The 268,297-nt window shown below is 45.5% G+C and overlaps 10 protein-coding genes across 17 annotated transcripts; 8 read left to right on the top strand and 2 right to left on the bottom strand.

Annotated features, from left to right (window-relative positions):
- Window positions 1-2,097: 2,097 nt before the first annotated feature.
- On the top strand, window positions 2,098-33,055 carry LOC127585228 (protein unc-45 homolog A-like). The gene is given in 21 exon segments (XM_052042525.1): window positions 2,098-2,178; window positions 3,271-3,429; window positions 3,576-3,612; window positions 5,219-5,394; window positions 6,442-6,534; window positions 9,525-9,692; window positions 10,574-10,742; window positions 14,194-14,298; window positions 14,301-14,363; window positions 15,338-15,509; window positions 17,035-17,335; window positions 18,187-18,281; window positions 20,358-20,499; window positions 20,937-21,077; window positions 24,448-24,575; window positions 25,545-25,611; window positions 26,331-26,444; window positions 26,863-26,978; window positions 28,178-28,295; window positions 28,978-29,133; window positions 31,519-33,055. Coding segments are annotated over 21 exon segments (2,805 nt in total). The 5' UTR covers window positions 2,098-2,166; the 3' UTR covers window positions 31,792-33,055.
- A 2-nt stretch (window positions 33,056-33,057) lies between these two features.
- LOC127585229 (RCC1 domain-containing protein 1-like) lies at window positions 33,058-47,605 on the top strand. Its single transcript, XM_052042526.1, has 8 exons — window positions 33,058-33,369; window positions 34,920-35,156; window positions 38,960-39,113; window positions 40,891-41,012; window positions 41,942-42,061; window positions 44,114-44,293; window positions 45,199-45,228; window positions 46,127-47,605. Exons 1-8 carry the CDS (start codon window positions 33,075-33,077, stop codon window positions 46,279-46,281), a joined length of 1,293 nt encoding a protein of 430 aa, XP_051898486.1. The 5' UTR covers window positions 33,058-33,074; the 3' UTR covers window positions 46,282-47,605.
- A 104-nt stretch (window positions 47,606-47,709) lies between these two features.
- Window positions 47,710-68,491, bottom strand: LOC127585230 (calcium and integrin-binding protein 1-like). 2 transcript variants are annotated; one of them, XM_052042528.1, is made up of 8 exons: window positions 68,453-68,491; window positions 54,402-54,557; window positions 52,638-52,672; window positions 51,931-52,030; window positions 51,216-51,369; window positions 49,736-49,854; window positions 48,720-48,808; window positions 47,710-48,034 (listed from the first exon to the last, which is right to left on the bottom strand). In XM_052042528.1, exons 2-8 carry the CDS (start codon window positions 54,450-54,452, stop codon window positions 48,013-48,015), a joined length of 570 nt encoding a protein of 189 aa, XP_051898488.1. In that variant the 5' UTR covers window positions 54,453-54,557; window positions 68,453-68,491; the 3' UTR covers window positions 47,710-48,012. The 2 variants fall into 2 exon arrangements, with proteins under 2 accessions (XP_051898488.1, XP_051898487.1); XM_052042527.1 differs by having other exon boundaries at window positions 68,258-68,461.
- A 9,277-nt stretch (window positions 68,492-77,768) lies between these two features.
- Window positions 77,769-80,016, bottom strand: gdpgp1 (GDP-D-glucose phosphorylase 1). The gene has a single exon (XM_052042630.1). It carries the CDS (start codon window positions 78,966-78,968, stop codon window positions 77,787-77,789), a length of 1,182 nt encoding a protein of 393 aa, XP_051898590.1. The 5' UTR covers window positions 78,969-80,016; the 3' UTR covers window positions 77,769-77,786.
- A 2,364-nt stretch (window positions 80,017-82,380) lies between these two features.
- Window positions 82,381-120,631, top strand: LOC127585177 (tubulin polyglutamylase TTLL13-like). Its single transcript, XM_052042391.1, has 15 exons — window positions 82,381-82,400; window positions 82,710-82,750; window positions 83,466-83,584; window positions 83,820-83,950; window positions 84,475-84,631; window positions 85,459-85,602; window positions 87,277-87,362; window positions 87,984-88,209; window positions 91,323-91,504; window positions 93,638-93,826; window positions 94,704-94,872; window positions 102,664-102,858; window positions 111,186-111,570; window positions 114,337-114,580; window positions 120,475-120,631. Exons 3-15 carry the CDS (start codon window positions 83,564-83,566, stop codon window positions 120,485-120,487), a joined length of 2,142 nt encoding a protein of 713 aa, XP_051898351.1. The 5' UTR covers window positions 82,381-82,400; window positions 82,710-82,750; window positions 83,466-83,563; the 3' UTR covers window positions 120,488-120,631.
- Window positions 120,632-123,518: 2,887 nt separating this feature from the next.
- On the top strand, window positions 123,519-131,842 carry ngrn (neugrin, neurite outgrowth associated). The gene is made up of 3 exons (XM_052042549.1): window positions 123,519-123,908; window positions 124,657-124,767; window positions 126,422-131,842. The coding sequence occupies exons 1-3, from the start codon at window positions 123,733-123,735 to the stop codon at window positions 127,029-127,031; spliced, it is 897 nt and encodes a 298-aa protein (XP_051898509.1). The 5' UTR covers window positions 123,519-123,732; the 3' UTR covers window positions 127,032-131,842.
- Window positions 131,843-132,284: 442 nt separating this feature from the next.
- On the top strand, window positions 132,285-138,487 carry hddc3 (HD domain containing 3). Its single transcript, XM_052042655.1, has 4 exons — window positions 132,285-133,014; window positions 136,041-136,096; window positions 136,523-136,763; window positions 138,092-138,487. Exons 1-4 carry the CDS (start codon window positions 132,903-132,905, stop codon window positions 138,223-138,225), a joined length of 543 nt encoding a protein of 180 aa, XP_051898615.1. The 5' UTR covers window positions 132,285-132,902; the 3' UTR covers window positions 138,226-138,487.
- Window positions 138,488-141,555: 3,068 nt separating this feature from the next.
- vps33b (VPS33B late endosome and lysosome associated) lies at window positions 141,556-171,349 on the top strand. Of its 4 annotated transcripts, none has more exons than XR_007958486.1 (24): window positions 141,556-141,654; window positions 143,317-143,397; window positions 144,472-144,533; window positions 145,396-145,445; window positions 146,504-146,571; window positions 148,260-148,305; window positions 149,748-149,845; window positions 150,702-150,806; window positions 152,039-152,135; window positions 153,210-153,287; window positions 154,231-154,304; window positions 155,301-155,387; window positions 158,097-158,187; window positions 159,602-159,676; window positions 160,359-160,423; window positions 161,777-161,831; window positions 162,508-162,554; window positions 163,946-164,078; window positions 166,401-166,474; window positions 167,071-167,172; window positions 167,769-167,844; window positions 168,705-168,821; window positions 169,924-170,204; window positions 170,954-171,312. XR_007958486.1 is itself a non-coding variant. In XM_052042654.1 (23 exons), exons 1-23 carry the CDS (start codon window positions 141,565-141,567, stop codon window positions 170,001-170,003), a joined length of 1,848 nt encoding a protein of 615 aa, XP_051898614.1. In that variant the 5' UTR covers window positions 141,556-141,564; the 3' UTR covers window positions 170,004-171,349. The 4 variants fall into 4 exon arrangements, 2 of the variants coding, with proteins under 2 accessions (XP_051898614.1, XP_051898613.1); XR_007958487.1 differs by having other exon boundaries at window positions 171,210-171,277; XM_052042654.1 differs by having other exon boundaries at window positions 149,751-149,845; window positions 169,924-171,349.
- A 2,239-nt stretch (window positions 171,350-173,588) lies between these two features.
- On the top strand, window positions 173,589-198,076 carry prc1b (protein regulator of cytokinesis 1b). 4 transcript variants are annotated; one of them, XM_052042666.1, is made up of 14 exons: window positions 173,589-173,906; window positions 176,685-176,817; window positions 177,542-177,664; window positions 177,777-178,010; window positions 179,555-179,725; window positions 183,136-183,285; window positions 183,740-183,887; window positions 184,231-184,367; window positions 184,863-184,958; window positions 185,903-186,049; window positions 186,507-186,617; window positions 188,466-188,576; window positions 189,216-189,404; window positions 195,345-198,076. In XM_052042666.1, exons 3-14 carry the CDS (start codon window positions 177,554-177,556, stop codon window positions 195,420-195,422), a joined length of 1,683 nt encoding a protein of 560 aa, XP_051898626.1. In that variant the 5' UTR covers window positions 173,589-173,906; window positions 176,685-176,817; window positions 177,542-177,553; the 3' UTR covers window positions 195,423-198,076. The 4 variants fall into 4 exon arrangements, with proteins under 4 accessions (XP_051898626.1, XP_051898624.1, XP_051898625.1 ...); XM_052042664.1 differs by having other exon boundaries at window positions 173,589-173,917; window positions 189,216-189,320; XM_052042665.1 differs by having other exon boundaries at window positions 173,589-173,917; window positions 189,216-189,327.
- A 7,028-nt stretch (window positions 198,077-205,104) lies between these two features.
- On the top strand, window positions 205,105-256,514 carry LOC127585176 (stereocilin-like). The gene is made up of 28 exons (XM_052042390.1): window positions 205,105-205,165; window positions 206,217-207,281; window positions 207,825-207,849; window positions 209,459-211,229; window positions 217,376-217,438; window positions 217,944-218,069; window positions 219,974-220,140; window positions 221,817-222,003; window positions 222,506-222,621; window positions 223,277-223,400; window positions 224,743-224,925; window positions 225,926-225,964; window positions 226,627-226,794; window positions 228,920-229,063; window positions 229,859-229,917; window positions 230,345-230,468; window positions 232,577-232,668; window positions 234,825-234,960; window positions 236,360-236,559; window positions 237,180-237,270; window positions 238,227-238,404; window positions 239,099-239,268; window positions 247,845-248,000; window positions 249,790-249,932; window positions 251,023-251,171; window positions 252,194-252,291; window positions 253,736-253,883; window positions 256,326-256,514. The coding sequence occupies exons 1-28, from the start codon at window positions 205,105-205,107 to the stop codon at window positions 256,412-256,414; spliced, it is 6,072 nt and encodes a 2,023-aa protein (XP_051898350.1). The 3' UTR covers window positions 256,415-256,514.
- Window positions 256,515-268,297: the final 11,783 nt, after the last annotated feature.

The following is a 268,297-nucleotide window of genomic DNA, read 5'->3' as shown; positions in this document are numbered from 1 at the left end:
CTCTATCAGGTCACCCGTCATCCTCCGTCGCTCCAAGGAGAAAAGTCCAAGTTCACTCAACCTGCTTTCGTAAGGCATGCTCCCCAGTCCAGGCAACATCCTTGTAAATCTTCTCTGCACCCTCTCTATGGCTTCCACATCCTTCCTGTAGTGAGGCGACCAGAACTGAGCACAGTACTCCAAGTGGGGTCTGACCAGGGTCCTATATAGCTGCAACATTACCTCTCGGCTCCTGAATTCAATTCCCCGATTGATGAAGGACAATACACCGTATGCCTTCTTAACCACAGAGTCAACCTGTGCAGCTGCTTTGAGCGTCCTATGGACTCGGACCCCAGGATCCCTCTGATCCTCCACACTGCCAAGGGTATTACCATTAATACTATAGTCTGCCATCATATTTGACCTACCAAAATGAACCACTTCACACTTATCTGGGTTGAACTGCATCTGCCACTTCCCTCAACTCAACTCGTTCCTTCAAGATGAATGACCAGTTTGTGATGCTGTTGGTTGGGGAGGGTGGGATTTGCAAGGAATATTGGTCAGGACACTGGAAGTACATTGTTCTTCTTTGAGACCAGTGAGATTCTTATGCCTTAAACCTGAATCTTTGACTGAGAGCACTTCCTCGACTGCACAGGAGAGTTGGCCTACCGTCTCTGGAATGGGAACTCAAAGCTCAACTCACAAGTTCATTACCCATGTGTGAGAGACTGAGACAGACCAGCTCTTCGATATTTAATGATGATAGGGAGGTGGAAATATAGACAATATTGTACAAACTTCTTAACTGCCACAAATTATAGAATAAAACATGAATGATCACATGTTTTTGTCGGACCTCAGGTCGTGTGTGACTAACATCCAACAACTGCAATCTTGCTTAATTAGAATGAACCCCTAGGTAGTGTCGTTTCATTACATAGGGGAACAGTTTTACCCTGGGACACAGGTAAAGGGAAAACCAGTGAGGATTAGTTCATCAGGAAAGGGAAGGACCAGAGAGCATGTCAGTGGAAATGCTGCAGAATATTTGTGATTTGTTTATGGGATATGGGTGTTGCTGTCAAGGCTGTATTTATTGCTCCTATCGAGAGGTGGTGGTGAGTTCCTACAGACCTTTTAGAGAACCTACCCCAACAGTGCTGTTGCATAAGACAGTTTGATTCAACTGAGCGGTTAGATCATTTCAGAGGCAGCTGATTGCTTTGCTCACAGGAAGGTCAGACTGGGTAAGGATACCACATTTATTGCCCTGAAGGACAAATTCAATAGCTTCACCATGACTTTTTTAAAAAACTCTGGATTATTTAATTAACTGAATTTACTCAGTGGTCATGTTGGGATTTGAATTTGTATCTCCATTGCAACAGGCCAGAGCTTTGGATTAACAGTCCATTCATTTAACCACAGTACAATACTCTCAGAATTTATCCTCTGTAATCCCATATATTTTTTTATGAAGATTGGTTCAAAATTTCAGACTTGTAGACCTGGGAAAGAGAAAAGTTTCATCACAGGGTAAAGGTTCAAATATCAAGAGGTGAACTGAAGCTTTCTCTTAGGTTAATGCGTCCATGGACCGAATCACAGCGAGAAGTCAGTGACCTAAGGATGGAGCGAACCCCCTGCATCACAGGGATGCAGTTTTCCAGCGCCACTGGCAGTAGATTTGGAGAAGGAATCAAGTGGGCACTTTGCACAGAATGTGCCTCTGGGTTTCTCTCCAACGGATGCAATTGTAGTCACTGGTGCAGGGTGACCGCACTGGTGCACAGTGACCGCCACTGGTGCAGGGAGACTGCACTGGCACAGGGTGACTGCCACTGGTGCAGGGTGACCGCACTGGTGCACAGTGACCGCCACTGGTGCAGGGAGACTGCACTGGCACAGGGTGACTGCCACTGGTGCAGGGTGACCGCACTGGTGCACAGTGACTGCCACTGGTGCAGGGTGACCGCACTGGTTCGCGGTGACGTCAATCCCCAACAAGCCTTGCCGGAGCCCCGCCCCCTTCCGTGAGTGACAGCGCATCTCCTTTTATGGAAATGAAGCGCCGGCCGAGCCCTGAACCGACGTCATCGCCCCGCGACGCTGAGGGGGGGACTCACGATCCGTCGCAAGATCGGCCCGGCCGCGGTCGCCAGGGTAACCGGAGTGGGGATGGCGGAGAGGGTGAGGCCGGAGGGGGGGCGGTGGGGGTGGTGAGGTGGGTGAGGAGGAGGAGGAGGGGGGTGGTGAGGTGGGTGAGGAGGAGGAGGAGGGGGGGGGTGGGGGGTGGTGAGGTGGGGGAGGGGGGGGGTGGGGGGTGGTGAGGTGGGGGGTGGTGAGGTGGGGGAGGTGGGGGGTGGGGGGTGGTGAGGTGGGGGAGGAGGGGGTGGGGGGAGGTGGGGGGTGGTGAGGAGGGGGGTGGGGGGTGGTGAGGTGAGTGAGGAGGGGGTGGGGGGTGGTGAGGTGGGTGAGGTGGGGGGTGGTGAGGTGGGGGAGAGCGGGGTGGTGTGGTGAGGTGGAGGAGGAGGTGAGGAGGGTGAAGGGCAGTGGAGATGTGGGGCGGGACCAGTGACTGGGGGTGTGGGGACTGAGGGGCAGGGGGAGTTCAGTAGCCCCGGGAGTGGTGGTGGAGAAGGGGAGGGGGATTGAGAAGAGATTGGTCCCCAGGGTGGGGGTGGTATTGGGCCTGGGGTGGGTGAGGCGGCAGGGGAGAGAGTGAGTGGTATGGGGAACAGGGCCTTTGGGGGAGAGGGGGCACCCAGCATGGGTTGGGGGGGGTGGTCTGAGGATGGGGAGGGAGCTTGGGGTCTGTGTCTCACTGGGATGTGCCCGGGACTGGGGTGGGCAAAGGTATCCGGGGAGAGATGCTCGGGTACCAGCTGGGTGCAGGCAATGAGACCTTTACCAGAGGTGTAGGTCACTGAGATTTCATCCTGATTCCTTGGCTGAGTAAGTTTGTGGGTTCAAGGTCAACTCCGTGTATTTCTGTGAGTTAACTTCCCAGCAAACGTTGCCAAGGAGGGTACAGCATTAGTTCAGAACACTGCTCATTGTTGGATCAGATGGTTTGATTCAACTGAGTGGTTAGGTCCTACTGGGTAGTTTCAGCATTTTCTGTTTTTGTTTCCTCCATACTGTCCCATCAAATACTCCTGGGACAGAGACAGCATGTGTTAGGAGTTTTACTCTGAATCTATGTAGACCCATCATAAAAGTCAGGGACAATAGTTCACTTGGGCCATTGAGGAGCTGGATCAGATCTGTTTCTTGTTACAGGCCAGTGTGACACAGCTGCGGGAGGATGGAAATGCACATTTTAAATCGGGAGACTATGAGGCTGCCCTGTCCTGCTATACGCAAGCAATTGAGCTTTCCCCAGCTTTGGCCGAGCTCATGGTGCTGCACCGCAACAGGGCAGCCTGCTACCTCAAGCTGGTGAGAAAAATATCAAGTGATCTGATGGCATGAATGACCTTTTCTTAAAGACTGAAGTGAATAATTTTAGTTGGAATGAATGTTCAATCTATGTTGCTTTGTGGACACAGTGTCTGATTTTCCTTTTCTCTCCCATTGGTTATTAGGAACAGTACTCAAAGGCTGAGGCAGATGCTTCAAAGGGTAAGTGAGGAAAGCATATTCTGCGCTGTGTACAGCAATGCTCAGTCTAGCCACATTTACATGGTAGTTCCCGAATGTTCTCCTGTGCAGGACTGAGAAGTTCTCTGTTGACGATGAAATGTTCTCTGAGTGAATGTAAAAATCTCATGGAACTGTCAAAGCAGATAGCAGGGATGTTTTCCCCAGTGTCCTGACCAATTCTTTCACAATTACTTAAATTATATTCTCCCTATCACATCCCAAATTGTCTGGTACAAGTCTACTCTTCAGAAATTTGAAAAGCAATATTAAATGAAAGCCTCTTTCTTCTTTGATCTGGAAAACTCTGAATTAGAGTCAGAGCATTATGCAGCACAGAAGGAGACCCTTTGGCCCAACTTGTCCATGCTGACCAAGATGTCTATTCAAGCTGGTCCCATTTACCTGCATTTGTTTCCCTCTAAACTTTTTCTATCCAGTTAGCTGCCTAAATGTCTTTGAACATTGTCGCTGCCTTGTTAAAGGAGCCAACAAAATATCAAAGACCCCACCCACTCCGGACATTCTCTCTTCTCCCCTCTCCCATCGGGCAGAAGATACAAAAGCCTGAAAGCACGTACCACCAGGCTCAAGGACAGCTTCTATCCTGCTGTTATAAGACAATTGAACGGTTCCCCAGTACATAAGATGGACTCTTGGCCTCACAGTATATCTTGTTATGACCTTGCATCTTATTATCTACCTGCACTGCACTTTTTCTGTAGCTGTGACACTTTATTCTGCGTTCTGTATTGTTTTACCTTGTACCACCTCAATGCACTGTGGAATGAATTGATCTGCATGAACAGTATGCAAGGCAAGCTTTCCACTGTACCTTAGTACAAGTGACAATAATATTCCAATTCTTGTGTGGCGTGTGTAGACATGTTTGTCCAGTTTGAGATGCTGATGATATAACTTCCATTGCATGGTTCTGCTGAACTACTGGACCAGAAAAATATCGCTAGCAAACCTTATCAGTCCTAAAAGCATCCATCTCTCACATATCTATTCAAATCTACCCTTGCTTGCTTCCCTGGACTATAGATTCCACACGTTGGTTGCCCTTGTTGTGTAAGAACATTAACTAGGAGCAGGAGTAGGCCATGTGGTCCTTCAAGCGTACTTCACCACTCATCAAAGCTATGGCTTAACTTCTACCTCATTTCTGTTTTCCTGCACTTTCTCTGTTTGCCTTGATTCCCTTAATATCCAGAAATCTCTTAATCCCTGTTTTGAATGAAATCAATGACTGAACCTCCACAGTTCTCCAGGAGCCCAAATATTTGAATTCCAAATATTCACAACTTTCAAAAGAAATACATTTCTTCTTCTCTCTGTCCTAAATGGCCTATCTCTTACTTGGAAACTGACCATGGTTCTACACTCCTCAGCCAGGGTGGCATCAACTCTCCCCCCCAGCATTCTGTTGAGCCCTGTAAGAATTGTGTTTCAATGAGATTGCCTCTCTCTTGACACCCAGTCTACCTGATCTCTTCTCATTTGTTGTTTAATTAAATTTTCGTGTGTAGATCTGCATTACCTTCCAGGGTACTTCCTCAGCAGTAATAGTTGTTCCTCTTCCCAGTCATTGAGGCAGATGGCAAGGATGTGAAGGCTCTCTTCCGCAGGAGTCAGGCCCTGCAGGAGCAGGGAAAACTGGATCAGGCGTTTGCCGATATCCAAAGGTGTGCTCTTCTGGAACCCAAGAACAAAGTCTTCCAGGAATCACTGCGGCAAATTGCAGCAACGGTCCAGGAGAAGGTGAGGGGAAGGTGGAAAGGCAGAAATGGTGAGGGAGAGGGTGGTGCGTATTGGCAGGCTAAAGAAGTGGATGCAGATGCTGAAGGTATTTATTATCTGGTGAAGCTGCAGTTCAGTGATTGCCTTTGTTGTAGATGTTGCAACTACAATTCTTGTGTATTGTCAGTTCAATTGGCAATGAAGATTGTGTTCAGTTCCTTCAAATTCTTCAGTCGTGGCCGGATAGCGTACTCCTGTATTCATTCTGTGTTATAGAACCATAGAACACTACAGCACAATACAGGCCCTTCGGCCCACCATGTTGTGCCGACCTTCAAATCACACCTAAGACTATCTAACCCTTTCCTCCCACATATCCCTTAAATTCCTCCATATGCTTATCTAACAATCTCTTGAACTTGACCAACATATCAGCCTCCACCACCCCCCCAGGCAGCGCATTCCATGCACCAACCACTCTCTGGGTAATAAACCTCCCTCCGACATCTCCCTTGAACTCCTCCACCCCCCCACCCCCCATTACCTTAAAGCCATGCCCTCTTGTATTGAGCATTGGTGCCCTGGGAAAGAGGCACTGGCTGTCCACTCTATCTAATCCTCTTAATATTTTGTACACCTCTATCATGTCTCCCCTCATCCTCCTTCTCTCCAATGAGTAAAGCCCTAGCTCCTTTAGTCTCTCCTCATAATGCAAACTGTCTAATCCAGGCAGCATCCTGGTAAACCTCCTCTGCACCCTCTCCAATGCCTCCACATCCTTCCTATCACTGGGTTTCAGAAGGTGCCACACCAAGAATATGAAATTCTGATGAATCTTGAAATCCTAATGTCAGTCCTTCCTGACATGGGCTTGTTGGAGAAAGTACTTGGAAATATTTCAAGTGTTTTGCTCAGAGTTTGAAGTTTTAAAAATTAAGTCTTCTTTCCCAGATTACCGCACTTCTAGTGATGATTCAAGTCCGACCTATGATGGCCTCATTGTCACTGACCTCTGGTAATGACAACATAGCAATCCTCATCTGCTGTTTTCCCATTTCTTTGTTCCAGGTCCAACTGCAGTCCTCTACTGATTCTCGAGTGGAACAAATGTTTAACATCCTCTTGGATCCTGGGGAGAAAGATTCTGACAAAAAACAAAAGGTCTGTGTTTTCTGGAGAATATTCTTGTTAACTTTAACGTTCTTTTTCTCCAACGATCCCAAATAGTGCAGTCAAAGGATTGTTTAAAACTTATTTTGAAAAGTACAGAAAAAGTATGAAAGACCTCTGTCCAATATTTTTTAAGACTCTGACACGTCCAGAACATGTGAATTAAAGAAGCCTCTCCGTTACTGCATTTGTCACAGTAAGGAGGTATATCAGAATAAAAACGGGATAGTTTATCTTTAGACAAGTGAGCTCTATGGACCACTTTAAATTGAAGGAGAGAATGACGAGCACATGATGACGAAGTATTAACCAACTTGAAAATTTCATTCCAAGTTTCCTCGTAAATTGACATCTGCAAATCTTGTTCCCAAAGCGTTTTTAATTTTATCTAGTGGCACCTTACTCATTTCTAGTAATCTGCCATAAATATTAGATATTGAGCCATCCTGAAAGGGTTCCAAATTAAAAATTACATCTAATAAATTTTTATCAGGACTCAAAGGAAAAGAATGTAATTGAGATCGAAGAAAATCTCTAATTTGTAAATATCTAAAAGAAGATGAGTTTTTGGTAAATTATACTTGGTAGACAATTGTTCAAATGAAGAAAGGTTTCCTCCAACAAACAGATCCTGAAAACAAGTAATACCTAATTTGTCTCACTCTTTAAAAACTACATCAGTCATAGAAGGTTTAAAAAAATAATTAGAGAAAATGGGACTGGACAGAGAAAAATTCAATAAACCAAAATATTTTCTAAATTGTAACCAAATCTTCAAAGCATGTTTAACTACTAAATTATCTGTTAATTTATTTAATGATATAGGGAGTGAAGAACCAAGCAGAGAAATAAGAGAAAATTTTTTAACAGAGTTAGCTTCCGAAGAAACCCATACTGGATGAGCCTCTTGATTAATGTAATAAATTTTAAACTTAATCCTTTGACTGCACTATTTGGGATCATTGGAGAAAAAAATATAACTTTGAAGGCTTCTGATTTACACATTCTGGCTTTTATTTCTCTTATAGCCAGGAGGGCTGTGTTGCTTAAATCGAAGGAAGCTACTCCGCCCACTCATGTTCAGTGGTTATGGGATGTTATGTCATACCTGAATCTAGAGAAGATTCGCTGTTCAGTTTTTGAATCTAACCTAGACTTTCAAACCCTGTGGGGACCTTTCTTGAATTATTTTCAAAATCTCTGATTTGGTGTCTAAAACGCAGATATTGGCTGACACGGTTACGTTTTTAAGGGTTTTTCCTTGTTTTTTTCACCTAACAGCTTCGGTTTTTGGCAGTGGGAGTAGATTTTTTTATAATAAAATATTTCAATTTTCTCTTCCTTTATTAACTATTATATGTGATTATTAATTGAGAGTATTGTGATCTTAAGTATGATTTAACACAACGTATTCAGTAGTATTTTTACCCTCTTTTTTGATGTATACTGTATGGATTTCAAGGATTTAATAAAAAATATTGTAAAGAACTTTAATGTTCTGATCTGAAGCTGGTGCTCTAGAGAGGTGGGCTCTGGGTCTTGGACAACAGCTCAGGGCTTTGCAGAGTGTAATGCTGAGTCTTTAGTACTTTCATATGGCTTTCACCCCTTACAGGGTTCATAGTATTTCCACCCCTGTGAACTGTGGAAGATCAGCAAGTAGCAGAGTTAGAAATTCTGTCCCTCTGATCATGAGTCAAAAGCATTAGTTAAGTAAATTGGTTTATTATTGTCACATGTACCTCAGTATAGTGAAAAAACTTGTCTTGCATACCGTTTGTACAGATCAATTCATTACAACAGTGCTTTGAGGTAGTACAAGGCAAAATAATAACAGAATGCAGAATAAAGTGTTACAGTTACAGAGAAAGTGCAATGCAGGCAGACAATAAGGTGCAAGGTCATGACGAGGTAGATTGTGAGGTCAAGAGTCCATCTTATCGTACTAGGGAACCGTTCAATAGTCTTATAACAGTGGGATAGAAGCTGTCCTTGAGCCTGGTGATACGTGCTTCCAGGCTTTTGTATCTTCTGCCCGATGGGAGGGGAGAAGAGAGAATGTCTGGGGTGGGTGGGGTCTTTGATTATGCTGGCTGCTTTACTGAGGCAGCGAGAAATATGGACGGAGTCCATGGAGGGGAGGCAGGTTTCCGTGATGTGCTGAGCTGTGTCCAATGACCAGACAGTCATAAATTGTTGATATCAGCTCAGGATTCCTGGAAAACAAACAAGAGCAGAAAATGCTGGAAATACACAGCAGGTCAGTGGAGAGAGAAACAATTAAGGCTTGAGAACAGTCATCCCTTTTCTTTTGGAAAGATCATTGACCTGAAATATTGTGCTTCTCTCTCCACAGATGCTGCTTGACATGCTGAGTATTTCCAGTGTTTTGCGTTTCTGTTTCAGATTTCCAGCATCTGCAGCTTTTGTCATGGAGTTGTACAGGGCCCGGGCCTCCTGAGTCCATGCTAAGCATAAACCACCCACTTGCACAAATCCCATTTTATTCACATTCCCATCAACTCCCCCCAGGTTCTGCCAGTCACCTACACACCACGGGCAATTTACAGTGGCCATCCTGACTTTTGGGTGTGGGAGGAAACCAGGGCATCCAGGGGAAACCCACACGTCACAGGGAGAACGTGCAAACTCTACACAGACAGTGCCCAAGGTCAGGATTGTGAACCCAGTTCTCGAGCTGTGAGGCAGTTGCTCTTCCAGCTGTGCCTCACTTTTTCTTTTCAGTTTTTGGGAAAACTCTGTTGCTTTTCTCTGATGTGGGATCTTTTGTGCCTAAGCATTGAGAGGGTAGACCTGCATCTCCATTGGTGCAGTACTTCACTGAATCTCCCACCCTCTGACTCCAAAGTGACTGCTGCCAGTTGGAATCTAAGTGATTTTCAAAAAGAAATGAAACCACCAAACTGATCAAGAAGCTTCTGTACTTGCAGTGGTTTTAATCTTTTCTTTTTCTTGTGTAGGCTGTCCAGAATCTGATTGTTCTTGCTCGCGAAGATGCTGGGGCTGAAAGGATTTTTCGCAGTGATGGAGCACGTCTCCTTCAGAAAATGCTGGACACGGGGAACGTGGATGTTATGCTGGCTTCACTACGCACACTGGTTGGACTGTGCTCAGGTCACCAATCTCGGGTTAGTCAGAGAGGGAAAAATTGGAGAGGAATAGATTCCCCTTGATTCCTCTTGATTGGATGAATGTCCTTGATGTTGGACTCTTGCTCCATAGAGCCACCTGATAGTGTGCGACTTCAAGCACATTGTGAATGAATGTTGGTAAAACAAAACTGAATGGGAAATGTTGAAACAAAATGATGACAAGTGGAACCCAAAAACAAGTTACGTTTTTGTAGTGAAAGTTTCCAGAGTGGTTGTTATCAAATCCGTCCCAGGCTAGTTTATGAAAGGTTTTTAATACAGTGACTTCATTACCTTCATCCCTCAGGATCAAGAATGACTGTATCAACCTCATAGAAGTTTATAAAATGATGAGGTGAGTAGATAGGGTAGATAGTCACAGTTATTTTACCGGGATAGGGGAATCTAAAACTAGAGGGCATGGGTTTAAGGTGAGAGGGGAAAGATTTAAAGGGGATCTGAGGAGCAAGTTTTTCACACAGGGTAGTGGGTATGCGGAACGAGCTGCCAGAGGAGTTGGTAGAGGCAGGTGCGATTCCAGCATTTAAAGGACATTTGGATAAGAAAGGTTTAGAGTGATATGGGCCAAGTACAGGCAAATAGGATTACTGTAGATAGACATCTTGTTCGGCATGGACGAGTTGGGCCGAAGGGCCTGTTTCTGTGCTATATAACTCAATGCATCTGCCTTTAAATTTCTGGTGCAATTTGCAGTCAATCTTCCAGCAACAGTGGCTGCAGAATGTTCTGTAGTACTTGTACAATATCTGAAGTGCATCCAATTTAAGGCAATCTCTGGATTTTGGAACAGAAAGGTTCATTTATATAGTATCTTGCTATTCATCTGAAAGATTAAAAGTTTTGATGTCTGTTTGTAGGCAACAATGATTTTGTACACAGTAGGAATGGAGAGGCTCTGCAATGTGATGGGCAATGACCACGAACAGGTCTCCCTGGCAACGTGCAATGTCCTGCAGAGTATTTTCGATTCATTGAAAGGTGGAATAAAAGGTGCTGTTCGAGGGAAGGAGGAAGCTGTGGTTCTTGGTAAGTGTTCTGTGCTTGCAGGAATGATTTCCATTTCCTTCGTATTGAAGCTTCACTGTCAGTATCTGCAATGGCCATACTGTTTTAGTGGAGTAATTGGCATTAAATTTTGGGAGTGCGTCACTTTTGTATGTAATTCCCTGCAGTATGTAGATATGTAGGGTGCAGGGCTCATTCTCCTGGAGTTTGAGTATGTATCATGGAATGGTTGAACCATCGAACAGAAACATGGGAAGTGGGAGCCGAGCAAACCATTCAGCTTTCAACCCTGCCTGCACCATTCAACACAATCATGTCTGATCATCCACTTAACTACACTGTTCCTATCTTCTCTCCTTACTCCTTGATCCCTTAACCTTTAAATATATTCAGGAGGAAGATATATTTTATTAATGATTTTTGCCTCTAGTGCTTTCTGTGATAGAGGATTCCACTGATTCACCACCCTCTGAGTGAAGAAATGTTTCCAGCTCTGTTCTGAATGGCATACTGCATCCTGAGGCTGTGACCCTGATTCTGGACTCTCTAGACTTCAGGAACATCCTCCATGTATCTAGTATATCTAGTCCTGTAGAATTGCAGAGGTTTCTGTGAGATCCCCTCTCATTCTTCTATAGTTGCAGTGAATCGAGGCCTCACCAACACTATCTGCTGCCATCCCAGGAATCAGTCTCCTATGACAAGGACGTCCTTCCTCAGATAAGGATCCCGAAGCTGCACTTACTTTTCTGTGCTTGGTCTCCCCAACGCCCTGCACAGCTGCAGAAAGACATCCTTGCTGCTACTCAAATCCTCTTGCAATGAAGGCCAGCGCGCCATTTGCCTTTCCAACTGCCGGTCACACCTGAACGCTTGCCTTCAGTGTACGAGGTCCTCAAGGTCTTGTTGCAACTTCCCTTTTCCCAGTTATCACCATTCAGATAATAGTCTATCTGTCTGTTTTTAAAACCAGCGTGGATATCCTCACATTTGTAATATCATGAAGGGCATAGACAGGGTGAAAGCATGCAGTCTTTTTCCCAGGGAAGGGATGCTCAAAACCAAGAGGGCATAGGTTTAACATCAGAGGTGATGGATTTGGAAAGGGATATCAGGAGGAGCTCCTTCACACAAAGGGTGGTGCATATTTGGAACGAGCTGCCAGAAATAGTGGTTGATGCGGCACATTAGCAACATTTTAAAAGCCACCTAGATAAATACATGGAAAGGAGAGGTTTAGAGGGCTATGGGGCCAAATGCGGGCAGATGGGACTAGCTTGCTGGGCAACACAGTCGGCATAGACAAGTTGGGCTGAAGGGCCTGTTTCCGTGCTGAATGACTCTGTGACTCTTACCCATAGTAAACTGCATCTTTCATAAATTTGCCCACTCACCCAACTTGTCCAAATCACATTGGAGTCTCTTTGCACCCTGCTCATGGCTCACACTCCCCTTCCCCACCCTCCCCTTCCCCACCCTCCCCTTCCCCACCTCCCCTTCCCCACCTCCCCTTCCCCACCTCCCCTTCACCTCCCCTCCCTCCCTTCCCCACCTCCCTTCCTCCACCTCCCCTTCCCCACCTCCCCTTCCCCACCTCCTCTTCCCACCTCCCCTCTTCCCCCCCCCATGCACCCAGCTTTGTGTTGTCTGCAAACATAGATGTTACATTCGGTTCCTCATCCAAGTCATTGATATATATCATGAATGGCAGGGGCTCAGGCCGCTGATCCTGCAGAACCCCACTCATCACTGCCTGTCACACAGAGGAAGGCTCATTGGTGTCTATCAACCAAATTGCAATCCATGCCAATATATAATCCCCAGCCCCATGTGCTTCAGATTTGCACACTAATCCCCCATGTGGTGCAATATCAAAAACCTTGTTATCTATTCTACTTGTTACACTCAGTGGATTTCCCCTTCAAGAACCCATGCTGACTTTGGTCCAGTCCCTTTAATGTTCTCCATGTGTTCTGTTAGTGCATCTTTTATAATAGATTGTAGCTTTTTTCCCCCACTACAGATGTTAAACCTCGCTGGTGTGTTAGCCCCTGGTCCCTTCCTCCCGTGCGACCCATCGCATCTGCACGTTGCCTGTCAGAACAACTCTCCACTTCCACCCATTGGCCATTTTGCCCTTACCCTGCAATTTTTTTCTCCACCATATATTTTATCTAATTCACCCTGGAAGGCCACAGCAGAACCTGCCTTCTGCCTCTGCAGGCTGTGCATTCTATACGCCAACCACACTCTGCGTACAAAACAAAATTCCTGCTGTCACTGTGAACCCTCTTCCCCTTTATTTTGTACCAGTTATCCATATCCACCCTGTCCAGACCCCTTAATGTTTTATATACTTTTATCTATTCCTAATCTTCTCTTCAAAGAAAACAGTCCCGGCCTCTCTAATCTATCCTTGTAACTGTAATCGCTCAACCCAGGAACCACTCTCATAACTCCCTTCTGGACCCTTTCTAATGGCTTCACCATCTTTCTAATAACACAATGCTCAGAATTGAACACAGTGTTCCAGCTGAGGTTCGATATGTGTGTTTTACAAAGCTTTAGGATGACTTCCCGCTTTACTCTCTACGCCTACATTAATAAAGCACAGAATTGTGTATGCTTTATCAACCACATTCTCAGCCTGCCCTGCTACTTTCAATCATTTATGCAATATATCCCTCTGCACCCCTTTTACAACAGTCTCCTTTTTTCTGTATTATCTCTACTCATTCTTCCCACAAAAATGCATCATCACACAGTTCTCCGCATAAAACTTCACTGGCCGCACGTCTACCCATTCTTCCAGCCTATTTGTATCCTGCTGTGATAGATATTTCCCCTCTTTGTAGTTCACAACACTGCCAAGTTTTGTGTCATCTTGCAGATTTAGAATTGTGTCTTACGCCCCCAGGTCTGAGTCATATTATTGATCAGAAAAGCAACATGCAATCTTTAAATGAAGCTCTCTTAAAGTGGTTAAAGCGTCCCAAGGTACTTTACAGGAATGTCATTGAATAAAATTTGACGTTCACCTGAGTGAAATACAAGGAAACAAGATTAGAAATCTTGATTGAAGAAATAGGTTTGAAAAAAAGGGGGTCCAAGTATTTAGAAGGAATCCCTGAGCTTAGGGCTTTGGCAGTTAAAGGCATGGCCATCATTTGTGGAACAAACAAAATTGAAGATGTGCAGAAGTTAGAATTGGAAGTGCCTGGAGGATAGTTGGGCCACTGAAGGCTGCAGTGCTGTCCATGAAGGGATTTGAAGTTGAGAATTCTGAGGTCGAGGCATCACTGGACTGAGAGCTGATACATGGTCTGCAAGCTGTGATATAAAGAAATGAGTTGTAAGGTTGGGCCAGGAGATCTTTGAATGAACTTTTTGAAAGATTGGGGCTCAAATATGTCCGTTCCCTTGGTACTACAAGCAGTATAATGAAAATTGACAATTGGTCTTTGACCTTTAGATCCCATAAAGGAGCTGAAAACGATGGTGCACCAGCTAATAGAGATGTTGATTCAGCGTGACGTCTCTTCACATGGCCGAGAAAATGCCATTAACCTCCTGATTAAAACGTCCCACGTAAATCCTTACGGGATCCAAACAACTCCATGACGATTTGGGTCATTGATCAGGGTAAGTCGGAACAAAAGGAATTGGATTTTAGATTGTAAATGAAGTCAGTCTCCGGCAAAGAAGCTTGGGGACGTTGCTTAAATGCATATTACTGTCAATTTCCAGATTTCTTGAGTTATTGTTACTAACAGGTCCTGGTGTCCTGATTTAGGATTTACTTATTGACACAGCATCTATGTTAAAACAGCTCCTTACCAGCCACATAAAACTCCAAACAGGATAAACAGTGACTGAAAAATCAGCAGATAGAGATTCATGAATTTCACATCATATAAGTCGGTCACTGTAAATCTGATTCTGATAAGATTCTGATTTAAAAGAAAAATAAATAATGTCGGGAGCAATTAGCAGATCAGAGTGTATCTAGGGAAGAGTGACATGGAGTTAACTACTTGCGTTGACAACCTGTTGGCAAAACAGATATGAGCTTTGACAGCTCAACCATCTGGGCTCAGCGGTGGCTTGTGGAAACCGCTGTCCTGATCCCAGAATGGTTTAATGGGCGTGGGGGGGAAGTTGGTTGAGAGAATTGGTGAACACTATTTAAAACCAAATGCCCAAGAGAGAAACCTGCAAAAAATGTAGTTCTGACTGTAGTGAACTATTGAGTGAGTAGATAGGCATCAGCTAGCTTTCAAAGACATTTTAATACCTACCCAAATCCAACAGATCTGTGAGTGGGGAGTTGCCCATGAGGCCAGGGCTTGTCTGGGTAGATTCCCATTGCAAACTATGGAGAGGTTATTCAGCCACTTGCCCGCCAAAATGTGATTATAAACTGGCGTTGCTCTCAGATCTGCTTGAGGCATGTGATGTAAGGGAGCATTTGGCATTGCTTCACAGTAGGTGCTGTATAATTCACTCATAGACTTCCATTCAGCCCAGAAAGTCTGTATTATGCTGTGCACAAAACTCCTTCACTCTTGCTTCAGCTCAACCCTGACATACCTAATAGTCTCCTGTCTGCACCTTAGGAATGAAGAAGATTCTAGAAGTGGCTGGGACAGTATCTGAAATTCCTGACAGCCTTCCAGTCACAGACAGTGGTCGGATGAGTGTGTCAGTGCTGCTGAACAAACTCTACGATGATCTCAAATGTGATGCAGAGCGAGAAGCCTTTCACAAACTCTGTGAGGACTATGTCAGGTAGGAGCCAGAGTACCAATGATAAATACATGTTTTTGGAGCTGAAAGAGTCCTGGTTTCCAGCCCCTGACCTTTGCTGAGGTCAATTTATTTCCCCTCAAATTGCACTGTGTACACTACAATAATGATTAACGTTCTGGTTCACAGAAGGAGAAATAACAGCCACAGTTCCCATTCCCATTCCCTGTTCAGTGATTTCTTTTGAAAGAGAGAATAGTAGGACTCGTTTTCTCACTGATGAACACTCATCGTTGTTTCAAATCTCTTCCATTCCTGCAATTTCTTCCAGTCTTGTAACCCTCTCGGGTCTCTGAGCTGCTTCAGTTCTGACATCCTTACATTTACTCACTCTATCACTGGTGGCTGTGTCTTCAGACGCCAAGGCCCAAATCTCTGAAGCTCTCACCCTGAACTCCCTAATAAGTTGCAGGGCTACAGGGAAATGAGAAGGGGAATGGGACCCAGTGGCCCTCTGTGTTGTAATCCATATTTCAATACTTTGGACAAACTTTTGGTTATCTGCCCTAATAACTCCTGAAGCAGGGCGTTAAATTTTGTTTGAAGATGTTTCTGTGGAGTGCCTTTGGGTATTTTGCTGCGTTGAAGGTGCAATACAAATAGAATAGTTGCTTAAACTTGATATGAATTATGATCCTGTGGGTGATTAACGGGAGTATAACTGACACGCAGGGCAGTTCATGGTGAAAGGCAGCAGCATTAAGGAGAGGAGAGCAAATTAAAAAAAAAATGATTGTGAGAAGCTGTTGAGTGATTATACTGAGGTATTCATTTGTTTGCATGCCTCACATTGGACTCCCAAAATAGATGCTTTGTTCCAAACTCTCTCATGGGATGAGATTACCGGACTGACAGAGGAAAAGATTCAAGGATGTTGTCTTGGTCTCCTTGAAGAAAAGCAAGATGCCCACTGACTTCTGGGAGCCTCTGGACTGTGACTGCTCAAAGTGCAGACGGAGCATTCAGGATGGTATTGTGAACCTCAAGGCCATGCATCAGGAGCTCACAGAAGCCCTGTGTAAGCGGACGATGAAGTGTACCGTCTCGCAAACTCCCTCCAGCCCAACCTGTTAACCACCTCCTGCCCTCCATGTGGAAGAGTCTGCAGTTCCCACATTGGCCTCATTAACCACCTTGCAACCCACAAAACAGGAGTGGATGGGGGTCATCCTCAATCCCACGGGACTGCCTAAGAAAAAGAAAAGTAATTTGGGATGTGAATCATAGTGGTCCACCCTTGCAAAGCAAACTAGATTAACAGATCATACTGGTGAAGGTTCCCAGGGTACCAAAGTTCTTTGCTTTTTTTGAAGTCTTTCTTTGACCTGCAGCAAAAGCTTTGCTTCAAACACTAAAATCTAGTTTGATTTCCTCAGAAGGATGACTGAGGGAATGGTCACACTGCTTGGTGTCATGGCTGGGTGCGGGTCTCACACCAATGAAGAGATCCTGATCTGGAACAAATAATAACTGTTTATTTTTAATATTGGAAATTTCTTCTGTGCAGGGGCCGCTTCGAGTCTCCGGGGATGGATGGAAAGCTGCAGGCTGTCCAGACTGTATCCACCTTGCTTCAGGGGCCCTCAGACGTTGGAAACCGTGTGCTGGAGATGAGTGGTATTTTGGAATGCATGATTGCTCTGTGTAGTTCAGAGCGGGAGCTCGACCAGCTGATTGCCGTGGAAGCACTGATCCATGCTGCAGGCAAATCAAAGAGGGCTTCTTTCATCACTGCCAACGGCGTGACCCTACTGAAGGACATCTACAAGAAGAATGAGAGTGATCAAATCAAGATTCGAGCACTGGTGGTAGGTTGAAGCTAGTTCAGTGGGTGAAAAGTCAAGGAAATGGTTGGCAGATTTGACAAAAAGTTTATGAGACACTGTTTGCTCCATCTTGCTTGTGCTTCTCAGAGAAACCTAGTCTATTGAGTTGGTGATTTAGTGAGTAAAGAAAGTGTATAAACTGATTAATCAGTGAGCTAGTCACCCCCTGGGTGGCAAAAAGATGTCTCGGTTTAATGAGGATTGTTGCTTTAGTACAGGTCCTGTCCAATCTTTGATCCATGACCAGTATCACTGACTAGAATACATGGTATTCTCAGTCTGTTGTTTATGGGAACTTGCTGTATACAGATTGGTTCTCACCCATATTACTACAGTGACTGTGAGTACATTTTCAAATAAAAATACTTCAGTAACTGTAGAGAGGTTTGGAATATCCTGCGATACAAGAGGCCCTGTTTCAATGCATGTCTGTTTAATATTGAGTTGTGTATTTGTCTCTGTCATGTTTGTCTGCAATACCCCTTGTATTTTAGTAACATCTAAGACCTGATTCTAGATTTGTCTTGGAACAAGGACCAGTCGCTCTGTTCTGATGAACCAGTACAGAGGGAAGGGTGTGAACATGATAGAAAATTAGATTTCTGTTGATGTTGAGCAAGGGCTTTGAACGAAGTATTGTCCCTACCTTGAGATCTTCCTCAGTTCTGTGCCCTGCGATTAGTAAAGCACCATTCTGTGCATTGCAGAGCTCTGGTACATGGAGGACTGTTTGATTCTTGCCCCTGCCTTCCATAGACGGGACACTGCCACTGCCCTGCTTTCATTTGTGGATGTTGAGCCCATGGATTACCTGATGTATTTCCTGTTTTCAGGGTCTGTGCAAGGTGGGGTCAGCAGGAGGAACAGACTGCAGCATGAAGCAGTTTGCTGAAGGGTCAACCTGCAAATTGGCGAAACAGTGCCGGAGGTAAGTTGGCTTCTGACACTGTAGCCCATGTGATACAGTGCACCAGTTACAGGAGTGAAAGAGCGCTGACACTCACAACAGATTAATCACTTTTTTTTTACATATTTTTCATGCTTGTTGAGGTATAGGATACAGTGTAGAGTGGAGGGTAGAACTTCTCATTTTAGACACCTGGCACAGTGGAGATCCAGCAGAGTTCCAGCGACCCAGGTTCAGTCCCGACTTCCTGTGCTCTATGTCTGGAGTTTGCACGTTTTCCCTGTCACTGCACGGATTTCCTCTGGATGCTCCAGGTTCCACCCACATCCCTAAGATGTGTAGATGATTAAATTTAGTTTAAGGGGAATTTCAAGGCATTTTAGGATCAAGAGAGTGGCTCGGGAAAGGGTAGGTCCGCTCAAGGACAAAGGAGGGGATTTATGCCCAATGCTAGAGGAAGTGGGTGAGGTTCTAAATGAAAACTTTCCAAGGAGAAGGACATGGATGATAGTGAGGTCAGGGAGGGGTATATTGATATCAAGAAGAAGGAGGGGCTCTTGGAAAAACATTAAGGTGCTTGTCCCCGGAGCCTGATGGGATTTATCCCAGGATACTGAAGGAAGTGATGGAAGTGATTGCTGGGGCCTTAACAGTGACCTTTGTATCCTCTAACCACAGGTGAGGTTGGAGAATAGCCAGTGTTGTTCCTTTGTTTAAGAAGGACAACAGGGACAAACCAGTAATTTAAAGGCCGGTGACCTTACGTCAGTGCTGGGGAAATTACTGGAGAAGATTCTTGGGGAGAGGATTTACTCGCATTTGGAAAAGCATGGACATTAGGGATAATCAGCATGGATTTATGTGGGGGAGGTCCTATTTGATTTGATCGAGTCTTTTGCGGATGACATGAAATTAAGAGTTGTTGATTGTGAAGAAAGTTATCGTAGATTACAGGGGGATCTTGATCAGTTAGGGAAGTGGGCCGAGGAGTGGCAAATGGATTTCAATACAGGTAAGTGTGAGGTGATGCATTTTGGAAAGTCAAACCAGCGTAGGACTTGTAGGATGAATGGTGGGGCACTAGGGAGTGTAATGGAACAGAGGGACCTAGGAGTACAAGTGCAGAGTTCACTGAAAGTGGCGTCACAGGTAGACAGGGTGGTGAAAATGGCGTATAGCACGCTGGCCTTCATCAGTCTGGGCATTGAGTACAGGAATTGGGACATTTTGTTGCAGTTATATCAGTTGTTGGTAAGGCTGCACTTGGAGTACTGTGTACAGTTTTGGTCACCTTGTTATAGGAAAGGCGTGGTTAAACTGGGAAAAGTGCAGAAAAGATTTACGAGGATATTGCCAGGACTAGAGGGCAGAGTTATAGGGAGAGGTTGGCCAGGCTGGGTCTTTATTCCCTGGAACGTAGGAGAATGAGTGGTGATTTTACAGAGGTTTATAAATCATAAGGGGCATAGATAAGGTGGATAGTCTTTTCCCCAGGGTAGGGGAGTCCAAACCTAGGGGCCATAGATTTAGGGTGAGAGGGGAAAGATTTAAAAGGGACCTGAGGGGCAACTTTTTCACGTAGAGGGGTGTGAGTATATGGAACGAGCTGCCAGAGGAAGTGGGTGAAGTAGGTACAACAGGATCAGTTAAGAAGCACTTGGATAGGTACATGGAGGGGTGGGGCTTGGAGGGATATGGGCTGAACGCAGGAAATTGGGACTAGCTGAGTGGGCACCGTGGTCAGCATTGACTGGTTGGGCCGAAGGGTCTATATCCGTGCTGTTTTGCTCTGTGACTATGACTCCGTGCTGGGGACCTCTATTGTTTGTAATGTATATTAATGATTTGGATGAAAATGGTGATCTGTAATTTTACAGATGATAAAAGAAATTTTTGGAGTTGTGAAAAGAGAGACGGGATATCGTAGCACGCAGCAGGGAATAGATCAGTTGCAAATTTGGGTGGAGAAGTGGCAGATGGAGTTTAATCCTGACAATTGTGAGGTGATGCCTTTTTTTTGAGAAGTCAAATGAAAGAGAAAAGGGTGGATGTTTTACAAGGCTGCTTCTGATCTCACTGTGGATTTACCTTGCCCAGATGGTTGTGCAATGATTCAATTCAGTCCAGCACACGGCGCTGGGCGACGGAGGGGCTGGCCTATCTGACCTTTGACGCTGACGTAAAGGAGGAGTTTGTGGCCGATCAGCCTGCCGTGCATGCTATGTTTGAGCTGGCAAAGGTACGTCTCCAGTTTAATGACAGACACGGGAGGGTAGAATGTGCGTGTGGTTGGTGGTCTCCAGCTGTCCTAGCTGGATTGTTGGAGTGGACTGTAACCTGGTGAATGTTTAACTGTCGGAGGTGCTTGATGTGTTTGGCTCTCTGCAGTAATGGAGAACAAGTCCTCCAGCTGTGTTGTCACCTCAAGTCAGAACTTTATCAACCAGGCCAGTCATGTTGGGTCCAATTGGCCCATTCGATACACGGATTTGGAAGAGATATGTCACCAACATTCCCAGTCCTAATTGTTCTTTATCCGTCTCATTGGGAAATCTTCACATGCGCACATGGGTGTGGAGATGGACATTCAGTATTTAAATGAACATTGGATGACTGCTTCTTGGTGTGGAACAGGATGTACGCAGGTATAATGATCTCTTGCCTTTCTCCTTCCAGTCAGAAGATAAAACTGCCCTCTTTGCAGTTGCGTCCACCCTTGTAAACTGCACCAACAGCTACGACAAGGAAGCGCCCGACCCACAGCTACTGGAACTTGCTAAGTATGCCAAGCAGCACGTTCCGGAGGAGCACCCTAAGGTACGACACAATCGCTGTCCATGTTTCCAGGGAATGGCATGCCCCAGCCATTGTGCCTCAGAGCCAGAGGAGTGCACTTCAGCCCCACGCTCCTGATCTTCAGCCCCCAATGTGTGGAGGGGGTGGGTCGCTCAGGGGCTCTCGTGGTCGGTTTGCTCCTGGGCCTGCCCAAGGTGGCCATTCATGGGTCTAGGCGGCAGGCAGTTGAGCGTTGCCTGCCCCTCTCCCGGGGTTACATCCATGCCTGTGTGTCTCTGGAGAAGAAGCGCGCGGTATCCACAGGTGTAATGGGGGATTTCTGGGACTGGTGGGTGCCACAGGGGCTTGAGTGTGTTCTGGATAGTGATGACCGTTATAATTTGAAACCATAACTAGTGTGTATCATGTAGAACTGTAATATTGTATTAATATAATTCTGTAATCACTGAATCAGCCACCTTTAGAAAAGGTTAAAAGAAAAGAGCCAGAGGAGTCTGCAAACATGAGAGCCATTTGACTGCTCCTGCTTCTGCAACATTGAATGAGTTTGCCTCGATCTTGTACTTCCACTCTGATCCCTCTACCTTCTGATTCCCTCTGTGTCTAAAAGTCTGTTTTCTCAGCTTTGAACATACCTACTAATTGAGCATCCACGGCCCTTTGGGGTGCTGAATTCCAAATATTTTCAATGCTCTTGAGTTCATTATTGTTTGAAAAGCAACCAACAACCTGATCTAACTGCAGTGTTGAGTTTGGCGGTACATTCAGAGGCATCAGGAGTCATTTGTGTCTGCTTTATACATGTGTGTACAAGCATTGGTGTCTGATAAACAGATTACATCAAAACAGGAAGGCACTTTATGTCATGTTGCAGAATTGCTTACTCCTCTGCCATCTGCCTATCAGCATTCCACTTACACTTAAACTTTTCTATTATCCTTGGGAAGGAAAGGATTGCAACTCTTTGTCTTTCTGAGGATACAGAACTTGCATAGAGCAAGTGAAAAGATCCAAATGAACTGTAGAAACTACAAGAAGGGCTTGGGTTAATAGCACCTGATTGCATGTCACACATCTCAAAGCAGTAACTGGAGATGTAAGCTATTTTGACAGAGCCCATAAATAACAACGTAGTCAGTGACCAATTGATCTATTTCCGGCAGTGTAGAGTTATACAGCCAGTCTCTGCATGATGCACGTTACTGACAGTGGCTCTGTGGTTTGTATATTCATATTCGGGCTTGTCTTTGAGTCAGCTGGCTGTGCATTCAAGCTCCATGCCAGAGGCTTAAGAAGGTTGACACTGCAACTTCTGCTCTGAGGCGATGCTGCACAGTCAGAGTTGCTATCTTTTGGAAGAGAAATAGAAGAGGGGCTCTGTCTGCTCTCTTAAGTGAATGTAAAATACCCCAGGATGCTGTTTTGAAGAACCCATCGGGTCTAGATGAAATATGCTTCTGTTAAAAGAAGCAAGGTAGAAAACTGTAGAGGCTTTAACCATCATCATAGCATTGTTTAAAAAGAGAGGAATGGCTAAGTGGAATAATTGCTTAACCTCACTTTATTATTGGAAAAATTATTGGAATTAATTCTGAGTAACATTTATAGACTTCACTTAGAAAGGCACTGCTTAATTGAGGGATATCACCATATCACCATGGACTTGTTATGGGAAGGTGAAGTCTGACAAACAAAGAGTCGTTCAGAACAGTTTGTTTATAGTCTGTGTGAATTTTAGCAAGTCTGACCAGATCCCACCCCCACTGTATGCTGGTCAGAAAGGCAAGATTCAAAAGGACAGGAACATACTGGATCCAAAATTGTCTCAAAGGCAGTGAATGTTTTTGAGACTTGGATTCACAGTATTCAACTTCTTGCTTTTTGTTGAAGTTTTCAGTTGATAGAAAAAGTGGCAGTGTGCTTGACAGGAGGAAGAAAGTGTTGGACTGTACGGATGGTCTGGTGAATTGGGCAGCAAAGTAATAAGTGGAATTAAATCTGGAGAAGTATGAGGCAGTGGGTTGGGAGAGGTGCAACAATGCCGTGAAATGCGCAACAAGTGGGAAGATATTGAGTAGTGCAGGGGAGCAGAGTGACTTTGGAGTGTATGTCCACAGATCCTTAAAGGCACAGGACATGTATACAAAGTGGTTATGGGAGCTTGGCCTTATTAACCAAGGCATAGAATTTAAGAGCGGGAAGGTTGTACCAGAATTGTATACAATGCTAACAGGCCACAGACTGAGTATTGTGTATAATTCTGCTTACCACATTACAGGAAAGATATCACTGCACTGGACAGGTTGCAGAGGAGATTTACAAGGATGTCGCCAGGACTTGGAAAATTGCAGTTATAAGGAAAGGTTGGATAAACAGGGCTGTTTGCTTTGGAACTTAACAGGCTGAAGGGAAAGTTAATTGAGGGGTATAAAATCGACAGGCCCAGACAGTAATTAGGAAGGACCACTTTCCCATTAACTGATGGGATCAGAGGATTAGAGGGAAGATGAGAAAAGATCGTTTCACTCAGAGGTTTGGAATTCCCCACTTGACAGAATGATAGAGGCAGAAACCTTTCCCACATTTAAAAAGTATAGGCTGCTCACTTGAAGAGCTGTGGATTTAGTGCTGGAAACTGGGATTAAACTGGTTGCTCTTTCTCAACCAACATGGATCTGATGGGCTGAATGGCTGTCTCCTGTGATGTAAATATTCAGTGACTCTGTCCATTGTCCTGGGTTGATAATTATCCTTTAATCAACATCATCAAAAGAGACTGGTCAATATTCCATTGATATTTGTTACAGTTTGCTTGCACGGATTGGCTGCTGTGTTTCCTACAGCAGTGACTACTCAAAAAGTAATTCATTGTCTGTGAAGTGCATTGGTTGAGAAATCTTCTTTAGAAACTGTCAAAAACACACTGGTGTTTTTCTTTATGTGACTAATCCAGTTTAATTTTACTCATCACACCCTTTAAAAATCTACCTCGGGTATTTCATCTCTAACTTCTAATTTCATAACTCTTTAAATGTTCTTTTTAATGTTCTCTTACAACTATCTAACTTTTAAAGTAAAGATGTTTATGAGGTGAAATGGATGAGCAGAATTTGGGGAGAATACTGCGTGTGGACAGCTGCTTCCTGATTTCAATCTGGTGTGTGTTTGCAGAGAGCTTGCCAGTCCAGCTACCTTCCAAGCTAAAGGCCTTTCTCAATTTCCTGCTCCGTTCTTTTTGTGATGACCATAGTTTGTACCCTGAAAAAAAACACCTCACTTACCAAGTAAACCAATCTCTTAGTGTTAGTTGGGGATTATTTTCTTTAAAATTGTGGTTGCTAAGAAAACTGAAAGCAGATACAACAATACTGTGACACTTTCTGAATTGTAGGATAAACCCAAGTATGTGGGAAAACGGATTGGGAAGCTGCTGAAGGCAGGTGTGGTGTCAGCACTGGTGTGCATGACAAAGAGGGAGAGTCCAGCTCTGACTGATTCCTGTAAGGAGATGATTGCTCGGTGAGTGTGATCAACGGTTGTTACATAGGAAATATTTTCATGTTGTGACATGCACGAGAATGTAATGATTGTTTCATAGGCAGGCATAATTCATATATGGCCAAAAATTTATCTGAAGGCAAAATGTTGATCAGGATACCAGGAGAATGTCTTATTCTTTGAATAGTACAGTGGCACCTTAAGTCTGCCTGAGCCACTGCAACAGGTGGAGAGAACTTTTATCATGATTTGTTCTGCATTCTTTCTGATCCTTTCTCACATGAATCCTCCACATCTCAGAGATGTGCATCAACCAACCTAAAGTGAGCAGATTTATTAATAAAGTTAGCATTTCCTGGAATGGTACTCCCAACTCCCTGAGTACTTCAGGGGATGCTACTACTGTGAGAAATTCTGGACGTTGGCTTAAATACTGAAAGAAAAATGGTTCCTCTGACTGTGTGGCACTCCCTCGACCATACAGGGAGCAGGACTTGACCAAAACCTTGTGAATGAAGCTAATGTAAAACACAGCAGAAGCAGCATTTGCTAGCTGGCTGAGCAGATTATTGTGCAAACAGTACAGCTGATGTGGTCCTGGGTGGGCAAGGAGCAAAAATTTGACGTGATAACCAAACTCCAGCAGTGTTCCTGGAAACGCTTTGTGCCCTGACATGACTGTTGCCAATATGTGCCCAGGACCTTTGGTCTGGGAGTAGAATTCATTTTGGAAGGGCAAGCAGACGTGATCAGAGTTTCTCAGTGGATCAATTGTAAGTAATACCTTGAAATAATCCTTTAATCATGTCCATGTGTAATAGGAAAAATGCCAGAATTCATCTCTTTGAGAGGCTACCAGCCTTCCTATGGCTGTCAGTAATTTTACTGTGCAGAATAGCATTGAGCAGAGTCCCCACACATGGAAGCTGAGGAGCAGCCGACCATTCCGCTCTGCAGGACTGATGGTTCCATCCCCCTTTTGTATTTTAGAGTGTTCCTGGCTCTGGTGGAAGCTCCTGAAGATCGTGGAGTAGTGGTAGCTCAGGGAGGAGGGAAGGTGAGTAAACACCAAACACTTCAGGTTTTCTTCACTGGGTTGTGGGATTCTTGCTCATTTAGAAGAGTACATTGTGGGATAGGACAATGACGATGATGGTTAGAAGAAGATGGGCTGTCTGAGAATGTACCCTCTGGTGTTGGGAAACAATGCCACAATGAACCACAGTCGTGGTGTATCTTCCGTATGATGTGGTGATGAGTCCTCTGTTTGTAAAGGCCATTATAATGTGACCTAACTCTACCATCCCACAGCAGCCTTGATCTCTTCCTTCCAGTAAGGGTTTAAGGATAATTGGGAATTAAATAGAAATTGCAGCATAGAAATGGATATTTTATCCCAGTTGGTCCATGTCAGTGTTTATGCTGCACTATGACATCTTTGCCCTCTCTATCTCATGCTTTACGTACATCTTCCATTGCTTTCTCCTTCATGTGTTTCTTGTGCTTTCATCTAAATCAGATCATGTGATTTCCCCTCAAAGCTCCCTGTGAGTGCAGGTTGCCCATACACACCACAATGGGTAAATTTGATTGGAGACTCCCTTGTATTTACTGTCCTTGGGTTTGGACTCTTCCTGTGTGGAAATAGTTCTTCAGAGGAATGGCTGTGCCCAGCTGACAAGAGCAATGTCCAGTGTTAGCTGTACCACCGTCACTGTGACTGCGTTGTTGGTTTTGATGAACCTAACCTGGTGATCTTCTATTTCATTCCCACAGGCATTGCTCCCTCTGGCATCAGAAGGCACTGAGGTTGGTAAGACCAAGGCTGCCCAGGCACTGGCAAAGATCACAATCACCTCAAACCCGGAGATTGCTTTTCCTGGAGAGAGAGTAAGTGCAGGGGATTTACGTTCAAAGGTTTTTTATCTTTTGTACACCATTGGCTTCACATTTTTCACAATAAACCCACTTTTTCTCAACTTCAAAATATTCAGTATAAAATTTAATTTCATGTTTAATGGATAGGTCCCTGGACTCTCCCTGCCAGAACTGGGTTCAAATCCTGTGTAACAGAATGGACTCTCCTCTATCTGCACACAGTAAAGTTTCTATGTAAAATTAATTTGTGTATTTTATTGAGCTTTGAACATGAAACAACAGTGTAAAATGTTCCCTGATTCACACGTGTCTAAGGCTGGTGTCAAGGGTGTCACACTAATGTAATTGAGGATGCTCTACTGAGATTGGGGCTGAGCCATTGGAAATGGGTACAGATTAAACACTCTGCCTTTGCTCTTTGATTGCCCAGGTATATGAGGTAATCCGACCTCTCGTTAACCTCTTGCACCTCGATCGCACGGGCCTGCAGAACTTTGAGTCACTGATGGCATTAACCAATTTGGCTGGAATTAGTGAGAGGCTGCGGTAAGTGGCTGGGCAGTGATCGAGGGGCTGCTCCAGTAGTCCAGTGGATAAGCACATCCTCTTTATTAAATGGATAAATCTGCACCTTTATTGTCCTACTCTCGTAGCTGTTCCTATAATCATTACCCTTTGGGTTAAGATGTTTCTTTAAAGTTGACTATTTCCCCTGGACTGAATTTATGAATTCCTAAGATTGCATTGATTTCTCTTTCAACCAATAGATGAATTTTGTTATTGTGATTCTTTCTGTTGAATTATTTCTTCCACTGCCAGATGGTTGTGGAGTCTGTGTGAGTTTGTGCAGACTGAAGCAAGTCAAATATTACACCAGTTTACTTCAGACTGGTGTAATATTTGACCCACCGTGGAGTTTCAGGTTGTAGATCAGTGCTGTCACTGACTACCACTAAACCTCAATAACAACATCTGGGTACTCCGATTCCTCGACCCATCTGCTGTAGAAAACCCTCATCTATTTGTTAGGCTCCAGGCTGGTCTGTTGCAACAAACTGCTTCCCTCCTTTGTTCTACTCTTCGTAAATTGGAGGTTTGCTGCCTGTATTCTAACACAGAATCTCTTCACCATCACCACTGTGCTCACTGATCTATACTGGAAACCTCAATTTTAAAATTCTTTTTTTCAAATGCCTCAATGATTCTTTCCCTTCCTAGCATTGTCTCCAAACCCTATAACTCAGATTATTGCTCTCCAAAACTGGCCTCGCCATTATCCCTGAATTCAATCAACCCATTGTCTGCAACCAGAGTGTCATGTCTGGGAATTTCTTCCCTAAAGCTCTTCACTTCTCCCTTCTCCTTCAAGCTCCTTGTAATCCACCTCTACAAAGCTTTTGGTCATCTGCACTAACCTCTCCTTGCATGTCTTGGCTACAAAGTTTGTTTGATAGAGCCCCTGGGAAGCATCTCAGGATGTGGCAACCACAATAAAGGTTCTGTGTAAGTGAAAGCTGTTGTAGCCATAAACCTCATCACATTACGTGGAATTCCCCCAGGGCTAAGTGGATAATCCTCCCACCCCCCGCTCCCCCCCCCCCCCCCCCCCCCCAAAGCAAGCTGGTGTGTCTTCTGAGATTTTCTACTTGGATAATGGAGTGGCTTCTGAACCTACAATGGTTTGATTTGGCTGAGAGTGCTTTCATTAGGTCAAGGCTGATTAACCTCTTGACTTGTTTTTGTAGCCAGAAGATAATTAAGGAAAAAGCAATTCCAATGATTGAGAGCTACATGTTTGAAGATCACGAGATGATTCGATTGGCAGCTACGGAGTGCATGTGTAACATGGTTTTGAGTGAAAAGGTGTGTTATTGCTGGATGCACTCAGGTGCCGTAACAATGGGATCAATGGTTCTTGAGTCCCTACTGTGGGTAAATGGCCCATCATGGTATGGACTTCGGTGATGTGGGAGCCCCAGATACTGTCCCCACTCTGTGCTGACTCGGGTGATCTCATCCAGGAGAGGCAACTGGGACAACCAGACCTGCAGAGGGGAAAGCCATTCATAGTGCCCGGATCATTGTCCGGTGTTCCTGAATGAAAGTGTAGGGGTGTGGATGTTAGAATAGCAATCGTCATACAGAGCTTGATGAGGGAATGAGAACTGACCTGAATCGAATGAGTATTTTAATCCAAAGTCAACTTGCAAATACAAACAGAGAATATTGGAGATACTCAGTAGGTCAAACAGCATCTGTGGAGAGAGAAAAACAGGTAACGTTTAAGTTTTATGACCCTTTATCAGATCTGGAAAAGTCATCAACCCGAAACGCTGGTTTGGTTTCTCTCTCCACAGATGCTGCCTGACCTGCTGATTATCTCTGATGTTTTCTGCTTTTATTTCAGATTTCTACCATCTGCAGTTTTTCTTTGCTTTTTGGTAACCGGCTATAGATTGCTCCTTGGATTTTTGTTTTGTTGGGAAAGGAATATTTCTTTGCATCTGGCCAAATGTTTTATTGTTCTATTTGCATATTGTTTCAGGTGCAGGAGCTGTTTCTGGTGGAGAAGTCGGATCGGCTGAAGCTGTTGGTGTTGTACAGTGGTGAGGAGGACGAGAAGCTGAGGTGTGCAGCTGCAGGGGCTTTGGCTTTCCTGACATCACTGCAGCCAAAACTCTGCGTCAAGATGACGCAGGTGGTGAGTGTCTGAACACATCTTGCCTCTTCAATGTGCTGCCCTCCAGACTTAACCTTAACTTTTGCTTTCCCACCCCTATCTTCCCTCTCCAAGAAGAGAGTACTTTTTTTTCCAGTTGCAGTCACTGAGTTGTTATGGCAGAGAAGGAGGCCGGTTAGCCCACTGAGTACGTGACAACTCCGAGAATATTCTGCGCAGCCCCACTCACCTGGTCCTTCCCTGAAGTCTTGCATGTTATTTTACTTTGTGTCTATCCAGTTCTTGTTTCAAAGGCCTGTTGTCTTTGCTTCCACCTTCCCAACAGCAGAGTTCCAGATCATAACCACTCTCATTTAAAAATAAATCCTCCTCTTCCCTTTGTATCTTTTGCTTGTCAATTGAAATCTGCGTCCCTGAGTCTTGAATCATTTGCTAATGGCAACAGGTTCTCTTTTTCCTAAATATATCAGATATGTTCACCTCTGTGAAATCTCCGAACAGCCCAGCTTATCCGGCCATTCTGTGACTCCACACCCACTCCCAACGTTGTTCCTCCAACACAATCAAACTTGAATGGCTGTAAGTGATAAGCCACTGAAGGCTATGTTCTGTGAATGAATCATTTTTTAAAAAATTATAAACGAACCCACTGAACATCCTCTTTGAAAAGGAGTAGAGGGATACGGGTCTATTGCAGAAAAATGGAATTAATTTAGATAAGCATTACTGTCAGCATGGATGAGTTGGGCCAAAGAGCCTGTTTCTGTGCTGTATGGTTCAATGTCTCTATCCTGAGCCAAAATGGAGACCTGTCTAGTTAGTTCCCTACCAGTAAATCTGTTCTGCTGGTGAGAATTAAACACTGCCTCCGTGTTTGTGGCATCTTCATCTGTAGTGTGGAGTTGTAGAAAGCCTTCACTTCCTGGAGAAGCCACTAGGTGGGGCACCCAGTGATGAAGGGGTTTGAATATTAAAGGAACCCAGGGCTGGTGCAGAGCCACCTCTCTGGACAGACGGCAGGGTTGTAGTTGCCAGCTCTTGCAGATTTGAAGTAGGGTGGGGAAGCTGCAGTTCAGAAAATAAAGCACAGGATTCCTGATTTGTTAATTCACAGCCTCTTCTATTTATTAATGGAACACAAAACAAGGAGGTTACACATTAAGCCCCAGCTGGGTCAATGTTTAACTCCAGAAAGCTTTAGAAAAGTTATCCATGACATTTACTGGAACAGTACCAAGATGAGCCTCTTCGGTTGTGGATAAATAGGAAAGCTCTACTTGGAGCAAAGAGTCAACAGAGACGTTTAAAGTCATGAAAGGGTTTAAAAATGATAATGTTTCTGGTCACAAATGGCTTTGTCAACAACAAGCATAGATGCACTACCAGAGAAGTGACTGATCAGTTTCCTCAATGGTTCAGTCGTTGCTTAAGTGTCAAAAGTACCAGAGTTGAGAGGAGTAGAGTTTTTAAAAGTGGCAGTGATCAGTAATGTACAACCTGAGGAGATGTTTTAGTCGCAGTTTTCAAAAGGGGAATTGGATCCACAGTCAAAGGTGGAGGGGCTGAGTAGGTGGTGAAATTGCAGGGCCACAAGGAACGAAGTCTGAGAGGAGGTGTCGGGCTCAGAATAATTGGAGAAGTAGCATAGGCAAAATGGACTGACTGGCCTTCTACTGTGCTGCTTCAGGGCAGGAAGTTCCCAGGTTTTGTTACTTTCTGTGGCAAGCCACAAAATCTTAGCCAGAACGGTTCCTGTGGCACGTTGGTTGATCCAGGCCATTGGTAAATGAGAGGTGGGCAGTGGTGGAGATTTGACTGCTGCTCTCAGCACTCAGTCCTGACGCAGGGTTTTGACCCGAAACATCGACAATTCCTTTCCTCCCACAGATACTGCTCCACCTGCTCAGTTCCTCCAGCATATTGTTAAACCCTTAATCTTCTACCTCCAGGCTGGGACCAAGGATTTGATAACTCTCATGGTGAAATAGCCTCTGCACACTCACAAACTGAGGGGTTGGCCATTCTGGATAGAGATGAAAAGAAATTTCTTCACCCGAAGGGAGCTGATTCCTTTTGGATCCTCTGCCCAAGAGGTCTAGGGAGATTCAGTTATTAAGGCTAAGTTATTAAGGGATATAATTAGTGCAGGAATGTGGCACTGTGGGAAACAATCAGCCACGACCTTATCGAAAGGCAGAGCAGGCACAAGAGGCTGAATGATCTACTGATGCTCATGTAGTCTTGCAGTTGATGGATTGTCCTTTGCCAAGCAGCAGATGTCTACTTGGACTCGGCAAAATCCAGGCGAGGAGAAGTAACTGGCAGCATTCTGTTTGCTCTTGAGTCTCCTCTGAAATGAATTGCAGTGCAGTTGTTCATTGCATTTTGTTGCTCTTTTCCCTGCAGACAAGCCACTGGTTGGAGATCCTGCAGGCGTTGGTGCTGAGCCCTAATGTTGACCTGCAGCATCGGGGAGTCGTCATCACACTCAACCTGGTGAATGCGGAACGGGAGCTTGCAGCCCTGCTCATGGAGTCCGAGATGATGGAAATCCTGTCTGCCCTGTCCAAGGATGGTGACGAGAAGAAATGCAAAGTGTCCGCTGCTGCCAAGGACTGTCTCGACCAAGCTGTGGAGTACGGACTAATTAAACCCACTGTGGAGGGGGACAGCCCATAGTGGAAGCAAACACAGGACATTCTGGGGAGCTGTGGCCTATCTTTCAACTAAGAAGCACTCCTACTATGCTATTCACTACAAACCAATGACCTTTGGATGAGCAATTTGCCCCACATTGTGTCTGTTGACGACAGAGTACTGAATATTTAAATGGCAGCCCATTGCTGTTGGAGCATTGATACCAGCAACATTGCTAGGCCTTAAGACATGTTCTACTGCAATTATAAGTAAGGTGTTGCAGGATTTTCCTGTAGTGTCACTGTACCAAAGCTTGCTCCCCCCATGGGCACATCAGACTTGTTGGGTTTGTCCTCAACCCCAGCTTTAGGCTTTATTGTTGGGCAGTCTGTCCCCCTCACTGCTCACCCAAATAACTACTCTACTTCAGCACAATCAGTCAGTCATGGGATTGAACCCGTAGGCCATTGCAGCCGAGAGTGATTCTGTCATCTCTGCTGGGGCAGAGGGGGTGGTGGAAACTTGCTCTGTCATCTCCAGTGAAAGACTGAGAGAAAAGCCCAGTGCAAATAAAGAGAAAATTCCTCTTGGGCAATTAAAACCAGTCCAGGAGATCTCCTTTCAGCCAAAGATCCCCGGGTTCCTTTCAAAGGGGGGACTCATCACACCAGCAGGCAACGTGTTCCAGAGGCTTTCTCCATAGAAAGAACCATCAAGTCCAGTCTGGTGTAGCATAGTTTAAGTAATGCTGAATGTTTGCCTGTTTGTAATCTGCACTAATCTGATGTATAATCAGGCCACGCAGTAATCGGCAGCTGAAAACACACTATTGGCTGACTCTAACACACAAAAATTGATTGCAGCTCCTGGAGAAGACCAGAAAAGGAGGATAAAAAGGTTCACTTGCAAAATGACTGAACACAAGATATTAGACAACCATACATAATGATCAAAGATCCTTAAAAGCTTATAGTACACCTGGACCAAATAAACCAATGTCTTTGAGAAAATCAGTGAAATATAGCCAGTGTTTAATGGAAAGCATATTGCTGAGAAGTACAATGGACAGTTCCTAAATTAAGTTTTTATGACATTGATGACACACATTTCACAATTATTTAAACATCCACCAATAAAGCCATTATGCTTGGATGAATTAGGAGAGAAATGGTTGATGGGAGAGAGGTCATCGTGCGGGGACTGCTGGGAGTGAGGGCGCCCCTTCTCAATATGTCGGCGGCCTGCGCGGAGGTTGCCGGGAGTGAGGTCGGTGACGGGAGGGCGGGAATCTCCGCTCGGCGGTCGGTTTTCCGTCACTCTGCGGCATGGCGGCCCCCGCCCCCGCCGACACCGGGCGCTGGTTTGGGTTCGGCTTTAATCTCTTCGGGCAGACGGTGAACGGCGTGGAACCGGCCGGGGGCCCGGTGCTCGAGCCCCGCGAGGTGACGGCCTGCAACTCGAGGCCGGACCGAGGGAGCTCCGCTCCGGCAGCCCGGCCTGAGGCGGGCGGTGACAGCGAGCCGGCAACGAACGGCGGCGCCAGGCCGAGTCCGCGGCCGCGGCAGCGGGTCACGGCCTGTAGGGTCTCCCCCGCCTGGAGTCACTCCGCCTGTCTGACCGGTGAGGGGCGGGGCTGGTGAAACGGGCGGGGCCCGAATGAGGGGTGGGGCCAGGAGCAGGGGGCGGGGGCGGGGCTGAAAGTCGGGTCAGGGTCCCGAGGGGCGTGGCCGAGGAAAGAGGCGGGGCCCCGGAGAAGGGTGAGCTTGTGGCTGGGCAAGGGGGCTGTGTCTCGGCGAGTGCCCTGGTCCTGCGCTGGGTTCCCAAACAGTTTCCATTGCTGCGCCCGGGCAGCGTTTTCCACTCTTGACACCGAGTAATAGGACAGAAACAGGCCCTTCGGCCCGACGAGTCCATGAAATCCTCCTACCCCTGCATTATTCCAGTTTTCCCACACTTGGCCCATAGTTTTCTATGCTTTGTCTTTTTTATTATTGCATTAATTGGAGAGGTCTAGACTGAGTAAGTACAAAGGACTTTAGGAAAAGGTTCAAAAATCAAGAGATAGAATTAAAATATTTGGTAGCAGGATTAGAGGGGAGACTAGGAGCTTTCATTTCAGCATTGTAAAGTTGTGGAATTTGGTGCCCAAGAGGGTGGTTTAACGAAGTCCTCACATTTGGAGAATATTTGGAAAAGCTTTTAAATGCATGATACTGGAAAATGGGATTAGACTTTTTGATCTGGTGCAGACATAGATTTATGGAAACATACATCTCAGAAATGGACCCTTTTCATCCATGCTGCCCCATCGTGCCCCTTTACTCTAATCCCACTTGCCTGCATAAGGCCCTTATCCCTCTGCTCCTTTCCTCTCCAAGTATCTGTCCAAATGTCCTTTAAATGTTGTAAATGTGGGAGTCTTCTCTTAAAAAGTTTTCTATAGTTTCTTTCATGCCATGATTTTCCATGCTGCAGCACCTTTGGGTCCAGCTCTTCTTCAACTGGAAACCTGGAAAGACCGAATGGTTTAACAAAAGCTTGTGTCTGAATATTCTTCAAACTTGGGAGAACGTTCACTGGTGCTGCTGAATTTGCCAGTCCCTTTCCTTACATTTGGGCTGACGCCATGTGACTCTATGGCTGTTGGAATCGGTGTGGAACATTCCCAGGAATAAGCCCTTTATCATACCACTCTTTCACCACCATGACTGGATCTGTCCTGCTGATGGACTCCGACATTTCTTAATAACAGTCTTGAACTAATTCATGAGTACTTGAGGTTTCAGGCATTATAGATATTTCAGCACGTAATACTATTTCAAATATATTGGAAAGAACAATGTTTCTATTCAAAAGCCAAAAAAACCGTAATGCTGAAAATACCCAGCAGATTAGACAGTATCTGAGGAGAGCAAAATAGAGGTAATGTTTCTCAATCAACTCTGTTTCCTTTCCAAACTGCTGCCAGAGCCGCTGAGCATTTGCTTGAATGTTTCTGTTGTCACCTTGGATCAAAGTGATCTTCTGTGTGATTTTCAGGAGACGAAAAGAAATATATGTTTACAGATCAGTATTCCAACAATTTTATTGCCCATTCAATCTTTCTGAAGATCAAAGTAAACGTTCAGAGAAAGTTCCATCTCATTAATTTTGTTTCAGTTTGGTTCCAGATGATGGATCTGTTTATTTCTGGGGGTTTGTTGCTGGTGGCCCTTGGCATCAGATGTACATTAACAACCAAGATCTGCGAGGATGCGAAGACATCCTGTCCTCCGAGAAATACCTGCTAACGTTGTGGCGGGACAGGGTGCAATGCTGGGACATCTCAAGCCTCTCCCGTACCAGAGAGGCCACAGATGCTGTGGTTTGGACAAAACATCTGCAGGAGGAAGAGAAACCAAATGCAGGTATGCCGATTGAAAATGCAACACCATCTTGTCCCTTGTTCCAGTTCTGCTCCACCTCATTTGTGTTTCTGCCCACTCCCATCATCCTCTCTTCCACACCCCCCCCCCCCCCCCCCACTCTCTCCCCCCACCCTGGTTATTGAATCTTGCAGCAATTGTTTGCATGGGTGGCAGGAGCTCCCCAGATACCTGACCGTGTGATGCAGTCAGTCAGGACAGTCCGCTTGTCTTACAACAACATGTGTTCTTTTAGTTAAGACTATTAGATTTATAGCAGGTACCCAGACTGATATTGTTCCCCTTCCTTTCAGTATAAACAGGCTAATTGATGTCACTTGTAACTTCCCTATCAACTGAGACCAACTCCTTTAGCACAGATAGGATTAATGTGGGATTCTGATTATATGAACTGTTTATTACAGTAACCCACCACTCCATAGCTTCAATTGGTTAGTCTGTGGAGAGATCGGGTAGGTTAGTGGTCACTAATAATGCTGTTCACAGGCTCATAACTTTATTCCCCTGAAGTAATGGACTTGTTTCACCGTGTGGTTCTGGAGAAGACTTGCTGTTTACATTTGAAATTTTACTGTGAAATATGGAATGCAACTGAAGAGAATTTCAGTTGTGCTTGTGACTACCTGGCTGAGGCCAATGCCAGTTTCTGGAGTCCAAAGTCTTGGGTTCACACCCTGATCTTATATCTTAAATAGTTTCATGCCTCCTAGATTAGGAAGCAAAAAATGCTGGGAAAATGGAGCAAATATTTAGCATCTGGAAAAGGGAAAAAAGTCACATTTTGTTGTGAAGGCTCCATACAAGACGCCTTGTTGACAGATCTCTTTTGTATTCACAGTTTTATTGGGTGTTGAAAATAGGAATCACTGGACTAGGGATATAGGCTGATTTCAGCTCTTTGGTCCACAGTCACTGAGGCCATCAAAGTCACCTTGTTTGTCTGGGTAAATCTGCTCAGTGCGCATAGAACAGCAGTTAAATCTTGGGCCATCTTCACTAACTAAATATTGCCTGTTACGTACCAGAAACAATAGAAACACAACGAGCCATGTATAAGTGTTAGAATCTATTTTATTAATAGCTACTTGTAATAATAAGAGAAATAAAAACATTAGATATTAAACATTAACCCCATAAACATAAACCCGAAGTGTGTGTATCTGTGTGTGTGTGTGTGTGTGTGTGTGTGTGTGTGTGTGTCTGTGTGTGTGTGTGTGTGGCAAATTCCCAAACCCCAAGTCTAGGAATAGTTCTCAAAGTTCAGTTCAGCAAGTCATAGGGTAGAACAATGAGCAAAGGCTTTTGCAAAACCACAGTAGATTGTAGAGAGAATGTAGAGAAACTTTAGGAAATCCATAGGTTCCACGATGGAACCCAAATGACACCTTAGTCACTGAAGATCTCCACTTGTTCTGAAGTATCTGCCACACCGAAGACATTCGATACATGGCCACCCACAGAAATACCTGCTTTCCAGGACAGGTTAACAACAGAGCAGACTCCACAGGTTGCTCCAAAAATCCATACATGGATTGCAGTGACAGACACATCTATTGTTCTTCACCCATCGATGCAGAGACCAGCAGTCTCTCGCGCTCCCCCCCCTCTCGTGCACTCCCCCCTCGTGCTCCCCCCCTCGTGCTCCCCTCTCTCGCGCTCCCCCCTCTCTCGCGCTCCCCCCCTCTCGCGCTCCCCCCCTCTCGCGCTCCCCCCCTCTCGCGCTCCCCCCTCTCGCGCTCCCCCCTCTCGCGCTCCCCCCCTCTCTCGCGCTCCCCCCCTCTCTCGCGCTCCCCCCCCTCACGCTCCCCCCTCTCGCGCTCCCCCCTCTCTCGCGCTCCCCCTCTCCCTCGCGCTCCCCCCCTCCCTCGCGCTCCCCCCCTCCCTCGCGCTCCCCCCCTCTCCCTCGCGCTCCCCCCCCTCCCTCGCGCTCTCTCACTCTTTGACTCTCTGTGCAAACAGCCAGTCCAGCTCCAATTATAGTCTTGCTGTCTTGTAGCTTGTAGATAATGCACTCACACATACCACTACTCTACTGTCCAGGTGCCTTAAAAAGGGGTGTTCACCAAGTAGCAACCTGGCTCGTAACATGTAGGGAATTAAAGGGCTGAAAGCACATACTTTCTCTGTTCTTGTCTCACACAACTTATTTCATTCTGCTTTGCCTCTGTTCTTTCTCCACTTATCCAGTGTCTTCCACCTGTATCTGCAAAACTTCTGATGTGCTCTGTATCCAGAACAGTTTCTGGTTTCCTGGTCCCAGCTGTTTCATTTTCACCATGGATCTCCTGTTCCTTTACATCTCTGTCCCACAACAGGAATTTTGCTTTATCCTTGAAGAGTAGCCCAAACATTCCCCCTGAATATGTTCTCACTTTGAACAACTTCCTCCTTCTAATCAGTCACTTTCTTCAAATAAACATGTAGCAGGGGAGTCTGTGTTGGTGTAAGTTATGTGGAACTGTCCTTGATTCAATTCTACTCAGATTCTCGCTTTTGTCTAGTACAATAATTACTTAGTTGCTGCTTCCTGTCCTTGTATTTGAACTTGGATGTTTCATCACCTTTGCTACCAATTTCTCGTTTTCACCTGGGCCATCTCCAGCTCTTTCCTTTCTCGAATTCTCTATCTCCATGTCAAGAGAGAGGTTGTGAGCAGTATCCGTTACAAGCCCATGTCCCCTCCTGGATGTCTTGACTATACTTGCTCTTGTCGTGCTTCCTGTTAGGACTCATTCTGTTTTCCCATTTTCTTTTCCTGTGTTGCACTTGTTTTGACAACATCACCTTCCACACAGAAGTGCCTGTGGTTTTCCTTCCATTATAGTTACAGAGCTGTCGTTTCCATTTCCTATAATCCTCATTCGTCCATTCTTCTTCCACCCAGAAAAAAATAGTTTCCTTTGTCCTCATCTTCAATCCACCAGCCTCCACATTCGATGGATTATCCTGTGTAATGTCTGACACTTCCAACGTGATGCCACCATCACACACCTACCCGCCTCCCTCCCTTTCAGCGTTGCAAGGTGACTGTTCCCTCAGGTACACGCTTCCATTTTATTTGTTTACCTGCACTGCACTTTCTCTGTGGCTGCAACACAATACTCTGCATTCTGTTTTCTTTTCACTACCTTAATGCACTTGCGTATAGCGTGATCTGCCTGGATGGCACAAACAAAACTCTTCACTGTAACTCAGTACAGTGACAATAATAAACCAAATACCAATACCATCTCCACCGACGTCCACTGTCTTCTCTTGACACATTCTTTGTGTAATACCTGGGCAAAGGTGATCCTGCACTTCCAGTTGTCTCATGCACCTCCTACATTGTTGCACTGATGGTCAGTAGAAGCTCTAGAAAGAGGCACATTACAGCCTTCTGAACTCAGAAATGAACTGAATGTTTTTGGAATTAACAGTCATTCCGACCTTTTACCATACGTTTGTAGTGTTCAGTTTTAATTCTTTCTCCTTTTCTGGTATTTCAGATTTCATTCATGTGTTCCTTTCCATACCTCCCTGAGAAGTCCCCATCATTACTCACGAGCTGTTTACAACTGGCACCGCCAACATTTGTGTTATTTAACCTTTCCCAGGCTTGTCCCTACTATAGACTTTCCATATTCTTTCTGCACCTCCCACCTTTGCCTGCAAATTAAAGCTTGTTTTATTTCTAAATTTGTCCATTCTTCAGATCGGCCCAAAGTTGCACATGTACTGCCTGGTCTGATGAGTGAAAGTAGAATTCCTTGTTGTTATTACATACTTTGTCTTTCCCCTTGCAGCATTTCCATTAATCCCTGGTGGTTACATTACAACAACTCCTCCATTTTACAAATCATTATCACCACTGCTTCATGCAAGAAAGTTGGTGCTTGGCAGTGAACATGCTCTCCTGCTGACCTTTGATTGGACAGTATATTCCTGGGGCTCAGGACGGTAAGGCTTATTTCTTTAATTATGGGAAATATTATATAACTGAAGACTGTTCTGAGTTGTGATCTCAATATCGTGAATGTATATTAAGAGATCCTATCACTGTAAAGTTGCTGGTTTGTATCTAGTCAGTTGAACACGTGTTTTTGCATCTAATCCTGGGGTTCAGTCTAATACCCATATTGGTAAAAATGCTGTTTTCACCCCCTTTTTAAACATGGCTCCAGATGGGGAAACTTTCTTCTCCCTGCTGCCTATAGACAGCTAATGCAGTATGAATTTGAGCAATCACAGTCCAATTTGTAATGGGTGCACACCCACAGCACAATCATGTGATTTCTATTGGTTAAGAACACCCTGTCACCTTGCTGAGGACAATAAATGTGCTGATTCCAGGAATATTTCTTGGACTTGTAGGTTTACTGGTTTCATTTCTGATAACCTAGTTGTCAGTATTAAGTAAACATTCATCCAGTTGCTGTGTATCCTACATTCGCTTCACTTCATCACAGAAGGAAAGGGACTTGACTGAAAGATCCTGAGGATGAGAGACCTTGACAGGATAGATGTGGAGAGGACATTTCCTCTTGTGGAGGAATGTAGAACTGGGGATCACTGTTTAAGCAGAGATGAGGTGAAATCTTTTCTCAGAGGGTTGTGAATCTTTGGAATTGTTTTCCTCAAAGGGCGGTAGAGGCAGTCTTTAACTATTTTTAAGGCAGAATCAGTTAAGTACTTATTCAGCAAGGACTTTAAAAGTTACCATGGTCAACTGGGAATGTGGAGCTGAGATTACAATCTCAGAGCAGCCACAATCTTTTTAAATGGCAGACCATGCTTGAGAACAATGGTCCCCTCCTGCTCCTAATTCATAGGTTCATATGTTGTATGTTTATAAGTTGAATGTTCAGCTAACTGTACCCCAAGCTCTGAAATTCCCTCCTAAGCATCTCCACATCTTTCCTTTTAAGTTTCTCCTAAATTGCACCACTTTGATCTGGCTTTTTGCTCATCTATCCTAACATTCCATGATGTGCTTTGTCTAATGGGGTTTATGTGAAGTACTGTTATTACACTGAAGTACTGACTGTTACTAATGCTGAAGATTTCTTCCACCTTTAAAAGCATTCTGCACACCAACCCTTCCTATTGTACTGCTGATTGACAAACATTCCTCTTATTGCTGCTCAGTTGGTATTGGTATTGGCTTATTATTGTCACTTGTACCGAGGTACAGTGAAAAACTTGTCTTACAAACTGATCGTACAGGTCAATTCATTACACAGTGCAGTTACATTGAGTCAGTACAGAGTGCATTGATGTAGTACAGGTAAAAACAATAACAGTACAGAGTGAAGTGTCACAGCTACAGAGAAAGTGCAGTGCAATAAGGTGCAAGGTCACAACAAGGTAGATCGTGAGGTCAGAGTCCATCTCATTGTATAAGGGAACCGTTCAATAGTCTTATCACAGTGGGGTAGAAGCTATCCTTAAGTCTGGTGGTACGTGCCCTCAGGCTCCTGTATCTTCTACCCAATGGAAGAGGAGAGAAGAGAGAATGTCCCGGGTGGGTGGGGTCTTTGATTATGCTGGCTGCTACACCAAGACAACGAGAGGTAAAGACAGAGTCCAAGGAGGGGAGGCTGGTGTCTGTGATGCGCTGGGCTGTGTTTTCCGTTCTCTGTAAAGCCTCTTATAACATGTACCGTGCTGTAAAAATAGATGTTGGATTGCTCCAATCACTGCTGACATTTTATCAACATGCTATCCCTGTTTACAGACATGGTCAGTTGGGACATGGTAGTGTTGAGGATGAAGTGGAGCCACGGATTGTGGAGGCGTTACATGGCTTGGCTATGGCTGAGTTGGCAGCCGGGGCCTGGCACTCCGTATGTGCCAGTGGTAAGGGTTGATATTGTGCTGTGTCTTACCTGCTTTCTGTTTTCAAATCCCTGATACTCCTCGAATGTGCAATTCCCTGCAATGTTGGTGTTTCTGGTGGTTCAAAAGGCAATGGATATTGAGGAGTTTATCCCCACCATTGAGAACATTCCTCACTGTCTCCATAACTGCCCTTTGATGGACCTCTCCTGGTTCTGGTAGCCCGTTAGAGCCATAAATCATTTCAGCACAGAAAATAGCCCTTCAGTCCACAATCCACACTGCCCATCAAGCACCTATTTTTATATTAATGCTACACTAATCCCATTTTATTCTCCCTGTGATCTCATTGACTCCGCCTAGATTTTACCACTCAGCTACACACTGGGGTAATTTACAGTAACCAATAAACCTACCCAGCCGCGTGTCTTTGGGATGTGGGAAGAAACTGAAGGACCCAGAGGAACCCCACATGGTCACAGGGAGAATGCAAACTCCACACTCCAAGTTCTACTGCTGTGCCTAAACAGTTATTCCTCTGGGCATCGTCAGTGTGCCATTCTTTCTGAGCGTAGATGTTGACAGTGTTACAAAGGAATCTCATCAGAGCCTTGTGTGAATGTCCACAGATGAATATTTTCTGGCAGGTGGCACAGGGTTGTGATAGCAGCAACAATCCCTTCTTTCTCCTCTGTAGCCCATGGTGACCACCTAACCGGAGACAGGTCAAAATTAGTGCTGGGACTTCCTACTCAGTAGCCCTACAGTCACACCATTTATCCAACAACAAGAGTTTTAAAAGTAATTTGTCTAAATCCAAACCGTGAGATGCTGGAGCTATCTCTATAACTAAGAAGTATACAGGCTGAGCTCTGCTCTAATAGTTTTGTTTCTCAATCTCTGTTTAATTATAAATTACATTTTTGTATTTTTATTTTTAAAATGATTAGCCTCAGGAGACCTGTACGTGTGGGGTTGGAACGAGTCCGGACAGTTGGGACTGCCAGCAAAATCGTGTTCGGGGGACGAACATCAGAAGCTCTCCCAACAGACAGGACTCTCTGGGGAAGGTGAGGAGATTTGTGTTTGGAAGTTTTTCACAGACCTTCTTCGAATCCCTTTCAATAACCTTTTATTTGAATATAGAGGAGCGGAGCTAACAACATAATAATGTTTTTTTTAACTGATGAAATTTCAGTACAGTCCAGCTTTTTTTGGAGTTTTTGGTTTGCTTTTGTTTATTATTTTTTTAATTTCGGGGTTCTCTTTTCATATAATCAAATTTCTTTTCAAATTCTTTTGTATCATATTCACTTAGTAAGAGATTGGGAGGTTCAGATTATATATTTTACTCCCTGTGAGTGTATATGTCAGCTGTTATTATTGCAGTGCCCATCTCCTCGCACCATGTGTACAATCACTATTGCTATGTTTGAAATTTACTAAAAAGATTGAAAAAGAAAAGAAAGTTTTCCAATTTGGGATTTGCTTTAGCAGTGCTATAAATGCCCTCTACAGTGCAAAGACTAGTTTGTAGATTTTGTACCAGTTCTCTATCAGCAGAAGCTGACTAATGGACAAGTATGTCTTTCACTGCTCTTCTTTCTTCCTCTTCTGAAGACCTTTATATAGAAACAACTTCATGTGTAGAGATTACCTCTTGTATGTCACCTGAGTGATTGTTCTTGAGCGTGGTACATTTTAATAGCTCAATTGGATTGTGCCCTCATCAAACATTAAATACATATTCCCACCAGGGTCTCTTGATAGACGAGGAGTCTCCTTTGCCCTAACGTGGGTTCACTGAGAGCAGTTGCTGTGCACCTGCTCCTGCTCTATTGGCTTGTCCCATTGACTGGGTCAGTAAGACTCAGCTGCTTGCTGCCTTAACTAACCAAGCCAATAATACTGTCTTTAAATATGTAGCGATAGAGTCTACTGTGACTCTTTATTATCACAGGGTGGCCTTCAATGTTAGTAGCAGCATCAGAGGTAGTCAAAACATGCTTACCATTGGAAATAGCAAAAACTCAGAAACATTGAAACACTGGAGGCATTTGACCTTAGAGACTGCTCCACCATTCAAAAAGATTATTGCTGATCCTATATCTCAGTGACATACTGCTCTCCCCATACATTGATGCCTTTAATGTCCAGAAATGTCCTTCTTAAATGTATTCAACAGCTTGGCCTTGAGAGCCTTCTGTGGTAGAGATTAACACAGGTTTACAACCCTCTGAGTGAAGAAATTTCTCCTCATCTCAATCCTAAATGTCTTGCCCTGTATCCTGAACCTGTGACCTCTCCAGCCAAGGGAGGACATTATTCAGCCTGCTAAGCCCTGTTGGACATATGTATGTTTCAGTTAGGTCTCCCCTCATTTTTCTAAGCTCTGTTGAATGCAGTCCTTGTCAATGTAATCTCCCGTCACGTGATAGCCCAAAGTTTGGTGTGAAAACCAGTGTGGTCTCACCAAGACCCTGTACAATTATGCTAAAGCTTCCTTGCTTCTGTACTTGAAGCTTCTTGCAGTAAGCACCAACATACCATTTCCCTTCTTAGCTACTTGCTGCGCCTGCATGGTTTGCTTTCAGAGGCTGGTGTACAAGGACAGCCCCATCTGTTAGTTCATCAACATTTCCCAGTCTGTCACTGCTTAAATAATGTTCTCTCTTTAGGTTTGTCCTACCAAAGTGGGTAACTTGCATTTAGCTGCCTTGAATTGCGAACTTAACGTTCCCAGCAGCATTCTGTTCTGTTTTGTGTCCTCCTGTCCGACACTCCACTGTCCGTGTGTTTCTACAGGACAGCCACGTGTTTCCCCATTGACATTGCAAATATGTCTTGCACTGACCGTAAAGGAGAGATTGGCATATGGACATTAGTGACATTTATTTTGGGAAACCGCACGGTTGTGGTCTTTGCACTGAGCGGTTGTTCCTGAATCTGTCCCATTGAGGAAATGAGAATCAGCATCAGTAGCACTGCCACATTACTTGGGTACTTGGTTTAAATTGATGCATTCAGTAACATAAAATGTACATCATTAGCTGTCTTGGGTTAAGAGTTTGTAAATGTTGGTTTGTGTTTTTGGCTTAAAGTATTCAATGTTTACATTGCAGGTGTACCGGCCCTGAGTGATGCAGGTGACAAGGTTAAAAAATCCACCACAGATAAAGCAGCCGTAGGAAATACAAATGTGTTCATTTCAATACAAGCATTTCCAGCACTGTTGGACTTCCCTGGGGAACTGGAGATCAGCAAAGTCAGCTGTGGGGCGAGACACACTGCAGCTGTCACCAGTAGGTATCAGAATCAGATTTATTATCACTGACTTATGTGACGTGAAGTGTGTTGTTTTGTGGCAGCAGTACAGTGCAAAGACATAGGAATTACTATGAATTATGAAGTAAATAAATAGTGCAAAAAAAGGAGGTACCGGCAGGTGCTGGGAAATGTTTCTCTGCAGCGAATGGCAGGCTGGTCTGTGGTTAAAATAATGTTCATTTGATTTCTCAGTGTGTGTCTGTTAATTTCAGTTGTAAATTTAATCACTGAATGTTTTGGAAGTGCAGAATTTTAATGTGAGAAATGAAAGGTCTTGATTATAGAGCTGCTTAGATTGTGAATGTATCAGTACTGCCTACTGCCACCTCAGGTCGTACAAGTGTTCCTCATCAACAGGACCAAAGAATCCCTTTAGCTAAGCTGTCAATGGATTGTTACTGCCATCTCATTGTTGATAATCCAGAAAATTAATGTGTTCCACAGAATTCAGACAGCAGAAAACCCACTCCAAACATTGAAGAGTGAACATTAGAAATACAAAGTGTTAGAAATAAGACGTATGTTCTGCCAGTTATTGAAACAAGAAAAATTAGTAAATCTCTGAAATGTTTACCCTTCTTGTGTATTTTGGCACGTTTTCCTATTTTCATTGTGAACTGTGTGGTAGTAACTTTTGTGATGCGACTGAACGCACCATGTAAACAAAAAAAATTCTGGTTTGAATTGGACAACTTTAGGTTGATTCTTTAAGTATGGGACATAGTGTTGAAATTTAGGACACTGTCTTTTCATCAAGTGCAGATCCATTACATTGTTTACTAATCGATAGACTTAGAAAAGTGTATCACTATGTGACTTGGAGCTTCTCAGTTTTTTCAGTATTCACTATTAAACTGCATCATTTCCCTTTTGTTTCCAGGAAGTGGCAAGCTGTTCACATGGGGCTGGGGTAAGTTTTAAACAATAGGTTGCTGCATTGCTGTTTTGGTTCATTTGGTGTTCTGTGGAATAGAAGACGTGAGCTCTTGCCCTGCTGCATATGTGGTGTGAATATTGCATTATTGGCAGTATTTTCAAATGAACGCCTGCCTGCTAAACACTGTGTACTATTTAAGGTGTGGGCAGATCATGAGCTCAGGCCAAGAGTGATTGTCCACCATTGCCAAATCAAGTGGACCAGTTAGGTGCACATTCGTGGGATGTTCCTGTTGTAAAATGGCAGCTTGGCTTTCCTCTCCAATCTGACTGCCTCAACATTGATTTCTCTAACTTCCAGTAACACCCCCCCTTTGTTTTCCCTCATTCCTGTGGCCCCCTCACCCTTCCTTATTCCCCTCCCCTGCCCTTATGATCTGCCCATCTATTCCCCCCCACCTTCCCTTTATTCCATGGTCTAGTCCTCTCCTATCGGATTCCTTCTTCAGCCCTTTGCCTCTTCCACCTCTCAGCTGCTCACATCACTCCCTTCATCCCCCGTCCCCCACCCACCTACCTTCCCCTCTCACCTGGACTCACCTGTCACCTGCCAGACTGTGCTCCTCGACTTTTTCATTCTGGCTTCTGCCCTCCTCCTTTCCAGTCCTGATGCAGGGTCTCGACCCGAAACGTCGACTGTTTATTTCCCTCCACAGATGCTACCCGACTCGCTGAGTTCCTCCAGCACTTTGTGTGTCGCTCCAGATCCCAGCGTCTACAGAATCTCTTGTGTACACTCGACTTTCCCACAGAAGTGAATGTGCTACATATCTAGTTCCTGAGTGAAATGCCTTGATCTCCCACTGTGATACATTGTTGAATGAAGGCAGTCATGTTTTGAATAAATTTTATGTGTTATTTGTATTTTCTAGGGAACTATGGACAACTTGGCCATGGTCAGACCGATAGCACTGACCTTCCAAGGCTTGTTGAGTACTTCATAAAAAACCATCTTTCTGTGCTGGATATTGTCTGTGGCCCATGGAACACTTTCGCGTTTGCACAAGGGAAGAATTTTAAATCTTGAGTGAATTGTGCGCTGATAGTGCAATGTTTGTGTTTAGGATCATGAGGAACATCAGCCGAGTGGCTCAGTGAATTTTACTGTCAGGAACTGTAGGTTTGGCTCTCGATCACTGATTAGTTACTGGGCATTTGCTGCCTTGCTAACAAGTTGTGTTGGAGACTTGCTGGCCCACGTTTCATGCTCCTGATTGTCGTGTATCCCGATGAGGGCAGGACTGTAACACTTCTTTGACAAACTATCTGGGATAACCATTTATCTTGACGTGAGAGGAGCTGAGATCTCCATTGCATTGTGGACTTACAGGGATTAGCATTTTCAGGGTGAGGAGGGATGCAATGAAAAACATAAGCCTCTCCCTTCATGTCAGGGCAGAGCTGATCTGAGCATCAGAAGATATCAGTGATCGTATGGAGACTTGTTAAATAATGTGTTTTTAATACAGAAAAATGTATATTGAATTTTTTGCTAAAATTGCTCCCTGTTTTTACATATCGTGTGTAATGTTTTACTTATAGCCCCTTACTTAGATCGTTACTGAACAGTATTATATGCCTTTGTCTAGCAACTCAGCATATGGAATCTAATAATCTCTGGGCTCTTTGTCTTGTCATTGCCTGGTAATCTTGGATTCCAATTCAAATGGTTTAGAGAGTATGCATTATGAAGGGAGACTAAGGGCGCTAGGGCTTTACTCTTTGGAGAGGAGGATGAGAGGAGACATGATAGGGGTGTACAAAATATTAAGAGGAATAGATAGAGTGGCCAGCCAGCACCTCTTTAATGCTCAATACAAGAGGGCATGGCTTTAAAGTAACAGGTGCAAAGTTCAAGGGAGATATCAGAGGGAGGTTTTTTTTACCCAGAGAGTGGTTGGGGCATGAAATGCGCTGCCTGGGGCGGTGGTAGAGGCAGGTACATTGGTCCCATATCTGTATTGGACACCCTGGTCGACAATGTTCGTTGGATCTGTGTTGTCACATTGTTTGGGATGCTGCCCTTGTTCAGAGTTGCCATGGGAAAGCCCCTTATAGTCTATTCTCTTTGAAAAGTTAGCAGTTTTCACAACAGGTCGAGACATAATTTTTCAGGGTGGTGAGGAAGGCATTAAGCACACTTGCCCCTCATCAGTCAGGGCACTGAATGCAAGATGTTGGTACGACCACAGTTCTGAGCAGTTCTGGTTAACAAGCTAAAAGAAGGATATCATGAAGCTGGAAATGGTGCAGAAAATATTCACAAGGATGTTACTGGGACTGCAGGGCATGAGTTATGAGGCGACATCAGGGCTTTTTCCCTGGTGTGTAGGAGGCTGAGGGGTGACCTTAGAGGTTTATAAGATCATGAGGGGCTGAGATAGATGGTAACAGGCTTTTAAGGGATGGAACCAAGACTGCTGCAGCAGCGCTGGTGATGAATGCGACAAATGGGTGAGTGCCAAGAAGGAAAATACCTTTATTGTGCAGTAAAAATATTAAAAGTGTTGTCATTTATAATTACAAGATATAAAACATCCTTTAAATGAAATGTAGCAACTTTGAAACATAATTATTTTGAATACTAATGTAAGAAAGTCTGTGTCAGATGAGATGAGAAAAATTCTAGTCCGGAATCACACCAACAAGAAACTGAAATGAATGGTAGTCAGGCCTGTAGCAACCAGCAGAGATGTGAGCTTTTCAATAAGGACAAAGAGCTTTTTTGTATTCATTCTCTTCTCAGATGATCATCATATCACAGGACAATCTTAAAGGAGCTGAAAGACAGAAACATGGATTAGAAATGGGAAGGGGAGAGGGGAGGGAGGGGAGGGAGAGGGGAGGGAGGGGAGGGAGAGGGGAGGGAGGGGAGGGAGGAGGGAGGGGAGGGAGGGAGGGGAGAGGAGAGGAAGGGGAGAGGGGGGAGGGAGGGAGGGGAGAGGAGAGGAAGGGGAGAGGGGGGAGGGGAGGAAGGGGAGAGGGGGGAGGGGAGGAAGGGGAGAGGGAAGGGGAGGGAGGGGAGGGGGGAGGGGAGGGGGGAGGGGAGGGAGGGGGGGAGGGGAGGGGGGAGGAGGGGAGGGGGGGAGGAGAGGGGGGAGGAGAGGGGGGGAGGAGAGGGGAGGGAGGGGAGAAGAGAGGGGAGAGGGAGGGGAGAAGAGAGGGGAGAGGGAGGGGAGGGGAGGGAGGAAAGGGGGGGGAGGGGGGGAGGGGGAGGAGGGAGGGGGGGAGTGGAAGGAGAGGGAGAGGGAGGTGCGACGGGAAACAGCACATTAATATCAACTCTGTTAACCCACAATTTTAGACAATATGTAAGTGCTCCATTCATTTCCAAATACAATGAAACATTGTTGACCCCCCGTCAGCTCACACACATCTGTGTTCACCCTTGCTCAGTTTCTTTGAATTGGTCTCCCGTTCCGCCTGTGGCTGACCCTGGTGAGTCACCGAGGCTGGGTTACATACCTGACAAAGTCCGGTGATCTGGAGATGACGTGCTGAAATTCTGAGAGGTTCACCGTTCCATCTTTATCAATGTCGGATTCTTCCAAAATCTGGGAAAAACAGTAAACAATATTCTTAAAAACGATTTCAAGTCTTCAGTCAGGTGTTACATGCATTTGCCAAAACAACATTTCAGAGTGAAAAATCACAGGATCTAACAACCTGCATTTTGCCCAAAGGGACGGGCCAAACAAACGATAAACATCACAACTGTGCAGCAGATGCAAAGGTCTCATCAACAACAATAAACTTTTTAATTACTTCTCAGCTCTATTTTCTGTCACTGCATTGTACACTGCACCCAAGCTGCTTTGTTAATTTTCATACTTGCCACAACTCCTGCACTGGTCATTAGACAGGATGGTTTGACTCTGTCACCGACCAGTCACTCAGCTGATGCAGAGAAGCGATTCCGACCATTGGTTTGGACAAGGACACACAAACAAAGCAACAACAATGTACATTTATATAGTGTCTCCATTTATCTTAAATATACAGGGAAGATAACTGTACAGTAACAAAAATTGACACTAGAACACAGAGATCAGGATAGAAGCTCAAAGGCTGAACCACAAATGGTTTGAGAGAGTTTGGGGGTGGGAAATAACAGACATTGGGGCCCTGGCAACGTTCTGGAATCTGGAGCACCAGATCTGGAGGAGCACAGAGATGGTGAAGGCCAGTGGGCTGAGGAGGTTACCCAAGTGACAGGTCGATCAAGGGGAAGGTTCTGAGAGCCAATGGAAACAAAGTTGAGGTGTCGTTAGAGTGGGAGCGTGCGTCGATCAGTGAGCATGGGTTGAATCAAGCAGAACCCCTGAAGGTTAGATTCAGCTACCAGTGCTCTGGACAGAAAAAAGGAGGCCGGTTGGCCTTGGGTTGTAACAGTCAGGTTGAGATGGAATGGGAGACACGATTTTAGTGAAAAGTAAGGTGAGGTTGAAGGTCGTCTGGCTCTGGGTCAGACTTCCACTTACGTTGTTGATCAGCTGGTTCATTTCCGACTCCGTCAGTTGGGTGTCGGCCGTGCCTCCTGTCAGACAGTTCACCAGTTTCTTCAGATCCTCTCTATCCAATGTCCCATCATCATCAAAATCTAGAAGAAGAGATGCATTAGACCCACGTGAACACTTACTCCACGTTAAGAACACGAGGAGTAGGCCACTCAGCTTCTCAAACCCGCTGTGCCAGTCAAGCAGATCTTGGTGTCAACACCACCTCCCCAGCCTCTCCCCCTGCCCCTCAATTCCTCTTGTAGTTTAAATGTGCAAGTCTCCACCTTGAACATATTCAGTGACTGCCTCCGCAGGTCTGTGGGGGAAAGGTTCACCACCCTCTGGGAGAAGAAATTTCTCCTCACCTCCAACTTAATCTGAAACTACATCAAAGTCATAGATGAAACACCCTCTCAGCGTTCACCGGGGCATGGCCCTCATCTTTCACGGAGGTGATCTCCTTCTTCTAAATGCCAATCAGCAATGGGTTCAACGTCTCTCTATGTGTCAACCCCTTAACCCCAACGTACCTCCAATGCAAGTATATCCTACCTTAGACCAGAACTGTACACAGTATTCCAGGGAGTGATCTCACTAGCACCTGGTAACATTTCATATAAACATCTCTACTTTTATACTCCACGTCCCTTGTGGAGGTCAGCATTGCTTTTGCCTTCCTACACCAAGCAGGAACTCGCTGTAGTTGTATGCAGAGCCTTTGTGTTTCATGCACTCTCACTCTGTTTAAATAGTCTGCTTTTTCATTCTTCCTTTCAAAGTGATAACCTCACACTTCCAGCCTCTTAATATCCCTTTGCAGGCCCTTTTGTGTCCTCCTACAAACCCACTTATCTCGGTATCATTGGCAAATTTAGCCACAGAACACTGGATCCCTTCATCCAAGCCATTACCATAAACAGCAAGTAGTTGAGACCGAGACACCAATCCCTGTGGCACTGACTACCAAATCCAAAGCTACCCATTTGTCACCATTCTATTTGTTATCTTCTCCCCTATGCATCTTAATATCTTGCCCCCAACCCTGTGCACTCTTGAATATTAAATGTGGACTACACCTCAGCCACAGTCCAAACTGTCCAAACATTGGCACATCTAACAAAGATCATTGGCAAACAGTTGAAAACAGGAACCCGGCCAACCTTCCCATCCCTAATCCAGATGGGTTATAACCAATTATCATTTCCTTGCTGTTTCTCCAGTTAAGATTAACTAACTCAGACATTCCATTGGTCTTTAAGCAAGATAAGAATTTTCTTACATTTATGGGAAGGACCACACTGAACCTCAGGCCGGTGAGGCAGTGAGGTCCATCTGCATTGCTCCAGAGACACAGAAATAACACATCTGCCTCAGGTTGCCCAGGCTGCATTCATAACAAGTACCAGTGAATTAATCCTGGCCATGGTATCGATTGTCCTGGACCCGGGGAAAAAAAACTAACCAAAAATTCGAAAAGCGTAGTGAGACTTTATCTCAGGAGTCGCAGAATCACTGAACACACTGAGCATGTCCAAGAAGTCCTCAAAGGACATGCTGCCATCCTTTTCATGTGCAGTTGAAAAGACGAGACAGATTCTCTCTCGGAAGGGATTGGCCTATAATCAGAGAACATAAAGTTATTAAAAAGAAATTAACTTCAAAATGTCCTTTGTTGCTCATCCTTGCCATTCAGACCAGCACTTGAATCATCAAGGCTATAGGTCAAGTGCTGGAAGATGGAATTAATATGAATGGGTGCCCACTGGTCGGTGTGGACGCAGTGGGACAATGGGCTGTTTCATGCTGTACAACTCGTGGAAGTCTCAACAATGAGTGACAATCAATGATCTTTCTGGAGGCCATCACAGCCAGGACCAATCCTGTCCCATCAGACCAGTGATTATTCTTCGTGAGAGCCCAGACTACAAACATTTGGAGACCAGCTTCACCTCACCCACTGCAGAACTTACAGCAGGGGTCACAGGAAATGAGCAGCAGCTTACTGGTCCAGAATGTTCCCTGCAGCATCTCATGTTTTCTCCAGAGTTCATTTTTCAACATTAAATGAATCATTGTGATGCTGATGGGTTCTGTCCACAACCAACAGAGCAAGAACTTTTACACCCAACCACTAAACATGGACAGAGTCCTTTACCTCCACTGAGACAATCTCATACCTTCAACTCTGGCATTTCACAGATACTCTCCTTTGGAACTCTTGTGGTTTGGAAGTCGATCAAATCATCTGAAAGCAGCTGTTTGAATAGTCGATAAGCACTTTGGATAAAATAAAAATTGATGGACATTAATATTTTAAATTTCTTTGGAACATTATATAAAGCAATGCATATTTTCTGCTGTGGATTCCAAAGTAATTCACAAGATTAATTTTTAAAATAAGGATGAAGACAGTTATTCCTCACAGATCCTGCAACATGCATTCAATAGGTTGAATTTCCTGCCATTGGCTTGTACAGAAATCATCTCTTGTAATGTTAGCTCTTTGCAGCTCCACAAGTACCACTTTTTGTCTGTTGTCTCCTTCAAACCAACAGTGCCCATATGTGGATCCAGACAATGAGTGGCTATCTGACTGTGAAGGTATTACACTTTCCTGTACATTAGTCACTGTGTAGCTAAGTGGCCAGGAACCTCAGCTGATTTTCACCCTGCATATCATGGGAGTAAAGCAGTGTCTCACTGCCACCCTCCTGCATCCACATTATGCAGCATTGTTGAAGGACTAGATCACTGGTGTTTTGGGTCGAGCAGGTTATCGCCTCTGTAGATCATACTTTTAGCCACGAGCCCAACAGCACAGTCCTTCAGCAGCCACTGAAACGTCAAAGCCCACCCTATTTCAAAAATAAAAATCTCAACTTACTGCAGGATATCTTGCTTTGTTAAAAACGTCAGCTCCTAAAAAAAAGAATAAATATTACACTCGAGGAGCAGGCTGTGACTAAAACAATGGTGGGTTTCAAAAGAACACTGGCACGTCAGACATTATGACCTTCAGATGACATTAACTCCAGGTCATTTTATTCAGGTGAATGTTAAACTACAAGGCAGTCCCAACACATCAATGCTCTGTTAAACTTCACACACAGTCAAAAACAAATTAACTGACAGAAACGGAAAATGCAGGAAATACTCAGCAGGTTATGCAGCATCTTTGGAGAAAACGACATTTCGGGTCAATAATCCTTCACCAGAAGGGGTAGGGGTGGGGGGATGTCTGTGATAGGGCAGAGGCCAAGAGAATGCAGATGTCACAGCTGTTGTTGCTGTGGGTTGGGGTGCAGTGGGGGGGGGGTGGAGGGGTGGGGAGGGGAAGGCTTGTTAATCAAAGCTGATCTGTGGGTAGGTGTAAACAGAGGGAGATGGATGGGGGCAGTGCTGAATCCATCAGAAGCAGAAGGCAGCAACTGCTGGGGATCGTCAGCTGGTCAGTTAGCATCTGTGGAGAGAGGATACCCGAGTTACCGATACAGGCTGAGGACCTAACGACAGAACTGGACAGTTCTGACAGGGACTGGGAAGGCTGCTTATCTGAACTTGAATTCAACACCGAGTTTGGAGGTCTGGGACGTTCCTTGTCGGAAGACGAGGTGCTGTTCTGAACTTGCACTGGGTTACATCCGAATCGTATAAGAGGGCAAAGACCGAAAGGTCAGAGTGGGAGCGGGATGAAGCATTAATACAACAGGCAATTGGAAGTCCCAGGTCACCCTCGTGGACTGAATGGAGCTGTTCACCCAGGCTGTTTGAGGAGTTGCGATTAACGTGTTTGGGTGATTACTGTGCAGAACCCAACGTTCACTCCACGCAGGAGGAATCAAGGCTTCCAGGTGCCTGTCACTCTCTGTCCCACCCCCACTCTGCCTTTGGCCTCCTACATTGTCCAGCACAAGGAACAACACCTCCTCTTCTGCCCTTGCACCTCGGCACTCAACACTGAGTCCAACTTCACATTATCACTACCTCTGCTGTTCCTACACCTCCGCCAGGAAGACCAGCCTTGCTCAGCACCAACGCCACGTGTCACCTGGATTCCCTTGGAATATTCCCTCTGTTCTCCCCGCCTTCTCTTCAAAACACTTTTGTTTTCTTGTTTTTCCCACTTCTGGTGAAGTGCAGTTGATCGACGATGTAAGCTTCATTCCTTTCTCCACAGATGCTACCATCCTGCTGAGTACCTCCATCATTTTGCGCTGTTTTGATTTTAGAGAACCACTTGTTTATCTTCCTTGCTAATTGTGAAATCTCCTCAAGGGCAGTTGGTTCCTTTGAGGCATTCCTCAGAGGCAGCGAGATGCCACACGTTCGACCTTTCTGCCTTTTCTCCTCTGGGTTTATTTTTGCCTCAGAGGGTGATGTTTGTTGGTGTCACTGCAAACATTCACTCTCCTGGGTGAATGGTTGCGGGGCCTGACCTTGGGATCAGCAGATCTGATACTGCGACGGGGATGAGTACGGTCACTGAGTGCCGTTCATTGCAGCTCAGTGAGTGCTGAAGAGTTGCAATAAAATGTTGAACTCTATTTTTCCCACTCCTGTAGTTCCAGGAGTGGGAAACTTCACCCACAGTTTTAACAGGTTCCGAATGAGTTCATAGGTTCTTATGAGCCAAGTGCCAATTCCTCACCTGATACTCAGAAAGCTTCTCCTTGGAGAGGTGGCTTGCTGATGCCCCCATATTCCCAGACCAACCCCCGTCCGGCTCCGAGCTGATTTCCAGATCCCCTGGGAACACTCTGTGATTCTGCAATCTCTCCAGAACCTTGTTAACTGAAGTAAGTTCCTGAAAGGAAAACAAGCAGGTTAACACTGGTCAGGACTGTGAGGGTGAGCCAGATCATTGGTGCAGTGAAGCTGGACTCCAGCCAGGTCAAAACACAGGTTGGTGTCTGGGGTCAATGGCACAGAACCAAGGCTGTAAGGTGAAGAGCTGGGAGATGATGTACCACTGTCACCCAAGACAAAGGGAAAGATATTCAGTGAATCTTCCAACACAAAAACACAAAGTAAAATACGAGTAGACCATTCAGCCCCTCAAACCTGCTGCACCACTTGGTCATGGCTGATGTTGTACCTGAAGGCCTCCACAGTGTCTGATCCCTAATTCCTGTTGTATACAAAAATCTACCAGTCTCAGCCTTGAATGTACTCGGGGACACCACAGCCCTCTGGACCAGAGAACTCCAGAGATCCAGAGCGAAGAACTTGCTCTGCAGCCTCACCTCAACACTGCCAGACTCTGAGTGTGCACCTGTCAATCACCCTCAGAACCTCAGGCTTCAGAGGGATCACCTCCCATTCTTTCCAACCCTGGAGAGCATCAGCCAACCTTCCTCGGAGGACAATTACCTCATCCTGGGACATGGCTTCACTCATACACTTGTGGTTCACGTTGCTTTATGGACAAAGAGATGAATGAGAGCTCTGATCAGGAGGTATTTTGGCCAGAACCACTGGGGGACTGATTTCCCTTGGGCATCATCTAAGGTCAACATTGAAGGGCTTGAATAAATCTAAAGCAGAGGCAAAGGAAACTGCTTAGATTAGGAAATCTAATTAGGAAAGTGGTAGATTAGGAAAGGGCAGGAACAGGGGTGGCAATGAGTGGGAACATGGTCAGAGCAGAGATGCAGAGAACCCTGGTGACAAGCAAATAAACTGTCCTGAACCCTACACTGAGTGCAGGGAAGAGACAGTAACTGGGAGGTGGGTTGGCTGGAACCGGAGCCACAGGGAGTGCTGGTCCAATGTGGGGAAGAACAGATGTCTTCTGATGAAACTGAATCACTTGATTTGCTCAGAGGCCATTTGACCTCATCAACCAGGCAGTGGTCTGCACAGACTGTGCTGGTTCCCCGAGTCGACCATCAGAGTCATCTGGCAGAAGGCCTCAAATGCCAAGATCTCACTTGGCTGGTGATGAGAGGGACCCTCCCTGTCCGATCCTTCAATCCCACCCTTGAGGAGGCTGTGGTGCTGATGAGACTATTGCTCATCTCCTTCTGGAATGTGCATTTGCCAAGAGGGTCTGGAAGGGGATGCAGTGGTCTTTCTGCAGCTGCGTAACCCTACACCCTGTGGTCTACAGAAACGCACAGTGAGGCAAACATCGACTGCTGCCGGAAGGTCGTCCACTCCAGTAACGATGCTCCTTGGTCCGCCTAAAATCTGCTGGTCTCCCAGCGTGAGGATTCAGCTGCTGCCTGTCAGTCACGTTCCAAGGTGCAGGAGCACGTGCTGAGGGACACACTGAAGCTCAGTACAGCCACCACAAGGGCTCAGTGGGGAAGGAGCAGAGTCTGGGATCCTGTCACCTCTTGACATGCTGGGACTGAAATCTGGGTCAGAACCTCTCAGATTCATCAATCGAGGATTATATGCAAAATAAAAATAGATGTCCTGCTGACAGAATGTGAATCTCATCAACAAATGGAACAACATGAATCATCCCGACATACAAATACCTTGTATTGTACCTTTGCAACTGTAAAATAAAGAATATTTTTCAGAGGTAAGGGATAGGTTCTGTAACCAGCTCTACACCCCTCCACACACCTTCCCCACCCCTCCCCACACGCAGACATCTCCATATACACGGAAGAAATCCTGATGTTTGCTACCAAAGCATTAACTGGAAGACGAGGGGTGGGAGTTGGGTAAAAAGCACTAATGCTGCTGCTATACCACATCCTCATGGATTATTCATCTGATCAATGATAGTTTGGCATCTTGTTACAAAGAATGAAGTGTTTCCACTGCCAGTTCTTCCTGTGAGTGAAACCCGACACTTGCCCTGTGCTGATCTCAGCCAAGGCAGGGGCTCGGTTCCTCCATCGACCTCAGAGTCCAAGGGCAGAGTGGAGGGAGGGGAATCACCCGCACTTCCTGGACGGAACATGCTTCAGCTGTGATCCAGTGACCCTGCCCAGAGTCAGCCAGAACTGCACGAGATCGAGGGCTTTAAGGTGATGACCACAGGGATTCACAGCAAGGAAGGAGGCCATCTGACCTGTCGCCCATACTAGCACAATATGGATCTAGATTTCTCCCATTTCCCGGCTCTCGATCCACAGCCCAGCTAATGCAGAAGGCTTTTCACAGTGGGGAGGGTCTCAGCCTCCAGCACCCCCCCACCAGGCAGTGAGGTCCAGACCCCTTATTTTGGGTAAAACAGCCCTCCCTGTCCGGGCCTGACCTGACACACCTCAATTAAACCTCTCCTCCATCTGAAGGAACCAACGCTGACGGTCAGTCTCTCCCCCTGATGGTAACGTCCCAGCCCTGCAACACCCTGGTGAATCTGTCTGCAGCCGTGTTGTGGCCACAGCCGTGGACTGGGCAGTGTCCAGTCCGACGTGGCCTCCCTCCTCTTACATTCTGTGCCTTGTCCAATAAAAGCGAGTGTCAGAGCGAGATGCAGCCGGGCACAGGCCCTTCAGCCCATTGTCCATTCTGACCATCAAGCACCCGTTTTTACACCAATCCTACCCAAACCCACTTTATTCTCCCCACAGTCCCACCAACTCTTCCCAGATTCCACCACTCACCAGAGACAGCAGCCCATCGACCCACCAACACGCAGGTCACTGGGACGTGGGAGGAAACTCACAGGGAGAACGTGCAAACTCCACACAGACAGCAGCCCTACTACCTGCACCACACCGCTGCTTCCTAACCATCTTATCCACCCGTCCTGCTTCCCGCCGGGATCTGCAGACACACTTCCTGGTATCCCAGTGCATCTCCAGCAGCAACAAACAAACCACTGGAGGAACGGTGGGTTGGGCAGCAGTTGCGGAGGCAGAGGGATGGTCGATATTTCGGGTCGAGACCCGGCATCAGAAGGTGTGTCTCCTGCACTGTGGGCCCTCCTCTAACTCATTACCTCACACTTCCCCACAGTGCACCAGTCACCCTTGTGCCTGCATAACTCACCAGCAACCACCCAACGGACGGAAAACTATATTAAAATAAATATATATCACCATCATTTATATTACTCAAAGTGAAGGGCCCTGTACTGTAGCTCGTGGAACCCCTGCACACCGACCCCCAGTCCCTGAAACCCCTGTTTACTTCCTCCCACTGAGCTGCACGTTTTAATCCACTTTGCTACTTTCCCTCAGATTCCACAGACTTCTAACTGATTAAGCTGCCTTATGTGATGTGATCAAATGCTTTGCTGTAATCTCTAATTGGGCTTTCACCAATGCTCTACCTTCATTACCCCTCCTTGTTCTTGTATTAAAAAGAAAATAATTTAATTTGACCCACTGTCCCTTAAAACCAGAGGCTGACTGCCCTCAATGGCCCCACAACTCCCCAAGTGCTGAGTAATACCCACCCTCAGATATTTCCCCAGTACCCGGCACCACCACATCAGGCTGCAGGAACACGGTCCCCACACTCTATCAAACAACGACAATGTCAGCAACCTTCCAGCCGTCAGCACCAGCCCATCTCTGTAACCATCCGAAGGACAGTCAGTCAGGTTGTGGAGGAGCTGACTGTAACCTCCAGCAACACACCAAGTGCTGGAGGAACTCAGCTGGTCAGGCAGCATCTATGGAGGGAAATGGACATCCATGTATGGGGTCGGGACCCTTCATCTGGACTCTTCCAAACTCCAGCAGATACCAGTTTAGCCTGTCCAACCTTCCTTGTGTTTACCCGTCTATTGCAGGCATTTCACACCCACGTCCTCTTGGGTGAAGACGCCCCCAAATACTCATTCAGACCCGTGCTTTCCACCTCCAAACCCGACTGCCTCATTAATCATCCCCTTGTTCTTTACGTACTTATAAAACATCTTTGGATCGGATTTGATTTTACTTGCTGAATACTTCCCAACACCCCCTCTATGTTTCCCTTGTAATTTTACACTTCCTGGTCTCCTGCCTGATTTCCACTCCCTCCCACCATGCACCATGATCTGGGGGCCTCGATATGACAGACCCCCACCCCCCCCCCCCAACTCTCCACTCCCCCCACCCCACCTTCTCCCCCACCCCCAGCCGTGCTTGGGACTGACCTACCTTCCAGTAGCTGTTGCCTAACCCCTTGGCGGAATGACAGACTTGGCCCCACATCAATTTGGAAACTTTACTCTGACTTTTGTCCCAATACTCAGCCAAATCTGAGTGACATCACGTCCTCAGGAATGCCCCCTCCTCTTCCAGCAGTCCAGCCCCCGACACCAAATCCAGACTCACCCCTGCCCCACCTTGTTGGGGAGACAAGGCATTCAACTCAGACCAAGAGGTGAATCATCTGAAACAATTCCTCTGGCAAAAAATGTTCTCCTGAATGTACCGAATTCCGTGCCCTCCATAACTTTCTGGCTGGATCCCAGTCTGCTGCAGGAGCTGTGGCGGGTCCCACAGGAGGTGCAGGAACTGAAGGTGACTTTACCTGCGCGGGTCGCTGATCGGGATCCGGCCGCCACAGCTGCAGACAAGGTGCAGACACGTCTGGAGCTCCGCGCCCCGCACCCCGGGGGGAGTGGCACATCCCAGGACCAGGCCCCAGATTCCGGTGGCGGAAACGCCGTCCCGGAGGGCGGATCGAACCCTCAGGTCTCCTTTAAATCTTTCCCCTCTCACCTTACACCCAATGCCAATTCTCCTGGATCTTTGTATCAAAGCTTCGAACTGTGGCTCTTTGGTTGGTGATTGGGAGGAAAATCCAGGGATTTATTCCTGTGAAGGTAGAACCCCCTCACTCAGCGACACCCACGTAAATTGTTAGTGATTGTCGCATCACCACCAGGTACACACCGCCAGGCTCAAGGACAGCTTCTATCCTGCTGTTGTAAGACCATTGAACGTTCCTCTCATACAATAAGATGGACTCTTGACCTCACAATCTACCATATCATGGCCCTCGCACATTATTGTCTGCCTGTACTGCATTTTCTCTAACTGTAACACTTCATTCTACAAAGTTATTCCTTTCCCTTTTACTACCCCAATGCACTGATGTGATGAAATGATCTGTATGGATGGCACGCAGAACAAAGTTTTTCACTGTACCTCGGTACATGTGACAATAATAAACCAATTTACCAATCTCCAACCATCACCTAACCACCATTCCCCTTTCCTGCTGAAGTATTTATAACCACTAGTAACCTGGCAATAAAACAGTTTACTGAACTATAATTGACTGCAGGCAAGTCTAAGGTCTGCAGCAGCGTTTCACCAGGAGCAGGACTTTCCGGGTGAAAAGTTGCCAAAGAGAGAACAGAACAGGGCAGACGGACGCACGGAGACCACAGGTGGAATCTGCAGCATCAGAGCTGCACCAGTAACCATGTGCCGGTGTGACCGTTCCCTCCTCAATAATAACCTTCATTCACAGGTCCAGATCAGCAGCTGATCCACAGTGGTTTCCAGTAACTGAGACCCTGAAACATCAGTGCGGGTAAAGGGGCTGGTACAGATAGGTATGGCATAGACACCGTGGGCCGAAGGGCCTGTTTCTGTGCTGTATGACTCTGACTTCCCTACGTTAGACCATGGACTAACACCCATGAATCGTGACTTCCTCACTTGTGTTTACATGAAGAGTACGTGTCTAAAGCTCCCTCACCACTGCGGGTAAGGCAGGTGTGTGACATGAACAATGCACCCTGCTCTCGGCTGGGACACAGAAGCAGAGAGGGAGAGCGAGACAGGAGGGTTCGGCCAACTCTTCTGCTCTCCATAAATCAATAACATTTTAAAGCTCGTGTGAAACATCCCCCAGTTCCAAGGGTGAATACGTCACCCTCAGGTCATTCCAATCAAGAAGCCGAGAACCTGGAGACACAGGAGACTGCAGATGCCGGAATCTGGAGCAACACACAAAACGTCGACTGTCCATTCCCCTCCACAGACACTGCCTGACCTGCTGAGTTCCCCCAGCAGCTTGTTTGTTTGTCTGTCTAGAACTGCATTTCCATAGCACCGTTCAAGACCTGCTAAAGCACCTACAGCCAAGTCAATGTGGAAAACCCAGCTGCCAAACTGTGCACAGCAAGATCCCACAAACTTCAACAGTTTAAAACAATAATTGAAAATTTGATAACCTTTAATACATGATTGAAAGGTTGATAACCCTCTGTAGATGCTGCCCGACCTGCTGAGGATTTCTAGCATTTCCTGTTTTAATTTCAGCCCTGAAAGGTCTGGCCTGAATTTTTAGATTCTGGGCCCTCAGCCGTGGACTCCCCACGCCGCAGAAACAGGGGAACTGACTTTCTCTCAAACCACTCTCAGTAACGTGAAAACTTCAATTGAATCATCTCAGCCTTCTGGTCAGCATTCTCTCAGTACTGCACCCCAACAGGTAGAGAGTGCTCCCGCTCACTCATTGACCAGATCACCTTGTTTATAGCTTATCCCAATGGTTACCAGGGTTTCATCCGATGGAAGACATCCTGTCCCTCCCACGCCCACATCCCTGCAGCACTTTGTGTCTCCTTCCCAGTTCTGACGGAGGGTCTTCGACCTAACACATTAACTCTGAATCGCTTCCCACAGACGCAGGCTGACCTGCTGAGTACTTCCAGCATTTCTGTTTCTATTTCCAAAAGCCAGCCCTGCCCCCATGTGCTGCCCAGAGCCCAGACGCGGACGCAGGTTCTGGGCTCAGCTCCAATGACCGTCAAGAAATAACTTACTGACAAACTTTACAAATTTATTCATATAGAATGACCAACAATTTTAAGCAGAGGCTGAACTCTAGGCCATATCATTCCCATGGAACATAGAACAGTACAACACAGGCCCTTCGGCCCACGATGTTGTGCTGACCTCTATAAACCTACTCCCTGATCAATCTAACCCTTCCCTCCTACACAGCCCATAACCCTCCATTTTTCTTACACCCATTGCCTATCTAAGAGTCTTTTAAATGTCCCCATTGTATCAGCCTCTCCCACCACCCCCAACAGTGAGTTCCAGGCGCCCACCACTCTGTGTGTGAAAAACCTACCTCTGACATCTCCCCTAGACTTTCCTCCATTCACCTTAAACAGATGTACTCTGGTATTGGCCATTGCCGCCCTAGGGAAAAGGTGCTGGCTGTCCACTCCATCTATGCCCCTCATAGTCTTATACACCGCTATCAAGTCGTCTCTCATCCTGCAACACTCCAAAGAGAAAAACCCTAACTCACTCAACCTTTCCTTGTAAGACAATGCTCTCTAATCCAGGCAGCATCCTGGTAAATCTCCTCTGCACCCTCTCTAAAGCTTCTGCATCTTTCCTATAATGACGTGACCAGAACTGAACACAGTACTCTAAGTGTGGTCTGACCTAAGTTCTATAGAGCTGCAACATTTTCTCGTGGCTCTTGAACTCAATCCCCTGACTAATGAAGGCCAACACACCATACACCTTCTTAACAACCCTATCAACCTGAGCGGCAACTTTGAGGGATCCATGGACTTAGACTCCAAGATCCCTCTGTTCCTCCACACTGCTAAGAATCCTGCCATAACCTTGTATTCTGTCTTCAAGCTTGATCTTCCAAAGTGTATCACTTCACACTTTTCCAAATTGAACTCCATCTGCCACTTCTCCGCCCAACTCTGCATCCTGTCTATATCCCGTTGTAACCTACAGCAATGTTCCACACTATCCACAACACCCCCAACCTTCATGTCATCTGCAAACTTACTAACCCACACCCCCCCTTCCTCATCCAAGTCATATATAAAAATCACAAAGAGTAGAGGTCCCAGAACAGATCCCTGTGGAACACCACTGGTCACCAACCTCCAGGCAGAATACGCTCCATCTACCACCACCCTCTGTCTTCTGTAGGCGAGCCAATTCCGAATCCACACAGCCAAGTCTCCATGGACCCCATGCCTCATGACTTTCTGGATCAGCCTACCTTGGGGAACCTTGTCAAACACCTTACTAAAGTCCACATACACCACATCCACCACTCTACCTTCAATTTGTTCTGTCACCTCCTCGAAAAACTCAGTTAGGCTCGTGAGGCATGACCTGTCTTTCACAAAGCCACACTGACTACCCCTAACAAGACTATGCTTCTCCAAATGCTCATAAGTCCTGCCCCTAAGAATCCTCTCCAATAGTTTGCCCACCACTGACGTAAGACTCACTGGTCTATAATTCCCGGGATTATCCCTATTACCTTTCTTGAACAAGGGAACAACATTTGCAATCCTCCAGTCCTCTGGTACCACTCCTGTGGCCAGGGAAGATGCAAAGATCATCATCAATGCCCCAGCAATCTCTTCCCGTAGTAACCTGGGGTATATCCCATCCAGCCCCGGGGACTTATCTATCCTAATGTTTTTCAGAAGCTCCAACACTACCTCTTTCTTCTCAACATGCTCCAGCACATTAGCTTGTTCTACGCTGACCTCACATTCGTCAAAGTCCCTCTCCCTGGTGAACACTGAAGCAAAGTATTCATTAAGGACCTCCCCTACCTCCTCCACCTCCAGGTACACGTTTCCCCCCTTATCCCTGAGTGGTACTACCCTCACCCTAGTCATCCTCCTGTTCTTCATGTACATGTAGAATGCCTTGGGGTTTTCCTTAATCCTACTCACCAAGGCCTTCTCATGTCCCCTTCTAGCTCTCCTAAGTCCCTTCTTAAGCTCCTTCCTGGTTACTTTATAATTCTCACCAGCCCCATTTGATTTTTGCTTCCTAAACCTTAAGTATGTTTCCTTCTTCCTCTTGACTAAACCCCTCCCTTGTCAACTATGGTTCCTTCACCCAATCATCCTTTCCCTGTCTCAGTGGGGCAAACCTATCCAGAACCCCATGCAAGTGGTCCCTAAACAGCCTCCACATTTCTGCTGTGCATTTCCCTGAGGATATCTGTTCCTAATTTACGCTCCCAAGTTCCTGCCTAATACCATCGTAATTAGCCCTCCCCCAATTAAAAACTTTCCCATATCATCTGCTCCTATCCTTGTCCATGGCTATGCTAAAGGTCAGGGAATTGTGGTCACTATCTCCGAAATGCTCACCCACCAAGAGTTTTGTCACCTGACCAGGTTCATCGCCTAGTACTAGATCTAGTATGGCCTCTCCTCTAGTCGGCCTGTCCACATACTGTGTCTGGAATCCTTCCTGGACACACCGAACAAATTCTGCCCCATCTAAACCTCTTGCACTAAGGAGGTGCCAATCAATATTAGGGAAGTTGAAGTTACCCACGACATCAACTCTCTTATTTTTGCACCTTTCCAAAATCAGCCTCCCGATCTGCTCCTCAGTGTCCCGGTGGCTATTGGGGGGCCTACAGAATACTCCCAGTAAAGTGATCGCTCCCTTCCTGTTTCTGACTTCCACCCACACTGACTCAGTGGACGATCCCTCCAGGACGTCCTCCCTCTCTACAGTTGTGATACTGTCCCTGATCAGCAAAGCCACTCCCCCACCTCTTTTACCTCCGTCCCTGTCCCTTTTGAAACATCTAAACCCCAGAACATCAATTAGCCAATCCTGCCCTTGCAACCGCCAAGTCTCTGTAATGGCCACAGTATCATAGTTTCATGTAGTGATCCAGGTTCCAATATCAAGTTAACTCACAGGGCAGAGGGTGGTTTGATTGTTAAAGCAAAAATAACCCTACAGCCTTACTTCTTAAGCAGATTTTAGTTACGTCACTGATTCCCAAAGCAAAAAAAAACTGCAATGCTAAAACTCTGAAGTGTAAACAGAAACTGGTGGAAACACTCAGCGGGTCGGGCAGCGTCTGTGGAGAGAGGGACAGTTAACGTTTCAGGTCCGTGACCTTTTATCAGAATCACCAGAACTGGTAGATTAGATAAAGTTGGTACAGTGGTCAACAGAGTCCCAGCCTCAACAGTGAAACTCATGCCCTCTCAGGCACTTCTATGGCTACAGCTAGAGCCACAAACAGATCAGGCTAGTGTAATACTTCACAACATCCACAAAACTGGACACATCGTTGGAAACGCAAATCATCTCTTCGCTAATCCTGCATGCAGTTGATTCGCTAAAGACTATACTTTTCTATAAAACTGGCAGAACTTCTGAAAGATTAAGTCAGTGATTCAATGCAGATATTGGGAACATAGTGTGACATTTACAGGTAATATACACTATACACTCATGGCTGCATGGCCAGATTCTGCTCTAACTCCATCTACAAGTTTGCAGATGATACCACCGTTGTAGGCTGTATCTCAAATAATGATGAGTCGGATACAGGAAGGAGATAGAGAGCTTAGTGACATGGTGTCATGACAACAACCTTTCCCTCAATGTCAACAAAAGAGCTGGTCATTGACTTCAGGAAAGGGGGCAGTGCACATGCACCTGTCTACATCAATGGTGCTGAGGTCGAGAGGGTTGAGAGCTTCAAGTTCCTAGGAGTGAACATCACCAACAGCCTGTCCTGGTCCAACCACTTAAATGCCATGGCTAAGAAAGCTCACCAGCGCCTCTACTTCATCAGGAGGCTAAAGAAATTTGGTTTGTCCCCTTTGACTCTCACCAACTTTTATCGATGCACCATAGAAAGCATCCCATCTGGATGCATCACAGCTTGGTACAGCAACTGCTCTGCCTGGGACTGCAAGAAACTGCAGAGAGTTGTGGACACAGCTCAGCACATCACGGAAACCAGCCTCTCCTCCATGGACTCTATACCTCTCGCTGCCTTGGTGAAGCAGCCAGCATAATCAAAGGCCCCACCCACCCAGGTCACTCTCTCTTCTCCCCTCTCCCATCAGGTAGAAGATACAGGACCCTGAGGGCACGTACCACCAGACTTAAGGATGGCTTCCATCCCACAGTGATAAGACTATTGAACAGTTCCCTTATATGATGAGATGGACTCTTGACCTCACAATCTACCTTGTTATGACCCTGCACCTTATTGTCTACCTGCAATGCACTTCCCTGTATTCTGTTATTGTTTTACCCTGTACTACCTCAATGCACTGTGTAATGAATTGATCTGTACAAACAGTATGCAAGACAAGTTTTTCACTGTACCTTGGTACAAGTGACAATAATAAACCAATACCAATAAATGGAACACTAAAGTATACACACTTAAATGTCCTGTATAACGTACTTATACATCTCTCTTATACACACACACTCAATGGGGAGTGCCTGCGAGAAGAGAAGTAGAGAGCGGGAAAACAAATTAAAAATGAAAATAGATACACACAAAAAAATTGAAAATCATAAAATAAATTAATAATTTAGGCTAGAATCAAAATTACAGATAGTTGAAACTAAAATGAATTCACAATGGTGAAAGTTGATGCAAAGGGGCTGGACAAATAGAATATCTGCCCACTGAACGTTTTGTATTTTCTTACAATGTAGAAGGAAGCCACCAATCGGCCCGTCGAGTCTATGCTAACACCCAGAGCAGTTCCAACAGCCCCACGTATTTCCCCCGTAACCTAATCTTTTTTCACATGCCAATCAATCCCCCCAATTCTCCTACTGTTAGGGATGTGGGAGGGAACCGGGACACCCGGGACACCCATATGGTCACGGCGAGAATGTGCAAACTCCACACACAGAGAGTGCCCAAGGTCAGAATTGTACCTGGATCCCTGGAGTCTAACGATCCACATAACCTGTCCAGCAATTGGCAGATTTGCGAGGAGGTTAGGGATGAAGGAGTGGGGAGCGATCACCGTTGGGGTGGGTGGTGTCGCTGTGTGGAGCAGGGTTCTGGTGTGAATGGCAAGGTTGTGAGCTGCTGGATCGAGAGCCCAGTGAGGGAACAAACGCCTGACAGAGATGGAAGGCCACTGAAAACGAGAGAGAGATTGACTGGGAGAGGACATTTGATAGTGGCAACTAATCTGTCTGGCAGAGATGTGAACGGAGAGAGGACCAGAGGACAGAAAACCAACAGGACGTGTGAGCCAGCAGCAGCGGCTGAGAGGGGCAGGTGGTCCAGGGCTGTGAGTGGGGAGAGTGGAGGGAACCTGGGCCACGAGTCCAAGGTGTGGCCCTTCATGGATTTCCCAGCTTTTCTCTTTCAGCTCCCCTCCCTGCCTCAGGGTAACCGGGTTCGATCCCAACCTGATGTCTGTGACTCCACAAATTTCTCCCCGGGGGCTCCGGTTTCCTCCCACATCCCAAGGACATGCGGGTCGGTAAGTTAATTACCCCTAACGTAGGTGAGTGGTAGAATCTGGGGGAGGTGATGGGGAATGTGGGGAGAACAGAATTACAGGAAAAGTTAGTGGGGGAATGGAATTGCTCTGTGAGACAGCACAGACTCGATGGGTAGAAAGGCCTCCTTCGCTGTCAAGAGGAAATATGGACAGATATTTCCAAACTGAAGGCCATTACTGCAGGAAGCAGTGAAAGTGCAGGCAACACATCCACTTCTCCCCTCCCCAACACATCCCAGAAACGTAGCCCCTGCTCCCTCATGCCCCCAGCTTGCAGTACTTGTAACCAGCCCTGTCCATCCGTCCCCTTCCTTCCCGAATCCCCGGACCCTACCCCCAATCCCACAGCTGTTCCTGCCTTCCTTTCCCTATCACCCCCCCAGCTCCTCAGCCCCCCCACAGCTATTCCTTCCCTCTACAGCTCCCCAGCCCTCATCCCTCTTCCTCAGCTCCTCCCTACCCCTCCCTCTCCCTCCCTACCCTTCTCTCCCTCACCCCCTCTTCCCTCCCACACCCTCTTCTGCTCACCCCTCTCCAACCCCCTCCTTCCCCCTCCCCTCCCTCAGCCCCTCTCCCTCCTTCTACCCCTCCCCTCTCCCTCCCTCTCTCTCCCCCTCCTTCTCCCTCTCCCCCTCCTTCTCCATCTCCCCCTCCTCTCTCCCTCCCTCTCCCCCTCCCCTCAGCCCCTCCCTCCTCCTCCCTCCCCTCCCTCCCTCTCCCTCCCCTCCCTCCCTCCCTCTCCCTCCCCTCCCCTCCCTCTCCCTCCCCTCCCTCTCCCTCTCCTCCCTCTCCTCTCCCTCCCCTCCCTCTCCTCCTCTCCCTCCCCTCCCTCTCCCTCCCCTCACTCCCCCTCCCCTCCCTCTCCCTCCCCTCACTCCCCCTCCCCTCCCCTCACTCCCCCTCCCCTCCCCTCACTCCCCCTCCCTCTCCCTCTCCCTCCCCTCCCTCTCCCTCCCCTCCCTCCCCTCCCTCTCCCTCCCCCTCCCTCTCCCTCCCCTCCCTCTCCCTCCCTCTCCCTCTCCTCCCTCTCCCCTCCCCTCCCTCCCCTCCCTCTCCCTCCCCTCCCCTCCCCTCCCTCTCCCTCCCCTCCCTCTCCCTCCCCTCCCCTCACTCCCCCTCCCCTCCCCTCACTCCCCCTCCCCTCCCCTCACTCCCCCTCCCCTCCCCTCACTCCCCCTCCCCTCCCCTCACTCCCTCCCTCTCCCTCCCTCCCCTCACTCCCTCCCTCTCCCTCCCCTCCCCTCACTCCCTCCCTCTCCCTCCCCTCACTCCCTCCCTCTCCCTCCCCTCCCCTCCCTCCCCTCCCCTCCCTCGGGCCCGGCCGCTCCACTCACTCCGGAGGATTCGCCGGGCCGTTCCCGCAGTACCGACAATGATCAGGCGGAGTGTCGCGGCAGCCGGGGGGGGGTGTGGTGGTGGTGGGGGGGGTGGGGGTTGAGGGGGTGGGGACCGGGGGGTGGGGGGAGGGGACAAAGTTGGTCGGATCGGAACTCCGAGAAAGTTCAGAAATTCCAGGACGGGAAACTTACCCGGAAGTCGGGGAGATCCGTTCACAAAGTGGCTCCGGGGGGCCGCCTGGTGGCGTCCGCTGCAACTGCAGCTGCCACACGGCGCTGCACAGGACGATGTCTCCCCGGAGCGGCGCTGCACGGGTGCCAGCCCTTCTCGGTCAAAGTCGGGTTTATTGTCATGTGCATGGGCCCATGTATGCACAGGGGCAATGAAAAACTTGCTTGCAGCAGCAGCACAGTCACGTAGCATCAGATACACAACATTCACAAGCAAAACATAAGCATACATTATACACAATTTTTAAATTGGTAATTTGGTTTATTATTGTCACATGAACCGAGGTGCAGTGAAAAACTTGTCTTGCATACTGTTCGTACAGATCAATTCACTACATCAGTGCATTGAGGTAGTACAGGGTAAAACAATAACAGAGTGCAGAATATAGTGTTACAGAGAAAGTACAGTGCAGGTAGACAGTAAGGTGCAAGGTCACAATGAAGTAGATTATGAGGTCAAGAGTCCATTTTATTGTACTAGGAAACTGTTCAATAATCTTATAACAGTGGGATAGAAGCTGTCCTTGAGCCTGGTGGTACGTGTTTTCAGGCTTTTGTATCTTCTGCCCGATAGGAGGGGGAGGAGACAGAATGGTTGGGGTAGGAGGGGTCTTTGATTATGCTGGCTGCTTTACCAAGGCAGCAAGAAGTGTAGACAGAGTCCATGGAGGGGAGGCTGGTTTCCGTGATGTGCTGAGCTGTGTCCACAACTCTCTGCAGTTTCTTGTAGTCCCGGGCAGAGCAGTTGCCGTACCAAGCTGTGATAGACACAAGATTTAGATTCCAGCATCTTCAGAATCTCTTATGCATCCAGATAGGATGCATTCTATGGTGCATCGATAAAAATTGGTGACGGTTGACGGGGACATGACAAATTTCTTTAGCCTCCTGAGGAAGTGGAGGTGCTGGTGAGCTTTCTTGGCCGTAGTGTCTATGTGGTTGGACCAAGTCAGGTTATTGGTGATGTTCACTTCTAGGAACTTGAAGCTCTCAACCCTCTTGACCTCAGCACCCTTCCTTAAGTCAATGACCAGCTCTTTTGTTTTGCTGACATTGAGGGAAAGGTTGTTGTTGTGACAACATGCTACTAAGCTATCTCCTTCCTGTACTCTGACTCATCGTTATTTGAGATATGGCCCGCTATGGTGTGTCATCTGCAAACTTGTAGATTAACTGCATCTGGCAGAATCTGGCTGCACAGTCGTGAGAGTTTAGGGAGTAGTTAGGGGCTGAGGATGCAGCTTTGTGGGGCGCCAGTGTTGAGAATAATCGTGCCGGAGGTGTTGCTGTCTATCCTCACTGATTGCGGTCTGACCAGTAACTGTTGGCCAGTTACAGAGGGAGGTGTTGAGTCTCAGGTCTTAGAATTTGGAGATGAGTTTGCTTGGAATTATAGTATTGAAGGCAGAGCTGTAGTCAATAAACAATAGTCTAACGTATGTGTCTTTACTGTCCAGATGCTCCAGAGCTGAGTGTAGGGCCAGGGAGACAGCATCAGCCATAGACCTGTTTCAGAGGTAGGCGAATTGCAGTCGGTCGAGGTTGTCGGGGAGGCTGGAGTTGATGTGTGCCATGACCAGCCTCTCAAAGCACTTCATGATGGTGGGTGCCAAAGGCACCAGTCAGTAGTCATTGAGGCACGTTACCTTGATTTTTTTTTAGGTACCAGGATGATTGTGGTCTTCTTAAAGCAGGTGGGAACCTCAGATTGAAGCAGGGGGAGGTTAAATATGTCTGAAAATACCCCCGCCAGCTGATCAGCACGATATCTGAGCACATGGCCAAGGACACCACCTGAGCCAGATGTTTTCCTCAGATTCACTCTCCGGAAGACTAATCTTATGTCCTCAATGGTTACCATGGGTTCAGGTGCATTGGAGGCTGTCAGGGTGGGTGGTGACATACCACTCCCCTTCTGTTCAAAACATGCATAGAATGCATTGCTCATCGGGAAGGGATGCGCTGTTGGTGGCGATGCTGTACTTCACTTTGTAGCCCGTTATAGTATGTAAGCCCTGCCACAACTGACGGCTGGTCTGGGACTCTATTTTGGACTGGGATTGTCTCTTAGCATCCCTGATAGCTTTACGGAGGCCGTATCTCGATTTCTTGTAAAGGTCAAGGTCACCTGATTTGAATGTTGTAGTCCTAGACTTCAGTAGGGAGTGGATCTCCTGGTTCATCCATAGTTTCCGGTTTGGAAACACCCGGATTGTCCTCTTTGGTACACAGTCCTCCACACATTTGCTGATAAAGTCTGTGATAGTGGTGACATACTCATCTAGGCTGAGTGCTGAGTCCTTGAACATGGACCAGTCCACTGACTCAACACCAGCACATAGAAGCTCATCTGTTTCCTCAGACCAGCACTGTACGACTTTCTGTACTGGGTCCTCGCGCGTCAGCTTCTGTTTGTATGCAGGGAGAAGGAGCGCAGCCTGGTGCTCTGATTTACCAAAGTGAGGGCGGGGGGAATTGATTTACCACGGGGTGCAGGGGGAATTGATTTACCACGGGGTGTGGGGGGAATTGATTTACCACGGGGTGTGGGGGGAATTGATTTACCATGGGGTGCGGGGGGAATTGATTTACCACGGGGTGTGGGGGGAATTGATTTACCATGGGGTGTGGGGGGAATTACTTGAAAGAACATAATTAGAACAAAAAAAAAACAAAGCCCATGATGCTAATCCTAACTAATCCCATCTGCCTGCACAGTCTGTGTCCCTCCAACCCTGCCTCTTCATGTGCCTGTATAAATGCTTCTGAAACATTGCTGTTCTTTCTGTTTGTACTTATGTCTTGTTTTGCACTATCTTTTTCTTCACTGTCTGTACATTTAGGTATCGTTTATGTTCAGTGTGTTGTCTGAATTGATGTGCCTGTGAAGCTGCTGCAAGTTTTTCACTGTACCTGGACCCCACTGTACTTGTGCACATGACAATAAACTCGATGACACCTCCCCCCAGCAGCACGTTCCAGGCTCCTAACACTCGCTGTGTAAAAAACTTGCCTTGTAAATCTCCTTTATACTTTCCCCTCACAGCTTAAAGCCATATCCTCTGGCAGTTGACATTTCCACTCTGCAAAAAAGACTGACTGTCTACCCTATCTACGCCTCTCGTAATTTTATAGACTTCAGTCAGGCTACCTGGCTCCATGTAGCCATAGAACATGGAATGTTCTTCTGTCCACCATCTTCATGCCAAACCATCAAACACACGTCCGTATTAATCCACTTTACAGTATTTGATACATATTTGTTTCTGTAATTCAACTCTAATGCTTCTAAACACTGTGAGAGTCTCTGCCTCCACCACCACCACCTCCCCCCCCCACCCAGTGTGTTCCAGACTCCAACCCACCCTTTGGGTGACAAAAATTCCCCCTCAGCTCCCCTCTAAACCTTACCGTAAGCCTGTTCCCTCCAGTTTTAGACACCTCTGCAATGGGGAAAAGTTTCCTCCATCTTCCCTACCTACACCTCATAATTTTGTACAGCTCCGTCACATTCCCCCACGGACAAAGATTCACGGACCCAAAATGTTGAGTTTCTTTCTCCACAGATACTGCCCGTCCCGCTGTCATTTTGTCCAGCATTCTGTTTTTTTTTGTTTCAGATTTCCAGTATCTGCAGTTTGAAAAAAAATGTTCCTCCTCTGCTCCAAGGGAAACAAACCCAACCTCTCTCTTGAGGCTGAAGCCCTCCACCCCAGGCCACATCCTGGCCCGTCTCCTCTGTACCCTCTCTGCAGCCACTTCCTATAATGTGGTGTGAGAACTGCACACACTTCAGCTGTGGTCTAACCAATGTTTTAGAAAGTTGTACTATAACCTTCCTGCTCCTATGCCCTGCCCCCTGGCAAACGAAGGCAAATATCCCATCTGGCTTCTTTTCACCACTTTATCTACCTTTGCTGCAACCTCAGGGATCCTTGGACTGACTTTGTACGCCAAGCTCCCATTGTTCTCGATATTACCTCGGATGCAACCATTCATTGTCTACGTCCTCTCCTCACTCCTACTCCCAAAATGCATCACCTCACACGTATCAGAACGACATTCCATCTGCCGCAGTTCTAACCTTTATTGGTTTATTATTGGTGGTTTATCATTGTCACATGTACTGAGATGCAGTGAAAAGCTTTGCTTGCGTGTCATCCTTGCAGATCACGCCATACGTAAGTACATCGAGGTAGTGAAAACGTTTGATCAATGTCATCCTGAGCCTGACTCTCCTCGTTATCAATAACGTCACTAAATTTTTGTGTCATCTGCAAACTTACTAAACATTACCTTCTACATTCATATCCAAATCACTAATGTACAGAACAAACATTAAGGCTTCCAGCACCAATCCTCATGGTACACCACTGGTCACAGGCTGCCAATCACAAACACAACCCTCCACTATGACAACAGAACGGAGCTTCCCACGTGAAAAATTATCAGAGGAAGGAAAATACTCGGGGCCAGACAGCATCAGCAGAGGAAGCTTTAATGTGTGTGGCTTTTCCTTAAACTGTTAATGCCCCATTATTAATCAACCCTCATCCTGTCTCATGAGGACAAGGGCCTGAGCTGCTGAGCATTTTGTTTCCAATTTCCAACATCCAGTGTTTTTTCTTTTTATTAAGAAGGGTAGTAGACTTTGGCCCAATTGTGGATAAACCAAAAAGAAATGGATGTGGCAATAGCAAATGTACCCAAATAGTTAAAACAAATTTTAAATTTTCAGGTAAACCTTGTGGGAAGAGTACTGAGACAGAGCCACTGGCTGTCAGGATATGGAACTGCAGCAAGTCGGTATTGTATTTAAAATATAAAGCGCTTTGGGACCACCTGACTTCATGGAAGGCGCTAGAGAAATGCAAGTTTTTCCACAGCACCTTGATGAAGTCTATACAGCAGCAGCAACTGACAACAAGAGCCTCAGCCATGGATTGAACAGCTCGGCTGGCTTAATTTAGCAACGTCAATGCTGAAAATGATCATAGAACTATACAGCACTGGACAGGCCATTCGGCCCATGATGTCGTACTGATCTTGCTACCGATTTATACTAAATGTCCTCCTCCTGTGTATCATCCATATTCATGTGTCTAAAAGCCTCTTAAACTCCACCAAACTGCCTGCTTCCACTACTACCCCGGTAACCCAATCCAGGCACCGATCACTCTCTGCGTAAAAAACTTGCCCCCTCTAACCTTAAAAGCATGTCCTCTGGTGTTTGACATTTCTACCCTGGGGAAAGAATCTGTCTGTCTACCCTATCTATGCCTCTCATAATTTTTAAAACCTCTATCTAGTCTCCCCTCAGCCTCCGACTCTCTAGGGAGAACAACCCAAGTTTGTCCAACCTCTCCTTATAGCTCGTACCCTCTAATCCAGGCAGCATCCTGGTGAACCTCTCCTAACCCCTCTCCATATCCTTCCTATAATGGGGTGACCAGAACTGCACACAATACTCCAAGTGTGGTCTGACATTGAAATTTTATTCGGACAAAGTTGAACCCAACCAGTTTTATAAATTCAGGTTCAGTAATAAAAATCGTACAGCACTGGCCTCATCACCAGTTCAGCAAAGGAAGTTGGACAATTGGAACCACGTAGTCCGGACAATTCCCCTTTTAGTCCCTCGGCCCTTGCAAGCGTTTATCCAAATGGTAAGCATTCTTTTCTTTGGAGTGAGATGTTAATCCAAGGTCATATCTCTCCCTCCAGTGGATGTGAATATCGCCAATATTTACTCTACAGGATACTTCACAAAGATATGATTTATGGGATCTAGCTGTGCAAGGCTTGGAATACAATAAACATGACACCCAATGACTACATTTCAAGTATTTAATTGGCTGTAAAGTGCTTTGGGATATTCAGAGCTCATGCATCAGTACAGAATGCAAGCTCTTCACTGCCCCTTGGTGGGATGTATAACATTTACAAGACCATGCGAGGAATTTTCCAACAGCACTTGCTTTTGACAACAATCACAAGAAACAAATCAGTAACTTATTGAATTGCAAAATGGGTTCAGATAGATTGCTGAGTTTAAGAAGTTCTGTAGAAGTTCAGAGGAGAGTTCATCAATTTAATAATATTATGTGCCGTTCTGGTCACTGCATCACAGAAAGGATGTGGAGACTTTGGAGAGGGTGCAGAAGAAGTTCACCAGGATGTTGCCTGGATTAGAGGGTATGAGCTACAAGGAGAGGTTGGACAAACTTTATTTACTCTGGATTGCCAGAGGCTGAGGGGAGACCTGATAAGAGTATGCAAGATTATGAGAGGCACAGACAGATAGTTAGTCTTTTTCCCCTGAAGTGGAAATGTCAAATACCAGTGGGTATAGCTTTAAGGTGAGAGGGGGAAAGTTTAAAGGAAATTTACGAGGCAAGTATTCCCCACCCTGCACCCCCTCCCCCCCACACAGAGAGTGGCGGGTACCTGGAAGGCACTGCCAGCTGAGGAAGCAGATACGATCACATTTAGACAGACACATGAACAGTCAGGGAATAGTGGGATATCGATAATGAGCAGGCAGATCTGTGGTTTAAATTGGCATCATGGTCAGTACAGACACCATGGGCTGAAGGGCCTGTTCCTGCTGTACTGTTCTATGTAATACAATTTTAATCTGACAGTCATTGACATGAAACGTTGAGCGTGTTTCTCAGCAGATGCTGCTTGACCTGCTGAATATCTTCAGCATTGTCCATTGTTCTTGCAGATTTCCAGCATCTGCAGTTTTTCAGTTGTCAAACACAGCCTTAGTACGGTTTGTTATGAAGGCTTCCATTGTAGATACCACACTCCTGCGTGGGTTTCCTCTGGGTGCTCCGGTTTCCTCCCACATTCCAAAGACATACAGGTTAGGAAGCTGTGGGCATGCTGTGTTGGTGCCGGAAGCGTGGCGACACTTGCGGGCTGCCCCCAGAACACTCCACACAAAAAGATGCATTTCACTGTGTGTTTCCATGTACATGTGACTAATAAAGATACCTTCGTTGAAACCAACTTTGAACAAGTGAGTGAAAAATAACTGTAGATGTCAGAAATCTGAAACAAAATCAGAAAATTCTGTAAATACTCAAGTCAGGCTGCCTCTGTGGGAAGACAAACAGAAAACTCTCGGCCTGAAACATTGAGTTTCTCTTCCCACAGCTGCAGCCTGATCTGTTGAGTATTTTTCGCATTTTCTATTTTTGTTTCCAACAAGAGTGCAGGAGCCAACAGTGCGTGAATTTCCTCCAACTCAGATTCTTGCTTTGGGTCTTCCCACTTTTCCATATCTTCCCAGCGTTTCTGTGATTGGTAGTCCAAACGCCTCAACATCGACTCAATGTGAAACTCATGAGATCTCAAAAAGCATAGGAGACTGTTGAGTGAGGTTTCCAATTCTACACTGAGCCAGCCTGGTCTACAGAAAGTGGTCCAGAAGTGATCAGGTGGATTGGAAGTTCAGGTCCAACTTTGGGGTTCCCCAGTCAATTGAAGCATCACCTCAGCTAGTCCCATAGCTCCTTCATCAGTTCAAACTAGGGTCGTGGAGACACACAGAGGCCCTGAGTTCAAGCTTAAAGTTTGATGGACTTTAAATAATTTACATACACATCTCAACACAGCGCATGCACAGGATGGTCCAGCACGTGCAGCATGGTCACCCACAGTTTCCAAGAAATAGCTGTGTTAATATTTCCACATCGAATTTGCAGCACGATAGTGAAGTGACCTGTTTGCTTCGTGAGGTAATTCTAATACTGTTCATGATGATCAAAACTTTAGGTTCAAAACTTGCCTTGGAGTAACCCTGGAGGGTGGGAGGTAATGCTTCCAATCTCTCTCCTGATCTTTAGCTGCCCGAATGTTGATATTATTTTCAATTTACAGCAAGTGAAATATTTTCATTTGGAAAGTCTTGATTACCAGCAGCAACCCGTGTCCAGACGGCTTCACCCCCAGATCAACATCCCAGCAGGAGAGATGTGGTGTGAGGTGGGGAGGGGGGTGGGGGGGGGTAGTGGGTGGGGAGAGGGCTGGGTGTGAGGTGGGGAGGGGGGTGGTGGGTGTGAGGTGGGGTGGGGACGGGGTGGGGCAGTGGAGGGTGGGGCAGGGGTGGGGAGGGGGGGTGTGGGGTGTGAGGTGGGGTGGAGGGTGGGTGTGTGGTGTGAGGTGAGGAGGGGGCACGGGGTGGGGAGAGGGGTGGCTGTGGGGTGTGAGGTGAGGAGAATGGTGAGGAGGGGGTGGGTGTGTGGTGTGAGGTGGGTGGAGGGTGGGGAGAGGGGTGGCTGTGGGGTGTGAGGTGGGGAGAATGGTGAGGAGGGGGTGGGTGTGTGGTGTGAGGTGGGTGGAGGGTGGGGAGAGGGGTGGGTGTGGGGTGTGAGGTGGGGAGGGGCAGGGGGGTGTGAGGTGGGTAGAGGGTGGGTGTGTGGTGTGGGGACAGGGCAGGGGGTGGGTGTGGGGTGGGGAGGGGGAGGGGTGTGTTGAGCAGGGGGTGGGGGTGTGGTGTGAGGTGTGGGGGTGGGTGTGTGGTGTGAGGTGTGGGGGGGTGGGGTGTGAGGTGTGGGGGGGAGGGTGGGGAGAGGGGTGGGTGTGGGGTGGGTAGAGGGTGGGTGTGGGGTGTGAGGTGTGGGGGGGTGGAGGGTGGGGTGTGAGGTGGGGAGGGGGGTGTGAGGTGTGGGGGGTGGAGGGGGGTGTGAGGTGTGGGGGGGTGGAGGGGGGTGTGAGGTGTGGGGGGGTGGAGGGGGGTGTGAGGTGAGGGGGTGTGAGGTGGGGAGGGGGGGTGGAGGGGGGTGTGAGGTGGGGAGGGGGGTGTGTGGTGGGGTGGAGGGGGGGTGTGAGGTGGGGGGGTATGTGGTGGGGAGGGGGGGTGGAGGGGGGGTGTGAGGTGGGGAGGGGGGTGGAGGGGGGGGTGTGAGGTGGGGAGGGGGGTGGAGGGGGGGTGTGAGGTGGGGAGGGGGGGTATGTGGTGGGGAGGGGGGTGGAGGGGGTGTGAGGTGGGGAGGGGGGGGTGGAGGGGGGGTGTGAGGTGGGGAGGGGGGGTATGTGGGGAGGGGGGGTGGAGGGGGGGTGTGTGGTGGGGAGGGGGGGTGGAGGGGGGGTGTGAGGTGGGGAGGGGGGTGGAGGGGGGGTGTGAGGTGGGGAGGGGGGGTGGAGGGGGGGTGTGAGGTGGGGAGGGGGGGTATGTGGTGGGGAGGGGAGGGGGGGGTGGGGAGGGGAGGGGAGGGGGGGGTGAGGTGGGGGGGAGGGGAGGGGAGGGGGGGGTGAGGTGGGGGGGTGGGGAGAGGGCGGCCCCTCAGTGCCCCGGCAGCCCCGCTATCTCGGCGCAGAGCTCGGAGAAGCGCTGGGCGGGCAGCAGCTGCTCGCCGATGACCCGCAGCGCCGCCTCCTCGGTCAGGCTCTCGAAGTGCGGGGCGGTGTGGACGGGCAGGAAGCCGGCCAGCTCGCACACGGCCACGTTGAAGGCCGCGCCGTCCTTGGCGCCGAAGCAGGAGCGGCGCGGCCACAGGACGAGCCGCACCCCGTCCCGGCCGTCGGGCTGCGGCGGCCGGCGGCCCAGCGGGCAGCCGCGGCTCAGCAGCAGGTTGTGGGCGAGCGAGCGGCGCAGCAGCAGGTCGCTGACGGCGAGCAGCGCGTCCGCCACCCGGGCCCGGTCCCGCTCCCCGCCGTCCGAGTACAGCACCAGGCCGCGGGTGTGGTGGCCGCACAGCCGGTGGACGCGGGCCCCCAGGCCGGCCTCGGCCAGCGGCTCGGTGGGCGCCCGCTCCAGCTCCAGCCGGTGCCGCAGGTAGAAGCCGTGCAGGTGCAGGTGGTTGACGGAGGCGAAGGCGCCCAGGCTGTTGAAGCCGACGCGGAAGGCGGGCTCCGAGCTCAGGAAGACCAGCTCCAGGGCCCGGAGCACCGAGGCCCGCGTCAGGCACTGCGGCAGCAGGCGCCCGGGCTCCGGCAGCAGCAGGACGTGGCCGTACTCCAGCGGGCTGACGTTGATGATCAGCAGGGCCTCGGCGTCCCCGCCGGGACCCCCGCCCGGCTCCCGGGGACCCCCGCCCGGCGCCGCGGCCTCGGCACTCGGGCTCCGGCGCAGCGGGAAGAGAATCTCCCGGTGCGGGACGCGGCTGAAGTTGAAGCGCTGCGGGTCGAAGGGCTGCCGCACGCTGAGGATCTCCTGCGGCGGGCGGCGCTCGGTGGCCCGCCGCACGTTGAGCTGCGCCAGCAGGCGGCGGGGCCCCGGCAGCTCCCGGGCCGGCAGCTCGGGCCCCCACAGCCGGTAGCGGAAGCAGCCGGCCCGCATCCGCCGCTCCCAGGCCGAGCGCAGCGCCTGGTCGAAGCGGGAGTCGGGCCGCTCCCCGTCCCAGCGGATGCCGCTCCGGAACAGGTCCGCCTCCGTGTAGACGAAGGCGGGCTCGGGCCTCGGACTTTCCTGCTCCGGCTCCCCCATCAGAGCGGCTCCCGGCCCGGGCTCGCAGCGCGCCGCCATCCCGCGCCTGCGCACAATCCCCTTCCCGGTGCAACGCAGGAACGGACCTTCGGCCCACCACGCCCGTGCCAACCCTTTTTCCCATCTACATTAATCCCACAAATCTGCATTTAAATAAATTGTTTCTTAAATGCAGTGACTGTATCTGATTCCATCGCCTCTTCTGGCATTCAGCATTGTGGAAAAAAAACACTTTCCCTTCAGATTCCCTTTAAAACTCCTTCCTCTCACCTTAAACCTGTCCCCACTTGTTATTCATACCCCTAGAAGGGGGAAAAGATTCTGACTATCTACCCTATTTATGCCTCTTATACTTTTATATGCCTAAATCAGGTCACCCCTCAGCTGCCTCTACTGCAAGGAAAACAAATTCAACCAGTCTCAGCTCTCCTCATAGTTTAAGATATCTTTATTAGTCACATGTACATCAAAACACACAGTGAAATACATCTTTTGCGTAGAGTGTTCTGGGGGCAGCCTGCAAGTGTCGCCATGCTTCCGGCGCCAACATAGCACGCCCACAACTTCCTAACCCGTACGTCTTTGGAATGTGGGAGGAAACCGGAGCACCCGGAGGAAACCCACGCAGACATGGGGAGAATGTACAAACTCCTTACAGACAGTAGCCGGGATTGAACCCAGGTCGCTGGCGCTGTAATAATGTTACGCTAACCGCTACACTACCATGCCCTCCATCTCAGGTAACATCTTGGCCAATCTCCTCTGCGCTCTCCCTGGCACAACCACATCCTTCCTATGGTGTAGTGATCAGAACTGCACACAACACTGGGAGTGCGGTGTAACCAGTGGTTTTTAAAGTTGCAACATAATGTCCCAACTCTTGGATTCTAGGCCTGAGCTATGAAAACCAAGCATGCCACATACCTTCACCACTCTAATCAGCTGTGTGGCTACATTTAGGGAACTATGGGCTTGGACCCCCGTATCTCTCTGTTCATCAACATTCCTTGGTGTCATCCCATATATGTCCTACCCCCTATTTGACCTCTCAAAATGCATGAATTCCAGGAATATTAAACTTCCTAACATTGCGTTTGTGTCAAAGTCATGTTTATTGTCATATGCACAAGTAGATGTGTGCACAGGTGCAATGAAAACCTTACTTGCAGCAGCATCACAAGCACAGGCTAAAGAAATTTGGTTTGTCCCCTTTGACTCTCACCAACTTTTACCGATGCACCACAGAAAGCAGCCTATCTGGGTGTATCACAGCATGGTACGGCAACTGCTCTGCCCAGGACCGCAAGAAACTGCAGAGAGTTGTGGACACAGCCCAGCACGTCACGGACACTAGCCTCCCCTCCTTGGACCCTGTCTTTACCTCTTGTTGTCTTGGTGAAGCAGCCAGCATAATCAAAGACCCCACCCACCCGGGTCACTCTCTCTTCGCTCCTCTTCCATCAGGTAGAAGATACAGGAGCCTGGTGGGGAGGCGAGGGGGGGAACCACCAGGCTCAAGGACAGCTTCTACCCCACTGTGATAAGACTATTGAACGGTTCCCTTATACAATGAGATGGACTCTGACCTCACGATCTGCCTTGTTGTGACCTTGCACCTTATTGCACTGCACTTTCTCTGTAGCTGTGACACTTTACTCTGTACTGTTATTGTGTTTACCTGTACTACATCAATGCACTCTGTACTAACCCAATGTAACTGCACTGTGTAATGAATTGACCTGTACCATCGGTATGCAAGACAAGTTTTCCACTGTACCTCGGTACAAGTGACAATAATAAACCAATACATGGCATCAGATACACAACATTCACATGCAAAACATCAATTAAACATAAATTATACACAGTTTTTACAAGAAAGGACACAATTAGATCAAAGTCCATTTTAGTGTGAATCAGTTGCGTGCAGAAGGTTGGGTCTCTGTATTCCACGGTACTTTTATTTTAAACACGGCGGGTCAATCAGCTGCTCGGTCGGTGGGTAGGGGGTGGATCAATGGGCGGGTCCCTCGGACGAATGGGCGGCGACTTGCTGTGTGACAACCAATAACAACGGGCTCGGTGTCACCAAGTAACCAATTAACATAACGTGCCCTCGGCCACCAATGAAATGCGAGGCCCTTGGACCAATCAGACCGAGCGTCTGGTTGCCATGGTGACGAGCCGCGGCGGCTGTGGGGGCCTGGTCGGTGGGGCCCGTGCGCGTCAGGTGAGAGCGGCCTCGGGTCCCCGCGGAACCGAGTGAGCGGTGGTGCTGCCGGGGGTCCGCCCGGTGGGCAGGCGGCACCGAGGCCCCTCGGTCCCCCCGGCATATTCGGTATCACGCTCCCAGCCCCATGGCAACGCGGCCCGGGGAGCCCTAGCAACCGGCCTGTGACTGAGCCGGGTTAACACTAACTAGTGTTCACCGGATTAACCAGCTAACCTCGTTGCCGATTTAATTCCTGGACAATAACGATATCAAAGTGGTTGCTTTCAGTTTTAATATCTCATTATCAACGAGTTTGAACAGGGAACCCACTGCCTCCTTGGAAAATAAGTCTTAAATTTAGATAGAGGAGGGAAAAAGATCATGTAGAGTCACAGATCCATTAAAGTTATTGGCCATAAAGTGCAGTCTAAACGCTGGGTAGAAACGTGCAAATGATAAATAAAGAGATTCAATTTAAACGTTTCAATCACCTTCTCAAAAATATAAATCACAAATTACAGAAAACGTCAGACATACTCAGCAGGTCAGGCAGCGTCTATGGTGGGAAATGAGCAGCCGACGTTTTGGGTCGAGACCCTTCATCTAGACTGGATAAAAGGAGAGGAGATGGCCAGTATAAAAAGGGGGGGGGGGGGGGGGGAGAGGTGGAGCAAGAGCTGGTGATCCAGGTGAGAGGGGAATGATGGGCAGGTGCGGGAAATCACAGAAGGGGGTCATTCAGTGCCCTTCATTTCCGTGCTAATATTTTCATCTGAGAAATGGACCATCCGATAGCTTACCTTGGTGAAGGATCTTTATGTGTGTATATTGGCAGGGATATGTCTAAAGTTACAGAGCTGAAAGTTCAAACAAGATATGATCCCTACCAAGGTAATCTGTGCCGATTAATTTGAGTCAGAGGATGCTTATATAAGTCTTTCTCCCTTTTAAGAAGGCACTATGAATGCACCTAGAGGCAGGAGTGATTCTGAGGGAGATTCAGCAGAGGAGGAAGTAGAGAATGAAGAGGAGAGTCCATTTGAGGAGTCAGAGGATGAAACTGAATCAATTCCAAATAAAGCAAACATGCTTGAAAGAAGCATTACAACTCAAGAGTTGATGACCTGCATTAAGCAGGCAGAAGAACTGGGAGACAAAGAGGGTCTTCACAAACAGGAACTTGTCATACCCAAACAGCAAAGCAAAGAGAAGAACATTAAAGAGGAGCCAGTCAAGAAGAAAAAGAAGAAGAGGCGAAGGTATAAGCAGGACTGACTTTATGATAATTCCACTGGGTCTTTTGTGCTTTTACCAATACGATTTCAATTTTCCACACTGATCTGCACACTGACAAGTGAAGCTTGTTAACACTCCTCACATTGACCACTATATCTCAGTGGTACTCCCTCACAGCAACTACTAGAACTTGGATGCACTACTTAAACTGGTCAGTGTATCACAGGGATAACATTTACACTGATGGGTCTGACTTGGGGCCACTCCATTGCATCCATGGGTCCTTGGGTTAATGCTATTTCATTTCAGTCCCAGTCTCTTCTCTTTTGCAGGTGTATTGGTGTCAATCTCATCAATTGCAAGTATGAAAGTGGTAAGTTCTAATGTAATTAAGGGATTAATAGGCCGGGGAGACTTGCTGAGACCAGGTTTTCCTCTCCAGTTTTACTTGTCCTCTCTAGGCACTATTTTTGGGTGAAATTCCTTTGGCCTCAGCCCATCTCTTGTGTGGTTGACTGTATGTGAGTTTTGACAGTGTGTGTTGACTAGCCTTCTCAAATTTGAGCTATTTGTGATTTCCACTCTAATCGTGGTGCTCCTGATGTCCAGACATAAGGACTCCCTGGCAAGAAATCATAAACTCTAGTTAATTCCACCACACCCACCCCTCCCTGGCCCATAGATTACAATCAGATAAAGAAACGTATGACTCATGATTGCTGCCGTGGCTGTACTCTGCAAAACTCAACACAGACTTGCAGATATCTTTGTAGTCCAATTTCTAAATATCTATTTTGATCAGTATTTTTTGATATTTTAATCCACTTACCAAATTTGATGATGACTGATTCATTTACATTGCTTACAATGCTTAATTACTAAACTAACTAGTAGAAGTTTTGAATATTTTTGTCTCCTTGTCTCCTCTTTTTATTTATGTTTCAATCTATGAATATTTTGTTTATTCTTTGCCTTTATTATACATTGCCTTTTTCTAATTCTCTTTCCAATTTTGTACCTTTCCCTCGCTGTCTGTTCCTCCATTTCTGCGTTATGATGACAGTTTATGTCTCCACCCTGTGTTCCAGTCCGCCGTGCAACTCGTCGATGTGGACTGAAGGAGGTTGGAGAGGATGAGGAATGGACATTGTACTGGACTGACACGTCTGTCTCTCATGAAAGAGTCATGGAACTGAAGCGTTTTCAGGTCAGGGCTGTTGCACTGAAGAGCACAGTACTGAAGCCATGTGTCCTTAAGTCTGTCCCTCCACCTTCTCCTTGACCTTTGGTCTGAGAATTTAAGATAGAAACGTGGTCTGGGTTCAGATCATTGCTGATTTCTTTCCCAGCCTTTCCTGCTCTCAATTCCTTTCGTTTTTCATTCTGTGTTGTGTGGTAGATGGAATCATTGATATTTTTTTCAAATGTTTCAATCTCTGCAGAAAATTAATCACTTTCCAGGAATGAGTGAGATTTGTAGGAAGGACCTACTGGCCAGGAATTTGAACAGGATGCTGAAACTCTTCCCAAAGGAATATAACTTCTTCCCCCGTACATGGTGTTTACCTGCTGAGTGAGTGATCTTAAAATGAAGTGTAGGTTCTGTCCTAAAAGATAAAGATCTGTGGTTGTTTTTTTAAAGAAAGAAACTTTTATTTATCCAGCATCTCATCACATTTCTCAGGATGTCCCACAGCACTTCACAGACAATAGAGCATTGGAAGCTTTGTTATATAGGTGAGTGCACTGCAAGGTACCACAGACAGTAACCACTTAAACTGTGGTTCATTGGTATTGCTATTCAAGGAATATTGGCCACCTGTTTGGGAGCTGTTCCTGCTCACCATTAACCAATCACAGCATGGCTCTTCTTTGGGACAATGTTATATTATTAGGGCATCTGGCAAATAGGTTGGAGACAAAGGTGGTTTTGCACAATTCACTTCAGGGAATTGGTAGCTGTTTGAAAGGCTAGCTTTGATTGAATTGGTGTTTGAACCTTCTGGTTAGAGGACATATTACATTTAATTGTGACTTGTATTGATAATTGGATGTTAATCACGTGATCTTTGTATATTCTGTTTATATTCTGCACAGTTTTGGCGATTTTCAGGCCTATTGCAGAATGAAGAAGCCAAAGACGTATATCTGTAAACCAGATTGTGGATGTCAGGGCCGGGGGATTTTCATTACCAGGAATCTAAAGGAGATTAAACAAGGGGATCGACTGATCTGCCAACAATACATTTCCAAGGTATTACATTGCAGTTATAGCGTAGAAAGAGGACAAAAAAGAGTGAGCAACCATTTTACTTCTAATTTTCCCTCCAACAATCCCACTTTCCTCTGTCAGTACTTAGTAACTGAACCATCTAAATAACATGACAAGGAAAGCCCACTCACCTTGTCAGAGTTTATTTTTCCGGTGTTCTACTGAAGTTTTCTATGGTTAGAAGCTAGGAAATAGGATTAAAGTGCAGAGGTTCATTTGAAGAGCTGGCATTTACACCAATGCCATGGGCCATTGACTTCCTACAGTGCTGTGATAAGATAAGATCTTTATTAGTCACATGTACATCGAAACACAAAGTGAAATGCATCTTTTGCGTAGAGTGTTCTGGGGGGAAGCCCGCAAGTGTCGCCACACTTCCGGCGCCAACGTAGTATGCCCATAACTTCCTAACCTGTATGTCTTTGGAATGTGGGAGGAAACCGGAGCACCCGGAGGAAACACACGCAGAAACTTGTGTTCCAAATGTTTCTTATATTTGTGTCTCTATTCCTGTAATAGATTATTCCAGATACTTTTTTTTTCATATTTGGTCATTCATTATTCCTCTTTTGGACAATATTGGAATCATTTTCTTCCCCCAGCCCACTTCTCTCCTCGCCCTTCTAGTGCAGTACGGCCACTAGACCAGTACACAACAGTCTATGAACAGACTGATGTCTCTTAGTGTCTCTGCATAGCACGTAGATTTGTTGTGGTTTGAGCAAGGTGTCTTATTTGCCATGAAGGTGATTGACACCTGATACATGACTAGTCACTGTCTAATGAGGTCTTTGTTGTTCCTTTTACAGCCTTTCCTCATAGATGGTTTCAAATTTGACCTCCGTGTTTACGTCTTGGTCACATCCTGTGACCCCTTTCGGATTTACATTTATAACGAAGGTCTGGCAAGGTTTGCAACCAGCAAATACCATGAGCCCTCCAGCAGCAACTTGGTAACTCTTGATTTCTGCTTTTATCATATTACATCAAAGCTTAATTTCTTCACTCTGCATTTTGTTGTCTGAGCCTTTTGTCACAGTAAAGTGACACTGCAGAGGAAAAGAAAAAAACTTGATTTTCCACTGCCTTTTATTTTTACGACCAATGAATTACTTGCTTTAAAGTAGAAAATGTTCTATCCCAGCTTCTACCCCACTGTGATAAGACTATTGAACGGTTCCCTTATACAATGAGATGGACTCTGACCTCATGATCTACCTTGTTGTGACCTTGCACCTTATTGCACTGCACTTTCTCTGTAGCTGTGACACTTTGTACTGTTATTGTTTTTACCTGTACTACATCAATGCACTCTGTACTAACTCATTGTAACTGCACTGTGTAATGAATTGACCTGTACATTCGGTACACAAGACAAGTTTTTCATTGTGCCTCGGTACAAGTGACAATAATAAACCAATACCAAAATGTGCAGATCAACTAAAACAATATCAGGTAATCTCTTAACAATTGTTGACTGAAGAGAAAAAAGTAGCCAAGGCATGAGATATTTCCTCTGCTTCTCCCACGTTTTTGCATCTTCATGGTTTAATGTATTATCCATAGAGTGAAACTTCCATCAGTGCAGCACTTACTCATTGCCACCTTGGAAGTTTCATCCTGGATTACACACTCTGGTGTGAGCCTTGCCCAGTAGTGTGTTTGACACCACGGTAGAGAGCAGTACTTGTGATTTGTTGTTTTCTCTTATCGCTTTTCTCTTGTCCAGAAGATGGTGAATGTTACTGGGCAATTAAGCCACATGCTGTCGGTAGTTACCTTCACTACTTCCCTTGTTATAATAATGTTTGGCTGACCAAAGATCTTAAATAACCCTGGAATTCAGAGAGGTCTTCATTTCTCACACTAGTTTGTGGTGTTTATACTTTGAGTCTGAAAGTTTGAAAAGGTCTCTTTATACCACTGTCAGCAAGATCAGCAGTTGCTATGCTGGAGGATTAGTGGGAACATAGATTCAAGCTTTATCTATAGCCCCCTGGGAATATGCAGCTTGCATCAATAATAATTTACAGGTTAGAGCTTTAATAATCCATAGCTTAATTGTAGATTCTAGCATGGGGCATCTGTCAGCACCACAGTGAAGAATCAGGAGCGGGGAACTATATTTCATTGGTTAAGATAGCTAGAGAAGCACACGTTAGGGCAGAAAGGTCATTGAGCTGAAACCTCAGTTCTGTTTTTCTGTCTCCACAGATGCTGTCTGACCTGCTGAGTATTCCAGCAGTTTTTTTTTCAGATTACCAGCATCTGCAGTTTATTGATTTTTATATATCAAAGGTTCTTTGATACCCAGGCATGCAAAGAGATGTTAGGACAGGCAACCTAAAGCATTGTGCAAGAGGTAGGTTTAAAGTGCTTCTTGGTGAGATGTAGGAGAAGGGACCCTTAAGGAGGGAATTCAAAAGTTTGGGGCCTATACAGTTGAAGACCCATTCACCAATGGCAAAGATCAGGCATGTGAAAGAGACTGGAGCTGGAGGTATGCAGAGAACTCCTAAGGTTAATGGATTGGAGGAGGTTACAGATTTAGTGAGGGATGTGGGCATGGAGGGAGCATGTGAAACCCTCGTCTCAAATCACTGAAGTATTTTGTTTGTTGATGACAGGATGACATCTGTATGCACTTGACAAACTATGCCATCAACAAGCATAGCAAGAACTTCATCAGAGATGGGGACAGTAGCAGCAAAAGGTACTTAAATGGGTTGGGAAGGGAAATCTTACAGTGAACCATTTACTTTTACTATCAGTATGCAGCATCATTGTTGAAATGACTGGTTAAGGTAACTGGACAAGTTGTTGAGGGAAATATGTGGCACCAGGTATCACTGGTGGCTGATTTTGTCAGACTCCTCAACACTTAAGTACAAAATTTTAGTGATGTAAAAGGAACTTCTAGTTTTAGTATAAACCTGATGTTATTGTTCCATTTTCAGTTGGCATCTTCAACACCCGAAGCCAATTATGCCGATGGTGCAATGTGTTTCTCAGTCACTGTGTCAATAGGGGCTGTATGATACCAGCAGTGAAGCCTTGTTAGTTTCATCTGGGTCAGCTCAGAACATCTTATTGACCAATTGTAAGGTCTTGAAAATAATTCTCAATGGGAACAGAATTGGAGTCTTCTAGCCCATTATATCAGGATAGAATTGAAAATTGGTATGCTTTGTACCAGGCAACTGATTTGCAACTCTAGTCATGCACTTGGGTAATATCAAAAGTATACCCATTGCTGCCTGATGTACAAGTTAAAATTAGTGCAATCTTTGACCATCCTTGTTAGTTCACCCATTCTGTGTTCTGTATTATATAGAAAATTGTCTTCACTTAACAAATGGTTGGCGGAACATGGACACAACGTGACAAAGGTCTGGGCAGACATTGAGGACGTCATTGTTAAAACTCTAATTTCTGCCTATCCGATCTTGAAGCACAATTACAGGACTTGTTTCTCCAGTCATTTCTGTGGCAGTGCCTGCTTTGAGATACTGGGATTCGATATTCTGATGGATCGTAATTTGAAGCCATGGCTCTTGGAGGTGGGTTAAATGACAAAGAAAGGGTGATGACAAAACAGTGCACAGGGGACATAATAGCTAATCTTGTGACTGTTTTTGATGTTGGCTCAGGAATCCGGGTAAGACTTGCAGTAGAAAACGGGGTTCTTTAAATGTCTACACAAATCACTTTATTGAACCTCGACTCTGTATTTCACCTGAAAGCTGACAGTGCAGCACCCCTTCAGTACTGCAGTGACAGTCTGGATCAAGTGCTACAATTTCTGGAACAAACCCAGGCCCCACAACCTTTCATTTCTCACTGAGCCAAGCTGACGTTTAACCTCTGGTTTTGGGACCAGTGTGAGAGATCAAGTCCTGATAAAATGATGACAACTTTTAAATGAAGATGATGTTCATGGTTGCTATGCATGCTTTGGGCAAAATGTTCTAAAACAGTAGTGGGCAGTCAATATTGAAGTTAGTGATAGGGTGGCCAAGCAGCCATGGAGGGATGCTCAATCTTGGAAAGGATTTTCTAGTTGTCCGAAGGATAGTGATTAGAAACGGGAGCCATGATTTATTTACACTGCAGCACAGAGGCTTTGGGGCCAATTGTGGTTTCTGCCCAAGGTGAGATCAATTCATTTAATGTATGCTAAATCAATCAATCTCTCTTTGTAATAAAAACAGAAAATGCTGGAAATGTTCAGCAGGCCAGGCTGCATCTGTGGAGTGAGAAAACGGAGCTAACATCTCAGATTGATGGCATTTTGTCAGACCTGGGAAAAGTTGGAGAACAAGCAGAGAAGAGGGAGGGGTGGAGAAAATCTGTGGTAGGACAGAGAATGGGAGAGACTGAATGATGCAGGTAGTATTGGTTCCAGTTGAGGAAGGGTTCTGAAGGCTTGTTACTTGCAGTTGATCTGTCTGGTGGATGTTTAAATAGAGAATGAATGAGAACGGAGGAAACAGCATGTTGCCGGAACTGTGGATTGCACTTCACTGCAGTGGTTGGAAACCTGAGATGGAAGAGAATGCTGCAAATATCCAGCAGGTCAGGCAGCATTTCTGGAGGAAAAACTTATTTAACTTGCATGGTGATGATCTGTCAGCAGAACTGGACTGTTCTGACTATCTGAAATTCATTGTAGAGTCCTGAGGGCTGTAACGTGCCTGGTTGCAAGATGAGATGCTGATCATCAAACTTGCAGCAGACTTTGTTGAAATAATGTCGGAGGCCAAAAATCAGAGAGGTTGGAGAAGGAGTGGGAAGGAGAATTGAAGTGGCAGGAACATCTGGGTCACTTAGGGACTGAACTGCAAACTGTTTACACTGGAGAAAGCAAAAACAGATTGGGTAGAGGTGATTACATTGTAAAAACTGAGTGCAATACACTAAGCTGAAAGAAGTGCATAGAACATTACAGTGCAGTACAGGCCCTTCGGCCCACAATGTTGTGCTGACATCTTATCCTGCTCTATCTAACCCTTTCCTCCCACGTAGTCCTCCATTCTCTATCATTCATGTGTCTACCTAAGAGTCTCTTAAATGTCCCTTGTGTATCTGCCCACACAACTCTGCCGGCAGTGCGTTCCATGCACCCACCACTCTCTGTGTAAAATAAAAAAAACTTGCCTCTGACATACCCCGCCACCCCCCCCCCCCCCCCCCCCAACCATACTTTCCTCTAATCACCTTAAAATTATTCCCTCTCATGTTAGCCATGTCCGCCCTGGGAAAATGTCTCTGACTGTCCACTCGATCTATGCCTCTTATCCTCTTGTACACGTCTATCAAGTCACTTCTCGTCTTCCTTCGCTCCAAAGAGAAAAGCCTTAGCTTGCTCAACCTATCCTCATAAGACATGCTCTCCAATCCAGGCAGCATCCTGGTAAATCTCCTCTGCACCCTCTCTAAAGCTTCCACATCCTTCCTATAACGAGGCAACCAGAACTAAACACGATACTCCAAGTGTGGTCTAACCAGAGTTTTATAGAGCTGCAACGTTACCTCGTGGCTCTTGAACTCAATACCCCGACTAATGAAGGCCAACACACCATATGCCTTCTTAACAACCCTATCAACCTGTGCAGCAACCTTGAAGGATCTGTGGACATGGACCCCAAGATCCCTCTGTTCCTCCACACTATCATTGTCCTGCCATTAGCCTTGTATTCTGCCTACAGATTCGATCTTCCAAAGTGTATCACTTCACACTTTTCCAGGTTGAACTTCATTTGCGACTTCTCAGCCCAGCTCCTGTTGTAACCTACAGCAACCTTCTACACTCTCCACAACACCACCAACCTTCGTGTCATCTGCAAACTTACCAAGCCATTCTTCCACTTCCTCATCCAAGTCATTTATAAAAATCACAAAGAGCAGGGGTCCCAGAACAGATCCCTGTGGAACACCACTGGTCACCGACCTCCAGGCAGAATCCGCTCCATCTACAACCACCCTCTCTTCTATGGGTGAGCCAATTCTGAATCCACACAGCCAAGTTTCCCTGGATCCCATGCCTTCTAATTTTCTGAATGAGCCTTCCATGAAGAACCTTATCAAACGCCTTACTAAAATCCATGTACACCACATCTACTGTTCTACCTTCTTCAATATGCTATGTCACATCCTCAAAGAATTCAATCAGGCTTGTGAATTACCTGAGTGTTTGGATCCCTGGATGGTGGGAAGGGAAGAGATGAAAGGGCAGTGTTACATCCCCTGAGGTTGCATGGAAAAGTGCCATGAGAAGGTGAATGTGTGTGGTGGAGATGGAGGAATGAACCAGGGAGTCGTGAAGAAATGGCCCTTTTGGAGTGGAGGGAGAGGAAGATGTGTCTGGTGGTGGCACCATATTGAAGATGGCAGAAATTATGTTGAATTTGGAGGCTAATGGTGTGGATGGTGAGAACAAGGCGAATCCTTTCCTTGCTCTGGGTATGTGAGAGGTAGTGAGAGCAGAAGTATTGCAAATAGAGGTGATTGGGAGCCCTGTTGACTATGGTAGAGGGGGAGCCATGGTTAAGGAAAAGGGGACACATTTCAATAGGATCACATTTCAGAAGGTCTGGTGTGGAAAGTGTCTAATGTATTCATAATGATGTCTGTTAATTATGTATCAATGCCATACCCATATTTTGCTTCCCAGGTGAACCATTCCCCCAGTTTTACCACTGATTCCAGGCTAGACAGAGAGGTGAAGGACAATCTTCTGTATGATACAATTTGTCTGATAAACCTTGGAGCAAGTGACAAGCAGAAAGTGACTGAGGAGGAGAGGCGCAGGGTGCAGGAACGCCTGTGGCAGCGTCATTCAACCCGCGAATTAAGGTAGAGAAATTGGAGTCCAATGGTACATTATATAAAAGTCTGACCTCCTGCACAACCTCTTGACCTAGAGCTAAAGCTTCTTTCAAGACCTAGAGGTAAAGTCAATTGTTGAGAGACCAAGGGGTCCAAGTTCATAGTTCCCTGAAAGAGGCAACACAGGTGGATAGAGTGAAGGTATATGGCATGCTTGTCTTCATAGGTTGGACATAGAATATAAGAGTTGGAATGTTATGTTGCAACTTCACAAAACACTGTTTAGGCCGCACTTGGAGTATTGTGCTCACCACGTTATAGGAAGGATGTAATTGCTGTGGAAAGAGGTGCAGAGGAACACGCTGCCAGAGGAGGTGCTGGAATCTGATACAATCGCTACGTTTAAGAGATATTTAGACAGATTACTTAAATAGGCAAGGTATAGAAGGATACAGTCCTAATGTAGGCAAATGGGATTGGTGTAGCTAGGCAAAGAGGTGGATGTGATGGGCCCGTTTCTATTACATTCCACCAGTGATAGATGCCTCGGCTGTAAGCTTTGAAGTTCCCCGAGCATTGCTCCTTACTTGTTGACTGAATTTGGCAAGGCTGGCATGAAACCCCACACCAGAAATCTGAAATAAAACTGTTTTTGGTTGAGGATCTTTTGCAATCTTGTGTCCAAAATGCCTTCCAACCAAAGAGGTATTTTTGAATTGTAATTAATTTTGTAGTGTACAATGTTTGCGAGCCAATTTGTACATGGAGTGATGCATTTATCACCCATTCCTATTTGCTCTTGCGAAGGTGGTGGTTGGTCAGCTTGAATTGCCAGCAGTGTGATTCACTGAGTGGGCTGCTAGACCACCTTGGAGGCTAGATGATAGCCAACTGCATTGATGTGGGAGTGAATCTGCATGTAGATTCAGAAATGATAAGGATGATGTATTTCCTTCCCTAAGCAAACTGGTTGTTTTTACAACATTCCAACAACTCCACAGTAATTCATGTTGATCCTGGCTTTCTATTGCCAGGATGTTTAAACTGAACTCAAATTCTCAAATTGCCCATGGTGGAATTTGATCTGTGGTTTATTCTTCCTGGTCTTTAGCAGCCTAGTATCTTCAGTCGAAAACAGACTCTCACCCTGGAGGTAAAGTGTCCTTTTAGCCTTGGGGAAAGATTCCAACTGTGTTTGCAATGTCTTGAAACCAACAAGGCGAAAGAATATGGGTGTCCCCACATAGTTGGAGAAGTTGGGAGGGGGCTGATAGGGAGAGACAGTTGGGACTGAGGAAGGGCAAGGTGTTGGCGTATAATAGAAATTATAGAGAGCTCGGGCGGCAGCTAACACAAGCTCCTTCTGATTGGTGTATTGTGCTTGACCACTGGATGAGGTGCTGATCGTGGGTTAAAACTGTTTTTGCTACATTTTATTTTCCATATAAATAATAATACAAGTGTGAAAATCTTGCAACAGCGTTCCTGACCAGATACTCATGGATCAGTTGATCGGATGAAACAGTATTCCATCTATATGGGTCTTTTGTTCTTTTCATGGGTTTAATCTTACCCAGAGACTCTTTACATTTTCTTGCCTCCTCCCCCAAAGGAGCTGCAAGAGCAGCAGCTGTGAGCAACTGTCCCCTCTGGTTTACCATGCAAGTATGGCCTCCAAACATCAATAATTGTCTTTCAATGTTGACTGAATTTCTTGTGGGTGATGGCAGGCTGTTCAATGATTTGTGGTCAATATACAAACAAAGCTGGTTAATCAAGAGCAGGAACCCTGAACAATTTTGCCTTCCTCCCATCCCAGAGGAATTGAAACCAATTGTGCCTTCATCCATGCTGTTGCCACATTGTTCAGTAGCTTATCCTGTGGCCTGTCCATGTGATGAATGATACACTTGCTTTAAAAATACTGCAACTATCTGTTGCATTTAAGAAAGCCCTTTAACTTGGGCTGTGGGGGGAGAAGGTCTTAATGCCGGCAAATGGGACTAATGTAAACCAGCAAAAAGGTTGGCTTGAACGTGGTGGGCGGAAATCTGTGCTGTTAGACTCCATGACTACAAAAATATCTCAAAACTCTTGCCAGAGTGAATCAGAAAGCTGTCTTTTTCCCATCTCCTGTTTTAACATCTATTACCTCCACAGACGGGAGCAGTATGAAAACTATCAGTCAGCCTGGCTCCAGCAGGTGGAAAAGTATGAGAAGGAACACCTGGGAGGTTTCCATTTGATTTACCCACTGTCTGACTCCAAGAAATATGATAATTTTTTTAAACAAAGTGGATCACTTTTTCAAGAAACAATCGCTTCTCGAGCTCGGGAAGAATGTGCCAGGTAGGAACTGACCCCAGGGCACCTGGCTGGAAAACCATCTGTGAGCAAGCAGGCACATTTGTTAATTGTTGATAATAGCTGGAAGTATGGTGGGGTTTAATTCCTTGTTTGGAGACAAGAGTATGTTTCATTTGTATTTAGTTATTGCTGAAGTACAACGTAAAACTATAACCTCTGGGCATTGGCCATGGACCTTCGATATAGAGGTCTTCACTGCTACCCATTCAAGTACATAATGTATTTATCCAGCTTCACAACATCTAGAAATGGGTCATTTCCCTTATTACAATGTTCACAAAATTATACATTTGCCTGTGAAATTTGGTACTAATACCACTTATAGGGCAAAATACTTGATGTGACAAATATAAATATCTGCAGATACTGGAACTCTGAAATAAAAACCAAAGATGCTAGAAATATTCAGTGGTTCAGGGCAGCATCCATAGTGAGAGAACCAGAGGTAACATCTCAGGTTGATGAACTTTCATCAGTACTGCTTAGTGTGACCTTGCTGCTTGTTTGGTTACCTCCTTTTACACTCCTCTCCCTGTGGAGTCCAGCTCCAATGACATCAGTTCCTTTTGTCCACAGTGTCACTCTTTCATCCACAGGCTTAAAGAGCAGTCTGTTCAGCTGTGAAGCAAGACTCCTGAGCCCAAACCTGTCCTTGCACCATGTCCATGGAGGTCCATATTGCTGTATGTGGGATCAGAAGCGGGAGTCTTTGTCGTACTTTTCCACCTGTTCGTAATCCATGAATGTCAGTTTTGAGTCTTTGCCCAGTCTGGCTGGGGTCAGCGGTTTTTATTTTACGTGGGACTGGGAATGTCTGATGTAAATTGATTGATTAGTTATTGTTTTTTTTTGTGATCAGACAGCAACTGGAAGAGATTCGGCAGAAGAACGAACTAAAGGAGTTGGCAAAGGGAAAAAAAGTGAAGGAACCAAAGGATACCCACCTGCACGGCGAGTCAGGGGGTGAGGCTCCTGCGCTGGACCGAGGCTTCAGGAAATACAATCATTGCTTATCCCTAAAGAAAGAGGTACCATTCCCAGTTATTACAGCTAACTTTTATTTTGTTTGCTTAGTTGCTGTGCATCCATCAGATAAACTGAACTGATCGTAATTTAAGTCTAGGGCTAATCTCCAGATGCAGTCATCTGGAAGAGGGTGGAGAATTCTTTATGGATGAGCACTTTGTTAAATTTGCTATCTAAGGAACGTTGAAATTAATAGAGTTTGGAAACCAAAATGTACCATGAAATAACCCTTGCAACGGGAAATGATTGAGACTGTGATAAAGCAGAAATAGTTAGGGATTTCTCCCCATCCAAATTCCTATTCCCCTCCCCTTAATGAGCTGACAGCTGGAACCCTGACCTACTGGGCCCTGATGGAGATTTTTGTGTTTTGGCTAGCTACAGATGAGGTACTGGATGGTTGGAGGTTGGCAAGTGTAGTTCCTTTAGTTTAAGTAGAGCAGCAGGGATAAGCCAGTGAGTATGTCAGTAGTAGGAAAACTATTGGAAAAAATTCTAAATGACAAGATTGATTCACACTTGGAAAAGTAGGGATTGATCAGGTATTGTCAGCTTGGCTTTGGTCACAGGAAATCCTGTCTCACTAATTTGATTTAATGTTTTTGAAGAGGTAACTAAGTATATTGATGATGGCAGTGCTGTAGATGTTGTCTACATGGACTTTAGTAATGTCTTTGAGGCTCCAAATGGTAGGCTAATCCAAAAGGCTAGAGCCCATATGATCCATGGCAAGTTGGCAAATTGGATCCAAAATTGGCTTGGTGATAGGAGGCAGAGGATGTGACCAGTGGTGTATCACAAGAATCAGTGCTAGGGCACTATGTTTGTGGTATACATTAACAACTTGGATGTGAATGTAGGAGGTATGATTAGTGAGTTTGCAGATGACACAAACATTTGTGGTAAGGTCTTGGGTAACAGCACAATATCGATCAGCTGGAAAATCTGAGTGGAGCTATAGCAAATGGAATTTGATCCTGACAAGTGAAAAGTGATGTATTTTGGAAGGTCAAGTAAGGTAAATGATAGGGCTGTAGTGGGTGTTGATGAATAGAGGGACCTGGGGTCCAAGTCCATAGTTCCCTGAAAGGTAGATTGGGTGGTGAAGAAAATATGGGGGATGCTTGCCTTCATCAGCCACTGCACCTCTCAATAATGCCTGGCAATAGATCCTCCACACAGGAAAGGTATTCTCTTCTTGTATCTGAGCAGTCACACAACCACTCCTCCCAAGACTGTTGCATGTTCCACACATTTGCAAAGGTTTGCTCATAAAAAGTAGGGGTCAAAATATGTTGAAAAATTTAAAAATAACTGCAAATGCTGTAAATGTGAGGAAACCAGAAGATGTTGGTAATAGTCTGCAGGTCAGGAAGCACCTGTGCAGATGAGTTAATGTTTTGGGTTGATGAACTAGTTCTGATGGAATGTCATGACTTGAGATGTTAACTATGTTTCTGTCCCCACAGATGCTGCCTGACCTGAGTATTTCCAATGATTTTTCTTTTTATTCATGTCAAAAGATAACTTGGCATTAATGATTCAACCTAACCACCAATATAGTTAAAAGCAATTAGTACACATTAGTATTGAGATAGTATTTATGAATGCTGAGGTAAAATTATAGGCATGGAGCCTTTTCCAGTACACCAGCAATGTTTATCTGGATTGAGATCTTTAATTATGTCCCTGTCAAGCCTGGCCCTGACTCCTCTCTTCCATGAAACTAAAGAGAAGTTGTCTGCAGTCAACATTTGCATCCCTTTCAGATTCAGACCATAGTTTGACCTTTTGATCTTACTGTCAATATCTATTAACATTTCACCCTGAAATAGCTAAATAATGTGGAAAAGTATGCCTTTCCCCTGAAAGGTATCGATTTGCAAATCATTTCACCTCATCCTTACTGGCAAAACAAAGATTTAATGTTCCCCACTGCTGCCTCTCTGTCTTTGTAAAGAGTTCCTTGTTTTTAGATGGCCAGGGATCAATTCCCAAAGCCTGGAGGACACATTTATTAGTCTCTTCATGCACCATGCTATTGAGCCCTCTTCATGTTATGGATTCAGAATTATACCATCCTTGCATACGGCTTTGTATTTGCCCTTCTTCCTCCTCGCTCCATTTCTCATCACGTCCACTAGATGCACGTCTTGCATATTTCCATTTTCCAACAGCCAGTCTCTAACCTTCACCTTTTTTTTGCAGATAAAAGTAGCACATTAGCCTTGAGAAAAGTCCAAAATTAAACAAGCACCCCCTGTAGAAACAGACCCAAGTGGAACACACAGCCCTAGAAGTTGAATGACCTAAACAAAGATATGAGGATTATTGAAGACTAGTGGGGTATCTGCAGATTGCTTGTAACCACTTAAAACTATAATATCCTTTACAACTTCAAGCTGAATTGTCAATACTGTCACTTGCTGATGTCAACCTCATGTCCCTTGTTCCCCTAAATCCTACTTGGCAACTAGATCCTGTACAAAATCTGGAGGAGGAAGAGGCTACACTATCGCATGCTTCATTACTCTCAGCAGTAACTCTGTCTTTGGTTGAATAACCAGCCACAGAGGTCTGTCTGTGATGCAAGACCCAGCAGAAGGAAGGTGGGGGCATGTATTGGTGGCAGAGACGGTGAAGACAAGGTGCCCATAAGTGAGCAACTTGAGCCCAACCATGGAAAGAAACTGCTTTCCCCTCGAAGCTTTTACTCCAGGTATTGGAAGGCCTGCCTAAGATGTTGCACCACGATGTCTGTACGTAAGGAGGTATCATTTCCAGTAGCGTCAACACCTTGCGATCTTCCACTTCCAGGAATGGTGCAGCCTCCACAGACGTCACTAGCTGGAAACTCAATCATGCAAGTTGCAGGCTTCACGAGGGGAGAAAATTGAGGGGTTGTGGTGGTGGAGGAGGTGTCCACCTTGGACGTTGGAAATAGAGACAGCCTCTTGAGGAGTCATTTACTGCCTATGGTCTGCTCTCTCGTGAAGTGTTGCACATCAGTCCCACCCCTTTTCCAAGGAGTGAATGGACACGGAATGTGTTGACTTCTCTTAGGCTGCCAGCAGACACAATCTTTTGCTATGCCCTCACCTCACCATCGTACTGGCAAGACAGCTAGCCCTTACTGTCCCAGCAGCAGGCACAGTGTAGCAATCTGCTGCTAGGACCTCAGTTGAAGCACCTTGGTCACTATCCACAAGTTCCCTGGTCAATAGCCGCTCTTCATCAGCATCACTGAGCCCAGTAGAAGATTAGTTCTAGTAGGAGGCGTGTTAAGGAATCTTTTCATAACTTGTATTGGCACTTGGATAAATGGGAGGCAGTCTGTTGTGTTGAGAATTAAGTTCAGCACATTTATCACGTGTTTGAGTTTGCATTGTCAATGTGTCATTGATTCATTGATATTGTAAGTTGGTTGAATGGTTCCCAGTGTTATTTAATGGAGGGTTACAGGAGTGGTGGGAGGTGGTAGTGGAACCTGTTAATGAGGAGAAGTTGTGTGTAACTTTTGAGAGGAGGGGATGAACTGATCTTTAAGTGCTGGCCCCTGGCATCTCTGGCTCCAGTGTGTTGACTTGGCTCTCCCATTGCTATCTTGTGTTGTGAATCACAGTAGTTGTCAGCATGACTTGCTGTAGAGCATCCTTTTGTGCTGCAGTTCCAATCCAGGGACTTGAGTCCATTATCCAAGCTGGGTCTCCAGTCCAGCACTGAAGGGGTTCTACACTGTGCCACCTTTCTGATGTTGAATTAGTCAAGGCTCCATTTACCCTCTCTGATTGCATTCAGCTATATCAGAGAAGATCATGAGATACCTCCTGGTGTCCTGGGCAACAATCACCTCCAATTCCCATCACTAAACTTGGGGATTACCTTATTGCTGCCTGTGAGACCTTGCTGTGTGAAAATTGGCTGCAGCACTTGCCGCATTACAGCAGTGACCGCATCTCAAAAATACTTCAGCTGCAAAATACTTTGAAATGTCTTGGAGTAGTTAAAGGCAAGTCTTCTATGAGATGGTATTTGTTACTGTTCTGATTCCAAATACAATTCTGTCTGGCATCTGAATCTTGGCCTCTGTAGTCTTGATGTGGTAATATGTTTCATAACCATTTAGTTGGTCCCATGGAACTTTTATTTTGTCTATGTGACTTGAGAATGATAGTTGGTGAGGAGAGGGGTGCATGAGTTATGTGTAGTGAGTAATACCTGTCCCTCACCAGCCACGTTGATGGAAGGATTGCTGACTTGGGAGACAGTCACACTAAAATTGTTGCTCTGCACTTTCCAGCAGGAATTGTTAGCACTGATCAGGCTCAGGAATCCTGCTTATTTTTCTTCCTTACTCGGTCAGCTACAATGGCCCAATTGCTGCCAAGAATGAAACCACCTCACTTAGAACAAATTGGTTGGATGATAAAGTACTGTACATTTACTTCCAGGACAGATAAATCTAAGTTTTGCTTCAGTAGGAATAAACAATGAAGCCTTACAAACCACACAAACTTTTTAAATCCACATTTGCATTTATTTGCATGATCTCAAGCTGTGGATACTAGCAGATCTTATTGTTCTGATTATGGAGCAATTATACAAGTAAGGATCAAGCCAGCCATGGGGTTGTACTAGAATTAAGCCAAGATGATTGTGATGACCTTGATCAATATGTAGTCTCTTAATTACACCAGTAATAACTTGCAGTACCATGTGTTTGACGTATTTAGTTTTACTAGTTTTCAGAACCAGCAAAGACTGGTAGGAAGAAAGGATCCTACAGCAAATGAGCTTGAACATTGTCAAAAGTTCTAATTTGGTCCTGAATTAGGTGGTACTGCATGGCTAGTGTGGGGAGAATTTAACCGCTGGTGCCAGAAGCATAAAGGATAAAATCTAGTTAAAAATCTAAATGTGCTCTTGACATTTGGGGTGTTTGTGGCTGCCATGTGTGCTCCAAATGGGATTGCTCTTATCCATTAACCTCCCTCATTTTGGGTAAAATACTTACTGGAAAACTCCATAAAAGGAACATCAGGAATAGATTTAGTCAGTGGAAAGATGTTAAATGATACCTTTTTAATTCTGTTGTAGGTCACAGAGCAACGTTTGCCAATGCGTGCTCATCCCATTCACCTCTGTCGACTGACTTTTCAGGATCTCTCTCAAGCCTGGTTAATTTAAATGCATGTGCTCCTAGCCCTTCATAATAAAGATGTTCATTCAAGAATACAATGAGTGTTAATTCTCTTTTAAATTGTCCTTCACATTGACCAAAAATGTCAGCAAACACTTAGAAACAAGCTGCTGATACGATACTTATGTTAGGATATCCTGGTTGAATTTCATTTCAGCACTTTTGTTTAATATCAACTAGGAGACTACCTCCATTGGTACCACATTCTGTTTCCCATAAAAAGAGCTGTACATTAGGATTAAAACAAGAACATTCTGAACAATTCTCAGCAGGAATCAGTAAATGATTCAGAAGAAGATGTATAGAATTATGCCATGGTATTCCTCTTCCGCGACCATATTAACAATATTCCATGCTCGCACTGTGGTTTGATTTTGATGTTAATGCTAGTCTGATGCTTTGTATGACTCATGGCAATTTTAGATGCTGCTCTTTAATCAGCAAGGGTGCAATGAGTTTATATTTTACTATTAATTTGTTATTGAAACATTAGTAATGTGCTGAAATACTGAGGCACCTCAGGAAAAGGGTAATTGCGAGAAATGGAGATACAAGGTCTCGGAGGAACATCTTCCTCAGACTGAAAGATCTCTTATTTTGAATTTACCTGTGTTGCTGACTTGGTATTTTCAGAACAGGAGTAATTTAAACTTATGGTGAATGTGGAAATAAAAAATGAGAGGCCAACAGGTTGACAAATCCTGTGCTGATTTGGATACTTTTAGTTTCTGTAGTAATTTGCATTTTTAGTCGGCTAAAGACGTGTGAATGAGTTTCTTACAGAAATACTGGTCAGTCAACAGGGAAGGTTAACTCATTATAAGACAGTATAAACAAGGCCAGGGACACACTGAGCAGCATAAACAGTGGAGTTCCCAGTCATACTTCATGTCTGAATTGATTGCAGTTTGCATGACAGTAACAGAGGTACAGATAGGTTTGGTATTCCTGAGCTGGGAAGGGGAAGAAGTCGGTTCCTGATCAGGATAGGGCCCTAGTGGAATATTGTCATTCTCAGCTCACCTGGAGAATGGACACTTGAAACATGTATAAAAGAGCTGCCATAACTTGGCACCTTCAGGGGAACGAGGAAGATTAGGCACTGTAAGTAATCTCCACCTGCATAAATTGTATTTGACACTCATTATAACTTATAATCACATAGCAACCAGCCTTTCAGCTTCACAAGTTCACACTGAGGTTTATTTTCACATGATCTGTATAATTCTATTCTACAGAGTTTATTTTTAGTGTGTTAAGCATGCTGTAGGTTTAACTTTCTACAGTTGCTCAAAGTAGTCAGGAGGTGATTGTGTTCACTTGTCTTGTCCTGTTTAGTTTTGTCACTTGTCAAACCTCAGCCTCTCATTCCCACATTCTGTTCACATTAAATTTCACTTAACCATTGCCCCCAACCTTACTGGGGTCTCTAGCACTTAAAACAATTGAAACAAAATTCCTGCCTCATTTGGAAATTCCTTTGTGGCTTTTCCCAAGTCTACTTCCTTCACCATTTTGAGCACAGTGCCCTTTGATTCTACAATATTTCCTTCCTGTGAATTTCTCCCACTATCAGCAGGAACCTTAGCCCACGTAGCTGTGCCTCGCTACTTCCTCAAAACATGTCTCAAAACCTATCTGTGTGGCCAGGCTTTGGTCAAAACTTCTACTCAATATATCTTGGGTTGTCTGCCACAGTAAAGTTATTGTTGAAGTTGAAATCCGTCACTTCTCTTGGCAGCTTCTCAACTCTCTCTTCAGCTGATGTTTGCTTACACAAAGATACAAGTGTTGGAAGCCCCTGCACTCCTTGAGCTCATTCATGACACCTGAACACTGACAATGGGTTGGAAGATGCTCCTAAACTCAGTCCTCATCTGTTGCTCAACAGGAAATTCTGAATCCCTTCCTTTTAAATGAGGATCAGGGTTGGAGTCCCCCCCCCCCCCCACCCCCATGCGGAGAGGGAAACTAATTCTGCACTGGTCCTCTAGGAAGTCGGATTCAAGAGATGCAAGGTCAGTGATTGAAAGTAGCATCAGGACACCATTCATTTGAAGAGAGACTGAGTTGACTAGGTTTCGGTTCTCCAGAGATTCGAAGAATGGGAGGTGACCTTGTAGAAACATACAGAGTTCTTGGAGGGTCAATGCGGGCAGAGTGTTTCCCTTGGTGGAAGAGTCACAGTCTCAAAATAGGGGTAGGTCATTTAGGATTGGGGTGCAGTAATTTCTTCATGAACAGGGTGATGAATGTTTAGAATCCTCTATCCTGGAGGGCTGTGGAGGCTTGGTCACTGATTGCATTTCAGATCTATAGATTATGGATATTGGAGGAAATGAATATGAGGATAAGACAAGAAAATGGTATTTGAGATAGAAGGTTGGCCATGATTTTGTTGAATGGCAGAGCAGGCACAAGGGGCTGAATGGCTTTGCTCATGCTCTTATTTCTTGTATTGTGATCTATTCATGAGCTGTTCGAAGCATGCGAGCTATTGATGCCTTTTCTCTAAATGAATCCCAGAACCTGGTGGTTTGTTGCACTCTTTGGTAACCACATTGTTCTCTTTTGTTGTTGCACGTTTTTACAGGAGGCCATAGACATCATGAAACCACTGGACATTATTGACGAGGAGGAGTTGCAGCGACTCAGTGGGCTGCTGCAGCGGGAGAACCTTCTCCGAGCTCTGGGTGTTATCGAGCAGGTTTATCGTGTGTTGCAAAACACTCCGGGTGTTAGCGGCAGTGTTCAAACTGCTCCTCCGCATGGTACTAACCAGAATAAAGTGAGTTGCGCTGTGTGAGAGTTAGCGGATAATCTTTCAACTTGTGGTAATGCCTTGCTGACCTTGTTCCTACCAGATATCAGGGTGTGTCGTCCCATAATTTTTGGGATCGAGGGTGTGCGTGTCCCTGCATTGCTTTTTATGTGACGGTGCCCACTAGTGGTGCCAAAATTGAAATCAACTTGTTTGATGTATGTCGTAGCCACAGGTAATGCTAACTGCCTGCATCCCACTCCATGTGACAAACTTAATGGTGTGAATGCAAACCTGTTCACAAAGATACTAGCAAGATTGGGAGCACCACCAGGTTCATGTCTTGCTCAATCCTACTCCCTTTTGAAGATGTTTGGCCAGCATTCCCACTAAACTGTAGTAGTCGAGGCTCCAAGTTCAGCTAAAATGAGCACCATGCCCTGAGCCTTTCACAGCTGAAATTGATTCTGGCTTTACCATTTGATAGAGGAAAAGCAAACAAATGTGAATGTTTTCTTTCATAGTGCAAAACTCTTCAAACACTTATTTAGAAACATACTGATATTGTAATGTAGGAAATGTAGCTGTCAATTTGCACACAGCAAAATTGCAGAAGCAGTAATCAGCTAAGTGAACAGTTCTCTCATAATTGGTTAAAGGATAAACATTGGCCAGGACACCAGCAGAATGCTACAGCTCTAATTGGGATTGCCTGCGCTCGCAGGAGAGAGCAGACGTGGCTCGTAGTTTGGTATTGAATCCCAAACCACTACAGTACAGCATTAAAATATTAATCTGGACAATGAGATCAAGACTGTGGACTGGGTCTAGAACCCAGAACTTTTGTCTTCAAAGCAAGACCCAATGAAAGAAAGCTAATAGACTTCAAAAATTCAAAATAATTTATATTTTATAAAACGTCCTTGGTGAGAGGTACCAAGACCAGTTGTAAAACGCCTAGACTATCCTCCCACTATAAAAAAAGGTAAATAGGGGCTTGTGTTGCTCAAGTCTTGCTCATCTGTAAAACTGAACCACATGACATTGGTGCACTGTCCATCAGGATTAATCTTTTGTACGAAAAGGGAAGGAAGTTGGGTATTACTGACCAAAACCTGCAATTTCCATGATCTGGTTAGGCATTAGTTTCTCTTAAACCTTTTCTTTCTTTTATATCCAGCATTTTCTGGAAATGGAAGTGGGAATCTCTGCATGATCTGATGAAGATGTATAAATCCTCAGCTTTGTTCATAAAATCTAGAACCATGCCAAAATATGTTTTACTCCCCAGTTTTTGTTTTTAACCGTGCTGTGAAGAAATAGCAGGGATAAATTATTCTGCCTCTTGCACCTCCTTTACAACTAATTAAGATAAAGGTTCTTACTTTTTCCCTGTACTGACCCCATATCTTCTGTTTCCTTTAATATCAAAAAAAATCACTGTCTTGAATACATTGCAGTGACTGAGTCTCCACAGACCCCTTCATTGGACAGTTTCAAAGATTCACTACCCTCTGGGTATTATAACTCTTCCCTGAAGGGTTGGCCTTTATTTTGAGACTGACCCCTGGTTCTAGGTGTCCCAGCTGAGGGAAACGTTAACTCCACATCTACTGTTAAGCTCAGGAAGAACTTAGTACATTCCAATCAGATTATCCCAGATTCAATGCACGAGAGTTTAGGTCCAGTCTGTTTAATCTCCTCATACAACAACTCCCTCATCATAGGAACCAACGTAGTAAACCTTCACTGCACTCCTATCACAAGTGTATTGTTCTTTAGGTAGGGAGCTACTCTGTCATACCTGGAATACGGTGCAGTTTAAGCAGTTTTCTATAATTGAACAAGCTGTCTCTACTCTTGTGGTCAAATCATTGTGGCATAAGACACTAACATACTACTTGCTTTTTTAAATGCATGCTGCACCGGCAAGGTGACTTTCAATGAATTCTGTGTGGGAATACTTGTGTCCTTCTGAATACCATCTCTCAATCTCTCTCAATTTAAAAAAAAAACTTTGCCTTTCTATTTTTTCCACCAAAGTGATCCTCATGTTTTCCTAAGTTTTATATTTTACATGTCATGTCCTTGCTTGTTCATTTTGCCTGTCAATATGCCCCTAAATCCTCCTCATACCTACACTGCCACTTAGCTTTGTATCTTGGACATGATCCCTTCATCCAAATCATTGATTACAAATTGCCAACTGCTGGAGCCCAGCATTAATTCCTAAGGCACCTGACGAATCATGGCTTCCCAAGCCAAAACTGGCCTGTTTATTCCAGCAACAAGGCAAGTTTGGCTTGGGAAGCCATGGTTAGTCAGATGCCTCAGGAATTAATGCTCGGCCTCCAGCAGTTGACAATTTGTAATCACTAAATCGTTTTCGACTTTTATATACATTTCAGTCATATTATCATCACAGTTTCCTAAACGCTCCTTAACTACCAGATCATCAATAAACTCTATCTCATTACACAAAAGCAGACGTAAAATGGTCAATTCCCTTGCTGGTTTCTCTGCATACTGGACTAGTAAACCATCTCTTATGCATGCTGTAAATTTATCCTCCACACTACTATTTCTCATTTGGTTTGTCCAGTCCACGTGTAGACTAAAGCTCCAAGTGATGGGTGTATTTGTTACATGCATCTGTAATTTCCTGCATCAGCACTATTGTTTTGGGGTGTCTATACAACCCCCACCAATGTTTCCTGCCCTTTGCTGTTGCTTAGCTCCACCCAAACTGATTCTATTCCTTCATCTTACGGCTGAGATCCTCCTCCTTTACTGCCTTTATCTGATGCTCCAACATCAGACTACTCTGCTCCTTTTCCATTTTGTTTATCTCCACTAAGTACTCTGGAATGTTTACTTCCCAATCTTGGACTTTGCAACCATGTCTCTATAATGGCTCTTAGATATTTCTGTCTGTGCCATTAATTCACCTGTCTTGTTATGGCTGATGCATTCAGATAAAGAGTCTTTATTTTTTTTTTCATATCTACCCTGCTCTGATTCTAAATGGAGGTACATTGCAACCTTGACATAACATGAATGTCAGGGAACAACTTTAATAATTCTATAACCCGCGTTATACAAGAAACTAGTATTTACCTAATTCTGACACTTTTTTTAAATAATGCAATTTGCAACTTGGTACACAATGATGAAATGCAAGTGTCTTTCTTAATTGATTCTAACTAAGACAATTCTGTAAGTCACTTGCATTTTATGCCTCTTCCAAAATAGTCATTGATAGATGGATCTGATGACTGAGTTTCCTCGATACATTTTTCTTAAAACGGTTTTGTTGGAAGTTGTAAACTGCTTCTATGAACAGGGCCACCATTCAATAGAGGAGCTCAAGAAATACTTGACAAAAGCTGGAGAACCCAACAATGCAATGCACCCCCATTTAGCTAATTATGGACCTTGCCCTCTACATTGCAATAAAATAAAACCTATCTGTCTTGGACATGAAAATACTTCTGTTGTATCTGAAACTGCAATACAACAAATCACATTATACCAAGGTTGCACTGTATATTCTTCTGTTTGTGTGCACTGTTTTCTGACAGGTTCTGGTTATCATTACCCATTTTGTACCTGACACTATCATTTTAAATTTATGTATTTTTTCTTAGCAGAACCCTTTCCCTGCCCCCCCCCCCACCCTAGTTCCACATAAATAGTTATTTTAAAGTCTTACCTACAACCCTTGTTAGTCAATTTGCTAGGATTCTGGTCCCAACCCAATACAAAACGTTTGAATGTCGGTTTCCATGCATTGAAACCCACTTTTCCCACACCAGTTTCTCCTGCAGTTTCTCCTCCACAGACTTTCCTGCCAAGGAAATGACAGAGACTTGACAGTAACAGGTTCAACAGACAAATGGGAATGAACAAGAGGGAGAAATTTTGGATGGGTGTTTTGAAGAGCTGGCACAAGTGTGAAGAGCTGAACAATCCCCACCCCCACCCCCACCCCTGTGGCGTTTCTTTAAAATTTAGATCCTATGAGAAGTTGTAGAGAACTTGCCCTAGAACAGGTGACAAGAGTCATAGAGTTGTACAGAATAGAAACAGGTCCTTCAGCCCAAGTCATCCATGCTGACCAAGGTGTCTCCCTGAGCTAGTACCATTTGCCTGCACTTGGACAATATCCCTCTAAACCTTTTCTATACATGAACTGTATCCACCTCTGCCACTTCCTCTGGCAGCTTGTTCCATATACCCACCATCCTCTGTGTGCAAAAACTTGCCCCTCAAGTCCCCTTTAAATCTTTCCCCTCCACGTTTAACCTATGTCCTCTTGTTTTAACTCCCCAACCCTAGGAAATAGACTGTGACCATCCACCATATCTATGCCCCTGTATAAGGTCACCCCTCAGCCTCCTTCGCTTCAGGGAAAAGAGTCCCAGCCTGTTCAGCCAATTCTCATAATTCGAGCCCTCCAGCTCTGGCAACATGCTTGTGGACCTTTTCTGCATCCCTTAATCGCATCCTTCCTATAGTATGGCGACCAGAACTGCACATGGTATTCTAGGTGTGGTCTCAGCAACATCCTACACAGCTGTAACATGACGTCCCATCTCTCATACTCAGTGCACCATCTGATGATGGCAGGTATGCCATACGACTTCACTACCTTGTCTACCTGTGTCGTCATTTTCAGGGAACTATGTACCTGTACACCTAGGTCTCTCTGTTCTACAACACTCTCCAGGGTCATGTCATTTACTGTGCAAGTCTTGCCCTGGTTTAGCTTCCCAAAATGTACCACTTCCCCCTTTGTATTTGTGCAGTGAGGAGAGAAAACTGTCATAGGGTCCCACATGGAAGAAAACGGTGCAGCAAATTCACCACACAATTAAAATTTAAAATATTAGCTTTCATGATTTTTCACTGTCATTGAGAAGCTGAAGTCCACGCACCAGAAGAAATCATATATAACATTCGAAGCTATCTGGTATGGGGGCAGGCAGTAGCATGGGTCCTACCAAGTGCTACCATGCAGTGTTTAAAAAGCCAAGCTAAAGCTCTCTATCCATCATCACTGTCCAAAGTATGCAACTATGAACATGTTGATGCGGATTTGAGCATAGCTGCTCTGCTCAGCCTGATTAAAACTTATTTTCTAGGTTGATTGATATGGTTGTAGGGCCCACTGTGGAGAGGATCTGAGGAGTGGGGCAGCCAGCACTTGTGGAACTTTACCCCAGCTGGATTCTACATATTAGAACATAGAACAGTACGGGCCCTTTGGCCCATGTTGTGCCGACCTATAGTAATCTTATCCCCAATCAATCTGTCCCTTACTTCACCTCCCATAACCCTCTATTTTTCTTTTGTCTATGTGCCTATCTAATAGTCTCTTAAATGACCCTATCGTATTGGCCCCTACCACTACTCCCAGCAGTGTGTTCCAGGCACCCACAACTCTCTGTGTATATAAAAACAAAACCTACCTCTTGCATCTCCCCTGAACTTTCCTCCACGCACCTTAAACAGATGACTTCTAGTATTGGCCTTTACGGCCCTGGGGAAAAGATGCTGGCTGTCCACTCTGTCTATGCCTCTCATAATCTTGTACACCTCTATCTCCTCTCATCCTCCATTGCTCCAAAGAGAAAAGCCCTAACTCACTCAACCTCTCATAAGACATGCTCTCCAATCTAGGCAGCGTCCTGGTAAATCTCCTCTGCTCCCTCTCCAAGGCTTCCACATCCTTCCTATAATGAGGTGACCAGAACTGAAAACAATATTCCAAGTGTGGTCTGACCAGAGTCTTGTAGAGCTGCAACATTACCAACTCAATCCCCCGACTAATGAAAGCCAGCACACCATATGCCTTCTTAACCACCCTATCAACTTGTGTGGCAACTTTGAGAGCTATGTATTTGGACCCCAAGACCTCTCTGTTTCTCCACACTGCTAAGAATCCTACCATTAACGATGTGCTCTGCCTTCAAGTTTGTTCTTCCAAAGTGTATCACTTCACAGTTCTCCAGATTGAACTCCATTTGCCACTTCTCCGCCCAGCTCTGCAACCTGTCTAAGTCCCGTGACAACCTTCTGCACTATCCACAACACCACCAACCTTCGTGGCATCTGCAAACTTGCCAAGCCATTCTTCCACTTCTTCATCCAAGTCATTTATAAAAATCACAAACAGCAGGGGTCTGAGAACAGATCCCTGCGGAACACCACTAGTTACCAACCTCCAAGTCGAATACTCCCCTTCTGCAACCACCCTCTGCCTTCTGTGGGCAAGACAATTTCAAATCCACACAGCCAATTTTCCATGGATCCCATACCTCATGACTTTCTGAATGAGCCTTTCATGGGGACCTTGTCAAATGCCTTGCTAAAATCCACATATAACACATCCGCTGCACTACCTTCATCAATTTGTCTTGTCACTTCCTCAAAAAAAAAGCTCTATTAAGCTCGTGAGGCATGACCGGCCCTTCACAAAGCTATGTTATATATCCCTAATAAGACTATGCTTCTCCAAATGCTCGTAAATCCTATCGCTCCAATATCTTCTCCAATAGTTTGCCCACCACTGATGTAAAACTCACTGGTCTATAATTACCGGGATTATCCCCTTTACCTTTCTTGAACAATGGAACAACGTTTGCCATCCTCCAGTCCTCTGGTACTACTCCTGTGGCCAGGGAGGACTCAAAGATCATCGTTAATCTCTTCCCTCGCTTCCCATAGTAACCTGGGGTATATCCTGTCCGACCCTGGGGACTTATCTATCCTAATGCTTTTTAGTAACTCTAACACCTACTTCTTCCTTAACCTCGACATGCTCCAACACATTTACCTGTTCTATGTTGACCTCACATTCATCAAAAGTCCCTCTCCTTTTCTCCCTGGGGAACACTGAAGCAAAATATTTATTTAGGACCTCCCCTATCTCCTTCGCCTCCAGACACATTTTCCCCGCTTATCCCTGAGCGGTTCTACCCTCACCCTAGTCATCCTCTTGTTCCTCACATGCGTATAGAACGCCTTGGGGATTTTCTTAACCCTACTTGCCAAGGCCTTCTCATGTCCCCTTCTAGCTCTCCTGTCCTTTCTTAAGCTCCTTCCTGGCTACCTTATAACTCTCAAGAGCCCTACCTGATTTTTGCTTCCTAAACCTTAAATATGCTTCCTTCTTCCTCTTGACTAAACCTTCCACCTCTCTTGTTAACATGGTTCCTTCACCCTACCATTTTTTCTTTGTCTCAGTGGTACTAGTAACCATTAGCTCAGACTAATGACTGAAGGCATTGATTGGAACCTTCCAAGGCTGGGTAATTTAATTTCAAGTAATTTACTAATTTGGTGACATTGAGACTAACATATTTGGTTCTTTATGGGGAGGAAATCTGCCCTCTTTACCTGCTTTGGCCTACAAATGAACCACGTTTGGTTGACTCTAATTGCCTCTTTAGTCCTAAAGTCTTCTAACCTGTGTAGAAGTCGTTGATGTTGGTAAAACAACATATGGTTGCTACAGGTGGCTTCAATCTCTACGAGCTTAAACTCGTTACCATGTCAAATCAGCACCCTTACAAGTCAAGTCAAAGTCAAGTTTATTGTCATGTGCACGTCCATGTGTGCACAGGTACAATGAAAAACTTACTTGCAGCAGCACCACAGGCACATAGCTTCAGATAAGCAGCATTCACAAGAAAAACATAAATTAAACATAAATTATACACAATCCTTACAAGAAAGAACACAATTAGAACAAAAAAAAGTCCATTTTAGTGCAAAGTGATGATAGTGTTACTAAACTCTGGTGATTAGGGTTTTGTCAGTTGGTTCAACAACCAAATGTTTGAAGGGAAGTCGCTGTTCCTGAACCTGATGGTGTGGGACTTTAGGCTTCTGTACCTCCTGCCTGATGGGAGCTGTGAGAAGATGGCACGGCCCGGATGGTGGGGATCTTTGATGATGGGTGTTGCCTTCTTGAGGCAGCGTCCCCTGTCAATATTCCTGATGGTGAGGAGAGATGTGCCCGTGATGTATTGGGCTGAGTCCACTACTCTCTGCAGCCTCTTGCGTTCCTGTGCATTCAAATTGCCGTACCAGACTGTGTTGCAACCAGTCAGGACACTTTCAACAGTGCATCTGTAGAAGTTTGTTAGTGTTTGGTGACAAGCTGAACCACCTTAACCTCCTAAGAAGGCAAAGACGCTAAGACAATAAGAGGAATGAAGGGAATAGGTTGTAAGTAGCACCCAGGGTGACTACAGGTAGCTTTGGTTTGGTTTCATTTAGTCTATATGCAGAGTACATTTGTTTGTTCATTGTCTTTGCTAATTCTACATGTTTCTTTAACTTTTCAGTCCTTAATTAATCCGAGTACACACCGATCCAACCAGATGATGGAAGAGTTGGCGTACATTGGCTCTTGCCCCTTGATGGGAAGGAATAGCACAACAGAGCAGGGAGTTCTCAACCCCACCACAGTTAACTGGTCGACACTGCTATCTCCCCAAGGCCAGGCTCCTCTGAACAATAATCAGAAGGGGAACCTGAGTCTCGGAAACGGACTCCCCGTCCACCGCTTTCACAATCGCTTCCCCATTCGCAGGGGCCTGTCGTGGACGGGTGGAAGTCAATTACCAGCATCACTTGAAGCCATCACAATAAGGACCGCCGGGTCCTCGGAGTTACAGCTCAATGCAGTTTCAGCCTATCCTCGTTCAGTGAGTGCCAAGCTAATTCCTGGTGAGAAAGTGATGTCATTGTCCGTTATCATATCAGATTGTTGCATAGACTGATGGAAAATTTACCACATTAACCATTCAGCCCATCATCTCCATACTGGTTGGAAAAGAGCTGCCCAGTCTGATCTCACCTTCTGGTGCTTGGTCTGTGACCCTGGTCCTCACTCCTTAAATAAACATCCAAGTACTTCTTAAATGTGATTGAGGCTTCTGCCTCCACCACTTTTCAGGCTGTGAGTTCCAATTCATTTACAACAACTGCAACATTAAGTAGATATTATAAAGAGGGACCAAGTACTGAGGAACGCCACTGACAGCAGGCTTTCGGTCACTGAAGCAACCATCAACCATTAGCTGGTCCTGATGCAGGGTCTCGACTCGAAGTGTCAACAATTCCTTTCCCTCCACAGATGCTGGGCGACCTGCTGGGTTCCTCCAGCTGTTTGTTTTTTGCTACCAACCATTACCTTTGTGTATCACTGAGCCAATTTCAAATCAAATTTGCCAGCTTCCCTTTGATCCCTTGGGCATTTACATTTTTGACTACTCTGCCTCGTGGGACCTTGTCAAACACCTCACTAAAATCTGTGTAGACTACATCAAACCATTTGCCTTGACGATCCTTCTTGTTATCTCCTCAAAAAAAATCATTTAAAAATCGAACTTGACCTTAACAAATCCTTGGTTAGTGTCCAATACAAGTTTACAGACTCCCACAAGTATCTTGATTACTCATTGTCCCACCCTGCCTCCTGTAAGCTCTCTATTCCATCCTTTCAGTTCCTCTGACTTTGACATATTTAGCTCTAACGATGAGATTTCCTGTACACGTCACTAAAATGTCTTCCTTCGTCCTGAACTGTGGTTTTCCCCTCCACCGTAACTAACAAAGCCCCTGATTGCATCTCATCCACTTCCTCTGCTCTCACCCCCTCTCCTCCTGGGCAATGCAAGGGTAGAGTTCCCCTAATCCTTGGCTTCCACTCCACCAACCGTCGTGTTCATTGGATCATTGTTGGTAAGTTCTGCCACTCTCCTGTTTCAGAATTTCAAAAGGACCATTCCCTTTGTGATTTCCTGGTTTGCTGTTCTGTCTTCTTCAGTCATTATCCTTCCTACAGCACTTTCCCAGAATATGCAACACCTGTCCCTTTGCCGCTTCCATTCCCACTATCCAGCAACACCGTTCTGAGCTCCAGTGCTCACTGTTGTGCAGGCTGATCCCACTCTTCACCTCAGTTAGGTGGGAGGACTAACCAGTCCCAAACCATACTGATCTTAGCTGGAGTGACAGAGCACCAGGGCTCTTATTCCTGATGCTTTTCTAGTGACCCCTGTGCTGAAATGTGTGTGCACACTCCAAGGTGTGATGCCATCTATGGTCAAATAGCTTGCTACTTTCTTCACATGAGGTTCACGTGGGGAGGATATGTGATCTAAGTGCTGGTTACTTGATATGTCCATTAATTACTCTTTAAACAGAGTGGAGAAGCTAGAAATGGCACTGGTCTCAGAATTAACCAGTGTTACAAGACATTGCTCTTAAAACACTGATCCAGATATTGGCCTCTGCTCCGACATTCATTGGTACCGATTCAGTGTGGAACTGGGGAAATGGTTTCTTTTAAGGCTTTTCATGTCGATGTCTCTTTCTGATTGGGTGAAACCATTGAAAATTTTATCCTTGGTCATGTCCGCAAAACATGAAATAAAGTAAAACTCCAATAATCTGCTATCCAATTGTTCAGAAATCCCAATGGTTCGGTATCTGGCTCCCCAGGTGGGATTTCTGTGCTCTCTTTAAACCTACTCGGTTCACTGGCAAATTTATTATTCCACTTCAACACACTTCTTTAAAATGGTGAATTAAAAGTGTGTTGGAGTATTAATTGGAATAGCATGTAGCAGTGCAGAAAATCTGCCAGTTCGGCACTAAAGTCCTGAGGGTGCTGGATTAACTGAATTTCACTGTGTAGTAACAGTTGTATTTGTCAAAGGTACTGAGCTTTGGAAGTGAGTACGTTGCTCAGGCAAGTTTCTCATCCTCGACCGTCACTGATGCCTCCCCATCTTTTCTACCATGTTTATGAAGGTCTGTATCTTGGGTGCAACACCTTCTGATACTTTATGAGTATTGATCTATTTGAGCCCATTGCCAGACAGAAATGAGTGTTCTTGTGGCTTCCTCCAAGTCGCAATTTTATTGTCAACAACCTTTGATCCATGCAATGGCTCTGTCAAAGTCACATATTGCTGTGTATAATGCAGCAATCTCCAGAGTCTGAGTCATGCAGCACAAAATCAGGCCCTTTGGCCCAACATATCCATGCTGCCCCTTCTGCCCATCTACACCAATCCCATTTGCCCACATTGGGACCATATCTCTCTATCCTTCGTTAAGTATCTATCTAAATGCCTGTTAAATGCAGTAATTATATTTGATAGAAATGCTGTGATAATAATCCAGTGTTTTAAATATCTATGTGTTTCAGTACTAATAACTTGGAACAGTGCAATACCCGTGGTCTGAAATGCACCCTTCACCCATATTATCAGTATTATTAAGGTGAAAAAGCAGATTTTTGGAGAAATGAAGTACTGCTTATCTTTGTCAGTAATAAAAGTAATGTAACACATATTAATATCCTTAGACTGGAGCACATACAGTTCTTGGGAACCACATGAATCCAAAATAGAGGCAGAGGGAGGGATGAGGTGTGGTAGAGGGGAGAGAGGAATCCATTGATTATAATGTGTTTCTGTACAGAAAACTCTCTTCTGCAATCAAAAGACCCCCGAGGGAGCTCCAGGACCAGCCACAGCAGTGTGGTGAATGCAGTGCGAATGAATGGCACGGGCAGCAGCACCAACATGTGGAACATGAAGATCGATGCAATCAACCCTTCCAGCCAGGGGCTGACGGTGGTCTCGGCCCGAGCCCCCATGAACCAGCGAGCTCACTTAACAAGACGAGCAAACCTCCTGAGCTTAATCCAGTCCGATATCGGCAGGTAAATCTGCAAGGCTTCAGTGACAGTGCTACATGCTGCAAAGGGTCGATTGGTGTGGGCTGCCTTGCAACTTTTTCATATTGGTGTAAGTTTGTTTCTATTGTTCAGAGGTGAGTCTTGCTTGACATCGGTCTCTACATGGAAAAGCAAACATTCAATTAATTCCAGATTAGTGATAAATGTGAAGCAAGATTAACTCTACATAATGGTATTTAAACCAATGCAGATGTTAATGGAAAGATGTGGAAGGTATTGTCTAAGGTTAAAGCTGAAACAGTCAGTGGCTGGTCATTGGCAAATGGGACCTAACCAAAAATACTTCTTAACTAAAGGCACAAAACAACAAAGGTAAGTACCGTAAATAAATTCTATTATGGGTCTTGATGTGGTAGATGCGGGAATGATACTTTTCCTGGTAGGGAGATCTAGAACCAGGGTCATAGTCTTGAAATAGAGACCATTCAGGACCGAAATGAGAAGAAATATCTTCACGCAGAGGGTGGAGAATCTTTGGAATTCTGTACTCGAGGCTCATGCACTGAGTATCTTAAAGGAAGAGATTAGATTTTTTATATATGTAAGGAATCAGGAGATGTAGGGTTAGTGTAGAAAATGGTGCTTAGGTGAAAGATTAGCCATGATCTTATTGAATGGTGGAGGAGGGACGAGGGGCTGAATGGCCTTCCATGTTTCTGTCTCTCAGGTTCTTGTGTTATAAACCTGGGAAAACCATGGACAAATAATGGATCAGCTGGAGGTTTTTATGGAGCAGGAGATCATCAACAATTATGGTAGAAAAGGGATTTGAGAAAAGGTAGATGACCATCAGAATCTGCTTTGGCCCATTGGTTGGTGGGCCAGTGAAGGATGGGCAAGGACAGGTTATGAAGGATCCTCATTTAAGGAAAGAGATGCCAAAGATACAAAAGCTGATGGAATTAAACTTCACTGTTAACTGTAGCACTACTGTTAAAATAAAAAAAAAATTGGATTGTATTAGAAGCCTTAAACTGTTGGAGAAGCCAGCTCCCTGGGTAGGGCACTTGCTGTGAGAACTCTTTGAACTCCAGAGCTCAATGAAACCACTGCTTTCCCAGACAGGCAGAAGGCCAGATTGGTTCCTTTCTCCAAAAAGGGCCATTTTTGGCCTTTGAGCCAGGCTTGAAGAAAATGCTTGAGGGACTTGTTAGAAAGACCATGTGACCAAAGATGGACATTCAACACAACTTGAGAAAACGGAGGTCCCATTTTAATGTTGTAATTTGATTGCATAGTGTCTAAGATAAACCTGCTAGATCTAAACTTTCAAAAAGCCTTTGGTAAGGCAGCTGTCAAAACACTTCACAACAAGGGCCAAGTCTGGGGTCACAGATACTTGTGAGACCTGCCTACACTTCTGATAACGTACAGTCACTGTTCCCAGTCACATCCCTACCCATGCTGCCAGCCACACTGCTGTACATGTTCCCACCATCGTTGGTATGGGTGTTGTGCCCAGCCATCTACTGTGAATGGAGAGTTAACGCAGAAGCAGGTGAATGTAGAAATAATGGTGGCCGTCTTGATCCCTCATAGCAATGAGAGAATTTTATATAAAGATTGAAATAAAGTTTTAGATCAATCTGAAAACAGGGCCTTAAGTCTCAATGAAGCTCACTATGAGGCACGTGTCGGCCGTGGTAGATTTGGAAGTTACATTAAAAGGTCTGACAGTGGATAAGCAATAGCTAACTTTTAAAGAGTTAATACATAGTTTACAAGTAATATTTTACAGGTTAAAAAATAAGCGGGAAAAGTAGTCCATCTATGGCTCTCAGGAGAAGTTTAAAAATAGTATTAGATCAAAGGAAAGGATTTATAACATTTGCCAAGCGGTATCCCAGAGGTTTGAACCAACACATTGGGGGGTTGGTGGGGGGGAAGAAAATGAACACTGGACCATAAGAGTAGGCTCGTGCAAAACACAAATACAAATAGTAAGAACGTGCACGGATATGTAAAAAGGAAAAGATTGGCTAAATTCAAAGATGATCCCTTACAGATTGAGCTGGGGGGGGGGGTTTATGCTGGGGGGGGTTTATGCTGGGGGGGGTTTATGCTGGGGGGGGTTTATGCTGGGGGGGGGTTATGCTGGGGGGGGTTTATGCTGGGGGGGTTTATGCTGGGGGGGGTTTATGCTGGGGGGGGGTTATGCTGGAGGAAGAAAGGAAATGGCAGAGAATTAAACAAATACCTTGTGTTGTCAGCACAGAAGATCAGATGTAAACATCTTGGAAGCAGTGAAGGACTATAGGTCTAGAGTGAAGTAGGAGCTCAGGGAATTGCCATTAGCAAAGTCATTCCACATTTTATGGAAAGGATGTTTTACTGGAAAAAGCAAAATTTTGTAAATTAAAGACATTGAATGGAACATGTTATGGATATTTCAATGCAGTGTATTCCTATGTGCAGAGACCGGTGTGCTATTTATCAGTGAAAGGTAGCTTTATAGACCAAAATTACACACCTCAGAGATTTATGATTTGAATGTTCAATAGTGGAGGAATTTCCATAAAAACTGAATTGGGGAAGTTAGTGGGACTGAAAGGTGATAAATCCCCAGGATTGATGACCTCATCCTGTGGTTTTGGAGGTGGTGGCTGTGGAGGTGATGGATGCACACGTTGTCATTTTCCAAACTTCTCTTGATTCTAGAATGATCTCACAGATGTGTTGAGGAATGAGAGAGAAATCGAGGGAATGTGGACCAATTGTAATCAGAGGATCAGAGGGTGGACCAGTTGATGTGCCGTATTTGAACTTTCAGAAGGGCTTCTGTGAGATTGAAGTTAGAGTGCACGGCACTGGGAGTGTGGATTGAGAATTGGTTCATTGTTGGAAAATAGGAACAAATAGGTCATTTTCAGTTTGGGAAGCCGTCACCCGTGGGTGCTGCAGAGATTGGTGCTGGGTGTCTAGCTGTTCCCAATCTAGTCACTGACGTAGAGGAGGTGATCAAGTGTAAGCTACATGTTGCTGATGACACAGGGCAAGGGAGCTGAGCGGGCAGTGAAGAAGATGTAGAGAGGCTTCAGGGGGACGTAGACAGGCTAAGTGAATGGGCAGATTGAAATAATGGGAGAAATGTGAGGTCATGCATTTTGCTAGAGACTGTGGGAAGGCGGTGTGTTTGGGGGATCTGGGTGGCATTGCACATATCCTATTGAAAGTTAACATGCAGCTACATCAAGCAAATGGTATGTTGGTCTTTTCAGGGGAGTTTCTAGATTAGCAACCAGAGTTTTGTACTGTTGATCTGGAGACATGAGGCTCCTTGCTCCAATTACATAGAGCCCTGGTGATATTGCACCTGGAATATTATTTACAGGTCTGGTCTCCCTACTCAAGGACGGATGTACTTGTGATAAAGAGAGGGCAGCCAAGGTTCTCTGATTGGTTCCTGGGATGGCAAGTTTGTCATACGAGGAGAGTTTAAGCAGACTGGGCCTGCGCTCTCTGGAGTTTAGAAAAGTGAGAGGTGGCTACATTGAAATGTACAACATTCTCACAGGCAATGGCAGAGTGATGTGGAGCTGATGTTTCCTCTGGGTGGGATGTCTAGAATCCGGGGTCACTCTCTCAAAATAAGGGGTCAGCCATTCAGGAGGGAGCTGGGGAGAAATGTCTTCATGCAGAAGAGGTAGGAGATCAGCCATGGTTCTGGCCGAGTGGTCTTCTGCTCTTGTTTCTTCTTCTGTTGTGAACTTTAACAGTGAGCTGACACCAAGATCTGCAGCCACAGGCCCCAGTGATGCTCACACCCCACTGAAGTCAAGTGCTCACTTGTGGCTCTGGCAGTGGGCAACCCTTCCAACCTGCACAACCCATGGTTTACATCGATTGCCAGTGAGGAGAGTTGCCATATTCGAGACATCGAGGGCCACTGAAGTCCCAGGGCATAAAGCAATTGTTGAGAGTTTTGGGTCTGTTTGGTCACTTGTGGCATCCTGCAGGGATCAGTAATTCCTCTGTGCCATTTTCATTAACGTTTTCTTCATTGCTGTTTGTGGAAGCATCTATGAACAACAAGATGTGGCTGTTCAGTCCTTCGAGTCTGTTCCAATGGTCAACATGGCTGACCAGTATCTTAACATCATCTTAACTTCCTTGGTTTCACAAACCTTAATAGCCTCCCATAACACATTTGCAGATAAAGAAGGAGTTTCTAAATGATTAAAGCTACCAGAGGGTCAGAGTGCATTTACAGGACGATTCACTATGACACAAAGTGTAATTGGGTCAGCGGACACACTGACGTTGAAACTTTGGAAGGGAGTAAAGGAGGGCCGGAGTTTCCAAGTCAGGCTCGGAGAGCTGGGGCTGTGGAGAAGCTGAGACTTGGAGCTAGTCTCAACAAGGTCCACAGGATCACCAAAGGATTGGGCAATTTAATAAGTTGGAGTGTTCTTGGGGCCACAACTTGAGTTACGTAACCAGATCAGGTATCAGGAACTCGTATTCCTGAAAATAGCAGACCCTTGGAATGGACTGCCATTTCTCCCAGTGAAACCTAAATATCTTCAACAGAGTGAGAGAGGCCTGGTTCTAGCTGCTTAGGGTCAATTGTTTAAAAGTTAAACGCAGTATAAAATTGACCAAGGCCAGAACCGTCACCTGGACTAGTTTTGACTGCTTAAGGTAAATGGATTTTTTCCAGGTTTATCCTGATCCCCAACTGGTTTTTCATCTCGCCCAGATTATGTGGTTTCTAGGTGAGATGGTGAGTCCCCTGTGGGATATGGTAGGGTAGTGGTTAAGTAAGTGTTCTGCATCATTGATCCAGAGACAGGGGTTCAAATCCCATGATGGGATCTCAGCAATTTAAACTTAAGTAATTGAGTAAGTCTCAGTTTTGAAGAATGCTAGTCTTAGTTATAACTGAATTATTGTAAATTGTATATGTTTTGGGGGGATTGGGATCGCTGATGAGAAATGAACCCTCTTTTAAAAAAAAATAATTGTGGATGTGTCAGCATAATGGTTGTGAATGCAGAGGTAATCCAGAGACCAGTTAGTGACGGAGGGCATGAGTCCAAATCCCACTGCAGTTGGGCAATTCAAGTTCAGGTAAACTAATGTGGAACAGAAATCTAGTCAGTGTAATAGTTATTGTGAAATGATTGGATTTTTGTAAAAAAACCATCCGTCTCAGTACTGTTCTTCAGGGACAGAAATCTGCTGTCTTTACCAACAACCAATCTACTGGAGGAACTCGGTGGGTAAAGCAACGTCTGTGGAGGGAAAGGGATTATCGATGTTTCAGATTAAGAGCCTGCTTCAACCTGAAACGTCGACAATTCCTACCCCCTGCCCCCCACCCCCCCATAGCTGTTATTTGACCCGCTGAGGTCCTCCAGTAGATTGCTTGTCGCTTCGTATTCCAGTCTCTTGTGTCTCCTGCTGTCTTTACCTGGTCTGACCTGCATGTGACTTCAGACCTATCCCCACCAATATTCTTAGCTTCATCCTCAGTACAGGGACAATTGTGGATGGACAATAAGTACCAGTATAGCCAATTACATCTACATTCAATAATTGGATAAATTTTTTTAAAAAGTGAAAGGTGCTTCTTCTCCAGTTTCTCTGTGCCTCCTGTCAACTTTTCAGGAAACATTTCAGTGGGGGATCTTGTGCATCCATGTAAGTAGTGACTGATACCAGAACTATTCAACTACAGGGGTATCAAAAGTGTTGCCACAGCTGCCAACAGTCAGGGCCAGGCTTGGCGTCCAGGGAACTTGCTATAGTTGAAGTTAGTACTTTCAGCAGAGCAGTGGCAAAGTAAAGCTTTGCAAAGAAAACGAGTAACACTTTGAGATTGTCAGTAACAAGTTTCACCCATTCTTCCTTGTCAGGCGGCTGAATTGATCTCAAGTAGCAGATCACTGCTGGATCCCCTTTCCACTTTCTTCAAGTCTGAGAACTTTTTCACTACCTGATGAAGTTTTTGCCATTGAAAGTTCCTTCTCCGCAGGGTAGGATGAGGAAAGGTCTCATGGGATCTGAGCATGGACTGAGAAGAGAATACGGCACTGGGTCTGACTGGAAGGGCATTCTACAATGTATGGCTGGTGGGGAGGATGCAGTTTGTCTATTTGTTGAACAAAATCTATAAACTTTTCTAAATGTTGAACAAAGTAAGCCAAATAAATAAAAATAGTATGTATTTTTAATTGTAGTCTAAATAAAATATTTCTTCTTGCCGTTGGCTGTTTCCTAGAAAAACTTAAGTCCTAATTCTGATGTATGGTAACAGAAACACACTTGGGGCTGTAGTGAGTTGTCATGTAGATCCATCTCCTTATCCCTCAAGTCATGGTTTTATCAGTGATTACAATGAGGAAAATCATCAAAAGGCTAAAAGCTTGCAGCTTGATTCTTGCCTGTGTTAAGTTGGTTAGAGGTAGCCTCAATGAACATGCATCAAGTGTTAAAAGTGTTAAACAACTTGTTAAACAAGTGTTAAAACTTATGAAGTATAATTTATCCTGATTCAGGGTACACATTCATCAGTAGAAGCAGGGTGTTCAAGGTTATGGACCAAGGCAGTTAAGTTATGTTAAGATGCAGATCACTTCATTTTAATTGAACAACCAAAAGGATTGAAAGGCAAATTAGTCTCCTCCAGCTGCAGACTACTTGCAGAAGCAGTACTACATCCCATTAACTGACAGGAACTCTTAGTACACCCACCCCTCATGGTGCAAGACATTTGGAAATTGGAATCAGCCTGAAATGTTGTAATTTTTTAATGCACATTACATATTTTCTTACAGATAATTAAAATAAATCTTATGCAAAGGCACATCAGGATATCGACCATGACTCAGTGGGTAGAATTTTTGCCTCTGAATCAGAAGATAGTAGATTAGGGTCCCATCTGAAAGATGAGCTGAGTGATCCAGGCTGACACTCCCAGCACAGCACTGAGGGAGGTCTGCCGTGTTGGTGGTACTGTCCTTCAGATGAGACTTTAGATGAAGACCTCAGCTCAGATACATGGTGCTATTCAAAGAAAACAGAAACTCTCCTTGATGTCCTGGGACCAATATTTATCCAATAGCTGAGATCACTGCTCATCATCACACTTCTGTTTGTGGGTGCTTGCTCTGTGCAATTTGATGACCACGTTTTCGCTATTACAACTCTGCCAGTGTTTAACAGTACTCCCTCATCTGCTGGAAAAGGACAAGGTTATGAAAGACATGATAGAAATTTAATACATTTCTGTGCTGAAACGTAGTACATGTGACATCATGTGACATTCTCTCATTTTTGTTTTTGAGACCTGTAATGATTTGGTGATGAGAAGTCTTGAGTATTTTAAATAATTACCCATTTTCTTCTTGATTAGCTGAACGATTTCACTGTCTCTCCAGCCTGGGTGAAGTCCATGTTTCCCATCCGTAGACTTTGGACTAAAAACGTAAGGATGCCCCTGCTGACTTGGGAATAAGTATTGTGTAGGTGGAATATAGCTAACTCTATACAAGCTATTTATCAGATAGATGTATCATGAGCACTTTCCCAAGCTCTTCATCAAGTCTAACTACTGACGTACATGGTCTGTTTCTGAAGTGCGCCCTTGGAACTTCTGAACCCGCACAAGTAACTTTACTCTTCACATTCCATAGCTAAGGTGACGTAGTTAACATTGTTCTATCCTGTGATCGAGCAAGCAAACCAGCCTGGGAACAGATAATATGTGGTTTGTTTCATTTTAATTATGACAAACCTTGTTAATTCTATTATCCTGTACGCACTTTGGGTATCTGTTGTATCTGCAGCATCTCATCCTACCTGTGATCAGTGAATCCCCATAAGCCGAGAAACCCAGTGTAATCCTCACCAAGACGTCCGCCAAGAGAAAATATAAGGAGAAAGAATCCAGCTCCAGCCCAAGGGACATCCTTAATGCTGCCCTTGTTTGAGAACAACTTGATCAGTCCCCACCATGCATGGTTGACTCTGAAATGGCTCTCAAGCTATTTGGTGACATTTCCACAATCTGTAAATGGAATCTCATGCTCAAGATTTTCTCACTGGGTGCATCAGCTGATCACAGCCAGGTCCTGTATTTGACCAGGGGCACCCTGCATAATATCAGTCCTGGATTTCCTTGTTCCAGGCTAACTTTCCAGAAAGTGGACTGCTGGTGTACAATGGTTAAGTCCTGGGCCGGTCCTGAGCTGCAAGTCAATGGGATAGCATTTATCCTGGAGTTAACAACACAATGGACGGGATTCTGCAGTCAATGTGAATATTATCAGACCGCCACCAAATGAATTTAAATCTGGAGCAACAATCAATCTGCTGGAGGAACTCAGTGGGTTGAGCAGCATCTGTGGAGGGAAATGGACCCTGATGCAGGGTTTTGTCCTGAAACGTCAACAATTCCTTCCCCCCCACAGATGCTGCTCGACCCGCTGAGTCCCTCCAGCGGACCGTTTGTTGCTCCAGATTCCAGCATCTGTGTCTCTAGTTTAAATCTGGAGTGATCTCCCCAGCAGCAGTTTTTAGGGAAGGGGACCTCCTGGTGAAGCAAAACCAGCACCGCCCAAACCCTGATCTTTGTTTCTGAGACACGGTAAGTAGAGCAGTTGGGCTTGGGTTGTGGGCAATAAGTCAGTTCCCTGCTGGTAAATGCAAGTGTCCGATGGCAGCAGGTCAGTGTCTCCCTGCACTGCACCTTCTGTGTAACTGCAACACTATATGCTGCATTCTGTTTTCCTTTTGCACTACTTCCATGTACTTATGTACGGCAGGATCCGTCTGGATGGCAGACAAACAACAGCCTTCCACTATATCTTGGTACATGTGACAATAATAAAGCAATAGCCAGTGGTGTGAAAACTGCCATGGTCAAATAGTCAGCTGAGGAAGATTGGCTACTTGGGGAGATTCTGGAGGGACGTGGAACCTCTGCAAGAGCCACCACCCTCGGCCCAGCGGAGATAAACTAACGAGTTAGTCCGCAAGGTGAAGGCGAGAGGTTGTGGAGGTGGAGGTGGGACCAATTGAACGGCGGAACCAATGTGCGGGGCGATGTGTCTCCCTTCACTCGGGCCGCTCGGCTCCAGCGGCCGACACCCGGTCAGGGTCCGGGCGCAGTGATGTGGGTCTCGGCCGCGGTCCGGTGCGGTCTCCGGGCGGCCGCTCCCGCTCCGAGACCCCGGCCTCGGGCCGCCCCCCTCCCGCGGGGCTGGGTGCCGAGCCGGGCGTTCAACGACGGGGAAGGAGAGGCCGAGGCTGAGGCTGAGGCCGAGCAGGAACTCGAGGAGTTAATCAGGTTACAGTGAACTCACTAACTACCGAATTAACCCATAACTGAGTTAACTAATAATAACTGCAAGTAATATTAACCACTAATGGTAACTATAGTAATTATCTGTTGGTAATATTAACTAATTGTGCAGCAACTAATTAATCAGTGTAATTAACCAAAATAATGATAAATTATTGATTCTAATGTTTTAGAATTTAGAAACTCCTCCATTTGCTGAAAGAGAAAGACCTCGCTGTGTTTTGATGTCAATGCTGAAGGAAGCTGGCGATAAATGTAATTAAATATGAAGTAGTGTGTTGGTTTGTGGGGCTTTTTGTATCTAATCATTCCGGATGTGGATGTTGTTATTTATTGGATGCCCCTGAACTGAAGTCACAGTTAAAAGTCAGAGACATTATTGGGAGGTTGGAGTAAGATAGAGACAGACTGACTAAGGACTGCCAGTCCCTTCCTGACCTTCCCCGATGGACTTTAGTGAACCAGATAACGTTTTAGTGACGCTCTGGTAGTTTCATGGTCACTGCTATTGAGACTGGCTTTAATCTGTTTTGTATTCCATAAACCAAAGAACCTGCTCTGAAGCTCTGCCACTCAAGGAAAACAAAGTTTAAGCAATGGCAACCGTGATAGGGGAAACATCTAGATGCATTAACATCATTGCTTGTATGATTTGTAATGTTTGCAAAAGATATTTTTTGATAAGTGGATCTTTGAAAATATCACACTGAACATTGCCCTCCTCAACTTGCAGGGCTGAGAAGAACAAACAGAAAGCTATTAAATACCGACGAATTCAGGCAGAGTTTGGGAATCGTGGAGCACCTCCAAGAACTCTAACGACAGAGGCCCTGGAGCAAATCAGGTCTGTTTAAACAGGACTTTACCAGTGTTTCTCAGTCAGGTACTTGGAACAAGTGCAAGTGATATTTTGAGGCTTACTGACAAAGATGAGTAAACGCCCTGCTTGGTTTTTCGGCGCACTGCGTCTGATCAGTGTTGAGTTATTTTTGGGTCTGGATGGAGTAATTAATGGGGAGAGAAATCAGCCAATCAGCCAAAAATCAGCATGGATAATGGACTGTCCTGAACAGGTTCCACTGGGCAAGTAGAACGGCTGCATAAGAGAACCCCAGGGCTGGTGTCCCTGTGCTAACAGGAGTTGGGTGGGTTGGGTGCCACAGTTATGTTCGTGTGGTGGTTTTTCTCTTCTCAACCTGGTCAGTATCTTGCAGTGTCAATGGATCCCTTTGACACCTTCCACTAGGAGTTTTTAGATGGTGATACAGAGCAAGTATCATGATCAGACAAAGTGCTACTGAGGTCAATTGAAGTTTCTACCACTGAACTGTCCTAGTTAAGATCTGTTTCCTGCACAGGTGAGCCCACATTACAGCTGTTCAGGTAATGGAAATTCACCCTTACAGAATTCACAAATCACTACCCAAAAACTTGAGATATGAAACAAAATTTGCTCTTACAGAATTTATGTGGAAAAAAAAAGTAAATATCTCGCATTTTTGGACGCAGCACCCCAGAATTGGGAAAGGTTCTCATTGAGGATCCAGATTTTCCATAACAGTTCTGGCGGTTAATGGGTTAGATTATGAGCACAGAAGCCGGAGGCTCGTCTTGTACTCCCTCATGTTTGGGAGGTTGTGGTGGGGATGAAGGGATGTCCTCCCTGTGACCGTGTGGGCTTCCACTGAGTGCTCCAGTTTCCTCCCACATCCCAAAGACATGCAGGTCGGTAGGTTAATTGACTGCTGTAAATTTTCCCCTTTATATAGATTAAGAGGCAAAAGGAATGAGAGGGGAGTTGATGGGTGTGAGAGGGGTACTGGGAGATGGGAAGGGGAATTGGATCATACGTTTGTTGTACTGGAGCTGGCAAGGACCCAGTGGCTCAAATCGCCTCCTCCTGTGTTGTAGTCAGTAGGAAGGATGGGTTATTCTGCAGTATCAGAACATTGCTGTTAGATACCTCAGCCCCACTGAAACAGCTTCACTCCCTATCCCTTGATGTCTTTATTTCATAGCGCAGGAGGCAGCTTCACCCATTGGCTCTCAGCACAGCTCTCCCATCGTCCCATTCCCCCTCCTTATTTCCCTGTAGCCATGTAGCTTGCTGTCCCTCTCATGTCTATCAGCTCCCCTGATTCTTTTGCCACTTGCTTGTATTAGGGTTAATTTACAGCAAGAAATTAATCTGTAAACACATCTTCAGGATGTGGGAGGAAACGGGAGCACCCATGGAAGACCCACGCAGTCACGGGGAGAACGTGCAAACTCCACACCGGTAGCACTGGAGGTCAGGATTGAACTCGGGTTGCTGGAGGCTGTTGCATTACCGTACCATCCTGCAGGCTGAAGGGGCTACTTTATTTTTCCATCTTATCAAGTAACAGAGGTGCCAGTGTGATTAACCAATGTACAAGGTGACGCCTGATTCCTGTGCACGCTGCCTGTGAGCAGTGTTAGCTTTCAGCCACTGTAGAACATGTTCTGCTGTGTTTCAGGTTTTTGAAGGCAAAGTTTCCGGAGGAGTGGAGTGTGTCACAGCTGGCCAAGGGGTTCTCAGTGAGTGAGGATGTCATCCGGAGAGTGTTGAGGAGTAAGTTTGTCCCTTCGCCGGAGAGGAGGATGAAACAGGATGCAAAGGTAGCAGCAGTGACGCTGACTCTCTCTCACAGAACCAAACAACCGACCATCAGTTTACCGAGTGTGTCGGCCCCAGACAGACCCAAACTGGTCACAGATCAGGCATCTCTGGCCAGACTCTCTCAGGGGGCAGTCACACTTCCCATACCCCCCGACAGCAGAGCCAGGGAGAAGGAGGTGGGAAGGATCAAGCCTATTCAGCAGAGAACTTGTACCGAGCTCACCGACCAGGGCGTTGTGAAGGCCAACACCAGGATGAAGGAAGCCACTAGCAAGGAGCGGGACGAGTGCAGGGAGACCTGTGACACGTCCGACATGGAGCAGGTTCCGGCTGGTGGAATGATGGACGAGGAGTTGGAGAATCTCGCTGTCAAAAGGCAGGAAAATCAAATAAACGTTATACAGAGGGGCCACGAATTTTATGACCAGAAGGGCAACTTCCTTTATAGGATTACTAAACACGAATAATCCCAAACAAGAATCCTGACTTGTGCACTTGGGGTGCTTGTGAAAGAGGGAGTCTCGCTTGTCTGTGGCCCCTTCTGTTACCTGGGGATTTCCAGAAGTGCTTTACAACCAGTCAAGTCATTTTTGACATAGTCATGGTTGTTCTGTAGGAAATGCCACCAATCTGCACACAGCAAGATCACACACAACAGCAGTGCGGTAATGAGCAGGTCCTTTGTTACAGTGATATTGTTTAAGGGATAGAATTTCACCAGGGCACCGGTGAGAACTTCTGTACCTTTGAAAACCACAATGGGATGTTTTCTGATTGATGGGACTTCATTTAGCATCTCTTCAGAGGTACTGCATCTCTGCCGGTGAGGTTCGGACCCACATCAGCCTTGATCTGGAGATGGGAGTTCTGCCGCGGAGCCACGGCTGATGCACAAACACAGCAATGCCTCCTGGCCTCGTGTGCTCGCTGCAGTGCATCATGTGACTGCTGGTTGCTTCTGATCCCTTGCCTGAGCAGACGTCCTTTGTGAATCGTGAGAAACTCCACAGTTGAGCTTGACTTGACCCTGGGCAGATGGACATTTTGTCACAGACGCAGGGTGGGAACAGCACCCTGTTGAAAGTGTGGTCGGAGGTGGGGCAGGGATAGAATCGTGGAGTCAGTCGTGTTCTGGGAAATGATCTGCTGATGAGACGGTGGGAATCCGAGCTGCAAGGTGTAAAGCAACAGATGTGTTGGGTATCAGCTGTGGAAACCTTGGGTAGTGATATTGTGTGCTAATGTCACCGGGAATAACTGCCTCACAGTGCACTCTGCACCAACCAAGATTATCCACAATCAAAGCCTTTGAAATATTTCTGCTAATGTATTAAAATTAATTCTTGCTGTCCAACAGTGTGGGCTCATTTTGTACAGGGTCTGTCAGAATTGAATTAGAGAATAAGGTTGCACTGTCCTGTCACACCCTCCCAAGTAAACTGGTTCATGGCCTCCTGACCCCCTGCTGTTTCTGTGGGCTGGATGAGATGGTGTACCATGTCTCTCTGGAATGTGAGGTTGCAGCCCCAGTTTGGATACTTTGACTTCTTCTCAGGTTGTGGTTGTTCAACCACCTCGCTCCTAATCTTTGGGCACCCAGTGTGGATGGGACGAGTCAGTCATGTGACCTTCATGTCAGTCTGCTCCTGGGCTTGGCCAAGATGCCATTCACAGGGACAGGTGTTGAGGGTTCTGTCCGAGCTGAGTGTATGTTCATGTCTGGGTGTCCCCAGAGAGGGAGCAGGTGGTGTGTGCTGGCTCACTGGATCCCTTCCAGGACCAGTGCACACGGATAGGTGAGGATAATGTTTTAACTGTTTTGCTGTCCGTGTTGTAAGTTTATTGTAAACACACAACAGGGACGTGGAGATAAAGGCCAAAATAGAAAAATACCAATAGAAGAGACAGAGTAAAGTTTTATTCATCCTTTGAGGTTGGATGATGCTTATTAGTAAACTCTAATCCTGAAAGTGCGGTGGAAGAAGAGTCTTTGAATATTTTTAAGGTGGAGGGAGATAGGTGCTTGATAAACAGGGTGGTGAAAGGTTACTGCAGGTAGATGGCTTGTAGAGTTCAGTCGCAATCAGATCAGCCCAGAGTGGCTTACTCCCAATTCAAATGGAGTGTTTCAGTCTAGTTCTGTGGACTATGGTAAAACTCTTGAGTCCAGAATCCAATTGTTCGGAAATCCTGAGCATCCAGTATCTGGCTCACTCATTAGTCCAGGATATGAGCTGGAGGTCCAGAGTGTGAACGGGCCATGTGTCTGGAGCCAGGATTGGGGTCTGGAGCCAGGGTCAGGAGTGTGTGCATATTTCCCACACCTAAGCTCACAGGGTTCACTGGAAAATGCATTGTACTGCTGTGTAAGTGAAATAAGTGTGTTGGGGTATTAATGGGAGTGACATTCCATAGTCCAGAAAATATGCTATTCCAGAACCGCCACAGTCCCGAGCTGGATTATCGGAGTTTAACTGTTTGATGTTGGACCTGAAGGTACTTTACATGAATGTGCCCAATATTGTTCTGTGTGCCTTATGCTAAATAATCAGTTGAATAAAGATTGACATTCATCATAGAACAGGATAGCACAGGAACAGGCCCTTCGCCCACAATGTTTTGTTAAACCAATTACATTAGTAATAAAATGTACAACTTCTGCCTGCACAATGTCCATATCCTACCAGTTCCCTCACATCTGTGCCCATCTAAGAGCCTCTTGAATGCCCCTATTGTATCTGCCTCCACCATCACCCCAGGGAGCACATTCCAGGCACCCACCACTCTGTTTTTTTAAAAAAAAGAAACTTGCCCCACACATCTCCTTTGAATTTACCCCCATCACCTTAAATGCATGCCCTCTGGTATTAGACATTTCAACCCTGGGGAAAAGATACTGTTAGTCTACTCCATCTATGCCTCTCATAACCTTATAAACCTCTGCCAGATCTCTCCTCAGCTTCTGCTGCTCCAGAGAGAGCAACTCAAGTTTGTCCAACCTATCCTCATGGCACATGCCCTCTAATCCAGGCAGTATCTTGGTAAACCTCTCCCGCACCCTCTCCAAAGCCTCGACATCCCATAATGGGGCAACCAGAACTGAATGCAATACTCCAGATGCAGCCTAACTAAAGGTTTATAAAGCTGCAGCATGACTTCCTGACTCTTGAACTCAATGCCTTGACTGATGAAGGCAAACATGCAATATGCCTTCTTCACTGCCCTATCAACCTGTGCAGCCACTTTCAGGCAGCTATGAACTTGGTCCCCAAGATCCCTCTGCTCATCAACACTGTTAAGGGTCTTGTCATTAACAGTGTGCTGTCTCTTTACGTTTGATCTCCCAAGGAGCAACACTTCACACTTGGCCGGGTTGAACTCCATCTGCCATTTCTCCGCCCATATCTGCAACTGATCTATATCCCGCTGGATCCTTTGCTGGTTTTCTACACTATCCACAACACCACCAATCTTCATATCATCTGCAAACTTACTAACCCACCCATATACATTTTCATCTAGGTCATTTACATACATCACAAACAGCAGAGGTCCCAGTACGGATCCCTGAGGAACGCCACTAGTCACAGACCTCCATCTAGAATAAGTCCCATCTAACACTACCCTCTGTAGTCTATGGACAAGCCAGTTCTGAATCCAAACGGCCAATTCACCGTGGATCCCATGCATCTTAATCTTCTGGGTGAGCCTCCCACGCGGGACCTTGTCAAATGCTTTATTAAAATCCACGTAGACAACATCCACAGCTCTACCTTCAACAATCACCCTCGTCACCTTGTCAAAAAACTCAATCAAGTTAGTAAGGCACGACTTGCCCTGCAGAGCCATGCTGACTGTCCCTAATTATGATATCTTTATTAGACACATATACAGTGAGATGCATCTTTTACGTAGAGGGTTCTGGGGGGCAGCCCGCAAGTGTCGCCACGCTTCCGGTGCCGACATGGCACGCCCACAACTCCCTATGTCTTTGGAATGTGGGAGGAAACCCATGGAATTACGGGGAGAACATGCAAACTCCTTACAGACAGCAGTGGGAATTGAACCCGGGTCTCTGGCGCTGTAAAGTGTTACACTAACCGCTACACTACCGTGCCTGCTATGGTTTTTCAAATGCTCAGAAATCCTATCCCTAAGAATCCTCTCCAGTAACGACCCTACTACTGACCGGTCTATAGTTACCAGGATTATCTGTTTCCCTTCTTGAATAATGGAACAACATAAGCTACTTACCAGTCCTCCGGGACCTCACCTGTGGCTAGAGAGGACACTAAGATATTGGTCAAGGCCTTCGCAATCTTATCTCTTGCCTCTCTCAATAACCTGGGGTATATCCCATCGGGCCCTAGGGACTTATCCACCTTAATACTCTTAAAGAGACAAGTTTGCAGATGATACCACCGTTGTAGGTTGTATCTCAAACAGTGATGAGTCAGAGTACAGGAAGGAGATAGAGAGCTTAGTGGAATGCTGTCATAACAACAACCTTTCCCTCAATGTCAACAAAAGAGCTGGTCATTGACTTCAGGAAAGGGGGTGGTGTACATGCTGAGGTCGAGAGGGTTGAGAGCTTCAAGTTCCTGGGAGTGAACATCACCAACAGCCTGTCCTGGTCAAATCACATAGATGCTATGGCCAAGGAAGCTCACCAGCACCTCTACTTCCTCAGGAGGCTAAAGAAATTTGGTTTGTCCCCTTTGACTCCCACCAACTTTTACTGATGCACCATAGAAAGCATCCCATCTGGATGTATCATGGCTTGGTACAGCAACTGCTCTGCCCAGGACCGCAAGAAGCTGCAGAGAGTTGTGGACACAGCCCAACGCATCACAGACACCAGCCTCCCCTCCTTGGACTCTTGTCTTTACCTCTCGTCGTCTTGGTGTAGCAGCCAGCATAATCAAAGACCCCACCCACCCGGGACATTCTCTCTTCTCTCCTCTCCCATCGGGTAGAAGATACAGGAGCACGTACCACCAGACTTAAGGACGGCTTCTACTCCATGGTGATAAGACTATTGAACGGTTCCCTTATACAATGAGATGGACTCTGACCTCACGATCTACCTTGTTGTGACCTTGCACCTTACTGCACTGCACTTTCTCTGTAGCTGTGGCACTTTACTCTGTACTGTTATTTTTACCTGTACTACATCAATGCACTTTGTACTGACTCAATGTAACTGCACTGTGTAATGAATTGACCTGTACAATTGGTTTGTAAGACAAGTTTTTCACTGTACCTCGGTACAAGTGACAATAATAAACAGATACCAATGGCACTACCTCTTCCTTTATCTCAAAATGCCCCAGCATATTAGCAGGCTCCACACTGATCTCACTATCCTCCACATCCTTCTTGGTAAATACTGATGCAAAGTACTCATTAAGGACCTCACCCACATCCTCTGCTTCAAAGCACATGTTCCCTCCTTTATCCTTGAGTGTTCCTACCCTCTCCCTAGTTATCCTCTTGCTCTAGATGTATGTGTAGAATGTCTTGGGATTCTCTTTAATCCTACTTGCCAAGGACTTTTCATGGCCCCCTCCTGACTTTCCTAATTTCCTTCTTGAGTTCCTTTCTGGCTTCTTGAAATGTTAATTCTGCTTCTCTCCACAGATGCTGCCTGATCTGTTAAATGTTTCCAGCATTTTGTTTTTATTTTAGAATTGTAGAATCTGCATTTTAAGAAATTATCCATCTGGACTTCACAGCTCTTTAGAGAACTGGAGTGATTCATGGCCCTCACAGAAGAAACCTCTACATCCACCTTTTGAATGGGCGATTCCTTGTTCTAAAAATTTCCAAGTTCAAGTTTACTGTTATAGGTATACGTACCCAGGGTATAAATGCCACGAAAATTAGATTTTCGCAGCAGCAGCACAGTGCATTACAAACATAAATTACAAAAATTATACATAGCTTACAGGACAAAATGAACAAAAGTAAACATAAAGACATAATTTTGCCCCCGTTTTAGATACCCCCACTGGGGGAAACATTGGCCCGGCATCCACCCTGTTCATGTTTGAACAGGACCACTCTTCTAAACCGTGAGTGTTTGGCTGTGGGTTTGGCCAATTTACCATACTTCCTTCCACAAATCCCAGCTACACATCAACTGGGGGAATGTTGAACTTGCCGGTGTGCCGTTTGTAAACTACCCGGGCCTTGGGCGGTTACAGCTTGTGCCGAGGAAGAGGGCCACAGCGGTGGGACGCGTGTGAGAGGGGCTGCCCCGTGTTTCCCGGTGCCGGGAGCTGCCGGCGTGTCTCTGCTCCTCCCCCCCCCCGGGTTCCCCGGACGCGCTCTTCGCCATGGCCTCGGATGTGCAGCGAATCCTCGAAGCCGCCGATTTTGCGGCGAGAAAACACAGAAACCAGCGGCGCAAAGACCCGGAGCAAACCCCGTACATCAACCACCCCCTGGGTAAGGAGAGCGGGTCGGGCCCCGGCCGCCGCTCACTGTATCCAAAGCTCAGCGTGGCTACAGTTCATTTCCTGTTCCCCAAATACAGAGAGGAAGCCCCGGGGATGGAAAGACTTGCATTTCTCTAGCGCCTGTTCGGACCTCCTGCATTGTTTCATCACCAGTCATAGAGTTAGACAGCACAGAAACAGGCCCTTCGGCCCAACTCGTCCAAGCCGACCAAGTTGCCTGCTTGGGCTAGTCCCATTTGCCTGTGTTAGGCCCATATCCCTTTAAACCTTCTCTCTCCATGTACCTGCTTCTTCCACTTCCTCCAGCAGGTTATATATTCACCATCCTCTGTCTGGAAAAAGTTGCCCCTCAGGGCCCCTTTAAATCTCTCTCCTCTCACCTTAAACTCATACCCTATTGTTTTAGACTCCCCTACCCCAGGGAAAAAGACAGACCATTCATCTTTCTATGTCCCTCGTGATTTTATATACCCCTAAGGTGACCCCTTAGCCTCCTACAGTCCAGGGAAAAAAGCCCCATCCTATCCAGTCTCTCCTTATAACTCAAGCCCTCCAGTCCCGGTAACATCCTTGCGAATCATTTCTGCACTCTTTCCCGTTTAACCAGGCAACAAGAACTGCACACAATATTCCAGTCAGTGTGGTTTCACCAAGGTCTTGTACAGTTGTAACGTGACATCCCAATTCTTGTTGGGTTGTCATGTTTTGCACTAAATTAGGAAGATTCTTAAGCTTTGATTGCTGGGATGCTTTACACTTGACCCAGAGGCAAAACTATAAAAGAAGTGTGGAAGATTGCCAGGGGTTTCCACATCCTATCACTGGAAAGTGACGACAATATGAAAGTGTGCACATGGGAATATCTGCCGAAGTCACCATCAGCCTGGAGACTTCCTGCATCAAATAATTCACCAGCAACTTCTCTTTGGACTGATAGAAACCTCGAATATTACCGCAGAGTAACAGACCTGCTGTGCTGCATACAAGGTCCCACAACCAACAAACAAGCAGATAGAGTCATAGAACACAAACAGGCCCTTTGGCCCAACTCGTCCATGCTGACCAAGAAGCCCATCTAAGCTGGTTCCATTTCCATGTTTGACCCATATCCCTCTAAACCTTTCCTCTCCATGTACCTGTCCAAATGTATTTTAAATGTTTGTATTGTACCTGCCTCTGCAGCTTCCTCAGGCAGCTCATTCTATATATGTACTGCCCTCTGTGTGAAAAAGTTGCCCCTCAGGTTCCTTTTAAATCTTTCCCCGCTCACCTGAAACCTATGCCCTCTAGGTCTTGATTCCCCAACCCTGGGAAAAAGTCTGTGTGCATTCACCCGATCTATGCCCTTCATGATTTTATACAGCCCTATAAGGTCACCCATCAGTCTCCTACACTCCAAGGAATAAAGTCCTAACCAGCCCAACCTCTCCCTGTAACCCAGTTCCTCGAGTCCTGGCAACTTCCTTGTAAATTTTTTCTACTCTCTTTCCAGCTTAATGGCATCTTCCCTATAGCAGGGTGACCAAAACTGTACACAATAAGTGTGGCTTCACCGACATCTTGTAATATAACATCCCGACTTTTACACTCAATGCCCTGACTGATGAAGACCAGTGTTCCAAAAGCCAGCTGATGATCAGATAGTGAGATTTCCCCATAAATACCCTTTTTCTTCCTCAAAATGAAGTGGGAACTGAGAAGATGAATAGGGCCTCAGTATAAACATCTCAACCAAAGAGCAGGCGCTTCTGACAGTGTAGCATTTCCACATTGCTATTCTTTGGAGAGGAATGTGAACCTATAACCTCTGCCTCAACAGGTTATTCCACTATGGATAGTACCAGTGAAGTACATTTGAAGAGTGGTCACTGTCGTAAGAAATGCAGCAGTAAATTTGTGCGAAGCAAGATCCCATAGACAGTGAAAGCCAAATGATCTATTTTGGCCACAGGGAGATAAGTTGAAGGACTCTCAGCAGTGACTCCTGCAGGAGAGGAAACTTAATGTGCCTGGGTCATGTGGCTGCACTGGGTTAGACCTGTGATGGCTCCCTCGGCTGAAGAGTCAACTATTGCTCGCAATCCGGCCTCACAAAGTGTGGGGGTGACCATTTGAGGGAAATCTCCAGAAGAACCCAAGTGATCGTGAACTGTTACCTTGCAAATCACACAAACCTTTTCTCTCAGAGGGTTGTGAGTCTTTATACCTCCCTGCAGCAAATAATTTTAAGACGGAGGTAGATAAATTCCTGGTGGGAAAAGGTTACTGAAGGTAGATGGAATGGAAAACTATGGTTACAGTCAGATCAGCCTTAATCTTATTAAATTGTGGTGCGGGCCTGAGAGACTGACTCCTGCTCCTAATTTGTGTCTTTGTATGTGTTTTGGAATGAGTTTGGAGTTGAAGCAGTAGGGGAATGGAGACTTGCTGTGGTGAGATGCAGTTACATTTTCTCTACTGTATAGCTGTATACATACAAAATGTTTATTTCAAGCAGTGAGATGTTAGTCCAGGCAGTGCAGATCTATTAGACATTGAATAATATAGCTCAGGAAATGATCATTTGGCTCACTAAATGACCAGCTAGTTGAAAAAACTCTCCAGTCAGCCCTCTAGACCTGCAATTCTTTTTCCTTCAAATATCCAGACTGTTTCCATTTGAAAGCTCCTTGCTTCCACTGCCCTTTCAGACAATGAGTCCCAAACCACAACCTCACTGCGTCAAAGCTTAGCAGCCTTCTCCAACTGATAGCCCAGTGTTCACCTTTCACCCTGGGCACACCAAGATCTACTGCCACCACAGCCATTCCGTCAGCCACTCTCTCCAGTGCCTCCCCTCCCACCCGCTTCACCTGCCTGTCCCCTCTCAATTTCCAATTTCCATTCTTTCCTCTGTGTGGTGCACTTTACATACAAGCTACCATCTACAATGAATCGTTTTACTTTCTTCCTCTGATTGTAATTTGAACATTTGCCAATGAGATTGTTGGGCTTTATTTTTCTATCTCTGTAAAGGTGTTTCCCGAATCCTGTCCCATGAAGCTGAAGTTACGGATGTGGTCGTCTTGCAGGTAAATGTCTTGTAAGTTATCTTTTTCCAAAGCCCATCTTGGCCATTTAAAGGATTTTAGATGACTGCTGCCCAGGATTGACACACAGCTTCCCTCCATCCACCCCTTATGAATTACAGAGAGATTTTGGCACAGTAACTGGCTATTTGGTCCAACAGGTCTGTGCTGTGCACTTGCCAGTTGCGTCCCACACAAGCTTACCCTCTCATCTTAAAAGATCCTTTAAGATTTGTAATTACGCAAGACTATGTCACACTCCCACAGCGTAACTGTAGATTACATGATAAATCCTGTGTGTGAAGCTGTGAACCTCTCATCCAGAGCTGAATGTGCCACCAGCCAAGTGCTGCCTAGTTGGGAGTGGGATGCCTATCACTGATAGATGATAAATTCAGCTGCCAAGATCTTCTTGTGCTCTTCCTCAAGGCGGCACTTCTCCACGACACCGTTGAGGATACTGACACTACACTGGAAGAGATCGAGGAGAAGTTTGGAGAGAAGGTCCGGAGTATCGTTGCTGAGGTGACGGATGATAAATCTCTTTCGAAGGCTGCGCGGAAGGAGCTTCAGATCCAGCATGCGCCTCACTGCAGCCATGAAGCCAAACTGGTGAAACTGGCAGACAAACTGTACAATCTGCGGGATCTTAAGCGCAGCAGACCGAGAGGTCAGTGCCTCTCTAACTCCAGCTGACAGTCTGGGTCGAAGTCTGGTTCACTGTCTCTAAGGATGTCTTCCTTAGTGTCATTACTTTAGGCCAGTATTCCCACTCTTGACTGGAATCCATTGACTTCAGGATTACTGAACTGAAAGGCTCACTGGGCTGTTTCGGTCGAGAGTTAACCAATGCTGGTGCAACTGAAATAACATCAGAATCAGAATTATTTATGACATGAAGTGTGTTGTTTTGCAGTGGCAGTACAGTGCAAAGGCATAAAGTTACCATAAATTACAAAAATAAATTAATAGTGCAAAACAAAGGAATAACTGGGTTGTGTTCATGGGTTCATGGACTGTTCAGAGATCTGATGGCGGAGGGGAAGAAGCTGTTCCTGTGGGTCTTCGGGCTCCTGTACCTCCTCCCTGATGGTAGTAACAAGAAGAGGGTATGTCCCAGATGGTGAGGGTCCTTATTGACAGATGCCGCCTTCTTGAGGCAGCACCTCTCAAAGACGTCCTCGATGGTGGGGAGGGTTGTGCCCGTGATGGAGCTGGCTGAGTCTACAACCCTCTGCAGCCTCTTGCTATCCTGTGCATTGGAGCTTCCATACCAGGCTGTGATGCAAGTAGTCAGAATGCTCTCCACTGTACATTTATAGAAATTTGTAGGGGTCTTTGGTGACGTACCAAATCTCAAACTCCTAACAAAGTAGAGCCGCTGCTATGCTTTCTTCGTGATTGCATCAATGTGTTGGGCCCAGGATAGATAGGTCAGACTGAGTAAGTATGGCTGATTCCCTTCACTGCTAGACAAATGTGTTTGCCTGACAATCTGGTAACTTTATGGTCACCATCACTGGGACTGGCTTCTCATTCCAGATTTATTTAATTAAGCAATGGGCTTTGAATTCATGCCTCTGAAACACAGGTCAATGCCTGTGGTATAGTAACCCAGTACGGTAAACACAGTGCTGCATTCCCTCAGTCCTAGTTCCACATTGCATGAAGTACATTGTTTGGTTTCTTGGTTTGCCTGTTTGCACGTTGGCGATCCTGTGGCATTCTTTGACAATTATCCACACCAACATTCCTCCCTCAGTTAGCGCTGTGAGTAAGGAATCTAAAAGTTCATTAGTCATTGCATTATGCAAAATATGTTACATTTGCCCACAAAAGTGTCCCTGTAGCAAAGTGTCTAGCACAGAGGAATGTGACATGATGCTACATTATGGCAGGTTTTCATTCTAGTAAGCAATGGATTGTACCAGAAGGTTGAGTCACCTCTACAGGGATAAGGCCCTATCTCACCCTGATATCTGTTGAATCATTATTCAGGATGGACAGAGAAAAGAGTTGAAGAGTATTTCATCTGGGCTTCCAAAGTAATTGCTGGACTTCGAGGAACCAATCTAGCCCTGGAAAACAGCCTGGATACACTGTTCAAAGAAAGAAACATTTTTACTCGGTAATGGATACTTATGGCCGAATCCTCTGTGATCTTTTTCAATGAACACACAATAAAGAGTCTTACTGTAAAGTGAACAATTTTAAATATCCATCTTGTCCTGAAGTAAAACTACCAAGGAATGTGCATGTGCTCATTTTCTCTGCCTGTTGTTCGTCCTTGGAATGAGTAAGTTAGTGCTTCAGAATCAGGTTTATTATCACTGACATATGATGTGATATTTTTGTTCCTTTTGAAATAAATGCTGGCTATTTAGTTTGACTCACCACATTGTGTCTTTTCTCTGAACTTATTCTGCATGATTTGATTGTAAACAATTAATTAGTGGCCCCTCTTCGAAATGTATCTTTCATTTTTCACCATCAAAGATCTTGATAGGTATATTTTATTTGTTTGGAGGGTTCTTTAAAAACTCTTTCTGTAAAACGTTAAACTCCCTCTCCAGGTTTGATCTTTCACATTAAAACACTGAAGTTTCCTCACGAGAGATCTTTTACCTTTGTTTTACGTGAGAGTGCGTTCTCTGCTTAAGGAAACAGGCCACTGACCTACATTCAGTTGAGTGAGGAACCAGTGCCCTACTGTACATCCTAATGCTCATCTCTGCCCATTATGGATTGGGTTGGCAGAATAGGGTTCGCCAAGGACAGGGTGGTAGACATTGTAGCAAGGCCTTTGGCAAGGACCCACATGGTAGGCTGGACTGGAAGGTTAGATCACATGGGATCCATGGTGAGCTAGTCAAATGGATACAAAATTGGCTTGGTGTAGGAGTCAAAGAGTGGTAGTTGGAGATTGCTTTTCAGACTGGAGACCTGTGACCAGCAGTGTGCTGCAGGGATTGGTGGTGGCTCCACTGTCGTTTGTCATCTACATTAACGATTTGGATGAAGATGTAGTTCTTATGGTAAGTAACTTTGCGGATGGCACCAAAATTGGTGGTATAGCAGACAGTGAAGAAGGTTGTCTAAGATTAGAACAGGACCAGATCAATTACAAAAGTGGGCCAAGGAACTGCAGATGCAATTTAACTCAGACAACCGTGAAGTGTTGCATTTTGGGAAGTTAAACTAGGGCAGGGTTTGCACAGTAAATGTTAGGGCCCTGGAAAGTGTTGTAGAAAAGAGCGACTTTGGAGTACAAGTACGTAGTTCTCTGAAGGTGAAGGTGAAGAAGGTGTTTGGCAAGCTTGCCTTCATTGGTCACGGTATTGAGTGCAATAGTTGGAACATCATGTTACAGCTGTACAAGATATTGGTGAGTCCGCAGTTCTGGTTGCCGAGCTACATGATGTCATTAAGCTGGAAAGGGTGCAGAAAGGATTCACAAGGATGTTGCCAGGACTGGAGGGCTTGAGTTATAGGGAGAGACTGGGGATGTTTTTCCTGGAGGGTAGGAGGCTGAGGGGTGACCTTTGAGAGGTTTATAAAATCATGAGTGGCATACATAAGGTGAATGGTCACAGTTTTTTTCCCAGGATAGAGAAGTCTAAAACTGGAGGTCATAGGTTTAAGGTGAGAGGGGAAAGATAGGGGACCTGAATGGCAAGTTTTTCACACAGAGGTTGGTGGGTATATTGAACAAGCTGCCAGAGGTAGTAGTAGAGGTGGCTACAATTACTATGTTTAAAGGACATTTAGATAGGTATATTAGAGAGATATGGGCCAAATGCAGGCCAATGGGGCTAGCTCAGGCAGGCAACTTGGTCAGCATGGACCAGTTGGGCCCAAAGACCTGTTTCCATGCTGAATAATTCAATGGTTCTAATAATAGAGCCCAGGGAGGGGCATTCCAATGAACAAAGTGGTCCGGCTGGTTTTGATCCAGACAACCACATCTCACAGCAAATCTGACACAGAATCTATGCACACCTGTGAACACAACACAACGAGAGCTCTCTTCTTCCCAAGTAAATAAAAGAAAAATTGTTTGTACCCTTTTTGTTTCTAATTACAAGAACTCAATTTTTATTTACTCATGGGGGTGTTATTCCTCAGATTAACACAATTCTTCTCTGCTGCACGAAGGTGATTGTTCGTCATCTGTTAGGCTGTCAGGAGGCTATTACTTTTAGATGACTCTGTCACTAAGATTGGAACATTCTTCATACCATCATCAGATGGAGCAAAGTTAGTTAAGGTTGACTGTAGTTCCCCAAACAACCATTCCTGTAGTGGGGGTCAAATGAAACTGCAGATGCTGGAATCTGAAACTACAACACAAATTCCTGTCAAACAGCATCTATGGAAAAGATGTTGCCTTTTACACAGATGTTGCACGATTGGCTGAGCTCTTCCAGCATTTCTGTTTTTACTCTGGGGGAGTATGTAGGTAATCTAGTTGTTTCCTCACACACCTTAACATGTCCTTAAAGGACTGGCTCAGTCTTCCTTGTAATGACAAACTAGATTACATTCCTGTAGGTTGAATTCAGGGCACAACAATGTGCAAGGTCAATCCTTATCCCAGTTCCAAGTCTGATGAAGAATCAACAATATTGAGAAAATATCAGTAAAGGGAATTACAGTGAAAATTGGAACATTAACTGTGTCTCTCTCCTCAGTTGCTGCCTGACCTGCTGAGCATTTCCACTGTTTTCAATTTTTATATCAGATTTCCGTCATCTGCAGTTTTTTTGCTCAGCAAGTCTCCAGAGGTGTTTTGCATTAAGCTGGTGGAGGAGTGAAAAGGCATCAGTAAAAGATCTGGATTTTTATGGTACCTTTCCCATCCCTTTTAGAATATCCCTAAGTCTTTACATCCAATTAAGTGGTTCTAACACACAGTCACAGGTATGTGGGAACCCCAGAGATGAGTCTGACTCCCACAAATAATTAGATGCCCAGACTATATCTCAGGTTGATTGAGGGATAAGTACTGGCCGTTCACATGGACATCTCTCTGAGAGATCACTGATCCCAGCGTCGACTCTGCTCCTCTCTCCACAGTTGCTGACTGACCTGCTCAGCATTTTCAATTTTTATTTCGGATTTCCAGCATTTGCAGTTTTTTGCTGAAGACTTGAGGTGTTTTGTATTAAGCTGGTGGCGGGGTGATTTTGTTCCCCTCCCCACAGAGGCTGCCTGACCTGCTGAGTGTTTCCTCTGTCCTTCCCTCACCGACCGGCACCTCGGCTTAACATTGACTCGGAAGGGCGGCTCCGGCGGCGGGAGGGTCACTGACGGTGGGTGCCGACCCCGGCCGCCGTTTGCAGGGGGAGCAGACGGCCCCAGACTGACGGTTTACACTAGGCCCGGGCGGCCAGGGGAAGCCTCTACTCCTGTTGCTAGGAGACGGCCAGCCGGAAGTGGCTGCTGCCACCCGGAACTGGTTCTGCGGGAAGATGGCGGGCCGCCGCGATGCGCCGGAGCTGCCGGACTTTGACATCTTGAAACGTCTCGCCCGGGACCAGTTGGTTTACTTACTGGAGCAGGTGGGCGGGGGAGAGGGCAGCCGGCCGAGCCCTGGCTAAACCTGGGCTGGGGGTGAAAGAGGGGCAGAGAGAAGGGTTGACGAGTAAAGAAGGAGGGAGAGTGACAGGTACTGACCCGGTCAGTGATGGACAGAGAGGGGAGGGGAGAGAGGGGAGGGGGGGGAGGGGAGGGGGGGGGGGGGAGGGGGAGGGGAGGGAGGTGAGGGGAGGGGGGGGGGGGGAGGGGAGGGGAGGGAGGGAGGGGGGGGGAGGGGAGGGAGGGGAGGGGAGGGGGGAGAGGGAGGGGGGGGGAGAGGGGAGGGGGGGGGGAGGGTGAGGGGAGGGAGGGGGGGAGGGGGGGAAGGGGGGGGGAGGGGAGGGGAGGTAGAGGGGAGGGGAGAGAGGGAGGGGAGGGGAGGGAGGGGAGGGGGGGGGGAGGGGAGGGGAGAGAGGGGAGAGAGGGGGAGGGGGGGGAGGGGAGAGAGGGGAGGGGGGGGGGAGGGGAGAGGGGGGGGGGGAGGGGGAGAGGGGGGGGGGGGAGGGGGAGGGAGGGGGAGGGAGGGGGAGGGGAGGGGGGGAGGGGGGGGGGGGGGGGGGGGAGGGGGGGTAGGGAGAGGGAGGGAGGGGGGAGCGAGGGGAGGGGAGGGAGGGGAGGGGGGAGGGAGGGGGAGAGGCGGAGGGGGGAGGGAGGGGATAGGGGCGAGGGGAGGAGAGGGGGGCGGGGAGGGGATGGGGGCGAGGGGAGGGGAGAGGAGGGGATGGGGAGAGAGGGGAGGGGGGAGGGACGGGGAGAGAGGGGAGGGGGGAGGGAGGGGGAGAGGCGGGGAGGGGGATGGGGGAGAGGGGAGGGGATAGGGGGGAGGGGATGGGGAGAGAGGGGAGGGGGGAGGGATGGGGAGAGAGGGGAGGGGGAGGGAGGGGGAGAGGCGGGGAGGGGGATGGGGGAGAGGGGGAGGGGATAGGGGAGAGGGGATGGGAGGGGAGAGAGGGGAGGGGAGGGGAGAGAGGGGAGGGGGAGGGAGGGGGAGAGGGGGAGAGGCGGAGGGGGGAGGGAGGGGATAGGGGCGAGGGGAGGAGAGGGGGGCGGGGAGGGGATGGGGGCGAGGGGAGGGGAGAGGAGGGGATGGGGAGAGAGGGGATGGGGAGAGAGGGGAGGGGGGAGGGAGGGGGAGAGGCGGGGAGGGGGATGGGGGAGAGGGGGAGAGGCGGAGGGGATAGGGGAGAGGGGATGGGAGGGGGAGAGAGGGGAGGGGATGGGAGGGGTTGAGGAGATGGGATGGGTAGGGGGACAGAAGGGGTGGGGAGAGGGGTTGACTGGGGGTGGGGTGGTAGAGATGGGGTGATGGGGAGGGAGACGGTGGAGGCTGGGTGATGGTGGGTGTGGGAGAGATCAGGGAAGTGTAGGGGAGATGGGGGTGAGGGGGTAGAGATAGGGAGAGAACAGGGTGATCGGGTGAGGGGAAGAGATGAGGTGATGGGGAGAAGAGTGATGGGGGAAGTGGATAATGGGAAAAGGAAGACAGGCTGGTGTAATGGCAGGAGGGAGAGTGACTGGTACAGCTGAGCAGACTGATGAAATCATGTACACAGGTAGAAGTTTTGTTTCTTTGCCTGTATTTTGGAAACACTCAGTGAGTCAGGAATTTCTCACTTACTTTTCTCATGGAATCTCCTCATCTTCAGTTGCCGGGAAAGAAGGATTTATTCATTGAATCTGATCTGATGAGTCCCCTGGACCGGATTGCAAATGTCTCCATTCTGAAGGTAGGATGATACCACCATCTGAGACCCATCTGGTGTCTCTTTACAAGAACATAGTCTGTGACCGTGACCCCATTCCCTTCATGATCCATCGCGATCGATTGCAGCATCCTCTTCCCCTGGAACCCATCTCCTTCAAGCTTCACATCTTATCCACTGCCAACCGTGCATTATGGATTGTAACTCCTCTCCACCCTTATTGTGTCTTTGGCTGCCTCTCCACTAGAATACTGGGAAAATAATCTCTACCTCTGGTTTGCCTGAGATGGTCACCTGTCCATCTGGTAAGGTATGCATTAAAGACTGGGAAAACTTCTAGTGTTCTGGCAGCATAGAACAACCTGACAAATAAATAACTTACCTGGCAATTGAACTCTCTGCAGCATCTAGATATTACTATTTAACGTTTACCTCACTGTCAGCAGATATTTCCCTGTTGTTTTAATTCATGCAAGAAATATTTTGATTAGTGTTGACCTGACAGGGTGCTTGCTGAATACTTAAATTTAATTAGTGGGCCGGTTTAATATTTCAGACATCACAAAGTTTCTGCAGTCATCGTTGAATCTTTCCTTCTGTTTGGATTTCCAGGACTTTCTAAAAGCAAAATACTGCAGGTGCTGGAAATACTCAACATTTCAGGGGGCAGGAGAGAATTAACGTTTCAGGATGATGATTTTTCATTCGATCTGGGAAAGTTGGGAATTAAAAATGTTTTGGGTTGTATAGAAAAGAGGGGGGTGGAGGGACAGAAGGGATAAAAGGGAAGGTGTTGTTGGGAGGAGATAATAAGTGTTAATGATACAAGTGGTGGTAGTGCCAATGGAAGGGGGTGCATTAGCTGGTGAATAAAAGAGATGTCTGGGAGGAGGTGTGAATAAGAAGGTGAATGCAATCTGAAATGAACGAGGGAAAAAAAAGCCTGTATGCTGGTGAATTGTGATACAAGACCGGAATAACATTATCTGCAATTGTTGAATTCAGGACTGAGTCCAGTGGGAAGGTGGGGCACTGTTTGCTGAAACCCTGCAGGCAGCGAAGGACAGAATGGCTGATTACTGTTTCTCTGTTTTGCAGCAACACGATGTGGAGAAGCTGTACAAACTGGAAAATAAGCTGGTTCAGGGAGTCAGTGATCAGTGAGTATGGGGTAGTGGGTGCTTGTAGGTGGTTGGGGAGGCTGTGGTTGGGGTGGTGGCAGCTTTGTTTATTAGTCAGTGATGGGACACTGCCTTCTAGTTATCCCTCATGGTGTGAGGTAGATCACCAACGAAGCTTCACACCAGATGTTCTTTCGGAGACTTAAGGCCAAGGAATGGCAGATGGAATTTAACTCGGATAAGTGCGAGATGTTGCATTTTGGGAAGTTAAACCAGGACTGGACTTGCACAGTAAATAGTAGGAGCTTGGAGAGTGTTGTAGAACTGAGAGAACTAGGGGTACAGATACATAGTTCCCTGAAAGTGGTGACGCAGGTAGACAGAGTGGAGAAGAAGTTGTTTGATTACAGCATTTGAGTACAGGAGTTAGGATGTCATGTTGCAACTGTACAAGTTATTGGTGAGACCACAGTGAGGGGTGACCTTATAGAGGTTTATAAAATCAAGAGGGGATAGATAAGGTGAACGGTCAGTCTTTTTCCCAGGATAGGGGCATCTAAACAGGGCATAGATTTAAGGTTAGAGGGGAAAAATTTAAAGGGGACCCAAGGGGGCAAGTTTTTCACACAGAGGGTGGAGGGTATATGGAACGAGTTACCAGAGGAAGTGTAGAGGTGCATATGATTACAATGTTTAAAAGACATTTGGGCAGGTACATGGATAGAAAAGACTAGAGGGATATGAGCCAAACATAGACAAATGGGACTAGCTCAGATAGATATCTTGGTCAGCGTGGATGAGTTGGGCCGAAGGGCCTGCTTTTTTTTAATATTCTGTATTACTGTGACTCTCAAATCCTGAATCTTTACTTGATGTGTCGTATCCACCTTTTCTTTGGCAGATTGTGTTTTCTTGTCCGTCCTCGGATTTCAAGTGTGAAGCATGTAGCAGGTAAGAATATGTTGGTGGAAAAAGTTGGGGCAAAGTGCTGATCAAATTAAACTTAAAATAGATTCAGAAGATCCCAGGTTTCAGTCTGTGGTCTGGCCCTTGTAAACCAACCTCATCCTAAACACTTGAGCTTCTTGATGGAAGCTGTTAGCTGCAGTCGTCATGTTGCTGGAATGCTGCCATTTTGCTGTCAAGAAACCAGGAGAGAAGCTTTAAAACAAAATTCCCTCCTACCCCCTCCTGTTTTCATGACAATTTTGTATCATTCTTGGAGCTGGAGCTGGCCACTAGCCCATTGCACGGTGTTCTGAAGCGATTAGGTTTTCTTTCACAGTCGGCAGGAAAGCACCTGGGAGGTTTGGTGGAGTCCTTTGAGTTTGGGAGCTCACTTGGAGGATGAGTTTTGATTCCACAAGTAGCCACAGGGGGGAGCAGCATGTTAGTGAGCAACGCACCAACCATGGTGTTTACATTTTACCCATTGTATTCATTGCTGACTTGTGTTAGGTTGCTGCAGTACATGTCCACATTTGCAGAGAGAACAGAAGGAAAGCCAAAATTGTCAAATGAGAAGGCACACTTGTTATACAGAATTGTACACTGTTGTTTTGTAGCCTGGCCTGGAAGAAAAGAGTACTTGCTGCCTTTCACCATCACCTTCTAAGGGGCTTTGCAGCCGAGTGCTTTTGAAATGTAGTCACTGCTGCATTGAAAAGGAGTTGCATTTCACGTTGCTTCACTGTGAATTAGTTCTGCTGTGCTGTAATGTAGGGAATACAGTTTATACAGCTTCCTCAAATGGCAAAACTTCAACACCTAGAAATTCTGTTCTGAATCATTGACGATGAAATTATCCCTCAGCTCAAGATGGGGAAAGACAGCATTCACCGGAGAGCATGGATTAAAGTCTCATCTGACCCATGATTGATTAACAGGCCAGAAAAATCCAATTGCACAACAAGCTTTTTCCCCTGCATTTGTTTATATTTTTTCTCAGTTTGATTGGAGCATTGCACTACTTGGTAAATGTTAACAAAATCGTGTATTTTTTCTTTCAGAGATTGTCAACGCAGATAAAGGTGATGGCAGGCTGCGCAAATACAAAATCATATTCACTCCTCAGAAGGTGAATAGGCAGGATGGCGACTGTATTGGGTGAAGAAGGTTGGAGCAGAGAATGACTTGATAGGAAAACAAATATACGTACTGACTGGGGTTGGCATTAAATTACCAGCAGGTGTTGACTTGCCGGAACAGGAGTTTGAAAGCATTTCTGTAGCACCTTTCACATCCTCAGCATCTCACAAAACAATTTACCACTAATGAAGCAGCCACCATTGTGTGATGCTGATCAGATTAACAGGGTTTTGTGATGTTGATTGAGGAAATATGTTGGTAAATTGTTTTATTATTGTCACATGTACTGAGGTGCAGTGAAAAATTTTTATTTTGCATGCTATCCATACAGATCATTTCATTACATAGTGCATTGAGGTGGTACAGTGAAAAGCAGTAACACAGTGCAGAATAAAGTGCTACAGTTGCAGTGAATATTCCTGAAATATGGCTATTCCTTTTCTTGCATCCGAGACTATTTAAGTCCAGTATGATGCTCATCTGAATGACAGTGCAGGAACCCTCAGTATCGCACTGAAGCTTCAGCCTGGAACTTTGTGCTCTAACTGTGAAGTAAGAGATAAACCCACAATCTGCAGACTCAGAAGTTGGGATTCCTGCTGGTGAAACTAACTGTAAAGTATAAAAACAGGGTGCCAGCAGGATTAGGGTTCGATCATGATGCTCCTGTGGTCACATAAGTGCCAGGTGGTTCAGTCTGTAAGCTCGCGTCAATTTATCAACAGTACCATTGAAAGAAGCCATATTGGAGATTTAATTGGGGTTTGCACTGTGAGTGAATCTACCCCATTGTGAGGAGTGCAGTTCAGGAGAAACTCAGCCAGATTCTTGCTAAGGTTTTTAAAGGGACTGACTTCAAGTGAGGTGATGGCACAATTCCACTCTGCTCCAGTTTCTTGTGAGGGGTGTTGGTCCAGCCTCCAGTCACTGACCTGTTAGCTCCATTACTCTGTTAGAATCACAGTGAGTGAAACCAAAGGCACTTTCACAAGATCCAGACAATGGATCTTTGCTGCTGAAAGAAGGCTCAGGTTGCGTGGTTATTCTCCTGGTTGTCCCTGCCTGAATTCCGTGTTTGTTTTGAGGATCAGGTAGCCCCTGGTGGGTGCCTTCAGTGTGATGGTGATAATACTGGTGGGGCCCACTGCCATCAATTCCCTCATGGAGTCTGTTTAAACTGCCAATATAAACAATGATTTCTCCAGGAAGATGCAATGAGTGGAGGATAGTTACACACAAATTGCATGTCCGAGTCTAATCTCAGTCACCCCAGAATTTGGTCATCAGGATTGACTGACCTGGGACTTGCATTGTGATCTTCACTCTTGACTGGCAGCCTAACCCTATGCAGTATCCTTCAACACACTAGGGTTTCTTAAACAGCAGTCCCCAGACCTGTAACCTTCATCAGCCAAGGGCAAGGGCAGCAGATTAATGCAAGCACAGTAATTATTGTGGTTCAACAACAGTGGGAGCACCACTACTGTAGACTATGGAGTTCAAAGCAACAGCACACTGGCATTATTCCCAGGGATAGCTAAGAGATGTCCAGCAACACCCACATCTAGAGAGAGAGAATACCTGACAGTAATTGGATCCAGTACTAATATACAGTGTGTGAAATTGTTGTGCATGTGGCAATGGAAATGTATTGTAACCAATGTCCATGTTTTTCAGTTCTATATGTGTGAGACAGTGCTGGAGGAGGAAGGCATCTTTGGAGGTAAACGCTAATTGTTTCTCTAAATGTTTTGATGGCCAAGTGGGTGGTGCTGGGAAAGAAATCTTTGGGTTCCAGTTTTGTATCTCCTTTAAGCACTTAATCTCGTGCCATGCTGAGGAGGTGCGATCTTCCAGATGATATGTTAAACCAAGGCCAAGTTCGGCTGTCCTTGTGTTTCAGTTATTAGCATCAGGTGACCCAGGGAAAGTGATTCAATGGAGCCAGAGGTGACAATAAACAGAGAGTGTACATCAGCTACTTGTTAACATTTCTACTTTCATAGAACAGTACAGCATAGAACAGGCCCTTCGGCCCACAATGTTGTGCTGACAAAGCTGTTCCCTCCTACCTACAGAATGCCTATATCCCTCTTACCTACAGAATGCCTATATCCCTCTATTTTCCTCTCATTCATGTGCCCATCCAAGCTCCTCTTAAAAGCCCCCACTGAATTTGCGTCCACCACCCTATCAGGCAATGCATTGCAGGCTTCCACCACTCTCTCAGTAAAAAGTGTACCCCTCACGTCTGTTCTGAACCTACCCCCTCTCACCTTAAATGCACGCACTCTGGTATTGGATCACTCAATAGTGGGAAAAAGATATTGCTTGTCCACCCTATCTATGCCCTTCATAATTTTATACACTTCCAACAGATCACCCCTCAGCCTCCACCGCTCCAGAGAAAAGAGTCCAAGTTTGTCCAACCTCTCCTGATAGCACATGCCCTCTAATCCAGACAGCATCCTAGTAAACCTCCTCTGTACCCTCTCTAAAGCCTCGACATCCTTCCTATAGTGAGGTGACCAGAATTGCATGCAAATAATAGGGATTTATTTCAATCCCTATTCCTACATGTATAATGCCACAGTCCCTCTGGTCAGAAGATGAATGTACAATGTGACTTGTTTGCCACGGCAGATTCCAGTTGAGGGACTAAATGTGCAACTTGAAAATTGTGGTCTGAATGGTGTCTGCTTCCCCTGCCCTGTCATCCTGCCTTTGTCTTTGATTTGCTTGCAAAACTATAGAAAATTGACCATTCAAGGGTGAAATTCAAAAAAAGGATCTGGCTTGCTATTACTCTGTGACTCTGTGAGTACTCGGAAATTAGGAAACAATCAAAATGAGATGTGGGGGGCAAGTTTTTTTACACAGAGAGTAGTGGGTGCCTGGAATGTGCTGCCAGGGGTGGTGGTGGAGGCAGATACGATAGAGGTGTTTAGGAGGCTTTTGGATAGGCACATGGATGTGCAGAGAATGGAGGGATGTGGGCATTGTGTACACAGAAGGGACTAGTTTAGTAAGGCATTTAGTTATTAGTTTTATTAGTTCGCCACAATGTCATGGGCCAAAGGGCCTGTTCCTGTGGTGTACTGTTGTATGTTCTAACCTACAGTTGATTTTTTTAAACATTTTTTAATCATTTTATGCCTTGTTTAGCAGATGTGACATTTGATGAGTGGTCCTTTTACCTACTCCCCCTGGACGATGACATCATAAGCATGGAGTTGCCTGAGTTTTTCCGTGACTATTTTTTGGTGAGCAGTGTGTTTGGTACTCTTTGCTCCTGTCTCCACAGTTTATTTGCCTAGAGCTTTTAATGCAGTGAAGTGTCCTGAGGTGCTTCACGTGAGTGCTTTCAAAAAGGTTGTCATGTAGGGCAGGAGGCGGTAGGCTTCCAGGAGCACCTTAAAGGAGAATCAAAGATTTTAAAACTATTTTGTTTTGTCTGTCCTGTTATGATGGATTATTAAATCACAAATAGTATGAAGGCCAGTACTCAGAGATTAAATAGTCCTGAAACCAGCAATTTGCTGGTGCTTTATGCTTCACATGAGCCTCCTCCCACCCCTCTCCATCTCACCCCTTCACCAAACCCTCTATGGTTTCTCCTTCGTCTGTTTATCCAGCTTCTCTCGACTACTGGGGAGAACTCTCTTGCTCTCTAGGTAATGCTCTCCAATCTCTTACATCCACTTGACAGATTGTATTTGTGCTGTAGTTCCAAGAGGAGAACTTGAACACTGAACCTCCTGTGCCAGAAACAAGGGTGCCAAGTCTAGCACAGTGTAAAGGTTGTGGTACCAGGGCTAGAAATTGAGAAGTCTAGAGTTCAGGCCATGAAATAATTCTCGGCAAATCCTGTAGCTGACATGAGTGAAGGCGAAAACTGCCAGATTGGCTTCAATGCCCCACAGGGAAGGGCACCTCTTTCTTCCAGCCACACTGTCTAGTGAGCTTCTGTATTATTAATTCTACTAGGAAGAGGCCTACTGCTCTGTCCAGGCAGTGAAGGACAGAGAATATATGGCACGTTCTAGGGTCACGCTTTAGAATGGCTACTGAGCTTGGTGCACACCTGTTGCAGAATCTGACAACTTTTATTTCACTCAGGAGGGTGATCATCGGTGGATCTGTACAGTGGCAAAGGCTTTGCACGTGTTGCACTCCCTGTTTGGACCATTCTCCAAGAGTTACGGGATCGGTCGGTGTGCAAAGGTAATGGAACATGAAATTAGAATGAATTATTAACCAAAGTGTGTGCACTGGATCACCTCCAGACCCCTTGTACAAGGGATATCATAAGATGGGCAAATAGAATTACATACGTCCATTCATCTTGTGAACATTGTACTTGGGCTAGTGAGGCTAATTAAGATTTGTTCAGTGTTGGTCTTGCAGACATTGTTCTGTTAGCATTCAGGTCCCAGAGGTAAAGTATTACTGCCCAGTCCTCAGCAACATCTAATCCCAGGACATCAGAATTAAACCGGGACTGAAGTGTCAATTTAAATTATGTATTCAAGTCTTTAAAGTGGGCCATGAAATCTCTGCCTTCTGATTATTAGTTGACAGCATTGAATGCAGATCTTTCACCAATGCATTCCTAGCCAGTCCAGCAAAAGGCCTTGTATTGGTGACAAGGATTCTTCATTGTTCTTCAATCAGCTCGGATGCCAGGATGTGTGACAATGAGTCAGGGGATTCACTGGATAGAGCAGTGGGCAAGTCAACTGCAAAAGCAAGTGCATCATCAACAGCCAATAGCATTTGTAGCCTCGCCATGAGCAGCAGTAAGGAAAGGTTTCATAATCTCTGTTTGGATCCTAGTGTGCACAGGTTCACACATATACCAGGCTTAAGTCAGTTAATGTCAAAGAGGCTTCAGGGTAACATAGAAAATGGACAATTGCCATATTACTGTGCAAATGGTATGAATTTCGGGCAGAGTACGGAGAGCTTTAGTTTGCATCTAACCTGTGTTGTCCTGCTTTGGCATTCTTTACCAGAACAGGGTAAAGGAAGCTTCACACAGTTTCTAATCTGTGCTGTCCCCATCTTGGCAGTATTTTGGGATAGTGCAGAGGGAAATTCTCTGTCTGTAGTCAATATTGAACTGATGACAACAGGTTCCCAGAACACGTTGCTCATTTTGATGGGCACAAATTCTTACCAAAAATATAAGAGTGACTGTGTTGGCTTCTGATTATTTTATATGTTGCTCACTCCTGCATGCATTGTATATAGGACTCTTGTTCTCTTTTCCACTTTTTTTCTCTGTCTTGATTCCTTGCTCACTCACTATCATCTCTTACTCTTATCCTCCATTTTCTTCTCTCACTTTCACTCGAGAGCTCTCATTTGCTCTTTCTCTCCACTCCTTGCATGTGCTGTTCCTTGTTATATTCTTCCTGCCCCATTTTCACACTCACCAGTTCTCTTTGGTTTAGATGACCTACAAGCTGTGGAAAGAAATTGTGGAGGACGCGGAAAGTGAAATGAAGCCACGGCAGGCCGAGATTGGTCGAGTTTTCTTCATTGACCGAGGTGCAGCAACGTAACGTACAAACTATGATGACGTTGTTTAGATTGCACAGAATCACAGCAGATCAAAACCCCTGCTTGCACTCCCGCTGCAGCTTAAAAGCCACTGATGAATCTTGAATTTCTGGCGAATCTTTAGTCTCTAATGCTCACGCTTTCTGGTAACTAAGGTAGTCCTGTGCTTGGCCTGCAGAGAGCCCCAGTATCAGTGTAGACCTGCCCACCCACCTGTTGGTCTTGTGGCTTCTCTACCTGTTAACACCTTGTACGTAGGCTGAGGCACAAGAGACAAGTCAAGAAGCAGGACTCTTCTGCTGTGGGTCAGCCTCTGGGATTCAGCCTGTGACTGTAAGTGGGCCTCTTTCACATGTGTGAAAAGAACTTTTGATTCATGATTGGTCTAATCAGCCATCTCTGTACATATCCCAACACTAGACTAGAAAGACTCATGGTCTTACTTCAGAATCAGTGACAAACAACACAACACCCAAAGAAAAGTTAACTGATTTCCACCCATGAAATCTTGACATCACAGCCAAGAACATCAAAAATGGAAGCAGGAGTAAGCTATTTGGCCTCGGACACACTGGTGCTGGCTGATGGTAGACTCCTGCTTCCATTTTCCTCATGGATGCTGATGACAGTTGTGATGTACGTACTACCTTTCTGACTGAAGTATCATGCAGGCCTACAGTCTTCCTGAGATTGTTCCTTACCATGGAGACAGAAGTGACTGTAGACGCTGAAATCTGGAGCAACAAACAATCTGCTAGAGAAACTTGGCAGGTTGAGCAGCATCTGTGAGGGCAAAAGATTGTCAACGTTTCATGATGAGTCCTGATGCAGGGGTTTGACCCAAAACATGGACAACTCATTTCTCCCCCCCAACAGATGTTGCTCGACCTGCTGAGTTTCTCCAGCAGATTGGTTGTTCCTAGGGCAGTGCCTTTACCCACTGTGCTATGGGTATAATGCAATTTACAGAGTATATCTTCCTGCCAATCAGAGTATCTGAAGCTCCATTAGCCATTATTACCGGGCAGGCTTCACATTCAAGCACTTGTGCTTTCTTTGCAGATGTGGATTATGTCACCCCCATGTGCTCACAAGTTGTGTATGAGGGACTTGTGGATGATGTATTCCGAATTAAATGTGGTAAGTGACTTTCTCCCATACTGTGTGCTGTGTTCCATTGTTAGCTGTGAGCTCACTGCAACTGGGAAGGTTCTGTCCTTTCCTCACAGAGGAAAGAAGGGATTGGTTGTGCAGTGGGTTAGAGCCTGAACCTCACCACCTGTGAAAGGCATGCAGTTGCCTTTTTGAGTACAATGGTACAAGGTACTAATTGAGTAATGTGTGTGATAGAAGAAGACCAAGAAGATAATGATAAATGGCTACTTAGATTAAGAAAGAAGCAAGACGTACTTCACCTTTGCCTCTGAGCTTCACCATGGGTGAGGATATCCCATCAACAAGTGTAACTGTTTCCCAGAGGCCTCACTCCTGATTCTTTGACTCAATGCCAGAAGGTCCACGTTTAGGTAATGGGGAGATGCAGGACTGGGCCATGGGCTATGCAGACTATCATGTCCTTTTCAGTTAAATAATGACCAAATAATACGTTTTAGTGATGTTAGATGAAGAATCAAAATGTCAGAATATCGAGGGTGAGTGGACGGGCTTGAGCCTCAGTTTAAGATCTTGTCCAAAGGATGATACCTCTGACAGAGCAGTGCCTAGATTTCTGCTCATCTCTCGTCAAACTTCACCTCTATCAGAAAGTTGTGAGCTTGAGTGCTACCCACTGAGCCAGTGTAGCTGAATGGGGTATTAAACTTTGCGAATGAGGTGGTGATTTGGGTGGACAGAGAATTGTATCATGGCCCAGGTCAGTGTTTCCTCAGAGGGACACAGGCAGAATACTGGGTGACTGAATGGAATTAATTTCAGATTGTGCTGTTGTTATACCTTCAGACTGGATAGGAGGATGAGGAGTTCTACTTTTCACCTGACAGTCTCTGTTTCATGGTGTCTTGATACACAGAACAACTCTGCCTTTCTGATAAGTTAACTGGAATCATATCTTGATGAATTTCAGGGAGTGTGGACTTTGGCTCTGAGGTAACATCATCAGATAAAAGTGTGAAAGTGTTACTGAACTCTCAGGACAAGGTGAGAGAAAGCTTTAAATGATCATGAAGCTAACACAACCACTACAGACTTCATAACAAACCAAGCATTTGATAAAGAAGCAATGGCTTTTTAACCTTTGAATTAGACTGGAAATTTATGGTTCAGCAATACCTCTGTTGAACTTGTCCAAAGTGCAGCCAGGCAACTCTGTCCTGTTTGTAATTTCTTGCTTGCTGGTTTTGTCCCGATTGGATTTTGTCTGCATCAAGGTTTAGAAAGGAATGTTCTTGATGGTGTTACATCACTGAGAAAATTCTGATTTGTTGGTATCAGCAAATTTTGGTGTTTCATGGAATGCACCCCAATAGCTCTAAAAGGTAGAGCAAAATCCAAGCTGCTGGAGGAACTCAATGGGTCAGGCAGCATCTGTGGAGGGAAATGGACCATTGAGATCCTTCATCTGGACTGCTCTAAAAGCCAGACTGGCTTTCAACCACGGTGTCATATTCTTGCTCTTTTTAACTTCTGGGAGAATGGAGATGGGTGAAGGGGGGTGGGGATGGTCAAGTTACAGATTACCGTTCTGCTCTGCAAAAGTTACATTTTGACAGAATTGGACAGAGCCGATGGTAGTTTACCTCTAGTTATGTTGGTTTAAGTTGATATTAAACCAATACCAAAGGAGTAATCAGTAACTGTGTAGGTGTACTCAAAAGGGAACTGAATTGATAGCTGCTTCAGTGAGGATTGTGTTTTTTGAAGAGTGGTACTGGTCCCAAAAACCTTTTCATGAGACCAATCCCTTTAATTAATTCGTTCACCATGTCCCTTCTGAAACTCACTAGATCATCTCTTATATCCACTTCTACTCTCTGCTCTGGCAGTCTCTCTAAACACTGTCACCTTTTGGCTGGACAAGTTTGGGTCTTGTGATCAGTGGGTGATTGAGTGGAATGTCTTTATACTCTATCATGTATTTTCAACTCTCAGCCAGAAAGTGGATCTTTGATTTACACCTGTTGCTGATTTTTACAGGTTTTCAGAGAGATTCGGAATGAACATTTCTCCAACGTGTTTGGGTTCTTGAGTCAGAAAGCAAGAAGGCTCCAAAAGCAGTATGATGTGAGTATCAGTGGAAGAGAGCGGGAGGAAGCTTTTGCATTTATGAACAGTATTGTGTTAGCAATTAAAGGTGTTCCTTTGGAACCAAATGCACCAAAAAATGTGGATTAACACCTCTCAAGATAAGTCAGTGACTTATCGGCATCCTTTCAAATCCTGAGTGCAGCAGAGCAGGTAATTGGATTCTTGGCATCCATTGAGTAACATTGAGTGCCTTAAGCAGAGGAAGGTGGAAGTTTAGTTAGGATTCATTGTCCAGTGACCTTTGCTGGAATGGATGACAAAGATACAGCTAGTAGAGAAACAAAGGACTGCCGATGCTGGAACCTAGATGAAAAAACACGATGATGCTGGAGGAACTCAGCAGGCCAGGCAGCATCCGTAGAGAAAGGCAGGCAGTCAACATTCATCGACTTGTTTTCAACATTGCCTAACACAATTAAAGGTTCACTCTGACTTTCAAGTTGGGGTAAGTTTGGGAAAATTAATGATAACTGCAGACACAGAATTCAAACTATTGAAACTGAGGCAGATGTAATAAAAAAAAAACAAACTAACCATTCCAACCGGAATGCTAATTTATTCCCACTCGACCCCTTAATTGGGGTTGCTAGTGTCAACTATACTGCCAAGAGAAGGTGCTTGCTACAAGCAGGTGGACGTTTTATACCTGTCCAATTCTGGGAACCTTCTTCTCAGATTGACACTGATCCAATTATTCAGTATTAGTTAGCTCCTGCTAGTTATAAGTTATTATTTCAATAGCTTGAATGCTGTATAGGGAGACCTGGTGGAGAGAGAGGGAGTTTATGGAGGTGAGGTGAGGTGAGGCCAGGATTGGGACAGTGGCAAGGTTCACGCCTGCAGCTTCACATCTCTGTTCTCAAATAAAATTTGACAAAGTCACATACTAGTCCAATAATAGCAGAGTGGGATTGCAATTGGGAGTAGGATTTAAGGAGCATGTTAAGGAAGAATAGGAAAGTCGTCTAGTGAGAGAGTTCTGTACCTTAGAGCACGGTCTGCTGGAAGCACAGCCACCCACACTGAGGAGGCGAGCAGCTTGCATTTTACACTGTCAAAATCTAAATGTTTTGGTGCTTGAGATGCAAAAGTGCTGCAGTGCCATTCTCTTCAGGAATGCATTAAAGTTTGATGTAGACAGATTCCGTTCTTCAGGAACTTGGTGAAAAAGTGGTTCACAAAATGTAACAAAATCACAACAGCAAGAACACAGATCTTCATTCACCTTTCATGACCTTGGGACATTCCTAGTTTATCTCTTCTTCCTTGGAGAAGGTGGTGATGAGCTGCCTTGAACTGCTGTGGATGTGGAATCTGGGATGAAGAAGAGACCAGAAGTGAAGATTTGGGAGAGGGCAGATAGGATTTGGTATTGGTTTATTATTGTCACTTGTACTGAGGTACAGTGAAAAACTTGTCTTGCACATCGATCGTACAGGTCAATTCATTACACAGTACAGTTACATTGGGTTAGTACAGAGTGCACTGAGGTAGTACAGGTAAAAACAATAACATTACAGAGTAAAGTGTCACAGCTAGGGAGAAAGTGTAGTGCAATAAGGTGCAAGGTCACAACAAGGTAGATCGTGAAATCATAGTCCATCTTATTGTATAAGGGAACCATTCAATAGCCTTATCACAGTGGGGTAGAAGCTGTCCTTAAGTCTGGTGGTACGTGCCCTCAGGCTCCTGTATCTTCTACCCAATGGAAGAGGAGAAAATGGCCTGGGTGGGTAGGGTCTTTGATTATGCTGCTTTGCCAAGACAATGAGAGGTAAAGACATACCCCAAGGAGGGGAGGCTGGTGTCCATGATGCGCTGGGCTGTGTCCACAACTCTCTGCAGTTTCTTGCAGTCCTGGGCAGAGCAGTTGCCGTACCAAGCCTTGATACATCCAGATAGGATGCTTTCTGTGGTGCATTGGTAAAAGTTGGTGAGAGTCAAAGGGGAAAGACCAAATTTCTTTAGCCTCCTGAGGAAGTAGAGGCGCTGGTGAGCTTTCTTGGCTGTGGCGTCTCCGTGATTTAACCAGGAGAGGCTGTTGGTGATGTTCACTCCCAGGAACTTGAAGCTCTCAACCCTCTCGACCTCAGCACCATTGATGTAGACAGGTGCATGTACACTGCCCCCTTTCCTGAAGTCAATGATCAGCTCTTTTGTTGACATTGAGGAAAAGGTTGTTGTCATGACACCATTCCACTAAGCTCTCTATCTCCTTCCTGTACTCTGACTCATCGCTGTTTGAGATACGGCCTACAACGGTGGTATCATCTGCAAACTTTTAGATGGAGTTAGAGCAGAATCTGGCCACACAGTCGTGAGTGTATAGGGAGCAAAGTAGAGGGCTGAGGACGCAGCCTTGTGGGGCACCAGTGTTGAGAATAATCGTGCCGGAGGTATTGCTGCCTATCCTCACTGATTGCGGTCTGTTTGTTAGAAAGTCAAGGATCCAGTTACAGAGGGAGGTGTTGAGTCCTAGGTCTCGGAGTTTGGTGACAAATTTGAAAAGAAGAGAATGGATTTGTTGCCAGACCAGAAGCAGTGTCAATGAAAGACCCCACTATATGTGTGTGAGTGATATCCCAGCAAGAAAAAGCCCCTTCAGAAGATAAGCTGAAAAACTGGGAAAAGGAAAGGCGAGCATAGGTAAGGCTGTGAATGAGCTTGGTTTGTTGTTCCACACAGAAACGCCAAGGGATGGACATTAAACAAATGAAAGATTTTGTTTCTCAAGAACTAAAGAGCTTGAAGCAAGAGCATCGATTACTGAGTCTTCGTAAGTACCTAAGACCGGGCATCTTGTGATGTACAGGAACACTGTGCTTCGGTGGTTAATTGTTGGTGCCATTCATGCACTTGAGTACTAGGGTTGCAGGTTCAGTCCTCTTTGTAAACAGAGCACAAAATAAGGCCAGTATCTCCACTGCTGCATTGTCAGGGGTGTAACCTTCAGCTGAGGCTCCGTCTGCCATCTGTGCTTTAATGATCTGACAGCACTAGTGCAAAAACAAGCAGCCAAAACCATAGAAACGGTCTCAGTTGATCATTTATACCTCTTCTAATAGTGGGGTCTTCTGGTCCAAAAAAAAATGGCTACTGGGTTTGCCACATTTCAGTCGCATTTCAAAGTGATTTAGGACATGTGGAGTGCTTTGGTACACCCTGGGAAATAGAAATGCAAGCACTTTCTTTAATTACCACTCCCTAATATATGTTGAGCTCTTAACCTAGGAATTTTAAAAGCATTTAAAAGGAGTGAGAAACCGGACAGGTACAGTAATATCTCCTAGTGCCATTGCTTTCCTAGATATTGAAGTACAAATAAATCGAGTAATTTGATTTCTTCAAAGAGTTATAGAGGGAGGTTGGCCAAGCTAGGTCTTCATTGCTTGGAATGTAGGAGAACGAGGGGTGACCTTAGAGAAGTGTTTAAAATTAAGAGAGGCGTAGATAAGGTGGATGGTAACAGTCTTTTCCCCAGGGTAGGGGAGTCCAAAACTAGGGGGTATAGATTTAGGATGAAAGGGGAAAAATTTAAAAGAGATCCAAGGGGCAACTTTTTCACGCAGAGGGTGGTGCGTATATGGAATGAGCTGCCAGAGGAAGTGGTTAACGCAGGTACAACGGTATCATTTAAGAAGCACTTGGATAGGTACATGGAGAGGCAGAGCTTGGAGGGATATGGGCTGAATGCAGGAAATTGGGGCTAGCTGGGTGGGCACCATGGTCGGCATGGACTGGTTGGGCTGAAGGGCCTGTATCTGTGCTGTATTGCTTTATGACTCTAAAATCATTAGACATCCTGCACACAAGGGAGAAGACAGAGGCCTGTACTATAGATTCATCCAATTGCAAATTGGTTAGATTTCTTTGAGGAAACAGCAACTTGGAATAAAATGTGTGAGTAATTTGGGATGTAATGTATGGTGTGTGTGTGTATGTATATTCAGGAGGCAGTTGTGACTCTAGATGTTCAGTCCTGGCGTACTCACCAAGGTTCATTGACAGTGGAATTACCTAGCCTTCTCCCTTCTGGCTATATTATCACCATACACTGATATTATAGTCATTGCTTACTCCCTCCCTTTCCCCAACCCTTCCAGCCCCCAAAATCCAACTAGGTTTGGGTTAAAATGTAAATAAATTCTGTAGACTCGCAGATTAAAATGTCTTGTTCCTTTTCCTCACAGATATTGGAGCCTGTGAGTCGATTATGAAGAAGAAAACAAAGCAGGACTTTCAGGAGCTGCTGAAGTCTGAGCACGGTATGATTCAAACCGAGGAGCTGTCTGTGCTCATACAGACCAGTCTTTTCATTGTGGGTGAAGCCCCAGGGTCCAGCAGAGTGATGCAGAGTAGGAGGGAAATTGGGTAAGTGAAGAATCAGTAAGAAGAAGCTGGAATGTGGAAAGCCTGAAGCTGTAAATGGGACTGGATACTGAGAACTTCCACAGTGTGGAGCTTCCTGGGAAGAATGAGTTTGAGGTGGTGGCACAATGCCTGCATAAGTTCCGTTACAGAAGATCATTCTGCTGAAGCACTTCATGAAAGCCTGATTGCAAAGAGGAAAACTGGGATTTGGATGTGCAAGAACTTGTTTTTGTCAGAATTTACTGATTTTATAAAATTCACTCGACGATGATAAATGTTTTCTCCCCAAGAGTGGCAACTTTCATTGTCAGGGGTGTCTCATTTCAAAGGAATAGGCAATAAATGCTGTCCTTGTCAGCAACACCCAGATCCTAGAGATGAATGTACAAAACAGGTAATGTTTGGGAGCTAACGAGAGGGTAGGAAGCGTCTTTGGTCATGTGTTGTGTCGCCTGGAAATCATTCCTGAACGCATGTTCCAAAGGCTAATTTGAGTTTTGTTCACATCAAATTGCTGTAGTTCTTCAGTGTGTTTTCAGTTAATGTTCTGTTCACTGATTGACTTCTCCTCCTCAGCACTGTTGGATGGGTTTGAGATCAGAGAGAGCACCAGCTGTATTGAGGAGCACATTAACAGGCAGGTATGTGAACCAGTATATGTGGTTTGAGATCACTCCGTCACCCAGTGTAGGCAAATTGAAGTTAAACTGTTTAGGTGTGCCTGTTTTACAGCTCAGGAGGTATGAGGCTTGGCATAGCTTTGGCTCGAGGTTTCTGTTCCACAGTCACTTGGAAGTTCAGAGGATTGGGTTACCCCGTTAAAACAGGAATTGTGCCTGGATAGTAGGAAGTTATCAATGTAACAAATGTAATGAGTATGTGAAATTGTGGGTGATCATTCTGTAAAGGAATTGGAAAAGACATCAGTCAGATTGAACAGACGCCAGTGCAGGGCCTGTCGTTTCACAGTTGGGGCACATTAAAACTGAACTGTCCCAGGCATACGCTGCTGATGATGTTCATTTCTCAGTTAAGTAACATACAAATCAGGAGTAGCCCACTTGGCCCCTCAAGCCTGTTCAACCATTTCATGAGATCATGGCTGATCAGATCATAACCTGAACTCTGCATTCCCATTTACCCCCGGTAACCTTTCATCAGCCTCTTGCTTATTAAGAATCTATCGATCTCTCCTTTAAAAATATGCTTTGCTGCCTTTGAGGAAGAGAGTTCTGGAAAATCTCAACCCACCAAGAGAGAAAAAAATCACCTTATTTCTATCTTAAATAGTCATAAGGACTTGTTTATGGACTATCTGTAATTGTCATTTTAGTCGAGACTACCAGTGGAGGGTGTGCTAAGACTTTGCTAACAACTTGGTGTACAAGATCATTGATGCACCACTTGCTTCGTAGTTTCAGGGAGGAGGGGGAATCCTAGATTTGTGTCTTGCTCCGTCATGAGTTATTAATGCTCATGTACCAACAAAATTGGCTTCCGGTGGTGAGGAAAAATAAGAGTGGGTTCCCATTCCTGCTGGTTAATTGGCAGTCCCTGCTGGTAAGTGTCCTTTTGCACATCCGGAGAGACCAGAATCAGGCTGTGATTTTCCTTCAGCCATTGCACCAAGTGCATACTGTTCAACGGAGAAATAGAATCGTACAGCACAGAAATGGCCCTTCGGCCCACCATGTCCATGCCGGCCTTTGTGCCCATCTGCAGTAATCCCATTTGCCTGCATTAGGTCCATATCCTTCTCTACCTTACTTAAAGTCTAAATGTCTCTTAAACATAGTGATTGAAAAGATCTCACACAAGTGGGGGGGGGGGGGCCACTTTAGCAAGTATGTTTTTGGTTGAATGTTAAGGAAAAGAAAACACTAGCAGAGAATGACAGACTTCTGCTCTCGGCACTTTGCATTGTAAATCCTCTGTGTGCTAACATTGCCCACCCTCTGCCATTGTTTCTGCTCTCTCCTGACTTGATTTTTCAGATTTCTCCCTTTGAGAGTCTTCGGTTGATGTGTCTACTTTCTCTGACGGAAAGTGGTGAGTCTGAAACCTTCACAAGTCATTCCATGAGAGGGGGTGCGGTGAGGCAAGGTGCACATATGCTCTCTCTACATGCACACGCAGGCACAACCATACCCAATCTTGCCCCCATCTTCTCCCTTCTGATCCTGATCCCTTCCCTGCTTCAGTCCCTGCCTCCAATTTCCCCCTCCCCTTAACTCCTTGCCCCCTTTGCTCACTTCCTGGGATTGCCTATGCAGAAAATAAGAAGGAAATTTTCGGGTGTGAAGATTGAGCAGAAAAGTGAAATGTGGTGATCTTGTAAAATAGGGGAGAAGTCTCGAGGGGCAATATGGTGTGCACCTTTTTCTAACATTATAACAACTTGCTGCATTTTTTAAAAAAATCATATCTTCTCATCCCTCTCTGTTATTTTACCACCAGTTAACCTCAATTTGTGTAATATTGTACACAAACTTGTGCAACATTGAAAATAGTTTCTCCCTATTCACTGTGCAACTCATTGGAATACTGAACACACCTTTTAAATTCTCTGTTGTTCCAGACGTGGACTTGTCAAGAATTAGATTTTCTTTGAAATGTTACCATTTCACTTCAGAGGTTTGCTAAGTGTTGCCGGACTTTGAATCAGAATTTCAGCGTTATCAGTTCTTTTCTGATCAACTTCTCGTGTGTTTGTATTTTCCATCAGGCTTGATTTCCAAAGATTATCGATCGTTGAAAACACAGTATCTGCAGGTAAGCAAAAGAAAGCACTACTGTTACAGGAACATTTGTGGGTGTGAACTCTTGGGACTTTTCTGTTCTGGGACTCTGGGCAGCATTGGGAGGATTATGGTGGGTCTTGTCTCTACAATCCTACTGCTCACATCTCTGGAGGTGGACGAACCTTCAACTCTCTGATTCGAAAGATAAGATTACTCTCTACTAAAACTCCTTTTGGTGCTGTAGATTGAGTGAAGAATGCTAAACAGACAGGGCTAAGCCACTAGCCTTTCCTTGGTGATTTTAGGATCATTTCAACTGTCTGGAGAAAATCCCTTCTGTGCAGGTGAAGATGGGAAGGCAGGGAGAGAGACTGTGTATGGTGGGGAGTGGGTGAGAGGAGAGATTGAGGAACGGATTAGAAAAGGGAGAAAGAGAGGGCAAGGGGCGACTGGGGAAGGGCTTAGAGAGGATAGGAGAAAAGGGCAGGGAAAAAGGGGTTAGAAAGGGAAGGGAAAGAGGGCAGAGGAAGGACAGAGTGAGGAAGGGGGTTGAGAAGGCAGGGAGAAAGCAGGTGAAAGTTGGGAGAAGGTGGACCAAGAGGTAAAGCAGTGAGAAAAAGGATATAGGATGTGCCAGGAGAAAGAAGGCAGGCTCTCAGCCAGTGCGGTCAGTGAGGATTACAGTCACTGTCTCTGGAGTACATCTGTCTTTCCTAAGAGTGATGATGGGGAAATGCCCCTCACTGATATGCCTTAGTTCCTCTGGAGACTTCAGTGCTGTAAGGTAGTGCAGTAGAAGCTGATTCAGGTGGCCAGGTTGGTGCAGTGCTGAAATTACATTAGTCAGAACCATGTGGAACTGGTGACAGTTAATGCTACTAACTCTGTGCCACATATCACTCAACAGGCACCTCTATTCACTTAATTGACACAGTCAACATTAGATGAAATTGACACCCACAGCTGGAAGTTGTGATTGATGGACACATTGTCCACACAGCAATGAAACTGACATTGTGATCTGATACACAATCCAGCCTTAATGTGATTGGAGCAAATGCTGAGTTACTGTACAGCCAGCCTCGGCTTCCATCCATTATTGATCGCTGTGACATGGTGAAAATGTGCACCAGCTTACTGATGTCTTCATATAACAGAATGAAACTTGATTTCATAAATTGGCCTGTGATGGGTGGTTTATGAATGGGAACTTTTAGAATGTGACTTCTGGTATATTCTATCAGTTAGTGACCGCTTCATCTAATTATACAATGCTGAAGCTTTAGCAGGACTTTTGATGAGTTTATCTTTGCTGCAGGTTTTGTCACTGATAAAGATCATTGCATCTAACAGCAACTTCCATTTGACTGGCCACTGTTATTTGCTGTCCTAATCTGTAACTTGGTACACATGTATCCCCAGAGCTATGGATACGAGCATATCCTGACATTCGCCAACCTGAAACAAATCGGATTGCTGACAGAGCAGCAATCCGGAGAAACGCTGACTGCGGTGGAGAGCACCATGGGGAAGCTGGTGACAGACAAAGCCGTCGGTAAGGAGCCATTAAAATGTAAACGTTCATCTCAGAGCTCAAGTTCATTCAGTAACATAATATGCGGGAAATTCTGAGTTCTATTTTTCCCCCAACCTGGGTAAGCATTTAGGAAGAAGGAATTTGAAGGTAACTGTTTAAGTAACTAGTTGGGAGTTGCAGAATAGTTTTTTTTCTCCAGTGAGTGATGCAGGACTGGAACTCGCAGCCTGAAAGGGTAGTGAAGGCAGAAAGCCTTGTCGCATTTATAAGGTACCCGGATGCATACTTCACATGCTGTAAGATACAGACTGAGAGAGGGGGACTGGGATTAGTCTTAATGGCTCATTTTCATCCAGTGTCAACACAATGGGCTGTATGTCTGATGTATTTGCAGTAAATTTTGATGAATCTATGATTATTATAATGGGACAGTGAAAGAAGTATCTGATTCTTGAAAACTGAAACTTTTATGTGGTTTCTTCCCCATCATGTTTAATACTTCCGTGCCTACTCAGTGTGATTACATTTCACAACAGAGATCAGTCAGGCTCTTGGAATGTGTTATCTAATTCTGAGAGCAATGAAGATAGATTTCTTACATGATGTTGGATTCCTGTTTCTTACGGTGCCAGCTTTTGATGGTACTTTTGTATCAGGTCATCCTGAGTTCTGTCCCATTGCAGCAACTGAACCTGTTATCCAGGCTGATACTTGTATACAGTACAGAGGGTGTGCTGCATTGTTGATGGGATGCCGAATCTGCCCTCTGGGTGGATGTAAAAGATCCCACAGCACTCTTTCTAAGAAGAGCAGGGGAGATGTCCTAGTAAATATTTATCCCTTGGCCAACACCACTAAAGTAGATACCTGATCGTGACTGCATAGTTGATCATGGTTGCCGTATTTCCTACAACAGTGATTACGGATTTTTTGGCTGTTAACTTCTCCTTTGAGACATGCAGCAGTTGTCAATGGTTCTGTTGAGATCCAAGTCCTTTCTTTTGCTCAGTGTTTACTGTAGGAGTCAGGGAGAACAGTATTGAGCTTGACTGTGGTGCTTTGCGTGATGAAACAGCCTTCCAACTCTCTATCTAGGCTGATCCAAGAGGGCTGGGCACGCACTAAGTTAGCAGAGGGTGCCTTGATAACAACAATTGGCATCAAAGAAAGGAAATTATAAGAAAAAAAGAACATATGAAAATAGGAGCAGGAGTTGGCCATTTGGCTCCTCAAGCCTGTCCCACCATTCAATATGATCATGGTTGATCTGGGTCAGGCCTCATCTCTTCTACGCCGGTCCCACTTGGTCCTAAATTTCCTGATTTTTAAGAAACATGTCTACTTCCTCTAGATCCCAATGATCTAGCCTCAACAACCCTCCAGACTAAAGAATCCCAGAGATTTACCACCCTCTGTGAGAAGTTCCTATGCACCTCCGTTTTAAGTGACCACCCCTTAATTTTATAGCTATGTTTCTTCCATTTGAGATTCTCCCACTAGTGGAAATATCTCAACATCTATCCTGTCATGTCCCATCAGGATCTTGTGTGTTTCAATAGTGTCACCTCCTTCTAAACACCAAAGAATATAGATCTAATTACTTTAGCTGCTAGTCATAGGACAGCCATCCCTCCGATTACCTCCAATGCCTGTCTGTTTTATACACAATACTCCAGGTGTGGCCTCACCAGTATCATCCTGAACAATTGTAACAATACTTCCCTGTTTCTAAACTCCAACCCTCTCGCAATAAAACAATGTGCCATTTGCCTTCCTGATCACTTGTTGCATTTGCTTGTTAACTTTGAGCCATGTGTTTACTTACACTCCGTAAATTTGCACGTGGCCCAATTAATAATCTGGAGATAAGCATCTTTGTGGTTCTGCTCTTCAGTTTTGGCCTGCTGCTCATAATCCCTTAATAGAACCTCCTTCCTAGTCCTGTCTATGTTTTTAGTGCCTGTGGACCATGACAACTGGATCCTCCGCCTCCCACCCAGAAGTGACATCCTTAGCCCTGGCACTGGGCAGGCAACATAGCCTTTGGAACAGAGTCTTTGCTGCAGAGAACAGTGTCGTTTTCCCTAACTGTGCTGTCTCCTATAATTACTACATTACTTCTCCCTATATAATTCTCTTACTCATTTCACTGGTGATGTCCTCCCTGGACTATGCTGAGCTGTGCATGACACCAGCTTGATCACCTTCCTGGTGTCCTGTTACTACGTGTACTTTATCTCTAGTACTGAGCTGCCTCAGCGTCCTGTTTCTGGTGCCTCTTTATTACTAGGCTATCTGCGTTTTATACAATTAATTAAAATTAATTGTTTTAATTTTCAGGGAAGCTGACTGATGCCTTCTCATCTCTGGCCAGGAAAAGTCATTTCAGAGCTTTGAGCAAGCGGCTGAACCTGGTAGGTGCCCAAGCAAATAGGCTGGTGATTTGGGATAATATTCAGAAGGATAAGTGCCGGACACAGCGAATAAGCCCTGCCTGAATTAGTTGATCTAAGTTAGTGATGGCTTATCTCAGTGACCCGTTGCTGGGGTTGAAAGGAGGTTGCTGAGTACTCTTCATTGGCTGCAGCTGGATGTACATCTAAAAATAGATTGGGCTCACTGTGATGTCAGACATGGGGAACTAGCCAGGCAGTATGTCATGCCTAAAGAGGGAGAGTGGATGACAAGAAAAATTGCAGGAAGCATGTTCAGTGAGAAAGGTGACAAATCCACTGGTATGGACATGATGGGTGAAATGCAAATTTTCTGATTTTTTTTCTCTCTCTTTTCAGTACTTTGATACTTTAAATTTGCCCAAACTCAAGCTGCAATAGTGTGGCAATTATTGCATTTATAAGTTTGCTAATTTTTACATATAATTATGTATAGCCCCTGATGTTCAGGCGATTGTGGTTACATGTGGTAAGATGCATCCCATCCACCCCTGCACCTTGACTGTATTTTGTTTTCCGTATCAGAGCATTTGGCGTCATCTCTCATTTCTTGTCAGATACCCCGCACAGAGGAAGAATATGATTTGAAGGTGCCGCGAGACATGGCCTATGTATTTAGTGGTGCATACATTCCACTGAGCTGTAAGATCATAGAACAGGTAAGTTATGGACATCTGGCTCTGCAGCCCATACATCTAAACAGTGAGGAGAATAAACTTGTCTAATATTGTACATGTGGTGGACTAAATTCTGAAATAATGTCCTATTTAATCGATTCATTCAAGGCTTTGTCACTTGAAATTTATTTCTTTGATTTAATTTGTTAGTGTGTATCCCTTTGTCTATGACGGTGTACTGCTGCATCGGACTGCCACTCTGTAGACATTCCTAGCTCAGTTCGAACACTCAGTACTTCAACTCTGGTCTTCTACACAAATATTGTCCACCCTCTCCATCCTCACTGGCCTAGCCAAAACTAACCACACCTTTTTGTCCCCCAGCTCCGTTGTAATTCTTCCACCTCCTTATATCCCTGTCCATCTTAAAAAGCATCATCTTCCTCTCAATTTGTGTTTAATCACATTCTCCACTTCTCTTAACCCTTCACCAGTACTTTTCCTTTTCTCTGTTCATATTGTTCCTTCGGACAATCTGCTATGATACAGGTGCTACATGAATACAGGGTGCTTTCCCCCCTCTTCCTCTCTCTGTCACCATACCCCAGATTCAGCACAATATCATTTTGTGTTGTCAGGTGCTGGAGCGTGACAGCTGGGCAGGAATGGAGGAAGTGTCACGGTTATTAAACAACAATGAATTTGTCACCATAGGTAAGTGTTCGGTAGGATTGGACAGTGGGCTCTCCCTGGCATGTGTCGCGCTCTGATCTTGACTTCTGCCCATTCTCTTGTAAAACTGCTATGTCACAGCTCATGGGCTGTGAGAGTCTTTACTCTTTATATATGAGTAGCACCAGAGATTGGCTATTGTGGATGACAGCGTTGGGCTTGGCTGGGTGCAACCACTGGAGAACAACCTACTGCAGCTCTCTGCTGGGGCTCACACACAACTGTAGCAATGCCAGGTGGCTGTTCCTTGGAACATTTTGGATCTGGGCTTTGCAAGGGAACGATTTATTTCCCTTGAGAAGATGTGGAGAACTGTCATCTTTTGAACCACTGTGCTTTTGAACTATATGTGTTCTTGGGATGTTGGAGAAGGGCAGGAGTCAGACAGCACTGATGTGAAATAAAGAACTGCCCGTCCCCCAAAAAGTGGAACTGGTTAGGTTATTGGAGAAGTAATCCAGAGGCCTTGACTAATAACTTGTGGTCATGATCTTAAATCCCATGACATCTGAGGAAATTAAATTCAGTTCAATAAGTATAGAATAAAAAGCTAATCACATGAATGGTGACCATGAAGCTACTGGATTCCTGTTAAAAGTCCCTCTAGGTCTCCAATGTCCTTCAGGGAAGGGAACCTTGTTTGGTATCTTGATTCCAGACCCACAGCAACGTGGTCAAATTTCCTTCTGACTAGGCCAGCAATGCCCTCAGTTAGGGATGGGTAATAAGTGCCAGCTTTACCAGCAACACCCAGCTGCAATGAATGAATAAACGTGAGTGAGACTTTGTGGCCTGATCTCGTGTTGTGGGCTATGATGTTCTGTCCTTGTCTCTTTATCCAGAAAGATCCAGTGACACAGCATCCAGTAGCAATGCGCAGAGGGTCATTCTTGTGCTTTTTCTTGGAGGCTGCACATTCTCGGAAATCGCAGCGCTGAGGTTTCTGGGCAAAGAAAAAGGTAACAAGAGTTAGAAATAAGCTGCTAGAGGAACTCAGTGGGTTAGACAGCATCTGTGGAGGCAAAGGGATAGCTGACATTTTGGGTCAAGGCTCTGCGTTGACTTGAAATATCGACTATCCCTTTGCCTCCACAGATGCTGCCTGACCTGCTGAGTCCCTCCAGCAGCTTGTTTTTTGTAACAAGAGTTAGCTTGGGTCAACAAATGGACAAGTCTTTCCCCAGCTTCTCCATGAGAAACTGTGGTTTAAATGATATTTGGTAGAGGGAATGTACTCCTGTAATAGCAAATTATAAAGGTTGGGGAAATGGGAAATGTGGCATTCTGGAAAGTATGTCAGACTTGGATTACCATCAGAACCATTGGTTGTGGCCTTCCTGGTGCCCTGTGGGTGAATGCAAGACCCAATAGGGTCCTGTACTGTTAGAAGCTACTAGCTTTAGTCTCTGGTCTATACTGAACCTATCTCACCCAGAACAGAAGGGTGGGAGATACAGTTGGCTAATTCTAGTTCCAGAAGGGTTTCTAACCAGAAAACATAGATTTATGTAATTCCCAGAAAAACCAGAGATGGCCTGAGTAAAACACTCTTTAACGTGTTGAATAGTTGTGATTGGGAACACACTGCCTGGAAAGGGTGATGAAGATAAGTTCAACAGGAACTTTCAGTCGGCAATTTCCTAAACGAAGTAGCACAGGGTCGGGGTTTGGGATTATTTAGTTAGCTCTTCAAAAAGTCAGTATGGGTATGATAGACTGAATGTCCTCCTGGTCATTATCTTATAAAAGGGTGGGGTTGGAAGTGGGGCTGGGGGGAGGAGGAGGGAAATCACCCATTCCCACTCCTCTTTGCCAACCAGTGGTTCCTCCTGGAAAATGCAGGGATGTGGATGCAGGAATGGAGCAGGTTTAGCTCTTACAAACACTCCGTGCCTAAGTAGAAAGCGAGGACCAGTACTGGTGGACAGTCTGGATGTATGGAGCTATGTTTGTTTAAAATAACTCAATGGCTTGACTTAAAGGGTAAGGAAGGGAAATTAAAATGACATTTTGTGCTAATATTTGACTCCAAATGTACTTTTTCTGGTTTACTTTATACAGGATACAAGTTTGTTTTTGTTACCACAGCAATCACAAACAGTTTTCGGATGCTGGAATCTTTGTTCGAAACACATGTGTAAAAATGCGCCAGCCATTTCCAAGCAAGACATCAGTCAAGGAAACATGCACGTGGGGGGTTGCTGAGCCAGCCTAAACCTAGTAATAAAGACAAAAGCAAAACCACCCCCTTGACCCTTCGTTAAGCCAACTGGATGGAATCTGGCAGTGAAAGTCAAGTGCTGTTGCCTCAACTTCTGAAGGAACAATGGACACATGCTGAGGTATCTATTGCCACCTTGGAGCCTATAAATTGGATACACAGTGTGAGTAGTGAGCTGGGTTTACTGACCCCCAATTCCTTAGTAGGTTGGCAGAGGAATTTGTGGATGTCTATTTCAGGGAGAGCACAAGGATTTGGTGATAAAACAAAATGCAATTTCCTCGGCAGAAGCCCTGAAAGAACTGGATTTGCATAGCATTAGACATAGGAACATCAGGAGCAGGAGCCTGTTTTATGGCCTCTCAAATCAGCTCAGCCATTCCTTAAGATTGTGGCTGATTTGATCTTTGCCTGATCCCAGAATCCATGACTGCCCTATAGACCATTGGGACAGGTTTTGGAAGAGGCTTAAGTTTGGAGATCAGAAACAAGCACCGGTTTATTTAGCACCTTCAAATCCCAAAGTCTTCATTTACAGTGTGTTGAGAAGCATTGTTGGGATTGCTCCTTAGGAAAATGTGGAGATCAGTTCGTGGACAACAAGCTCCCACAGACAGCAACAAGATCGTGACCAGCTAATCTGGTTTTGATGGGGTAATGTTTGAGGGATAAATGTCTACTTGACAGTGGGAGACATCCCTGCTTTTAACTTTGAATAGTGGTGGGAGTAGAACTACTTCACGAAATCTTTGAACACATGGGGATGGGATATTAAAACCCGATACTGTCAGTATCTTCAATATATGTAAAACACAGCAAATCTTCCATGTTAACCACTCTGGTACTAAAATGTAATTTATTTAATTTCAGAAAAATGTGCCAGACTTTTTATACTAACGCAGGGTGTAGAAACAGAAGAAGTGACAAAGTAATTTGTTTCATCCGAACAGGGGTCTTCAATGAAACAGTTTGTTCTAATTCCATTTTACTGCCCCTCTGCACTTCTACATTCCTCCTCTTAAAATTAAAGATTATAACAATTTGAAATGTTAAATGTACCAATTGCCTATTCTGTATCATACTCTAGCAGTTACAATAAGGTGTGCAATTTCATTACAACCAACAGGAGTTATCCCGTTCCCAAGGATGAGGAGATGTGCCTGTACTGAGTGCTAGCTTGAAAACTGAAATTGCACCTTGCACTGATCTAAAGTCTTTTATGTACACAATGTGTGACAATAAATAAAACAAAATGTTTTATTATACTTGAGGCTGACATCTGAAATTCAGTTTAATCTGTATATTGTGTCCAAAAGGTGGTTTAACTGTGCAAACCTTGGCTTTTTTTTATTGAGACGCTTTCCCTAGTGATTGTCTTGGTTTAATGTCTCTGAAAGGCATCATCTGAGCAATGCAGCACTCCCTTGGTGTAGCTCATTGGAACTTCAAGGCAACTAACTGAGTTGATGGAGACTGTCCCTCTCCAGACTATTGCTGCGATACATTTCCTTGAGCAATAGCTGGCCTCCACTGCTTCACCAGAGTGGGCACTGTTCAAGCATGACTCCTATCTTTAGAAGGCTAATGAATTTTCCATCAACAACAACATAAGTTTAATGATGCACTTGTCAAACTCCAGAAGATTAAAAGCATTGATAAATCACAATTTCATACTTTCTTCAGGAAAATAAATATCAAAAGCTAAACACTTCCATGGCCTGGGCCAAGCCTGACCTTGCCATGAAGACTGGCTAACTTGCCCTCTTTTCTCAAATCAGCTACTAGTTTCTGCTGGAAATCCATGTCAAGTATTTAGAATTAAAATAATAGGTTTGTAACCAAATCAGGTTCTTGTTACTTTATTTTAAAATAACCCTTTCTCTATTAACATCACCAGTTATGATACTAGGCTATTGGCACTGAAAATAGTGCACTTGGCTCTCAGCTGCAGTGACTGTGGTTTGATTTTAACCTCTAAGTGATGTCTATGTGGAACTGCATATTCTTCAAGTGACTATTTTGGTTTTCCCAGGTGCTCTGGTTTCCCTTGCATCCCAAAGTTGTGCTGGTTGGTAGTTCTTTGGCCATTGTGAATTACCCCTAGTGTGTAGGTGGTTGGTGGGAGAATCAGTGGGCTGTTTGTGGGCATGTGAGAGAATAGATTACAGGGAAATAAGTGGGGTGAGTGGAAATGATGGCATTGCTCTGAGAGTTGGCATAACCTCAATGGATTGAAAGACCTCCTATGTCATAAGAAATACAAATGCAATATTAATTTGGCAGAAATGTAAACAATCAAACATGTATAAAGTGTTCACTTATCTGTTGCAGCACTTCTTGTCTCCAGTTCCTCTATTGCAATCAGTGCCCCTCTGTAATTTCCTCTCATGTTTCAGTATGCTCAACACAATCTTCCTTTGTCAATTTCAGTATTTTGAAATTGTCAACTATTATCCTGGTTTTAATTTCCCCTTTCCCATAAAACTGCAGGAATTTCAAAATCCATCCATCACCTGCCAGCTCGTGCTCCACCCCTTTACCCCCCCCCCCTTTACCCCCCCCCCCCCCATATACTGGCCATCTCCCCTCTTTCCAGTCCTGATGAAGGGTCTTAACCTGAAATGTCGACTATCCATTTCCCTCTATAGATGCTACCTGATCACCTGAGTTCCTCCAGCATATTTGTGTCTTGCTCTTTTTAAATTCAAGCCTGCTACCTTTTACTGATTATTTCTTGTTTAGTTTCATCTTTTCTTCTTTGTTTTACACCATGTTTCTTTCAAAATATTTTCAAACTTGGTGAAAACATTTTGGTATGATTGCTTTATAATTTTAATTCTTAAGACAAGTTAAGGTTCTATCCAAAGCAGTGAAGTTTCCTGACTGGGAGATCTTATTACCATGAGTAAATAAGAAATAAGTTCGGTTTAGAATCAGATTTTTTTAATATATATGTTTCCAGTTAAACAGGTTTCCTAGTTTGGATTTCGAGATTGAATGTGCACAGCCCCTCAATGATCTGTACCTCCACTATGCCTGCTTTGTGCCCTCACCCTTGCAGTGTGAAAACAGAACCCAAAACAGCTTAAAAGTAAAATAGAAACAGAAAATGCAGGTAGTCTGGTTACATCTGTGCAAAGAGAAACAGAGGTAACATCTCAGATAATTTATTTTTATTTTTAGATATCCAGCATCTGAAGTTTCATTTTTCACAGCTTTTCCTCTTAAAAATAACATTAAAAATTATTTGAATGGTAACAGTAGGGCCCAACGTAGCCCATTTGCAAAATACAAATACGGAACAAATTACGAGTGCATTGATCAGCTAGGGCCTAAATGAATGGTAGAAGAGGTCCAACGGGCTGAATGGCCTTGCTCGGTGAGAAGAAGCGCATGCGCCAACCGTTGCCTCAGATGAGGTCATCGGTTTTTACGTCACGGCGGGTGTAGCCAATAGGAGCGCTGCGTCGGTTGGCCGTTGGAAAATTTGAACTGGGAAAGAAACAACAGTTGGAAGGGCTGCAGAGCGGCGAGCGAGCGGCCGGAGCCGGACACTGCGGGAGCGGCCGGAGCACCCGGGCCGGACACTGAGGGAGCGGCCGGACACAGGGAGAGGAGCCGGACACTGAGGGAGCGGCCGGAGCACCGGGGCCGGACACTGAGGGAGCGGCCGGAGCACCGGGGCCGGAAACTGAGGGAGCGGCCGGACACAGGGAGAGGCCGGAGCACCGGGGCCGGACACTGAGCGAGCGGCCGGACACAGGGAGAGGAGCCGGACACTGAGGGAGCGGCCGGACACCGAATGACGGAGAGCCGGAAGATGGTGAGGAAAAGGTAAGTGGGCCTCCGATCCCGGAGCCGCTCTTCCTGCTCGGATCCCTGCAGCCCCCCTGCACCGTTGCCCCCCACCCCCACCGCGGGGCTTTGTTCGAGCTGCCCCGGGGACGGTACCCGGCCCGGGAAGGAGTCGCCCGCACCCCTCTGCCGGCCGCGGCCGCTCTCCTTCAGTGTTGCTGCAGTGACCGAGAGTGAAGTGGCCACAGGGATGTGTGCGACTCAGGGAGTCCCAAATCCTACCAGCACTGACATATCGGTGTTGAGAAGACAGTGCCTGACAACGGACGAGTATGGCACTGAAGAACAAACTGGGTGTGTTATTCCAAACGGTCATTGGCACCGAGTGTTTAGAATTCCAGGGCAAGGTGTTGACTCGTTTAAACTGTCTTCAGGGTTCTGTGTGACTCCGTGTTGGAAGCAGCATTGCTAATTTTTATCTAGCATGTAACGCAACATAGAGTGTAGTAGTAACTTTATAGATCAACAATTTATTTGTTTTGGCTAAGAGTCTCCTGCACCACTTCTTAAAAAAAAAATTGGGTTTTCCCAGGTTGATTATCAGTATGTTCAACAATGGCTAAATGTCTTTTCTGGAGGGGTGGGGGCGGTGAGGGGAGATAAGTATTCAATACTGGGTCGTCACTATTTAAGAACGTAAGAAATAGGAGCAGGAAAAGGCCATTCAGCAAGGTTTATGGCTAATCTTCTTTGTCACTGGTTTTCCAACCCTGTCTCCATATCTTTCTAAAGTCCAGAGTCTATGAAAGCAGTGATTTGTCCCCAAGTTTACCAAGGAAATAAAATTTAATCAGAGGATTCTGTGAGGATGCTGAAGAGTTTTATATTCTTAGAGTTCACTCAGTTCAGTTCTAAAGAAAGTGGACATACTATTTCCAGAAATGGTTTCCCTTGCTATACTACATTGCTACTAATTCGCCAAAGGCTTTATCCTTGTTGCTGCACCTTCCTCGCCCATCCACCTACCTTCAGCCTGTTTTCAACCACCACCCCATTCTGTCAACATTACATTCCAAGGCCATAGGCTTGGTACATTTCTTGTGCTTATTGCAGGAGTTACAGCATTTATTGCCCATCCTTACCAGCTAACTTTTTTTCTTTCACCCCCACCACAAACTTTACATGCTTGTCGCTATTGTTTATTCTCCTTCCTAGTCGGTCTCAGCCTGAACCAGAGCATTTGTGACCTTGGCATGAACCTTGAGCCTGAGATCTTAAACTCCATAGCCTACACCATATCTTGTCTTGGCAGGTCACAAAGACTGTCATACCACCTCAACAATATTAAGTCCTCCTGGGCTTCCTCTTGCCTCAGTGGTAACTCTGAATTGTGTTGTTCACACCTCCACTGTTGACTAACTGAATGGTTATGTTACCAATTTACCATCTTGTACTTTTAGTGAGCCTTTGAGATTTCTTTTGCCCATTTCTTCTCGTACTAACTTTTAGTTACCCGTCAGCAGTCATTGCTGTCACGCACTGGTGCCCAGTCCTTTAATGCATCCGCCATGAAATTTCCAGCATCTTTGTTTGGATGATGATGTTGCTGGCAGCCCTGACATTATTGCCAGTCTTTATTTGCTCCCAATCCATTTCAGTGAGCTGTTAAGAGGCAACCAAGCTAGTGGGTCTGGAGTTAGACATAGACCAGACATTAGGAGGCACATTTTCCATGAAGGTGTTTTTTTACCCCTCAGTCTGATTGTTTTATGTTTGCTAATTCCTCCCATGATATTGCCCTGCCCCATCTCAGGAACTGTTTGTCGTATAGAAACACAAAATGGTTATGACACAGTAAGAAGCTATTTGTCCCATCTTGTATGTGCTGGCTCTCTACCAGAGCAAATTCCTACTTCCACCTATTGGTCCTAGTTCCATAGTCTTGCAAATTTTTCTGCACCCTCTATTTACCAATTACCCCTTGAAAGCCACAATGAAACCTGCCTCCACCACATCTGAATGCAGTGTATTTCAGTTTCAAACCACATACTGTGTCTGCCCATTCCACCAACCCATTTACATGTACTGTAATCTAACTATACTCATTGCAGTTTACATTAATGCCAATTTTAGTCATCTGCAAGTTTATAAGTTATGGCTGGCACCCCTGTGTCTGGGTCATTAATATAGTCCAAAAGAAAGAAAAACAATAATTTATCATGCCCCCTTACATCTCAACTCAATATCAATGGCACTTTTATGCCATACACTTTATCTCTGCTGATGAGTATGTTATATGACACCTCATCGAAAGCCTTCTGGGTGTAGATGTTCAACATATGAACTGCCTTGCCCTCATCAACTCTTATCAACCTTGAGTTCCTAATTCTGAATTTGCAGGACCAAATTTAAAAGGAGTTACATTTTAATAGCAAACAATGTTTTCTACAATTGTGACTAAATTCCTGACATTTGAGTTTCTTCAACATTGAACTGCTTATATGGATTTCCAGAAGTTTTCTCGTGGTGGTTCTATCCTGAGCTTTGAAGCTGTTTCATTGGTGGTGTACAGTGAAATAGTGGGGATAAGGAGCAAAGTCCTTTTTTTAACTTTAGTCCTATACTTGGAAAAATGATGCATTCTTCACTTCTGTTGTAGGATTTTTGAGTTTATAATCTGATCAGGCCATTTGTGGGATCTGAATTTTCTGATTTGAACTGAAATTGAAAGTTCTTTTTATTTAATCTTTTGTACATTTAATATTTGGCCCACACCACAAATGAAACATTTCAATTCCTTTTACAGTGATGCACTGGCCACAGAGTCAGTCACCTGTCTCAATGCAGCACTTTCCCATCTTCGAAATATCTGGGAAGAGATTGGGATTCCAGAAGATCAAAGACTGCAGAGAACGGAAGTTGTTAAAAAGCACATTAAGGCAAGTAGCATGAATTACTCTTGGGAATAAAGAATCCTAATTTTTTTTTTGCAATTTTCAGTGTATCCTTATCAATAGCAAAATTATGCAATAAAATGCAGTACAAAGGGTGCCATGATCTGGACTGCCTCTTACTGCCTCTTATTTCTTATTTCTTGCATGTTTAGATATGGCACTTCATTCCTTCCAGCGGCATATTGAAACAGTGTAATAGGCCACAGGGATTACACACTGCATATTTTAAGCTTTTTTTTTATTAACAGCAAGTAAAATGTGCAGAACAACAGGTTATATTAAATATTGTCTTGATTATGCTGGTGGCAAGATGAAGATACTTTTGTTATAAATGCATTAAATGTCACTTGGTCTTTCTTGTACAGCTCTCTGATCTAGATGGATCCTGGTCATGATATGGGCAAATTACACTTCCGTAATCTTCTGTTGCGGCCGTGTTCTCTCTCTTTGTGCTGCCTTGTCATTTTTAGTGAGTTAATACAGATTTAATTTTTAATCCCTTTAAAATGAACTGGCCCCTCTTTATGTCAATTGTCATTTTTTTTAAATAGACTCAATGGTAATAGTCCTTGTCCTCGACAGCTCAAAGAGGTATTTGTCCTCGATGTTGATAGTTGTATCTTTGACTGTTTTAGTTTATTTTAGTTATGTATAAACTCATACCAAAATCCTTTCAAGGAAAATCCATTTGTCTCCTATTTCCACACAGGGGCTATTGGATATGATGATTGCAGAGGAAGAAAATCTAAGGCAACGGCTGAAAAAAAGCATTGCAGTGTGCCAGAAAGAGCTCCATGCAGTGTGTCAGGAACTCAGTTTGGCTACATGTCTGGTAAGATTTAAAACTTGCCGCCCTCAACTTTTTGAAGATCTTGTGGGAGGGGGTAATAAGAGATTTCGCATTTCCCCATCTGATTAACAATTTAAACTTGTATTTGTGACAGCCAGAAGAAGATTGCACGATGCTGCAGCTGGAAAAAGATCTGCGGACACGTTTGGAGGTCCTCTTGAAGGAGAAAAAAGAGAGAATGACAAAATTAAAATTACTTAAAGAACAAGATGAGGAGCTTTGTGACATTCTTTGTACAACAGGTTTTTCCATCGATGTTGATGCGGTCCCCAGTATTGAACAGCTAGATGCATTTCGTGAGCACATTGCTTCACTTAATGAAGAAAAGGTAAAAAAAGCAATTTATGATATTAAAGCAGAAGTCCACATCTGTATTGTCTATTAATATTTTAACTGATGTATATTTGGGTGTCTTGTACCAAGCATACCATTGATCTATATTATTTGAACGTCTCCATATTTGAGACAATCAGTTGTCTAACTTTCCGGATTTGCATTTATGCTTTATTTTTGTTTTTTCCCGCAAATAATTTGATAATGGAATAGTTTTAATGTTGAGTGAGGTGTTGCTGTAGTCTGGAAATCTGTTCTCCATACATTAACGATTTGGAAGAGGGAACCAAATGTAGCCTATCTAAGTTTGCTGATGACACTAAATTGAGTGGAAAAGTAAATTGCACAGAGGATGTGGAGAGTTTGCAGTGAAATGTAGATGGGTTAAGTGAACGGGCAAGGGTCTGGCAGATGGAGTACAATTTTGGTAAATATGAGGTCATCTGCTTAGAAAGGAAAAATAGATCAGATTGTTATTTAAATGATGAAAGATTGGAGCATGCTGTTGTGCAGAGGGACTTGAGAGTGCTTGTGCATAAATCGCAAAATGTTGGTTTGCAGGTGCAGCAGGCAAAGAAGGCAAATGGAATATTGGCCTTCATTGCTTGAGTGAATGGATTTAAGAGCAGGGAGCTTATGCTGCAACTGTACAGGGTACTGGTGAGGCCACACCTGGAATACTGCATGCATTTCTGGTCTCCTTACTTGAGAAAAGATGTACTGGCTTTGGAGGCAGTGCAGAGGGGGTTCCAGAGATGAGGGGGTTAGCCTAGGAGGAGAGAGTGAGTCGTCTGGGACTATACTCTCTGGCAATCAGAAGAATGAGAGGGGATCTTATAGAAACATAAAATCATGAAAGGGATAGATAAGATAGAGGCAGGAAATTTGTTTCCACTGGTAGGTGAGACTATAGAACTAGGGGAAATAGCCTCAAGATTTGGGGGAGTAGATTTAGGATGGAGATGAGGAGGAACTACTTTTCCCAGAGAGCAATGAATCTGGAATTCTCTGCCCAGGTAAGCAGAGACTACCTCATTAAATATACTTAAGACTTAGATAGATTTTTGCATAGTAGGGGAATTAAGGGGTTATGGGGAAAAGGCGGGTTGGTGGAGCTGAGTCCACAGCCAGATCAGCCATGATCTTATTGATTAGTGGAACTGGCTTGACGGGCCAAGTGGCCCAATCCTGCTCATGTTCTTACAAAAGACCATTTGATGCTTAACCAGTTTTAATTTTCAGTTGTTCACCAACCAAGTACATTTTATGAAGGATATAAAGCTGTAAGTTAGGCTGAGATTCAGTTCAAAAATTGTCTGATTCAAGGTAGAGCTGACTTAAGAGGCTTAGTTGATCTACCTATGTTCCTGCAATGTGTGCTACTTCTTTCATATGGGGAAGGTGTAAAAATAAGAAGCATTGTACTATTTAATCTATTATATAAATCAGTCTTATTCTGTATAAATTGTGTGATGTACGTGTATTATTTGTTACCCAGAACTGGTGAATTCCCTAATCGGTGTTTTTTTTTAATTTTAGGAACGCAGAAGGGCTGAGTTTGTAGAGACTAAGAAAAAAATCATTTTGTGCATGGATGAACTCGATCAGCTGCCTGACACTAGCTTTGAGAGAGATATCGTGTGTGAGGATGAGGATGCATTCTGTCTGTCTAATGAGAATATTATAGGTCTGAAAACATTACTTCAACAGGTGTGTAAATAAATGCAAGCAAACTCTTGTATTGCTGCTCTCATGCTGTTGGAGCATCTCAAAATTCTTCACTATTGTTTTATTTCCTTTGAATTGTAGTTTTAGAAAAATATGACAGCAATGTTCCACCAAGAGGGATACATTCAGTTCTGCTTTTGGACATATTATTAATATTTATAGGAGAAGTGATAACTTTGAGTTCTGCTGCTGGATCTCTTATGACCACCTAACCATGTAGATGCAGTGGAAATAATGAAACTACTTTTCAACTTGGCCCAATTTTGCAAACGATAACAATTTTACCTGAGTCAACGAAGCCCACTAATGAAGTGAAATAACCTCTTTTTGGTATCCAGTTAATGATGGAAAGTTTTCTTTTGCTTCATCATTTCCACAAAATTGTTGCAACCCCTTTATTGCCTGCCTGACCAGTTTTCCTGGTGCGCTTATGCAATGTATCTATTTAAATTGAAATTTGGAGAGATTTGTAACTTTCCAAATGCTTTAGAAATAGAAGTTATTTTAGATTTGTTTTTGTAAAATACTAGTGTGGTTAAAAGTTGGGATCAGTAGCAATTTTCTCAAATTGAAATGTTGTCGTGCTCATTCAAGTTGCCTATGTTTATCTTTTAAAACTGTAAATTTGATTATCTGATTGAAGCCTTTTTTATTAGCATATTAAGCAGGAATTTTTAATTATATCTAAATCATATTGTATCTAAATCTGCATTTTAAAATAAATCTTATAGTATGTTTTCATGGATTGCAAACCAGCAGTCTCAATGACTGCAAAGTATTTCAGGTGATGAACTGTATTGAATTAATTGGTGAAACTAATTCTCTTCCCTTCCCATTTGACATAATATCTTTCAATTCTGTCTATTTTAAGCTTGTCTTCAGAATTAAGTACTATAGTTTTAAGGATGCTTAATATTTAAAGGCTAAAAACCATGTGCATGTGTCTCAGCCAGTGCATGGGCTCTGTTTCATGTTTTGCTTCAGGATCTGGGTTCGAATCAACTTTCAACTAGCAATGTGTAATGTACGATAGAACTCTGATAATCTGAACTTCAGTGCTGTTCTGGCATGTTGTCTGGACTATTGGATGTTATTTTTCTTAATACCACAATACATTATAATTTTCTTTTGAATGTTATACAGTCTTATCATTAATTTTCCAGTGAACCAAGTAACAGGGACCTTGATGAGTGGAAATGGAACTTGGAAAATGTGATCTGGTGAGCCAGATGCCAGATCATCTGGATTTCCAAAGAGTCGTATAGCAGATTATCAGACTTTACTCTGTCTCTTGGCTAGCCTTCATCTTCCTTGCAATTTGCAAATCAAAAAAGTGTTCCACAAGAAAATAGGAAGAGGAGTCCACCAGGCCCCTCAAGTCTGCCCCACCACTCACTATGATCTTGGCTGATCTACCCCAGGCCTCAACTCCTTCTTTGTGCCAGATCTCCATAGTGCTTGGTGCCCTGATCTTTCAAAAATCTATGTCCCTCTACTTGAAATACTTCAAATAATCTAGGCTCCACAATTCTCTCTGGGGCAGATAATTCCAGAGATTCACCACCCTCTGTGGGAAGAAATTTCTACATACCTGAGGTTTAAATGACCACCACCTTGAAGCTGTCTACTCATTTGAGATTCTGTCACTAGTGAAAATGCCTAACCTGTCATTACCCTCTTATTGTGTTTCAATAAAGTCACAAATCATTCTTATAAACTCCAAAGAATGCAGTGCCAACCTGTTTAGCATTTCAATGTGATAACTCTGGTTGCATTCCAGAGCTCAAAAATCTCAGTCAAAATAACTCAAATACTTAAAAATTGCCACAAGTATATTAAATAGCAAAATATCATTTTATCAACAAATCTTAATGAAAGATGAAAACCATAGGGTACTTAACTAAGGTTCTGAGGGGTCTTGACAGTAGACATCCTCTTCCAATGATGATATCATGTTGTTTCTCCCCCCCAACTTCATCAAAATAAGGGCTTCATTTAAGACAGAAATGAGGCAAAAATTTTTTAAGGGTCATGAATTTTCAGATCTCTTTCTGAAAGGCTGATCAAAGCAGAATCTTTTAAGACAGATCTTTGGTAAGGAAGGATGAGATAGATTACTGCAAGTCAGTGGCATTATGGTTGTGATAAGCCATGATTTTTGTTGAATGGTAGTGCAGATGAGAGGTCAAGTGGTCTACTCTTGTGGTCTTGCATGTGGAGGTGGCAACGGGGCAGGTGAGAGGCAGAGTTGTCACTGGTGTCTGGCTGATGGTGATGCTATTGAAATATGCACTTGTGATGTAGATGTCAAAGGATGTTCTTGTGATTATTCCTGGATGGTTGATGAACAAAGCTTAAGAGGTGTTGAACAATGTGTGGAGAGCTTTCCTCTCCATCTGGTGAAGATCCTTACTGCAATGAGACCACAACGTATGCTACATTTATTAGACTTGGTGAAGTTTTCCATTGCTGCCTGCTTCTGAAATGACATGCCTCATTATATGCTGGAGATGGTGAGCCTTGAACGTAGAGGTACTGTACCCTGATCCATGGGTTTTACTGGTGAAGTGATGTTAGGGAGCAAAAGAACTTGGAAGTTGTCAGCCATGTCTTTGCTGTTAACCAGATATCCATGGGCAATGGCAACTATGAGCAAGGCTTTGTTGTCCAGGTTATTCATTGTACAATACTGTTTGATGTTGTTTGGGGGGGGGGGGGGAGGGAGAGAGAAAGCAACATGATAAAGTAATTGAAGAAGCAACACCAATCTCCAGGTTTCGTTTTTCTTCAGTCACCACACCACAGGAAAATTAGCCTTTGACTATCCCTTCAGGATCCTTGGCTTCTCTGAATGGTAGATCAAGAGGGGCTTAGACTTACAGTCACCCTTAGCACTGCCTCCAAAAAGAAGGGTTGGGTGATTTTTGGGTGCCTTGAGGCCTGGAGCATCTTTTATAAGGAAGTCCCATCTCATCCGAGCTAAACATTTGTTTAGGAGAGAAGCCAGCTTCCTTGATGATTTGTTGCCTTGGCAAATTTTCTACCATGAGAGTATCTGCAATAGCTGCATTTCCTGCAAGTAAATATTATGTGGGTTTGCATGCTGCTTGAAATGTTTTAACCCACCTGGCCTTTACTGTATTGACATTTACAAGTTTCAGCATAACCTTGTGATCTTTCAGGTGTTGCCATAGCAATCCTGATTTTTTTCCCTGGATCATCCAACTCTTGGCCACATGATATTGATCTTTTAACCTCTCGCTAACCTTTTTCTCAGTGTGTATTTGTGTTACGGTGAAAGAAAACTTTATAAATGAATGGCTATATTTTGTGAGCTGGTCTGGTTGGTAGAAAAATGCCAGTAACTAATTATGAAGCATATTTCTCTTTAGCTGGAGATGAAGAGAGCTCAGAATGAAGCAAAGTGCTCGGAGCTGAGAAGTCAAATAATTAACTTGTGGGACTGGTTGAAGATTTCTGATGAAGAACGTGATTCTTTTGCTGTACACATGGTTGGATCCAGGGCTAAAACGATGCAAACAGTGAGTATTTTTACGTGTACATCTATTCCATTTTCTGATAAAGAAATGTTGAGGCAAATAGTGCTTGTCATTGTTTATAACTGGTGTAATTTTTTTCAGGTTGGAAGCAGATGGGTGCTTAAATATTAAAAGTTGCTGCCCCACCACACCTGCCTCCCAACCACTCACCTGAGCCATTAAATATTCTAAAGTTTCTATGTATGCTAAACACGGCACTGATATTTAATTATCTTAATGCTGTTAGTTAAATATTTTCAACCAGCTGCTGTAGCATTGATACTGGATGTTGCCAACGTGGAGTCTTAATTCTTAATCATTGGATTTCTGGGCCAGATTTTTTTTGGAAAAATCTTGCATTGAATTGTTTTTCACACCAATCCACACTTTGTAGTGGATGGAATTATGATGCAATTCTTGGAAAGCCACTGAAGAAATATTGAACGTTGTGTTTCAGTTGCAGACAGAGTTAGAGCGTCTTGAAGTCCTGAAATTACAAAACATGAAAAATGTGATTGAAGCTGTCCGACAAGAGCTGGCATCATACTGGGAGAAATGTTTCTTCAGCTCTGAACAGCGGCAAGCATTTGCTCCATATTACAAAGGTTCAACTAATTTTAAACATTTTACTGCTAAAGAAATTGTCTAATATGCTGTGACCACACTCTCAATTATAGACTTTGGGTGGTCAGTGTCAGACAGTTTTAATGGGGAATACAAATGGAGGATCGGATTCCATTTTAGGAACTTATCTGTCTGTTATGCAAATTTATGCTGCTAATTGTTAGTATGCCAAAGTGTTATTCCAAATGACAATTGTTTTGATTGTCTTTGATGCTACTTTTCTGAATTATAGTTCTAATCAATGAAGAAAGTTTGATTTAGACTGGTGCGATTTTTAGTTTGTTGCATTACTTGTTAAAATGACCTTTTGCTTCTCTCAAAAAGAGGATTACACAGAGGATTTGTTGCAGCTTCACAACTTGGAGCTGAATCGATTGAAGCAGTACTACCAAGCACATCACCAGCTATTTGAGGGTGTCTGGAAGTGGGAAGAAAATTGGCAGCTTTACCTGGGTTTTGAGGTAACCAGCAAGAACTTCCTTTAAAGGACACATGGTTTATTATGGTTCAATAGATTGTGCTATTCTGCTCCTGTTGGAGCTCTTGAAAGCTACAACCCCTGCTTGCTCCTTGCAATCGGGATTGCAATATACAATCAGTTCCCAGGTTATATAAGGGTTTGTAAGCCAATTTTTACAAGTCAGAAATGTCTGCTTTCTATAGCTAAGTGTATCACTCTAATATACTTTATATAATTTCATTTCAGTAAATAATCAAGCTAACACTACCCATAATTAAACTAACAATATGTATTGTATCCAGTTATTAATGAATACCTCAAAATACTTTTTTATTATTATTACTGTCATGAAAAATTCTTTAAAAAATTAATAGATTCTTTAAAAAAAAAATGAGTCAGGTGTACCATAACCTGGGGAGCCCTTGTATAATTAACTAGGTATAATTAACAATTTCATTAAAGCAAACAGTAACATTTAAAAATCTTCTGCTTACAGAAGAAAGCATCGGACCCAAACCGGTTCACCAACCGAGGAGGCAATCTTTTAAAGGAGGAGAAGCAGAGAACCAAGCTGTACAAAATGTTGCCTAAAGTATGTAACTATATACTTTTACCTTGAACAAATTGCAATCTACAATTCAAGTGTGAACTTAATAATAGTGAAAGTAGGCAATGTGATATCAGCAGAATCTTCTGTATACATAATGTGCAAAACGAGGAGTGGCTGAAGTGATGTGCTGAGTTAATTCAGAGTGTAAAATTGAGATATCTTAGCCATTCTGCTGTGGTGAAAGCATCTGTCATATGATAGGATAGCAGATAGTACTCAGTATTTTGACATGCTATTTTCTCAATGACTGTGGTAAATTTTGTAAATGAGTAAACCAGTGAAGCTTTTTACTGAGCATCTCAAGCCTGTTCTCTCATTTAATTAGATAATTGATTTGTACCTTGTGTTTGTCTTTTGATCTATGTATTTTTGATGCCATTAACAATTAAAGATGACTTCCTGGCTTGAAATTTTCTATTGAACCTGCATTTTTCCGGGGGAGGAGTTGCACATTTTTACTTATTGAATGGAAAATGCTTCCTTGTTTCATTTTGCTTTTCTGATTTTTGTCCTCTTGTTCAGAAATTTAAACCTGTTCCATTAAAACTTCAAATCCTTTAATTGGTTCACCCTCAACCATCTAAACTTGAGGAAATATATTCCAAGTTTGAGCAACCATACCTGGAGTGTAGTCCTCCAGATGTTTTGTACAACTGAAGCATAACTTCCTCACTTTGTACTCCAGTTCTCTGTATATGAGCCAAATTTCTGCTCATTTTTTCATACCTGTGCTGGAGCTTTAAGGTGCTTGTGCCTGATAATTAATTTTCAATTTGTATAGTATCTTGCTTTTAATAAAATATTTAATTTTGTCCATATTGGATTGCTTAACACTTAGAGTTGGAAATGAAGACAATTGGCAGTCTCTTGAGGGACAGTGCATTCAATGTTTCTGCATAGTACTAATAAATTGCTATGTATTTTAGCTGGAAGAAGAGTTGAAAATGCAGATTGAGGCCTGGGAACAGGAGCATTGTTCACGGTTTTTGGTTAATGGACAAAATTTTATGGATTATGTATCAGAGCAATGGGAGCAACATAAATTGGAGAAAGAGCGTGAGAAACAAGAGCGGGTAAGGCCATGCTTTGTCCATTGTTATTGTAATATTAACGTTTTGTGTGATCAAGGCAGATTTATCTTCTTAAATCCCTATCATTGTTGTTTCTGAGTCAATTATTGGGAGAGGGATTGGATCATGAAGTGTTCTCTCTCTTCAAAAACTAATGACTGAGATTGCAAGTTTGAAAAGTTAATTGTAGCAGGGTGTACAGTACCCTGAGTTATTGTTCTACCACATTTGCACATTTAATTGCCTCTCCAGTATTGCCTTGCATCAGGTTATTGATTGTAGTCCTTTTATTCCATGAGGTCTAAAGGCTTTTTATCACTTGTGAAACACTGGGTTCTAAAAATGAAGGTACCTGTGCCCACTAGGAAGCTCTGGTATGCCATAAGCCAAATATGATTGACGTACAAAACCCTCAACATGTGCCTGATTAGTGATTGATAGGATCTTGTTTGTAATGCAGCAACTGAAAAAGAGTAGACTGATTGAAGAGGAAATGCTGTACGGCAGTGCCCCAAAAACTCCAAGCAAGCGAAGGGTTAATACACTCACTACACCAGGGAAATCACGGAAGGTAAGGGCTCTGAATATGTGCACAAATAGTAATAAGTACACATCATTTTCAGTTTTGGGAATTGTCCCTTTAGTCTACGGTGTTAATACAGTGACTACAGTTTGATGCCTACCCTATCAATGATAGATTAACATAGAACACTACACAGTACAGGCCCTTCAGCCCATGATGTGCTGACGTTTTATCCTGCTCTAAGACCTAACTAACCCGTCCCTCCCACTTAGCCCTCCATTTCTCTATCATTCATGTGACTATCTAAGGATCTCTTAAATGTTCCTAATGTATCTGCCCCCACAACCTCTGCCGGCAGTGCGTTCCACGCACCCACCACTCTCTGTGTGTGTAAAAAAAAAAAACTTACCCCTGACATCCCCCTAATATCTTCATCCAATCACCATAAAATTATACCCCCTCGTGATAGCCATTGTCACCCCAGGGAAAAAGTATCTGGCAATCCACTCGATCTATGCCTCTTATCATCTTGTACACCTCCATCAAGTCCCCTCTCATCCTCCTTCTCTCCAAAGAGAAAATCCCTAGCTTGCTCAACCTATCCTCATAGGTCATGTTCTCTAATCCAGGCAACATCCTGGTAAATCTCCCCTGCACCCTCTAAAGCTTCTACATCCTTCCTATAATGAGGTGACCAGAACTGTACACAATACTCCAAGTGTGGTCTGACTAGAATTCTGTAGAGCTGCAACATCACCTCGTGGCTCTTGAACTCAATCCCCTGACTAATGAAGGCCAACACACCATACGCTGCCTTAATAACCCAATCGACCTGCGCGGCAACCTTGAGGGATCTATGGACATGGACCCCAAGATCACTCTGTTCCTCCACACTGCTAAGAGTCCTGCCATTAACCTTATATTTTGCCTTTTTTGATCTCCAGAAGTGTATCACTCAACACTTTTCTGGGTTGAACTCCATCTGCCACTTCTCAGCCCAGGTCTGCATTCTATCAATATCCTGTTATAATCTACAGCAACCTTCTACACCATCCACACCACCAACCTTTGTATCATCAGCAAACTTACTAAGCCACCCTTCCACATCTTCATCCAAGTCATTTTATAAAAATCACAAAGAGCAGGGGTCCCAGATCAGATCCCTGCGGGACACCGCTGGTCACCGACCTCCAGGCAAAATGCGCTCCATCTACCACCACCCTCAGTCTTCTATGAGCGAGCCAATTCTGAATCCACACAGCCAAGTTTCCCTGGATCCCATGCCTCCTGGCTTTCTGAATGAGCCTTCCATGAGGAACCTTATCAAATGCCTTACTAAAATCCATGTACACCACATCCACTGTTCTACCTTCATCAATGTGCTTTGTCACATCCTTAAAGAATTCAGTCAGGCTCGTGAGGCACAATCTGCCCCTCACAAAGCCATGCTGACTGTCCCTAATCAGCCTATGCTGCTCCAAATGCCCATAAATCCTGCCTCTAAAAATCTTCTCCAGTAATTTGCCCACCACTGAAGTAAGACTCACTGGTCTGTAATTCCCAGGGGTATCCCTATTCCCTTTTTTAAACAAAGGAATAACATTTGCTAAGTAAAAGGTGTGTGTATACAAACCTCTTGGCAATACTGTTTGATATTTCATGATATCCATTATCATTATTAATGATTATATGTGCTATAGTCTGTATTGTGCTTATTGAAAGTTACTATGCATTTATTATAATATTGCACAGCATTGATCAGAAGAGCACTATTTGCTGTTAATAATTCTGTTGCTTCTCTTGAACTTTGGTTCTGTTAGTTACACTAAAATCTACATGTGCTTTTGACTTTATAGCTCCTGTGTTAATATGTCCTCTTTCCTGCTTTTGTTGTAGCTAAATGGTACATCGATTGCTAGTGCCACACCCAACAGTACCTTTCGCTCCGCTATTGGCAGTAGCGTCTGTTTCTCACCAATCTCCCGACCCCCACTGTCTGGACGCAAGGTCAGTCACCAGCCTGCATGCTTTTTATTCTGCCAAATATGTTAGGTGTGTGAGAACCAATTGTAAGAACCAATATCTTCTATTTTAACTATAATCTATGAATTTTTAAATAGACTTGCATCAATTACATAAGTAGTTAGCAGCTGTTTCTCTACCCTGGGTTAAGATGCACTGGTTTTTGCATTTCTGTTTGACAAAGGAACAAAAATGTCTTCTCCCTCTAGCTTTGTATAAAGGTGGAGCTGTGTAGGAGAGATTTTGGAGCCTTTTTCAAGATTAATAACATGCAAGCTGCTCTTTAATGTGGTGCAAATTCTTTTCAGATTCTATTATAGGCCTTTGTGCAGCATTGCAATGTTCTAAAGATGATTAACACTGACCTTTTGTATACTGAACTATCCCTATGAAAAGGTACTAGTTATTCCTTTCAATGCTTCACCCTATTATGTCAACTCAAAAATAATTTTCCCAATGCAGCCCAAGTTTAGAGCATAGTATTATTCTTCTAGTTTGGTTAAGCACAGCAAAAAAATGTCAAAATGTTATAACTTGTGCTTTTCTACTAACAACACTAAGAATCATGACAGTTCTATGCTGTCATTGTTATTGGTCTAATTCTCTTTCCTGTACCTTTCTTAGCCAGGACAATCTGTGCGCACACCAGGATATTCAGCTACAAAGCTCCCACGCCATGGTCTCAATGAAAAGAACAAAGAGAATATTTCTCATCTAAGTGCAACAGCAGTGAGTGGTGCGTCCATCGGCATCTCCACTCCACAACATAATCTCAGCATAAATTCAGTTGCCACCACTTATTCTGAGTTTGCGGTAATTTCAATTTTTGCAGTCATCTACCAATCACTGTGGCAGCACACAGTTGGTGCTGGAGATTGTGGGGAGGTTGAAGGAAAGGAAAACAAAAGTTGCATGCAAAATTTTAATCAACATGTAGGGATGTGAGAATGTAAATTACTGAGTTAGTAAAACAGTTTTTACCATTTCAGAGCCCTGTGATTGGGGGGGGGTTGGGGGGTGGGTGGCGGGGGAATAAAAGATTACTCTTCACAATGAAGAGCAGCCAGTATTGATTAATTCAGAGCCAGTAATTCAGCTTGCTTCCAATACTACTTTTTTCATTTCTTTATCGGATAACAATATGTTTAGAGGCTTAGGTGTGAAGAAGTGGAGGCTAAGGTGAGGTTCTGTTAAGTTCTCTTTCTTTATTATTGCACAGCTAGAGCAGTGGGAATGACGCCCAGGGCAGTGATCTGCTCCTCTTGCATGATGTGGGAAATCAGGGATTTCTCCCTGATGTCTACATCTGCACAAAGTGCATCCGGCTGCAGCAGCTTACAGATCATGTTAGGGAACTGGAGCTGTATGACCTTTGGATCATTTGGGAGACTGAAGGATTGATGGACACGAGTTACAGGGAAGCAGTCACACCTAAGTTGTAGGAGGCAGGTAGCTGGGTGACAGTCAGGAGAGAGAAAGGGAATAGGCAGTTAATGTAGGGTACCCCTGTGGCCGTTCCCCCCAATAACAAGTATATCATTTTAGATACTGTTTGGAGGGGGGAGGTGGGGTACCTGCTGGGGAAAGCCACAGTGGTCAGGTCTCAGGCAGAAGAGAAGTTTGGATCAGAAGAGAAAGGGTGGGGGGGGGAGAGAAGAGGCAAGCCATAGTGATAAGGGATTCATTGGTTAGGGGAGCAGACAGGAGGTTCTGTGGACGAGAATGAGACTCTCGGATGATATGTTTCCTCCCAGGTACCATGGTCAGAGATGTCCTGCAAAGTGAATTCAGGGATTTAAGTGCTAAATTAAAGACGGGACTGCTAGGGTGGTGATCTCAGGAGTGCCATATGCTAGTGAGGCAAGAAATAGGAACACGTCACTAAGCAGATGGTGCAGGAGGGAGGGCTTCAGAGTTTTAGATCATTGGGCTCTGTTCCAGGGCAGGTGGGGTCTGTACAAACAGGACGGTTTGCACCTGAACTGGAGGGGGACCAATATCCTTGCAGGAAGGTTTGCTAGTGCTGCTCGGTTGGGGGGGGTGGTTAAACTAGAGTTGCAAGGGGATGGGAAGAAAGTAGATGTTAAAACTACAAGCAAAGATGGAAACTGAAAGGTTGAGCGTAGTGGGACTAATGTTCTGAATTGCATCTATTTCAATGCAAGGAGTATTGTAGGTAAGTTAGATGAACTTAGAGTGTGGATCCGTACGTGAAGTTATGATGTAGTAGCCATTAGTGAGACTTGGTTGCAGGAGGGGCAGGACTGTCAGCTCAATGTTCCAGGGTTCTGTTGTTTTAGACATGATAGAGGGGAAGTTATTAAAGGGGAAGGAGTGGCATTACTTATCAGGGAAAATATCGTGGCAGTGCTCAGAGAGGACAAACTAGAGGACTAAACTACTGAGTCAATTTGGGTGGAATTGATGAATAAAAAAGGGGCAACCATGTTAATGGGACTATATTATAGACGTTCAAATAGGCAGTGGGACTTAGAGGAGCAAATTTGTAGAGAGAGCAGACGGTTGCAGGAAATATAAGGTTGTGATAGTAGGTTATTTTAACTTTCCACGTATTGACTGAGACTCCCATACTGTAAAAGGACTGGATGGGATCAAGTTTGTCAAATGTGTTCAGGAAAGTTTCCTTTATCAATATGTAGAGGTCCCAGTCAGAGAGAATACAATACTGGATCTCCTCTTAAGGAATGAGACAGGGCAGGTGACAGAAGTGAGTGTCGGGGAACACTTTGCATCTGGTGATCATCATTCCATTAGTTTCAAGATGATTATGGAAGAGGATAGGACTGGTCCTAGGGTTAAGGTTCTAAACTGGAGGAAGGCCAGTTTTGATGGCATCAGAAGGGATCTGGCAGGCATGGATTGGAATAGGTTGCTTTCTGGCAAAGGGATGCTTGGTAAGTGGGAAGCGTTCAAGATTGAAATATTGAGAGTACAGAATCTGTATGTTCCTATTAGGGTGTAAAGCAAGGCTAACAGGTTCAGAGAACCTTGGTTATTGAGGGATATTGAGGCCCTGTTCAAGAAAAAGGGGGTGCATATCAGGTATAGGTAGTTAGGATCAAATGAGGTGCTTGAGGAGTGTAAGAAATGCAAGAGAACACTTGAAAGAGAAATCCAGAGGGCTAACAGAGGACATGAGGTTGCTCTGGCAAACAAGGTGAAAGAGAATCCCAAGGGTTTCTATAGCTATATTAAGAGCAAAAAGATAGCAAGGGACAAAATTGGTCCTTTTGAAGATCAGCGTGGTCATCTATGCGTGGAGCTGAAAGAGATGGGGGAGATGTTAAAAGGATTTTTTTTGCATCTGTGTTTACTCAAGAGACAGACACAGTGTATAGAACTGAGGAAAAAGAAGTGAGGTCATGAACCGTATCCGGATTATGGAAGAGGAGGTGTTTGCTGTCTTGAAGTGAATTGGGGTGAATAAATCCCCAAGGCCTGACGAGGTGTCCCCTCGGACCTTGTGGGTGGCTAGTGCAGAAATTACAGGGCCCCTGGCAGAGATATTTAAAATGTCCTTAGCCACGGGTGAGGTCCCGGATGACTGGAGGATACCTAATGTTGTTCCGGTGTTTAAAAAAGGCTCTAAGAATAAGCTGGGAAATTATAGACTGGTGAGCCTGACGTCAGTCGTAGGTAAATTATTGGAAGGTATTCTGAGGGACAGGATGTACTGTACAAGTATTTGGATAGATGGAACCTGATTAGGGATAGTCAACATGGCTTTCTGCGTGGCAGGTCATGTCTAACCAATCTGAGTTTTTCGAGAAGGTTACCAGGAAGGTTGATGAAGGGAAGGCGGTGGACGTTGTCTACGAGGAATTTGGCAAGACCTTTGACAGAGTCCTGCATGGAAGGCTGCATCAGAAGGTTAAGTTGCTTGGCATTCAGGATGAAGTAGTCAATTAGATTCAACGTTGGCGTAGTGGGAGAAGCCAGAGAGTGGTAGTAGAGGGTCATCTCTCTGACTGGAGGCCTGTGACTAGTGCTGTGCCGCAGGGATCGGTGATGGGTTCGTTGTTGTTTATCATCTATATTAATGATTTTGATGAAATTCAGTAAACTGGATCAGCAAATTTGCAGATGGCACCTAGATTGGCAGCACAGTGGACAGTGATGAAGGCTATCAAAGCTTGCAAAGTGATCTGGACCAGCTGGGAAAATGGGCTGAAAAATGGCAGATGGAATTTAATGCAGACAAGTGTGAGGTGATGCACTTTGGGAGGACAAACCAGGGTAGGACTTACACAGTGAATGGTAGGGCACTGAGGTGTGCATTAGAACAAAGGGATCTGGGAATATAGATCCATAATTCCTTGAAAGTGGAATCGCAGGTAGATAGGGTTGTAAAGAGAGCTTTTGGCACTTTGGCCTTCATAAATCAGGGCACTGAGTACAGGAGTTGTATAAGACGTTGGTGAGGCCAAATTTAGAGTATTGTGTGCAGTTCTGGTCACCTACCTACAGGAAAGATATCAATAAGTTTGAAAGAGTGCAGAGAAAACTTATACAGATGTTGCCAGGACTTGAGTTACAGGGATAGGCTGAATAGGTTAGGACTTTATTCCCTGGAGCGCAGGAGAATCAGGGGAGATTTTATAGAAGTATACAAAATTACGAGGGGTATAGATCGGGTGAATGCACACGGGCTTTTTCCGCTCAAGTTGGGTGAGACTAGAACTAGAGGTCATAGGTTTAGGGTGAAAGGTGAAATATTTAAGGGGAATCTGAGGGGGAGCTACTTCACTCAGAGGGTGGTGCGAGTGTGGAATGAGCTGCTAGCGGAAGTGGTGGATGCGGGTTCAATTGTAACGTTTAAGAGAAGTTTGGGTAGGTACGTGAATGAGAGAGGTATGGAGGGATATGGTCCGGGTGCAGGAAGTTGGGACTAGGCAGAAAACCAGGCTGGCGTGGACTAGATGGGCTGAAGGGCCTGTTTCTGTGCTGTAGTGCTCTGACTCTAACAATTTACACAGCTCTAGCTTCTGGTCCCCTCTGATCTCTCTGAGGCTTTGATATTTGCATTGACAGCATGTTCTTGGAGTATAAAATGAACTAGAAGATCTCTTTAGCACAGGTTTCAATGACCAGGGATCGTGATGAATGACTTATCAAAATTTGCTCAAAGCTGTGTGTTCTGTGTGGAAAAAGGTTGTTGAAAGCAACTTGGTCAACTTGCATGGCTTTGATTTCATTTAGTTTTTGTTGGCCTTCACATTGACAAATTAAGTTATTATATAGGGAATTATTGCAGCTATGCACAAACAGACTAATGGCTTCACTCTCTACTTTGCTGCATGCTTAACCTCTCTGGTTTTCTCATTCTGTGCACTGAGTATGTTCAAGTTGGCAAGAGTTTTTTTCAGTTTTCCTATTCATGTTAATTAAATCCACTCTTTGACAAACTTGATAGGTCAGAGTTGTAACTTTCTATACCAGCGATTGGTAGATGGTGCTGCTTTATTGGTCGGTGTGAATTTTATGCTTAATATTTGGGTAAAAGATGCACTTACAAAAATCCACAGTTTCATTTTCAGCTCTTCTGTGAATCCTGTAAAGCAAATGGTTTGAAATCAGACTGGGAAATAAGGGACTCATTAAAGTATAACTATAACAGTTCATGTAATTGGAATGTTTCAGCAAAGAATGTGAAGCCTGTATATGAAGGTTGATTTGTGATATTAGGAAATTCCAAATTTCCATTTCCTTTTGGAAAATTTATTTCAGTCTTAAATGGTCTTGCTCTGATTTTAAGACATCTTGATCTGGATTCCCTGGCCACAGAAATAGTATTTCTCTTCTGCCCTATCAAACTCACATTTAAAAACGTGTCAATAAGATCATCAGACCTCTCAACATTCTAATGGTAAGTTTTAATGACTTACCTTAGTAGATTAACCTTAATAGCATTGTAGTGAAGCTGCCCTGTAACTCTTCCAGATGTAGGTGTTGCAAGATGAGCTATGATTGTCTAACTTGTGCCCTTTTCTTTCCCCTCAAATCAGCAGTGTTTCAGTGGATAGGATGGGTGGGGGGCAGTTTTCTGGAAATATGTATTTGAAATTCCAATAGTTCTTCAGTTTGTATTCTTGGTTAAACAAATGGAGTGTGCAAGATTGGATTTGCAAGTTACAATTAAGTATATCCCTCACTGAGTGTGAAAGTTTATATTACTAAATGTCTCTCCTGCTGAGAGGTAAGGCTTCCATCTCTTAGGATGAAGGAAAATCCAAAAAATTCTTTTACACTTGTTATTGATATTCCATTGAGATCTATGATATTTCCTCCATTTTGTTGTTTTTTTGCAATCTCTCATGTTCAGCAATTTGGATGGTAAATTGAAATAACGAATTTTTTTAAATATTTGAATCAGACAAAACACTTTTGTGTTGTTATTGTATATTGGCATACATGCTCAGTGCAGAGCTTGAAGACCACTTGTACATTCTGACCTGTGCTGCAAACTAAACTGTTCCTAACAAGGTGTACTACAGTATGCCCTTGGTTCATGCCATTTTACTTTTCTGGTGAAGGTGTTGGTATCATGCACCTCAAATTCTCATTTCTACTTCTTATTATTTTGAAGTCCTCTAATGCATGATATGCATCCTTGTCAAAACTCTCAGGATCTGGGGCATGGTTTTGGCTGATTCATCTGAAAAGCTATTTGTTTAATGCTTGGAATAGTTTAACAGGTATTCTGTCAGCCTTATTTTTGTTTCCCTTTTTCAGCGAGAACTTTCAAAAGTTTCCAAGTCTGATTGTCGGTCACGAGTTCTCAACTCTACAACCACCAACATCCACACCTGAACGAGCCAGGAACTACCAATGGGGAGCTGGACTGCTCAAAAGCAAGCTGGAGAGGGCCCCAACTTTATGTGCACAAAATGAACATGTTACAGTAGAACTGGCATGTTTTGATCTATATTACTGTAAACTGTAAATTACAGGATATGTGAAAAATACCACAGATGAACAGAGGGAATGGAAAATTTTACCTTGTCTATGCCATCTGCAGATATCTTGGGGCATTGAACATAGCTTCAAAGCCTATTCAGGGAGGAAGTGTTGCTTTTAAAGATTTTTATATGCAAGGAAATTCAAAAAGTATCTTGCAGAATAGCCTCGCCCAATGAAAATGAAATAATGTTTATATCATTCTTTCTGAGCTATTGTTTGGTGAGGGGAGGAAAGAGTGCTATAAATTAGGTTTCTCCGGAGCTCAGCTAGAGTAGCTTGTTGAACTTCAAAATTCTCTTGGCAAGTATTTTACATGGTAGTGTTTGGTTGACAACTCGTGTTTTGATATTAGAATTTTTGATCCTCTTGATCTAGTCTATTTGAGACTTCAATGAGCTCAAGGGTAGGCTATCCAATTCCTAGGTTTGTGCTAAAAGGAGGTCCCAAAACTCTGGTACAAAATGAAATTTGCTAATTTGGGTCTGTGTGGACAAACTAAATCATATTTTGGCAATATCCATATGGCATATGTGTCTGTAAAATTAGCTTCAGTTTTCTCTTATAGTAGCATTAGCAAGAGGTGAAAGCATGCAGTTGGTATGCCAACTAGAGAGCAAATTAAATGTAATTATCCTTATTTTGCATTGGATTGGGAGACATGGGAAATCTTTACATTAGTTCAAATAAGGCCATGTATGTATGTTATGATGTCATAACCAACCCATGGTTCATTGTGGTTCCATTTTTCATATGATCTTGTGGGTTTAATAATACTTTAATCATACCCGTTTTTAAATATTTTTATTTCTGCACATTTAAATTGTGTTTGATTCTTTAAGCTAATCATGAATTTTGCACCTTTTATGCATTTTCCTTTATTTATTCTTGTAACAGCTGTCTCTTTTTGTTAAAGTTAAGCAAATGACATAACATAGTTATGTGCAGTGAGAGAAGCCTTTAAACACTAACCATTATTTTGTAATATGCTATAGAGACTTTAATTGCTACCTGATAGAGTAATCTTTATGCTTGGTCTGGCACAATGTTTGTCCAATGTCTCGCTCAATCTGTTCCTGACTGAAGGTACGCTTTTATTCCATCTTGGAATCAAGAATTATCAATCCTAGAGCAGGCTTTAAGCTTGAATTAGTTTGAAAAAGGAAAGTTGTTTTTGTTTTCTTTGTTTGAGCCAATCTGCCATTTTAAAATGGGGTAGGGGAAGAGAAGGGTTGTGAGGGATGAAGATTTTTTTGAAAAATCTTGTTCCTTTTTGAACTGTGGTGTCCCATCAGACTGGGTCTAATGAATTTCTAGACCTAGCCAAGGAATTGTCTGTTTCCTAATCTGACAGTCAGGTAACATGGGGAAGCACCACACACTTTTTTTCTGTCAATGGAGACGCTTGAGCGTGTGTGAGAAAAGCTGGTTCTTGCTTATGTTGGTCTAACTGGCAGAGATATGGCTAAGATTTTTTTTAAAAATCAAGTTTGTTCTTAAATTAACCAGAATTATCTTAAGGTATGAAATTTGTCACAGTTGGTGTGTGTTCTGATATAAACTCTTGACTTGAGTAGTTCCAAATTGAAAGTCCATTTCAGAACGGTTGGTTGCAAGGGTACTAGGCTGTCAAAGTATCTTCTATAGATGAGAAATTCACACAGATTCACCAGCAAAGTTTAAAGACATCTGCCTTGGTTGTTTGCCTGCTCCTGGTAAATTATCTGGATTTACCAGTCAACTCCATTATGACACAACTGTGAAGAGACTGGCTTCTTAAAAATATTTTTGTATGGTGGCATACTTATATATAAAAAAAATTGCTTTCCTTCCCAATTGAAATTGCTGTTATGGGGAAAGGTGCAGGGCCAAGGCAATTTTAAGCATTTTTGTTTCAATATTTAAATCTAGAAATAACTTTTTGGGCAGAGCATCTAGGTCAAATTAGGTTTTATATTTGTGGTCCGGTATCTCTGTGCATCTACAAACCGCCTGTCTCCTTTATAATCTGCAGACTATGGGACTTCACAAATGTTCAAATTTTCCTGCCAGCAGTTAGGGGGTTAACATGTTGAGCATTATCTCTTCTAGTAAAAAAAATGTAAATTCTATAGACATCTGATTGGTTATGGTCTGGTACCAGGCTCAAACACCCCAGTCTGTACTGAGTTTCAGTCAGTGGTATTAGGAATTGCCTTTTTCTTCAATGCTCTGAGCTAAGAGAGTAGGTAGGGTGAAATCACATAGGAATCCTGTGGCGAATCAGTAAAGTCTAAAGTGTACTTGTTCAGCATAGGCCACATTTAACTGAGATGCACCTTGCTGAACTGTACTTAGGACCGGCCCTGAGGAAAGGCAGTCTGAGGTACTGGGGGGGTGTGGGGCTATGAGGCGCACCGTAGCTTAAAGGCTGTAATTGATAACATTGGACACTGAAATATGTTAGTCTTCCGACCACTGTTTGAAGCTTGTCTTTAAATTGTACAGTGTTATGCAATAAATAGTCAAAGCAATCTTTATTAACTGCTTGTCACTTATTCCATAGCAGAGAATCAACTGCTTTTATGCTACCTGTAATGCTTATGATTTTAAATTTATCATGGAAGACTACTTGTATTGATGTTACTTGTGAATTGGATTGATATTACTCGGCACTATGACTACTAGCTGGAAAATTGGTGTTTCCAAAACTTAAAATTGTGTAGTTTGTGTAACAGAACTGCCACAACGGCAATCAGTCTTCACATTGAATACCAACTCCAGGAGCACATGCTATACTTTGGGTAAAATTATCTTTTATTGTAATGATTTGGGGTTGCAAAGATGGGAAGAATCAGTTCTGTCATTAATCCCAAAAGTGGCTGTGATCAAGCAGGGAACATACTTGCATGGAGATTGTCATTTTTAGGCCATGTCTTTACTGGCACTCAATTCAAGTCTCGGAGTACCTGCTTTTTCTCCTCTTTTGGGGGGAAATGTTAAGAGTGCACAATGTCATGAAAGATGCAACAGAGCAGTCAAGACCTGGGGCAACTTTATGCACAATTTATAATTTGTCATTAACCTCTGCGATTTGAAAAGTCTACTTGTTATTTTGCTAATGTTATATTACCATGTGCATGTTCACGTGAATTATCCTGCCTTGCATGAGAGGTAATGCATAGTCCAGCCTCATTACCCTGATCATGTTGCATGTTTGAACCAAGGCTGGAAGCTTCAATTGTTGAAGAATGGCAGGGGCTAGAAATAAAATTAAAGATGTTGAAGAATCCAGTGAGCCAATATGAAAGAGCTATTCTTAATCTATACAACAAACTTCTTTGGAAGATGGCTGTCATAGCAATGATTTGCCCCTATGAACAATGAATTGACTTGGATAAAAATCACTAGCTCACCCAAAGATATCCAACTACTGCAGATGATTGTATAAGCCAATGAAAAACCTGGAGGGGAATTTTGGGCTCTCTTCCATGGGACAGGAGTCACAAATATTTGCACTTTATTTTGTCATCCAAACCTCACTGTTATTAGGGTACTGGGCAACATCATGGTCCTCTGAGTACCAAGTTTAATTGCTCTCTAGAATTCATTATTGGCTACTGAGGCAGTCCATGATCATTTGGCTTACCACATACATATCAAAATGCCTGTGGGTTCCTTGTGGTAGTGTTCATGTTATTGAAAGTGGCAAAATGGAGCTGAAAGTTAGTGACCAAGATTTGATCATATGAGACTTGGATATCAAGTGCTAGGTAACAACTTGAAGGATTAACAGATATGAGACTTCATTTATTGATTTTTTTTTAAAAAAGTTGAATTCTAACTATTCCGTTATCTTTCTTACTGTTAATCAATAATGTGAAGTTTTGTGCTTTACTGAGAATTGAGCATCAAGTTATAATGTGATGATTTGGTGGTTGACAGCTTGTCTGTGGATCATTGTCCAATGACATCTGATCTGGGTAATAACGAAAAGAACACTGGGCTTGTTTGGTTTCCCTCTTTGAGCTGTAATTCAAAACTATTATGGCTATCCAGCTACAGTGTAATGAGGAGCATTTAGGATGGTATTCAGAATCTCATGGCCATAACAGCAGAAGCACACAGAAACCCTGCATAATTGGCAGAAGGCATGCACCACCTCAAACTACCCACCTGCCCTGTCAGCCACTAACTGCCCCATCTGTAGAAGAATCTGTGATTCCCACATTTGGTTTCAATAGCAACTTAAAACCTATAAAACCAGTGTGAAAGCAAGTCATCCTCTATTCAAAGGAATTGCTTAAGAGGGGACTAACACACCAACACTTAATTTTTAAAAAAATCTGCAGCCCCGTTGTCAGCTACATAACGAGGCTGAATTGTGCCTCACTGTATTGATTCCCTCTTGACAACACTACTGCACCTTCCTTTATGATCATTCTTCGTGGTGAATACCCCTGGAAGTTCAGTTCTCATCCTTGCTCACCCTGTGGCTGTGTAATCACCACCTTACTGTGTTCATTTAGATCTAACGATGCTGTTAATTCATCTAACCTGCTGTGAATATTGAGAGACAAATTCTTTAGACGTGGTTTTAAACCTTAATCATCTTCGCATTATTTTGCACTATTGTCCCTGTCTGTTTCTCACCTTTGGTTTCTAACCCTTTTGCCTTGTTTCCCCCTCTCTTGTCTTCCCACTTGGGCTCCCATTCTAGCTTAAATCCTGCCCAACAATAGTGAATGTCCACAAGTACATTGGTCTGGTCCTATCTGGATGTATCCTATTTCCACTTCTATAAGTCCCACCTTACTCGGAACTGGTGCTGATATTCCAGGAATCTAAATCCCTTCCTTGTATTGCCAATTCTTCAGCCATGCATCCATCCGGTCTATTCTGTTCCTATACCCATTAGCACATGGCATGGGAAGTAATCCTGAGATTACTACCTTAAGGTCGTGCTTTCCAATTTACTCCTTGAGTTCATACAACAGAACCTCATTCCTTTTTCTACCTATGTTCTTGGTACTGACATGTACCATGACCACTGTCTATTCATCCCCCTTTAGTGTTTTGCAGCTGCTCTAAATCACACTTTACCCTGGCACCAGGGAAGCAACGCATTATTTTTGTCTTTTCTCTCCCAGAATTACTCCCCTTGCACTTCAATTCCCTTGCACTATGGCTCTCCCAGTCTTTTCCCTCTCCTGTTGTGAAGCAGAGCCATATATGGTGCTAAGAACTTGGCTGTTGTTTCTTTCCCCTGGAAAGCCATCTCTCCCACCCCCAACAGATTTTGTAGTGATATAGCAGTTTGTGAGGGGGATGCACTAGCTGCTTGTGCCTACTACACCAGCTGGTAACACAACCTTTACTTGTGGTGTGACCATCTTGCCAAACGTGCTATTCACAATGTCCACAGCTCTAGCTCAGTGATGGAGTTAGCCAGTAGCTGCAGTTGGATACACTCTGAACAAATCCTGAAGTTGCAGCTCACCTACTTTTTCCAAGGGTGGTTAGAAATGGGTAATAAATTCTGGCCTTATCAGCAACACTCATATTCCAAGAATAACGGTCAGGTTATCCCCATGAAAGAGCACAGCACTATTGATAAAGCTTGTTTTGTTAATAATAAAGCCTTGTTATGTCATTGAGTTATCTGATAATGTAAAAGTGTTTTTGGCATAGCAGAATGTCAATTTGCCAACATTTACTTTTAAGGTAAGTCGTCATGGCAACTGAGCTGCTTTCATTGAACTGGCTAATGAATCAAACTGGTTTTGGTTTCTCCTCTTGTCTCCCAAAGCCAGAGAGCTTTGTAGACTGACTGGTTCCCGCTGCATTATTTATACAGTAATAAGTACACTGCATTGTACCTGAAATGTACAGGTCTAGGATGATGATGGAATGGAGGCTCTTTTCATGCAGTGTTCTCGGATTGCAAACCCAATTTAATGATTGGGTGCAACACTTGAATGAGTGTCTTTGAACACTATAATGGACTGGCTGCACTGATTAATTTGTTCTTGTCTAATGGATCTCTACATATTCAGCTCAGAACTTTCAATTTCAGCTTGTTTAATTATCCAGACTGATTGTGGAGAACACCACGTGAAAGGCTGGGGTGTAGAGAAAGCTCACCAGTGAGAGAGAACTGAGTAATGTACAGGTTAGAAGCTCCTAAATCATTTAGTGTGCCTGTGCAATGTTATTATATTTCTTTGTTGTTCTAGGCAAGTTGGAGGAGAGGGAGAAGCATATATGTTTGACGTCTGGGGATTGGGGGAGCCATGGCAAAAGTTAGGAATGGCGACAGTATGATTTGAATTCTGATTGTAAGTATTAAATTTCAGTAAAATTGTCTCCAGATCTTGCTGTTAAAGCAATAAAAGTGTGTGGAATGCCTCTGAATTTTAATTCAGCTTTTTATTGGATCATAGAGTATATTTAAGCTGAGTTCAATAGAATCAGCAGATAGGTGGGGATGATGGTAAAGTGATCATGGGGCACTCGAACAACCATATTTAGTGATGGAGCAAACATGAGGGGCTGAATGGTCTATTTGTGCTTCTGCTTCCTATCTTTGAAGCAACCAAAGTCTCCAAGTGACCCCAATATAGAATGTACAAAATCTTGGTCTTGGGGCAGTTAGACTTTCCTGATCCTAATCTAACATAAGGAAATTCATTGACACTGGACAAGAATAAATGGCACTTGGTTATGCTGCATTTGTTAAATAGCTTGGAAATTCCCACATGAAGGTACAAACTTTACTAAGGTACCCTAATGGAGACTCAACACACGGAGTAAGATAAAAGGTTAAAAAGCAGAACTTAAAAATTTTTTAAAAATTTGATTAAAATAATTGTAAGTAATTTTGCCCCAGGATGTTTGTGGAAATCTGACCTAATATGTGTGGTTGATGGAAACTTGTGCAAAAAGAAGCCGGAAAGAGAGGGAGAGAGAGGTTCATTCAAATGATGGTCATAGATTGTGCTGAAAGTTACCAGGTAATGCAATAAGACCTTGGTGAATTCTCCTGTCTGTCTGCTTTTATTACTGAGCTTCTGACTATTTCATAAAAGAACAAGATTAAAGGATGGGGGAAGAGCAAAAGCATTGTGCTGAATGAAGACAGTTCAAGCTGCACTCAGCATTCAGTGACAGACATGGGTGACATTTCTGATATTTTAGTGCAAGCAGTATTTCAAATCTTGTTACTGATGTCTGGCACTGTAATTTCAATCCAAAAGTGACACTGCATCCTCTGAGGTTGAAATTAGAGCCTTGTATTTCTGTCATTACCTTTCAGCAACCATGTTCAACAGCTCTTTTTAAAATATTCTTACCGTTTTCAACAACGTGTTTGAAAACTTGGTCCTCCTACAGGGTCAGAAAGCTAAAATGTTTAAGGATGCAACATAATGAATTTTATTCTTCCAATTCCATGATGTTTACGGGTTTAGGATGCAACAGAAATTTGCTTGTTGGTATTTTATAATCCAGATACTGAACTTTGCACCCTCTAAACCTAAACTCATCCAAATCTTTGCTGCTTGTCCTTTGCTCATGCCTAGTCCTGTCAACCCAGCACCCATGCATTTGCAGTCCATGAACTACCTTGTTATTCCTCTTTTTGCACTATTTATTTATTTTTGTAATGTATAGTAATTGTATACCTTTTGTATTGTACTGCTGCCACAAAACAACACATTTCACATCAGCCAAGTCAGTGACTGTAAATCTGATTGATTATTCTGAGTCTCATTTAAGCAATTCCTCGATTTTGAAATAGTCGAACGTTTTCAAATCCCTCCATGGTCTTGCCCCTTCTTATCTCTTTAATCTCTTCCAGTCCTATAACTGACTGAGCTATCCGCATGTCTCATATTCTGGCCCCTTCAACACCTTGGAATTTAATCTCTCCACCACTGAAGATTGTGCCTTAAACTGCTAAAATCCAGAGCTCTGGATTTTCCTCAAAAATTATTTGCCTCTCCGTCCTTTTCTCTGTGCCGTTCTTTAAAACCTACCTCTTGACCATCTCTTTGGTCATCATTTTTAATGTGGCTCAGTAAAAAGTTTTGTTTGTTACAGACTGAGATGAAAGAAATTACACTGGGGAATAAGGAAGTGGCAGGATTATATGAATATTTTGTGTTTCTTCATGGAAGAAGTTATCAAACATTCTGGAAATAGTGAAGAGTGGATACAAGCTTAGAGTGAATGAACAGCTTGAAGAAATTGGTTTTAAAAAAAAACAATAAATCTTAATAATCCAATATATTTGGGACTTTGGTACCGGACTGGCAGGTTTTCCGGACAATTGGATGTTCACCCTATTAATAGCCCAATGTACTTCACTTTTGTTTAGATATTACATGGTATCACAATAAAACTTTCCAATGTACCTGGTAAGTTTAAATGGTGCATGAGAACCAGGGCCCTGGTGAGTTTCAGTGGAGTGCAGAAACTGGAGTGCCAGAGTGTTTCGGGGGACTTTGGCTTTAGGGGAATCAAGGGATATGGGTTTAATGCAGGAAAGTTTTGCTGAGATAAGATCAGCCATGATCTGATTGAATTGTCTATTTCTTATGTTCCTACATAACAGGTTAGTGAAGTGCCTTGGGATGTTTTGTTGCTATATTAGGATTGGGATTAATCCTATTTCAATCTTTGCCCATCTTTCTCAGTTGCCTGTCAGCAACATCAGGGATTGTTATTGCTTCTCTATGTAATCTTGCCTATCCTTTCCTTGCCTTCATTAAGGCATCAGTGCATTATACACCTGAGATGTGTCCCTCCTGTTATGGTTGCACTTTCAGGCCACCCCAGGTATCTCAGTAGAAGAATAAAGACAGAGTCAGACTGACCATTGAGGTTGCAGGTCAACCCCCCGCCCTCTACAGAGTCTGAAGGTTTGAGGTTATTTTGATTGACCTTCTATCAGAGATATCAGCTATACAGGATCGTTTGAGCAATGCACACCCAACGTATTGACATGCTCCTCAGTAACTTCATCCATGAAGTTAAGGCAACATGTCATGTTGAAGAGGGAATGTCATGTAAAGTTGGAATTTCAGACCCAGGGACCACGGTTACTAACGGCACAGATGAACAGGCTGAAGATATTAAATTTGTGAATGATCAAAAGGCCAAAGTTGGAGAAATACAGAGACTGGAGGGTTACAGGACCGGATGGTGGAGAACATAACGGAATGAGATCATTCCAGGTAATCCCTGACCCTGTCAAGTTATTAAATGTATGATCAAGGGGTCTGAGAGCTCCTGTGAGCAAAAGTTTGAATAATGTGTAGAATGGTAAGTAAAACTAAAGTGCAGATTTGGCTGTGGAAGTGGAGACCTTAAATTTAATGAATAAAGCATTTTGATCAAGGAAAAGCAATACTCATGTTCAGGATGTCTCTGATTGTGTTTCTGCACAGGACTGGTGGTCACAAGAATGGGAGCCATGCATGCACTGTGAGGACATGAGACCTGAGTTCTGAAGGCCAGATTTACCCGAGGGGAGAGCTCCTATCCCCCAGAAGCAATGACATTTCCCTTCCCCCTTGTGCTGACCCTCCTGCTGCTGGTCACCTCTCTCAGTGCGGGTAAGAGTCTGTAGTTCAACAACTTCTCAGCTCTGTACTCTTGAACAGAAGGATGAGGGGTGACTATCCTTAAACTGATAAATGCAAAAGCAAGTTTCACAAATGCTACTACAGCACCAGCGAGCCCGGTTCAATTCCGGCCGCTGTCTGTAAGGAGTTTTTATGTTCTCCCCGTGTCTGTGTGAGTTTCCTCCCATATTCCATGAGGCGCCGGAAGCGTGGCAACACTTGCGGGCTGCCCCTAGAACACAATTCACAAAAGATGCATTTCACTGTGTTTCGATGTACATGTGACTAATAAAGATCTTATCTGATGCTGACCTTTTTGCTTATCTACACTAATCCCATTTGCCCACATTAGATCCACAACCCTCTATGCTTTGCCTATTTAAGTGTCTGTCTGAAATGCCTCTTAAATGCAGTAATTATATCTGACTCCACCAACTTGGGCACCAAGTTCCAGATATCAACCACACCCTAACTTCCTATGTTTTTAAAAAAAAAACACTCAAGTTACCTTTCTTAAAAAAAAACCTCCTTCCCCTCACCTCTTCTCTCCTGTTTGTGGTAGCCCAACTGGAAAAAAAAAATTGGACTATTTACCCTATTCATGTCTGTCATAATTTTGTACACCTCTGTCAGATCCTTCACTCTCCTTCGCTCCAGGGAAAACAAGCCCAGTCTATTCTAATATCTCCCCATAACTAAAGTCCTCCACTCCAGGCAACATCCTGGTGTATCTCCTCTGCACCCTCTCCAATGCAGACATCCTTCCTATAGTGTAGTAACCAGAACTGCACACAATACCCCAAGTGCAGGCTAACTAGTGTTTTGTAAAATTGCAACATAACATCCCAACTTTTATATTCTATGCCCCAATCTATGAAGTCAAGCATTCCATTGAGTTCTGAGCCCTTTGTCAAATTCAGAGTGGCTGAACAACTGGAAAGTGAGATTTCCCATTATTGTCCTGCATTGAGGCAGGACAATAATGTCCACCCTAGCCATTCACTTAGTCCTAACTGCTGACTGCTGATCCTTAATTTTACAGGTAATGGGATTAACCAGTATGTGGAACTTTTAAAAGATGTTGCACGCTTATTAGGAGAAGGAGAAACCGATCCAATCCCTGCCCATGCAAAATCAGGTTCCAAAGATTCCAAAAGGATTCAGTCTCTGATCTCCAGTCTGATGGGTGGACTCAGAACTTTGAGTGTTCTACCTCAACAGAATGTGGCCTCTTTTCTTACTAAACGGGCACTGGGCAGTAAACAACTCTCTGCCTTTCTCTACAACATTTCTCTGTACTTGCAAAGCAACAATCCCCAGGATCCAGCAGCTGAAAGCTTCATATTGAACACTCTGGATTCAGAAGAGGCGGAGAATGGATCTCCACCCAGAGCCACACTGGAACTAAGGGACTTCTTTGTTTCTTTGAGGGCCAGCCAGAACCTGGACAGTCTCATTGAACTTCTGCAAAGTGTCCTGGACTTGGTCACCAACCGTCAGCTGCTCGGTTGGATTTTTCAGAAGGAGAACAGGGAGGTGCTGGTTGGATTGATTGAAACTCTTTCCCAGACTTTATTTAGTGGGACTTATGCACAAGCCAAAGCCAGTATTCAGGAGCTGATGTGTTCCCTAACCAGCCAGACAGACTGCAGCGTTAACGTGGACTGGCTTGAAAGTCTGGGCAAGCTACTCAATTGGAAAAACTGGAAGTCAGTGATCAACTTCCAGCCAAATGGTCCACCTCCCAGAAATGAAAGATTCCGACCTTGGAATGAGCCTCGAGAATCTGGGAGTGACAGGAATCCTGTGAACACGGTGGAGACTATTAACACTGTGCAGAGTCTTCTGCAGATTCTTTCCAAGCCCAGTGGCAGGAGAGGTGGCTCTGAGGGGGCACCCTTGGTGAATCAATCCCAAAACATCTGGGGTGAGGCTGCCTTGTGGGGTGGGCTGCAAGAGCTGAGGCAGAATATTTTGCGCAAGGTTGGGACCTCTGTCTATACAAACTTCAAGAGGAAGGTATCACGGATGACAGGCTCTCTGGTAAATGAGGTCTCATCTGTTATTGGAATCCCTCAATCAGATCAAAATGGGAAATGTTCTGCAGGTAGGTAGTGTTACAACACAGGAGGAACTTCAACAGTAAATGGGACCATCTCCAATTGTCCTGGAGACACTGTCCTGATACAGGGTTTCAACCCGAAATGTCGACAATTCCTTTTCTCCCACAGATGCTGTTCGACCTGCTGAGTTCCTCCCGCAGATTGTTTGTGGCTCCAGATTCCAGCATCTGCAGTCTCTTGTGTCTCTTCCAGCAGACTGTTTATTGATCTAATTGTCCTGCATCCAGTTCCCTGTGAAACAATGCTCCGCTCCCTACAAAAGGGGCCATGCTTTTTTTTAAAAAGACTGTACCATGATGATTTTATTGATGTTTTATTTATCACTTCTCATTATGTTTTCTTTCTATGTGTGACATCCCATTCCTTTTATCCATCAGGTAAACCTTTGCTCTTTCATCCCATTGGCTCCAATACTCCTCGAATACTGCCTCCAACATTTCAACTACAGCCTAACTAAAGAATGTTTGAATATGTGTAATGCCTCGAGCCAGTCAAACTGTACTTTATATGTTTTTTCTCTCTTGCAGGGAATTTAAGGCAACTCCTTTTATGGTAAGTTGGTTTCTGGTCTTTTTTGCAGTTAACCTTAATATCGATGGACAATCCTTCCATCAAGATGCTCCAATAGATTTGATGACGAAGGATTAGTTCTCCTGAAACAAGCTCAAGTAGCAAACACAAGAAAGGTGACAACAACTGACCTCCAGCCTCTGGCCCAAAAATCCCCTCTCCACTGTCGATGACAGAGCCAAGGTCTGGGATTCTACCCCCTGTCATCACTCACCTGCCATTTGGTGTATCCCATTCCTGTGATGAGATGATAGGCACAATGGTGCAGCGGGTAGAGCTGCTGCCTCACAGCTCCAGCGACCGGGGTTCAAACCCGACCTCGGGCATTGCCTGTGTGGAGTTTCCCTGTTCTCCCTGTGACCATGTGGGTTTCCCCCGGGTGCTCCGGTTTCCTCCCGCACCCCAAAGACTTGCAGGTCAGTTGGTTAACTGGCCGCTGTAAATTGCCACTAGTATGTAGGTGAGGGGTAGAATCTGGGGGAGTTGAGGGGAATGCAGGGGAAATAAAATGGGGTTAGTGTAAATGTGTGGTGGGGACAGGTGGTGGGCTGAAGGGCCTGATTCTGTACTGTATAGGTGACTACAATACCTTTACACCCTGGGGCTGGCTATTGGGAGTAGGTGGCGGGTTAGAGAAGGACTTAGGTCCAGCTGCCCACATGAGGCGCAATGATCCACAGATGGGTCCACACTCTGGAGTCAGGCACTGAGTTTCTTGTCTGCATGGTTTTTTTGGGGGGGCAGGGTGGTTGTTTTCTTAAATCTTCGGGACTCTCAGCCCCAGGGCACTGAGGGGTCAGTCACTGAGGATGGTCATGGCTGAGGCCGATAAACTTTTGCCCACTCTGAGAATTAGAGATAAGGGGATGGGAGAAAGAAGCAGAGGGTTCGCCCTTGATGGGCTGAATGGTCCATCCCAGCTCCCATTTGTGGTGTTTACATTTCAAGGCACTATTTCCAGGTGGGACAAACTTGGGTTGTTTTCTCTGAAGTGCCAAAGGCTGAGGGGAGAGCTGTTAGAGGTTTATAAGATTATGAGAGGCACAGGTAGAGTAGACAGCCGATATCTTTTTCCCCAGGGTTGAAATGTCTAATACCAGAGGGCATGCATTTAGAGGGGGTAAGCTCAAAGATGTGCAGGGCAAGTTTTGTTTTACACAGAAAGTGGTGGGTGCCTGGAATGCGCTGCCAGAGGTGGGGGTGGAGGCAGCTACGATAGAGGCGTTTAAGAGGCTCTTAGGCCCATGAATGTGCAGGGGATGGGGAGATATGGACCATGTGCAGGCAGAAGGGATTAGTTTAGTTGGGCGTTTAATTACTAGTTTAATTAGTTCGGCACAACATTGAGGGCCAAAGGGCCTGTTCCTGTGCTGTCCTGTGTTCTATTTAGTTGTTATTTTAAGGATAGGAAGAGCTTCAGCCGTGTGTGAATTACCTGGTGAAGGAAGATCTCTCCCGGAGCCGAGCCCGGACGCTCGGGGTTATTAGACCCCGATCGACCTCATCCTTGAGGACAGGGGCCCCGGACACCCGGAGAGCTTCCCCCCCCCCCCCCCTCACTCTCTCTGCTCGATTCCTATCTCCCATCCAGGGGCATCAAGAACAACATCTCCTGGGACACGCCCATCCTGGGGTTCGGTTCCCGAGGGATTTTGGAGACGCCCTTCCTCGCCTGTCGGCGAGGGGACCAGGCACCGAGGAAGCCGCGCCAAGTGTCCCGGAGGTCGGGGGAGGTGGGCGAGGGCGAGGGCGGCTCTCCGAGCGCCGGCAGCCTGGAGACCGTCTGCAATGACTCCAGTCCCGGGTTACCCGGGGTCTCCAACTTCACCGTCTACCTCTACTGCAACCTCCTCAACCGGAGCAGCGGCTCCAGCCGGCCGCCGCCCGACCTCCGGGCCGCCTGCTCGGACGCTGCCTGGTACCTGTCGGTAGCTGAGGAGGATCTGTACTGGGCGCAGTTCTGCAGGAGCTTCTACCCGTCCGAGTTCGCCTCCAGCGTCTGCAGCGAGGTGTCCCTGCGGAGCGCACAGGACCTCGGCCGGTCCTGGGTCCTCCCGCTCTGCTCGGGGCTGCAGAGAGGCTCCCGGAACGTCAACATCTCCGCCGGTGCATGCTACAGCCTGCCGGGCAACCACCCAGACTATCTCCGCCAGTGCGTGCTCCCGGAGTCTCTGCGGGAGCTCTGCTCCAACCAGACCTTGGTGCAGAGTGCGAGCGGTCAGCGGGTCGTGGCTGAGCTTTGCGGTCAGTTCAGCGGACCGGGGCTTAACCCGGCTTCTCCCGACCACCTCTGCTCGCGAGTGAAGCTGCTGGAGGATCTGGGCGTGAACAAGACTTGGGTCAACCAAGTGTGCGTGTGGCTGGCGGCCGCCTGGCCGGGGCCGCGGGTTGGAGGTGCCAACTGCGAGCGGCTGTTTGGGAATTGGAGCGCTCTGGGCAGCGCTGAGGAGTGCATCTCCTGGTACATCGACCATCTCTGCTCCAACTCCACTGCTGAGGGTGTCTGGGTCAACCTGTTCTGTGCACACATGTCCCGTGCCTTGGAGAAGTCCAGAGATGTATCCCGCGCCTGCTCCCGTCTGTTTGAGATTTCCAATGTCACCGGCAGGGACTTGCAGCACTGCATCGTTGGGAACGGCACAGCCTACATCCGCAAACTTTGCCCCGACGGGACGTCCCGTGAACTGGGCGACGGGGCACGGTCAGGGGCGAGTAGCTTTTGCAGGCGGCTTCGCCAAGCGAGCCGGGCGCTGGGTGCTGTGTTGGCCGGAGACCAGCCCTTGGTGTGCGATTACAACTCGTGGTCCCTGGACATGTTCCTGGATGGCGACCTCGTGGAGAGGTGCAGAGATCTGGACGCCGAGGGCTTTAAGGAGGCGGTTTGCCGGAACGCCACGGTGTATCGTTGGATCTCACGGGACCAACCCTGGGTCATAAATGACTGCCCGACCCCCGCTGTCCCGGGACGGGGCGAGTGTTTCGCCCGGCGTTTGCTCGACCTGCTGCCCGCACCTTTGAGCATCAACACGAGTCAACTGTGTGAAAATCCAGCGGCTTTCCTCAAGGATCTCCTGGATCAGTTCAACCGCTGCGACGACCAGAGCTTGGGCTGGATTTCCGGCGCCAACTACATTCTTCGGGTCTTCCACCATCTCCTGGGGCCTCCCGGGCTCGACCACACCGACGAGGAGGTCCAAGGGGTCTTGAGCGAAGCCATTCTCCTCTCCAGCCTGTTGGACAACTCTTCCTTCTGGGTTACCTTCAACCCCAACGCGTCGGTCAGCATCTTGCAGACTGTGGACACCTATCTGAAGGAGGAGACGGACACGACCCTCAAGAAGGACCTTCTCAATTGTTTCAGTGTAAGCATTGGTGCCCCAGCTAGTGAACGCCTTCTCTGTCACATCTCCCCTTGAACCACTGCGCTGCGAGGAGAACCATCCCTCTCTCCACGTTACTGACACCATTCTCTTTCTTTTTACAATATTTTTATTAAATCCATGAAAAAATACAGAGTACATGCAGCAAGAAAGAGAGTAAAAATACTACTGAATACATTGTGTTAAATCGTACTTAGGATAACAACACTCTAAATCAATAATCACATATAGTAGTTAGTTAATAAAGGAAGAAAAAATTGAAATATTTTATTACAAAAAAAATCTCCCCCCACTACCAAAACCCGAAGCTGTTAGATAGAAGAAACAACAAGGAAAAACCTTAACAAAACGTAACTGTGTCAGCCAATATCTGCATTTTAGTCCCCAAATCAGAGAGTTTGAAAATAATTTAAAAAGGGTCCCCACAGGGTTTGGAAGTCTAGGTTAGATTCAAAAACTGAACAGTGAATCTTCTCTAGATTTAACTATGACATAACATCCTGTAGCCACTGAGCATGAGTAAGCAGAGTGACTTCCTTCCATTTAAGCAACACAGCCCTCTTGGCTATAAGAGAAATAAAAGCCAGAATATGTAAATCAGAAGCCTTCAAAGTTATGTCTTTTTCTCCAATGATCCCAAATAGTGCAGTCAAAGGATTAAGTTTAAAATTTATTTTAAAAAGTACAGAAAAAGTATGAAAGACCTCTGTCCAATATTTTTTAAGACTCTGACATGTCCAAAACGTGAATTAAAGAAGCCTCTCTGTTACTGCATTTGTCACAGTAAGGAGATATATCAGAATAAAAACGGGATAGTTTATCTTTAGACAAGTGAGCTCTATGGATCACTTTAAATTGAAGGAGAGAGTGACGAGCACATAATGACAAAGTATTGACCAACTTGAAAATTTCATTCCAAGTTTCCTCGTAAATTGACATCTGCAAATCTTGTTCCCAAGCGTTTTTAATTTTATCTAGTGGCACCTTACTCATTCCTAGTAATCTGCCATAAATATTAGATATTGAGCCATCCTGAAAGGGTTCCAAATTAAAAATTACATCTAATAAATTTTTATCAGGACACAAAGGAAAAGAATGTAATTGAGATCGAAGAAAATCTCTAATTTGTAAATATCTAAAAAAAAAAGATGAGTTTTTGGTAAATTATACTTGGTAGACAATTGTTCAAATGAAGAAAGGTTTCCTCCAACAAACAGATCCTGAAAACAAGTAATACCTAATTTGTCCCACTCTTTAAATACTACATCAGTCATAGAAGGTTTAAAAAAATAATTAGGGACTGGACAGAGAAAAACTCAATAAACCAAAATATTTTCTAAATTGTAACCAAAATTTTCAAGGCACATTTAACAGATATTTAGTAGTTAAACATGCCTTGAGAATTTTGGTTACAATTTAGAAAATATTTTGGTTTATTGAATTTTTCTCTGTCCAGTCTACTAAATATCTTTTAGTTTATTTAATGATATTGGAAGTGAAGAACCAAGCAAAGAGATAATTAAAAATTTTTTAACAGAATTAATTTCCGAAGAAACCCATACTGGACAAGCCTCTTGATTAATGTAATGTCACCAAAATGTAAGATTTCATATATTGACTGCCCAGTAATAAAATCTAAAGTTAGGTAAGGCTAAACCTCCATTCTTTTAAACCTCCTGAAGGTGAACTTTATTTAGTCTAGGATGTTTATTATTCCATATGTAGGAAGATATAATTGACTCAAGAGGGTCAAAGAAGGATTTAGGAATAAAAACAGGTAAAGCCTGAAATTGATATATAAATTTAGGTAAAATATTCATTTTAATAACATTAATTCGGCCAATCGATGATATAGAAAGGGGAGACCAACTTGATTAAAACCTTTTCACATAGTGCAATAAGGTGAAAAAATTTTCTTTAAATAAATGCTTATAATTTTTAGTAATTGACACCCCCAGATAGGTAAAATGATTTCTTACAATTTTAAAAGGAATGTTAATATCAAATGGTACCAAGTTATTCAGAGGAAAAAGTTCACTCTTGTATAAGTTCAATTTGTAGCCTGAAAAATGACTACAGTGAGAAAGTAAAGAAAGCACAGGAGGTAAGGAGGCTTCAACATTAGATGTAAAGAGTAATAAATCATCAGCATATAGAGAAACTTTATGGTTAATACCTCTTCTGGAGATACCAAAGCTATCTCTAGATTCTCAGAAAGAAATAGCTAAAGGTTCTAAGGCCAAATCAAAGAGTAAAGGGCTCAAAGGACATCCCTGTCTGGTTCCACGTTGAAGTTTAAAAGATTTGGAGTTTTGAAAATTAGTAAGAACTCGAGCAGAAGGGGATAAATAAAGTAATTTAATGCATTGGATAAAATCAGGCCCAAAAGTAAATTTCTCTAGGGTTTTAAATAAGTAATTCCATTCAATCTGATCAAAGGCCTTCTCAGCATCTAAAGATATCACACATTCTGATATTCCCTTAGAGGGAGAATAGATAATATTCAATAAACGATGAATATTAAAATGAATATCAATTTTTAATAAAACCAGTCTAATATTTGGATATAATTGAAGGTAAGATATTTTCCAATCTACGAGCTAGGACTTTAGATAAAATTTTAACATCCACATTAAGTAGCGAAATTGGTCTGTATGAAGCGCATTCTGTTGGGTTCTTATTTTTCTTAAGAATAATACTAGTACTACTGATACCAATGGTCGTTTCGTTATAATATCAGGGAAAGTAAATAACAGACCAATGGGATTGGCTAATATTTATGCTCCAAATACAGATGACCCAGGATTTTTTGAACGATTTTTGTCATTTCTACCAGACTTGAATTTTTATTCTTTAGTCTTGGGAGGAGATTTTAACCTCTGGTTAGATCCCAAATTAGATAGGTCATCTTCTAAATTAGCGGTTCCTAATAAATCAGCTTTATTTCTTCAATCATTTTTAATGAAAACTGGCGTTATTGACGCCTGGTGTTTTTTGCATCCAGAGGATAAGGAATATTCCTTTTTCTCTCATGTTCACCATACATATTCCAGGATTGACTACTTTTTTTTATTGATAACCAAATGATTTCATCAGTTCGATCCTGTGACTATAAAGAGATTGCTCTTTCAGATCATGCTCCTGTGCTTCTCTCTTTAGATTTCCCTGAGCTCCCTCAGACAAATAGATTTTGGCGTTTTAACCTAACCTTGTTATCTGATAAAAAATTTTTTTTCCCAATTTATGGAAATTTTTTTAAAGAGAATTTGTCAAGAGATTTCTAGTCTTATCGTTTGGGATACTTTCAAAGCCTTTATTAGAGGTCAAATTATTTCTTATACGGCAAGTATTAGGAAAAAAGCTGATAGAGAAAGAGCTGATCTAGTTGATCAATTGAAACTATTAGATCAAAAATATGCTTTGGATCCAGATCCGGCTTTATATAAAAGGCGAGTTGAAATTAAAAGTAAATATGATCTTCTTTTAACTTATCCAATTGAAAGTCAACTTTTAAAAGATAAAAGTCAATTTTACATTCATGGAGATAAAACAGGTAAATTACTGGCTAACCAATTAAAAATTTCCAGAGCTAGACGCCAAATTAAAGAAACTTTGAAAGCCAATGGCAAGAGGGCAACTGATCTTTTAGACATAAATGATACTTTTAGACAATTCTATTCTAAACTTCACAGTTCTAATTTTCCCAAAGATAATACTGTAATGGATAATTTCTTTGACCAATTAAATGTTCCTACACCTTCCACTGAAAATCGAAAACAGTTGGATCAATCTATTACATATGAGGAAATCGCTGAGGCTGTGCGATCTTTACATTTTGGAAAGACTCCGGGTCTGGATGGATTTCCCGGAGAATTCTATAAGGCCTTTTCCTCTTTGCTTATAACTCATTTATGTGCTGTCTTTTTGGATTCTTTTAAATTGAGTAGATTACCACAATCTTTTTATGAAGCTTCTATTTCACTTATTCTGATGCCATTCTCGTAACTCTCCACCCCCCACCCCCGACCTTCCCAAAGTGGCACACAAAATATTTCAGCAGCTGCCAAATCATATTGAGAAGATTTTTCTTATCGACCAGTTTTCAACGTTGTTTTCAGTCAGGTTCTTCAGTACAGTTCCAGCTCATCCTGTCCTCTGGTGTCCTGCTTGAATCATAAGCAGCTGAACAGAATTGGCTACTCGGTATTTTCCCAACTCTGCTCTTCATCTGCTCATCAATCTCTTCGCTACCTCCAGCTTCGACTCTTCCTTCCTGGTTTCCCCCCTCCTGCTGCTCTTAAACAAAGCCACCCTCCACTCTCCCAATCCACGCTGAATCCCATCCCTGATCCCTCCTGCACTGACTGACTGACAGACACTGGTTTCAGTTTGGGCAACATCTTTCTAGTTTTGTTTTAATTACCCCCTTTTCCTCTGATTTACCTCCTCTTTCCCCCCCCCCCACCCCCACCCCCGTGTCTTCCAATCCTGGTTTTGAATCATCCCAGAATTTAAATGCTCCACCTCCAGCAGCCGTGCCTTTAGTTGGCAGATTTCTGGATTCTCCCCTCGGCTCTTTGACCAACCTTTGTCACCTGTTTTCTCTCTCATTATGTTTGACGCTTGAGGGAAATGCTTTACTACTTTGAAAGCAGGTCGTTGGTGATTTTGCTGTGATATTATGGAAGAGAAATAAGTTTTGATTTGTCAGAAGAGTTGGTTGCTGGTTAACAGTCTTGAGACTTAGAACATTACAGCACAGTACAGGCCCTTCAGCCCACAATGTTGTGCCGACATTTTATCCTGCTCTAAGATCTATCTAACCCTTCCCTCCCACATAGCCACCCCATCTCTCTATCATTCATGTGTCTAAGAGTCTCTTAAATGTCCCCAGTGTATCTGCCCCCACAACCTCTGCTGGCAGTGTGTTCCACGCACCCACCACTCTCTGTGTAAAAAAAAAACTTACCCCTGACGCCCCCTCTTATACCTTCCTCCAATCACCTTAAAATTATGTCCCCTCGTGTTAGCCATTGTCGCCCTGGGAAAAAGTCTCTGACTGTCCACTCGATCTATGCCTCTTATCATCTTGTTCATCTCTATCAAGTCTCCTCTCATCCTCCTCCTCTCCAAAGAGAAAAGCCCGAGTTCGCTCAACCTATCCTCATAACACATGCTCTCCATTCCAGGCAACATCCTGGTAAACCTCCTCTGCACCCACTCTAAAGCTTCCACATCCTTCCTATAATGAGGCGACCAGAACTGAACACAATACTCCAAGTGTGGTCTGACCAGAGTTCTATAGAGCTGCAACATCACCTCGTGGCTCTTGAACTCAATACCCCGACTAATGAAGGCCAACACTCCATAATTGATGATTGAGAAGAGATCAGAGAGGAAGAGAAATTGGTTAACAAGCGCGTTGCCGATATCTGATCTCCACACCTGTGGAAGCATGGGCAGCGGGGTACTGGGGAAATCAGCAGGATGGGCAGGGGAGTGGGACTAAATCTAGAAAGTGTTCTTCAAAGAGCTGGCACACACATAATGGGCCGAGTGGCTTCTCTGCCGAGAGATTCTCTGAACCTTACCATCAATGTCTATTTGGCATCATCTCTTCGGAACGAATAAGGAAAGAGATTTGAATATATGTGTCACTTGCAGCTCAGTGCCAGCCAACGTTAAACAGAGCACTGGAAAGAAAGCGAAACTGTGATATTTCTCAAACCTTCCATGTGGTCGCTCTGTGAGATGTCCAACTGTGCCGGGCAGGGTCCCAGAAAATGGAAAGTAATTTAGTGCTATAAAGTGTATGAATTTAGCAGGAAGGGGGAGTTTGGTACTCGATATCAGACTAATTCTCTGAAGTTTGGTCCCTTTATTGATATTTCTGTGTTGTTACCTTTGCTCGAATTGTCTGCAAGAGGAGTCTTGCATTTCTATAGCGCCTTTCACATGTCTCCTTGCACTTTGCAGCCAGTGAAATCCTCAAAGTGCAGTCACTGTTGCAATATAGGAAACATAGTGGCTAATTTGCACACAGCAAGATCGTGTTTGATAATGGCCTGACCATCTGCTGTCCATCTCAAGAAAATATTGACATAATCTCAACCTCTTTGTCTCCTCAGCCAGTGCTCTGGGATCTGTTACAGAATGAGAACGATTCACCAGCTCTGCGAGTTCTTTTTCAGGTACCTGAATATTTCTAAGATGCTATTTGGACCTTGGGAAGTCTTGAAGTGCATTAGGGCCATGGAACTCTGGGACCACGGTTAGAACTCGGATAAACCCGGTTTGTTCACAAAAAGCCTTCACGTTTATCAATCAGGTTAATCCCTTTCTCACCCTTTTATTCAACATAGTCCAGGACACTGGCACGGGAAGCGAGAAATCTTCAAATAGTGGTGGTGACGTCCAGCTGAGATGACCACGTCCCAGCTTAATGTCTCATCTCAAAGACGGCGCCTCTGTCAGTGCTACACTGGGGTATGAATGGGGCTTGAGCCCACGTACCTCTAGACTCTGGGGGGTGGGGGGGTGGCTACTTACTGAACTATAGCTCACACCAGTGAAGGGAGGATGGTGCAGAAGGCTTTCAGATGTAGGAGAGCTCCTTGTGTGGGAACAGAGTGTTGCTGGAGCAGTTAGGGCTACAGTGTCAATGATGGACTCCTCTCTCGGTGTTCTTGTTCCCAGGAGTACCTGCAGATGCCCCAGGAGAATTTCCGGAAGCTGCTCATGTCAGCTGAAAGTGACGCTGTCAAGAAGCTGCTCTCGTACATGCACAGGACGTGGCGTCAACTTCAGGTGGGCATTGAATGGGCAAGCACCAATTACCTGGGCGGGCAGTGCCCGTGATAACTATCATCTGTGCTCGGCCCTGAATCCTTCCTGCTGGAGTAAAGCTAAGCAAGGTCCACAGAGCAGCACAACACAGGACTCTTGAAACGAAGTAACATAACAACTAATGTCATGTAAAAAACACTGCGAGTAATATAAATTCAGATTATTATAGGAAATATTTGGTAGGAAAATACAACAAATGGCAATGGAAAACCAAACCGCTTTAGTGACTTCATCAATCTTCCACTTTTACCCTTCACCTATAACTTTCAGCTACCACAGTAATTAGTACTACTCAGTTCTGGAGTTTTGGTTTCCATATCCAGGTTAAGATGTACGTGTCATTGAGGGAGCTCAACAAAACTTCTCCAGCTGATTCTTGGGACAGCGGGTCTATTATACCAGGGTCTACAAGTCTCTGCTCACTCGAGTTTAGGAGAATGAGAGGGGGTCTCACTGGGAATGTACAAAGTTCTGATGGACACATTGGATGTGAGGAGGATGTTTCCCCTTGCTGGGAAGTCCAGAATGAAGGGTAACAGTCTTGGGACAGTGGGGCAAGACATTTAGGACTCGTGAAATGTACTTTAAGCCTGAAAAGAAATGTTTTCCTAAAATTGAAGTCCCCTAAAAAAGGAAGCAATATGCACATGGGTGCGATGTACACACTGATCTTTCTGGTCCTTTGAGACAGGCAGGGCAGGAACAGTTCCGAGCCTCCCCTGCCCACACCAGGAACTGCGACATCGATGTCCCACTTCAGTGTTAAGCTTCAGACTTCTGGTCCCCACTGTATAAAGAAAATTCCTTTCTCAGAGGATTAGTTAGCTTCAGAGCTTCCTGAATGAAGTTTGAGAGTAAAGAGTGTCGCTTTTAAATCCTGTGAGAGTTGGGGAGAGAATTGTGGAGGGGAGGGGGGAAGATGGAGGTGGGGGAGGGAGCAGGAGAGCAAAGAGACGCAGAGAGAGAGGAGGAAATGAGACGGACGGAGATAGGAGGAAAGATGAAAGTACAAGTATTGAGAGTGACAGCATATAGAACATAGAACATTACAGCACAGTACAGGCCCTTCGGCCCACAATGTTGTACTGACATTTTATCCTGCTCTAAGATCTATCTAACCCTTCCCTCCCACATAGCCCCTCATTTCTCTATCATTCATGTGGCTATCTAAGAGTCTCTTAAATGTCCCTTAATGTATCTGCCCCCATAACCTCTGCTGGCAGTGTGTTCCACACACCCACCACTCTCTGTGTTTAAAAAAAACTTACCCCTGATATCCCCCTTATACCTCCAATCGCCTTAAAATGATGTCCCCTCATGTTAGCCATTGTCACCCTGGGGGTAAAGTCTCTGAATCTGACTCTGAAGGTTTAGAAAGTGGTTAAAAGGAAAGGCAGCTGGTGAAGAAGACTTTTACTAAACTGATTCCAGGGAGGAGGCGCTTCAGTTCTGTGGACGGAGGGGTTGTTCTCTTTGGAACAGAAGGGTGGATCTGATCGAAGGATTTAAATTCAGGAAAGGTCCGGACAGAGTAGGTGTCGAGAAACCGTTCCCGTTGGTGTAGGAGGACCTGGAGCAAAGGTAACGTGAGGAAATCGTGTCTATGGTCAGGGTCCCGAGTCCGCGCCCGGACAGAAGCGGAGGCAGCTTCAGTTGTAGATCAGAGGGAACGGGTGTGTCAGGCGGAGAGGGAGCGGCTGCATCGTTCTGACACAGCCGGTGTGGGCCGAATGGCCTCCTCCCATGCTGTAATCCAGGGATTCCTGGTGGGAATCAGTTGACATGGGAGACCGAAGCGGGTCTTCAATCCCACCCACAGGTGACTCCCGCGTCTTCTCTCTGCATCCTCCCTTTCCTGTGGATAATTTCTCCCCCTCCAGGTTTCCCAGCGCGATGAGCCGGCTCTGCAAACTCTCACTGCCTCCTTTCTGCACAAGTTTCCGCGGGTGACGCCTGACCTGTTCGTCGACCTGTCGCAGTTCATCCCTTTCATGACCGTTTCTGACATCCTGAGGTTCCCGGTCTCGCTGCTCCTGAACGACAGTGTGTGAGTTCCAGCCCAGGGCGGGGAGGGAGCGCCGCGGGGAGGGACCAATCTGTCCTTTGAGGAGAGTCGGACGGGTGTGAGCTGGCGGGAGACCAGAGAATGGGAGGGGACCTGGCTGAGGGTCGGGGGCCCACAGGGTGAAGCCAGGAGCGTCTCCTCGGGTGGTGGACCAGCGGCTGGGGGCACTCTCGGGGCATCTGAGACTCTGGTGGGAGTCATTTCTTCATTCCCAGGGTGTGTGAAGCTACCGGCGGGCTCCAGGCGCTTACTGGTTCAGTGTACGTGATGGATTTTCGGGGATTGAGTGTGGAATTACTCCGGAGGGCCGAGGTGAGGACGCGGTTTTATCAGTTAGCAAAACAAGCCAATGGTTTTCATCAACTTTCGAGGGGTTATGTCGGGCGCCATAGAAGTGTAAATGTTGGTCAAGTGCTACCTGTGGAGAGGGGCACAGTTGATGGTTCAGATCGATTGACATTACTGGAAAGGTGGGAACACACAGTTGCAGAGGCTGAGAGTGGAGGTCAAGGTCATCGGAGGGACGCGAGTACTTTCGGTGCAGTTCTGGAGGGGAGTTCGTCACTGATCTGTGGGGAGGAGAGAGTTGGTGCATTCAGAGGAAAAACCACAACGTTCTGGACCAGGGAGACCCAGAACCCAGCCGCCCGCGATCTGAAATGAAGGAGAATGTTGGGAACACTGGGCAGTGGGCGAATGATCTATTGAACTGGCCCGTCCTGACACAAGTGGGCAATGGTTGAAATCAATGGTTGAATCCCAAAGGTTGCAACGTGTGTTGTGTAGAAATGCAAGTCCCATCTGTCCTGGGAGCAAGGAGTCTTCAGCAGGTTGGTCCAAGCTCAGGGACGGCCACTTGGTGAGTAGGCGCCCATCCGCACAGCGCAATAGTTACTGCTTCACAGCCCCTGTGACTGGGTTCAAACCTGACCCCCCGCACTGTGTGTGGAGTTTTTATAAGATTTCTTTATTAGTCACATGTACATCAAAACACACAGTGAAATGCATCTTTTTTGCATGGAGTGTTCTGGGGGCAGCCCACAAGTGTCGCCACGCTTCCAGTGCCAACATAGCATGCCCTCAACTTCCTAACCTGTACATCTTTGGAATGTGGGAGGAAACCGGAGCACCCAGAGGAAACCCACGCAGACACGGAGAGAACGTACAAACTCCTTACAGACAGCGGCTGGAATTGAACCTGGGTCGCTGGCGCTGTAATAGCATTACACTAACTGCTACACTACTGCACGTTCTCCCTGTGACCCCGCTATCTCCCCCCCCCCTCCCCCTGGGCTCCGGTTCCCCCCACATCCCAAGGATGGGGGTGGACACAGTGCACGGCCGTGATAATGTGGGCACCCAGGGTTTGACAGACTCGATGGGCAGAAAGGCTTGATCCATGCTTGGTGACACTGAGGTACAGTCACCTGTGGGTGTGGGGAAGGCTTTGGGGGGCATTGTAGTAGGTGGGAGGCTCATTCACTCTGCGACCACGTCTGCTCGGGGCTGCGGGAGTGCCTGCCACAGTTGAACAGCTGGCGGTGGTGAATGGCGGCTGGGGTACGGGGGGGAACGAGGTGCCCCAGGGTATAGGGGGGATGAGGTGCCCTGGGGTACGGGGGATCTCACCCACACCCACCGCTGCTTTGTCACTGCAGGCTGGCCGCCATCCAGAACCACAGCCCCGACATGAAGGCCAGTCAGAAGAAGGCGTTCGCCAGGAGGCTGCTCCTCGGGGACACCTTCGGACAGGTGGGCTCCTGGCCCCCGCACTTCCTGACCTCGGTCCAGACCCTCCTCCCATACCTCCCCACGTGTCACTTCCAGCAGCTGACGGCCAACCAGGTGAGGGGGCGAGAGGGGATGGGGTGGAAGGTCGTGGTGGGGGTCGGTGGGGAGGTAGTGGGGGAAAGGGTAGTGCGAGGTGGGGGAGGGGAGAGTTGTGGTTGGTGTGCGTGGGGGGGGGGGGAATTTATTAGCAAGCGGGGGTGGTGGGAAGAGGTCCGGGTGTGAGGACTGTTTGACCGCCGTGCAGCAACGTCAGTGGGTGGTGATCAGGAGCTGGAATCTACCCCCAACCACTGGCCAATTATTGACTCTCCTTCCCCACCTCCTCCCCCTCCCTCCTTCCCTCCCTCCCTCCTTCCCTCCCTCCCTCCTTCCCCCTTCTCCCTCCCCCCCACCCCTCAGGTGGGTGGAGAGCTGAGATGTGTCGGGGAGGGAGGGCAGGAGGGGGGAGGCTGAGATGTGTCGGGGAGGGAGGGCAGGAGGGGCTGGGGGAGAGCTGAGGTGGGCTGGGGGAGATGGGTCTCCAGGATTCTCGCTGCACTTTCTCCTCCTGTTCCAGTTGGCTGGGGTGAGTGACCTGCTGCGGAACAGCAGCCTGGACCTGTCCCGGGGCAGACACGTCCTCCGCACCCTCCTCAACTCGAGCCAGAGCCTGACCCGCGGCCAGGTCGAGAGGTAATACCTGCTGGGAGGAATGCCCGCTTTTGGCATCGATCTTCCTCTTCGCCCGTGGAAGTGCCCACAACGACCCCCCCCCCCCCCCCCCCCCCCCCCGGGTCCTTCGAACCCTCTGCCTCACCCTGTGGCGAAACAGCTCCAGGATGCTGCCTTTATGCACAGATGGAAGAAAGCTGGATACTATTTGACCATAGAAGGCATCACCTCTGAGCTGAATCAGGCTGTGTGTTTGCCACCACATGTGATGATCCCAGCAGCGTCTGGGATGATCTCTCAGCTGCACTCTTGGGAAACCTGAGCTCCTCAGAACCACTCGTGTCCGGAATGTCCCAACATTGTCTCCCCGCCATTCACTGGCCTGACAACGTCTGTTTTCAAATCCCTCCATGGCCCCCCCCTTTCCCTCCCCCACCCCTTCCCTCCTTTCTCTAATCTCCTGCCCCAGTCCCCATCTCCCTCGCTGTGTCCATGGTTCATCACCGTGAGTTTCTGGGTGGGTGCCACACCGTGGGGTGAATGCCGTATCCCTACCCAGAGGGACAGAGCTGAGGTGCTTCCATAGCCTCCTCTCCAGCAGGAAGCTCCTCCTGGGGAAGCAGAGACGAGGCGGGAAGCTCATTCCCCAACCGATCGGTTCCCATTTCTCTTCCAGGCTCGGCCGGCTGGCTTGTTTTGCCGGTCAGGCAGACCTCCGAGTGCTGCTCGCTGCCCAGCCACAGGTCTCCAGTGCGCTCTTGGACTGCATCAGGGACGGCACTGTAGATCCCAGCAGTGGGGTGAGTTTCCTAGGAGACTGACAGCTCCGACGTTCCAACTGCTTTCTCCTAGCCCGGGCGGTCAGGGCACCATTGTGGTCCCTCCTGGAGTGGGTTCACTGAAGATTTTTCCCTCCCTGGCATTTGGCTTTTAGCCTGTGTTTTGTGTTCTGGGCCCAGGAGGCAGATAAGGAGGGGTCAGGATAGTAGGCCAGCCTCAATGGACAGAATGGCCCTCCCTGCCCAACAGTTGCACTTGTCGGTTACAGTGAAGCACAGTTTGAGGCCAAGTTATTGCCCAGTAAAATTCCTTCTCCTGGCACATGCCCCAAACCGACCCCAAGGGGGTTGCAGGCTCCTGGTGCAGGATCGACTTGAAATGTTAACTCGCACCTTCTGCCTCCACAGATGCTGCCTGACCCTCTGGGTCCTTTCAGCAGCCTCATTTTGTTGTTCCAATCACAAAGGGGCTACTCTCCTCCAGAGGGATGGAGAGCCAGCATCAGTGAGGATAACGTTCAAGCCTGCTAGTTGGGCATTAATGTCAGGAAGCATTTACCCACTCGGTGGGTTATATACCTGGAAGTCTCGCCCCAAAGATCTTCACAGTCAGCTGGGAATTTGAAAACCAAGAGATTTTTGTTAAGCAATGGGGTTCAGGAACAAAGGACGGTGAACACAACCAAGGTTCAGCTGGCCCTGGCCCCTGTCGATGAGCAGACAAGCTCCAAAGGACTGAATGGCCTCCCCTGTTCCTAATTTCCTCTGAGAATCTCTCTGTTACTCCAGTAGACCCCACTGGATTCCACGTGAGTTGTCTGCACGTCCTCTAGTTACTGTGCAGAGGGCCTGTGGCTGAGAGAGAGAGAGTTCAAACCCAGGTCTTGGAAAAGGAAAGCTGTTTAAAACCGTGTGTGTGTCCTTCCCTGAGACAGTGATAGCAGCTAAAGGTTGGAAGTTGTTCTCTGGGAGGAATTGGCAGATTGGGTGCTGACAGGTTGGAACTGGAGGTCACGGTCTCGGGATAAGTGGTCAGTCAATTGAGGGCTGAGGTGAAATTTCTTCTCGGATATTGGGTAGGTTCAAGATGATCCGTGGAGTTGTGCTTACTGAAGGATGGAGGATTCTGGGGAGCAGATGGGAAATTGGACAAGATAAAGGACTAGTCAAGACCTTATTGGATGGCAGGGCAGTGTGGAGGTGGCCGATGGCTCTTGGCTCCCATCCCACGTGTCCTGGTGTTGGAACTTCTGCCTGTATTCTGGGGGTGTGACAGGGAAGTCTACAGTTGAGGTCTCTGACTCTGTGCGGTGGATCTGCAGGGTGTGTGACCTGTCGTTGCTGTGTTTTCTCTCGCGGTTAGGCTGCACATCTTTTAGCGACCCACCTCTGGGGACGGAACGCAAGCACCTTAGCCCACCAGGACCTGGTGGCTCTCGGCGGGATCCTACCGGTTCTCGGTGTGCCTCTTCTGCAAAACCTGTCAGCTCACCAAAGGTTAACAGTCATCTCTGGGCTTGATTCGGCATCGGTTACAGCTGCCCAGGTCAGTTACCTTGCTCTGTCCATTGGTGGAGCGAACAGTGTGTGTATTAGGGAAGGGGGGTTAGGGTTTGCAGGGATGTACCAGACAGAATGGCTCTGCTGTTGAGTGAGTGATGACATGGTGCTCAAGAAAAGAAATGAGGTTTAACATCCCAGCTGAAGTGGAGGGAGGCTTAATGGATCAGCAGTTAGTGCTGAAGCCTCACAGCTCCAGTGACTGGGTTCCATCCTGACCTCAGGTGCTGTCCAGGTGGAGTTTGCACGTTCTCCCTGTGGCTCACATCCCAAAGACGTGCAGGTTGGTAGCTGAATTGGTCGCCTAGTGTAGGTTACTTACAGAAGGAAATCAAGGGGGAGTTAATGGGCATGTGTGTGAAAAAATGCGCTGGAAGGTACAGGGAGAGAAGTGCAGGAGTGGGATCAATGGGAACCAGTATGGATCTGATGGGCTGAATGGCTTCCTTTTGTGTCACTGTAAGTACAAGACAGATGGCAGATAGTCCAGCGGTCTCTCTGTATCTCGCTGGTGGGTGGCTGGGTGATTTGTCTTTAAGCCTGTGCCACCTCAGTCACCATTGGCCGACTCAGAGGCGAGGACAGTTCCCACCCAGCCGCCACGTCCTGTCGGCGGGATCCTCCCGGTGGGGAAATCCACAAATAGCCTGCACTCGGGAAAGGTTGGGGGGGGGGGGGTGGTGTGGGAGGTTCTTCTGTGCCAAGTCCCTTAACCCGTTGCTACAACGGTGGTACAGTATGTGTGTGTTTACGTGAGCAGATGTGACACTGCCTAAGTGGTGAGATAAACCCCAGGTCCACCCATCCCAGAGCTGGGCCGAAACATGGTGCAGATAGAGTTGTAACCCATGAGAGCTGCCACCTTGTGGACAGGAGACAGAGCAGCCAAATACAACAGACGTCAAATTAGACTTGGTGATGGCCAATGACCAGTTAGTGACCAAGTCCTTAATAAAATTATTTTTATTTTTGCAAACCGTTTGTAGGCGGATCAGCTTGTGACTGAGATTATCCAGGACACTAACGTAAGTATCCAGACATGTTTTCCACTTTGAGTTTTAAACAGAAATATTTGGTTCAAATTTTGTTGTCATCACTGATGGGATTCGTGGTGGGCCATGGAACACTTTATGTGTTGGTATCTCACCAAACGCTGCCAGCATAGGTTAGACACAGAGAGCAGCTCTCTCTACACCGTCCCATCACACACTTCCGGGGTCAGACACAGGGTGAAGCTCCCTCTGCACTGTCCCATCACGCACTCCTGGGGTCAGACACAGGGCGAAGCTCCCTCCGCACCATCCCATCACACACTCCCAGAGCAGGGACACCACAGGTGTCAAGTTATAAAGGTAATTGAACAAAACTTGCAGAGTTGATTCAGCCCCCTTCATGCAGATCACCCAGTCTGACATTCCTGGTTCTGTTTTGACTCTGAACTGTTTGGATTTAAATCTGAAAGTTAACAACAATTTGGGAAGAGGAGTAGATGGTAGCTGAAATGGAGCTGGCCTACACGGGCCTGGAGCAGGTGCAGGACGTGCTTGCAGTGTCTACATGGGTAGTTCCTCCTGGGCACTTGCTAGCTTACTGTGAAGGTTAAGGGAGCTGATGGAGCGAAGATCTGCATTTTGAAGTGGTGAATTGATGGTTATTTGTGATATTTGGACTTTGTTGAATATTCCAGGTGTCTGTGGATGTCCTTTGCCGCCTGGGTCCCCTGCTGCCCGGCTTCAGTCTCTCTGCTCTGCGGCTCCTCCCCTCCCAGGTTTTGGCTGGTGCCTGCCCGTGCTTCAGCCCTTACCTGGACCATCTCTCCTCTGCCCAGAAGGCCGTGGTTCTGGAAGCTCTCCGGGTAGGACTGGCTACAAGGTTGTCCCAGCTACGTGCTCCAGGTCGGGGGTTACTCTGGGCTTGTTGGTCAAGATGCAAGTGTTGGCGGTCAAGTGTCTCTGTCTCTATTCAAAGGCTGTGGAATCACTCCAGGGCAATCAAAGTTTTATGTAGCCCTGGCTATCCTCCCACAGTGTCAGCTCCCAGTGTCAGCCTGGATCACTGACCCACCCTACCGTGTGACCAGATGACTGCCCCTCCCACTGCCCTCTCTGACTGGATCACTGCCCTCCACTGGCTCTAATGAGATCATTGCCTCTGCCCTACACCTACTGACCCTCCCTTTTCTGTCTGATTGGATCCCCCCATGACTGACTCTCTCCGTCCCTGGATGGTTTCCTCATTCTCTGCTGTAAGTGTTGAGTTCCAGCTTCAAATCCTGGCTCCTCACACAAAGCCTGTCCCACCAGATAGTCACGTTAACCTTGAACTGAATAATCCTGTGTGTTCATGAGCCCCCAGTGTAGTTCACAAGCATTCTCATTTTCTGTGTCTGGGTTCTACTCCAGTTGTATCATTCAGAAGGAGTCTTGCTTAAATCCTGTGTGTTGCATTGTTGATCTGAGGATCTGAGGACCTGTCTTATGAAGATTGGTTGAGCGAGCTCGGGCTTTTCTCTTTGGAGAGAAGGAGGATGAGAGGTGATTTGATAGAGGTGTACAAGATGATAAGAGGCATAGATCGAGTAGATAGATCTTAGAGCAGGATAAAATGTCAGCACAACATTGTGGGCCGAAGGGCCTGTACTGTGCGGTAGTGTTCTATGTTCTATATGCTGTCACTCTCAATACTTGTACTGTATCCCCGTCCCTCTCATTTCCTCCTCTCTCTGCGTCTCTTTGCTCTCCTGCTCCCTCCCCCCCACCCTCCACTCCACAATTCTCTCCCCAACTCTCACAGGATTTAAAAGCGACACTCTTTACTCTCAAACTTCATTCACGCAGCTTTGAAGCTAACTAATCCTCTGAGAAAGGAATGTTCTCTATACAGTGGGGACCAGAAGTCTGAAGCTTAAGACTGAAGTGGGACATTGATGTCACAGTTAATGGTGTGGGCAGGGGAGGCTCGGAACTGCTCCCGCCCTGCCTGTCTCAAAGCACCAGAAACATCAGTGTGTACATCGAACCCGTGTCTATATTGCTTCCTTTATTGGGGGACTACAATTTTAGGAAAACGTTTCTTTTCAGGCTTAAAGTACATTCCCCTTTTCATTATATAAATAATGAAAATAAAACTTTTGAAGGTCTCCTCGTTCCATTAATACAGTACTGTAATGTCTTTGCTGCAAATACAGAAATACTTATAGATAGGCATAGATGGGGAGCTGGTCAGAATCTTTTTTTCCCCAGGATAGGGGTATCAAAAACAGGGCATGGGGTTAAGATGAGGGGAAAGGTTTTAAAGGGAGCTGCGGGGTTGTTATCTAGAACTTGCTGCCAGAGGAGGTAGTGGAATCAGATACAATCACAATGTTTCAGAGACATTTAGACAAGCGCTTCAATAGGCAAGGCAGGGAAACTAGTGCAGGTGAGCGGGATCAATGCAGATAGGCAAAATGGTCAGCATGGACATGGTGGGCCAAAGGGCCTGTTCCTGTGCTGTACAGCTCTTTGTCTCGAATATTGATTAGGAATTCCCTCTTTTTCCAAAACCTCGTTGTGTTTGTGTTATTACAAACACACACTTTCTCAGTTGCACACACATTCAACATCTGCGGTATGTAGGGTGTGACAAAATAAATGCAAGTGGAGTTTCAGAGGGGTTAGATTTCATTTGCCACACCGGCATTCATTAGTGTAGTGAGGGACAGTTAATAATATGTATTTTCAATGTAATAGAGGGTTTTCCAAGCCTCTGTGAATGACGGGATTGTTCTACGTCCATAGTTATTTCCCCAGGGTATAAAAATGTGCTTCGGGAAACTGGAGAGAACTTCAGGGATATAGAACGCGGGATGGAGGTTGTGTTGTGCCACAGGAACATGGCTTGTAAACTTCACCCACAGGAGTGTTTGTCAATTGTACTAGTGACAGCAATGAGCCTTCACTGATCTTTGACCTTGGCGTTAATATTTGGCTCTTCTGCAGACTGTGGGAGGTGAAGACAGAAGGCAGCTCTCCCGGTTTGGCTGTCTGATTCCATTTGTTCCCTTGAAAGACCTCGTCTTTGATCCTGAGACCTTCCTGAGAAACCGTAGCCTCTTCCGGGACTGGATGTGGTCACTGCAGCAGGTTGGTGAGCTCCACACTGCACCGCGGAGCCGGTGTCTGTTCTCTGCCCCTCACCAATCAGCACTGCGTGAGAGTGAAGGGAAAGACCAGATATCTATCTACCATCTGGGCTCTCAGGCTGATTTCTTTCTCTTCCCTGAGTCTTTACCCATCTTCCTCCCCACCCCCCCTTTCTCCCCCTCCCTCCTCGCGCCCCCACCTCCCTCTCCCTCCTACCCCCTCCCTCTCCCTCCTACCCCCTCTAGACTCTTCTCCTCCCTCACTGCCAGTTCTCCTTCCCCCTTCCAATCCCCATCACCTTTTCTCTGCAGAGAAGTGCGGCAGTGGGTAGAGGTGGATGTGATGGGTTATCTCATCAACAATCCCCCGCCCCACCAGTTTGGTTACTACAGTGGAAATATGTAAGGTCAGGGTGGCCTCTGGTCTGGTTTTGATGGGCCGGGAAAGGGGTTTTGGTGGATTACGTTCCCTTGATCTGTATTTCTGAATCTAATCACTACATTTAAGAGGCATTACAACAACACCTAAATAGGCAAGGCATACGATCGTAATGCAGGCAAATAGAATTTATGTAGATGGATAGAAGGTTCAGCATGGACATGGCCCTCTTCTGTGCTGTACAAGTTTGTGACTCAATGCTTTCTCCTCTCCTGGAGTCTCCTGACTGGGTGTATGTGGAGACTGCCTGTTGCAAAGTCTAAAGCAGCGGACTTTCTGGGCAGTCTGGCTGGAGAAAGTTCAGTGTGAGATCACATTGTCCCTTCATTATAAACCTCTCTTTTTTCTCTATTTCAGGCCCAGTTTATTTTCAAGAAGCTTCAGGATGTGTCAGATGTAACAAACGCTTCCCTTCTGTGAGTACAAATGGCTTCACATTGGTGAGGGCGACTTCAAAACATTCGGTGTTTCCTGCTCATTTTCCCCTTCTGTGTAAAGTGGGTGGGGTTCATGGGACGGGGCTGGGGCTGGGGAGAGATTGCACTTTGTTCTAGAATGGCCTTGGCTCTGTTACACCCACAAGAGCAGAAAGGACCTCAGTTGACGGTTTTGTCAGACAGAGGGCACCTCTGACAGTGCAGTGCTCCCTCAGTACTGCGCAAGGACATCAGTGTACGTTGTTGGGGAGTGGGAACCCTCTAGTTCGGGGATGAGGGTCACCCACTCAACCCCCCAGTTAGCCCTTCCACTTTGGATGGTTTGAAGGGTGACGTGAACATTGACTGTGCTGGGTGCCTGCTGTTGACTGGGTCTGGTTTACGCTGTTTTCCTGTCCACCCACAGGTCACTGGGGAATGTGGCCAAAGGTGCAGACTGCAAAGTACTCCGGCAGCAAGCCACAGACTCCGAATTCCTGGCGGTGGTTGTGTTTCTCAGTGGGCTACACGGTGGAATCAGGCAGCCTCTGGTACAGTTAAAGCCCCCTCTCCGTGACACCTGAACATTAACCAATCGCTTTGTCCCCACGTTGTGTAAACAATCAGCCCATTGGTTCAGTGGCTCAGACCAGCCAATAGAAAATCAGAATCAGGTTTATTATCACTGACATATGTTGTGAAATGTGTTGTTTTGCGGCAGCAGTACAGTGCAGTGCAGACATTGAAATTACTATAAGTTACAAAACTAAATACATAGTGCAAAAAAGGAATAACAAGGTAGTGTTCATGGGTCCATGGACCGTTCAGAAATCTGATGGCGGAGGGGAAGAAGCTGTTCCTGAAACGTTGAGTGTGGGTCTTCAGGCTCCTGTACCTCCTCCCCGATGGTAGTAACATGAAGAGGGTGTGTCCGGGTGGTGAGGGTTCTCAGTGATGGATGTCGCCTTCTTGAGGAACTGCCTCTTGAAGATGTCCTCGATGGAGATAAAGGCCAATGGGTGTCCAAACGATGCCTGTGTGCCAATTCTGACACCCGGACTCAGTCCATCTCAATCTCACTGTCCTTTGTTGGTCATCTGATTGGTTTACTGATACCTGCATAAGTCCATGTGTGCACAGGTGCAAGGAAAAGCTTACTTGCAGCAGCATCACAGGCACATAGCATCAGATAAGCAGCATTCACAAGAAAAACATAAATTATACAAAAAAGAACACAACACAAAACAAAACAAAATAATGTCCATCGTAATGCGAAGTGGTCAAACACTCTTCATGCAGATTAGTTCAGTTAAAATTTCACAAAACCCTGAAGCTTTTGTGCTTTTCCCCTGGTGGTAGAGAGTCTGCGGAATGCTGGAGTTAATTCTGTTAAATCAGGGAGGTTTAGGGGTGGTTGGGGTCAGGTTAAATCACAAGCAGCTTTAATGGATTTTTTTATTATTCGTGTAATCGTGGGATGTGGTCCTTGCTGCCAATGTCTCCACTTAGTGTCCATCCCTAATTACTCCTGTACTGAGGGGAGGGAGTCACAGATGCAGCACAGGCCCTTCAGCCCACCATCTGTACTGACCCTCTACACCAACATTCCCATCACTCTTCCCCCAGACTCCACCACTCACCTACACAACTAGGGACAACTTACAGAGGCCAATCGACCTAACAGCCTGTCTGTAGGATGTGGGGGGAAACCAGAGCACCCGGGGGAAACCCACGTGTTCACAGAACGTGCAAACTCCACACAGACAGGATTGAATCTGGAGCTGTGGTGGCAGCAGGTCTACCAGCTGTGCCACTGTGGTGGTGAAGAGTTGAGAACACTGGTGGGTCAGGAGTTGCGTTGAGGCCTGACTGGGTGAGTGGCCGATTCCCTCCCTCAAAAGGCATTGGATGGGTTTCTAACCACGATCCGGGGATTCTGTGCTCGCCAACAATGAGAATAGTTCCTTTTCAGTCTTGAGAATAAATAAGGAAGGTACAGATGCAAGGTGATTGGCTGAGGAACCAGAGGGGAAATGAGGAAATTATTTTATTAGTGAGTCGTTGTGATCTGGAAAAAAGACAACAGTTTATATAGCTCTTTCCACATCCCTTAAAGCAAACCCCAAGGTATTTTACAACCTATCAGATGCCTTAGAAAAGCAATCTGTAATGTAGGAAACACAGCAGCCAGTCTGTGAACAGCAAGGTCCCATCATTTGATAACAAGTACATTGCCTGTTTCTGTAATGTTGGTTGAGAGGTTCATATCGCCCAAGGCACTGGGCACACGTTTCGTCTTTAAATAACTTTATGGGAACTTTTGCATCCATCTGAGTGAGCAGATGAGATCACCATTTAGTGTTTGACAGCGCAGTGCCCCATCGGCACCGCACCCAGAGTGTCTCCCTGGGACGTTGAGTTTCTGGAGTGAGACCAGAACTTGAATTGTTCTGTCCGAGGCAGAAGCACCCCTGGGGCAGAGAACATGTTCGTTATCCTGTAGAGACGATGAAAAGGATGTTTCTCATTCCGATTACTGGGCGCTGGCCCCAGTAAACCTTTCTGCCCTCTCCAGCTCCCAGTGAGCATGCACTTCCTGTCAACCCCCCTCCCCTTTGTTCACCCTGTGTAACCAGACTTCCTGCCCTCTCTCTTACAGCACAGGTGCATTATCAAGGAGCTCAGCCGCTGGCCTGGAAAATTCCAGAACAACATCCTGCTAATGGGCCCAGAGGTTGCGGCCGATTTACCGTGAGTGTCTGTAGTGTTTGTCCTCCTCCCATCGTGGGATCTGCACACTGTTGCACCATGTCATGTCCCCTCTGTGACTGGCTTTCCTTCCCCCGATGTCTGCTTCAGTCCTTTATTCTCTTTTAAATTCATTCACGTGGTGTGACGATTCCAGCATATATTGCCCATCCCTAATTGCCCCTGAACCGGGGAGTAGTTTCGGTCAGCCACCTTGGTGGGTCTGGAGCCACACACCGACCAGCTTCGATAAGGACAGCAGACTTCCTCTGTGGGACGTCCGTGACCCCGGTGGGTTTGAACAATCCGGAGGTGTCACAGTTACCGTTACTGAAACCGGCTGTTGAAATTCCAGATTTATTAAACTACTTGAATCCTTGATGGATTCAAACTCTGGGTCAAGTCCAGGCTCTGGATATCGTTTCCCCCAAGCACAGTTGTTAAAGGTGGCAAGGCAGATTGAATGAGCCACTCCCAGGACCCCAGGCTTTCTAAGCAGAGGTGCTCAGGCTGAGTGTGCCTTTGTGCTGAGGTGTGAACTGGGCAATAATGAGATGCCAGCCCTTTGTACCTCCACCCAGAGTCCTGAAGAAGGGTCTCAACCCGAAACGTCAACTGTCCATCTCCCTCCATAGGTGCTGCCCGACCCACTGAGTTCCTCCAGCGCCCTTGTGTGTTGCTTTGTCCCCTTTGTCATCTCACACCCTCGCTGGTGCCTCAGTAGTGAGGCTGCCTCGTGCACTCCCTTTCCCTTGTACCTTCCACCTCCGTCTGCTGACCATGCTCACTGTGACTCAGCCAGCATCAATAGCCCTTTGTGACGGAGTGTTTCACATTCTAACAGCATATGGTGTGGGAGCAAAGCAGTCATTCTGACCCACTTCTCACATTGCTTGTGCTGTCTAATTTCATCCACCCCCATAGCATGCAGAGCAGCAGATGCTGTTTTCACAAATTCTTTTGCAATGAGTCAGGAGTGTCAGAATGCTGCCGTTTTGGGCAATGAGTGATTTAATTGTATGAGGCTGGACTCGCGCACACTTCCACACCCTACTCTCCCTCAGGAGTCTGGTTCTGCACCTGTGTCTTTATTGAAAGATGACGTCCTAGCAGAGTAAGAGAGCAGAAATGAATAATAAAAGCAAAAAATGCTGGACACAGTCAACAGGCCAGGCAGCATTCTTGGTGTGAGAAAGAGTTGATGTTTCAAGTTGGGCCCTCTGTCAGCACTGACACAGAAAACACTCCTTGGATACTTGGGTGTGAAAACAAAATAACAAATGCATTTCTATAGCACCTTTCTCAACGTTGAAGTGCTCAAAAGTGCGCTGGTGCTACTGTGTGGTCACCGTTAAGAGTCAGATTTATTATCACTGATTTATATGAGGTGAATTTGTTTTGCGGCAGCAGTACAGGGCAAAGATATGAAATTACTATAAATTACAAAAATAAATAAATAGTGCAAAAAGAAGGAATAACAAGGTCGTGTTCATGGACCGTTCAGAAATCTGATGGTGGAGGGGAAGAAGCTGTTCCTGTAACATTGAGTGTGGGTCTTCAGGCTCCTGTACCTCCTCCCCGACGATAGTAACGAGAAGAGGGCATGTCCCAGGTGGTGAGGGTCCTTAGTGATGGATGCCGCCTTCTTGAGGCGCCGCCTCTTGAAGATGTCCTCGATGGTGGGGAGGGTAACGTAGGAAACCTGGCAGGAACTTTGTCCAAAGCTTCCATGGACAGTGATCTGGGACTGATTGGGTAACTTTATTTTAGTTACATTGATTGAGACCAGGACTCTGCTGGGGTGGGGGAGGAATCTCCCTGCTTTCCTGTAAAAAAAAAGTCCATAGGATCTTTTAGCCCAATTCCAAAGAGAAGACAGAATCTCAGTTTAGGACAGGACCTTGGTTTAATGTCTCACCTGAAAGATGGTGCCTCCAGCAGTACATCATTCCTGCTCTGGGTGACACTGTAGGTTTGTTGAAGCCTCTGCATTAATGCTCAGACCTACAAGCTGCTGACTTGGGTCAGGTCACTGAGCCAGGGATTGGAAAACGCTCGAAGTTGTGGATTTGATCTCGGACTCGGCCTGTACTGAGTTTGCCTTGGATCCCACTGCACGTTCCATCCTACATATCCTCTCTCTCTCTTTGTGCTTTCAGTCTGAAGATCTTGAACAGTCTTCCCAATGACTCAGTGAGAACCATCCTAGATCACTTGACGAGGCGCACCTTGCACCTGCTAACCCTCCTGCCCCATAAACGCAGCTACCTGGCAGACAGAGCCCTCCAGCTCCTGGTACGTTTCTCTCATCATTTCCTTTCTTGGAAACTTTCTTCCCACTTCCACAACTCCGCACGCTAAGCTGGTTCACCCCTCTATTCCCCTTCCCCACCCCCTCCTTACTTGAAGGGAATTACACGATACCATTGGGCTGCAAAGAGCTGACATGGGTACAATGGGCCGAATGGCCTCTGACTGCATTGTAACCTTCTGTCATTTCACCTGCACCAACCGGTGTATGGAGCAGGCTGGTGAATGTTGGTCGGTACCTGACGATTGGGATTGGAGTGCTTGGCGTGGGGTCAGTGTGTTATTACATGGTATACAGAGTTATATAGCACGGAAACAGGTCCTTCGGCCCAACTCATCCATGCTGACCAAGCTGCCTACCCGAGTTAGTCCCTTTTGCCTGCAGTTGGCCCATATCCCTCTGAACCTTTCCTATCCACGTAACTGTCCCGATGCCTTTAAACACTGTGACTGTACTTTTCCTCTGGCAGCTCGTTCCACACACCCACCACACTCTGTGTGGAAAGTCTTGCCCCTCGGGTCCCCTTTAAACCTTTCCCCTCTCACCTTCTATGCCCTCTGGTTTTAGACTCCCCTACCTTGGGGAAAAGACCGTGACCATTCAACTTATTTATGCCCTTCGTGAGTTTAACAGCATTGAAGCTGTTTGGTGATTGTTGAACTGTGAGCATTGAGCTCGAGGGGCTGGGTTCAGGTTAACAAGGCTGCACTGAGTGAGAGATTGAATGCAATATTTGAGACACTGGGGAGAAAAAACACAATATTTACAGTTCCCATAGGAAAGAATAGGAACGTCGTTTGGTTGTGGATGAGATTAGGGAGTAGCCATGGGTGTATTAGCGTTTCTCAGGACTTGGTCTCTGCTGTGCTGTTGGTGAGTGAGGAGAGTGTTTGAGCTGTGGAGGCAAATTTTAAAAGGGACCTGAGGGGCAACTTTTTCACACAGAGGGTGGTGAGTGTGTGGAACGAGCTGCCAGAGGAAGTGGGAGAGCTAGGTACAATAACAATTCTTAGAAGACGTTTAGAGGGATGTGGGCCAAATGGAGGCAAATGGGACTAGCTCAGGCAGACAACTTGGATGAGTTGGGCCGAAGGGCCTGTTTGTGCTGTATGACTCTGAATGTCTACTCCTGTCTCTACTCGTTATGTTCTTCTTATGAGAGTGTGTGCGCGCGCTGTGGGAGGGGATTTATTGAGTGGGTAAAGTCTGGGATAGCTGAGTGCGTCCACAGGCTGTGGGACATTCAGTGGGTGGACAGAGTCAGTGACGGGCAGAGTGTCCATGGGCTGGGCGAGGTCTGGGTGTGACCCTCGTGCTCATGCATCATTTCTCGCAGGTGGGTATTTGAACTGTTGATTAAAATGGCTGTGTCCTTGTTGACAGGGAGTTGGAGCAGAGGGTGAAATTTCAGGAGAGGTTCTGGACAGGCTGGGACCTCTCGTCGCCTTCATCGAAGAAGGGAAGGTCAGACAAATCAATCAAGCCGATCTGCTGCTCCGCCTTGATGAGGTCAAAGGTTACTGCATCCCTGAACAAAATAGGAAGTCGTTTGGTTGGATGTTGACCAAGCAGGATGTGCTGGGGTAGGGTTAAAAACAAGGAGTGGACACACGAACACTGCCCCACCATCCCAATCCATTGCACCTGATGCCAGTTCGGCTGTAACCCTCTCACTGTTGAGTAGCCTGTAGTAACTGTGCACCAGTGCAAGTTAAAGTCTTCACAGGCAATGGGGAGGGGAAGCAGAACCACGGAGGTGGAAAGAATGGCCTCCTCCTGGGTAAAGCCATTGGACTTTAGCCCTTGCTTTTCAGGCTATTAATGAGGCAATAACAACTTGCATTTCTATAACTGCTTTAGCTTGTCAGAACGTCCCATGGTGTTCCACATGAGTGTTACCTCACTAAATTGTACACCAAACCACACATGACCACATTAGGGCAGATGACTAGAATCTCGGCCAAAGAGGTCGGTTGTCTTAAAGGAGGAGACATAGAGACATGAGGATTAGGGAGGGAGTCTCAGAGACTCGACGAAGCAGTTGCCAGCAGTGACGTGATTAAATTTGGGGATGAACACGAGGCTAGAACTGGAGGGGATCTGAGGTTGTAGGGCTGGAGGAGATTGCAGAGAACAGGAGGAGTGAGATCATGGAGGCATTTGTCTAATGAAATGCGAATTTTGTTTTTTTTTTGATCTGCAGGGATGCTTCTGGCTGGAATCTACAGCAGATAGAGTATATAGATAGACTTGTCTTCGTGCTTCCGCCTGAGGAGATACACAGGCTGCCAAAGGTAGAAATCATGGAGTGTGGGGAAGAGGGAGACCTGAGAGAGGCCACTGTATTTCTGCTTTGAACTATTAAACATGCAGTAAACTTGTCTGCAATTCTACCAACTTAATCGTTCATTCATGCCTCCACTGCCACAACATGGCTACAGGAAGGAGCTCCCCAAGGCATCTTCAACAGCACATCCCAAACCTGTATCATTGAGAAGGACAAGTCCCATATTCTGACCGGGAAATATCACTGCATTGTCATCGTCACTGGGCCTAACCACTGCAACTCCCTCCCCAACAGCACCGTGGGACACCTTCCCCAGGGGGGACTGCAGTGGCTTATGGAAGTGACTCTCCGCCTCCTTCTCAGGGGCATCAAGAGATGGTCAATAAATGCTGGCCTTGTTAGCGACGTCATTAACCTGAGAATGGCTCTTGTTCGACAGCACGTGGATTTTAAAATTCTCATCCTTATTTTTAAACCCCACACTGGTTTTGTGCTGTGCCCCGGCCTATCGCTGTAATCTCCTCCGGTTCCCTAATCCTCCAAGGCTTGGGCTTGTTCCCGTTCCATCCTGCCGACGTTCCCAATGTCTCACTACCTGCCCTCAGCTCCGGGAATTCCCACATTTCCATCCCTAAACCACCTCACCTCTCTCTTTAGTCGCTCCTTTAAACATAAAAAAACAGGAACAGAAGACCATTTGGCCCCTCAAACCTATCCCACCATACAATGTGATCGTGGTTGATCTCCTCTGTAAATGGACAGTTGATAGTCAGTGCAGATTCGATGGGCCGAAGGGCCTGTTTCCGTGCTGTGCAACTCTCTGCATTTCCTGCATTACAACAGTTCTGCACTTCATTGGCGATCGAGGGTTTCCTGAGGTTATGCCGGGCACTATAGCAATGTGGGAACACGACCGGAATGCTGCTTTGCTGCCTCTGGTACTTTTCCTCTGCTTCCCGGCAGGATGTGCTGAGCCCAGAGACGGTGGAGCTGGTGGTGCGCAGTGAGGGCCGGTGGGAGCGGAGCGAGGTCGGCAGGGCCTGTCAGAGGCAGCAGAGTCGCTCGGCGCGCACCACCCTCCTCAGCAAGAAGCAGAGCCTGGCGGTGAACGCCGTCAAGAGCATCGTGAAGAGCCGGAGAGGTCAGCAGGCACCTGGGAACCCCACTCCGGGAATGGGATCAGGGAAGGGAAATCTGTCTGGCTGCTTTCCTTTCTTCCCAGGTTGTCTGCAATGGTCCTCCCTGGGTGTGCGAGTGAGAACCGGGACTGGCTCCTGTACAGTCATTCGCAGTGGTCAGAAAGCCTGTCAGCAGCTGGTGTCGGGACTGAAGACTGATGCATCTGTGCCAGGGCATGAGCATGATGTCGACGTCAGGGAGAGGGAGAGCATTTCTTGCCCACCCCTAACTGGGAGGGTGGGACCAGCCATCACCTTGACCAGATATAGTCCGTGTGGTGAAGGTGGTCCCACAACACTGTTTGCAATTTCCATATTTCCTTATAACATTCGGTCCATCGAGTCCATACCGGCTCACAGGGCAATCCAGTTCCCCCACTAACTTTCCCTGTAACCTATTCTCCCCACATTCCCATTGACCCACCCCAGATTTTACCACTCGCTTATGCACTGGGGCAAGTTAGAGCAGCGCATTAACTGACCAGCGCTGCTGGGGAGGGAGATCCAGGATTCAGGCCCAGAGATGATGGAGGACCAGCAATATGTTTCTGTGGTGGGTGGGACTGCATGGACTGGTGTTGCCCTGCACCCATTGCCCTCGTCCTTTGCATTGGGAAGACCAAACACGTGTAGTCTATTTCCTTTGCTTCCATCTAGAGGGCAGCCCCGATTGCATTGATATCAAGGCAACGTTTCCTGCTGCCTGGAGCAGCAGCCAGCTCGCCGGGATGGCAGACAGTGAATTTGCCGACTGTTTGGAAGTTCTCACCAGTGACCAGGACCTGTCTGTAGAGCAGCTGAAACTTCTGCTGACAAAGGCCAAGCACGTGAGTCAGAGGGTCAGCTGGCACCCCGGCAGAGGGGCTCCCGGGTTGTTGTTGGAGTCAAAGGTGCAGGGGAGGGGGCTGAATCAGGGTCACTGGGGGTGGGGATAGAGGGTGGAGGGAGTGGAGTGAATCAGGGCGAGGGGGCTGTGGTGGTGAGCCAGGGGCTGGGGATGGGCAAGAGCCGGGGTGAGGAGTGTTGGGTGGGGAGTCGGGGTCAGAAGGGTAAGAGATGGAGGAAGTGTGGTGTCAGGATGAGGTGAGGGAGGGAGGTGAGTCGGTGGCTTGGGTTGTGAGCTGTGTTGAGCAGGTTTGGAGGAGAGAGTCAGCAAGAGATAGAGGGGCAGATATCTAGACTCACTTTATCCGAACACTTGTGGCCCACAGCTCCACTTTATTCTTCACCACATTCAGCGCTGCAATAGACAACCTCCTTCCTCCCCTTAGGATCTCAAAGATCGTAAACTCCTCCAACTCGTGAAATCCAATATTTCTCTGGATCTATCCCTGCTTCACGTTCCTCTGAAGCCAATTCTTGGACTAGGTCCAACTCCTGCCGTGTGTTCACCGTCCTTTCCCACCTTCCCCTTCTTGGCAGAGACCTCAACTTCCTGCCCCTGTCCCCTCCCCATCTGAATCAATTCCAGGACTGATGTGCCGTCGACTGTTCTTCTGCCACCCCTCCTCCATGCCCATTTCTTTGTCCAGGAGTCTTCACCCCCAGACTGCGGACTCCTTTCTCCCATCTCTGGAATTCCTGATCCACTTGGACCTCTCCCTCTGGCCTCTCATCGGCTGTAGATCAATTCATTTCTAACTTCTGCTGGGGCATTGACCACCTTGATGTTCCTACTCCCCTCACATGCTCTAATCTACCCCTCTGAATCTGCAGCACTCTGCTTACTAAGGACGAAACCCTGAAAATGGTCAACTGGTGACTGCATTGCGCTACCTCCCGCACTCACACAGAACTCAAACAGTTCTTTAGCTGCCAAGTGCCACCCTGTTCTCCCCTTCAGAGTTCATCGCTGGCTCTTCCCTTTGGTTTCTGGATCTCCCTGTCTCCATCTCGGGGGATAGGCCAGCCTCAAGCATCCACTATAAACCCACAGACACCCCCAACTATCTAACTGCTCTTTGTCACAGCCAGTATCCTGTAAGAACTCCACTCCATTCTCCCAGTTCCTCCATCGCCATTGTATTTGCTCTATTGATGGGACTTTCCACACAGGTGCTTCTGAAATGTCTTCCTTCCTGAACCATGCCTCTACCCTGCACCGTAGTTAAATAGAGTCTTCGACCAAGTAGTGAATTCTGCAACTTCAGGTGCCTGTGTCAGAATGGAGCAGGTCATTGCACAGAGGCTCTGGACCAAGTGCTGGTGAAAGGGATTAATGTAGATGTGTGGTCAGCCTGGACCAGATGGGCTGAAGGGTCTGTTTCTGTGCTGTATGACTCCAGTGGGGATGTCTGGTCTGACAGATGATCATATATTGAAAGATGTGGACAGATTTTCAAAGTAACGTGAGCTTAGTCATTGGAATGTTGAGCAGTGTGTCAGAGACTGGAGAAGCTGAGATGTTTCCACTTGGAACAGAGGAAACCAACAGAAGGTTTGATGGAGGAGTCCAAAATCATGGCACTGGAGTGAATAGAGAGCAGCTGCTTCCACTGGCTGGAAACGCTTGAGCAGGTCAGGCAGTGTCTGTGAGTTAATATTTCAGGTCGAAGACCCTTTGTCAGAACAAGAAGAACGAGCTGCAGTGAGCGAACGAGAGGGTAAAGGGAATATGTCTGATACAGTGAGGCCAGGGGGAATTCTCTACCCTGGAGGGTCATGGAGGCCAGATCAGGGGCATCTGAAGGGGAAGTAAAGACATTTTCGGCAAGGTCGGAGGATTGTGGGCAACCTGGAACTTGCACAGAAGAGGAGTTGCAGCCTGGACCAGATCAGCCATGATCATGTTGCATGGCGGGGCAGGCTTGAGGGACCAAGTGGCCGCCTCCTGCTTCTATGTTGTTGGGGGCTGTTGGGGAGGGAGAGCATGGTCCTTTGTTCATCAAAGCTGTGTAATGAGGGTGGTTGTGGAAGGAATGCAAGAGACGTGAGATGTCAGGCTGCAGGACTTGCCCAGCAGGTTCCTCAGCTATTGTCTCTGAACCAACTCGTCCCATCTAGATTCCAAAACTCACAATCAGGATCCACTGAGGACCACACATATGGTCAAACTATCTGAAGGCATCATGCTCATCGCAGCCTGGGATGCAGGTTTAATGCCACATCTTTCTCTGCAAGGACACCAACTCGCTCTATCTCAACGCTGTTGTGGCCCACAGCTCCACTTTATTCTTCACCACATTCAGCGCTGCAATAGGCAACCTCCTTCCTATCAAAGAACATAAGCTCCAGCAATTCTTGAATTTCAATATTCCTCTGGATCTTTCACCACTTCCCATCTCTCTGTCCAGGCCCAATGTGCCGTTGACTCTTCTTCTGCTCCCACCTCTATGCCCATTTCTTGGTTCAGGAATCTTCAACCCAGCATTTTTGTTTTTTTTTCTGATTTCCAACATTTTTCAGTTATTTTGATATTCTTTTTTCACTGGCATTAGGGTCAGTGACCACAAGTTTCAGATTATCAGCAAAAAAAAACACTTCCCAAGTGGGAAGCATTCAACTCTCCTCGTTGTGATCTAAGACATGCCTCCCGAATGGGCAATGGAAGCAGATTCACTAGGAAACACAGGCAAGCCAAAAAAGTAGTTAAATTGTAGTTAAACGTGTAGTTCTCTGGGGCAAAATCTAAGGCTAACCCTCCCAAAGGCAATCAATAGGACTATGATGGGCTGAATGGCCTCTTTATGTGATTCTCTGAAGAGTGGGAATAAATGAGACAAAGGCGAGGATGCAGGCTGAAAGTGGAATCGAGCCAACAGTTGTCCGGTGCCCATCTCCCAGAACACCCACATCGTCTCCTGAACACACGCTTCCCGGATTGCCTCTGGAGGCCAAGCTGTGACTGGGTCAGTGAGATTTCACTGCCCAGTCTCTGGAAACCAAAGGAAAAACGCTGACTTCCCCAAATGACAGGAAGCAATTTGCTTCAATTAGCTGCCGATTGCTGGTGATGATCGCTGCAGTGATCATCAGGAATTCAGGATGTGCTCAGGCACGAGTAGCCACATGGAAATTATCCTCTTTTTCTTAAAGGGGGTGTCTTAATGCAGATATTGGTCTACTTCTGTTGCTGTAAGATAAGATCTTTATTAGTCACATGTACTTCGAAACACACAGTGAAATGCATCTTTTGTGTAGATTGTTCTGGGGGCAGCCCACAAGTGTCGCCACACTTCCGGCACCAACATAGCATGCCCACAACTTCCTAACCTGTACGTCTTTGGAATGTGGGAGGAAACCGGAGCACCCGGAAGAAACCCACGCAGACACGGGGAGAACGTACAAACTCCTTACAGACAGCAGCCAGAATTGAACCCGAGTTGCTGGCGCTGTAATAGCGTTATGCTAAGAGGTGCTTGAAGTTTCTTTTTTTTAAAACCACGGAGCCATTCGTTCCATCAAGTTGAAGCTGGCTCTCGGAACAGTCCCTTAGTCCCATTCGCCCACTTATTTCCCTGTAGCCTATTCTCTCGCACAGACCCATCTACTCCCCCACCCACTTACACTAAGGGGTAATTTACAGTCGCTAATTACCTACCACCCGGCACATTGTAAGGACGTAAGAGGAAAGCAGAGCACCTGGGGAAAAGCCACCTGGTCACAGGGAGAACCTGTGATCTCCACACAGACAGCACCAGAGGTCAGGGTCATTGCAGCTGTGAGACAGCAACACTACCGGCTGTGCCACACGTCAATTGGAGGGTAGCTGCTCATTTGAAGTGCACACACCCCAAGTTTTGTATTGACTTTATAGTGTTTTATAAAATCATGAGGGGCATGGATAAGTTGAATAGCCACAGTCTTTTCCCCAGGACAGGGGAAGCATGGGTTTAAAGTGATTTAAAAGGGACTTGAGGGGCAACTTTTTCCACAGAGGGTGGTGCATATATGGAAGGAGCTGCCAGAGGAAGTGGCTGACTTTTAAAAGATGTTTGGACAGGTGCATGCAGAGGAAAGGTTTATTGGTGTTGGTATTAGTTTATTATTGTCACTTGTACTGAGGTACAGTGAAAAACTTGTCTTGCATACTGATCGTACAGGTCAATTCATTACGCAGTGCAGTTACATTGAGTTAGTACAGAGTGCACTGAGGTAGTACAGGTAAAAACAATAACAGTACAGAGTAAAGTGTCACAGCTACAGAGAAAGTGCAGTGCAATAAGGTGCAAGGTCACAACAACAACAAGATAGATTGTGAAGTCAAGAGTCCATCTCATCGTATAAGGGAACCGTTCAATAGTCTTATTACAGTGGGGTAGAAGCTATCCTTAAGTCTGGTGGTACGTACCCTCAGGCTCCTGTTATCTTCTACCCGATGGGAGAGGGAAGAAGAGAGAATGTCCCTGGTGGGTGGGGTCTTTGATTATGCTGGCTGCTACACCAAGACAACGAGAGGTAAAGACAGAGTCCAAGGAGGGGAGGCTGGTGTCCATGAGTAGAGGGCCGAGGACACAGCCTTGTGGGGCACCAGTGTTGAGAATAATCGTGCCGGAGGTATTGCTGCCTATCCTCACTGATTGTGGTCTGTTTGTTAGAAAGTCAAGGATCCAGTTACAGAGAGAGCCAAATGCAGGCAAATGGGGCTACCAGAGGCAAACTGATTGGCATGGATGAGTTGAGCTAAAGGGCCTGTTTTCTGTGCATCTTGCTTATTTTCCTAAAAAAAACTGGATATTGCTTTCTATTTAAATTCAAATCAGTGACATTGGACAAATGTGGCCCAATAATTTGGAGCACAGCAAGATCCCACAATACTGTTAGAGCAGAAATCAGTAAAGAAGTGACTGTTAGTGAGAGGTTAAGTCCTGAGCACAGGTTGCTCAGACCAGGCTTGTAATTCCTCAACTGCAGAGGATTAAGAGGGAGGAATCTAACCGAGATGTTTAAGTGTGTGAAGAGATTGACAAAGTAGAGAGAATAACTACTTCCCCAGTTTGTTGTTGGTGACCAAGTTAGGGAATTAAACATTACTGGATACTTTTAGAGGAGATAAGCAAAATGGGAAATGAAGAATATTAGCTCTGATATGGGAAAAGACAGCAGAGAAGGGAGGATCTTAGCTCAGAAAACCAAGTAGAATCGGTTTGGATGGAGATCAGAAACAAGGAGCAGGAAATGTTGGTGGGAGTTGTATCTGGACCCCCAACAGTGGCGGTAATGCAAGGCATGGTATAAGTCAGAGGTGCGTGTAACAAGCAAAATACAATCATCATGGGGAACCTTACTCTGCGTGTAGACTGAGGAATCCAAATGACCTGCAGAGTGTTGAGGACTGATTCTCAAGAATTCATAAGTGATGTTTCTCTGTGTTGAAAAACCAGTGAGAGAATGGACTATTTTAGATCTCGTGCTGTGCATTGAGAAAGTATTAGTTAATTAATTAGATGACCTAAGAAAATGCTAATAATACCTCGGAATTTTATGTAAACATAATGTGATTTAGTTTCATCTGACACCATGGTCTTAATTCTGAGTAAACTACAAAGGCAGGAGGCATGTGTTGGCTCTGGTAGGTTGGGTAACTACAATAAAAGGAATGGCAACAAACAAATGATGGCTAGCATTTAAAGAAATACATGGTTTACAAATACACACACACACACACACACACACACACACACACTTACTTCTACGGCCAATCAGCAAAGTCCAGTTTTGGCTGTTAAGGAAATCAAAGATGACATTATATTGAAGCAAAAGGATTATATGCAGTAGCCTGTGGATTGGTAACGACATAAATCAGCAGTGGACCAAGACACTGATAAAGAATACAAAAGTATTCTAGTGAGAAACATATAAACAGGTTGCAGGAGTTCCTACAGATATGCAAAACGTATAGTTTACATGGACCTCTTACAGATTGAGACAGGAGAAGGTACATTGGGGAATCAGGAAATCTTCGTGCGTGGTGTAGAACATTGCCCAGAAGTAGTAGAGATCTACAGGTCTAGAAGAAAATGAGGAGCTGGAAGAAATTAGAATTAGTAAAAAAAAAAATTCATAGTGGAAGATTAATGGGGCTGAAAGGCAGTAAATTCCCAGGAGCGGATGACTTGCTTGCAGAGGTTTTGGAGAAGGTGGTTGTGGTGATAGAGGGTGAGCGATTTATTGTGCTCCAAAATTCCATGGATTCTAAAGCAGTTCCCACATATCACAAGATAACAAATGCAACTCCACCATTTACAAAAGGAGTGCGAGAGAAAATGGGAAACTGAAGACCAGTTAGCCTGACACCAAAAGTTGGAAAATTCTGGGAATCTTTTATTAAGGAAGAAGTAACACGGCACTTGGAAAATAATAATAGTATTGGGCAGAGTTAATATGGATTTGTGTAAAGGAAATTATGTTTGATGTATCTGTTTAAGTCTTTTAATGTTATAACAGACAGAATGGGTAAGAGTGAATCAGCTGATATGGTGTATTTGGACTTTCAGAAGGTCTTTGATAAAGTGTCACACAGGTTATTAAACAAAATTGGGATGCGCCACATTGGGGGTACTGTACTGGTAGGTTTGAGAATTGTTTAATGGACAGAAAGAGGAGTGGGGGGGGGGGGGGACGGTAAAGTGTCATTTCCACATTGGAAGGTTGGGATTAGAGGGGTGTTACAGAAATGGGTGCTGGGGCCCCAGCTGTTCACAATCTTTAATGATAATTTGGATGAGGGGAAGCTAGTGCAATATATTCAAGTCTGCTGATGATGCAAAGTTAGGTTACAGTGTGGGTTGCAAGGAAAATGCAGAAAGGCTTCAGTGGGATATGGACAGGCTAAGTAAATGGGCAAGGATGTGGCAGATGGAAGAGCTATCCACTTTGGATGAAAAATAGAAAGGTGGATTATTTCTTGCATATTGAGAGAGTGGTGTTCAGAGGGACCTGGATATCCATGCATGAATCACTGAAAGTTAACTGGCCAGTACAGTAAACGTTTAGGATGGTTAAATAGTACACTACCTTTATTGCAAAAATATTGAGCACAGGAGTAAAGAGATCTTACTGCAGTTATGTAAGGTCTTGCTGAGACTATACCTGGAGAATGGTGTCCAGTTTTAGTCCCCTTGCCTGAAAAAATAGATACTCTTGGAATAGAAAGAGTGCAGTGAAGGTTCACCAGATCAATTCCTGGAAATACCCCTGCGGAGAGGTCGAGCAGATTAGGTTTACATTCTCTTGAATCTAGAAAAATGAAAGGCGTGAATCGCGCAAAATTCTTTGGGACTGGGCACTGTAGATGCGAGGGTGGTTTCCCTCGAAACAAGGGTCAAAGTCTCAAAATAGTAGGATGGCCATTCAGGACTGAGATGAGAAGAAATTTAGAGGGTAGTAAATCTTTGAAATTCTCTACCCAGGAGTGCTGGAGGTTCAGTCTATTCAAGGCAGAGATTTTTAGATATTAAAGGAATTGAGAGAGATAGTATTTGTGTGGGAAAGTGGTGTTGAAAGTGGGATGGCAGAAATCTGAAACTCTTCCCAAAGAGCTGATGAGTCTGGGGGTTCTAAGTAGGTAAGGAACCAATTTTTCTTATTTATTTATTTACACGGTAGTGTAGCAGTTAGCGTAACACTATTACAGCACCAGCGACCCAGGTTCGATTCCAGCCGCTGTCTGTAAGGAGTTTGTACGTTCTCCCCGTATCTGCGTGGGTTTCCTCCGGGTGCTCTGGTTTCCTCCCACATTCTGAAGACGTACAGGTTAGGAAGTTGTAGGCATGCTATGTTGGCGCCGGAAGTGTGGCGAGACTTGCAGGCTGCCCCTAGAACTCCCTATGCAAAAGGTGCATTTCACTGTGTGTTTCAATGTACACATGACTAATAAAGAAATCTTGTCTTGTCTTGTCTTTGGTATGTGGCCATTTTTTGGCGAGGCTGTTCTCTATAACACATCGCTAATTACCCCCAAAGACAGGATGTGCTGATCCACTTCAGAGAACATTTGAGAGTTAATTACATGATGTGTTTAGAGTTGCACATAAGCTGGACTGTGTTAGGATGACAGATTCCATTCCCTGAACCAGATTTTCTTCACAACAATCTGATATTTTCATGGTTACTGTTACTGAGATTAGCTGTTCTTTTCATAAATTCAGATGATTAAAAGAATTTAAATTCCATGATGGAAATAGTACTCGTGTTTCTGGATTGGTAGCTAGCCCAGTAAGTTTACCCTGGGCTACCAGTGTATCATTTCTGTTAGATGGAGTTGGAGCATAGATCAGCTGTGATTTAATTCTGCAGCAAGTCTCAAGGGTCTCCTCCTGGGCTTGGTGGTGGATTTAAGTCAATTCCCCACGATGATGTGATGAGGGAGGCTCTTGGTGATGTGTGGAGAGGTCTTGGGCAAGTGGTGGAGGTCATGAATTTGGGATTCTCTCGTTGATTTGTCTCTGTTGTCTGTTGCCAGTTGTACGGCCCCATAAGGTCAATGAAACGCTGGCAGGTTCTACGGTTGGGCAGAGCAGCCTCCCAACTCAGTGACAGAGATCTACAGTCCCTGGATCTGTTGGACCTGGGCATTCTCTCATTCCTGGGGGAAATCGATGAATGGAGCGTTAAACAGGTAATGCTCAGCCTTCTCCCCCTATGGGTATTCTCAGTTTAATCCCCTTCCATACTCCTGAAGATGTTGATAGTTATGTGACCTCATCTGCTCCACATGTACGTGGGTTCATTTCACACTGGGAGCCTTCGGAACTGACAGTCTTGGCTTACAGTTCCTTCATCTCTGGAGTATGCAACAGCTGGATCTGCTCACCACACTAGTGGCACCTATCGAGTCACCGAACATTGGGGATTGTTCCTGATGACTACTGGGTCAGAGGGTCTGGGGTTGGGAGGGGTGAAACCAGCACTTAGATGATGCGTGTGTAAACCTGAACACATTCAGATGAGTGGTGCTGGGGGAGCACCCAATCCCCAGTAGACGCTAAAGATCAGACAATACTGTTTTAAGGAAGTGCAAGGGAGTCATTCCTGGCATCCTGGACAATATTTATGCTTCAGGCAATTTGCCTAAAATGCATAACCATTTATTAAATTGTTGCAGTTTGTGGGAGCTCGTTTTGCATAAATGCTTTGCTTCTACCTTCGCTTTACAACAGTACTTATTCCCAATGGGTTCTGGCAACGTTCCTGCCTTGAACAATCATCAGAATTGCTAATCAATTGTTCATTCATTTCATTGATGCTTGTGGGACCTCATTGTGTGCGTAACGACTGTTGTGTTTGTCCACATAATCAGTAATGCTGCATTTCAAAGTTAATTAATAGTATTTAAAATGATTGGAGACATTTCTATGTGGTGAAGCTTCTGCTTAGAAACAAATCCATTTCTGTTGTCTGTGATTCAGGAGAAGGAATTGGATGAGATTCAATCATTCATTCATAATTCAGTCATTGACTCCCAGTAGTAGGAGGCTTGACTATTATCAGTACCTTTCCATGTCACCTTTCATCACCTCAGGACATCCCAAAGTGCTTTACACAATGAAGTCACATTGTGGTGAAGTCACTGCTGTAATTCCTGTGGCAGTCAGGTTGTGCAAAGCAAGCTCCCACAATGTGTTGATGAACAGGTAATCTGTTTTGGTGTTGGTTGGGCTAAATATTGACAAGATTATTGGAACAACTTCCCAGCTCACCTCTGAAATACAATCCACAAGGGCCAGCTATGTGAAGTTATCGGATGTGACCCTCTTTGTCCCAGTTCCCCGCCCCGTCTAACACCCACATCCTCCTAGCCCCCTCTCCACAACAGCACCTCCATGGACCCTATAACTACCCCCCCCACCCCAAAAAAACCGACCTCCCACAAATCTGACCTAGATTTGCAACGTACACTGTAAACTTGGAGACACGAGAGAAAGCAGATGCTGAAATCTGGAGTGAAAAACACAATAAGACCTGGTCTCGACCAGAAACGTCGACAGTTCCTCTCCCCCACAGATGCTGCTCGACTGCTGACTTCCTCCAGCAGTTTGTTTTTTACACTAATTCAATGTGGGTGTTCCAATCTTAGCATGAAAATGCAATGCTGCTGCTAAATACTTACTCTCTTTGATTAATATCGATTTTATATATCTGTCTCTTAAAGGGGTGTATTAAATTTAGTATTAAATCTCTGGAGTGGGACTTGAACTCACAAACTCTGAGTGAGAGGCAATTGTGTTGCAGACAGCCACAGGAGCCCAGTTCAGGTGAAAGGGGGTTTATTGGAGCTGTCATATTTGGTGGTTATGAATTGATCTAAATTGAACTGAAACCTGATCATTTCAAAGGAAACCCTGCCCTCTCTTCACTCACAGGGTAAAGTAACTGCCCTGTTAATTGTGTCCTGATGCCTCTTGTAGAGGAAGGCAGGGTTCGGCAGCTTCCTGTCACAGGCCAGATGGCAAGTAACTGACCTCGATGCCACAACACTGGTAGCCTTGGGACATTTCATCTGTGGAATGTCGGTCTGGGAGATGGAAAGGATCCGTCCTGAGGAATTCAGGTCAGTAACAAAGGAGAGCTCTCTGACATGCCTCCCTGAGCTGGAGGTCATCATTCTGGTATAATTTCACCATTATGTTGTTGGCTCCAAGTCTTTATTCTCCATTCCCATCCCTCTTGGGATCTCCACTGAGGTCCTGTCTGTAGCTCGGCAGAGTACCAGCAAAAGTGGTGATCCAGTGACTTCTGTCTACTTGGGATGGATCGCTCGTTTCTACAAACATAACTGGAGTGCTGGCAGTGACCAGGTAGTCCAGCGTGTCTGTGTCCAACCTTCACAGGTGAAAGATTCAAGATTTGTCACTTCCCACCATTAACTGAGTGCTCTGCGTCCATGAGATCCCTGCTCCTAAACTTCACAACATTGGGGTGGCACAGTGGCGCAGCAAGTAGAGCTGCTGCATCACAGTGCAGAGACCCAGGTTCGATCCTGACCCTGGGTTCTCCCTGTGACTGCATGGGATCCCCCGGGTGCTGCAGTTTCTTCTCACATCCCAAAGGCGTGTGGGTTGGTAGGTTAATTGACCACTGTGAATTGCCTCTAGTGTGATGGTGAGTGGTGGAATCTGAGGGAAGTTGATGAGAATGTGGTAAGTATGAAACGTGGGACTAATGTAGGATCTGTGTAAATGGGTGGTTGATGTCAGCACAGACGGTGGGCTGAAGGGCCCGTTTCCGTGCTGTATCTCTCTGATTCTACCAATGGCCTGTGAGGAATCACTGGTGCAGGATTTCTGTGATGAGAACTCGGACATATTATGGGTCTTGACCTTGGAGTGTGCTATGGGACAATGTGGTGGGAACTTTATTCTTTGTTTTAACCAATGCTATCCCTGTCCTGGGAGTGTGTGAAGGGACAGTGTAGGGTCACTCTACTCTGTATCTAACCTCTGCTCTGTCTGTCCTGGAGTGTGTGATGTACATATTGGGTGTCCTGAGAGTGAAGCTATTCTATTTTCCAAAACCTGTGCATCAAATTTGGACAAAGTTAGAACCAGTTATCAGCAAAGTGTTTGTTCAGTGAGCATAACTGAGCTGTACCTGACTTGGTCCCACTGGGCTATGTAACACATCTTTTCTCTCCTTTCTAGTAAAGCCGTGTTGTTCATTGGCAACTTGAAGCTGAGATGTTCTGAAAGCCAATTGGAAGCTCTGGCTAAGCTGACCACCCACTCTGAGGCCTTTGGGCCAGTTAGCAAGTGGGGGGCTGAAATCTTCACTGAAATTGGCTCCATTGCAGGTATAAGGAGTGTGTCTCTTGTGTTACTGATGGGAGAGGAATCACAGGGCCACTGGCCAGAACGCGGAGTCTCGACCTCGCTCAGTGTCATTGACATGCCCTCTGAGCGCATCCACATACGTGGGGAATGCTCCATGCGTTCCGCCATAGTGCTGTCTCCTGTCCTGGGAGTCATCCTGTGTTTAACCTGTTCTGCCCTGGGATGGGACAGTGTAGAGGGAGCTTTACTCTGTCTAATCTGCGCCCAGGGAGTAAGTGAGGGGACAGTATAATGTGCCTAGCTATGTAGTTGGGACAGACATGAGGTGTTATTGAGGTAATAATTGATCTGTTACTCACTACATCCAAACTGTGGAGACACCAATGCAATGGACATTGGGTTTTACAATGGAAGCAGTTGACTACAGCTGAGCCGGTCTCTGAAGGCCAGTTGGTCCAGTGAGGTTTTGCTGTCTTATTGATATCTTAAAAGCTGGCCTTTTGATTAAACATGCCACACTCCCAATGGCTCCTGAACAGTGTAGTTATAAACTGGTTTCCAAACCTCATGACCTGCTCAGCCTGTTCTAAAGATGCCTTTCCAATCAATGTTGTATTAACTATGTCCCCGGCGATGGAAACAACCAGCCCAAGGTGAACTGACATGGCAGAGCTCGGGTACCTGGAATGGTGGTCGGGTCTCAGCATGTGGAGCTGTTCATGGTTTGTCAGTCCTGCAGGCTGTCTTCTCAAAGGCAAACTTCCATTTCAAGATCTTGGGAGGGCAGGGAATACAACACTTCTATGGTGCCTTCCATGGTCACAAAGCACTCCACACCCCATGAGTAGCTCTTGAAACCTGGGGTGGTCAGATTGTACACAGTAAGCTCCCACAAGCAGCAATGGAGTGGATGGGCAGCTGCTCTGGGCTATGAAGCTCCTTGACATTGTGGCAACTCTTGGGCCGTACTCCGATTGACGGTGCCTAGTCAGACCACCGCTTGTTGGGCAGATTCAGCTGACTGGCTCTCTTCTCTCGGCAGCGGGATTAGCTGACATGGCACTATCATCGCTGGTCGAACAGCAGATTGAAGGGCTCATACCTTCCGCCATCTCCCTCATCCCCCCCAGTAAATTCGCGGTGAGTTTCCGACTGGCAAACTGATGTTCTCGGTAGAAGTAACTTTGGTTAAGAAAGTAAGACGGGCTTGCATCTCATGACGTCAGGACGTTTTGCAGCTTATGAGGCCCCATTGCTGCTGGCCTATGTGAAATGCACCAACTGATTTAGGCACAGCAAGATCCCAAAACAGCACGGTCAGATCATCATTGTCGATTGCTGGGAAAGTGGGGAAAACACTCATGCTCTTCTTTGAAATAGAGTTCTTTAATCCTTTGTATCACAAGATAGAATGTCTGCAGGCAAAGATAGCACCTCTGATAGTGCAGCACTCCCTCAGTACTGCAGCTGAAGGGGCTGGCCTGATTATCTCCCGAGTGGGTCTTTGAACTCGCAATAAGCTGAGGCAGTGATAGAGTCAAACAGCATGGGAACAGGCCCTTTGGCCCACCGTGTTCATGCCCACCATGTTGCCCACCAAGCTAGTCCCATTTGCCCACATTTGCCCCATATCCCTCTAAACCTTTCCTGTCCACCTTGGTGACTACCAATCAGAAGACCACTCACTGCACCCCATTTTGCCCTGCCCTCTCTGTGATTGATATCCTTGCCCCCTTTCCTAACTGCACTAAGAGCTGCAGACCTCAGTACCGTGGTCTCCTCCCCTCCCCTTAGTGCTAGATTCGAGAACCAGCCCTTGGGCCTGCAAGCCACCTGCTCCAGAATGTGTTGCCCTCCCTGCCTGACATCTTCCGTGGTGTCCACTATCTTGGACCCCGCAGCCACAGATGGACACAACAGGGTAGAAGCTCCACAGCTCTTTTGCCACTGAAGATCGGAAGAGCCCATATGGCAAATCCCTCAACATGTTCCTCACTTGAACTGGAAAACCCTGGGATCTATGGCGCAAAGATGTCATAAAGTTCTGGTTAGGCCCCAGCGGAACATTGTGTCCAATTCTGGGTCCCACCCTTTAGGAAATGTCATCAAAACATGTCAGAGTGGAGGGGAATAGAGACATCAGGTACCCAGAGACGAGAAAAGCTGTGGCTGCTGCCCTTGGAGTACAGATGGCTAAAGGGGAGATTTAATAAACCGTTAAAATGGGCAGAAGGTTTGATATGCTAAATAAGGAGGAAGTGTGTCCAGTGGCAGGAGGGTCAGTGATTTTACGCAGCGAGTTGCTGTTGTCTGAATGAGCTGCCTGATGGGGGTGGATGAAGATTTAAAGGGGAAAAGTGTGCAGGGCAAAATGCATGAGTAGGGTTAATTGCAAGAGCAGGGATGAAGGGCTGAATGGCCAACTGAGTGGTGAGATTCTGTCTCCAATTCTCCTCCAGCAGCAGAACCCACCCACCCCCCCCCCCCAGAGTCTATCCACGGACTCTGAGGGGAGGGGGCTTCCTGTGGGTGCAGTGGGTGGCAATCGCTCACTAATCCTCCGCCCTCTTTCCCTCCCTGGCAGGTCGTGTTCAGCACCGATCAGCTGTCCTACTTCACCAGTGCCCAGGCCTCCGCTGTGACCGCCAGACAGTACGAGAAGCTGAGCCCGGAGCAGAGGCGGACTGTCAGCGCCGCGCAGTACGATGGCGAACTTCACCAGGAGCAGAGGGGTTGGTGTGCTCAAACCGTTCACTGGGGATGAGGCACTGCTGTTGAGGTAGCATTTGTTACCCATCCCTAATTGCCCTTGAGAAGGTGGGGTGAACCACTGCAGTCCTTCTGGTGAAGGTGCTCCCACTGCGCTGTCAGGAGGGAGTCCCAGTAGCCAGGAAGGAGTGGGAATATATTTCCAAGTCAGGATGGTATGTGACTTGGGGACCTTCGAGGGGTGATGTTCCCCTACACCTGCTGCCCTTGTCCTTTTAGAGGCCATGGGCCACTTTTGAAGGTTGAGCACTGAAAATGTGAATATCAGGAGCTCAGTTACCACAACCTCGCTGTGTCTAAAGGAGTTTCCAAAGCTGGTCTGAGAATATCTAGGGTATGTGCATTTCTTTTCAAGGCAATGGAAGAGCCACATTTCCTGTACTTTAGTCTGGGTCCTCTGATCATTGAGTTTCTGGAGCCACATGCAATGGCAAAGCAACCAGCAGACCTGACCTTGTGGGTCGCTGTGCCCTGGGATTGTGACGGTGGGATGTTTACCTGGGTCCAGCTTCTGATTACCGCCCAGTGACTTCTGGAGAAGTGGCAAGTAATATTCATGCCACACAATGATGATAGCCAACAAGAGAAAATCCAGCTATCACCGCCTGACATTACCATCACTGAATCCCCCACTACCAATACCCAGGGGGTTACCATTGACCAGAAACTGAACAGGAGTAGCTGTAGGCACATTGTGACTACAAGGGCAGGTCAGAGGCCAGGAAACCTGCAGTGAACGACTCGCCTTCTAAATCCCCAAAGCCTGTCCGCCATCTACAAGGCATCCTATCCACAACCATTCACTCACTCACCCCACCACTGATGCACTGAAGCAACTCACCAAGACTTCTTGGGCAGCACCTTCCAAACCCACCACCTCTACCAAGCAAAAGCATTGGGACACCACCACCTAGAAGTTGCCCTCCAAGCCACACATCACCCTGACTTGGAAATATATCGCTATTCCTTCACCATCGCTGGGTTAGAATCCTGGAACTCCCTCCCTAACAGCATTGTGGGTGTACCCACACCTCAAGGACTGCAGTGGTTCCAGAAGGCAGCTCACCACCAACTTCTCAAGGGCATCTAGGGATGGGCAATTAAATGCTGGCTCAGCCTGCGAAGCCCACACCCATTGAATGAACATAACGGAGGTTCACACACTGAATGGATCACTCTCTGCACTGGAGCTTCACAAGGTGCAACATAAAGGCACAGAGCTGCATTCCCAGTGACAAAGCCATTCACCTCTGATATAGCCTTGTCCAGTTCCCTGCAAGTTCCCCATATCCCAATTCATAGAAATCTATTGATCTCAGCCAGGAATATACTCAACAACACAGCCTTTTTTTTAGTAATCACATATAGTAGTTAGTTAATAAAGGAAGAAAAAAATTGAAATATTTTATTATAAGAAAAATCTACTCCCACTTCCAAAACCCGAAGCTGTTAGATGGAAAAAACAACAAGGAAAAACTTTTAAAAACGTAACCGTGTCGGCCAATATCTGCATTTTAGTCCCCAAATTAGAGATTTTTGAAAATAATTCAGCCTTTGGGGCAGACAATTTCATAGATTTGCCACCCTCTGAGTGAAGAAGTTCATCCTCATCTGTCTCAAAGGACCAACCTTTATCATAGGTGGAGCAGCTGTTGTGGCAGGTAGTGCTGTGCTGCATTGCAGCTTCAGCGACCCGGGTTCTATCCTGTCCTGGGGTGCTGTCTGCGTGGAGTTTGCACGTTCTCCTTGTGACTGCGTGGGTTTCCTCCCACATCCTAAAGACGTGCTGGTTGGTACGTTAACTGGCCATTGTAAATTACTTCTAGTGTAGGTGGCTGGAAAAATCAGGATGGTGTTAATGGGCATGTGAGAGAGTAAGTTGTAGAGTCACAGAGTAATACAGCACGGTCCAACTCGTCCATACCAGCCAGGGTGCGCATCTAAGCTAGTCCCATTTGCCGATGTCCGTCTAAACCCTTCCTATCATGTACCTGTCCAAATGACTTATAAATGTAGTCATACCTGCTTCTACCCCTTCCTCTGGCAGCTCATTCCATATACCCAACACCCTGTGCATGAAGAAGTTCCCTCTCAGGTCCCTTTTAAATCTTTACCCTCTCACCTTAAACCTGTGGACTCTAGTTTTTGAGTCCCTTCCCCTGCAGAAATACAGGAAATGAGTGGAGGAATGAGATTGCTCTGAAAGCTGGTACAGACTTGATGGGCTGAATAGCCTCCTTCAATGTTATAAGGGAAAATGAAACTAAGTATCCTGAGACTGTGACTCCTGGTTTCAGATTCTCCAGCCTGTGCGCCACTCTAGGCTGATTCTGTGGTTTTTATTTCAGGAGAGGAAAGATTTGGAAACTGGTTGAATTTAACACTGCTTCTCTTTAAACTTGCAGGCAAGAATAATTCACCCTTATCAGCCTCATTCAAACTCACTGTCCTCTATGTGTGCCTCTCTGTGACCTACAGTCTTGGGACACGTTAGAGTGGATGTCTACTGGAATGGATTTATGCTGGATTTGGATTCTGATTTTTGTACAAATTCTGATATTTGAACTAAATAGTGAATAAAAATTGGACTGGAATCCTTTTGGTGGTTAGTTGTATTTCAGAATAATCTGATGCAGAAAATTGTGATTCCAGCATTCAAATCAGTATCCTGTTTACTCTCAGCGGATGTTATTGGAATGTGTTATTTGTTCCCCAGAACGATTCCTGATTTTATTTCTAATACCAACGGCCTGCTGGCTCTTTTGGTTCTTGCTGCTTTTGCAGCTGGTGAACTTGTGCACATGTGTATGTGCACATTGTGGCTGCAAGTGTAGGAAACATTCTGCCAGTGTTTGGAATATTTTAATTGTTCTTCAATAGACCCGGAAGGGAAGGGACAACATGGGAGTCTGGCATTTATACACGGCCTCAGGAGTGTAAATCAGATGGGGTTCAACAGCAAGCCACTTGAGATATTACAGCAAGTTTGATCAGAAGGAAACAATATCGGTCAAGAAAATCTGTAATAATCAAGTGCTGGAAATGTTCAGCAGAACAGGCAGCATCTGTGAGCAAACGGGTGATGTTTCAGGCTGGTCAACGTTAAAGTCGTTTATTGTCATCTGCACAAGTCCATGTGTGCACAGGTGCAAAGAAAAGCTTACTTGCAGCAGCATCACAGGCACACAGCATCAGATAAGCAGCATTCACAAGAAAAACATAAATTAAGCAATCTTTACGAGGAAGAACACAATTAGAACAAAACATAAATGAAGTCCATTTTAATGCAAAGTGATTAAGGGGTTGCTGAACTGCAGTGATTGGGGTTGTGCTGGTTGGTTCAAGAATCGAATGGTTGAAGGGAAGTAGCTGTTCCTGAACCTGGTGGTGTGGGACTTCAGGCTTCTGTACCTCCTGCCCAATGGGAGCTGTGAGAAGAGGGCACGGCCCGGATGGTGGGGATCTTTGATGACGGATGTTGCCTTCTTGAGGCAGCGCCTCCTGCAGATACCACCGATGGGGTGGGCGGGAGAAGGAGGAGGGGAAATGTGCCCGTGATGTATTGGACTGAGTCCACGGATCAGTCCCAGAGGTGGGGTTTAAGGAGGGTTTAAAGTGGGATAGAAGAGTAGAGGGAATGCAAGAGCATAGGTCACAGACAGCTGAAGGCGTGGTTGCCAATGGAGGAGCAATCCAACGTGAGGAACGGAGGTGCCTCGGAGGCTTCCGGATCCAAATGTTAAAAACTTAAAATAGCAGCTGGTGTCAGCCATTTGGCCCCTTATGCCTGCTCTACCATTTTTGTTATAGCAAGGTTGATCACTTACCTCACTATCACTTTCCTCCATGAATCTTTCTTGATTTCTTTAACATCTAAAAGTCTATTGAGCCCCATCCTAAATATGCTCAATGACAGCCTCCACAGCCCTTTTGAGCAGAGAACTCCAAAGATTCATCACCTTATGAATGAAGAACTCTCTTCTTACCTCTGTCATGAATGGTAAGGACATGCCAGCCAGGAGGAACATCAGCCCCTTCCTGTCAGTTCTGTTCATTTCAATGAGGTTACAGAGATGGGGAGGATGGAAATAGTTTGTTTAAAACAAAGGATGAGAATTTTAGAAGGGCAGTTGCATATGGATTAAGGAACAGGAACATTTGTGGTTCTGGTACCCTGACCTGCAGTCACCAGGTCTCAGGGTTGGGGGGAAGGAAGGATCAGTGGGGTCCTGGTTCTGATTGCCTCTCCTTGTAAAATGTTGCCAGGACTCGAGGGCCTGAGTTGGTCGGAGAGGTTGGGCAGGTTAGGACTTTATTCATTGGAGTGTTGGAGACTGAGGGCTGACCTTAAAAAGGTGTATAAAATCATGAGGGGCATAGATAGGGTGAATGCATGCAGGGAAAGGGCCTAGAGGGCGTAGGTTTAAGGTGAGAGGACAAAGATTTAAAAGGGACCTGAGGTGCAACTTCTTCACGTAGAGGGTGGCGCGTATATGGTACAAGCTGCTAGGTAGGTACAATAACAACATTTAAGAGACACTTGGACAGGTACATGGATAGGAAAGGTTTAGAGGGTCTATCACTTCCTCTGGGACAAACACAGGCAAATGGGATTAGCTTAGATATGCATCTTGGTCAGCATGGATGAGTTGGGCTGAAAAGCCTGTTTCCTGCTTTATGACTACGACTTTAAATGCAGACATTGTGGGACATCTCTCCCCACCATCGGCAGTATCTACAGGAGGCGCTTCCTCAAGAAGAACATCCATCATCAAAGATACCCACCATCCGGGCCATGCCACCTTCTTGCAGCTCCCATTGGGCAGGAGGTACAGAAGCCTGAAGTCCCACACCACCAGGTTCAGGAACAGCTACTTCCCCCTCAGCCATTTAGTTCTTGAACCAACCGGCACAACCTTAATCACTGCAGTGAGATCAGGATGTCTAAAAGCACAAAGCTGTAGATTCTAGAAATCTGAAATAAGAAGACAATGTTGGAAACACTCAGCAGGTCAGGCAGTGTGTGCGGAGAGGGAAGCAGAGTTAATGTTTCAGGTTAATGATCTTCCATCTGATCAGGCCATGACTGCCCCTCAGAGTCAAAATCCCACTTAAATTGGAAATGTGTGAGAGTTCTGCTGGGGGCCAGTCAGCAACTTCCACACAACTCTGATGGAATTAAGGGGAAAGGATGTTCTCCTCACTGTTTAAGCTGCAGGGGAGGGTCGGAAGGCCACGGACTGGAGAGCAGGCTTAGGTCGGGATGTCTGCTGATAGCAACCTCTGACTCCGCACAGGAAATGCTGGAAACAAACAACTTCTCTCTGATGGGAGGGCAGGGCTCATCCCAGAACTGGATAACAGACTAGGGAGCGGCTTGGGACTGGTAAACAACCGAGAAGTGAGAGTATGCACACCAAGAGGGGCAGAGAGAGAGACCCACTTACACACACACACTTACACGCACATGCGTGTACTCTGAGAGAGAGCCCCTCTCTTGCACACATATATGATCTAACTGCAACTTATATGTCTGATTATCAGCAGGTCTCCACTAACTGGAGAGTCAGGAACTAGCGGGCACAGGATTAAGGTGAGAGAGGAAAGATTTAATAGGAACTTGAGGGGCAACTTTTTTTAAACACAGAGGGTGACACGTATATGGAACAAGCTGGCGGGGGAAGTGGTGGAGGCAGGTACAATAATGACATTTAAAAGACATTTGGACAGGAACATGGATAGGATCAGTTGAGAAGGATAGGAGCCGACCGTGGGCAAATGGGACTAGCTTGGATGGGCATCTTGGTTGGCATGGACCAGTTGGGCCAAAGGGCCTGTTTCCATGCTGTTTGATTCTATGACATACAAGCACGTGAATGTGCATGATGTGTGCACACCTTTAAACCTGCTGTGCAGTCTGTGTTATCAAGTCATTCAGCCTTACGGATATAAGAATCAAGCCTAATCCCGTCCTTCCTCCTCATTTACGTTACCCAGAAGCAATCACTTGTTTCTAAGCTGGAATCTGACCGCAGACTGAACTGCTTTGAATTCCCTCTTTATAGTTAAAGGCTGGGAGTGTTGAAAGAAGCTTCTGGTTAGATTTACTTTGAAACAACCAATCTCTCCAGTCAGTGTTGCTGAGCTGCTCCCTCCACTCTACAATGGAGCCAATGGATTAATAACAACAATTGGCGGAACTGCCTTAAGACATCAGTTCAATGCATACAGGGAAATCGAGCCCTGAAACTTAACCCTCCCATTGCTTTGACTTCTTCTATTGACTCCATGACCCCTTCCTCTGGCCCCTTGCTTCCTTTCACTGATACCTTTCCCTTCTCCAGCTTCTCTGTCCTGTTCAATGCGTTTCCCTGTCTTGTTCTAGCTACCTGTTGTTTTCGGTGTGAATCCTTTAGCGTGCTCTGTTCCCAAGTGTCTCCCAGCAATTCCATTTCCTCTCTGTGTCCATCTCGTTGCCCCTCTAGAGTTTCTCCATTTCCCTGCATCTCTCTGTCTGCCCTGCTTTCCCTGAGCATTTTTCCTGCCTCTGCTGCCCCCTCCCTCGCGCTCTCTCGCCCATCCTCTCCCTTTATCCTTGCTCTAACAATGTACACAGACTGAAGTGGGAATGCTCAAAGGGGCTGGGCTGATTTGACAGAGGAACATGGGACAGACACAGGAAACATTCTGCTTCCTTTACCAGAAGCTGAGGAATTTGACCTAAGCAGGTCAGCAGCCCAGGAGCAAGCGCTGCCTCCGAGAACAGGGCACCGATGGCCCCGTGTGGGGAAACACAGTGAAGCTGGGGCAGAAATCCCGGTCAGTCCAAGGCAAGGTTGGAGGCAACAACTTCCTTGACAGTGGGAAATGCGATTTACTGTCACGGAGGTCGTGAAGCAGAGTTGGTAAGAACACAAGTTAATTTAACAGTTGGAGTGAACTCTTTTCAAGGCAATGTAAGATTAGTTGTTGAATATCAACCGTTCATTTGTTAACTTGCATGAATTTAGCTTTTGTTGGAGCAGGTATCTATTTAAATAAAAGAGGGGCAGTCACTGAGTAACATGGATACCAAGAAACAACTTATGTTTAGAGGGAACTTTCCCATGTTTTTGTCCTAAAGACCAGTGCCATCTCTGGTAGCCTGTGCCTTGAAGTGAAGTCCTGATGGCATGCCAGTTACGATCAGTTGATTTCCTTCATTGTTTTAGCCTCTCACCCTGAGATGAGAAGTCATGTGCTCAAATCCCTCTTCACTGACTTGATAAAATCAAGGCTGACAATTCAGTCGTGCACTGGGGGTGAGTCTGCACTGTTGGAGGTGGCATCATCTGGGTGAGATGTTGAAACATCTGCACTCCTACAACTACCAACGACAACCACATGTCAAAAGTAATTTATTGTGACTAAAATGGGATGGGACATCGTGAGGCAGTGAAAGCTGCCATAGAAATGCAGGTAGATTTAAAAGATCCCATGGGAACTTTCCATTTCTGTGCAACCTGTTACATTAACTCTTTCTCTCTCCTCAGATGCAGCCTGACTTGCTGGGTACTTCCAGCATTCCCTTTTATTTCACATTTCCAGGGAGAGCTGAGTGGTCCTTTTTCTCTCCACCATTCTCATCAGTGCTTACATCTCCCCGAGATCACTCATCAATGATTAACAAGCCTTCACCTCCCTCTTTCAGCCAGCATCACCAGCACTTGTGCATTCCAGATCTTCTTGGCCTCCATCCAGTCACAGATGTTCCCTCTGCTCCCTCCACCTTATCCTTCTCACTTTTGTGTTCCCAATTTTGACAAGATGTCTTTGACCAGAAACATTAACTGTTTCTGTCTACACAGACATTGCCTGATCTGCCAAGTGTTTTCAGATTTTCTACGTTTTTTCCAGATTTCCAGCATCTGTAGCTTTATGCCTTTTAGATGTCCGTTCTCAAGTGTCCCACCTCCACATTCCCACCATTGGTCACGCAACATGTCAATCCTCAGTGTCCTGCCTTCACACTCCCACCATCAGCTGCACCACATCTCCATACTCATGGTGTCCTGCTTCATATTCCCACCATCTGATTTTGCACTGTTTTGTGGTGGAATTCCTCTATGTCCAATTGTAGCCGAGCTGGAGATTGATCTCCTAATTGGAATAATCTTGAAGGTCGACAACCTAAACAGCCACAATGGTTTTGGTGGTTTGATTAAGAATTAGTAGACTTTAAATTTCTTTGTTTTTTAAGACTCATCAACCAAGAGTCTTGACGTATTTCAAATTTCAGATTTCCAGCATCTGCATTTTTTTTTGATTTTCACAAGTTGGTTCTTATCCCATTGAGTCCTGTCTCCAGGCTGGGCTAAGTATACTTCTTCAGTTATACCTGGTCTACTGAGGCTTAACATCTTGGAAATTGAAACAGAACAATAGTAAGCATTTTGTGTTGATCCTAATGGAATAAAGGGCAAATCTTCATTTCCTGAATCTTCTCCGCAAAACTTGGGTGAAGGGTAGCAAGAGAGAGAGATTACCAATTTGGCACTCTCATGCTAATCAAGAGCTGTCAGGATATTATGTCTGCAGACAGACCTGCCAATCCCATTGACATCTCAGATCTGCTCTCACCACCAAACCATGGGGTGACATGAGCCAACAAATGTGGATGTCCGGACCTGCTGAGGGGTGAGTTCCAGGAGATCTGTCAGCGGACTCTCTCAGTTCAGGCCCAGGCTCCTGTATGAGCTTTGGCCTGCTCTGCACAAACTGTAATTGAAGTAGTAAGACACAGTACCTGCAATTTAACCAGGGGAAATTCTTAATTCAGATTAATCCAAGTGATCTCCTAGCCTGAGTTTTGAAAGGCCTGAGAAGGGAAAGCATTTCTTCTCCCTTTAGAGTCACAGTTATATAACACAGGAAACAGGCCCTTTGGCCCAGTATGTCCATGCTGACCAAGGTGTCTATCTGAGCTAGTCCCATTTTCCAGTATTTGGCCCATATCCCTCTAAACCTTTTTAGATTTGTCTGTGAACTTGTCCAAATGTCTTTTTTGCATGGTAATGGGCAGTTAGCGTAACGCTATTACAGCGCCAGTGACCCGGGTTCAATTCCCGCCGTTGTCTGTAAAGAGTTTGTACGTTCTCCCTGTGTCTGCATGGGTTTCTGGGTGCTCCGGTTTCCTCCCACATTCCAAAGACGTATGGGTTAGGAAGTTGTGGGCATGCTATGTTGGCGCCGGAAGCGTGGCGACACTTGCGGGCTGCCCCCAGAACACTCTACGCAAAAGGTGCATTTCACTGTGTGTTTCGATGTACGTGTGACTAATAAAGAAATCTCATATTATCTCTTATCTAATTTTACCCACCTCTACAACTTCCTCTGGCAGCTTGTTCCATACATGCACCACCCTCTATGTAAAACAAATATATATTCTCATGGTTTTGTTTCTGGTTTTGGGGGTGAGGAAGGAGGGTCTGTTTGAAATGTCAGGGCATTATTTATGTTTGGGGGGGTAGAAGGTTTGGTGTCCTATTCCCCCACTTTGTATTTGTCACTATATTCTTACAAGATTACACTAAGGCCCACACACTCAACGATTCAGGAACAATTTCTTCCCCTCCGCCATCAGGTTTCTGACGGTCCATGAACACTACCTTGTTATTCCTTTATTTTGCACTATTTATTTCTTTTTGTAACTTAGAGTAATTCTGTGTCTTTGCCCTGTACTGCTGCCGCAAAACAACACATTTCACGTCATACAAGTCAGCGATAATAAATTTGATTCTGATTCCTTCACCCCACCTTTCCGTAGCCAATTATTACAAAGTTTAGAACATACAATAGTTCAGCACAGGAACAGGCCCTTCAGCCCACAGTGTTGTGCCCAACTAATTAAATTAATAATCAAATGCCCAACTAAACTAATCCTTTCTGCCCACACAATGACCATATCCTTCCATTTCCCCCACATACATGAGCCTATCTAAGAGCCTCTTGAATGCCCCTATCGTATCTGCCTCCACCCACCACCCCAGGCAGTGAATTCCAGGCGCCCACCACCCTGTGTAAAAAACATGCTCCCTCCCACCTTCATGCCCTCTGGTACTGGACATTTCAACCCTGGGGAAAAGATACTGACTGTCTACTTAATCAATGCCCCTCATAATCTTATAAACCTCTTATCAGATCTCAATCTCTGCCACTCCAGAGAAAATAACACAAGTTTGTCCAACCTCTCCTTATAGAACATACCCTCCAATCCAGGCAGCATCCTGGTAAACCTGTTCTGCACCCTCTTCAAAGCCTCCACATCCTTCCTGTAATGGGGCGACCAGAACTGAATGCAATACTCCAGATGCAGCCTAACCAGAGTTTTATAAAGCTGCAACATAACTTCCTGGCTCTTGAACCGAATTCCTCAACTAATAAATGCAAGCATGCCATACGCTGCCTTTACCACCCTATCAACCTGTGCAGCCTCTTTCGGGGAGCTGTGAACTTGGACCCCAAGATCCCTCTGTACATCAACAGTGTTAAGGGTCTTGCCGTTAACAGTGTACTGTCTCTTTGAATTTGATCTCCTAAGATTCAACACTTCACATTTGGCAGGGTTAGACCTTTCCTGACAAAAGAAACCCTTCAGTGAGCTGCGTTTCCTTTTTGCTTCCAGGTGCCCGGTGCTGCTCTCGCACTAACCCCTCCGGCCGGGGGCAGGGGAAGCCATGGTGTGGGCGGGAAAGCCTGAAGCCGAGAGCGGCCTGGTCCGGCCCCTGGCCTTGCCACCACGCCGAGCAACCGTTGAATACTGAAGGGTAGCATCGAAGGGAACAACCCCTGCAAGGATTGAGTTAACGAGGCTCCGATGGGCAGCCCAGAGCTGAGGGAACTGGGTGCTTCCATCGTTGCGGTAACATGGACGATCCTCCTGCCTCGGTGTTGGGGGCCCTAGAACCCAACGGCCACAACGCGGACGAGCCATTGCTGGCACAGACGGCCACTCAGGCGCTCCTCTACCTGCTCATCTTTGTCCTCGGCCTCCCACTCAATGTCCTGGTGCTGGTGGTGGTCTCCAAGTCCCGGCCTCTGAGGAGCATCACCAACATGTTCGTGGTGTCCCTGGCGCTGGCCGACCTGCTGGTCCTTCTGCTGGGCCTCCCCTTCATCCTCGCGGCCATAGTTGCCCGGACGTGGCCGCTGGGTGCAACCTTCTGCCAGATCTCGGGCTTCCTCACCTTCTCCTTAAGGCTCGTCTCCATCCTGGGCGTGGCTGGGATCGCGGTGGACAGGTATTACATTATCGCTAGGCCCTTTGTACTAACCATCACGAGAGAGAAAGCGAAGAGAATGATTGCCTTCCTGTGGTGGACTGGGCTCCTCTGTGGATTGCCACCACTTTTTGGTGTTGGCCTTTACAGGTTCTCCCCTTCCAAGTGTTTGTGTGACTACAGTTGGCTAGATGGAGGGTCCAGCCTGGCTTATGGCATCTACCTTTTCATTTGGGTGTATGCGACCTCTCTGGTGATAGTCTCCACCTCGTATTACTTGATCTACCGAGTTACACGGGAGCGTCTGGCAGCCAAGGCCCAGCGATTCACCAGCAGCTTGTCTCCTAGGCATGAAGGCAGCCTGGTCCTCACAGAATCAAGGTCTCTCAGACTATTGCAGGCCAGCCTTCCACGCAAATGGGCCAGCCTCATATCTTCCAACTCGACCTCCAACTTGAATGCGAGCAGCACATCAGACGTGGCAATGGAGTCCAAAACGACCAAGACCATCCTTGGTGTCGTAACCACCTTTGTTCTGACCTGGCTGCCGTACTTCATCTCCAGCCTTCACCGCCGAACTCCCTCCGAGAGCGGGTCTGCCAAAACGTTGGACTTTCTAGTGACCTGGTTGACCTTTACAAACTGTGTCCTGGATCCAGTTCTGTATGCCCTGCTGAATCGCCAGTTTAGACGCCGTGCCAAGGAATGGTTGGGCCTGTGGTTTGGGGTCTCTGCCCAGCAGGCACCAGAGGAGGTCCTAGCACCAGCTGGCCAGGAGTGTACTCGAGATGTGAGCAGAACCAACACCGAAGCCAGTGCAGCTCCCTTCTCCATCACCCAAGGTACAATCACCCCGCGCATTTTTTGCTGTGGAAAACAGGGGATGTTCAGCCTCTAGATGGCATTTCAGTTGCAAGGTTGGACGGGAGAAATTTTGCTTCTCAAAGCAACAAAGGTTGAGAAGAGATGAGATAGAAGTGGACAACATCAGGATAAATGGAGGGGAAGCTCTTCCCCTTAGTGGATGGTTCAAGGACGAACTGATAGATTTAACGTAATGAGCCAAAGATACTGGGGGGAGAGGGGATGTGGAGAAATCATTTTACTCAGAGCCTAGTTCTGATCTGAACCTCTACAGAAGGTACAACTCTCTGTAGAGGTTGTACAATCAGAGTCAAACAAAGCTTCCAAAAGGGATTGGGATAGACTGGACAGAGAATACTTTGCAGGCCCATGGGGAAGGAGAATTTGGACTGATGGGATTACTTTATAAAGAAACAGCACAGACTCAAGGATGGAGGTAAAAGATGCAGCAGGAAGCCATCCAGCCCGTCAAGCCTGCACTGCGATTCGATATGATCATGCCTGATCTTTTACTTCAGCACAAACATCCTTGCATTAACCCAATGTCCCTTATTCCCTTATTAACTAGCAACCTCTGTCTTGAATAAACTCAGTGACTGATAGAGAATTCCAAAGATTCACTGCACTCTAGGTGAAGAAACTTTTTGTCATCTCAGTCCTGAATGCCTAATTCCTTATTCTGAAACTGTGTCGCCTGATTCTAGACCTGCCACACAAAGGAAACATCATCTGTCAAGCGCCCGAAGAACTTTCATTGAGATACTCAGGATAGCATTTCTAACCATGTGGCACTCCTCCAGAACTGCTCATCCCTCGGTGCGCCACGCCCATGGCAATGCCCCTCCCACAGTGTGACCCTCCCCCAGCACCACCCCTCCCTCAGTGCGGCACTCCCTCAGCACTGCCCCTCCCACAGTGCGACACTCCCTCAGCACTGCCCCTCCCACAGTGTGACCCTCCCTCAGCACTGCTTCAGAGTGTGAGGCAGATTTTAAAGATCAAGTCTCTGGCAGTTGCTTCACTTGGCACTGGTCCGGCTCAGAGGCGAGATTAGTGAATCACAGCTGGGTTTTGTTCGCCAGCTGCTGCCAGATGTGGTCTTTAAGCACAAGCGAAGAATGATTGGAGAACAGCAGCTGATACAGAGTCCTTCTTGTCTGATTGCAGAGCTCCGGAGGTCAGCATCAGCAACGTTCCCCCGGGATTCACCGCTCTGCAGCCTCCCTCTGGATCCCTGCCCCTCTTCCTTCCAATGAGGAGCTGCTGCTGGTCGGGGATGTTCCAGCAACACAGCCGGCGAGCCTGAGACTAGGAACAGACTTGCTGTGAGGAGTCTGTGTAGTCCTGCAACACACAGTGACCCTGGTAACAAGCTGTATTCTGTCACTGCTCAGTGACCCCGGCAACAGCCAGTGACCTGGCAACAGTCAGGCATTTCTGGTAAAGGTCAGTAGCCACTGGGATAAGACACTGATCAGGGCAACATTCAGTGAATCGGATGATCCCAGCAACATTCAGTGACCCACCACTCCTCCCCTTACTCTGCCCAGTAATGGGCAGTCCTCAGTGACCTCCGGCCAACACTCAGTGACCCCAGGGATGGACAGTGTCGGCTGGGAAAACCTTTTCATCAGAACAGATGCAGCATCTGGCAAGAAGTGAGTGTGGAACACAGACTGTGTCCGGAGCCTGGGAAACGTCAAGTGAAATCACTCGAGGCTGGTGATGTAGAACTAAACTTCGACTTCCACTGAATTGTTCAGATGTGATTAAAATCCTTGTAGATGATTGGGAGTGGATCACACTGCTCCCAGTACAGCTCTGAGCTGGAACAGAGAGCTCAACACACACTGTTAATGAGAAAGGGAGTGATCATTCCCGGAGCTCAAGTGCACAGGCCAGGTTGTGTAAAATTGTGTTTATTATGAATCTGTTCACTTGCATTGTGTCCTGGGCTCTCGATGGTTTTGCCTCTTGACACTTGACTGTGCTGATTGGGGATGGTCTGTGTATCAGTGCGGTCATCAGGGGCGGTGATCCATGCATACTTGTCCTTTATTTTCTCGAAGGTACCGACGCCTCCCTCTCCAGTGCTCAGGTGATGCCGTGAGTCACAACACTGTGTGCGGACAAGCTGCCAGACCACTCGGCTATCACACCCCCGCTCTGATGTTGATAACTCCTTACCACAGAGACTCGAGCGTGATCTGGGACTCTGCTACCCTGGCAACACCAAATGCACTGAGAATGATTGC

The sequence above is a fragment of the Pristis pectinata genome, chromosome 32, assembly GCF_009764475.1.
Source record: "Pristis pectinata isolate sPriPec2 chromosome 32, sPriPec2.1.pri, whole genome shotgun sequence".
NCBI classification, from domain to species: Eukaryota; Metazoa; Chordata; class Chondrichthyes; order Rhinopristiformes; family Pristidae; genus Pristis; species Pristis pectinata.
This window is presented reverse-complemented; position numbering and strand designations above follow the sequence as displayed.

Bases quoted from the DNA above. Each gene is read 5' to 3' on its own strand.
- LOC127585229 (XM_052042526.1), top strand. From the start codon at position 33,075: ATGGCGGCCCCCGCCCCCGCCGACACCGGGCGCTGGTTTGGGTTCGGC. The intron at 41,013-41,941 runs GTAAGGGTTGAT...TAAAATGATTAG, and splicing joins GCACTCCGTATGTGCCAGTG to CCTCAGGAGACCTGTACGTG. The intron at 45,229-46,126 runs GTAAGTTTTAAA...TGTATTTTCTAG, and splicing joins GCTGTTCACATGGGGCTGGG to GGAACTATGGACAACTTGGC.
- LOC127585230 (XM_052042528.1), bottom strand. From the start codon at position 54,452: ATGGGGGCATCAGCAAGCCACCTCTCCAAGGAGAAGCTTTCTGAGTAT. The intron at 52,673-54,401 runs GTGAGGAATTGG...TCTTTTTTTTAG, and splicing joins AGAAGCTTTCTGAGTATCAG to GAGCTGACGTTTTTAACAAA. The intron at 51,370-51,930 runs GTATGAGATTGT...CTCTGATTATAG, and splicing joins GTGAAATGCCAGAGTTGAAG to GCCAATCCCTTCCGAGAGAG.
- gdpgp1 (XM_052042630.1), bottom strand. From the start codon at position 78,968: ATGGCGGCGCGCTGCGAGCCCGGGCCGGGAGCCGCTCTGATGGGGGAG.
- LOC127585177 (XM_052042391.1), top strand. From the start codon at position 83,564: ATGGAACTGAAGCGTTTTCAG. The intron at 83,951-84,474 runs GTGAGTGATCTT...TATTCTGCACAG, and splicing joins ACATGGTGTTTACCTGCTGA to TTTTGGCGATTTTCAGGCCT. The intron at 93,827-94,703 runs GTAGGAACTGAC...TTTTGTGATCAG, and splicing joins GCTCGGGAAGAATGTGCCAG to ACAGCAACTGGAAGAGATTC.
- ngrn (XM_052042549.1), top strand. From the start codon at position 123,733: ATGTGGGTCTCGGCCGCGGTCCGGTGCGGTCTCCGGGCGGCCGCTCCC. The intron at 123,909-124,656 runs GTTACAGTGAAC...CTCAACTTGCAG, and splicing joins GAACTCGAGGAGTTAATCAG to GGCTGAGAAGAACAAACAGA. The intron at 124,768-126,421 runs GTCTGTTTAAAC...GCTGTGTTTCAG, and splicing joins GAGGCCCTGGAGCAAATCAG to GTTTTTGAAGGCAAAGTTTC.
- hddc3 (XM_052042655.1), top strand. From the start codon at position 132,903: ATGGCCTCGGATGTGCAGCGAATCCTCGAAGCCGCCGATTTTGCGGCG. The intron at 136,097-136,522 runs GTAAATGTCTTG...CTCTTCCTCAAG, and splicing joins CGGATGTGGTCGTCTTGCAG to GCGGCACTTCTCCACGACAC. The intron at 136,764-138,091 runs GTCAGTGCCTCT...ATCATTATTCAG, and splicing joins TAAGCGCAGCAGACCGAGAG to GATGGACAGAGAAAAGAGTT.
- vps33b (XM_052042653.1), top strand. From the start codon at position 141,565: ATGGCGGGCCGCCGCGATGCGCCGGAGCTGCCGGACTTTGACATCTTG. The intron at 153,288-154,230 runs GTAAGTGACTTT...GATGAATTTCAG, and splicing joins TGTATTCCGAATTAAATGTG to GGAGTGTGGACTTTGGCTCT. The intron at 167,173-167,768 runs GTAAGTTATGGA...TTGTGTTGTCAG, and splicing joins GCTGTAAGATCATAGAACAG to GTGCTGGAGCGTGACAGCTG.
- prc1b (XM_052042663.1), top strand. From the start codon at position 173,886: ATGACGGAGAGCCGGAAGATGGTGAGGAAAAG. The intron at 178,011-179,554 runs GTAAAAAAAGCA...TTTTAATTTTAG, and splicing joins CTTCACTTAATGAAGAAAAG to GAACGCAGAAGGGCTGAGTT. The intron at 186,050-186,506 runs GTAAGGCCATGC...TTTGTAATGCAG, and splicing joins AGCGTGAGAAACAAGAGCGG to CAACTGAAAAAGAGTAGACT.
- LOC127585176 (XM_052042390.1), top strand. From the start codon at position 205,105: ATGACATTTCCCTTCCCCCTTGTGCTGACCCTCCTGCTGCTGGTCACC. The intron at 224,926-225,925 runs GTCAGTTACCTT...AACCGTTTGTAG, and splicing joins CATCGGTTACAGCTGCCCAG to GCGGATCAGCTTGTGACTGA. The intron at 225,965-226,626 runs GTAAGTATCCAG...TGAATATTCCAG, and splicing joins AGATTATCCAGGACACTAAC to GTGTCTGTGGATGTCCTTTG.